Raw genomic sequence first — 288,358 nt, forward strand, 5'->3', positions numbered from 1 at the left:
TGTTGAGTTGGTCAAACAATGTAATGATGTAATAAACATATAACATGGGGTAATATGAAGAAAGACATATGAAAGAAATGCTGTTATTGCTGTTAAATGCTGTTAAACCAGGACAGTACATCCCTTTAACTGCCACTAAAACAATTGTAGGCTTTATCACCCATTCAGGAGCAATCCAATCCATGTGAAATCTAGTTTGACAGTCTGGCGAGACTGACTCCACTCCGTGTTTTCCCACCCTCTCTGATTTACTAACGCATCATAGGTGTCTCCCTCCTCTCCAGTTCTGAGCATTTTGACTTTCTACAGTAACGTATAACACCCAACAGCGCTTTCTCTGAGTGAAGTTGAGTGAACACGTTGAGAGCCCGCTCTCTGTTGGATCCATGTGGTTTTACCTGGACTCACAACAACATTCTGTTTTTTGCGTCAACGCAGGACCGTCTACCATCGTTGGCAAAAATAAACAGATTTTGATTGAGAAAGATGTTATGATAGACAGTTGTAGAGAAGTGGTAACCATTAGACGTTGAGTTGTTAGTACCTACTACGTCCGGATGCTCTGCAGTGGGAGTTCCTCTACAAACGGGAATCTGCAGAGGATTAAAGAAGGATTAATCACAGAAGTGCACGATGTTGGGAATACGGACCGTCCTATGGACTTTATCTGTGGCGCTGTCCGTTGTCACTGGAGCAGATTTTAAAGCACATAACTGCAGTGAGGTTAGACAAGCTTCAATCGCAAAAGGCTTCAGCTTTGAAAATGTTCCTCTGCAAGAAACGTCAGGTAAGAAGGGAATGTAAAATATCAGTGCTACCTGTCAATATAATGATGTATTGAACACAGTCGTTAAGTGGGTATAGTCATGGCATAATAAACCATATCAAGTGGATAAGAAGAACAAATGTAATTCTGTATTATGCAAAACTGTAATGTTCTAATTTACATCACTGACTACTATAGTGCGTGAATGGACATTTTGATAACCGGAGCCTTGGCTTTAGGCTACATTTTATTTAGGGATATAGTTTATTATAGTTTATTATGATAATGCACAGCCATATGAAAGTATTGTTGCTGTTGAATGAATGGTATACTCGCCTGTCATCCATGAAGTTGTGGTTGATTTAGCCTAATGAAGGAAATGCATTTGTGATATAAAGGTAGATAGAATATTACTGAACACACTTTAGGCCTACTTTTACATTGTACAATATGTTTAATGGAGGCAGGTCAGTTAAGAACAAATTCTTATTTACAGTGACAGCCTACACCGGCCAAACCCGGACGACACTGGGCCAATTGTGTGCCGCCCCTATGGGACTCCCAGTCACGGCCGGTTGTGATACAGCCTGGATTCGAACTAGTGTCTGCAGTGACGCCTCAAGCACTCAGATGCAGTGCCTTAGACCGCTGCACAACTCAGGAGCAATACAAACCCCTTAGAAATAAAACTGTAGCAACTTAAAACCCTCGATTAATTCCTAATCAAAGTAGTCTAATGCAGATATGTCACAGTAGCCCAGTTTATAACGTTCCCATTCGTGATACTTTCGTTCATTGTTTCAAAGTTAATCCTAAAAATATCCACTAGCCTACATTAAAATATAATACAAGTAACCCTGGACATAATGTCATTTAATATTTGACTGAATAATGTCAATTTCTTTGTTTATCTAACACTCTGAATAATATGTAAATGGCAGCAGCAGAATAAACCTGCTGGCGTTAGATGTGCTGGTGTGTCCAGTAGAGGTCTCTGTCTTCTTTGTGCCCCTGTGTCGAAATAATTCAGAATCGTCAGCCATGCATTCACCGGATTGAGTTCTGTCTTGTTAATAACGTGACAATGAAGCCGTCATGTAACGCTACCTCAAGTCATTGCAAACATCAGTGCAATTAAATTATCCAACCAATATCCATTCTCCTTCATATGTGTGTCAACCACAGAGTAATGCTGGCATGATGCTAGTATGATGGTTCTTGTCATATGTAATGTATAACATATACATAATGGTAGCCTGCTGGTCTTCAGATAATATTTATATGGACTTTCCTATTTCAGGCCATGGAGGCTTGCATTTTTCAGACCCACCCAAGTGAAACTGTGACTGGCTCAGTCAGAGCCTACATTTTTGCTTCAGTGTTCTGCTCCAGCATTCACAAGGGTAGATTTGCAAAAGGAGAGTTGTCCCAAGGAACATTTGAATTATTTAGTTTAGGTAATGATGATCGATTGCATGCATGAAGTGAATCAAATAGTTGTTTCCTCTTTCCCTTCTCATATGAGTATAAACTTTGCCCGCCCAGACCATTAATTTCATGATGTCATGATCCCATAATTCTGTAGTTGGACAGAAATCTGGCACCGGTGAAAGGTTGTGTATTTGATAACAAGCACACCTGTTCATAGACGGGCTTGGAGATCTACCTGATTTTAATCCCTCTGATGTCGACACGCTCCTGTCGTTGACGTCTAATCTCCAAATGAATGAAAAGCTCAGTCTGTCATCTCTGAGTGATGCAGCTGTATGGAAGCACTGTGATCACATCCACATGGGTGTTGACCCCATTTGTCTTCAGGAATGGCAATGACTGATTTAATGCAATGTCAACACCTCAGCAAATTGATTGCTGAAAGTCTGAGAGAGTGCATATTTCAGATTTGTGCACTGTGCATATGGTCTGTTTAGCCGACACAATTGTGTACATATCCTTTATTTATTAATAATAGTGATGTAAACATCTCTGTGTCACTGCCACTGGTGGTTTTAGAAAAACGGTTTCCAAAAGACTTCTTTGGCTGTCCCCATAGGAGAACTCCAGGTGTAATCCTTTTTGGTTTCAGGCTTCACACCAATAGGCTAGCGAATGAAAATATCAACCGGATTATACCAAATAGAACCCTTTCCACAGAGGGTTCTACATGGAACCCAAAAAGGTTCTACCTGGAACCCAAAAGGGTTCTTCAAAGGGTTCTCCCATAGGGACAGCTGAAGAACCCGTTTAGGTTCTAGATAGAACCCTTTTTTCTAAGAGTGTGTTATAGTTTGTTTCAATGTACATTTGAGATGAAAAAAAAAACCTGTCTCTATTTGGTATAATCCGGTTTATATTTTCATTCGCTAGCCTATTGGTGTGAAGCCAATCCTTCAAATATTTAATGTGAATTCTAACCGTGGTATAGAGCAGGAAGCTCTGTGTATCGTTTTACTTTGTGATTGAATCCTGTCCAAAGCTCTTCACTGGATAATCAGTTGAGTTGAGGTCTGTTGCTTTTGGCCACGTCCCCAAGAGGAGGCCCGTCAACTTCTAGTTATGGTCAAAGAGAGATGGGTTGATGTCTGACACCTCAGAGACTGACGATATTGTACATCATCAAATTATATCGAAGGCACCGGAATTCCCCTCATATCCTTACAAAATCCCTTTGGCTTCATATTGTACGTGGTTCTACTCTTTTTCAGTGGTGTCTGATATGCAAACATATGTGACTTTTATTCGGTATAGGCTAATTGAGCTCTGTTGACTGTCTTTAGTGCCTGAATATTGTGCTCCGCTTTTGGAGTGAATGAAAGATGTCCGTGGCACTGTCTCAACCCCGTTTCTTTGTATCGCACGTCTAGCTATAATTCATTCGGGGTTTAAAGAGCTTCATTTGATTGTAATTCCTTCATTTAACCAGATGGTGTCTCTGCACAACTTCTTGTGAAAACATGAATATACAGGTTATTAGCATTAACAATGTCAAGGTAAACAAGATGTGAATGATAATTTAGGATTATTGAAAGTGATTAGGCTTGTTCAAAGCTACTTTCAAGAGAGTCTAATCCACAGTTAGCATGCTATTCCACTCCTATTGTTTCAGACCAGTGGTTCATATGGAATGGGTTTATGGGACTCAGTTGGAGCAGCCAGGTTTTGACCAGAGTGTGTGGTCAGAATCAGCCAGGTCATGTAGAATGTCAGCAGGGGTGTCAGCGTTATTGAAAGAAGCGCTGCTATTTGTCAAAGCCTGCAGGCCCGGTTGGAATGGTAATACCATGGGCCCTGGCCTGTGCATTTTCAATAGGCCCTGGTCCAAGTTGACAGAAAGTACAGTGGTGAAGGCTTAAAAACTAAGAGTGACTGGGAAAGTGGACCGGATGCACAGTGCACTTTATGTCCTTCGTCATTGGACTGTCAGCGCAGCTAAAATTGTCTGGTGCTCCTCCAGCTCTCCTCTACAGGTTATTGACTCTGTATTAAAAAAATAAATAAATCGGTCAGTGAGTTCAGTTATATACCTCCTTAATCCAAGCCCATCACTGCCCTGGTGAAAGACTAACCCTGCACGCAGGCTTGTGACAGATCTGTCTCAGGTTCCATTCACTGACCCAATGAATTACCCAATGCTCGAGAAGCGACGACAGGGGGACTTGGAAGATGAGTCAGACAGACTGCTAGACCTTTCCTGGTAGATGTGTGTTATTAGGAACACAGACACACACACACACACACACACACACACGTCCAAACTGTGTCTGTGGAACTTCTCAAGCTGTCCCAGCTCCACCCTATCATTTCACGTCCTGCTCAGCCTTCCTGTTCCCAGCAGTGGAATGGGACAGAAATAACGGTGCTGATATTTGATGTGGTCCATGGCTGCATATACAAGCAGCCAAATGTTCTCTGCTGAGCCGTGTAATGTGTGGAATGGATTGAAAATAGCTAAATGGGAGAGCCAGGCCAGCAGAGAGAACAGCCAAGTGAATGTGCTGGTCTCTGGCATGATTCATCCGTATTACTATGCTGCATTATCAGATTATTATGTCCCCCCCCCCCACTAAACACAGTTGAGGTGATGGATCAAGGCTCACATGTGATGGTGTGGTGGTGGTAACCCTCTGCATTTCAATGGCCAACTCATAAAAAGGATGGTGATGGAATTGTTCTTGATTGGACTGTTGGGATTGGCAGTGATTGGAAGTGTTGTAAATAGCAGTGTTGGCGGTAGGGGTGTTGGGGTTATAGACTGTAGATTTAATCATGTATCGTCAGGAAAGCCAGGGACCCAAACAGTCTTTTTCTCCAAAGTGGATTTCTCAAACGCCTCTTCTATCTCCATGCCAATAATCATGCTCATGAATGCTAAAATGGGCTGCATGACGGGGTTTCTCTCTTGGATCAGGAGGAACGACTCCGGTCTGTCTGCTGCTGTTTCATCCTCGCAGGGAGAATAACAGAATAACGGGGTAGTAGCTCAAAGCATATCAACAAGCTCCTGCAGCGTAGACGCTGGTGCCAGTATCTTTTGTCAAGACATTAAGCTGTCAAGGGGACACTGTTTTCTCCTCCACTTTTGTCTTTAGTTCTTTTATATTGGATACAAATGTGTAATTGAGCATTTCAATTAAATTCAATTTAAGGGCTTCATTGGCATGGGAAACGTATGTTTACATTGCCAAAGCAAGTGAAAATGGATAATTGACAAAAGTCAAATAAACAACAAAAAATGTACAGTAAATAGTAAGAGCATTTCTCAAACTGCTGCATTCTCAATCTATTTTTCATTGTTCATTCTAGGGTTCTTGTTGATATTTGTAATTTATTTAACTAGGCAAGTCAGTTAAGAACAATTTCTTATTTACAATGACGGCCTAGGAACAGTGGGTTAACTGCCTTGTTCAGGGGCAGAACGACAGATTTTTACCTTGTCAGCTCGGGGATTCGATCTAAGCAACCTTTCGGTTACTGGCCCAACGTTCTAACCACTAGACTGTATAGCTCACTGTTTGTTCACGCTTGCTACTGTTTTGATCATATTCCCAACAGTACAATTTTAGATACGGTATAGTGTCATTATACTTCACACTATAAAGGAGATATCTTTAGATACGGAGCTTGGAAGATGAAAGGCTAATTTCTGTACCATTACACCCCTGTAGTTGATTTTTAGCACAAGTTTCGAGTATCTTTCCTAAGCATCTTTTCTTTGTTTAAGGTTCTCTGCACACTTGTTGATTTTATATTAGTCTTAATAAGGAATACACGCCATAATAGATCCCTTAATAGTCATTGGTTATGTCTCTCCATTTATATAAAACAATATATATAATTGTCCTTGTCGCTGTTTGAACTTGAAGGTCTCGACCAATAGTGTGAGGGTTTACTAAATTATTTTCATTATTATTTAAGTTAGACTTGTCATCTCTCTCATGTAATCGCAGAGAAGATAACACACTGACTCTGTGTCGGTACCCCCCTGTATATAGTCTCGCTATTGTTATTTCACTGCTGCTCTGTAATTGTTTGTTACTTTTATCTCTTATTCTTATCTGTATTTTTTGAAACTGCATTGTTGGTTAGGGGCTTGTAAGTAAGCATCTCACTGTTGTATTCGGAGCATGTGACTAATATGATTTGATTTGATTTGACACATTGTCACAGGAGGGGCATGCTCCTTGGCACTAATAATGATACATCATTAATAAATCATACATGTCTGACAGTCTCATCACGGTTTAATTAAGAATATATATCATACATATTTACAAGAAATACCAGTGATTCTCGTGAAACGCAAGTCATCATTATTAAGAATATGCTCTCACTGTTCGGAATGGAATCCATGTTGTTCAGAATCTGTCAGAGTTATCCACTTAAAATAGAACCAGAAGCTATGGAGAATAAGTTATTCAATTGCTTTGTCATGTTAATATAATCCGACATGAAAATATGGTTTTGGTTGGGGATCTTGTTGAAGATTATTTGATTGGAGTGATATGAAACCTATGTGAAAGAGAACTATTTTAGGAAATTGAAACTCACGTATTAGCCCACAGCAGTGAAAATGTGTGTAACGTTTAGTCAACTCTTAACTTTTCATACAACTCTGATAGTACTGATCACTTACATACACCCCCGGTGACTCAGTGGATCTTCTTGGATTAACAAAAACAACCTGGACCGTGTCTACAGCAACAATGTTCAGTCATACATACGTTATATCTCCCTATTCCTCCTCAGCCTGTCAAAACAGTGAGCCATCAAAAAACAAAGCCCCTTTGAATACCTAGCCGTCACCGTTGGGATCTATCTTTAGCCCCATGTCTGTCACGTCAGTCCTGTTGACAACAGACTAGACATGTGTACCTGTAGGAGGGCCGTTTCACCGCTCCTGGGCAGGGGCCAACGAGGTTGTGTGTTACGTAAGCGGCCATGGGGGAGGTATTGAGCGCTCCTCTCAGTCCACTTGGCCACAGAGTGGAGGTATACCAGAAGAGTAACAGGGCACTAATGAAGACCAGAGCTGCGGTACTGTAGTAAGCTGTAAATGAGTAGTGAAAGGTAATGATCAGTACAGGCCTTAGGGCCTTCCTAGTGTCTAGTCTCAGCCACCAGCTGCTACCTGGCTGTAAGTCCTTAGCCATGCTCCAGTTAGCAAGTTGATGCAGAAGAGTCACACTTCTAGGCCCGCTGCCCATGAATATCAAATGTCCTCAGCCGTGTTTCCATTCCTGCACCACTCCTTTTATTACATACTGTAGTCCCCAATAAATATCAAAGCCAGACATGGTTGTACGTATGCTGATTATGCATAGCTTGTTATTCCATACTGTAATGTACATGGTGTTTTGGGATCCTCTATAGGTTTACCATTCTTTATGGGATCCTCCTATAGGTTTACCATTCTTTATGGGATCCTCCTATAGGTTTACCATTCTTTATGGGATCCTCTATAGGTTTACCATTTCCAGTGTATGCCATCTAGTTGTGTGTATCATTGTTGAAGGTAGCTATTCTGGTATCATCATAGACATTCTTATCCAATGAGGTGCTATCCCAGTCAGATTTATGGTATTGGTTCCAGATCCAACATTTAATCATCTGTATTTTACTCTTATTATTATCTATCTCATATCTACCTCAAATACCTTGTACCCCTGCACATTGATCTGGTACTGGTACTCCCTGTATATAGCAGCACATTGATCTGGTACTGGTACTCCCTGTATATAGCAGCACATTGATCTGGTACTGGTACTCCCTGTATATAGCTCCAGATTGATATGGTACTGGTACTCCCTGTATATAGCAGCACATTGATCTGGTACTCCCTGTATATAGCAGCATATTGATCTGGTACTCCCTGTATATAGCAGCATATTGATCTGGTACTCCCTGTATATAGCAGCACATTGATCTGGTACTCCCTGTATATAGCAGCATATTGATCTGGTACTGGTATTTCCTGTATATAGCAGCACATTGATCTGGTACTGGTACTCCCTGTATATAGCAGCACATTGATCTGGTACTCCCTGTATATAGCTCCACATTGATCTGGTACTCCCTGTATATAGCTCCACATTGATCTGGTACTCCCTGTATATAGCAGTATATTGATCTGGTACTCCCTGTACATAGCTCCACATTGATCTGGTACTCCCTGTATATAGCAGTATATTGATCTGGTACTCCCTGTACATAGCTCCACATTGATCTGGTACTCCCTGTATATAGCTTCATTCTTGTGTATTTAATTTTTTCATTTTAATATTAAAAAAAAAAACGCTATCGTTGGGAAGGGCTTGTAAGCAAGAATTTCACAGTAAAGTCTACACCCGTTGTGTTACTTTGAAGTGACTTCCACAATACTTTTGGGATGTCTTTTTTTAGACAGTGAACCTTTAGCCTTGAACTTTAAGGGAGTCCACAGCAGGGCGATCTAGGACGTACGAGTCACCTCAGCTGCAGCATGAGGGCCTTTAGAAAAATGGATTGGGCCAGATTTCAAATGTCATTGAATGGCTATATTCTGTATATGGCAGAATCAACAGATCCTGAAAGTGAGTTATATTGGCTAGAGAGCTCATTTACCTACAAGCCCCTTTCAAATACACCTGAGAATAAGGCACATGAATATGGTCTTTGAAACAGCATTTCTGTGCAGTAGCAGAGGGACTAGCCTAATTTAAAATTATTTTTCTTGCTGGTGTGAATTCCCTTAGGTGATTTCTTTCCCTTGCAATGAAACATCTTATTCTAATGAGAATGAATTCGCTCACAAATCAATTATTCTTGCCACACACCCCTACAATGACAGAGTTGCGAGTTTGTGGCACAATTTTGAAATGCATTGACAATGGCATTTCATCATTGTGACATTGGTTTAGATATTAACATTTTGATATGCCATCATATTTGACTCTCCTGAGGACGCAGACCACCATGTCATTGTGTTGAAGGTACACTGTGACACTGTCATGTGTAGACCTACTGTGCTGTTTTTACCTCTCTCTGAGGACATGTTCAATATTCATATAAGAACATACAGAGTATACCAAACATTAGGAACACCGTCCTGATATTGAGTTGCACCCCTCCCTTTTTGCCCTCAGCACAGCCTCAATTCATCGGGGCATGGTCTCTACAAGGTGTCGAAATGTGGACCATTCTTGATACACACGGGAAACTGTTGAGCGTGAAAAAACCCAGCAGCCTTGTAGTTCTTGACACAAACCGGTACGCCTGGCACCTACTACCATGCCCTGTTCAAAGGCACTTAACTTGTTGTCTTGCCCATTCAACCTCGGAATGGCACATAATCCATGTCTCAATTGTCTCAAGGCTTAAAAAATCATTCTATAACACTGAATGAAGTGGATTTAACAAGTGGCGATCAAAGCTTTCACCTGGATTCCGCTGGTCAGTCTCTGTCATGTTTTGTATACTCAGTGTATACTCAAAATACCTCTTGAGAGAAACCTTCAGCACCACAGAGGAGAGTGCGTTTGGCGGCGTACCCATGTCACCTGGTGATGAAAAGCATATTTTTTTTCCCCCTCATGTTTGTTTTGAAACGTTTGCTGTGCCAACCTAAAAAAACATTGGACATCCCTCTCATCTGAAGTCTTGGCATGGTCTAGTATGCTTGGGGAATACAATGTCATTCCGTATTGATTGATGTCCTAGTTTGAATCTGCTGTTCTAAATAACACATGGGTTATTGTTAAAAAAAGGATGAGGCTCGGGTAGTGAGGAAAACACTGAAGGCAAATTTGACTTTTCATGAATGTTAATACCTCCAACACCCAGTGCATATTGAATTGGGATAACACTCAAAAAGGCACGATCAAGTTCCTTCTCCCTAACCTCAATCACTTTATTTAGAACGTTGCGGTATCTCATCTTAATAATTCGCAAGGACACATTTGAAGTTGCTGCAATGTGTGCATATTAAAATGAGGGGGAAAGTGCTCTGACATTAATGGGTGGTAAATCTCTCTTGTTCTTGCTGGTCTTACCATAATACTTTTACTGTCTCACTCATAAATATTGTGCCACAGGAAAATATTGTTTTTCTAACTTGGCATTTGTACCAACATGCATGCTGTATTTTTGTTTGTTTGTAATTTTTATATTTAACCTTAACCTATTTAACTAGGCAAGTCAGTTATATATATATATATATATATAGTTATATTATTATTATATATTATTATTATATATATTTTATTATTATGAACAAAACAAATGCAAAAACAGAAATATACAAACAAGAGTACATAAACATAACAGACAAGGGTTTTACATATCGAGATACATTTTCAATTTGTCATAAGTTTTATGGTACATATTCCTTTTTTGCTTTTACACTGACTTATTATTTCAAAATTAGTGGTTTGTTCTCTATCCAATTCATTTTATGGATAAAGAATTTGAAAAATAAACAAATTAACAATGAAAGGTTAATCAGGGTCCATTTAATTTGGATCAAAATAAAACATGATATCAGAGTCTTTAACATTAATAGTAGTTTATTTTAAAATAAAAATATTCAAAAGAATGAACTGTCAAGAGTCTCTGGGTCACAACCACAAAATACACATTGGTTATCAATAGCTATTTTGAATCTGTATATAATGAAGGTCTTTACAGTGGTGCTTCACTGCTGATGTTAGCACAGAACACTCGGATTCACCCTTCAAGAGATGGGTGAGGCTAAAGCTTAAGAGTGTAATGAACGATGCTGAATGGGAGTAGACAAAGAAGGGCTCTCCCGTAGTAGAACCAAAACATTCAAAGGCCATTTTCTCAAAAGTGAGTTTACAAGTTTATCAACTTTCAAAGCAAAATTACTTCCCCATTGTTCCTCAACTGTAGTGTATGATATACCAATTTGTAGCTCTGAAATGTAAAAAACACAATTTCAAATTTTTCTACATAAGAACGATTTGAGCCGGTCGGTCACATGCTGAGCACTTGCTGGCTGCTTTTCCTTCACTCTGTGGTCCAACTCATCCCAAAGTATATCAACTGGGTTGAGGTTGGGTGATTGTGGAGGCCAGGTCTTCTGATGCAGCACTCCATCACTCTCCTTCTTGGTCAAATAACCACAGCCTGGTGGTGTGTTGGGTCATTGTCCTGTTGAAAAACAATTGATAGTCCCACTAAGTGCAAACCAGATGCGATGGAGTATCATTGCAGAATGCTGTGGTAGCAATGCTGGTTAAGTGTGCCTTGAATGCTAAATAAATCACAAACAGTGTCAGCAGCAAAGCACCATCACAGCTCCTCTTCCATGCTTCACGGTGGGAACTACACATGCAGAGATCATCCGTTCATCTATTCTGCGTCTCACAAAGACACGGCGGTTAGAAACATAAATTCTCAAATTTGGACTCGTCAGACCAAAGAACAGATTTCCACCTGTCTAATAAACTGTACATCGCTCATGTTTCTTGGCCCAAGCAAGTCTCTTCTTATTGTTGTCCTTTAGTAGTAGTTTCTTTGCAGCAATTCGACCATGAAGGCCTGATTCACGCAGTCTCATCTGAGCAGTTGATGTTGAGATGTGTCTGTTACTTGAACTCTGTGAAGCATTTATTTACTATATTTTATGCCATCTATTGCATCTTGCCTGTCACGCTTTGTCATTGCTCATCCATATATTTATAGGTATATATTCTTATTCCATTCCTTTACTTACACACATCTCTCAGGTAGTTGTGTATTTTTATTTTTTATTCCACCTTTTATTTAACCAGTTGAGAACAAGTTCTCATTTACAACTGCGACTTGGCCAAGATAAAGCAAAGCAGTGCAACACAAACAACAACACAGAGTTACACATGGAATAAAGAAACAGTCCATAACACAATAGAAAAGTCTATCGACAGCGTGTGCAAATGGCGTGATGAGGTAAGGCAATAAATAGGCCATAGTAGCAAAGTAGTTACAATTTAGCAAATTAACACTGGAGTGATAGATGTGCAAGTAGAAATACTGGAGTGCAAAGAGCAAAAAAGTAATTAAATACAAGATGAGGTTGAGGTAGGTAGATTGGATGGGCGATTTACACATGGGCTGTGTACAGCTGCAGCGATCGGTAAGCTGCTCAGATAGCTGATGCTTAAAGTTAGTGAGGGAGATAAAAGTCTCCAATTTCAGTGATTTTTGCAATTCGTTCCAATCATTGGCAGCAGAGAACTGTAAGGAAGGAGGTGTTGGCTTTGGGGATGACCAGTGAGATATACCTGCTGGAGCGCGTGCTACGGGTGGGTGTTGTTTTGGTGACTAGTGAGCTGAGATAAGGCAGAGCTTTACCAAGCAAAGACTTATAGATGACCTGGAGCAAGTGGGTCTGACGACGAATATGTAGCAAGGGCCAGCCAACGAGAGCATACAGGTTGCACTGGTGGTTGGTATATGGGGCTTTGGTGACAAAACAGATGGCACTATGATAGACTGCATCCAGTTTTGCTGGGTAGAGTGTTGGAGGCTATTTTGTAAATTACATCTCCGAAGTTGAGAATTGGTGGGATAGTCAGTTTTACGAGGGTATGTTTGGCAGCGTGATTGAAGGAGGCTTTGTTGCAAAATAGGAAGCTGAGTCTAGATTTAATTTTGGATTGGAGATGTTTAATGTGAGTCCTGAAGGTGTGTTTACAGTCTAACCAGACACCTAGGTATTTGTAGATGTCCACATATTCTAAGTCAGAACCGTCCAGAGTAGTGATGCTAGTCGGGCGGGCGGGTGAGGGCAGCGATCGGTTGAAAACATTTACTAGCGTTTAAGAGCAGTTGGAGGCCACGGAATGAGTGTTGTATGGCATTGAAGCTCGTTTGGAGGTTTGTTACCACAGTGTCCAAAGGAGGGCCAGATGTATACAGAGTGGTTGTCTGCTTAGAGGTGGACCAGGGAATCACCAGCAGAAAGAGCGACATCGTTGATATATACACAGAGAAAAGAGTCGGCCCGAGAATTGAACCCTGTGGTACCCCCATAGAGACTGCCAGAGGTCCAGACAACAGGCCCTCCGATTTGACACGATAAACTATATCTGAGAAGTAGTTAGTGAACCAGGCGAGGCAGTCATTTGAGAAACCAATGCTGTTGAGTCTGCCGAAAAGAATACCTTGATTGACAGAGTCGAAAGCCTTGGCCAGGTCGATGAATACAGCTGCATAGTACCTTCTTTTATCGATGGCGGTTCTGATATCGTTTAGTACCTTGAGTGTGGCGGAGGTGCATCCATGACCTTCTCGGAAACCGTATTGCACAGCAGAGAGGGTACGTTGGGATTCAAAATGGTCAGTGATCTGTTTGTTAACTTGGCTTTTGATGACTTTAGAAAGGCAGCTAAGGATGGATATAGGTCTATAACAGTTTGGGTCTAGAGTGTCACCCCCTTTGAAAAGGGGGATGACCGCTGCAGCTTTCCAATCTTGAACGGCAGCATTGGGTAAGTTTAAGGGGGAGGTGTGTGTCTCTTCGTTAACATCTGGTGCTCAATTTCTAATATTACGGAGGTCTTGAGGTTCTGCTTGACTGAGTTAGAATACCTCATGATAAGCTGTAGACCATACTATTTACCAAGAGTTTTTTCATGTATATTCTTTGTAGCTGTCTATTTACCACCACAAACCGATGCTGGCACTAACACAGCACTCAATGAGCTGTATACGGCCATAAGCAAACAGAAACATGCTCATCCAGAGGCGGCGCTCCTAGTGACCGATGATTTTAATGCAGGGAAACTGAAATTGATTTTACTTCTACCAGCATGAGGAGACAAAACTCTAGATCACCTTTTCTCCCCACACAGAAACACTGGTTAAAATACAAAGCGCTCCCTCACCCTTAATTTGGCAAATCTGACCATAACTCTATCCTCCTGATTCCTGCTTAGAAGCAAAAACTCAAACAGGAAGTACCAGTGATGCGCTCAATATAGAAGTGGTCCTATGAAGCGGATGTTAAACTACAGGACTGTTTCACTAACTCCGTCTGGAATATGTTCTGAGATTCATCCGATGGCGTTGAGGAGTATATCACATCAGTCACCAGCTTCATTAATAAGTGCACCGACGACGTCGTCCCCATCGTGACCGTACGTACTGTACATATCCCAACTGAAAGCTATGGATTACAGATAACATTCGCACTGAGCTAAAGGCTAGAGCTGCTGCTTTCCAGGAGTGGAACACTAATACTGACGCTTATAAGAAATCCCGCTATGACCTCCGACGAGCCATCAAACAGACAAAGTGTCAACTACAGTACTAAGATCAAATCCTACTATGTCGGCTCTGATGCTCGTTGGACGTGGCAGGGCTTGCAAACTATCACGGATTACAAAGGGAAACCCAGCCACGAGCGGTCCAGTGACGCCAGCCTACCAGATGAGCTAAATGCCTGCCATGCTCGCTTTGAGGCAAGCAACAGTGAACCATGCACCATGTGTTTCCGGACGACTGTCTGATTATGCTCTACGTAGCCGATGTAAGACCTTTCTAAACAGGTTAACATTCACAAAACCTCAGAGCATGCGCTAACCAGCTGGCAAGTGTCTTCACTGACATTTTCAACCTCAACCTGACCCAGTCTGTAATACCTACATGTTTCAAGCAGACCACCATAGTCCCTGTGCCCAAGAACGCCAAGGTAACCTGTCTAAATGACTATTGCCCCGTAGCACTCACATTTGTAACATTAATTATTTTGAAAGGCTGGTCATGGCACAGACCAACAACATCATCCCAGGCACCCTGGACCAACTCAAATTTGCATACCGCCCCATACTGCACTCCACATTACCGTCTCCCACCTGGAGAAGAGTGAGAATGCTGTTCATTGACTACAGCTCAGCGTTGAACACCATTGTGCCCTCCAAGCTCATCACTAAGCTAAGGACCCTGGGACTGAACACAGCCCTCTGCAACTGAATCCTGGACTTCCTGACGGGCCACCCCCCCAGGTGGTGAGGGTAGGCAACAACACATCCGCCACGCTGACCCTCAAGACGTGAGTCCCACAGGGGTCCATGCTTAGTCCCTTCTTGTACTCCCTTTTCACCCACGCAACTCCAACAAAATCATTAAGTCTGCTGACGACGCAACACTGACAACGATGAAAGCCTATAGGGAGGAGGTCAGAGATCTGGCCGTGTGGTGCCAGGACAATAACCTCTTCCTCAACGTCAACAAGACAAATGAGCTGATTGTGGACTACAGGAAATGGAGGGCTGAGCACGCCCCCATCCACATTAAAGGGGCTGTTGTGGAACAGGTCGCGAGCTTCAAGTTCCTCTGTGTCCACATCATGTTGGTTCTATCATGCTACACACACACCAACACAGTCGTAAAGAGGGCACGTCAGCGCCTCTTCCCACTCAGGAGGCTGAAAAGATTTGGCATGGGCCTCAAAAACTTCTGAGAACATCTTGACTGGCTGCATCACCACTTGGTATGGCAACTGCTTGGCATCCGACTGCAAGGCGGTACAGAGTGTTGTGTGTAAGGCCCAGTACATCACTGGGGCAAAGCTCCCTGCCATCCAGGAACTTTATACCAGGCGGTGTCAGAGGAAGGCCCGAAAAATGGTCAAAGACTCCAGCCACCCAAGTCATAGACTGTTCTCTCTGCTCCCGCTCGGCAAGCAATACCAATGCACCAAGTCTGGAACCAACAGGACCCTGAATGACTTTTACCCCCAACCCATAAGACTGTTAAAGTTAGTTAGTCCTGGTAGCTATTTGTTAACTATTTAACTATCTGCACTAACTTTTTGCACTAGCTTTTTTTGTCTCATCACATCCGCTGCTGCTACTGTTTATCTATCCTGTTGCCTCGTCACTCTTCCTAGTTATAAGTGCATTTGGAAAGTATTCAGTCTCCTTGTTACATTACAGCCTTATTCTAAAATGTATTAAATATTTTTTTTCCCTGATCAGTCTACATACAATACCCCATAATGACAAAGCACACATTTTTGCAAATGTATTGAAAATACAAAATAAATGAACTATTACAACCTCGAGCCTCTTCTAGGATATGATGCTGCAATCTTGGCACACCTGTATTTGAAGAGTTTCTCCCATTCTTCTCTGCAGATCCTCTCAAGCTCTGTCAGGTTGGATGGGGAGCGTCGCTTTACTGCTATTTTTAGATCTCGCCAGAGATGTTTGATCGGGTTCAAGTCCTGGCTCTGGCTATGCTACTCAAGGACATTCAGAAACTTGTACCGAAGACACTCCTGTGTTATCTTGCCTGTGTGCTGAGGACCTGAGCGCTCTGGGGCAGGTTTTCATCAAGGATCTCTCTGTACTTCAGAGTGTTTTCCGTTCCCTCGATCCTGACTAGTCTCCAAGTCTCTGCCGCTGAAAAACATCCCCAACGCATGATGCTGCCACCACCATGCTTCACCGTGGGGAATGGTGCCTGGTTTCCTCCAGAAGTGACGCTTGGCATTCAGGCCAACGAGTTCAATCTTGGTTTCATCAGACCAGAGAATCTTGTTTATCATGGTCTGAGAGTCTTTAGGTGCCTTTTGGCAAACTGTAAGTGGTCTGTTATGTGCCTTTTACTGAGGAGGGGCTTCCGTTTGGCTACTTAACCGCAAAGGCCTGATTGGTGGAGTGCTGCAGAGATGGTTGTCCTTCTGGAAGGTAATCCCATCTCCACAGAGAAACTCTAGAGCTCTGTCAGAGTGACCATCGGGTTCTTGCTCACCTCCCTAACCAAGGCCCTCCTCCCCCAATTGCTCAGTTTGGCCCGGTGGACCAGCTCTAGGAAGAGTCTTGGTGGTTCCAAACTTATTCTATTTAAGAATGATGGAGAACACTGTGTTATTCGGGACCTTCAATGCTGCAGAAATGTTTTGGTACTTTCCCAGTTCTCTGCCCTGACAGTCCTGTCTCTGAGCTCTACAGACAATTGTATAGACAGGTGTGTGCTTATCCAAATCATGTCCAATCAATTTAATTTACCACAGGTGGATTCCCATCAAGTTGTAGAAACATCTAAAGGATGATCAGTGGAAACAAGATACACCTGAGCTCAATTTCGAGTCTCAAAGCAAAGGGTCTGTATACTTATGTAAATAAGGTATATCTGTTTTTTATTTCAATACATTTGCAAACATTTCCTAAACCTGTTTTTGCTTTGTCATTATGGGGTATTGGGTTTAGCTTGATGAGGATGTTGTTTTATTTGATCCATTTTAGAATAAAGCTGTAATTTATCAAAATGTAGAATAAGTGAAGCGGTATGAATACTTTCTGAAGGCACTGTATCTACCTCCATTACCTCTTACCCCTGCACGTTGACTCAATACTGGTACCCAGTGTATATAGCCAAGTTATCATTACTCATTGTGTATTTTTTATGACTTTTACTTTGTTATTAACTCTCTATTTTCTTTAGCTCTGTTCTGTTGGGAAGGGCCTTTCACTGTTAGTCTACAACCATTTTTACGAAGCATGTGAAGAATAAAATTTGATTTACACAGTGACTTTCCATGACTTGATTTAGCAGTATAATTTTCTGTCCTTTTTTAGCTGACTGTTTTTAAGAACATTGCACAAAGGTCTTCATGTAGATTACAGGATGATTATCTAGACTAATATGTACGGGTGTCTGTGTTTCTGTCATGGCTGACCTGTGATCTTCTGAGCACTAAAATCATAGCACAGTTAGAATCAGAATCAATCCATGAGTAAATTCATGTGTAAGTGCCAGTAAGAAGCTTTCTTACTACCTGGTATTGAGTATGCAAAGTCCAGACGAGAAGACCTTTAGTGGTGGAGTGTGTGGAATATGAATGTCTTCCTGTATTAGGCCCCGGGAAAGGATTCATCAGCACAGATAATGGGAGGGGTGATCTGACTGACACTGCTTGATTACAGACACTGGAGTGACAGGAAGTATTGCAACTCATGAAGGCAGCTCATCTAGCTGTTGATGAAACACTGAATGTATGCATAAGCCCTTCTCCATTACTTCACCACTGCATTTGCACATTTACAGTCAGGGTTGGGGAGTAAGGGATTGCATGTAATCCGTTCATTTTTTGGGCATTTAACTCTGATTTAACTAGTATGTATGTTGTCAGGTTTCGACATCAGAAAATGAGTGAAGTCGCAAATTCCCCCAGATACTGCGAGAATTAGCGAACTCACGGATACGAAGCCTCAGAAATAAAAGATCCAGTCAGTCACAGATTAGGAGTCACTTACTGTAACTGTAAACTGTTACCAGCTAAATATTGTAATCAGATTACAAATACTTTTGAGAAACTAGATTACTTCTAGGATTACTTTTAAATTCTGAAACAGTGTTTCTGAAAAAATACATTGACACCTTTCTGTATTCTCAATGACATTCACATCTAATCAAATGTTATTGGTCACATACACATGGTTAGCAGATGTTATTGGTCACATACACATGGTTAGCAGATGTTATTGGTCACATACACATGGTTAGCAGATGTTATTGGTCACATACACATGGTTAGCAGATGTTATTGGTCACATACACATGGTTAGCGGATGTTATTGGTCACATACACATGGTTAGCGGATGTTATTGGTCACATACACATGGTTAGCGGATGTTATTGGTCACATACACATGGTTAAAGGATGTTATTGGTCACATACACATGGTTAGCAGATGTTATTGGTCACATACACATGGTTAGCAGATGCTATTGGTCACATACACATGGTTAGCAGATGCTATTGGTCACATACACATGGTTAGCAGATGTTATTGCGAGTGTAGCAAAATTGTGTTTTTCTAGTTCCGACAGTGCAGCAATATCTCTAACATATAATCTAACAATTCCACAACAACTACCTAATACACACAAATCTAAGTAAAGGAATGGAATAAGAATAAATACAATAAATATATGGATGAACAATGACAGAGCGGCATAGGCAAGATGCAATAGATGGTATAAAATACAGTATATACATATGAGATGAGTAATGCAAGATTTGTAAACATTATTAAAGTGATTAGTGATCAATTTATTAAAGTGGCCAATGATTTCAAGTCCGTATGTAGGCAGCAGCCTCTCTGTGTTAGTGATGGCTGTTTAACAGTCTGGTGGCCTTGAGATCGAAGCTGTTTTTCAGTCTCTCGGTCCCAGCTTTGATGCACCTGTACTGACCTCGCCTTCTGGATGGTAGCGGGGTGAACAAGAAGTGGCTCGGGTGGTTGATGTCCTTCATGATCCTTTTGGCCTTCCTGTGACATCAGGTGCTGTAGGTGTCCTGGAGGGCTGGTAGTTTGCCCCCGGCGATGCTTCGTGCAGACCGCACCACCCTCTGGAGAGCCTTGTGGTTGTGGGCGGTGCAGTTGCCGTACCAGGCGGTGATACAGCCCGACAGGATGTTCTCAATTTTGCATCTGTAAAAGTTTGAGGTTTTTAGTTGACAAACCAAATTTATTCAGCCTCCTGAGGTTGAAGAGGCACTGTTGCGCCTTCTTCACCCCACTGTCTGTGTGGATGGACCTTTTCAGTTTGTCTGTGATGTGTACCCTTAGGAACTTAACTTTCCACCTTCTTCACTGCTGTCCCGTTGATGTGGAAATGGGGGTGTGCCCTCTGCTGTTTCCCGAAGTCCACGATCATCGCCTTGGTTTTGTTGATGTTGAGTTAGAGGTTATGTTTCTGACACCACACTCCGAGTGCCTTCACCTCCTCCCTGTAGGCTGTCTCGTCGTTGTTGGTAATCAAACCTACTACTGTTGTCATCTGCAAACTTGATGATTGAGTTGGAGGCGTGCATGGCCACGCAGTCATGGGTGAACGGGGAGTACAGGAGAGGGCTGAGCACGCACCCTTGTGGGGCCTCAGTGTTGAGGATCAGTTGAGCAGAGGTGTTGTTTCCTACCTTCACCACCTGGGGGCCCATCAGGAAGTCCAGGACCCAATTGCACAGGGCGGGGTTGAGACCCAGGGCCTCAAGATAAACGATGAGCTTGGAGGGTACTATGGTGTTGAATGCTGAGCTATAGTCAATGAACAACATTCTTACATAGGTATTCCTCTTGTCCAGATGGGATAGGGCAGTGTGATGGCGATTGCATCGTCTGTGGACCTATTGGGGTGATAAGCAAATTCAAATGGGTCTAGGGTGACAGGTAGGGTGGAGGTTAGAGGTCGACCGATTAATCGGAATGGCCGATTTAATTAGGGCCGATTTTAAAGTTTTCACAACAATCAGAAATCAGTATGTTAGGACACCTTTTATTTAACTAGGCAAGTCAGTTAATAACTTCTTATGGCTGGGGGCAGTATTGAGTAGCTTGGATGAGTAAACTGCCTGCTACTTATGCCCAGTTGCTAATATATGCATAGTATTAGTATATTTGGATAGAAAACACTCTGAAGTTTCTAAAACTGTTTGAATGATGTCTTTGAGTATAACAAAACTCATATGGCAGGCAAAAACCTGAGAAATATCCAACCAGGAAGTGGGACATCTGAGGTTTGTAGTTTTTCAAAGCTATGGAGTTAAGTTGCACTTTCTACGGCTTCCACTAGATATCAACCGTCTTTAGAAACTTGAATGAGGACTCTACTATAAAGGAGGGGCTCATGAGGCTTGTTTGAGTCAGTGGTCTGGCATAGTGCCTTGGTCTCATGACGCGCCCTCCCGACAGAGTTACCTTTCATTCCAGTGCTTTTCTTCAGACATAGGAATTCTCCGGTTGGAACATTATTGTTGTTTTATGTTAAAAACATCCTAAAGATTGATTTCATACATCGTTTGACATGTTTCTAAAGGTCTGTAACGGAACTTTTTGAGTTTTTGTCTGGACGAAGTGCCTGCTCTTCATGAAGATGGATTACTGGGCTGAACACGTTAACAACAAGTGGCTATTTCGACATAAATAATGGACTTTATGGAACTTTATGGCACAAATCAGTCATTTATTGTCGAACTGGGATTCCTGGGAGTGCCTTCTGATGAAGATCATCAAAGGTAAGTGAATATCTATGGTGTTATTTCTAACGTCTGTTGACTCCAAATGGCGGATATTTCTCTGGCTGAATTGGGTTCTGAGCGCCGTTCTCAGATTATGCTTTTTCCGTCAAGTTTTTTTGACATCTGACACAGCAGTTGCATTAATGACCAAAGGCTCATATTTCTGTGTGTTATTATGTTATAATTAAGTCTATTATTCGATTGAGCAGTCTGACTGTGCGATGGTAGGCAGCAGCAGGCTCATACGCATTCATTCAAACAGCACTTCCGTGTGTTTTGCCAGCAGCTCTTCGCTGTGCTTCAAGCATTGAGCCTGTTTATGACTTCAAGTCTATCAACTCCCGAGGTTAGGCTGCTGGTGTAACCGATGCGAAATGGCTAGCTAGTTAGCGGGGTGCTCGCTAATAGCGTTTCAATCGGTGACGTCAATTGTTCTGAGACTTTGAGTAGTTGTTCCCCTTGCTCTGCAAGGGCCGCGGCTTTTGTGGAGCGATGGGTAACGATGCTTCGAGGGTGGCTGTTGTCGCTGTGTTCCTGGTTCGAGCCCAGGTAGGGGCGAGGAGAGGGACGGAAGCTAAACTGTTACACTGGCAATACTAAAGTGCCTGTAAGAACATCCAATAGTCAAAGGTATTTGAAATACGAATAGTATAGAGAGAAATAGTCCTATAAATTAACTACAACCTAAAACTTCTTACCTGGGAATATTGAAGACTCATGTTAAAAGGAACCACCAGCTTTCATATGTTCTCATGTTCTGAGCAAGTTACTTAAACTTTAGTTTTTTTACATGGCACTTTTACTTTCTTCTCCAACACTTTGTTTTTGCATTATTTAAACCAAATTGAACATGTTTCATTATTTATTTGAGGCTAAATTGATTTCATTGATGTATTATATTAAGTTCAAATAAGTGTTCATTCAGTATTGTTGTAATTGTCATTATACAAATAAATAAATAAATCGGACGATTAATCGGTATCAGCTTTTTTGGGCCTCCAATAATCGGTATCGGCGCTGAAAAATCATAATCGGTCGACCTCTAATGCATATAGTATTTTCCGGTAGTGCTCAAAGCATTCCATTCCGTGAGAGCAGCATTTCTTCTTCCCCTCGAAGCAATGAGCCCAATCGGCCCTCCATGAAAACAAAATCATAAACTACAGAGAGGCTAATAAATCCTTAGTTTTGCGGTTATGATCAGGTAAAAAAAAATTGTCTTATCTATATTTCCGTATTTCGAAGTCCTATTCTTGAAGATGTAGAGGGTATTAAATTAATAGGAATGATTGGAAATCTGTCAGACTTGTTTTTAATGTAAAGATATAGCTTAATCATATTATCTATATTGAAGTAGAAGGCAAAGGGTTAGAAGAAGCCTACATATAACCCATAACGTAAAGTAAATTGCAACATCCATGGATTTGTCCTGCAATAGATGTCATTCAATTGGTAATATTCATCTGTCTTATTCTGAAGGGCAAGTAATGTAAAATAACTAATTACGTTACTGAGTGTGGGTAATGCACTAGTAACTGATTACATTTAGAAAGTAACTTCCTAACCCTGTTTACAGTGTGCCAATGAGAAATCTGTATGCCCCCCCCAATCACCTTTTAGTTTGTGCCTTTTGAAGAAACATGTAAGTTTAGCCTATTCCCCAGACATGAACGTTATTGTTCAGGATCTGACTCACTCTCACCAGTATGCTAATCACTGCAATGACATTCAATATATATATATTTTTTTGTTTTATTCACTTACATGACAATGTGAGGACAAGCAGATGCTTGCATGCATGTGTGAAATGTGCTGTGTCTGGGGAAAGCAGGAAGCAGTGGAGCCCTGTTCTGCACCCTGACAGCTCTGATAACCAACTGAGTGGACAGGGATTGGGCTAGTGCTGATGTGAGGTTGCATTGGGACACATCTCTTGATTTCACCATCACAGCCCTCTTAATACTAGATGACTGCCAGAGAAACACTTTGATGCCAGGATATTAGCAGGAAATAATGTCCCCCTCAGCCATCAGAGCCCAGGTTCACTCTGGTCACATTCAGCCATCAAAGCCCAGGTTCACTCCGGTCACATTCAGCCATCAGAGCCCAGGTTCACTCCGGTCACATTCAGCCATCAGAGCCCAGGTTCACTCCGGTCACATTCAGCCATCAGAGCCCAGGTTCACTCCGGTCACATTCAGCCATCAGAGCCCAGGTTCACTCATGATCACATTCAGCCATCAGAGCCCAGGTTCACTCATGATCCCATTCAGCCATCAGAGCCCAGGTTCACTCAGGATCACATTCAGCCATCAGAGCCCAGGTTCACTCACGATTACATTCATCCAACAGTATTCTGCACTATAGTCAGACATGCGGTGAGAGTAGTTTGCAATCTGTACAGCAATACTAAAAAAAAATATTCCTTTCACCAGAAAGGAATATAATAAATGTGTTTATCATACTGCTGGCATATTCTGTGTTCCTCTAAAGATAGGCCTTAAAAAAAATAAAAGCTATTCAAATAGTATGCTGTCTGTACCACTCTTTCTTCTCTGGCTAATGTGGAATTTATTGTATTCCATTGTGTACCAACGGAAACATATCTTTGTGTCCACTGTGCTGTTTCAACCTTGGCCATGTAGCACATGCAGAGGGCACCTTGTTTGAGTGGAGAGGTCCCTTGAAAGCTCCTTATGGGATGTAGACTCATTTTAAGTGCTGTTTTTCTCTGTTGAGACTGCGGGAACACACTGCTGGGTCTACTTGAGGACCTCTTTGTGTGTGACACGTCGCTGATGGAGAGCTGCACTCAGACCTTTGACCAATGGGACCTCCCTGACTCCCACCAACCTTTGGCCCATTAAAGTGTTCACTAGAGTGTTCACACTGGATGTCAAATGTTTCCTTTTATAGACCGTCAGTGACCTACCTAAAGCTGAGTTTTCTTTTGACCTGTGAAGTAAACAAAACCAGTGTTTATGGTGTAGTCATAAGCTGTGGAAAAAAAAACAAAAAATAGCTCTGAACAAACTGTGCGTGGGTTCAAACCTCATGCCGTCACATAATGCAGGTTGGCATTTACTTGGATGACTCATGTACTGGAGGCAGCTCTGCATGGTAGTCACTAGCTGGCACAGCCACAAAGTAATAAAATCCGATTTTAGACCTGAACTCTGTTAGGTTCTGAACAAACAGAGTAAAAACTCAAACGGACGATTAGGAAAATCTCAAACCAAGTTTATTCACCCACTGGGTCATACAGCTGCAAATATACATAGACATGTTTACAGAAGCACATATAGTATATGTATACCCTCCGACTAGGTGACGTCCACTCCTTGCACATCTAGACAGCCAATGCATCTCTGTTGCTAGTCAGGAACTTAATTGGTTCCTCTCACTGGTGTAGTCATGGCCCTGCCTCACGCTAGAAACATTTTTCGGGTGGTGGATGTGTATGTGTGTGGGATACCACTGTTCCTTCTCACTTCATCAGACCTGACCTCGGGAAAAATTCCTTACTTCTCCCTAATCCACGACTGTCCTACCTTATCAGTGACTGAAACCTGACTTTTGCCCTTTGCCTCTCTCCTTAGGAGCCATGAGATTTTACAATAACATGTTTTGACAGAATGTAAACTTCCTGCACTCCCCTTTGTCTCACTCTGTAACTTAGTTGTTATCCACCCTCCATTGACCCCAACACATACATTCCTTATATATGTAAAGTAATCAATAAGTTCTAGTGTGGTGACATGAGTAAGTATGTTTTAAGCTAGAATCCAACAGATAATCTGGGTGGCCATTTGATTAGTTGTTCAGCAGTTTTATGGCTTGGGGGTAGAAGCTGCTAAGGAGCCTTTTGGACCGAGACTTGGTGCTCCGGTACCGCTTGTAATGCAGTAGCAGAGAAACCAGTCTATAACTGTCTTTCACAATTTTTCATGCCTTCCTCTGACACCCCCGAGTATATTGGTCCTGGATGTCAGGAAGCTTGGACCCAGTGATGTACTGGGCCGTACGCACTACCCTCTGTAGCGCCTTACAGCAGATGCCGAGCAGTTGCCATACCAGGCGGTGATGAGGATGCTCACGATGGTGCAGCTGTCAAACTTTTTGAGGATCTGTGGGCCGATGCCAAATCTTTTCAGTCTCCTGAGGGGGAATAGGCTTTGTCGTGCCCTCTTCACAAATGTCTTGGTGTGTTTGGACCATGATAGTTTGCTGGTGATATGGACACCATGGAACATAACTCTCGACCCGCTCCACTTCAGTCCCGTCGTTGTTAATGGGGGCCTATTCCGGCACACCTTTTCCTGTAGTCCACGATCTGCACCTTTGTCTTGCTCACCTCACATTGAGAGAGAGGTTGTTGTCCTGGCACCACACTGCCTGGTCTCTGACCTCCTCCCTATAGGCTGTCTCATCGTTGTCGGTGATCAGGCCTATCACTGTTGTGTCGTCAGCAAACTTAATGATGGTGTTGGAGTTGTGCTTGGCCATGCATTCTTGGGTGAACAGCAAGTACAGGAAGGGACTAAGCACGCATCCCTGAGGGGCCCCAGTGTTGAGGATCAGCGTGGCAGACGTGTTGTTGCCTACCCTTTCCACCTGGGGGTGGCCCGTCAGGAAGTCCCGTATCCAGTTGCAGAGGGAGGTGTTTAGTATCAGGGTCCTTAGCTTAGTGATGAGCTGTGTGAGCACTATGGTGTTGAACGCTGAGCTGTAGTCAATGAACAGCATTCTCACATAGGTGTTCCTTTTGTCCAGGTGGGATAGGGCAGTGTGGAATGCGATTGAGATTGTGCTGGATATAATGAAAATTAGATTTAAAAGTGGTGGAATTGCCCCAAAGTATTTTTTTTCCTTTATCAATGTTTACGCTGACTTTGCCACTGCCCATCTAGTAGAAATAGCTCAGCTCCACCTCCAGGATGAGATTTACCCAATAAACGTCAACCTACTCACATAACCTCCTCACATAACCTCCTCACATAACCTCCTCACATAACCTCCTGCCCTCACTGGTGGACATTGCTGTTCTTCTTTATGGCTGAGGTCAAATCAGCTCCTACCAGAGGAAGCTGAACTGATTCTCAAAGTTTGGTTAACCTGCATTTTTCTGACTAAATAACATCTCAATTCTATTTGGGCAGTGAGAGGGCGAGGCAAATTCTGAAATTAGCGCATTTTCAGAGGGCTGACTGGGGTACTTGCTTGGTTGCTTTTAGGTTTTTAACAAAAAAAATGACACAACACACTCAACATATTTTTTTATGTCAAGAATCATTGGTTCGTCATCACGTGATTTTAGAATATTTCTCCACATTTGGTCTTCAAAGTGATGTTGCAGTTGTCATAGTGTGACATGCAGAGGAAAAGCTGAATCAGCGTTGTCCATGGAACATAGAATGGGGATGTAGATCATTAACTTGTAATTCAGTTCAGCTTTTCATGCATGTCATCAATAGTAATGTGATTTTCATCTGAATGGGAATAACTCTGTTCTCTCTACAGGCTACACACAGAATACTTATTGGCAATATTAACATTTACATTATGAAAAATAGTAGAAAATAGAAGCCAGAAAGACATGGAATGTGTTGATTAATACATTATGATCTAAGGACATTGGACAAGTTGTAAATATCATTAAACAATCACCTATTGTCCCATACAAGTGTAAATCCTATAGCCAATGTCATATCAGTTCTCATGATTCCTTCATTTACTGTAAATATTTGGGGGAAAAACCACCAGGAATGTTTCTGAACGCTATCCTAGTATGATAAACATGATGATAAACAACCCAGAAATACGGTGATAAACAACCCAGAAACATGAAGATAAACAACATGATGATAAACAACCCAGAAACATGATGATAAACAACACAGAAACATGATGATAAACAACATGATGATAAACAACCCAGAAACATGATGATAAACAACCCAGAAATACGGTGATAAACAACCCAGAAACATGGTGATAAACAACCCAGAAACATGAAGATAAACAACATGATGATAAACAACCCAGAAACATGATGATAAACAACCCAGAAATACGGTGATAAACAACCCAGAAACATGGTGATAAACAACCCAGAAACATGAAGATAAACAACACAGAAACATGAAGATAAACAACACAGAAACATGGTGATAAACAACACAGAAACATGGTGATAAACAACACAGAAACATGGTGATAAACAACACAGAAACATGGTGATAAACAACACAGAAACATGGTGATAAACAACACAGAAACATGATGATAAACAACACAGAAACATGGTGATAAACAACACAGAAACATGGTGATAAACAACCCAGAAACATGATGATAAACAACACAGAAACATGGTGATAAACAACACAGAAACATGATGATAAACAACACAGAAACATGATGATAACCAGTAGAGAAACATGGGGATAACCAGCAGAGAAACATGATGATAACCCGCTGAGAAACATGGTGATAACCCGCTGAGAAACATGGTGATAACCCGCTGAGAAACATGGTGATAACCAGCTGAGAAACATGGTGATAACCAGCTGAGAAACATGGTGATAACCAGCTGAGAAACATGGTGATAACCAGCTGAGAAACATGGTGATAACCAGCTGAGAAACATGGTGATAACCAGCTGAGAAACATGGTGATAACCAGCTGAGAAACATGGTGATAACCAGCTGAGAAACATGGTGATAACCAGCTGAGGAACATGGTGATAACCAGCAGAGAAACATGATGATAACCAGCAGAGAAACACATGTCTTTGTCCTCAAGTGATAAATTAATCCTGGCATGAATTTCATCTCTGAATTTCATCTCATGGGCTGCTGGCAATTTTAATTTAATTTGTTTGTGTTCTACCAACATAGGGAGCTGGCTGAAAGTTGTGAGAACGGAATGATTGCATGGGTAGAGGGAACAACTCTGACAAACCTGTGTGTGTGTGTGTGTACATGAGAGAGATAGGAAGCCGTGTCTGCCACTGTCTCATCCAACCAGACCTAAGATTACTGTTATATACTATTTCTGGTTATGTTTTCAAGGCCTTTACTTTGTTACACTAGCTAGTGCTGATACATGCTGCACGTATTAATGCTGCTTTGGATTGAGGTGTGCTGTAGCATGATTTAATGGCTGGCTTCACAGTCACGCACCATGGCTAATTCACATAGAGGGATCGAATCCCCGAGCTGACAAGGTAAAAATCTGTCGTTCTGCCCCTGAGCAAGGCAGTTAACCCACTGTTCCCCAGGCGCCGAAGACGTGGACGTCGATTAAGGCAGCCCCCCCTCACCTCTCTGATTCAGAGGGGTTGGGTTAAATGTGGAAGACACATTTCCGCTGAATGCATTCAGTTGTACAACTGACTAGGTATCTCCCATTCTCCTTTCCCATCAGGCACAACAGACTTTGTTCTGCAGGAGGATGTCCTACAGTACATTTCACAGGCATCATCCCTTTTATCCCTTTTACCCCTCATCCCCTTTAATACATTAATACATTTAACATGTAGAGTCAACCGAAACACTGTAAAGCAGTAATCATAGACTAGATTCAGCTGCGGGACCATTTTTTATTGAGCGGATGGTCAGGGGGCAGGAACATAATTACAAATAATTTATAGACTGCAAATCGACCGCAAGAAGCCAAAAACAGAGGACTAAAATATAATCACTTCGAACATAGCTTGCATTTGTATACAATCACATACATAACTATTTTATACGTGGTAATACTTTGGAACAGATTTCCAAAATGAAAATGATTTATTTTATGTCCCCTATGTTTATTTATTATTTGCTCAGAGAAGTTGGGGGCCATATAAAATCACCGTAACCCTGCACTAGAGGAATCAACACCTCTAGATGTTAAATCGTTGTATTTTATTCACTCTCACAGCGCTTCGTTACAGGCCCTCAAAATATAATGTAATTCTCTTACCGGTAAACCTGAAATTATCTGGCAGTTCAGGCTCTTTAATTAAATTCAGTAATGGTTGCATGCAGAGACTGGTTCACATTGAGAACACAGTGTAATAAAAAGCTGTTATTAGAATTGATCCAGTCATTTTAAGCAGCTAACCCCTGGCTTGTGGAGATATTGTGGATTTAGGCTCTCTCTCATTTGTGTTAAAGACATAAAGTCATATTTTGAGTAGCACAGCTTGACAAATAGGACTTTCTTTTATAATGAAATAATGAAAAGTGACAATGAACGAGAAGTGCACGGCATTGTTAGAGCATCAACAATACTTCAAATGTCTAAATATGAGGATTTTTAAAACGTATTTCTATTTTTAGTCTGAAATCATAGAGTGATATCAATCTATAGAGAAATCCCTGATATTACTCTATTACAAAAAAATATTAAAATCAGCATCCCATTTGTCAGAGAAGAGCCGTAGTTTATTAATCAACTCTCCTTGTGTTAGTTGAATATCATTTATAAATGTGTTTGTAGTTTTGGTCTGCTGTTTTATAACATGATAGATCTGTGTGACTGAATAGCATCTCTGTGTTTTTCCAGGCGACCATCTTCGTGTATGTCCTCAAGGGAGCACCTGTTGCACCTCTGAAATGGAGGACAAGTTTGGCCAACGGAGCAAGCTGGAGTTGGAGAACCTGGTCGATGAAACTAGTCATGAATTACGAAGCACCTTTGTCTCCAGACATAAAAAGTTTGACGGTAAGACACGTTTCTGGTGTTGTTTCTAAAAACTCTGCTTTTGTTTATCTGCAATACTCTCTTCTCAACTGTTGCTCACCTACATATTATTTCATTTTGAGCAACCTATAGGAGGCGGCTGAGGGGAGAACGGCTCACAGTAATGGCTGGAACGGAGCGAATGGAATGGCATCAAACACCTGGAACCATGGAAACCATGGAAACTATGTGTTTGTTGTATTTGATACAAGTCCACTCATACCCCTCCAGCCATTAACAAGAGCCTGTCCTCCCCAATGAAGGCGCCACCAACCTCCTGTGCTCTATACACAGCTACTTGAGGATCCCTGAACACAGTTTGTTCTGTTGACTTCTATTTCAGTTTTGCTTACTGTTGTGTTTGCAATTTAGTTGACTTGCTCAGAAGGGCATTTGAATTATAAATCATCATGAAGACTGTGAGTACCTCCTTTGGGTTAGACAAGCATGGCCTCTTGCACCACATATTGACAGCTGGAACCAGTAGCGTAGAGCATCCTCCTCCTCTAATACATCTCCTATAGCAGGTCTGCTGCGGCAGTATGTAGGATCCTGACTTCCACAGCGACTCTTCTGACAACCTCTACTGACCGCCCTCGGCTCAGAGACCGGAGATTCTCTTTGCGGAGATATATTTGTTTTTACGCCTCGGCCTTGACTTTCACACACACTTCCTGCTGATCGTCCTCTTCCCAGTGAGTCCCTGCTTGTTATGGTTTAATGAGCAATAACACAAATCTCTCCAATGGCACCCTCAGCAGTATGGGCAGCAGCTGCTCATCAGGACTATGGAGATAGAGGAGATGGGGGTAAATCATGTCAATTATGGGATGTCATCCCACAGCCATCCATCCTCCTGTCACATCTCAGTCAGCGGCTTTTTATAAAATATAATTTTATTATGTGATTTATGTTAGAGAAACTCTGTGGAGAAAGTGTCTGTGCTGGCTCTCCCTGCTCCAGATGGGGCTTCTTTTAACCTTATTTGGTTCAACCAAAACCATATTGTGCTTCTGTTTTGGGTTGGATATGTTTCAGTTGGCTCACTGTTAACACAGGGAATTCAGGGAGTTTGTAAACGTTAAGCCAAGCAGTGGCCTTGATTCAACAGTGCTCTCTCCAGTGTGAGGAGCTAAGGGCTTTCACAGATTAGTCCACAGTGTCAGTGCAATGCTTCTCAATAACAATGAGCTCTCTCTCTCTCAATAACAATGATCTCTCTCTCTCTCTCCCTCTCTCTCCCTCTCTCCCTCTCTCTCTCCACTTCAATCTCCCCACTTTCTGCACAACTAAGCCAAACGCTTTATGATTAAATAGTATTACACTTTTGACTGTTAACACTTGTTAGAAAAAATACATTCATCTAATGTCTAGGGCAAACACTGCTTTGATGTTTATTGTGTGGGATGTGAAAAATGAGCTAAAGCTGTTGAGTAAGTGCCTCAAATCTGAGAGCAGTGCTGAAAAAGCATATATTGAATACAGGCCCCGCATTTATTCAATGGAGAGCAGTGCATGTTAAATCCTGCAGTCATCTGCACCTGAGAGTTTAAAGCAGAGTCATTTTTCATGCAATACGATGCAGTAGGAGTATCACTACTCATCTCTAGTAACAGCATTAGGGCCACTACTGATTGTTGGAATACATTAGCAAAATAGTACAGGTTAATATGTATAAAGATTCCGTTTCTTAAGGATCTGCGTTCCGTCAATAGGACAGTTGTAAAATCATGCAGCGCGTTATATCAAGATCACAGATTTTAGAGTAACAACAAGTGTCGATACATATAAGTGTCTTAAGCTTAAAAGCCTAAATTATTGTTAATATAACTGCACTGTCCAATTTACAGTAGCTATTACTGCGAAAAAAATGCCATGCCGTTGTTTGAGGAGAGCTCCTAACAACAAAACACTTTTTTTCAACGCGATAGGTTTGATAAATTCACCTCTGAAGGTGAAATGTGTACTTAAATCAGAGCAAGATTTCAGAATGTATCCTCCAAAGGGTCCCAGAGATAACATGAAGTATCTTTTTGTTAGATAAAATCATTTTTCATATCTTAAAAAGGTCCATATACCACGCACGATTGATTTTGTATTTCCACTCGTTCAATTTGCAAAGAAAGGAATCTGTGAAACGTTGTTTTGAACGAGTCAGATCACATTCGTATTTATTCCTCAGAGATCCTAGAAGTTAACAAGACTTAACTATTTCATTAGGGGTGTAGTATATCCTATAGGACACCATATTTGGTCAGAGAGCGACGCCTTCATGGCACGCCGATGACGTGTGCGACCATCACTTGAACAACTGTATCTTTGTCAAATAAGCACCAATCGGGGTCAAACAAAGCTAGCTAGATAGCCAATGAGCTGTGCTTTACGGGAGTATCCGTAAACCATATATATGTCATAAAATGTACCTTCTAACCTTGTACGACAGCATGCCTTTTCAGTTTGGACAAAAATTATGAGGATATTCAGAGTTATGAAGTTATGAAAACTGGTTGTTTTGCAAATGTTGAGCTTATAATATGGCTACAAATCACTTGGAAAGATAAATCAAAGTTTAAGTATACACATTTGGCGATATTTTTGCAGAAAAGGGGAATATGAATGCGAGTGTCTTCTTCACAATTTGCCCAAATGTACCTGGGGACTTCACACTAAAAGTCTTGTTGTTCACTCATTTTTAAGTTATCCATCTGAAACTTTGCACATACACTGCTGCCATCTTGTGGATACTATTGGAATTACAACCAGAGTGATGGCTATAACTATCTCTTGCATTTCATAGATGGTGGTAGAAAAAGACTGGCTGTTTTTTTTTCTTTATATTTTCTTCTACCAGATCTATTGTGTTATATTCTCCTACATTCAATTCACATTTCCACAAACTTCAAAGTGTTTCCTTTTAAATGGTACCAAGAATATGCATATCCTTGCTTCAGGGCCTGAGCTACAGGCAGTTAGATTTGGGTATGTAATTTAGGCGAAAATTGAAAATACGATGCAATATGATTGAAAATGCAATACGATGCAGTAGGAGTATTACTACACATCTCTAGTAACAGCATTAGGGCCACTACTGATTGTTGGAATACACTAGAAAAATAGTATAGCCTAATATTTATAATGATTCCACAAAAGACGATGAATATGTTTTATTTCCAACTCATTACAAGTTTACTGTTGCTGCTGTTGTCAACTGACCTTTATTTGGCAAGGTGACCCAAAAAGTTAAGAGTAAGCAAATGTTTAAATTTATGGCTATATATTTAGCTATGAATAATTTAGTCCAAATTATGCATTTCCTTCTGCTTCTGTTTTCCCAAGTTTATTGTAAAATGCTTATGCTGTTGATATTGTTCTTCCACTGTCATCTCATACTTTATTATAATACACCTAGTTCAATGCCTCTCCATGTGAGATGTCCTCATTAAACCTGCTCTCACCGTAGTTAACTACAACCTAAGTTCTTTGAAAATCTCACGAAGACTCCAGTCACCCCGGTCATAGACTATTCTCTCTGCTACCGCACGGCAAGCGGTACCGGAGCACCAAGTCTAGGTCTAAGAGGATTCTAAACAGCTTCTACCCCCATGCTATAAGACTGCTGAACAATTAATCAAATGGCCACCGGACTATTTACATTGACCCCCCCCCCCCCCCCCCCCCGCACCGCCCCGCCCCGCTCCATTTGTTTTTACACTGCTCCTACTCGCTGTTTATTATCTATGCATAGCCACTTTACCCCTACCTACATGTACTAATTACCTCGACTAACCTGTATCCCCGCACATTGACTCGGTATCGGTACCCCCTGTATATAGACTCATTATTGGTATTTTATTGTGTTACTTTTATTATTTTATATTTAGTTTATTTGGTAAATATTTGATTAACTCTTCTTGAACTGCGCTGTTGGTTAAGGGTTTGTAAGTAAGAATTTCACGGTAAGGTCTACACTTGTTGTATTCGGCGCATGTGACACATAAAGTTTGATTTGATTTGAAAACACAACTGCATGAATCTCTGTATTTTGAGCCCAATAGCCCTCTATTTAGAAGACCAGAGTTTACCTTCATGGAAGACAATTGTCACTTTTTTTAGTTTTCACACATTTTATAAACCAAACATAATTGCAACTTCAGACGACTCTTTGAGTGTTTTCGGATTTCAGCCCAATTCCCAGCAGCAAGTGTCATGATTCACCATGCCCACTCCTTTTAAACTGTTCCTCATCGTATCTGGGGCTATTGAATTACAGCCTATAACTCTCAAATGATTGGATAGTTGCACAGAAACTCAATGTCAGAACGTCAGTGTGTTCTTTTTTTCCAGGAAAACAAAATCTTTAGCACATGTGCCGTTCCTGGAAGCAAGCGTGCATCAATAAACAAGTGTATATTTTGATCGGCCTCTGTCAGGGAGAAGAGAGGAGGGCTCCAAGGATGAAGATGGGGGAAGTAAATGGGGTTTGTCCAGCAGCACTTACGTCCATGACTCCAGGCACCCACGTTTCTCTAGGGGCCTCCTGCCACTCTCCATAATTTAATCAGTGTCAGGATGGATGCTGTGTGCAGGTTTCTGCTGGCTGCGAGCTTTACAGGAGACACGGAGTCTGGAGAGGGTCTCTGCTGACTGGCAACACAGGAAACATGAGACATTCCTGTTTGGACTCTGATTTAATTTATGTGTTGGTTATCTATACATTCAATCACATTGGAGAAATGTTCAAGCCTGGAGAATTTCTGGAGTTGTTTTGGCAAGGTCAGCCGTCACCGCCCTGGACACCAAGGTATATTAGGAACAGCTCTGGGTTTCACCAGCTAGTGTTAGGAGGATGGAATCAGAGACCAACTATTGTACAGTATGTGATGAAAAAGTCAACACCAGGGAAATGAGTCTGGTTAAACGGCTCACCATTTGTTTGAAATGAAACAATGTTTATTTTTATTTTTTTACTGTCACTATTTCTATTAAAAAAAGAAGTGTATCTTTAACTGATTTGATTTATTTGAATGGTGAGAACAGAGTTTAACCAGGCTACAATTATTGTGTCCACATGGTCAAATGCACAAAATAAGACAATTATTGTGGATAGTCAGATTAATATAATAGTTTGATTTAAATGTTTAATTGCTTCGGAAGAAGAACAATTTCCCTAAAAATCCTGTTAACATGGACACATCTAAAATCAGGCAACCTGATCGCGCTCTGATAAATGCTGAAAATCACCAATGAAAATAAAGGTTCTACCACAGCGATCATGTTATTTTTGGGAAGCATATTTCATTCTGATTTCAGACATATAAGTTTATATGTGAACTACTTCTAAGACGCATACGTTCAGTTGTTCCGAACTCACTTCACTCGCGCTAAAGAGGGAGGCTCTCGACTGGCGCTAGCTCTAAAGAGGGAGGCTCTCGGCTGGTGGTAGCTCTAAAGAGGGAGGTTCTCAGCTGGCGCTAGCGCTAAAGAGGGAGGCTCTCGGCTGGTGCTAGCTCTAAAGAGGCAGGCTCTCGGCTGGTGCTAGCTCTAAAGAGGGAGGCTCTCGGCTGGTGCTAGCTCTAAAGAGGGAGGCTCTCGGCTGGTGCTAGCTCTAAAGAGGGAGGCTCTTGGCTGGTGGTAGCTCTAAAGAGGGAGTCTCTTGGCTGATGCTAGCTATAAAGAGGGAGGCTCTCGGCTGGTGCTAGCTCTAAAGAGGGAGGCTCTCGGCTGGCGTTAGCTCTAAAGAGGGAGGCTCTCGGCTGGCGTTAGCTCTAAAGAGGGAGGCTCTCGGCTGGCGATAGCTCTAAAGAGGGAGGCTCTCAGCTGGTGCTAGCTCTAAAGAGGGAGGCTCTCGGCTGGCGCTAGCTCGGCGTATGACGGGTGAAAGTAGAATGAATTTCTTCCCGGTACAGGACCTCCTATATTTTTATGGGCTTAATCGTAGAATTACATACACACTGAGTATACAAAACATTAAGGACACCTTCTCTTTTCATGACATAGACTGACCAAGTGAATCCAGGTGAAAGCTATGATCCCTTATTGATGTCTCTTGTTAAATCCAAGCTCTTGAGATATGGATTGTGTACGTGTGCCATTCAGAGTGTGAATGCGCAATACAAAAGATTTAAGTGCCTTTGAACGGGGTATGCCAGGCGCACCAGTTTGTGTCAAGAACTACAACACTGCTAGGTTTTTCACACACAACAGTTACCCGTGTGTAACAAGAATGGTCCACCACCCAAAGGACATCCAGCCAACTTGACACCACTGTGGGAAGCAGTGGAGTCAACATGGGTTAGCATCCCTGTGGAATGTTTTCATCACCTTATAGTTCATGCCCCGACGAATTGAGGCCATTCTGAGGGCAAAAGGGGGGGGGGGGGGGGGATGAAACTCAATATTAGAAAGTTACTCATTTCTGATATACTCAGTGTAGAATCCCTATTAATTTAATAGGATCTCTGGGGCCTCGTCCTAAAGATTTGTCATTTCACTTTTTAAATGTATGTCCTTTTTATTGTGGAATAAAAACAACCAGCCATGATGATGTTTGCATCTGATTTGTCAAATAATCACTTCAAATCACTTCTGCCTTTTGGCCAGAAAATGTGTGTGTTTTCGCGGAACCACATTGCATTTTGGAGCGTAGAATATACCACCTGTTTTCAAGTCCATTCGCAAATGTATCATGTCTCTGACATGATGTAATGATAAATAGTGGCGTAATAGCCTACAGTTTTCTTGATGATAAAAACATTTTGTAATAGGCTCATGTTTTACCAGTACGGCGTACCACCACCACTGTTTATTTTGCTTCCGGACCGGATTACTTTCACCCCTGGTGTGCACTTACTTCCATTTTGACCTTACTCCAATTTAAGTGAAGCAGAGTAAGGTGTTTACATTACTATTGGATAATCTGCCCACTGTCAGTGTAATATCAAATTATTAGTGTGCATGTGAACGTACTCATTGAGTCGGAGGACACTGAACAAGTAAGCCTCACCACTGTGCAGCGCTCGCTGTCTCATTTAAATGATATTTACCATGTATTTAACACCTGTTTGTGGAGTCCCACCCACATAGAGTAAGTGTTCATGTATTTCTTACAGTCTGTGTGGAGTGGGGCCCATGATCTTTACTGTAGCTGACAAAGCAGCCTACGCATATCTTGACAACATTGCCTACGTGTCACTTCCACAACAGTGAGAGGACACTGTCGCTATCCTCTGCCAAGCTGTTCCAGGCAGAGGTATCCCGCATCACCCCCAAAAGATCTAGACTACTCTGTCAGTGAGCCAGCTGTAACACAAGACCTACAAGAGAGAATAGAGGCCATCATCTCAACTATCCATGTCACCAACATGGCTCCTATTAGTGGGATTTATTAGGATTTGCCTCGGTTCTGGTGGATCATTTATGCATGCGTTCCACGTAGCATAATTTTCAGTGACTTGGCTCCAATCCATATCCCAGGACCCTGGGAAACAGTACTGTTGTGCTCGGAGAAATTAGAGAAAGAACAGGCCTGCAGATTTCTCTCCCGTTAAGCTCATTAAATGCTAAGGTGGGGGTCTTAATTACTAATCAATGTCCTAGCTCTCCGCTGACCACTAACACCATGGTGCTGCCGATCTACACAGAATATTAATGTAGTGAGACCGGTACGATCGATTCCATCTAGAGCTGCGGACTCTTAAACAGCCCTATGCCTGTGGTGCAGTGCTTTTAGCTGAACATTTGGATATTTTCGTTTTTCACACATAGAGATGAATAGCGTCCATCCTCACCGCCTTTTCCTCTGACAGGTCTGTCTGCTCTGTGGTAATTATCTTTGCTCTGACAGGTCTGTCTGCTCTGTGGTAATTATCTTTGCTCTGACAAAGGTATGTCTGCTCTGTGGTAACAATCTTTGCTCTGACAAAGGTCTGTCTGCTCTGTGGTAACCATCTTTGCTCTGACAAAGGTTTGTCTGCTCTGTGGTAACCAGCTTTGCTCTGACAAAGGTTTGTCTGCTCTATGGTAATTATCTTTGCTCTGACAAAGGTCTGTCTGCTCTGTGGTAACCATCTTTGCTCTGACAAAGGTCTGTCATCATGTGATCATGGCGTCAAGAGTTAGTGTTTATTCCAGTTGTGTTTCTCTTCCACACTAATAGGTCAATGTGATTTGAATTGGGCTTCTTAAAGACTAAGAGGCGTTTGTCTATCATATTACCGGCCTGAGATCATATTGCTTACCATTGCCCCTCATGCGGGTGAACACTATGCCACAGCAATTATACCCACTCAAGGAGAAGAGGGGAAATATGAAACTGTTAAATTTTTCTTCAATTTTTTTTGTTGAACCAGTTGATTTGACAGGGCCCACTCCCACAGCCCTCTCACCCAGCAGCGACACAACAGCAACCGCAGAGGAATAAACCCCAGGCGTGCCTGGTGTAAAAGGTCAGGCTGTCATGTTCTCCACAGTAACAGAGGTCCTCCTCTCAGACTCATTCCTGTCCCTCAGACAGCACCCTCCCTATTAGACTGATGGCAGGATCCTTTCCTCTCGGTAATGCCAGCCTCTGATTGACAGGTGGAATTAGGATGCTTTTCTCCAGAGAACTCTCTCTCTCTCTCTCTCTCTCTCCCTCTCCCTCTCTCTCTCTGTCTTTTTCTCTGTCTCTGTCTCTATCTCTCTGTCTCCCTCTGTCTCTCTCTCTGTACAAAATATATGAAGTACTGCACACACTGCAATTATTTAGGTTTAAAAATAAGCTCAACTGGACACCTTAATGATGCAGTGAATGACATTTGGCTAAAACTAATTGAATATGTCATTGAACCAATTGCACTTTATGGCAGCGAGGTGTGGGACTCCACTTGCAAAACAAGATTTCACCCAATGGGACAAACACCCCGTTGACACCTTGCATGCAGAGTTCTGTAAGATTCCCTTATATGTCCAGAGGAAAACTACAAACAATGCATGCAGGGCAGAATTAGGCCAATATCCACTAATAAGCACTCAAAAAAGCAATTACATTTAGGAAACATCTAAAATACAGTGACCCCCTCTCATATCATCACCAAGTCCTGCAATGCCAAGAGCTGAGCCAAGAAAAGTCCCCTCATCCAGCTGGTCCTGGGGCTGAGTTCACAAACCTGTTCTACAAACACAGTGAAGCCTCAGGACCAGAACATCTAATCAATCAGAATAAAACAAATTACAACACAGTCAAAACAAAACTACATTGCTTATTGGGAAGCACAAAGCAAAATACAGTACTAGCTGGGCCTAAATCGCTGAACCTGAGAAAGAGCTGCATTTCCTGACAAAATGTCAAAAATATAAAACAATTAGAGAGTGTCATTTCCCCAAATTTGAAACCCTCATTCAAAGACCTCTCTGATGAGAGTAGGCTACTCTTCCTTTTGGGGGAGGATGCAGAGAGCTGTGGGTTGGCAGCGAACTACATTGCTGCCTGCCATAAGATGTTAGGGACAGTGTCTAACAGACCAATCAACCTGCACATGTCATCTACTGTATACTTATTGTTATTGTTGAATGTATGGTTATTTTTGGCTATTGTTATTACTATTGTTATTACTAGTGTTATTACTAGTGTTATTACTATTGTTATTACTATTGTCCCATTTACAATTTTGATTCTTATTATCTGTTTATTGTAAATATCCAAAGTAAGCTTTGGCAATATGTACATTGTTATGTCATGCCAATAAAGCAAATTGAATTGAGAGAGGGAGAGAGAGAGACTGATAGAGAGAGCGAGAGACTGATAGAGAGAGAGAGACTGATAGAGAGAGAGAGAGACTGATAGAGAGAGAGAGAGAGAGAGAGAGAGAGAGAGAGAGAGAGACTGATAGAGAGAGAGAGAGACTGATAGAGAGAGAGAGAGACTGATAGAGAGAGAGAGAGAGACTGATAGAGAGAGCGAAAGAGAGACTGATAGAGAGAGAGAGACTGATAGAGAGAGAGAGAGACTGATAGAGAGAGAGAGACTGATAGAGAGAGCGAAAGGGAGACTGATAGAGATAGAGAGAGACTGATAGAGAGACAGAGAGAGAGAGAGACTGGGAGAGAGAGAGAGAGACTGGGATGGAGAGAGAGAGACATCGAGAGAGAGAGAGAGAGAGAGATAGAGACTGGGATGGAGGGGGAGAGAGAGACTGGGATGGAGAGAGAGAGATTGGGATGGAGAGACTGATCAAAAGAGAGAGGCAGAAAGAGACTGAATTTATTTAACTTTTTTTAACTGTTCAGGGGCAGAACAACAGATTTGTACCTTGTCAGCTCGGGGATTTGAACTTGCAACCTTCCGGTTACTAGTCCAACGCTTTAACCACTAGGCTACCCTGCCGCCCCAGTGATAGAGAGAGACTGAATGAGACTGAATGATAGAGAGAGACTGAATGATAGAGAGAGACTGAATGATAGAGAGAGACTGAATGATAGAGAGAGACTGAATGATAGAGACTGAATGATAGAGAGAGACTGAATGATAGAGAGAGACTGAATGATAGAGAGAGACTGCATGATAGAGAGAGACTGAATGATAGAGCCTGAATGATAGAGACTGAATGATAGAGACTGAATGATAGAGACTGAATGATAGAGACTGAATGATAGAGACTGAATGATTGAGAGAGAGACTGAATGATAGAGAGAGACTGAATGATAGAGAGACTGAATGATAGAGATACTGAATGATAGACACTGAATGATAGAGAGAGACTGAATGATAGAGACTGAATGATAGAGAGAGACTGAATGATAGAGAGAGACTGAATTATAGAGAGAGACTGAATGATAGAGAGAGAGACTGAATGATAGAGAGAGAGACTGAATGATAGAGAGAGAGACAGAATGATAGAGAGACTGAATGATAGACTGAATGATAGAGAGAGACTGTGATAGAGAGATACAGAGAGAGACTGTGATAGATAGAGAGAGAGAGACTGTGATAGATAGAGACTGAATGATAGAGAGAGAGACTGTGATAGATAGAGAGAGAGAGACTGTGATAGATAGAGATTGAATGATATAGAGAGAGACTGTGATAGATAGAGAGAGAGAGAGAGAGACTGATAGATAGAGACTGAATGATAGAGAGAGAGACTGATAGAGAGAGAGACTGTGATAGATCGAGACAGATAGAGACTGTGGAAGATAGAGAGAGAGAGAGACTTTAATAGATAGACTGAATGATAGAGAGAGAGACTGTGATAGATAGAGACTGAATGATAGAGAGAGAGACTGTGATAGATAGAGACAGAGAGAGACTGTGATAGATAGAAACAGAGAGAGAGAGAGACTGTTATAGAGAGAGACTGTGATAGATAGAAACCGAGAGAGAGAGAGAGACTGTGATAGATAGACTGAATGATAGAGAGAGAGAGAGAGACTGTGATAGAGAGAGAGAGAGAGAGATAGAGAGACTGTGATATATAGAGACTGAATGATAGAGAGAGAGACTGTGATAGATAGAGACAGAGAGAGACTGTGATAGATAGAAACCGAGAGAGAGAGACTGTTATAGATAGATAGAGAGAGAGACTGTTATAGATAGAGAGAGAGACTGTGATAGATAGAAACCGAGAGAGAGAGAGACTGTGATAGATAGAGAGAGAGACTGTGATAGATAGAGACTGAATGGTAGAGAGAGAGACTGTGATAGATAGAGACAGAGAGAGATAGAGACTGTGATAGATAGAGAGAGTCTGTGATATATAGAGAGAGAGAGAGAGAGAGACTGTGATAGATAGTGACTAAATGATAGAGAGAGAGAGACTGTGATAGATGGAGACAGAGAGAGATAGAGACTGTGATAGATAGAGACAGAGAGAGAGAGAGAGAGAGACTGTGATAGATAGAGACTGAATGATCTAGAGAGAGACAGTGATATAGACTGTGAGAGAGAGATACTGTGATAGATAGACTGAATGATATAGAGAGAGACTGTGATAGATAGAGATAGAGACTGTGATAGATAGAGATAGAGACTGTGATAGATAGAGACAGATAGAGACTGTGATAGATAGAGAGAGAGAGACTGTGATAGATAGACTGAATGATATAGAGAGAGACTGTGATAGATAGAGACTGAATGATATAGAGAGAGACTGATAGGTAGAGACTGTGATAGATAGTCTCTCTCTGTCTATCTATCACAGTCTCTCTCTGTCTCTATCTATCACAGTCTCTATCTATCACAGTCTCTCTCTGTCTATCTATCACAGTCTGTGATAGATAGAGACTGTGATAGATAGAGACAGAGAGAGACTGTGATAGATAGAGACTGAATGATATAGAGAGAGACTGATAGATAGAGACAGAGAGAGACTGTGATAGATAGAGAGAGAGAGAGACTGTGATAGATAGAGACTGAATGATATAGAGAGAGACTGTGATAGATAGAGAGAGAGAGAGACTGTGATAGATAGAGACTGAATGATATAGAGAGAGACTGTGATAGAGAGAGAGAGAGACTGTGATGGATGGAGACTGAATGATATAGAGAGAGACTGATAGATAGAGACTGTGATAGATAGAGACAGAGAGAGACTGTGATAGATAGAGACTGTGATAGATAGAGACTGTGATAGATAGAGACAGATAGAGACTGTGATAGATAGAGACTGTGATAGATAGAGACAGAGAGAGACTGTGATAGATAGAGACTGAATGATATAGAGAGAGACTGTGATAGATAGAGACAGAGAGAGAGAGAGAGAAATACAGCAGTGTGCATCACAGCAGCAAGATGTGTGTCCCGTTACCATGAGAAAAGGGCAACCAGTGGAGCACAAACACCACTGTAAATACAACCTATATTTATATTGTTATTTATTTTACCTTTCATACTTCACCTATTTTCACATTGTTACAACACAGTATCCAATAATACAACCTTGATACAACACGGTAGCCAATCATATAACATTGTTACAACACGGTATCCAATAATATAACATTGTTAATACATGGTAGCCAATCATATAACATTGTTACAAGACGGTAGCCAATCATATAACATTGTTACAACACGGTAGCCAATCATATAACATTGTGTCATGTTTACTGATATATTTCCCCTTGTTTATTTCACTTTTGTTTATTGTTTATTCCAATTGCTTTGGCAATGTAAATGTTTCCCAATTCAATAAAGCCCTTTGAATTCAATTGAATTGAAATTGAGAGAGATACTGTGATAGAGAGAGAGACTGGGTTGGAGAGAGAGAGAGACTGGGATGGAGAGAGAGAGAGACTGGGATGGAGAGAGAGAGACTGGGATATGTAGAGACAGAAAGAGACTGGGATATGGAGAGAGAGAGAGAGAGACTGGGATATGGAGAGACAGAGAGACTGGGATATGGAGAGACAGAGAGACTGGGATATGGAGAGAGAGAGAGAGACTGGGATGGAGAGAGAGAGAGACTGGGATGGAGAGAGAGAGAGACTGGGATGGAGAGAGAGAGAGACTGGGATGGAGAGAGAGAGAGACTGGGATGAGAGAGAGAGAGACTGGGATGGAGAGAGAGAGAGAGACTGGGATGGAGAGAGAGACTGGGATGAAGAGAGAGAGAGAGACTGGGATGAGAGAGAGAGACTGGGATGAGAGAGAGAGACTGGGATGGAGAGAGCGAGAGACTGGGATGAAGAGAGAGAGAGAGAGAGACTGGGATGGAGAGAGAGAAAATGGGTTTGAAAGCAAGATGCTGGGATGGAGAGAGGGAGAGACTGGGATGGAGAGAGAGACTGGGATGGAGAGAGAGAGAAAATGGGTTTGAAAGCAAGAGACTGGGATGGAGAGAGAGATGCATCAACAGCAACCTTGGTAAAACCCTCTGCATTATCATTAGCAGCAGACTCATACATTTCCTCTGCGAAAACAATATACTGAGCAAATGTCAAATTGGCTTTGACCGTACAGCAGACCACGTACTGTATTCACCCTGCACACCCTAATTGACAAACAAACAAACCAAAACAAAGGCAAAGTCTTCTCATGCTTTGTTGATTTAAAAAAGCTTTAGACTCAATTTGGCACGAGGGTCTGCTATACAAATTGATGGAAAGTGGTGTTGTGGGAAAAACATACAACATTATAAAATCCATGTACACAAACAACAACTGTGCGGTTAATATTGGCAAAAAACAGGGCCGTGGGGTGAGGCAGGTATGCCTCACCCTCTTCAATTTATATATCAACGAATTGGCGAGGGCACTAGAACAGTCTGCAGCAACCGGCCTCACCGGCAAATGTCTACTGTTTACTGATGATCTGGTGTTTCTGTCTCCAACCAAGGAGGGCCTACAGCAGCACCTAAATCTTCTGCACAGATTCTACCAGACCTGGGCCCTGACAGTAAATCTCAGTAAGACAAAAATAATGGTGTTCCATAAAAGGTCCAGTTGCCAGGACCACAAATCCAAATTCCACCTAGACACCGTTGCCCTAGAGCACACAAAAAACTATACATACCTCGGCCTAAACATCAGCGCCATGTGTAACTTCCACAAGGCTGTGAACAATCTGAGAGACAAGGCAAGAAGGGCCTTCTATGCTGTCAATAGGAACATAGAATTCGACATACCAATTAGGATCTGGCTAAAAATACTTGAATCGGTTATAGAACCCATTGCCCTTTATGGTTGTCAGGTCTGGGGTCCGCTCACCAACCAAGACTTCACAAAATGGGACAAACACCAAATTGAGACTTTAAAGCCCCTTAAACCGAAAATGAAATTGAATTCAATTTGTCGCGGAGGGAGAGCGACGTGGAGGGAGAGCGACGTGGAGGGAGAGCGACGTGGAGAGAGTGCGGCGTGGAGGGAGAGCGACGCGGAGAGAGTGCGACGCGGAGGGAGAGCGACGCGGAGGGAGAGCGACGTGGAGGGAGTGCGACGTGGAGGGAGAGCGATGGATAGAGAGACTGATAGAGAGAGAGAGACTGATAGAGACTGATAGAGAGAGAGAGACTGATAGAGATTGATAGAGAGAGAGAGAGAGAGAGAGAGAGACTGATCGAGAGAGAGAGACTGATAGAGAGAGGGGGACTGATAGAGATTGATAGAGAGAGAGACTGATAGAGAGAGAGACTGAGAGAGAGAGAGAGAGAGAGAGAGAGAGAGAGAGAGAGAGAGAGAGAGAGAGAGAGAGAGAGAGAGAGAGAGAGAGAGAGAGAGAGAGAGAGAGAGAGAGAGAGAGAGAGAGAGAGAGAGAGAGAGAGAGAGAGAGAGAGAGACTGATTTATAGAGAGAGAGAGAGAGAGAGAGAGACTGATTTATAGAGAGAGAGAGAGAGACTGAAAGAGAGACTGATAGAGAGAGCGAAAGAGAGACTAATAGAGAGAGAGAGACTGATAGAGAGACTGAAGGAAAGACTGATAGAGAGAGAGAATGATAGAGACTGATAGAGAGAGCGAGCTCTTCTGTTGACTGGCTTTGTTCCTGCAGGATAGCCCCCAGGGTAGAATAGGTGGAGGAGATAAGATGGTGTGCTCAGAAATAACTGGCAATGTTATTTTTATTAAGTGATAAAACTCAATGGGGAACTTTGTGGAAACAGTACTCTTGAATGACTTTCTTGTATGAACGAGAAATCTATCTATGGATGAGGTGTGGATTTAGGGGTTTTATCACATGATAGAAACCTGCTCAAAACTTTATTATATACCCAGCTGTTAGCTAACTCTGACGATAATTTATGGATCTATTCAATTCAAACATTATTTGAAAAGCATGATCCTTTGATCATTTTTGTGGTGTGATCTATTGTTCCATCCTGCTGTGAGTGGACGTCATGAGGTTCACTCAAAGAGATCCGCTTTGTGAATTCTGCATGCTCAAACTCTGATGCTCCATGCTGCCAACTGATGGTCATGTAAGATCAATGTTGAGGGGCTGTATAACTTTAACGTCGAGGCTGTTATAAATGACCTTCCGTATGGTGATTAATGACAGGGTTGAAATAGTCTCCTGTTATCAAGGTATGTTGCCTGAATTATGTAACGTCCACATTTTGACTGTCAGTTTAAACGCTTGTGACTCTGCGTATTTGCTTGAAGGTAAATCATCTCTCACGGCAGAAACATCAGAACATTCTGGGTTGCATTTAGGATCAACAATGTCCCTCGGTGAATGCTGCAACTCAAGTGTAGTTTCGAAGAGTGGGGATATTTTTTATTTATTGTTTCTTTTTGTGCAGAAGGCTTAAGATCACTGGGAATCTCTGTGATTTTGATTTGTCCCGTAGCTTTCATGAATCACAATTACACGGCTGCTGTGTTGTTTTACAAAGCCCTGTAGTGAGAGTTACTGCTGGTCATGTCTCGGGGGAAGTGGCTGTAATGAACTATAGCCCCGCAGGGCCTAGCTCTACACTGTGGCCCTGAACAATGTCCCAAAGCAGCTCACTGTCATCGCTATGCACATCTGCTGCTGAAGGGTAGATGGTGGAACCAATTTTCTTCAAAATAAAGATCGAGACACTTGAGCGTCTCTAAAATAAATCTTAGTTTCCAAAGAGTTGTGAAAAGCATGTTTTTGCCTGTTCTCTCTGTGTATATTCTCTTATACAAATATTTAGATTCTGTTAGAACGGATTTTCACGTTCTTCAGAATGCTTTGGCGAGAGACTGGCTGACCTCATAGTGACTCCGAGTGAAGCAGAGGTGAAGCTACACTTGTCAAAGAGAGAATGGCTCTGTTTAGCCTGTCCTCTCCCAGCACTGTGCTCTGTGTGAGGAGTAGGTGGCCATATTGAGCTTAATCTGCTGAAAGTAATGAACTCTGTGCCAGTTATAAGTCTGAACATTTCTGCCTCATTGTTCTCTCGGGGTCACAGCCTTTCATTTTGGGTAGATCTATTAATTACTGCTATGTAATTGAGGCCTTACGTGAGATATACTCTGAATTTGCAGTTTCTGCCATACCCCTTAATACCAGATTTTGAAAAATATGATCCTATTCATGTATTTGCTGTAATTATACTTAAATAAATTGTATTTTTCACTAAATGTAAACTGTGTTGTGGTCACCCCATAATGTCTGTGCTCATTATTCCTCCTAATTGTACTGAAATAGAGCGTGGCATTGTATCAAATATTCAGACTATATTTAAAATGAATCCCACCTCAATTATGTTGATTTATATTTGATTAATAGCCGAGCTGATCTGGAAGGGAGAAGAATTGACTGCACTGATAATTCTTATCCTCAATTCACTTTCAAAGCTGTCGTTAATCAGAAAGGATGTCACTGGGTGCCATGGACTCTGATGTTGTATTAATGAAGCCAATTCTAATAAGCACAAGACAAGTAGTTTAAAACACAAATCTTTTTACTTAAATAATTCACTGAAGACAAAACTTTACTTTCAGAAAGTTGTTTGGAAGTTCTAAGGAAGTGGCACTTATTTCAGGAAGTTGTTTGGAAGTACTAAGGAAGTGGCACTTATTTCAGGAAGTTGTTTGGAAGTTCTAACGAAGTGCTACTTATTTCAGGAAGTGATAAACAAGTAAATATACTCAATTAAATGATGCCATTCTTTCTCATGATTATTTCTTGTGAACACGTCACACTGGTAAAAGGTAAAGGTCTGGGAAGATAATTTGATGTAATTACGTCCCATGGGACACAAACATGTCACTGAAGTCTAACAGCAGTAACGTTAAAGAACTGGTAAAAAAACAGAAATAACAAAGGATTTGTTTTAAAGTGAAAACGTGAATTCAGACATGCCAATAACACTCCATAGTACAAACACCCATCTTTTCTGACATTTCAATCTGTCATGCCTCAGAGAAGTGTAAAGCAGTCAACCACCACACTCTTTCAGCATACTGCATTACTATTAGTATAACGAAAGCCCTTAATACACTTTTGGACCAAGATAACAGCTGTATGCCTCGTTAGTATTTTAGTATTCCATTTTTTTTTTTGTTATTTTTTTTACAAGCATTTCGCTGCACCTGCTATTAACATCTGCAAATCTGTGTACGCAACCAATAAACTTTGATTTGATTTAGTACCGCTCATCTCTTTCCTCTCAGCGGGCTTTAGATGTGTTAAATACTGAGCCATGTTGAGTAGCAACAAACTGCTGGTAAATCTGAAGCAATCTATTTTAAGAGACAAGGGTGTAAATAATCAAGGATGTCTTCAGTTACAGACGGGCAGGTGTGAGACAGCCCCGTGAATTGAATTGATAGTAATGAAAGAGCAATGGTGTCGATTTGATGCACCAAGAACATAGTACATGTAGTTGGATGAAGGGTGCACATGGAGTTGCAGGAGCTAGATATCTTCAGGTTGGGTCATTAATGACAGAAGACAGAAATAGAGAGCAACACAAGACAACTTGAGCATCTCTTAAATGCAGATGCATTGAATGAAGAGACAAGCACATCCTCCAGCAAGAGATACTGAAACAGATACGATTCAGCATTACAGGATTTCAGATCAGATTTCCCATAGAACTTTTCTCTCTGGTGTTTAGAGTCTCGCTAATGTGTTGCTCCTAATGTAATTTAATTTCACTAGCTTTGCAGAGCGCTAATGAACACTTAGAGCCATTACAGTTTGAACAAGGCCCTTTTGATTCTGGCCTGATAAGTGAGAGGAGAGCATCTCTGGGCTCCTGGCTGAACAGCATGTGACCCAGCATGAACTGCACCAAAGACTGCCCAGGGTTTAACTTCCTATATCATACACTGTTATATTTAAGAAGATAAGAAAATCTTGATATTTTGCCTGTAATGGACATGTCTGCTATGATTAGTCTTAAACTGTTGCACCCTGTCTCCTAATTTGGAGAGAGTGGCATGAGCTCTATTCAAATTGAATCTGGTTCCTTGAGAGGCAAGGCTATCATCATCCATAGCAGATGGTGGGAAGACCTAATCACCTCATTCCTGTTACTGACCACCCATAGAGGCCATTCGGTAAACAATAAGCTGTGAGTAGGAAGTGAATAATAAGTGAGTGGGTCAAGCATTCCCTCTGTTCTTTATAGCGTCACTTGAATTTTTTGTTGTTGTAATATGTAATATGTGCTCCATGCGTTGTCATTCCCATTAACGTGCTCTGTCATTCCCATTAACGTGCGCTGTCATTCCCATTAACGTGCGTTGTCATTCCCATTAACGTGCGTTGTCATTCCCATTAACATGCGCTGTCATTCCCATTAACGTGCGCTGTCATTCCCATTAACGTGCGTTGTCATTCCCATTAACGTGCGTTGTCATTCCCATTAACGTGCGTTGTCATTCCCATTAACGTGCGTTGTCATTCCCATTAACGTGCGTTGTCATTCCCATTAACGTGCGTTGTCATTCCCATTAACGTGCGTTGTCATTCCCATTAACGTGCGTTGTCATTCCCATTAACGTGCGTGGTCATTCCCATTAACGTGCGTTGGACAGTTTTTGGAGCATGGCAGGTGTCATTTAAACACATATAACGATTCACCTTCACTGCAATAACAGGCCTTATTGGTTTCTACCTTCACCACAAACACAGTTCTTATTGGTTTCTACCTTCACCACAAACACAGTTCTTATTGGTTTCTACCTTCACCACAAACACAGTTCTTATTGGTTTCTACCTTCACCACAAACACAGTTCTTATTGGTTTCTACCTTCACCACAAACACAGTTCTTATTGGTTTCTACCTTCACCACAAACACAGTTCTTATTGGTTTCTACCTTCACCACTAACACAGTTCTTATTGGTTTCTACTTTCACCACAAACACAGTTCTTATTGGTTTCTACCTTCACCACAAACACAGTTTTTATTGGTTTCTACCTTCACCACAAACACAGTCCTCTTGGGTTTCTACCTTCACCACAAACACAGTCCTTATTGGTTTCTACCTTCACCACAAACACAGTCCTCTTGGGTTTCTACCTTCACCACAAACACAGTCCTTATTGGTTTCTACCTTCACCACAAACACGGTCCTTATGACTTTCTTAATTTTTCACAAAGTTGTTCTGGCATTCTAGTTGTTCTGGCATTCTGGTTGTTCTGGCATTCTAGTTGTTCTGGCATTCTGGTTGTTCTTGCATTCTGGTTGTTCTTGCATTCTAGTTGTTCTGGCATTCTGGTTGTTCTGGCATTCTAGTTGTTCTGGCATTCTAGTTGTTCTGGTTGTTATGTTTTTCTAGTTGTTCTGGCATTCTAGTGGTTCTGGTATACTAGTTGTTCTGGTATTCTAGTTGTTCTGGCATTCTAGTTGTTCTAGTTGTTCTGGTTGTTCTGGTATTCTAGTTGTTCAGGTATTCTAGTTGTTCTGGTTGTTCTGGTATTCTAGTTGTTCTTGCATTCTAGGTTGTTCTGGCATTCTAGTTGTTTTGGTTGTTCTGGTATTCTAGTTGTTCAGGTATTCTGGTTGTTCTGGTATTCTAGTTGTTCTGGTATTCAGGTTGTTCTGGTATTCTAGTTGTTCTGGTATTCTGTTTTTTCTGAATATTCTAGTTGTTCTGGTTGTTCTGGTTCTGGTATTCTAGTTATTCTGGTTGTTCTGGTATTCTAGTTGTTCTGGTTATTCTGGTATTCTAGTTGTTGTGTTGTTCAGGCATTCTGGTTGTTCTGGTATTCTGGTTGTTCTGGTATTCTGGTTGTTCTGGTGTTCTGGTTGTTCTGGTAGTTCTGGCATTCTAGTTGTTCTGGTATTCTAGTTGTTCTGGTTGTTCTGGTATTCTAGTTGATCAGGTATTCTGGTTGTTCTGGTATTCTAGTTGTTCTGCTATTCAGGTTGTTCTGGTATTCTAGTTGTTCTGGTATTCTAGTTGTTCGGGTTGTTCTGGTATTCTGGTTGTTCTGAGTATTCTAGTTGTTCTGTTATTCGGGTTTCTCTGGTATTCTAGTTGTTCTGGTTGTTCTGGTATTCTAGTTGTTCTGGTTGTTCTGGTATTCAGGTTGTTCTGGCATTCTAGTACTTCTGGTTGTTCTGGTATTCTAGTTGTACAGGTATTCTAGTTGTTCTGGTATTCTAGTTGTTCAGGTATTCGGGTTGTTCTGGTATTCTAGTTGTTCTGGTATTCTAGTTGTTCAGGTTCTGGTATTCTGGTTGTTCTGATATTCTGGTTGTTCTGGTATTCTGGTTGCTCAGGTATTCTGGTTGTTCTGGTATTTGGGTTGTTCTGGTATTCTAGTTGTTCTGGTATTCTAGTTTTTCTGGTTGTTCTGTTATTCTGGATGTTCTGAATATTCTAGTTGTTCAAGTATTCTGGTTGTTCTGGTATTCTAGTTGTTCAGGTATTCTAGTCGTTCTGTTATTCTGGTTGTTCAGGTATTCTGGTTGTTCTGGTATTCTGGTTGTTCTGGTATTCTAGTTGTTCAGGTATTCTGGTTGTTCTGGTATTCTGGTTGTTCTGGTATTCTAGTTGTTCTGGTATTCAGGTTGTTTGGGTATTATACTTGTTCTGGTATTTTAGTTATTCTGGTTGTTCTGGTATTCTAGTTGTTCGGGTTGTTCTGGTATTCTGGTTGTTTTGAATATTCTAGTTGTTCAGGTATTCTGGTTGTTCTGGTATTTCAGTTGTTCTGATATTCTTGATATCCACAGCAAATGCTATTCATTCCCAAAACCAAGCTATCTGGGAAAATACATTGTGTCTTTTCACCACTTTAGAAATAGTTACAAGTAACTATAGCGATTTGCATGCAACAATCTTTTCATTTATCACATATCAATGGCTGTATTGAATGTATGAATATACAAACCTCTACTGCAAAGTCACACTGCCAACTCCACTGCATTTCTACAAATCAACGTGAGCAATACAGATTCTTATTGCTGAAGCAGTATGTACAGTAGCAAGTCCAAGTATGCTTGAATAGGGCCAGCCTATAGAGAGTGACTGGCAGTATAGGATTAATTATCATTAACACTTCTGAAGTCTAGAGGAGAATATGAAGATGGGTAGTATTGGTGTGAATAAACACTCAGTGTTAACCTGAAAACGTCTGTCTGTTCTCCGTTTAATTTTAGCAACAGTGTAATGTAAAAACCTCATGGAAGGTTTCATCTATGAAAGACAAACTGATGTACAGTGTCTTTACATTTTAAAGAATACAAATGTTAACTCAAGTTAATAGGCATCTCATTATAATTGCATGCCCATCTTAACAGCATCAGAGTGCTCGTATTTGAAGACAGATGTAGGCCTACATAGGCTATAATGAACAATATTTTAATTGTCTCCTATTCCTCTTGACCCAGAGTTCTTCCTGGAGTTGTTGGAGAACACGGAGAAGTCTTTGAACGAGATGTTCGTGCGGACCTACGGAAAGCCGTACATGCAGAACTCGGAGGTGTTCCAGAACCTGTTTGCCGAGCTGAAACGCTACTACACGGGAGGCAACGTCAACCTGGAGGAGATGCTCAACGACTTCTGGTCGCGGCTGCTGGAGCGCATGTTCACACTGCTCAACTCCCAGTACGTCATCACTGAGGACTATTTGGAGTGCATCAGTAAGTACACGGACCAGCTCAAGCCCTTTGGAGACGTACCCAAGAAGCTCAAGGCTCAGGTTACCAGGGCTTTCATCGTGGCACGCACTTTCGTCCAGGGCCTCTCGGTCGGTAGAGAGGTGGCCAGCAGGGTGTCCAAGGTAAGCCCTCGTCTCTGCCATTCATAAGCAAATTGGGTTGAGTGATTTTAGTTTGGGCTAATTTGCTGCTATTGTGCAGCAGGGGATGATGGTCATTTTAATAAGGAATATATACCACTTGCCCAATGGGAATTTCCCCCTGAAACCTTTCACCCAATTTGATCATGTAAAATTAATGTCATAAATTTATATCAACAATTTCCCCAGAATTGAACAATTGACAGATTTTGTTGGATCCATCATTATCACATATCAATATTATATTTCAAAACCTCATAGATCATAAAACAGAGTATTTTGTTGGTGTTTGGGGCTGGATGGATTGTGCTGGTGTAGAGAGAAGTACAACATAATCTAACAGTGTATCCAACGCATTCTTAAACAAGCTGAAGGTCTCTGTTTTGCTTTTTGGATTTTCTTTTCTCCTAGGAGATCCCCCACAGGCTGGTATTTCGATCATACACTCTTCTGACTGACTTACCACTGCCTTCCCACCACTACCATCTCTTTGTATGGGCCTATGGGCTGTTGGGTTAAGGCTCGGGGCTGCCTTTTCAAGGATTCTATAATGACCTCTGGTGGGGCCTCCCATTGTTCAGGAGGAATTCTCAAGCATGGGAAGACTATCTGGCTCCAAGCTATGGGAATATATATATATTTTTTTTGCTATGGATGTTTGTATCTCTATCACCCAATATTTTTAAAGTCTGTATACCGTCCCCATTAATCTTGCTGTGAGTATTCTGTTTGATGTAATGTTAATGCTGCTAGCTGCTTTTGCTGTATATCATTGCCTTGGGAGTGTGTACTTTCGATCGTATGCAAAGGAACATTTAAAGGCATAGCAAGAGATGTATGCTTGACATTGGCTCCACTCAACAACAGCTGTTTTCTAGATGTCTTGTTTTCAGTTAATATCAGTGGTGGGAGAATTACCCAATTGTCATACTTGAGTAAAAGTAGAGATACCTTAATAGAAAGTTACTCAAGTAAAAGTGAAAGTCACCCAGTAAAATACTACTTAAGTAAAAGTATTTGTTTTTAAATATACTTAAGTATCAAAAGTAGAAAAATGTAAGTAATTTAAAATGACGTATATTAAGCAAAGCAGACTGCACCATTTTCTTGTTTTTAAAATGTATGGATAGCCCAGGGGCACACTCCAACACTCAGACATTACTTACAAAGGATGCATTTGTGTTTAGTGAGTCTGCCAGAACAGAGGCAGTAGGGATGACCACGTGTTCTCTTGATAAATGAGTGAATTTCACAATTTTACTGCTAAGCATTCAAAGTGTAACAACCGCTAAGCATTCAAAGTGTAACAAGTACTTTTGGTTGTCAGGGAAAATTGTATGGAGTAAAAAGTACAATATTTTCTATAGGAATTTAGTAAAGTAAAAGTTGTCATAAAAATATGAATAGTAGAGTACAGATACGTCAAAAAATGACTTAAGTTGTACTTTAAAGTATTTTTACTGAAGTACTTTACACCACTGGTTGATATCAACATTAGAACACTGGCTAGACTTGTAGATCAAGTTTGCTTCCATAGCCTCGTGGTCACAAGCAATTTATCTGAATTGTATGTGTTTGTTTCCGTTATTGGTGTTAATAGTAATGTGTGTACACTGTTCTGTGTTGTCAGAGGAGAAGTCTGGACATCAAGGCTAGTAAACAGTTAATATACTGTTTGGAAATGGAGTCCTTTTGCAACAGTTGCTGGCCAATGAGTTTATGTTCACCATAATTCACGATGGGGTGTGTATCATGCAGATTGTAGCGCAGCTATGAGTGGTCAAAGGCACAAGGAAACCCAAGGCAATAGGCTGCAAGGGGAGAATCACATGTATAACCCCCGAACATTGAACAAACTCAACCTTTCCACTGCTGGTCATTCATTACCGGCAAGCATGGTGAACTCCAGCCAGGGCTGCCTGATGAAACCCTCTTCATGAGGATGAGTTGTTACTGTCTGTGGTAGTGACACACGTCCTGGATTCCCTGGCAGCCGCCGTGTCCCCACCTCAACTCTGACATTACCCAGGGACCTGTGACACGGGTCATGTGGCGGGGCCACGGCCCTTTGATCCAAGGGGCCTCAACTCATCTGGAGAGATTGGGTGTAAGCATAATGGAATAGGACACCCCAGAGGAGGGGTGTGACATGTGACATCTATGCCTAGTGCTGCTAAGGGGCTTTATTGAGTTCCAGGAGCTGCTGCACTACCTCACATCACAGCAGTTTACAGTTTATGACTAAGACACTACTACATTGCTTATCTATATCCCAGGTCAGGTCAGATAATCCATGGTCAATCAGAGCTTATCCATGGTCAATCAGAGCTTATCCATGGTCAATCAGAGCTTATCCATGGTCAAACAGAGCTTATCCATGGTCAATCAGAGCTTATCCATGGTCAATCAGAGTTTATCCACGGTCAATCAGAGTTTATCCATGGTCAATCAGAGTTTATCCATGGTCAATCAGAGTTTATCCACGGTCAATCAGAGTTTATCCACGGTCAATCAGAGTTTATCCACGGTCAATCAGAGTTTATCCACGGTCAATCAGAGTTTATCCACGGTCAATCAGAGTTTATCCACGGTCAATCAGAGTTTATCCACGGTCAATCAAAGCTTATCCATGGTCAATCAGAGCTCATCCATGGTCAATCAGATCTTATCCATGGTCAATCAGATCTTATCCATGGTCAATCAGAGCTAATCCATGGTCAATCAGATCTTATCCATGGTCAATCAGAGCTTATCCATGGTCAATCAGAGCTTATCCATGGTCAATCAGAGTTTATCCATGGTCAATCAGATCTTATCCATGGTCAATCAGATCTTATCCATGATCAATCAGATCCTATCCATGATCAATCAGATCCTATCCATGATCAATCAGAGCTTATCCATGGTCAATCAGATCTTATCCATGGTCAGTCAGATCTTATCCATGGTCAGTCAGATCTTATCCATGGTCAATCAGATCTTATCCATGGTCAGTCAGATCTTATCCATGGTCAGTCAGATCTTATCCATGGTCAGTCAGATCTTATCCATGGTCAGTCAGATCTTATCCATGGTCAGTCAGATCTTATCCATGGTCAGTCAGATCTTATCCATGGTCAGTCAGATCTTATCCATGGTCAGTCAGAGCTTATCCATGGTCAGTCAGATCTTATCCATGGTCAGTCAGATCTTATCCATGGTCAGTCAGATCTTATCCATGGTCAGTCAGATCTTATCCATGGTCAGTCAGATCTTATCCATGGTCAGTCAGAGCTTATCCATGGTCCATCAGAGTTTGGCATTCAGTTACACTTATTACTGCATAAATACCAGCATGGACTAATGTTTTCCCATTTTCTAAACCTCTGAAATGAAAAGATATGCCCAGGGATATATCAAGGCTCCAACATTGTCATTATGGGCACACAGCGTATTTCTATTCTTCAGTTTTGCAAAGCGGTGATGTGGCTATTGATTGATTCTAATAATAGGACTCTCTTTTGATGAGCTGAAATCATTAGAATAATACATGCTCTGCAAACGCTGTAATGCACTCAAAGAAGCCAGCAGTCCAGGGAGATAGGGGGAGAGTCATGCAGACATTATGGCAACTTACTGAGTGCTGGTCTGCACCAGAGCCATTTGTGGAGGAAGAAAGCATTTGTCAGGTGTCAGTTCTGCAAATTGAAAAAGGAGGAAGCAACGCTATACCATATCTTACTGTACGGAAATGCACATTAAGGATTCTGTCAGTGGAGTATTTTAAAATAAAGTGCATCTCAGATTCAAATGAATGAAATTGGAATCTGAAAAAGACAAATTGTTTTAGTGTCAATGTGAAATGTATGAATTGTGTTTACCAACAGTTTCTATGCAACTGCAGAACAAAGCAATCAGAAATCTTACAAATATTGAAGGCACATATAGTGACGACAGATACCAGAGATTATAGTGACGACAGGTACCAGAGATTATAGTAACGACAGGTACCAGAGATTACAGTGACGACAGGAGCCAGAGATTATAGCGACGACAGGTACCAGAGATTATAGTGACGACAGGTACCAGAGATTATAGTGACGACAGGTACCAGAGATTACCCCCTTAAATCTTAAACTCGCTACTCGCAACGTGAATTTTTGGGGGTGTCAGTGGGAACATGACATTGTGTGAGTGATCAGCATCAGGCTGTGTGTTAAATCAAGCCAATGACGAAGGAAGCTAGCAGTAGATGTTTGAGGCGTATCAGTCCAGCGGCAGGCAGTGTATTATTTGATCTACTAGCCTGACTCTGTGGAGGCGGCTGATGATGCCTCCACCTCCTCTTTTCCTCAGCAATCCTCACTGGTGGGTTGGGAGAAGCAGGGGTCCAATCATATCAAACATGAAGACAGCTCAGAAGCCACTCAAAACACTGACTTCCAGCCGAGCTGCGGCTCTTCTCTCGCCTCATGCGTGCAGTGTCTGGGTACTTTGGAAAGTTCAGACCAGTACCTGACAACTCCCTTTCTCCCCACTGGTACATCCCTACTCCTCCCTCTACTTTTGTTGGATTTGTTCTGAAATACACAAAGTAGTTTGAGCCCTGTGTAAAATTGTACTTTAATTTATTTTTGAAATTCAGAACAAAGACTAGGTGTTTTCTTTTTATTTTAAAGATGTTGAGATTAATTGGAAAATACTCTCATGAAATGGGAATGTTTTTATGTTATCGATTTTTTGCCAGAGTAACAAGAATCTCAGACACTTAATAAAATGCATAAAACATGTAGAAACATACACACAAACGAAAGCAAACTGAAGCACTGACAGAAATGATGGTCAGGGAATAGCTATTTCATAGAGGGCTGAGCTGCAGTAATAAGGTTAAGAAACGATTTAAGAACCTGTCTGTGTTTGAAAAAGAGATGAAGCCATTAGCCATTACCTTGGAGTCTGACTTTAAACAAAAGGGTGTGGATATTTGCATTATTGACTAAAACATTTATGTTGCTGTATTGTTGCTGAGCTTCTGTTCAGCAACATAGATGTAAGAGCTGTATATGGAGCTAGGTGGAGGACAGTGGAGCTAGGTGGAGGACAGTGGAGCTAGGTGGAGGACAGTGGAGCTAGGTGGAGGACAGTGGAGCTAGATGGAGGACAGTGGAGCTAGATGGAGGACAGTGGAGCTAGATGGAGTACAGCGGAGCTAGATGTAAGAGCTGTATGTAGAGCTAGATGGAGTACAGCGGAGCTAGATGGAAGAGCTGTATGTAGAGCTAGATGGAGGACAGTGGAGCTAGATGGAAAAGCTGTATGTAGAGCTAGATGGAGGACAGTGGAGCTAGATGTAAGAGCTGTATGTAGAGCTAGATGGAGGACAGTGGAGCTAGATGTAAGAGCTGTATGTAGAGCTAGATGGAGGACAGTGGAGCTAGATGTAAGAGCTGTATGTAGAGCTAGATGGAGTATAGCGGAGCTAGATGGAGGACAGTGGAGCTAGGTGGAGGACAGTGGAGCTAGATGGAGTATAGCGGAGCTAGGTGGAGGACAGTGGAGCTAGGTGGAGGACAGTGGAGCTAGATGGAGGACAGTGGAGCTAGATGTAAGAGCTGTATGTAGAGCTAGATGGAGGACAGTGGAGCTAGATGCTTTTTAAGCCAGCTCATTTATTTATATACATGAAACATGGAAACATACCGTTTACTGGATTAATTTCCATGTGTTGAACAGCCTTGTATGTTGTATCTGATGTATAGCTGGCCTTTGTTGTCACATCTACCCACTAGGTGAGCAGCACCCCAGCGTGTATCCGAGCTCTGACCAAGATGATGTACTGCCCATACTGCCAAGCCATGCCCTCCGTGAAGCCCTGCAACAACTATTGTCTGAATGTCATGAAGGGCTGCCTCGCCAACCAGGCTGATCTGGACCCAGAGTGGAACCAGTACATCGGTAAGAGCCCTCCCTCCCTCCCTCCCTCCCTCCCTCCCTCCCTCCCTGACTGTGATTTGGACTGTTCTGACTTTGCTTCGTATAAAAATTGTTGTTCAGTGTTGTCATTTGTCTGCATTTAGTTCCACGGGCAGAACTTGGGCGCTGTGATAAGGTGCTTTTTACTGTTTGAATCCTTCTTTTTACCTTTGACAATTTATTCTGGATGAAAACGCCATTATTTATTGGCTGGTGGGCTCGTGCTGTATTGAATGAGCACTTGCAGTGTGGTAGCTACGCACTATGAGGAACGCAGAGCTTTGTGAAAAGCAGTTCAACAGCAGCTTGTTCAGCTCTGGGAGATTACAAACATGAATATAACATGGACGTTATTTATTTATTAGAATACCTTATTCGGTTTGGAGCCTTCATGTCAGGACTGCTGGAGTGATCTAAAGCAGAGCAGGCTAGCTGTGAGCTGCACTTTAGAGACGCATGTCAAGAATGCCACTGTCAGAAACTAGCAGTTGAAACGGGGCCACAGCTCTCTGGATAGTTGTTTCATGTCAGAAGAGCAGAGGTCCAATGTAAAGTACAGCGCACTGAGATGTTGGTGGAGCAGCGTAACGTGCGTCAGATGAATATTCAATGGTAAAAATGAAGGTTGACTGTTAGAACCTTGTTACTTGGACTAAGCTGATGGTATGTGTTTTACTGTCTGATGTCCTGATACAGAGCTCGGCCACTTCACAGGCTCCCTACTGTAGGCTACATCAGTCACTACAGTGAATGGTCCAGCAGTACTTGTAACTGAACTACTTCATTATAAGATTTGTCTAAGTGTATTATAGAAACCTTTCGTCATGGTGTGTTTTTATGTTCTTCTATTTGGAAATTGGGTGGTCAACACTGCTGCACAAATTGTTGATCAACCTAACTGAAATAGTCATTTTTTTTCTAGGTTTGAATTGCTCATACTCTCAAATGGAGGATTGTTCCCAGGGTGTAGAGTAAATGTCAGTTTCATATCTTTTGGCTCTCTGACATTTCATATTCATTATAGGCTCAAAGATTTTCAATTAGCTCAAGGTCCAACCACAAAGAGATATCGATCCTGCTTTCAGAGCTTACAGTAGTGATTGCATGTCTGCCAGATGTCCCCTGAGCTTCTCGTTGTTCTTTAAGTAGTTTAGATTTTTTTTTTAAAATAATAAACTGCTCAAATAATTAACTGCTATCTGTAATAACACTAGCATTGATGGTTTCTGCTGTGATGGTGAAATCCATTTAGTTTGCATACGATGGTTTCTGCTGTGATGGTGAAATCCATTTAGTTTGCATACGAGCTCACAAACCAATGTAGGATTATCATACATCATTCTTTTCCATCCACGAATAGGACCACAGTGTAGTAATGTACATCAAACTCACATGAAAACCAGCTATTCCAGTTGCTGTGAATAGAAGGGAGAAGCTGGTGACTACAGGGCTTTGAGTGAAAATAGATCACAAAAGCCCTGACCGACATGGAACTTGCATGGAACCCCTTACACTTGTGGGAAATAGGCCCAAATGGATAGGGCTAAATTAAAATGTGTCTTACAGAATAAATATGGAAAGCATATGCATAACCATGGTAGCAATTAACAGTTTGGAGATTATGGGAAAATTATGAGATTAAAGGTTTGGACAAAACAGTTGACCTGACACAAGACTGAATCCAAACATGACACTGTTGATTTGATGTGCATTTGACATTTACTGTACTTTTTGCTGCATTTGTTGATAACGAAATCTGAAAATAGTCTTGATACATTCAGTAACATTAAAATAATATTATTGGAAAATTTGGGGTAGGTGCAACATAAGACACAAAAACGACTAAGGTTTGAGTGAGGGTCTAACTGGGGTTTCCAAGTGGCTACAAACCTATGCAAAGTGGGCACAGTTCCTAAGTCATTTCAATGCACTTTTATGACTCAAAGAAGAGTCTTCAACTATACGTTTTTTATTTTTTTTAAGCTCTCCTAGCTATGGCGTTGAGGAACTAGAACAAGCACACATGTACAGTTGTTGTTTTGTTTGGAACATAGCCCTGCATCCCCGCCTTTACACAATTACTGTTGTTGTCTACGCAATCCAAAATACGCAATCCAAAACGGTCCATTATAAATCGGAATATGGGTCAGGTGGGCATAATTTGAAAGCTTGTTTTACATGACTAACTAAATGATAAAATAGAATCTTAGTGTTAGGCTTTCACAAGGCAATTCAGAGAAGCAGATGGTAATTTTACTACGCAGACTGGAGTGCATTCAGATGCCACGACAAACGTTCTTCACAATACAACAAACAGGCTCATTCTGTTCAGGACAACCCAGGGTATGACGCCATGTCATTTTGTAACTCTACATCAAACACCATGATTATAAACTTTGTCACTGTGTATTACATGAGTTTTATGTGCACATTTGGACTCTCGGGTGTTTTTGCTTGCTTGTATGACATCAAAGCAGTATTTATTATAACCCTCAACATCTCATCTTATACATAGAATTCTCGTAAGTTACAGCATTTCCCTCACTCGGACATTAAAACATTTGCAAAAGTTGCCCAATTAGCTAGAGGGATAAGGGCAACTTCCTGTCACGCGTGGTGTTCAAGTTCACAACGGCTGTCAGTCAAAACCCATACAGAGCTGTGAAGCGCAGAGCCAGAGCTCTGACATCATTACAGCATACGGTACAGCCACCGTGTTCCAATGTAGGTGCTTATCATTGTCCAAATCTGCCATTTTCCAACCCGTATAGGGGTACGTAAAGATATTCATCTTGATTCCAGTGGCATCTATCCAGCCCAACAGTGTCTGCTCCACTGACTAGACGAGATACCGGAGAGGTGAAAAGCTAATTCAACCAAGGACTGAAAAATCTTTTTTCAGCTGGAAGCTGAGCTCCCGATAGCAACGATTTTTCCCTCAGCACCTCCTCGTTGATAGAACTCCACCAGCAGGAAATTTCACTCTTTGACACCGTGCATAGGAACTCCTGACAGAACTTGGACAAGAGGGCAGTCATTCACATTACCCTCAGCCTGACCTTCATTTATCTTCAGTGTGTGGGGGGTTAGAGGAGGGACTCTGGTAGCACGGCCTTGAGCAGTCCAAAACAGATGTTCATTCAATGCAACTGTGATTCTTCTTCCATTCATTCAGTCAAGCTAGCTAAATATGTAATGCTTAAATATCCATCTCTTCTCAGAATAGCTGTGTGTATATGATGGTGTGTGTATAGACATTATGGATACAAAAGGTATGCACAGCAGTAGTTATACTACAGTAGGATCAGCCTTGACTAGTATAGAGTATAGAGTATATACAGTTGAAGTCGTAAGTTTACATACACTTAGGTTGTCATACACATAGGTTTACACTTAAGTTTACACAAGTCATTAAAACTTGTTTTTCAACCACTCCACAAATTTCTTGTTAACAAACTATAGTTTTGGCAAGTCGGTTAGGACATCTACTTTGTGCATGACAAGTAATTTTTCCAACAATTGTTTACAGACAGATTATTTCACTTATAATTCACTGTATCACAATTCCAGTGGGTTAGAAGTTTACATACACTAAGTTGACATCATTTGAGTCAATTGGAGGTGGACCTGTGGATGTATTTCAAGGCCTACCTTCAAACTCAGAGCCTCTTTGCTTGACATCATGGGAAAATCAAAAGAAATCAGCCAAGAGCTCAGCAAAAACAAAATGTAGACCTCCACAAGTCTGGTTCATCCTTGTGAGCAATTTCCAAATGCCTGAAGGTACCACATTCATCTGTACAAACAATAGTACGCAAGTATAAACACCATGGGACCATGCAGCCGCCATACTGCTCAGGAAGGAGACGCGTTCTGTCGCCTAGAGATGAACGAACTTTGGTGCGAAAAGTGTAAATCAATCCCAGAACAACAGCAAAGGACCTTGTGAAGATGCTGGAGGAAACGGGTACAAAAGTATCTCTATCCACAGTAAAACGAGTCCTATATCGACATAACCTGAAAGGCCGCTCAGCAAGGATGAAGCCACTGCTACAAAACCGCCATAAAAAAAGCCAGACTACGGTTTGCAACTGCACATGGGGACAAAGATCGTACTTTTTGGAGAAATGTCCTCTGGTCTGATGAAACAAAAATTGAACTGTTTGGCCATAATGACCATTGTTATGTTTGGAGAAAAAAGGGAGAGGCTTGCAAGCCGAAGAACACCATCCAAACCGTAAAGCACGGGGGTGGCAGCATCATGTTGTGGGGGTGCTTTGCTGCAGGAGGGTCTGGTGCACTTCACAAAATAGATGGCATCATTAGGGAGGAAAAATTGTGTGGATATATTGCAGCAACATCACAAGACATCAGTGAGGAAGTTAAAACTTGGTCGGAAATGGGTCTTCCAAATGGACAATGACCCCAAGCATACTTCCAAAGTGGCTTAAGGACAACAAAGTCAAGGTATTGAAGTTTGTATATGTAAACTTCTGACCCACTGGGAATGTGATGAAAGAAATAAATGCCGAAATAAATCATTATCTCTACTATTATTCTGACATTTCCCATTCTTAAAATAAAGTGGTGATCCTAACTGTTCTAACACAGGGAATTTTTACTAGGATTAAATGTCAGGAATTGTGAAAAACTGAGTTTAAATGTATTTGGCTAAGGCGTATGTAAACTTCCGACTTCAACTGTACATACTGTATGAAGTGAGTACAGCAAGTGCACCTCTGTTTGTGTGGATCGACCATTTCAGGTTGTCATTGCGTCGAGGATCTTGAATCTTTTCACCGTCTCAACTGGATGGGGGCATGCTCGCTCTAAAGTTCATCAGCTCCTTGGTTTTGTTGAAGGAGAGGTTATTTTCCTGGCACCACATCCTCCCTATAGGCTGTCTCGTCGTTGTTGGTAATCAGGCCTACCTCTGTTGTATCGACTGCAAACTTTATGATTGAGTTGGAGACGTGTGTGGCCACTCAGTAATGGGTGAACAGGGAGTACAGGAGGGGGCTGAGCAGGCGCCCGTGTTGAGGATCAGCTTAGCGGAGGTGTAATTGTTAGAGTAGACGAACATCCACAGGTAGCCTAGTTTCTTTGAAGTGATTTGTTTGACAAGAAGATGAAAACATCATGACTGATTGTGTTCATGCCAAATTAAAAGTTAATAATTTAAAAAAATACTGTTAAATGAAATGTTTAGCTAGTAACGTTAGCATATCAAAGGGCTTAGATTAAGCTTGGCAGATGCACTGTGTACTGCAAACCATGGAACTATTAGTATGTTGAGCACAAGAGGCTGGCTCATAATAGCTGGAATGGAGTATACATGGAAACTGTGATCCATTATGGGATCACATTCCAGCCATTGCTATCCACCCGTCCTGCCCAATTTTTTTTGATAATTTTTTTTCTTTTATTTAACGAGGCAAGTCAGTTAAGAACAAATTCTTATTTTCAATGACGGCCTAGGAACAGTGGGTTAACTGCCTGTTCAGGGGCAGCTCGGGGGTCAGCTCGGGGGTTTGAACTTGCAACCTTCCGGTTACTAGTCCAACGCTCTAACCACTAGGCAACCCTGCCGCCCCAATTAAGGCGCCACCAGACGGCTGTGGTTGAGTGGCACTACAAATCATTTCAGTTATTTGTGGTTTTGCATGTGTTAATGTAATAATAATAATTGATTTGGATTTATATAGCACTTTTCTTCCAACTGAGGTACTCAAAGCGCTTTACATAGTAGGGGGAAACTCACCTCACCCACCACCAACATGTAGCACCCACCTGGGTGATGCACGGTGACCATTTTTGTACCAGAGCATTGACCACACATCAGCTATCAGGTGGAGAGGTGAGGAGAGATATATGGCTATTAAGGAGTTCGTAGCCAACCCCCACGGCCAACCCAACCCAAATGATATACCCCTGCGGGAACCTGCTTTCAGTAATTTATTTATGCAAAGAAAATGTTGTTTGTTTTATTTGTCTGTCAGTTGGTAAGACTAGCAAGTTTGCACTTTCTCTTTTCTTGCCTTGGGCGGGAAACAAATGGGCCAAGCGAATGACAAATGACTGAGTTATTTCAAGTAGAACAAAATGTCAAATATTCAGTGAACCTAGTAGAATTCACTGCTTAAATAAGCACGGCTTAATTTCAGCATTTCAAACTATTAAGAAAAGGGCTGAGTGGGAAAGGTGCTGTACCTTTTAAAGATTGATTGAACCCACTGTGACTATTAAAACCCACCCAAACCAGAAACCGTGGATAGATGGAAGCATTCGCGCTAATCTAAAAGCGCAAACCATCGCATTTAACCATGGCAACGTGACTGGGAATATGGTTGAATACAAAACAGTGTAGTTATTTCCTCCGTAAGGCAATCAAACAGGCAAAACGTCACAGAGACAAAGTGGAGTCGCAATTCAACAGCTCAGACACGAGAGATTGATTAATCGTAAAGGTCATGACGCAGTTATCACACACATAGCATATTAGACACCAAAACGTTTCCAGACTAAAGCCAGTGGTTAAAACGTATCAGATTAAACATTACAGCATTGAAGATCATTTTCAGAGGCTTTTATCTATGCCACCTGTCTGCACATCGAACATATGCCTACCGCTGTTTTAACATGAATCAGACAGTATAAATTACAAATGTTTAAATGTGCTAATCTGGCGGCTGAATTCAAGCAAAATGGTTAAAGGCGTTTTTCTTAATCATGTAATTAAAATAGAAGCAATACATCATGGATTATATTGGTTCCACTGAGTGGACAGTGTCAAATCCATGTGTTCCCATTGCAGGAGAAATCCATGCTGACCCCTGCATGAAAAAACAACAAGAATGGCTCAGTCTATGAATGATGGAAACAGGAGGCAGACATCCTTTATTTAAGCTGCGTCATGAATTATGGCATGCATGTGAATCATTTCACTCCAGGGGTTTTACAAAAAACTATGTTCATATTGTACGCCAGTAAGAACATGCACTCTTATATTCTCCACCTGGCACAGCCAGAAGAAGGTCTGGCAACCCCTCAAAGCCTGGTTCCTCTCTAGGTTTCTTCTTAGGTTCCTGCCTTTCTATTGAGTTTTTCCTAGCCACCGTACTTCCACATCAGCGTTGCATGCTCTTTGGGGTTTTAGGCTGGGTTTCTGTATAAGCACTTTGTGACATCTGCTGATGTAAAATGGGCTTTATAATTACATTTGATTTGATCCAGTAATAGAAAAACTGAGTAGTCATGTGAAGTAAGATTAGATGAGATTATATATATATATATATATATTTTTGTTGATAGGATGAAATATCTGAAGCATTGAGTAAGCTAACTGATGAACATCTGTCAGTCCACACCTGATTACTCCTCACTGAACATATGCTGCGTTCACCAACCAAAGTTTTAGTACAGAGTGCAAATTACGGGGGGCCCAAGGGTGGTCTCAGACCCCCTGAATGAGACGTGAGTCCCCCTAAATCCAAGAAGGGAAAACTTGGGGGGAGGAGGGGGGGGGGGGGGGGTGGTCTTTAAATAATGCTAATTTAACTAACCCCTAAATTTTACGAACACCCCCACCTCTGTCATGACTTAATCTTGTTTTTCCCCATGCGGCTGTACTTGTCATCCCGGGATAGTCCCGCCCCTTTTCACGTGTCCCAACTTTTCTTTCTACCCCCCAAAATATATTTGTGTCAGCAAGATGCATTCAATTCATTTAGGCTACAAGTGTCATTACAATCGCTGAATGTCATGAAACGTTTTGGGGTGTTGTGTAACGGATGTCTCTTTCCATTCATCAAATGGCACTAGTGCACTTTTCTGGAGTGGACGAACATGCGCAGGTAGCCTACTATCACAACTGGTTGTGTTCATGCCAAATTAAAAGGTCATAAAAAATATATATTGTTAAATGTCTAGCTATTAATGTCAGCATATAAAACGTGAATGTTTACCCCTCTCATATGAATATAAAAGTACAATTTCAGCGTATTAAAGTTACCTTACAACAAACCATCAATATCTCATTATACTGTACAAGTCATTATATGAGGCAAATGCAAAATTGTGACTGAAGTTGATAATGTTGATAATTCCCCTGGTGAGTTAATCAGCTTCTTGCTGCATGCATCCTGCCTGGACGGTGGCTCAGAGCAGCCAAGGTGGGGAATAACACCCTGTCTTAAAGATACAGAGAGTGTCATGCGTGACCTCCAGAGGTAGCGTTCAAGATGTAAGGAAAACGCAAGCTTACATTACAGTTACGTCTCTCTCGATACCTCTTGAGAATCTCTCAAAATTCTCCTTAAATCTCGTCAATGAGAATAGAACCATATACTCTCAGTTTGTGTAATGGCTGGTTATATTTCCATAGACTCAGTTTGTGTAATGGCTGGTTATAATTCCATAGACTCAGTTTGTGTAATGGCTGGTTATAATTCCATAGACTCAGTTTGTGTAATGGCTGGTTATAATTCCATAGACTCAGTTTGTGTAATGGCTGGTTATAATTCCATAGACTCAGTTTGTGTAATGGCTGGTTATAATTCCATAGACTCAGTTTGTGTAATGGCTGGTTATAATTCCATAGACTCAGTTTGTGTAATGGCTGGTTATAATTCCATAGACTCAGTTTGTGTAATGGCTGGTTATAATTCCATAGACTCAGTTTGTGTAATGGCTGGTTATAATTCCATAGACTCAGTTTGTGTAATGGCTGGTTATAATTCCATAGACTCAGTTTGTGTAATGGCTGGTTATAATTCCATAGACTCAGTTTGTGTACTGGCTGGTTATAATTCCATAGACTCAGTTTGTGTAATGGCTGGTTATAATTCCATAGACTCAGTTTGTGTAATGGCTGGTTATAATTCCATAGACTCAGTTTGTGTAATGGCTGGTTATAATTCCATAGACTCAGTTTGTGTAATGGCTGGTTATAATTCCATAGACTCAGTTTGTGTAATGGCTGGTTATAATTCCATAGACTCAGTTTGTGTAATGGCTGGTTATAATTCCATAGACTCAGTTTGTGTAATGGCTGGTTATAATTCCATAGACTCAGTTTGTGTAATGGCTGGTTATATTTCCATAGACTCAGTTTGTGTACTGGCTGGTTATAATTACATGTCTTTGAGGTGCCTTTGAATTTTTGTATAGGGAATTGTCCTTTTCATTTGAATAATGTTTTGAAATGTCAAATTTTGTAAAAAACTTTTTTTTAAGAGGTTTTGTTGGGCTGTCCTAGAGAATTGATGTCTCGATCAGCCTATGTCGTTGGAACATCCGTCACCTGCTGTGGTGATGAATGTGGCCCTCTCTATTTTACACCCCACGTGACATTATAATTTTTTTGTGTGTTGACAGGTGGTTGAAACCGATGATAGTAAGCGATTTTCCTTCCTGCTCGACTACTGCAGTGCACACAACAAGACCACCCATTGTCCTTGACTCACAGGTTTCTCTTCAATTATTTGGTTTCGTTGTGATATTGACTAGAGTTGTTCTCTCTGGAACAACACTGTCACCACACTGATTTTATTTGCTAATTTATTTTTAATTTGTGTGATTTGTTTCACCGGGGTAACCGGAGACAGCCACAACCTCACTATTCATGACATTTCTAACCAACAACATTTCCTGTCCTTTGTGGAGATGTCCCCATGAATAAAATATAGCAGAGGAAGGGAAGAAACTCCCAGCAGCACACCACTGAAGGACTGGCTGAGAATTAGACCTCACAAACTGGCTAAAAGATGTTCCTCTTCTGCAAAGGCACTGCACTAAAGGGAATTGAAATAGTGAATATATTGTTCATTAATTGTGTGTCCTTTCCTTACATTTGTTTAAACATTGATCTAATTAATTGCCTCAACACCACAGCAGCTAATGAAGTCCGTCAGTAGGGACCTAATGCAACAGGGTTTTATTAAAGGTCAGGCACAGTCAAACTCGCGTTATTCATCAAACCGGGTCATGTGTGGAGGATGCCAGGTGAAAGTACAATCAATAACGTCTGAAAAATGACAACTGTTGGCTCATCTATAAAACCCAGTGTGAAAACGCCTCGATCAAAAGAACGAGTTCAGGGGGAGCAGCCTATTGGTCGAACGAGTCACGTCACCAGTTCATAAATGTGCATACACCAATGGGAATCCTTCTTTGCCCTGAATCACAGGTCTCCCTCCGAATAGAGGTTGGCTCACCATCATCCATGCCGAGAATGCTGCCGAGCAAAACAAACTTCTATCTAGCCAGTAGCGGTGCGTGGGTAAAATCACTAGGGTAGCCAAGCCCCCCCCTTAAAAAGAATAAAAAGCCATATTACAACCTGTGTTCTGATAATTGCGTTGTTTGCCCTACATCCTCTTAATTCAAATGCCTTGCCACCGTGATATATAGGCCTAAGGATGACACAATAAGAAGACACAGTGACAGAATACTTTCAACCACACCTGTGTTTCATCACAAAACCAGATAACAGCCTCTGTCCGGTGAAGTCCACAAAGCATTTTGCATGTAACAAACAGTTGCCTGACCTACAGCATGGTCAAGTAAGTTAATGTTTCCAACATTTTCAGACCACTAAACAACTATTGATTTAGAACCACAGAGAGTTACCTCAAGTCACAAAGAAAACAGGAACTGCCTCCACTATTCCAGCACCATTTCAACTTCAACATTTCAACATCATCAAATCACCTCTGCTTAGTCTGATACAGTGACAACTAAAAGATACCCAAAACGATTTAGTCCAATCAGCGTAACGCTAATTCTAATTCGTAACGCTAAGATACTTTTTTTGTCAAGGGAGGCCAGATGCTCGCTGGCTTCCCTTGCCTTCAATGCTACGGGCGGCAACAATGTCAAACTCGTTGGACCAGACAGCATCAGATAGATGGCCTTACACGTAGAGAGACAAAGGGACGTTGTTTCGCTCACTCGGATGCTTTCTCCTGTGAGATACATTCAGCCTTTTGCAAATTGAAGGGAAATTATGAAACACAGAGAGACGAAAGATAAATAATTTTGTTTGTTTATTTTCCCAATTTTTTTAGGGGAGCCTGGCATCCTTGAATACACACCACTGTAGCTAGCTTGCAGGTGTTCAGCTAACATGGCTACGTATCACATTGTGCCACGAAGTAAAGATAAACATTAGCCTTTATTTCCATTATGCATCATATTTCATACATTCTGCTCTCAAATCAAACAGCATACAGCCTCACTGATAGTCAAAGATGAGAGAGAGGTTTCATTTTCTCAAATTCGGATGAATTTTTATCGGGAAACAATATTATGGGTGATGTTTTTTGTCACTCTAAGACTATTTGTCTGGGAAATAGGATGACTGTGCATTCCCTTTAAGCTTCATATGTCTCTATCTGGAAATAGGATGACTGTCCCTTTTAACTTCATATGTCTCTGTCTGGAAATAGGATGACTGTGCCTTCCCTTTTAACTTCATATGTCTCTGTCTGGAAATAGGATGACTGTGCCTTTAGGCTTCATATGTCTCTGTCTGGAAATAGGATGACTGTCCCTTTAGGCTTCATATGTCTCTGTCTGGAAATAGGATGACTGTGCCTTCCCTTTAAGCTTCATATGTCTCTGTCTGGAAATAGGATGACTGTCCCTTTAAGCCTCATATGTCTCTGTCTGGGAAATAGGATGACTGTGCCTTTAGGCTTCATATGTCTCTGTCTGGAAATAGGATGACTGTGCCTTTAGGCTTCATATGTCTCTGTCTGGAAATAGGATGACTGTGCCTTTAGGCTTCATATGTCTCTGTCACTCAGAGAAATATCAATCTTGGTGTTCACCATTTGACTCTTGTTTTCACAAATGTAACCTTGAGTCACGTATAATTTGAGATGGATCTGAATGAAAGACAAAAGCACCAGATGCAGAATATGAAGCAACACTCGGCAGTACTAAATGGATAATTATGATGGTTGTAATTGTCTTTGTATCTGGCAGACAATGACTTTTTGACAGAAGAAGTGAATCTTCCCTATCTGGATTCTCTGCTTTGTTCACTCCGCAGCGTGTCTAAGTCTTAGCTTGACTGCTTAGAAGAAAGGCAGAGAAATGACATGCAATTTGATAATGTATCTAATAATAAAACATATGAAGGTGCAATCAGGGGGAGGGAGGGATGGGGAGGGAGGGATGGGGAGGGACGGAGGGATGGGGGGGATGGGAGGGAGGGAGGGATGGGGGGGTGGGGGGGTGGGGGAGGGAGGGATGGGATGGGGAGGGAGGGATGGGATGGGATGGGGATGGGGATGGGGGGGGGGGGGGGGGGGGGGGAGGGATGGGGAGGGAGGGATGGGGGGGGATGGGGAGGGAGGGAGGCATAGGGGGGATGGGGAGGGGGGGGGGGGGGTGATTTAGCAAGGTCTTTTTCCAATGCTATTCCACCCCACCACTGGAACCTCTGCTAAATGGATTTATAATGGATGTTTGCTCTCGGACAAATCTTTGTGGCCGGTTTCACCACACAGGGACACAGGGTTAAGCAAATACAAATAAGTCATCTATCCTTTGTGATATGTGACCACAGTTGATAGAATCCTGGAATCCATTCATGTCCCTAGGTGTGGGGAAAGGTAAGGGTTGAATAGTCAAAGCTGTTAGAAGAAATGGCAATGAGCCCTGCCTTGCTGGAACATTATCCCAAATACATTAAGAATATATTCCTGATGGACTGTAGGCTGAGCCTTTGAAATAATGTATTTACCTAATCTGTCACCAGATTGAAGGCAGACCAGAAACATTTGTTTTTTAATAAAGACGTAGTGAAAACAGTAGTTGTGAGCTTGTTACTCAAATATTACCATAATTCACCTGAAATAAATTACTTTTTCACCATCATTTTGAACAAAAATGCGAACTTTTGTAGGAGAGTTGCTGAATATGTGCCACTCAAAGGTTGGACACACCTACTTCCAGAGTATTTCTTTATTTGTACTATTTTCTACATTGTAGAATAATAATGAAGACATTAAAACTATGAAATAACACACATAGAATAATTTGGGTCAAGGGTCATCAAGGGTCTACAGTCAATCACGGACTATAAAAGGAAAACCAGCCCCGTCGCGGACCAGGATTTCTTGCTCCCAGACAGACTAAACAACTGCGTTGCTCGCTTTGAAGACAATACAGTGCCACTGACACGGCCCGCTACCAAAACCTGCGGGCTCTCCTTCACTGCAGCCGACGTGAGCAAAACATTTAAATGTGTCAACCCTCGCAAGGCTGCAGGCCCAGACGGCATCCCCAGCCGCGTCCTCAGAGCATGCACAGACTAGCTGGCTGGTGTGTTTACGGACATATTCAATCATTCCTTATCCCAGTCTGCTGTCCCCACATGCTTCAAGAGGGCCACCATTGTTCCTGTTCCCAGGAAGGCTTAGGTAACTGAGCTAAATGACGACCGCCCCGTAGCACTCACTTCCGTCATCATGAAGTGCTTTGAGAGACTAGTCAAGGACCATATCACCTCCACCCTACCTGACACCCTAGACTCACTCCAATTTGCTTACCGCCCCAATAGGTCCACAGCCGATGCAATCGCAATCACACTGCACACTGCCCTAACCCATCTGGACAAGAGGAATACCTATGTGAGAATGCTGTTCATCTACTACAGCTCAGCATTTAACACCATAGTACCTTCCAAACTCGTCATCAAGCTCGTGACCCTGGGTCCTGTGCAACTGGGTCCTGGACTTCCTGACGGGTCTCCCGCAGGTGGTGAGGGTAGGTAACAACATCTCCATCCCGCTGATCCTCAACACTGGGGCCCCACAAGGGTGCGTTCTCAGCCCTCTCCTGTACTCCTTGTTCACCCACAACTGCGTGGCCATGCACGCCTCAAACTCAATCATCAAGTTTGCAGACGACACTACAGTGGTAGGTTTGATTACCAACAACGACGAGACGGCCTACAGGGAGGAGGTGAGGGCCCTCGGAGTGTGGTGTCAGGAAAATAATCTCACACCCAACGTCAACAATACCAAGGAGGTGATCGTGGACTTCAGGAAACAGCAGAGGAGCACCCCCTATCCACATCAACGGGACAGTAGTGGAGAGGTTAGAAAGTTTTAGGTTTCTAGGCGTACACATCACGGACAAACTGAAATGGTCCACCCACACAGACAGCGTAGTGAAGAAGGTGCAGCAGCGCCTCTTCAACCTCAGGAGGCTGAAGAAATTCAGCTTGTCACCAAAAACACTCTCAAACTTTTACAGATGCACAATCGAGAGCATCCTGTCGGGCTGTATCACCACCTGGTACGGCAACTGCTCCGCCCACAACCGTAAGGCTCTCCAGAGGGTAGTGAGGTCTGCACAACGCATCACCGGGGGCAAACTACCTGCCCTCCAGGACACCTACACCACCCGATGTCACAGGAAGGCCAAAAAGATAATCAAGGACAACAACCACCCGAGCCACTGCCTGTTCCCCCCCGCTATCATCCCGAAGGCGAGGTCAATACAGGTGCATCAAAGCAGTGACCGATAGAAGCTGTTTTTCAGTCTATCTCAAGGCCATCAGACTGTTAAACAATCATCACTAACATTGAGTTGCTGCTGCCAACATACTGACTCAACTCCAGCTACTTTAATAAGGGAACAATTGATGTAATATATGTATCACTAGCCACTTTAAACAATGCCACTTCATATAATGTTTACATACCCTACATAACTCATCTCATATGTATATACTGTACTCTATACCATCTACTGCATCTTGCCTATGCTGTTCTGTACCATCACTCATTCATATATTTTTTTATGTACATATTCTTATTCATTCCTTTACACTTGTGTGTATAAGGTGATTGTTGTGAAATGTTTAAGTTAGATTACCCGTTGGATATTACTGCATTGTCGGAACTAGTAGCACAAGCATTTTGTTACACTCGCATTAACATCTGCTAACCATGTGTATGTGACAAATAACATTTGATTTGATTTGAATTAACATGTGCCTTGTTTAAAGTTTATTTTGTGGAAATTATTTTGAGCCTATCTGTAGTTTTTTAAAACATTTTATTTAACCTTTATTTAAGCAGCGTGATAAGAATGCATTCTTCTTTATTTACACGAAGAACACTAAACAAACTAACAAAACGAATGTGTGTAAGATACGAGTGCTGACAGGCAACTACACATAGACAATAACCCACAAAACCAAAATGTAAAATGGCAACCTTAATAGGATCCCCAATCAGAGACAACGATAAACAGCTGCCTCTGATTGGGAACCAATTCAGGCCACCATAGACCTACATTTACCTAGACACTACCAAAACCCCATAGACAAGACACAAACACACATACCACCCTCGTCACACCCTGACCTAACCAAAATTATAAAGTTAACTAAGGTCAGGGCGTGACAATATTATGGCAAGAACAGCTCAAATAAGCAAAGAGAAACGACAGCATCATCACTATAAGACATGAAGTTCAGTCAATCCGGAAAATGTCAAGAACTTTTAACGTTTCTTCAAGTGCAGTTGCAAAAATCATCAAGCTCTATGATGAAACTGGCTCTCGTGAGGACCGCAACAGGAAAGGAAGACCCAGAGTTACCTCTGCTGCAGAGGAGAAGTTCATTAGAGTTAACTGCAACTCAGATTGCAGCCCAAATAAATGTTTCACAGAGTTCAAGTAACAGACACATCTCAACATCAACTGATCAGAGGAGATTATGTGAATCACTCCTTCATGGTCGAATTGCTGCAATGAAACCACTACTAAAGGACCAATAAGAAGAAGAGACTTGCTTGGGCCAACTCTAGCAATGGACATTAGACCGTTGAAATCTGTTCTTTGTTCTGATGAGAGATTTTTGGTTCCAACCGCTGTGTCTTTGTGAGCGCAGAGTGGGTGAATGGATGATCTCTGCATGTGTGGTTCCCATCGTGAATCATGGAGAAGGTGGTATGGGGGTACTTGCTGGTGACACTGTCAGTGATTTATTTAAAATTCTAGGCACACCTAACCAGCATGGCTACCGCAGAATTCTGCAGCGATACGCCATCCCATCTGGTTTGCTCTTAGTGGGACTATTATTTGTTTTTAAACAGTGCTGCATCAGATGACCTGGCCTCCACAATTACCTGACCTCAACCCAATTGAGATGGTTTGGATGAGTTGGACCGCAGAGTGAAGGAAACGCAGCCAACAAGTGCTCAGCATATGTGGGAACTCCTTCAAGACTGTTGGAAAAGTATTCCAGGTGAAGCTGGTTGAGAAAATGTCAAGAGTGTGCAAAGCTGTCATCAAGGCAAAGGATCGCTACTTTGAAGAATCTGAAATGTAAAATATATTTTGATTTGTTTAACACTTTTCTGGTTACTACACGATTCCATGTGTGTTATTTCATAGTTTTGATGTCTTTAGTTTTGCATGGGAACGCAACTCAAGGGCAGAATAACTATTATTCTACAATGTAGAAAATAGTAAAAATAAAGAAAAATCCTTGAATGAGTAGGTGTGTCCACACTTTTAACTGGTACTATATATATATATATATGGAATCTCTTTTGCAAATCTTCAAAATCTCTTTCTATATAGAGAGATCAATGGGTGTCATAATGCCGTGTGCCTGCTGTAGTCATTGCATCTGAAAAAAGCTTTTCATTGCATTGGTCACATTCCTTCTCTGATTTCAGAGCAGTCCAGCTGGTGGGACTGGGTGCAGATTATGTTGGGTTTTGTGGTGATCATGTGTTCCCAAACATGTGGTTTTACGAGGAGAAAATGGATGTTGACTGGAAACAAGGATTTCCTCAACATATTTGTGGACAAAATAATTGAAACAACCCTGTCAGCTTGCATTAAATATCTGTGGACAGATGCTCTGATCAAAAGACAATCCCCATGACATCCCTCACCCCATTAGTAACAGGATCCATTGGAGAATGCCTCACTATTGGGTTCTGCTGCAGAGTTTCATTAGGCTTAGCTGCTCTGTGCATTCACAGGTACCCCCGAGAGCATACTGGTTTCCTATAGCAAAACTATGCCTATTGTCAGCTATTGTACAAGTGATAATCACATGTTGGATCTTAAGAAAAATCTGATTAACGCATGCAGCATTTCCCTGTTTTGTATAAGTTCCGCAGTCATGTGAGCACATCCTATACTAATAGTGTAACGTTTGGAAGTATACATTGCTGTTCTGTGTTGATGAGGGCGATACACACCTACTGTTGAATTCAGAAGTTTACATACACTTAGGTTGGAGTCAATTCAACTTGTTTCTCAACCACTCCACAAATGTCTTGTTAACAAGTCAGTTAGGACATCTACTTTGTGCACAATACAAATACACAAAAAACACAATACACAAGTCATTTTTCCAACAATTGTTTACAGACAGATTATTTAACTTCACTGTATCACAATTCCAGTCAGAAGTTTACATACACTAAGTTGACTGTACCATTAAACAGCTTGGAAAATTCCAGAAAATTATGTCATGGCTTCATAAGCTTCCAATAGTCTAATTGGCATAATTTGAGCCAATTGTAGGTGTACCTGTGGATGTATTTCAAGGCCTACCTTCAAACTCAGCGCATCTTTGCTTGACATCATGGGAAAATCAAAAGAAATCCGCCAAGGCCTCAGAAAACAATGGGAGCAATTTGGGAGCAATTTCCTTGGGAGCAATTTCCAAATGCCTGAAGGTACCACATTCATCTGTACAAACAATAGAACGCAAGTATAAACACCATAGGACCACGCAGCCGTCATACAGTTCAGGAAGGAGACACATTCTGTCTCCTAGAGATGAACGTACTTTGTTGAGAAAAGTTCAAATCAATCCCAGAACAACAGCAATGAACCTTGTGAAGATGCTGGAGGAAACAGGTACAAAGTATCTATGTCCACAGTAAAATGAGTCCTTTATCCTAGAACACCATACCAACCGTGAAGCATGGGGGTGGCAGCATCATGTTGTCGGGGTGCTTTGCTGCAGGAGGGACTGGTGCACTTCACAAATAGATGGCATCAAAATGTATTTAAGACATCAGTCAGGAAGTTAAAGCTTGGTCGCAAATAGGTCTTCCAAATGGGCAATGACCTCAAGCATACTTCTAAAGTTGTGTCAAAGGACAACAAAGTCAAGGTATTGGTGTGCCCATCACAAAGCCCTGACCTCAATACTATAGAAAATGTGTGGGCAGAACGGAAAAAGTGTGTGCGAGCAAGGAGGCCTACAACCTGACTCAGTTACACCAGCTCTGTCAGGAGGAATGGGTCAAAATTCACCCAACTTATTGTGGGAAGCTTGTGGACGGCTACCCGAAACGTTTGACCCAAGTTAAACAATTTAAAGGCAATTCTACCAAATACTAATTGAATGTGATGAAAGAAATAAAAACTTATATAAATAATTTGCTCTACTATTATTCTGACATTCTTAAAATAATGTGGTGATCCTAACTGACCTAAGACAGGGAATTTTTACTAGGATTAGGTGTCAGGAATTGTGAAAAACTGAGTTCAAATGTATTTGGCTATGCAAACTTCTGACTTCAACTGTACGTAGGCCTATATTTAAGAACTACATAAAAATAATAGCACAACTCAAAAGGTATAATCAGTTTCTACATAATAATTTTATTCTATTAATCCGTTATCAGATAAAACTAACCTCACATAAATTGTGCGTAAATGCTAGAAAAGTTGGTGAAATGCCAATGACTTTGTTCCTAATTTACAATGGCACTATTTCAATAGTGTAGTTTCAATATTATACTTTTTAAAAACTTTTACCCATTTTCCTCCCCAATTTTTGTGATATCCAATTGGTAGTTACAGTATTGTCCCATCGCTGCAACTCCCACACAGTCTCGGGAGAGGTGAAGGTCGAGAGCCATGCGTCCTCCGAAACACGACCATGCCAAGCCGCACTGCTTCTTGACACACTGCTCGCTTAACCCGGAAACCAGCACCAATGTGTCGGAGGAAACACCATGCACCAACTGGCTGCCGTGTCAGCGTGGATGCGCCCGACCCGCCACAGGAGTCGCTTGAGCGTGATGGAACAAGGACATCCCCCTCCCCTAACTCTCCCCTATACTTATAATGGACTTCAACAATCAAGGACTGCTGTTCACGAATTGTCTCTCCAATCCATATCCTCTTGAGATTTAAGGCATTACTCCTATTCACAAGGGGCCCGATTCAGACCTGTACGCCTTTCGTACGTACATATATTATGCAGGTGCTTAATGGGCTTTGCAGGCATGGGTACCTTACGCACGGTGAATAAATGTAATTCAACTGCTGAAAACCCTCCCACCGCCTGGTCAACAGATTATCTCGTGGAGTTTTCGTTTAATAGTATTGTCAATAAATGTATCTAAAGCCATCCCATTAAAATGTGGTGTACCTTTTTAATTTGAATTTTCGCAACAGACGCACTAGAATACATGGAGAGAACGGTTCAGAATATCAATGACAGAGGGCCATGTTGGCCTAAATACAGACATATTCATCTTCTTTACAGATCCAATTGGTAGATTTAAAAAATACTCTGATCTTGTATGTTATTTAGAGTTAGGAAAGTAAAAAAAAACAAGTTGGGGTGCCTTGACGTACACAATATAATGGTAAATAAAAAAAATGTTGGTTTGATTCATCCTGAAAGTTGCCATATTTAATTGTTCAATCCATGAAATATTGGAAGGTGAGAAAAGTGTACAATGGGGGTTGAACAGTAGCCCTATTAATCTACACGAATAATCCTCACTAATCTTGGAACTGTGATGACAATGATCCAGTCATCGTGAACCTTGTGCCAGGCTGCAGATTTAAACGGCTACGTGTGGCCTGCGTTCCATAACGATTCAAATATGCTACATGCCCCAAATTATTGCACAACTTGTAATACATTCGCCTAATATGATCCACTATCGCAGGAGATCATCAAGAATATCCGCACGAACGTGACGGAGGAAAGAAAGGTAAACTAACTATGTAATGTAATAATGTAAGGAAACTAACACTAAAGTGACAGTTATAAATGTACTGTACAGTATGTGGGTATAACTGTCGGTGGCTAAAGATGGTGGCTAACGCTTAACAAGATACACATTTTAACACACAGTGAAAAGTCTGGGCATATAACTAAAACATTATTGAAATCATAAATCAACTCTAGGTTTGGCGCTACACATTTGTCTCCAGAGATCACAAGGTAAAATAGGTCTAAAACAACATATTTACAATCCCCTTATTCAAACGGCTTATTAATATACCTAGCTCTTATGAGTTTGTAAATTACAGTGCATGGAGAATGGTGTTATTTCTATTGGAACAAAGTAGATGCTCACGAGGCACCTGTCTGATTCACACCTGTCTCAGTGGACTAACCCATTGTGGAGGCCTGTCTCAGTGAACTAACCCATTGTGGAGGCCTGTCTCAGTGGACTAACCCATTGTGGAGGCCTGTCTCAGTGGACTAACCCATTGTAGAGGCCTGTCTCAGTTGACTAACCCATTGTGGAGGCCTGTTTCAGTGGACTAACCCATTGTGGAGGCCTGTCTCAGTGGACTAATCCATTGTGGAGGCCTGTCTCAGTGGACTAATCCATTGTGGAGGCCTGTCTCAGTGGACTAATCCATTGTAGAGGCCTGTCTCAGTGGACTAATCCATTGTAGAGGCCTGTCTCAGTGGACTAATCCATTGTAGAGGCCTGTCTCAGTGGACTAATCCATTGTGGAGGCCTGTCTCAGTGAACTAACCCATTGTGGAGGCCTGTCTCAGTTGACTAAACCATTGTGGAGGCCTGTCTCAATGGACTAATCCATTGTGGAGGCCTGTCTCAATGGACTAATCCATTGTGGAGGCCTGTCTCAGTGGACTAACCTATGGGGAGGCCTATCTCAGTGGACTAACCTATGGGGAGGCCTATCTCAGTGGACTAATCCGTTGTGGAGGCCTATCTCAGTGGACTAATCCATTGTAGAGGCCTGTCTCAGTGGACTAATCCATTGTAGAGGCCTGTCTCAGTGGACTAATCCATTGTAGAGGCCTGTCTCAGTGGACTAATCCATTGTGGAGGCCTGTCTCAGTGAACTAACCCATTGTGGAGGCCTGTCTCAGTTGACTAAACCATTGTGGAGGCCTGTCTCAATGGACTAATCCATTGTGGAGGCCTGTCTCAATGGACTAATCCATTGTGGAGGCCTGTCTCAGTGGACTAACCTATGGGGAGGCCTATCTCAGTGGACTAACCTATGGGGAGGCCTATCTCAGTGGACTAATCCGTTGTGGAGGCCTATCTCAGTGGACTAATCCATTGTAGAGGCCTGTCTCAGTGGACTAATCCATTGTAGAGGCCTGTCTCAGTGGACTAATCCATTGTGGAGGCCTGTCTCAGTTGACTAACCCATTGTGGAGGCCTGTCTCAGTGGACTAATCCATTGTGGAGACCTGTCTCAATGGACTAATCCATTGTGGAGGCCTGTCTCAGTGGACTAATGCATTGTGGAGGCCTATCTCAGTGGACTAATCCATTGTGGAGGCCATAGGGATGGCACACCAGTATCATCAGTAGTACATTTACTTTTAATTCCCATAGTTGCTAATCTACAATGTTTGTTTGGTTATGGTAATTTCTGTTAATGCATTCAATATATTATCAATATACATTTTCAATGTCACCAGTCACCCAAGTCATATGGTAACTGGATCGGTACCGGAGCGCCAAGTCTAGGTCCAAAAGGCTTCTTTTTATTTTTTACTTTAGTTTGTTTAGTAAATATTTTCTTAACTGCATCGTTGGTTAAGGGCTTGTGAGTAAGCATATCACGTTAAGGTCTACATCTGTTGTATTCGGCGCATGTGATTGATTTGATTATTATTATAGTCTTACCGTTGTAATTGTAGGAGTGGACACCTTGTTTGCAGAGCGCAAAAAAAGTTTTATTTTATTCCATTTACGAGTTGTGAATATATTCATAATCTTTTGTTTGGAGCGCTTCTGTCAATCTTGAGTAAGGACACGCAACTCATTATGCATAGAAGTAGGACTAGGCTACCTGGCTTGCGCGCAAATGTAGGACTATAAATGTTCCCATTTGGGGGATCTGATACTATTGCTGAGTGTCTTAACTCACCATCACTGTGGAGATTCTCAAAGTAATTTTTTTGTTCACCTCAAAAAGAAAGTAAACAAAGTCTGTTTTTACGTCCATTGAGAATGACAATAGTTCCTCAACGTAGCCTATTCGAAAAATCTTTCCAGCTCGCTCCTTTCGATAACCACTCTGCATGAAAGGGGGAAAAAATGTCATGCTCTGATCCCGTGGGAATGTCATAAAATAGGCCTACTTGATTACTTCTTATCCTTTGTGGAAATAGCCTACGGCTGTGTCTTTCCAGAGCTCACTGGCAGAGAAACTCTGAGGCTCCAGAATATTTGATACAATGTTGCAAGTTTTCTAGCACAACCAAGTTAATATTTGATACAATGTTGCAAGTTTGCTAGCACAACCAAGTGATAAAATGTTGCAAGTTTGCTAGCACAGCCAAGTTAATAGTTGATACAATGTTGCAAGTTTTCTAGCACAACCAAGGTAATATTTGATACAATGTTGCAAGTTTGCTAGCACAACCAAGTTAATAGTTGATACAATGTTTGAAGTTCCTTGAAGACAGGCCATGCATATGATTTATAGGTTTATTTTTATTAGGATATTTTCTACCTGTGGGCTGCAATATTTTAATTTGTTGGCTTTATGTAGGCTATTTTTACATATTGGCAATGGCAATAGAAGTTACTTTTTAGGTTTGTGTTTTCATTTAGATATAATTTTGATTGACCTCATGATTTTGAGATACTGTATGAAGACTATATTATAAATAATATTGAAACTGTTCCACGAAAATGTGCATATGAAAATCATAACTGGCATGCAGATTAGTAGAAATGGTATGATAACTTGGCACCCCAAATGGAAAAGGTTGCCGACCGCTGGTGTAGCCTATCACCTACCAGCAACATCAGGAGCATAACGGCAGAATCTGCGAAGAGGAGGAAGGTCGGGAACAGGTTTTTTTCTTCTGGTTAGGCTATATTGATCTCTGGTTTCCTCTTTAGTAATTTGTGTCTTAGTTTTTAATTGCCATGCTTTAAGCATCACTCAGTAGCCTACATACATATGATTTTATTCAAACACATAGGGTGTGTCTATATATGACAAAATACACATTTTAACATTTTGACCAATCGATTGGTCAAAAGACCAGATGACTCTTGGTCGACCAAGATTTTTTTTAGTCGGGGACAGCCCTACGTAAACACATCTCCCACACACCTTTATTTCTTAAATCTATACCCCAAACTAATATTGGGTGAATATCACGCTATTCTCATGCTTAAATTCAAGGTCAGAATACGGTAAGAGAGAAAAGTGCATAAAAACGTTTATGCACGCTTAACTCTGGTCGGAATTCCTTTTGTTTTCCCCTCGTCGTTCAGCTGGGAAAGGACGTCATCTATGCAGATCGTTTTATCTGTAAATTAAATATTCAAGGCAGTGTTTAAAACGAGGCTATTTCCCCAGTGTTATCCTGAGATTAAAGGCAAGCTGTGTCAGACATCGGCTGCTTCTCCAGCTGAACATGATGCAAGTGCCAGTGGTGTCAGTATTTGGGTTCTCACTATCAGATGTGAGCATTTCAGTCTTCTCTAGACATATACTGTACATGTAAACCAGCAATAAATACTTTCTTGCATGTTTCATTTTGTTTGACTAATTGTATGCTTTGCAAGTCAAATAAGCTTGCCTCATTAGATCTATGAATCAGAAAGAAAATGAACTGTCTGTTATTTGATCTTTCTGGTAGAATAGAAAGAACAAGTCTCCAGAGAAAGGTATCAGGAATATGCTACTCTCTGGTGTGATGTGGCCGTTTGGAAACTAACTATGTGAATGAATAGAGAGCTTTTTAGGAAATACATTTCTGTTTGAGAAAGGAAATTACCATGTGCACAAAGCATTTAAGGCTTGAGAGAAAAAGATTAAACTCATCCATTTGTCTTTTTTATGTGTATCATAGCTATAAATGTTTCAAAAGAGCAGTGGATTGTCTCATCTGTTAATCTCTGGTCTGTGTGTAAGAGTGAGTGAGTGTGTGAGAGAGAGAGTGAGTGTGTGAGAGAGAGAGTGAGTGTGTGTGAGAGTGAGTGTGTGTGAGAGAGAGTGAGTGTGTGTGAGAGAGAGTGAGTGTGTGAGAGAGAGTGAGTGTGTGTGTGAGAGAGAGAGAGTGAGTGTGTGTGTGAGAGAGAGTGAGTGTGTGTGTGTGTGTGAGAGAGAGAGTGTGCAAGTATGTGTGCTCAAGGACTTTTTTTTATCAGGACAAATTGTGAACAAGGAACAATATGCCCATTTTTTTTCAGTGCCATACTGCACCATTCGTTGGCTGAGTGAACTGCAGATGAGCTATGCTTTACAGAATCCAAATTACACAAGAGCCATTTTTCATCCCAGGGATTTCTTCAGACCTGTAGATGGGCCTTTTCACTTTCCGTATTTGTCCTTGTCTGCTGGAGGTTTTATAGCAGATGGCCTCTATTTTCGAGGGCAACCGTTTCGATAGCTGAAGATAGGAGAATGTCTATAGGACGGGCTTTTTGTGTGGCTGTATTACAACATACTGTAATAGAGTGTTCGAATAAATTTGGCTAAATGACATCTAAAAAATGTTTATCATCCAATTTCAGAAAGATACTTCGTCTTTCTTTCTAGTTTGTTCATGTTAAATGAAACTACTGTCGCTAGCAGCACCCTCATCATTATTTTTGGTCTCTCGCCTCAAAATAGGACAAGATTTGCTGTGTGGTGATGATAACCAGATTTCATCCTGTTGGTCGGTGGCCTATCTCCAAACTGCAACGGTGATGACTGGGAGAGCTGAGCTTGGCTCGCAGCAGCTCAGTCACAGTGGACCAGATTCTGTGGTCTCCTCATAAAAATAAGACTCATTCATTCTCCGTGTTGCTACGTGCTGCCTCCTCCTCAGGGAGGTAGCGTTGTGGCTAACGACAGATAACTGCCCTGACTAGGGCTGTTACGTTGACCGCGTTACCAGCACACCAGCAGTCAGGCCTGCAGTGTAATTACAAGTGACCGTTGAGTCACTGTAACTGGGCTTCTCCAAAATGGCACTCTTCAAATTAATCAAATCAAATGTTATTTGTCATATGCTTCGTAAAACAACAGGTGTAGACTAATAGTGAAATGCTTACTTATGGGTCCTTACCATCAGTGCAGAGAGAAAACTATAGAAACAAACGGAATAAATACACAATGAGTAACAATAATTTGGCTATATATTGTACACAGGGTACCAGTACTGAATCGATGTGCAGGGGTACAAGGAAATTGAGGTAGATATGTGTATATATAGTTAAGGGTAAAGTGACTAGGCAAGATAATAAGTAATAGCAGCAGCGTATGTGATGAGGCAAAAGAGTTAGTGCAAAGAGTGTCAATGCAGATAGTCCAGGTAGCTATTTGGTAGTCTTATGGCTTGAGGGTAGAAGCTGTTCAGGGTCCTGCTGGTTCCAGACTTGGTGCATCGGTACCGCTTGCAGTGGGTAGCAGAGAGAACAGTCTGTGACTTGGGTGGCTGGAGTATTTGACAGGTTTTTGGGCCTTCCTCTGACACCGCCTGGTATATAGGTCCTGGATGGCAGGGAGCTCAGTCCCGGTGATGTACTGGGCCGTACGCACTACCTTCTGTAGCACCTTGCAGTCGGATGCTGAGCAGTTGCCGTACCAAGTGGTGATGCATCAGGTCAAGATTCTCTCAATGGTGCAGCTGTAGAAATGTGTGAGGATCTTAAAGCCCATGCCAAGTCTTTTCAGCCTCATTCACAACTGTGTTGGTGTGTGTGGACCATGTATATTCCTTAGGGATGTTTACACCGAGGAACTTGAAGCTCCCGACCTGCTCCACTACAGCTGATGGTTGTCAGTAGCCTACCAAACTTGCTAACTGCCCTCAAGTCGCTAATGGCCTGGTGGTCAGCGCTCTACTGTCCCTCTAATCTCTTTGAAATCAATGCAAATGAGATCTTGTTTCAAACACAGCTACAGCCATTTGGTACATTTTGGATGTGAGGCTAGTAATTAGTTGGTTAATAAGAGGAATCAGGTTAGTAACATCTGAGTTTGGAGTGAAAACCTTCAGGAGGGTAGATCTTCAGGAACAGGGTTGGAGAGCATTCAGAGTTTGAGCTGAATATCAACTGTCACACAGCGTGAGCCAGCTCCTCAAATAGCTGTTTGATGCATGGAATTAAATACGTGTTCTTATAAGCCCAGTCATTGTGCACCATTTCTATAGGCTATGCAATTGTGTGTGAAAGCAGAGTTTTGATGACCTGTATTAAGGCCAGGCACCACAGGCAGATTTTTGCATCAACCTATCAATTTTGAGATTTGCTCCATTAATATTTGTGTGTCAAAAATGTATGAAAATGTATATTTTCTTTGGTTTATCATACTACCGTCATCAACATGTTTTGCTAAGCTATATGGAATTGTTTTAAGAAAGTTATACCAAATGATCATTTAGCTATTTATTTTAAAATGTTAAGACCCCTTGAAGTTTCAAAAACAATATATCGCAAAAAATGTTATGAAAAATAAATTGGGCCTTACTGCTATTAGCCCATGCAAACGCATTGAATATCATATTCACTTCACTACATGGAACAACAGATCCATAAATGGGTCATGGTAGTTTTGTAGGCCAAACCGTTCGGACGCTATAGACGGTTTAGTGAGAAGACCGATTTTCAGGATGTCCCATGGTCTAACCAACACCGCTCTAAACTCAGCAAAAAAAGAAACGTCCTCTCGCTGTCAACTGCATTTATTTTCAGCAAACTTAACGTGTAAATATTTGTATGAACATAAGATTCAACAACTGAGACATAAACTGAACAAGTTCCACAGACATGTGACTAACATGAATGGAATAATGTGTCTCTGAACAAATGGGGGGTCAAAATCAAAAGTAACAGTCAGTATCTGGTGTGGCCACCAGCTGCATTAAGTACTGCAGTGCATCTCCTCCTCATGGACTGCACCAGATTTGCCAGTTCTTGCTGTGAGATGTTAACCCACTCTTCCACCAAGGCACCTGCAAGTTCCCGGACATTTCTGGGGGGAATGGCCCTAGCCCTCACCCTCCGATCCAACAGGTCCCAGATGTGCTCAATGGGATTGAGATCCGGGCTCTTCGCTGGCCATGGCAGAACACTGACATTCCTGTATGGCAGGAAATCACACACAGAACGAGCAGTATGGCTGGTGTCATTGTCATGCTGGAAGGTAATGTCAGGATGATCCTGCAGGAAGGGTACCACATGAGGGAGGAGGATGTCTTCCCTGTAACGCACAGCGTTGAGATTGTCTGCAATGACAACACGCTTAGTCCGATGATGCTGTGACACACCGCCCCATACCATGACGGACCCTCAATCTCTAAATCGATCCCGCTCCATAGTATAGGCCTCGGTGTAACGCTCATTCCTTCGATGATAAATGCAATCCGACCATCACCCCTGGTGAGACAAAACAGCAACTTGTCAGTGAAGAGCACTTTTTGACAGTCCTGTCTGGTCCAGCGAAGGTGGGTTTGTGCCCATGGGCGACGTTGTTGCTGGTGATGTCTGGTGAGGACCTGCCTTACAACAGGCCTACAAGCCCTCAGTCCAGCCTCTCTCAGCCTATTGTGGACAGTCTGAGCACTGATTGAGGGATTGTGCATTAATGGTGTAACTCAGGAAGTTGTTGTTGCCTTCCTGTACCTGTCCCGTAGGTGTGATGCTCGGATGTACTGATCCTGTGCAGGTGTTGTTACACGTGTTCTGCCACTGCGAGGATGATCAGCTGTCCGTCCTGTCTCCCTGCCTCCTTGCAGCATGCCTAAGGCAAGTTCACGCAGATGAGCAGGGACCCTGGGCATCTTTCTTTTGGTGTTTGTCAGAGTCAGTAGAAAGGCCTGTTTAGTGTCCTAAGTTTTCATAACTGTGACCTTAATTTCCTACCGTCTGTAAGCTGTTAGTGTCTTAACGACCGTTCCACAGGTGCATATTCATTCATTGTTTATGGTTCATTGAACAAGCATGGGAAACAGTGTTTAAACATTTTACAAAGAAGATCTGTGAAGTTATTTAGATTTTGACTAATTATCTTTGAAAGACTGGGTCCTGAAAAGGGGACGTTTGCTGAGTTTATCTTTGCCACCTTTCACCGCAGGATCCAATGTAAAACAACAGATATCTTTGCTTAAACTGACACATTTTTATGGAGATGTTTTGATTATGCTAATTAGATGTTCGCGACCTTAGGGGGTTTAAAAAAAGGTAGGGGTGTGGATAAGAAGTTAGAATTAGCGCGACACATTATCATGCTGAAACATGAGGTGATGGTGGCGGATGAAGCCTTTTGTCTATATGGAACATTTCTGGGATCTTTTATTTTAGCTCATGAAATGAAACATGGGACCAACACTTTACATGTTGTGTTTATATTTATGCAACACGCAAAACACTTGTGTAATTAATCTGTCATACCTGACGATAGTGTATCATCATAACAAATTGTTATGTGGGTTTGTTATGTGGGTTTGGCAGACGAAATGAATTACTGCATCTCATTGCAGCAACACAATATTATGTAGCATGTGTTGATGAGTCATTGTTTTAATAGAATTTCTCAAAACGAAGCACTTTGAGGTCTTATTTACATCTCTCCCTCTCTTAACTTTCTCTCCTCCCCCCTCCTCTCTCAACTCCGTCTCTCTCTTTAATCCCCCCTCTCTATCTACTCTCTCTGCTCGCTCTCTCTCTCCTCCCCCCTCCTCTCTCTACTCTCTGTTGCTCTCTCTTTAATCCCCCCTCTATCTACTCTCTCTGCTCGCTCTCTCTCTCCTCCCCCCTCCTCTCTCTACTCTCTGTCGCTCTCTCTTTAATCCCCCCTCTATCTACTCTCTCTGCTCGCTCTCTCTCTCCTCCCCCTTCCTCTCTCTACTCTCCGTCTCGCTCTCTTTAATCCCCCCTCTCTATCTACTCGCTCTGCTCGCTCTCTCTCTCCTCCCCCTTCCTCTCTCTACTCTCCGTCTCGCTCTCTTTAATCCCCCCTCTCTATCTACTCGCTCTGCTCGCTCTCTCTCTCCTCCCCCTTCCTCTCTCTACTCTCCGTCTCGCTCTCTTTAATCCCCCCTCTATCTACTCGCTCTGCTCGCTCTCTCTCTCCCCCCTACTCTCTCTACTCTCCGTCTATCTCTTTAATCCCCCACTCTCTATCTACTCTCTCTGCTCTCTCTCTCCTCCCCCTCCTCTCTCTACTCTCCGTCAATCTCTTTAATCCCCCCTCTCTATCTACTCTCTCTGCTCTCTCTCTCCTCCCCCTCCTCTTTGTCTCTCTCTGCTCTCTCTCCTCCCCCTCCTCTTTGTCTCTCTCTCTTTTTTTATTATTATTTTTTTTTAAATAAAGCGATGAGACTGTCTTGTCTCATCGCTACAACTCCCGTACGGGCTCGGGAGAGACGAAGGTCGAGAGTCATGCATCCTCCGAAACACAACCCAACCAAGCCGCACTGCTTCTTAACACAGCGCGCATCCAACCCGGAAGCCAGCCGCACCAATGTGTCGGAGGAAACACTGTGCACCTAGTGACCTGGTCAGCATGCACTGTACCCGGACCTGCTTCAGGAGTCGCTCTCTCTCTCTTCCCCCTCCTCTCTCTACTCTCCGTCTCTCTCTCTCTTCAATACCCCCTCTCTGTCTGTCTGTCTCGCTCTCACACTCGCTCTCTTTCAATTCAATTTCAAATGAAATGGCTTTCATTGGCATGTGAAAGATATGTTTACTTTGCCAAAGCAAGTGAAATTAACAAAAGTGAGAAGGAACAAATTTAACCTCAAAAAGGTTAAACAAAGATAGACATTTCAAGTGTTATATAATCAGCTATAGTGTTTTAGCAATGTGGAAATTGTTGTAGTACGAATAGTGGGGATAGATAAATAAACCAATACATATTGGTGGTATTTACAATATTGTTTGTGCTCGACTGATTGCCCTTTTCTCATGGCACCAGGCCACAAATCTTGCTACTGTGATTGCCCATTGTATGATTTTGCCAAACAGATATGGGAGTTTGTCAATGTTTGATTTTTTTTAAAATTCTTTGTGGGTCTGTGTGATCTGTGGGAAATATGTAAATCTAATGTGGTCATACACTCCTTGGCAGGAGGTTAGGAAGTGCAGCTCAGTTTCCACCTCATTTTGTGGGCAGTATACACATAAGCAGACCTGGCTCTCAAGAGAAGACAGGCTATCTCTCAATAGCAAGACTATGCTTACTTAGTCTGTACATAGTCAAGTATTTTCATAATTTGGGTCAGTTACGGTGGTCAGGTATTCTGCCACTGTGTATTCTCTGTTTAGGGCCAAATAGATTTCTAATTTGCTTAGTTGTTTGGTTGATTCTTTCATGTGTGTCAAATAGTTACAGTATCTTTTGCTTTCTCATAATTCGGCTGGTTCTAATTGTGTTGCTGTCCTGGGGCTCTGTGGGGTCTGTTTGTGTTCGTGAACTGAGTCCCAGAACCAGTTGGCTGAAGGTACTCTTTTCTAGGTTAATCTCTTTGTAGGTGAGGGCTTTGCTGTGGAATGTGTGGGCATTGCTTCCTTTTAGGTGGTTGTAGTATAGAACAGCTATTTTGTGAGTTAAGTTATAATTCAGCTCTGCATGTATTGGCAATGGGTTATATACAGTAACTGATTTGAAGTATTTGTAGCCAGATCCTAAATGGGATGTCGAGTTTTATGTTCCTTTTGATGGCATAGAAGGCCCTTCTTGCCTTCTTAGATCGTTCAAAGCCTGACAAGTTACCTGTGGTGTTGATGTTTAGGCTGAGATAGGTATAATTATTTGTGTGCTCTAGGGCAATGATTCCCAAACTTTTTATAGTCCCGTGCCCCTTCAAACCTCCAGCTGTGTACCCCCTCTAGTACCAGGGTCAGCTCACTCTCAAATGTTGTTTTTTGCCATCATTGTAAGCCTGCCACACACACACAGTACGATACTTTTTTTAAACATGAGAGTGAGTTTTTGTCACAACCCGGCCCGTGGGAAATGACAATGAGCTCTTATAGGACCAGAGCACAAATAATAATATTATAATAATCAATAATTTTGCTCTTTATTTAACCATCTTATATATAAAAATTGTAAATAAGGGCCTCCCAGGTGGTGCAGTGGTTAAGGACGCTGTACTGCAGCGCCAGCTGTGCCATCAGAGACTCTGAGTTTGCACCCAGGCTCTGTCGTAACCAGCCGCGACCGGGAGGTCCGTGGGGCGACGCACAATTGGCCTAGCGTCGTCCAGGTTAGGGAGGGCTTGGCCGGTAGGGATGTCCTTGTCTCATTGCGCACCAGCGACTCCTGTGGCGTGCCGGGCGCAGTGCGCATTAACCAAGGTTGCCAGGTGCACGGTGTTTCCTCCGACACATTGGTGCGGCTGGCTTCCGGGTTGGATGCTCGCTATTTTAAGAAGCAGTGCGGCTTGGTTGGGTTGTGTATTGGAGGACGCATGACTTTCAACCTTCGTCTCTCCCGAGCCCGTACGGGAGTTGTAGCGATGAGACAAGATCGTAGCTACTAAAAAACAATTGGATACCACGAAATTGGGGAGAAAAAAGGGTTAAGTTATGACAGAGCCTGGGCGCAAACCCAGAGTCTCTGATGGCACAGCTGGTGCTGCAGTACAGCGCCCTTAACCACTGCGCCACCCGGGAGGCCCGTGAATCACATTTTTATTTGGCGTACCACCGACGGCATTGCGTGTACCCCAGTTTGGGAATACCTGCTCCTGGGCAACGGTGTCTAGATAAATATCATTTTAATTTGTTGTCCTGGCAACTGGACATTTTTTGGAACACCATTATTTTTGTCTTACTGAGATTTACTGTCAGGGCCCAGGCCCTTCTTGGTTGGTGACAGAAGCACCAGATCATCTGCAAAACAGTAGGGTGAGGCCGGGTGCTACAGACTGTTCTAGTGCTCTCGCCAATTCATTGATATATATGTTGAAGAACGTTGGGTTCAAGCTTCATCCCTGTGTCACCCCACGGCCCCGAGGAACGAAATCTGTGTGTTTCTTGCCAATTTTTAAATGCACACTTGTTGTTTGTGTCACTTGTTGTTTGTGTACATTGATTTTATAATGTTATATGTTTTCGCCAACACTGCTTTCTGTCAATTTGTATAGCAGATCCTTATGCCAAATTGAGTCAAAATAAATAAAAAAAATCAACAAAGCATGAGAAGACATTGCTTTTGTTTTGGTTTGTTTGTTTGTCAGTAAGGGTGTGCAGAGTGTATACTTGGTCTGTCATATACTAGTTTGGTAAGAAGACAATTTGACATTTGCTCAGGACATTGTTTTCACTAAGGAAATGTTAGAGTCTGCTGTTGATACTGCAGAGAGTTTTTCAGAGATTGCTGTTGATGCAGATTCCATAGTAATTATTGGGGTCAAATACATCTCCACTTTTGTGAATTGGTGTGACCAGACCTTGGTTCCAAATATTGGAGTTGATGCCAGAACTGAGGATAATGTTGAAAAGTTTAAGAATAGGCCATTTGAATTAGTGGTCTATATATTTGATCATTTTGTTTAGTATACCATCAACACAACAGGCTTTTTTGGGTTGGAAGGTGTGTATTTTGTCTCGTTGCTCATCAAATCAAATTGTATTGGTCACATACACATGGTTAGCAGACATTAATGCAAGTGTAGCGAAATGCTTGTGCTTCTAGTTCCAACAGTGCAGTAATATCTAACAAGCAATCTAACAATTCCCAACAACTATCTAATACACACAAATCTGAAGGGGTGAATGAGAAAATGTACATATAAGTATATGGATGAGCGATGGCCGAGCGGTATAGGCAAGGTGCAATATATGGTATAAAATACAGTATATACATGTGATATGAGTCATGTAAGATATGTACACATTATTCAAGTGTCATTATTCAGAGTGGCATTGTTTAAAGTGACTAGTGGTCCATTTATTAAAGTGTCCAGTGATTGGGTCTCAATGTAGGCAGCAGCCTCCTCTGAGTTAGTGAGACATTTTGGATTCTCCAATGTAATTGGAGATTCCAAAGTGTTCTGTGGTCTTAAAGAACTGATTCTAAGTTTTGTAATGATCATGTGTATGTTTTTGCTCTTGATTCTTTGTTATATGGCTGAAAAGGTTGGAGAACTGGTTTATCCATACATCTCCATTTTGGATAGATAGCCCTTTGTTGTTGTTGTTTGTTTAGGGTGTTCCAGAAGTAATTTCATTCTATGGATTCTTCAATCACATTGAGCTATTTTCTGACATGCTGTTCCTTCTTTTTTCTGTATATCTGTACTGTATCTGTAGTGTTTCCTCATAGTGATGGCGTAAGCTAAGGTTTTCTGTCTCTGTGTTTTTAATTGGATAGGGTTCTAAATTTCTTTCTAAGGTTTTTGCATCCCTCAACAAATCATTTTTCATTGTTGTTTGTTTTCTTAGGTTTTCTGCTTGAATTTAAATGTGATATGTTAGCTGATATGTCAAATATACTGTTCAGGCTTCCTACTGCTAAGTTTACACCTTCACTATTGCAGGGAAACATTTTGTCCAGGAAGGTGACTAGGAGGTATTGGATTTGGTTTTTGTTAGGTTTCGACACTACCTTCCTTCTATCTTTCTGTGGGCGCTGCATCCTGGGCTCCCTGTGTTTGTAGTGCCCATCTGATTAAACTTATCTTAACTCCACACGACTGGGAAAGATTGCCATCTTCCCTGGTGCTGCTGACGGCAGTTCCTTTCACTCTTTGCATGAGAGATCAGAGGAGGACCTCACCACTGACTGCTCTGACCTGAATTGTCACTTTTTGAAAAACTGTTTCTTTGAGTTCTGGAATTGTTTTTTTGTCCCTACAACATTCCTAAGGCCTGTTGCATACATTCAGATTATACTGTATGTATATTATCAACATGGATACTGGCACTGTCTGATAAAGGATTATGTGTACGTAAAGCTTTGTTGACGTACATTCTTTGAAGTACAAGGTTATTGTCTTCAGATCTGCATAATCATATGAAAATACAATTTGAATCTTAATTTTGTGCTCAGTGTAATTCCCCTTTCTTTGGCAATATAAAATTAATTGAGCTCGTGGCCACTTCACAGACAGGAGGTAGGAAACCACAAGATCCAGCCTAGTCCCTGGCCTTAGCTGTGTTGCTGGATATCTAACAGAACGTCACAGGCTATCTGCTGCCTCAGTGGTAAACAAACAGTTTACTCGTCAAAGCGCTGGCATCAGACATAAAGGAAATGGTACCGGAACTGACTGAGGTAACATTGCCCAGCCATTTCTCAGCTCCTTTCCCTGCCATGAATGATAGCAAGTCCCCAAAGACCACTGTCATCCATATTCTGCAATTGTCTAGCCTAGTTATGGGACACTGGGAGTTTCACTATTATACAGAGCATTCTGAAAATATTCATACCCCCTTCCCTTTTTCCAAATGTTGTTACGTTACAGCCTTATTCTAAAACGGATTAAAAAATAATTATCCCTCATCGATCTGCACACAATACCCCATAATGAAAAAGCAAAAACAGGTTTTTAGAAATGTTTGCAAATGTATTAAAAATACATTAAAACAGATACCTTATTTACATAAGTATTCAGACCCTTTGCTACGAGACTTGAAATTGAGTTCAGGTGCATCCTGTTTCCATTGATCATCATTGAGATGTGTCTACAACTTGATTGGAGTCCACCTGTGGTAAATTAAATTGATCAAATCAAATTGTATTGGTCACATATACATGGTTAGCAGATGTTAATGTGAGTGTAGCGAAATGCTTGTGCTTGTAGTTCCGACCGTGCAGTAATATCTAACAAGAAATCGTAGACCTAATTTGGAAAGGCACACACCTGTCTTTAGGTCCCACAGTTGACAGTGCATGTCAGAGCAAAAACCAAGCCATGAGGTTGAAATAATTGCCCATAGAGCTCCGAGACAGGATTGTGTCGAGGCAGAGATCTGGGGAAGGGTACTAAAAACATGTCTGCAGCGTTGAAGGTCCACAGGACCACAGTAGCCTCCATCATTCTTAAATGGAAGAAGTTTGGAACCACCAAGACTCTTCCTAGAGCTGGCCGCCCAGCCAAATTGGGCAATTGGGGGAGAAGAGCCTTGGTCGGGGAGGTGACGAAGAACCCGATGGTCACTCTGACAGAGCTCCATAGTTCCTCTGTGGAGATGGGATGATCTTCCAGGAGGACAACCATCTCAGCAGTACCAATGGTAGAGTGGCCAGACGAAAGACATTCCTCAGTAAAAGGTACATGACAACCCGCTTGGAGTTTGCCAAAAGGCATCTAAAGGACCCTCAGACCATGAGAAACAAGATTCTCTGGTCTGATGAAACAAAGATATAACTCTTTGGCCTGACTGCCAAGCGTCACGTCTGGAGGAAACCTGGCACCATCCCTACGGTGAAGCATGGTTGGGGCAGCATCATGCTGTGGGGATGTTTTTCATCTGCAGGGACTGGGAGACTAGTCGGGATTGAGGGAAAGATGAACGGAGCGAAGTACAGAGAGACCCTTAATGAAAACCTGCTCCAGAGCGCTCAGAACCTCAGACTGGGGCGAAGGTTCACCTTCCAACAGGACAACGACCCTAAGCACACAGCTAAGACAACTCAGGAGTGGCTTCGGGACAAGTCTCTGAATGTCCTTGAGTGGCCCAGCCAGAGCCCGGTCTAACATATCTGGAGAGACCTGAAAATAGCTGTGCAGCGATGCTCCCCATCCAACCTGACAGCGCTTCAGTGGATCTGCAGAGAAGAATGGGAGAAACTCCCCAAATAAAGGTGTGCCAATCTGGTAAGGCCATACCCAAGAAGACTTGAGGCTGTAATCGCTGCCAAAGGTGCTTCAACATAGTACTGTAAAGGGTCTGAATACTTAAGTAAATGTGATATTTTATTTAAAAAACATTTTTTTCAAACATTCTAAAAAACGTTTTTTTGCTCTGTTATTGTGGGGTAGTGTGTAGTTTGATTAGTACATTTAAAAAAAAGATTGTAAATTCTTTGAAATCATCAAAGCTCCACTCTATATAATTTTCTACCTGCAAGTTATGATTTTCAAACGAGGAATTTCAATGTTTCAATGCACAATAACGCATTAACAAATTGTTCCCCTTGTTCTGTCTGCACTAGTTCTACCATTTCATGGCAATCAAAAGCCAACTGTTCTCAAAAATTGCTTATTGAATGATGAAGGCGAGACTTTGGCAGCAAGCCAACAGGATTTGTAATTACAACACAAAGCCACATCATAGAACCAATATTTATTGTATTTGAACAAACTGGAACTGTGATGTTGGGACGGTTGCACTCCTGGTGCATAAAAAAATATAAACATAAAAAAAACAACTTTGTTATTGTCACACAGTGGATACACTGTGATAGGTGCAGTGAAATGTGGTGTTTTACAGGGTCAGCAGTAGTATGGCGCCCATGGAGCAAATTAGGGTCAAAAATCCTTAAGAGTCTATTGACACACCAATGCATCAATCTAAGTCACACAAAAAAAATGCCCATAAAAATGTGTCAATTTAAGCTAGAGACATCCCGAAAATCAATACACCACATCTGCCTATGGCAGCCTTCCACATCTGCGATGGAAGGTGACTGAGCTACAGCGGTGTTTCAGACCATGAGACATCCCGAAAATCGGTTTTCTTACAAAAACTTCTGTAGAGTCCGAACGGTTTGGCCTACAAACTATTATCAAATCAAATCAAATTGTATTTGTCACATGCGCCGAATACAACAGGTGTAGACTTTACAGTGAAATGCTTACTTACAAGCCCTTAACCAACTATGCAGTTTTAAGAACAATACCTAAAAAAAAAAGAAATAAAAGTTACAAATATTTAAAGGGCAGCAGTAAAAAAAAAAAAAAAAATTATTTTTATTTCACCTTTATTTAACCAGGTAGGCAAGTTGAGAACAAGTTCTCATTTACAATTGCGACCTGGCCAAGATAAAGCAAAGCAGTTCGACACATACAACGACACAGAGTTACACATGGAGTAAAACAAACATACAGTCAATAATACAGTATACACAAGTCTATATACGATGTGAGCAAATGAGGTGAGATAAGGGAGGTAAAGGCAAAAAGGCCATGGTGGCAAAGTAAATACAATATAGCAAGTAAAACACTGGAATGGTAGATTTGCAATGGGAGAATGTGCAAAGTAGAAATAAAAATAATTGTGGTAACAATAGAATAATAATAATAATAATAATAATAATAATAAAAATAACAATAGCGAGGCTATATACAGGGGGTACCGGTACAGAGTCAATGTGGAGGCTATATACAAGGGGTATCGGTACAGAGTCGATGTGGAGGCTATATACAAGGGGTATCGGTACAGAGTCAATGTGGAGGCTATATACAGGTGGTACCGGTACAGAGACAATGTGGAGGCTATATACAGGTGGTACCGGTACAGAGTCAATGTGGTGGCTATATACAAGGGGTATCGGTACAGAGTCGATGTGGAGGCTATATACAAGGGGTATCGGTACAGAGTCAATGTGGAGGCTATATACAGGTGGTACCGGTACAGAGTCAATGTGGAGGCTGTATACAAGGGGTACCGGTACAGAGACAATGTGGAGGCTATATACAGGTGGTACCGGTACAGAGTCAATGTGGAGGCTATATACAAGGGGAATCGGTACAGAGTCAATGTGGAGGCTATATACAAGGGGTATCGGTACAGAGTCGATGTGGAGGCTATATACAAGGGGTACCGGTACAGAGTCGATGTGCGGGGGCACCGGTTAGTCGAGGTAATATGTACATGTAGGTAGAGTTATTAAACTGACTAGGTAATAAACAGAGAGAAGCAGCAGCGTAAAGGAAGGCGGGGGGGCATGCAAATAGTCATTCGATTAGATGTTCAGGAGTCTTATGGCTTGAGGGTAGAAGCTGTTTAGATGCCTCTTGGAACAAGGCTTGGCGTTCCGGTACAGCTTGCCGAGCGGTAGCAAAGAGAACAGTTTATGACTAGGGTGGCTGGAGTCTTTGACAATTTTTAGGGCCTTCTTACTTACTGACTTTATTGTCCCCATAAGGAAATTTTGTTGCAGTGTAATGTACACGTTTAAAGTGGCATTTTAAATACAAAACAAAATTGACAATACAACTTTCATAACAGTTATATACCAATAAAACTGACACCGCCTGGTGTGGAGATCCTGGGATGCAGGAAGCTTGGCCCCAGTGACGTACTGGGCTGTACGCACTACCCTCTGTAGTGCCTTGCGGTCGGAGGCCGAGCAGTTGCCATACAAGGCAGTGATATAACCCATCGGATTCTCTCGATGGTGCAACTGTAGAACCTTTTGAGGATCTGAGGACCCATGCCAAATCTTTTCAGTCTCCTGAGGAGGAATAGGTTTTGTCGTGCCCTCTTCATGACTGTCTTGGTGTGCTTGGACCATGTTAGTTTGTTGGTGATGTGGACACCAAGGAACTTGAAGCTCTCAACCTGATCCACTACAATCCCGTCGATGAGAATGGGGGCGTGCAAACTTAATGATGGTGTTGGAGTCGTGCATGGCCATGCAGTCATGAGTGAACAGGGAGTACAGGAGGGGACTGAGCACACACCCCCGAGGGGCCCCCGTGTTGAGGATCAGTGTTGTTACCTACCCTTACCACCTGGGAGCGGCCCATCAGAAAGTTCAGGATCCAGTTGCAGAGGGAGGTGTTCAGTCCCAGGGTCCTTAGCTTAGTGATGTGCTTTGAGGGCGCTGAGCTGTATTCAATGAATAGCATTCTCACATTGGTGTACCTTTTGTCCAGGTGTGAAAGGGCAGTGTGGAGTGCAATAGAGATTGCATCATCTGTGTTGGGGTGTTCTGGAAATTGGAGTAGATCTAGGGTTTATGGGATAATGGTGTTGATGTGAGCCATGACCAGCTTTTCAAAGCACTTCATCGCTACAGACGTGAGTGCTACCGGTCGGTAATAATTTAGGCCGGGCTAGACAATCTGGACCCTCTCTTTCTAAAATTAACTGCCGAAATTGTTGCAACCCCTATTACTAGCCTGTTCAACCTCTTTTTCGTATCGTCTGAGATTCCCAAATATTGGAAAGCTGCCACGGTCATCCCCCTCTTCAAAGGGGGAGACACTCTAGACCCAGACCAATACAGACCTATATCTATCTTTACCCTGTCTTTCTAATTTCTTCGATAGCCAAGTTAACAAACAGATTACTGACCATTTCGAATCCCACCATACCTTCTCCGCTACGCAATCTGGTTTCAGAGCTGGTCATGGGTGCACCTCAGCCACGCTCAAGGTTCTAAACGAATTCATAACCGCCATCGATGAGACATTACTGTGCAGCCGTATTCATCGACCTGGCCAAGGCTTTCGACTCTGTCAATCACAACATTCTTATTGGCAGACTCGATAGCCTTGGTTTCTCAAATGATTGCCTCGCCTGGTTTACCAACTACTTATCTGATAGAGTTCAGTGTGTCAAATCGGAGGGCCTGTTGTCTGGACCTCTGACAGTCTCTATGGGTGTGCCACAGGGTTCAATTCTTGGGCCGACTCTCTTTTCTGTATACATTAATGATGTTGCTCTTGCTGCTGGTGATTCTCTGATCCACCTCTACGCAGACGACACCATTCTGTATACTTCTGGCCCCTTCTTGGACACTGTGTTAACTAACCTCCAGACGAGCTTCAATGCCATACAACTCTCCTTCCGTGGCCTCCAACTGCTCTTAAACGCAAGTAAAACTAAATGCATGCTTTTCAATTGATCGCTGCCTGCACCTGCTCGCCTGTCCAGCATCATACTCTGGACGACTCTGACTTAGAACACGTGGACAACTACAAATACCTAGGTGTCTGGTTAGACTGTAAACTCTCCTTCCAGACTCACATTAAGCATCTCCAATCCAATATTAAATCTTGAAACGGCTTCCTATATCGCAACAAGCATCCTTCACTCATGCTGCCAAACATACCCTCGTAAAACTGACCATCCTACCGATCCTCGACTTCGGTGATGTCATCTATAAAATAGCCTCCAACACTCTACTCAACAAACTGGATGCAGTCTATCACATCCCATCCGTTTTGTCACCAAAGCCCCATATACTACCCACCATCGCGACCTGTACGCTCTCGTTGGTTGGCCCTCGCTTCATACTCGTAGCCAAACCCACTGGCTACAGGTTATCTACAAGTCTCTGCTAGGTAAAGCCCCGCCTTATCTCAGCTCACCATAGCAGCACCCACTCGTAGCACGCGCTCCAGCAGGTATATCTCACTGGTCACCCCCAAAGCCAATTCCACCTTTGGTCGTCTTTCCTTCCAGTTCTCTGCTGCCCATGACTGGAACGAATTGCAAAAATCTCTGAAGCTGGAGACTCACATCTCCCTCACTAGCTTTAAGCACCAGCTGTCAGAGCAGTTTACAGATCACTGCACCTGTACTTAGCCTATCTGTAAACAGCCCATCTACCTACCTCATCCCCATACTGGTATATATTTATTTATTTTGCTCCTTTGCAGCCCAGTATCTCTACCTGCACATTCATCTTCTGCCGATCTACCATTCCAGTGTTTAATTGCTATATTGTAATTACTTCGCCACAATGGCCTATCTATTTCCTTAACTTACCTCATTTGCACTCACTGTATATAGACGTTTTGTTTTCTGTTATTCTACTGTATTATTGACTGTATGTTTTGTTTATTTCTGTGTGTTGTTGTATGTGTCGAATTCCTACGCTTTATCTTGGCCAGGTCGCAGTTGCAAATGAGAACTTGTTCTCAACTAGCCTACCTGGTTAAATAAAGGTGAAATAAAATAAAATAAAATAAAAAATAAATAGTGTTCTTGGGCACAGGGACTATGGTGGTTGGCTTGAAACATGTTGGTATTACAGACTCAGACAGGGAGAGGTTGAAAATGTCAGTGAAGACACTTGCCAGTTGGTCAGTGCATGCTCTGAGTACACGTCCTAGTAATCCGTCTGGCCCTGCGGCCTTGTGAATGTTGAACTTACTCACATCGGCTACGGAGAGTGTGATCACACCGTCGTCCGGAACAGCTGATGCTCTCAGACATGTTTTTACTTTCCTCGAAGCGAGCATAGAAGTAGTTTAGCTCGTCTGGTAGGCTCGTGTCACTGGGCAGCTCGCGGCTGTGCTTCCCTTTCTGGTCTGTAATAGTTTGCACGCCTTGCCACATCTGACGAGCATCGGAGCCGGTGTAGTACGATTCGATCTTAGTCCTGTATTGAAGCTTTGCCTGTTTGATGGTTCGTCGGAGGGCATAGCAGGATTTCTTAATAGCTTCCGGGTTAGAGTCCCGCTCCTTGAAAGTGGCAGCTCTACCCTTTAGCTCAGTGCTGATGTTGCCTGTAATCCATGGCTTCTGGTTGGGGTATGTACGTACAATAATTGTGGGGACGACGTCATTGATGCACTTATTGATGAAGCCAGTGACTGATGTGGTGTACTCCTCAATGCCATCGAAAGAATCCTGGAACATATTCCAGTCTGTTTTAGCAAAACAGTTCTGTAGCTTAGCGTCTGTCTCCTCTGACCACTTTGTTATTGACCGAGTCACTGATGCTTCCTGCTTTAGTTTTTGCTTGTAAACAGGAATCAGGAGGATATAATTATGGTCAGATTTGCCAAATAGAGGGAGAGATGTTTACGCATCTGTGTGTGCCAGTGACTGATGGGGTGTACTCCTCAATGCCACTGGAAGAATCACGGAACATATTCCAGTCTGTGCTAGCAAAACAGTCCTGTAGCGTAGCATCCGCGTCATCTGTAGCGTAGTGGTCAATGTTAATGCAGATTACTATTAGTCAATGTTTTTTCCGATCCCTAAATTAAATGATTACTTCATTCAGTAGGGTGGTAATGATAGAGTGATGATAATTGTTCATTTTAATTCGTATCTAATAATTAGTAGTAACTAGTAATTTTGACTGTGTATGTGTGGTGACCTCCTGGGAGGTCTACTGGCTGTAGACAAGAATTCTGAATTGGTATGGCTGAGGAGTTTTCCATGATAGGGGAGCCTTAGAGTAGTGTTACTTAGGTCTCAGTGTTCCCCTCTGGAGTGCAGGTTGACTTTTATTGTCATGAGACTTGCCCTGAAGGCAGAACTGAGCCTTTTCCACTAGATGGGCCAGCTGTTGGCTAAATCTTAAGAAGAAAATTAAAATGTGCTTTTTGGCACATTGGTCTTAAATTAAGGTTAGGCGTCGGGGGTTATCAGAGTGATGAAGGTAAGAATTAGGTTTAAAGTCAGATTTTCTAACTTTATGGCTGTGCCAGCTATTGACCGCTCTCCAGGTCAAGACTCATGACTATAAATGCCAACATGCCTCTGGGGCTGCTAGCTAGCCAGGTCCCCTTGTGACTGTAGATTTTCCACTCCTGTAATTCCACAGACAGTCCCAGTCCCACATTACCATTATATATATCCCCCAGGATGGACTCCAGTAGCTCTGCTCCATGACAATAACAAATAACCCATGGCTCTTGTTAAAAAAATAATATATATATATATATATATATACAGTTGAAGTCAGAAGTTTTTATACACTTAGGTTGGAGTCCTTCAAACTCATCTTTAAACCACTCCACAAATTTCTTGTTAACAAACTATAGTTTTGGCGAGTTGGTTAGGACATCTGCTTTGTGCATGACACAAGTAACTTTTCCAACAATTGTTTACAGACAGATTATTTCACTTATAATTCACTGTATCACAATTCCAGTGGGTCAGAAGTTTACATACACTGATTGAAGTGATTCCAGTGATTGAAGTGCTGTAAGTAAATGCAGTGTTGTGATGAAGTTATACAGTTCAGATGTTAGCATATGGTTTCAGTCCACACAGTGATATTAAGTGACCTTATAGCATCCATGTCCACGGCGGATGTAAATAAGACCACAGTGACCTTATAGTGTCCGTGCCCACAGAGGATGTAAATAAGATCTCAAAGTGACTCTATAGCATCCATGCTCTGGGCAGATGTACAGTTGTGGCCAAAAGTTTTGAGAATGACACAAATATACATTTTCACAAAGTCTGCAAATTAACTGAATCCCCCAAAAACATTTCCACATTTCCACTGCATTTCAGCCCTGCCACAAAAGGACCAGCTGACATGTCAGTGATTATCTCGTTAACGCAGCTGTGAGTGTTGATGAGGACAAAGCTGGAGATCACTCTGTCATGCTGATTGAGTTCGAATAAGAGACTGGAAGCTTTAAAAGGAGGGTGATGCTTGGAATCATTGTTCCTCCTCTGTCAACCATGGTTGCCTGCAAGGAAACATGTGCCGTCATCATTGTTTTGCACAAAAAGGGTTTCACAGGCAAGGATATTCCTACCAATAAGATTGCACCTAAATCAACCATTAATCGGATGATCAAGAACTTCAAGGAGAGCGGTTCAATTGTTGTGAAAGAGGCTTCAGGGCGCCCAAGATAGTCCAGCAAGCGCCAGGACTGTCTCCTAAAGTTGATTCAGCTGCGGTATCGGGTCACCACCAGTAAAGAGCTTGCTCAGGAATGGCAGGAGGCAGGTGTGAGTGCATCTGCATGCACAGTGAGGCGAAGACTTTTTGGAGGATGGCCTAGTGTCAAGAAGGGCAGCAAAGAAGCCACTTATCTCCAGGAAAAACATCACTGACAGACTGATATTCTGCAAAAGGCACAGGGATTGGACTGCTGACCGGGGTAAAGTCATTTTCTCTGATGAATCCCTTTTCCGATTGTTTGGGACATCCGGAAAAAAGCTTGTCCGGAGAAGACAAGGTGAGCGCTACCATCAGTCCTGTGTCATGCCAATGGTAAAGCATCCTGAGACCATTCATGTGTGGGGTTTCTTCTCAGCCAAGGGAGTGGGCTCACTCACAATTGTGCCTAAGAACACAGCCATGAATGAAAAATGGTACCAACACATCCTCCGAGAGCAACTTTTCCCAACCATACAGGAACAGTTTGGTGACAAACAATGCCTTTTGATGGATGATGGAGCACCTTGCCATAAGGCAAAAGTGATAACTAAGTGGCCCGGGGAACAAAACATTGATATTTTGGGTGAATGGCCAGGAAACTCCCCAGACCTTAATCCCATTGAGAACTTGTGGTCAATCCTCAAGAGGCAGGTGGACAAGCAAAACATAGCAAATTCTGATAAACTCCAAGCATTGATTATGCAAGATTAGGCTGCCATCAGTCAGGATGTGGCCCAAAAGTTAATTGACAGCATGCCAGGGTGGATTGCAGAGGTCTTGAAAAAGAAGGGTCAACACAGCAAATATACTCTTTGCATCAACTTCATGTAATTGTCAATAAAAGCCTTTGACACTCATGAAATGCTTGTAATTATACTTATACAGTATATACAGTATTCCATAGTAACATCTGACAAAAATATCTAAAGACACTGAACTGAAGCAGCAGACTTGGTGAAAATTAATATTTGTGTCATTCTCAAAACGTTTGGCTACGTCTGTAAGTAAGACCTCAGTGGCTTTATAGTGTCCGTGCCTTGGGCGGATGTAAATAAGACCTCAAAGTGCTTCGCTTTGAGAAATTCTATTAAAACAATGACTCATCAGCGCTGTTCGTTTTATTTTGTACAACTAAATTATATTGACTATATTGAGTTAATCTACATAGAAATTGAATTTTACTCCCAGAAGTGTTCATGCTACATAATTATGTGTTGCTGCAATGAGATGTGGTAATTCATTTAATGTGTCAAACCCACATAACAATTTGTTATGATGAGACACTATTGTCAAGTATGACAGATGAATATTGGCCAATACCAAGTGTTTTGCGTGATTCATAAATATACTGAACAAAAATGTTAATGCAACATGTAAAATGTTGGTCCAATGTTTAATTTACCTGTTAGTAAGCATTTCTCTTTGTCAAGATAATCCATCCACCTGACAGGTGTAGCATATCAAGAAGCTGATTAAACATCATGATCATTACATAGGTGCACCTGGTGCTGGGGACAATAAATGGCCACTCCAAAATGTACAGTTTTGGCAGACAACACAATGCCACAGATGTCTCAAGTTTTGAGGGAGTGTGAAATTGGCATGCTGACTGCAGGAAGGTCGACCAAAGCTGTCGCCAGAGCATTGAATGTTCATGTCTCTGCTATACACCGCCTCCAACGTTGTTTTAAAGAATTTGGCAGTACGTCCAAATGGCTTCACATCCGCAGACTTTGTGTATGGCTTTGTGTGTGTGAGTGGTTTACTCATGTCAACGATGTGAACAGACTGTCCCATGGTGGCGGTGGGGTTATGGTACGGGCAGGAATAAGCTATGGACAATGAACACAATTGTATTTTATCAATGTAAATTTGAATGCACAGAGTCACCTTGACGAGATACTGAGGCCCATTTGTCCGCTGCCATCACCTCATGTTTCAAAATAATAATGCACGGACCCATGTCACAAGGATTTGTACACAATTCCTGGAAAATGTCCCAGTTCTTCCATGGCCTGCATATTCCCCAGACATGTCACCCATTCAGCAAGTTTTCGATGTTTTGGATCAATGTGTATGACAGCGTGTTCCAGTTCCCGCCAATATCCAGCAACTTCGCACAGCCATTGAAGAGGAGTGGGACAACATTCCACAGGCCACAATCAACTCTATTTCATTTGCATGAGGCAAAAAGTGGTCACACCAGATACTGACTGGTTTTCTGATTCACATCCCTACATTCATTTTAAGGTATATGTGACCAGCAGATGCATATCTGTATTCCCATTCATGTGAAATCCATAGATTAGGGCCTAATTGATTTATTTAAATTGATTGATTTCCTTATATGAACAATAACAATGTTTTTTTTTTCTGTTTATATTTTTCAGTGTATATACTATATTCTGTATACTGCCTTCAGAAAGTATTCAACATTGGCTTAACAAGTCACATAATAAGTAGTGTTTAACATGATTTTTTAATGACTACCTAATCTATGTACCCACACATACAATTATCTGTAAGGTCCCTCAGTCAAGCAGTGAATTTCAAACACAGATTCAACCACAAAGACCAGGGAGGTTTTCCAATGCCTCGCAAAGAAGGGAACCTAATGGTAGATGGGTAAAAACACAAAAAGCAGTCATTAAATATACCTTTGAGCATGGTGAAGTTATTAATTATACTTTGGATGGTGTATCAATGCATCCAGTCACTACAAAAATACAGGCGCCTTGTCTAACTCAGTTACCGGAGAGGAAGGAAACCGCTCAGGGATTACACCATGAGGCCAATGGGGATTTTAAAACGGTTAGAGTTTAATGGGATACATTGGAATTTTGGCAATGAGGCCCTTGATCTACTGACCCAGAGTCAGAAGAATTTGTGGATACCATTTTTATGTCTTTGCTTGCAGTTTGAAGGATGTTGCTAACTAGCACTAGTTAGCTCAATTGCTAACTAGCATTAGTGCAACGACTGGAAGTCTATTTGTACACTTTGGATACCCATAGACTTCCAGTCATTGTGCTAATGTTAGTTAGAATTGGCTCGCGAAACTACCACAGAGACATAAAATTGGTATCCACAAGTTTATCTGACTCTTGGAAAGTACACAGAGGGCCTCATTGCCAAAATCCTGAAGTATCCCTTTAATGGCTGTGATAGAAGAAAACAGAACATGGATCAACAACATCATAGTTACTCAACAATACTAACCTAAATGACAGAGTGAAAAGAAGGAAGTTTGTACAGAATAAAAATATTCCAAAACTTGCATCCTGTTTGCAATAAGGCACTAAAGTGACATTTTATGTACTGAATACAAAGCGTTATGTTTGGGGCAAACACATCACTGAGTACCACTCTTCATATTTTGAAGCATGGTGGTGGCTTTATCGTGTTATGGGTATGCGTGTCATTGGCAAAGACTAGGTTGGGTTTTATGTTGAAAAAAAGTAAATATCCTAGAAGAAAACCTGGTTCAGTCTGCTTTTCAACCGACACTGGGAAGAAAATTCATCTTTTAGCAGGATAATAAACTAAAACAGAAAGCTTACAAAGCTAACAAAGACAACATTGAATTTTCCTGAGTGACCTAGTTACAGTTTTTTACTTACATTTGCTTGAAAATCTATGGAAAGACCTGAAAATGACTGTTTAGCAATGATCAACAACCAACTTGACAGAGCTTGGATAAATTAAAGAATAATATGCAAATATTGTACAATCCAGGTGTGCAAAGCTCTTAGAGAGGGAGAGAGACTCACAGCTGTAATCACTGCGAAAGGTGATTCGAACATGTATTGAGTCAAGGGTGTGAATACTTACAGTAACAGTCAAAATGTTGGGGTGTTTCTTTATTTTTACTATGTTCCACATTGTAGAATAATAGTGAAGACATCAAAACTATGAAATAACATGTATGGCATCATGTAGTAACCATAAAAGTGTTAAACAAATCAAAATATGTTTTAGATTTTAGATTCTTCAAATTCTTTGCGCACTCTTGGCATGGAAATGAGATATTTCTGTATTAGATTATAAATACATTTGCAAACATTTTGAAAAACATGTTTTCACTTTGTCATTATGGGGTATTCTGTAGATGAGTGAGAACAAACAATATATTTAACAAAATGTGGAATACGTTAAGGGGAATGAATATTTTCTGACGCCGCTATACATTTTGCTGAAGAGATACATGAATTTACATATTGATACCATGGTAAAGCATTGAATGCAAATGGGGATAATCTGCTTTCTCTGGACACCCATGCATCCCCAAACTCAAGCAAAGCTTTTGGAAGTCATTGTGGCTAATGTTCTCTCCTTTCTTTATTCCGTGACAGATGCCATGTTGCTGGTGGCACAGAGGCTGGAGGGACCCTTCAACATTGAGTCTGTCATGGAGCCCATTGATGTGAAGATTTCAGAGGCCATCATGAATATGCAAGACAACAGCGTCCAGCTCTCCTACAAGGTATGTCAACCAAATTAATCAAACTGATTCCCAGAAGCAAATAAAGTGTCTAGAGTCCAATAAAACACACATGAAAAGTGTATGGCGTTATTTGTTCTGTACTCCCACATTAAGTCTGTGAGGACAGTAGGGCACAGCTGTATTCTGTCAGGTACAGTTTATATTTGAAAACCAACTGAATCGTGCTTTAGGTGAGTATTGCAAACCATTCTCATTATATCCAATTTTAGGTCTTTGTATTAGAATTACATGTTCCCCATTGGTTAGATAATCTTAGTTCAACTAACAGAAGTTAATGTGTTTCCTGTGTTTTACGGCATTTTACTTTGCCCACAAAATTGTAGTCATTGCAAGAATAAACTGAAGTGGTTGTGATGAGATTTTTCAGTCTACACGGGCTTGAATACTTGCTCTTGTTCAAGGCTACATGTTGGATGCTTGCTCTCGATCAAGGCTACATGTTGAATGCTCTCTCTCGTTCAAGGCTACATGTTGAATGCTTGCTCTCGTTCAAGGCTACATGTTGAATGCTTGCTCTCGATCAAGGCCACATGTTGAATGCTCTCTCTCGTTCAAGGCTACATGTTGAATGCTTGCTCTCGTTCAAGGCTACATGTTGAATGCTTGCTCTCGATCAAGGCCACATGTTGAATGCTCTCTCTCGTTCAAGGCTACATGTTGAATGCTTGCTCTCGATCAAGGCCACATGTTGAATGCTCTCTCTCGTTCAAGGCTACATGTTGGATGCTTGCTCTCAATCAAGGATAAATACTCCAATAGCTTTCCCATGATACAGATTTGTTTATCTTTAAAGTACAATATATGTGGTGTATTGCCCATAATCCTTTAAAAAGTGAACTCCATGATATTTTACAAGGCTGGTTATGCTCATTTGAAAAACCTATCAGCTCTGGTTAGATCAATGTGACTTTGAGCACTGTCATGTTCGTGATTCACAAGGCCTTAGGATGCACAAGGCCATTGGATTCACAAGTCTTTAGGATCCACAAGGCTTTAGGATCCACAAGGCTTTAGGATCCTAAGGCCTTAGGATCCGCAAAGCCTTATCAAAACATCTTGTTTTCCATCTTTTCCACATCCCAGGTAATTCTAGCTTCTCTCGCAGTCCAGCAGTTCGATGTCCTTCTCTGTGTAATTGCAGGTTTTTCAAGGCTGCGGCCAGCCAAAGCCCTCAGGAATGGGTGGCAGGTCTACCCGCGGCATTTCGGATGTGTTCAACGCCCGTTTCAGGCCCTACAGCCCAGAGGAGCGGCCCACCACTGCAGCTGGCACCAGCCTGGACAGACTGGTAAGGAGAAGCAGAGACACACAGCCCACAGAGCCACTGCCTCAGAGTAAACATAATTTGTCTTTCTGTCTTGACACTGTTGATTAAAACGCCCTCCGTTCAGGCCCCTCTTTCCCTCTCTCTATCGATCTGTGTTTGTTAACAAATCATCAGCTTTACCCCGGTAGTGCAAAGAGAAGTGTCCAGCAACCCATGCTTTTCCTGTCTTTGTGTATCTCACAAATAAGAAAGAAAAGATTCATAGAATTTGAGAGATTGACAGAGGCAGGTGTTTGCTGTACAAAGTAAACCTTTACTTTCGATCAGATTAGCTTTGTTTTGAATCATTGAATCGTGGTCTGATTTTTATCACAGTGACATTAACTTTTTGTTTTGGTAAGGGTAGGCTTTAGGATCCTAAGCTCAATATAAAGCTGACAGTCCAATTCAGGTGTGAGAAATGTATCTGCATTTATTATTTGTACAAGTCCAGTCACTTTGTCTGCATGCAGAGGGTAATGTGAAGGCCAGGAGTCAAGGCTTGTCAAATTGACCGATTTCAAAAGTCTGTCTCTATCGTGCAGTGCTATTTTTGTAGAAGAACAAAAACCTTGAGGTTAAATGTGTTTCTCTCAACAATCCTCAAGCACTTCATTTTGAATGTATTCTAAATGTGTTTATCTATTCAATATGCGTCTGTTTGATGAATAACATTTGTAGCTGCAAGTTGAACAATATTCAACTTACTCACAGACCTTCCTTTCATTCGGTATTTCGACAGTATTTCAATTATGGACTCAATTGAATGTCAACTCTATTTTGTAACACAGGAAAATAATAACTGGATTGAGAAAATGAAGTTATGCATGACTTCATGCTAAAACCAGAATACCATTATAAGAAAATATACATTTTCTTCCATCTATTTAATTAATGAATAGTAATGATTATTTTCCTTAACTTTGTTCCTCCTCTTAACTCTTTTTGAAGGACTCTGATGTCTTCGGATTAGTGCATTTGGATGTCATTTGTGTGTGTGTGTACCTCCCTCTTCCTGCTCTATTTAATTAAAGTGCTTCTCTTTCTTATTCTATGCTGCTTACCAGAGGATTGTCTGGAGTGCGATGCAACACAGTGTAAGCTTTATGAATTATACTGTTAACGTTTATAATTTTGTCTGGGACTCTATTGTATGTTATTGTCTCCTATGCCCTACTCTCTAATGTATTGTCACTGAAAAATAAGAATTACAGAGGTCGGATCTTAACTTGATCCCTCTTTTGTCACTGAGAACTTTCCTGATTCATCTTGAAATTCAAATGAGCCTTGAGTGGCTGACAATGAGCAGTTCTCTTTCTATCCATGCGGAGGCAGTCAGGTCTTTGGGATCAGGGCTTGCTATCAAAATAATGTTTTCTCTCACTCGCTCAAACTCTATAGACCTAGGTCCTATTACTGCATCGTTCAAATAAATGTAAAAGAAATTAAACATGAAATGCAGCCCTACACATCAACACCCGTTGTTTTATATAGCTAAATAACACAAGATAGATATTGGTCTCCGCTAGGCTACGACAGTGTATCCGAAGTTTACAGATGAAATGTCAAAATTGAGTTCAATCTTGGCCTGGGGTGATCTAGCGGTTAGGACGCACATATAGGCCTACCTTGTCAGCGTGGGTTTGATTCCGACCCACGCCCTTCTGGCACAAATAACTAAATCCCCTGATTGACTTGATGTAGTTTCAAATATGGACAGTCCAGGGTTATTTTACCCCCAATATTGATAAGAAATGACCATACCAGACACTTGAAAATTGTTGAAAGTGTTTATTATATTTATATTTTTGTTTAGTATAAATAAATCGCCCTTAGTCTGTTCAAAATTACTAAGTTGTTGCGATGACAATACCAACCAGAGGGCGAACATATCTTGAAAGACTTTGGTTGCAAGCAGGACACGGACATAATATTTTAGGAAGTGGTAATTAGGTGACCAGTAATGGTTGTAATTGAGATCAGCGGTGCGGATGGATTTAGCATGTATTGATGGTTTAACGAGACATCAGCTGGCGATAATAAGGAGGCTGCCTTTTGAGGCAGAATTTCTAGGCGGAACGTCAAAATTGGCCAATCCAATGTATCCATCGCCGAGGATGGACTAAAGTTTGGCACCTGGTCACGTTTCACTCCATTGCATTGGCTTGGCAGGAGAAAACAGTCCTGCCTAACTCGTTTTGGAGGTAAGACATTTTACCAACATCTGATGAATAACATAGGACATTTTGCCAGCGGTGCTCTGTTCAATCTAGGCTTGCTAGCCAGCCAAATAATTAATGCTTTCTGAGGATGAGTCTGTTTTGCTAGCTAGCTGCAAGCAGTGTCTGTTTAACGTTGCCTATCTAACGTTAGCTAACTTTCTCTTGCCACTTTTCATTCCCCTATCGTTACTAAACAAAATTAGAGCCTAAGTTATTCTACACTTACAACTTGACCAAGCTTAAAAATATGCAAAACTGTAGTAAAAACAATTGTACTTTAATGAAGGTAGTTGTGGCTTCAGCAACTAGAAATTTGAGCAGTGTGGTTAATTCCTCCCCCCTTATCTCTGCATGTTCTAGGTTGAAGGACGTCCCACCCTGACACCCTGCAGATGTAAATAACGTGTTGTGAATTTCCCAGTCACAAGGATAATCACCATATTTCTATCTAACATCACAATGTTAGATAGAAATAGATTTACCCATGTTATTGTTTATCATGCAGGTTTGTCAGGACATTGTAACCTATGAATCTCATTCTTGAATACAGACTTGATTTCTGTCACAGGGGATTGCACTGTGTGCAAATCTTCAATTTAGATCACAATAAGTTTAATTAGGTGTTAGTGAAGGGCTGGAACAACAACCTGTAAACTCCTGTCCTGTCTTTAAAAAATAATCCTGTGGCTGTCATGATTAAATTTGAATGTTGGAGGTTAATCTCCTTGAGATGTCCCTCACTCGGGAATGACGTATTTGTACAGTTGATTGTGTTTTAAGGACTAATGCACAGATATAAATAATAATAATAATAATAATAAACAATACAAATGTTAGCATTTATTCAAAGTGTTGATGTCTCCACAAGTTTCTGGTTCATCACTTTTCAATATTAGTTATCAACAAATATAAACCCATTTTATCTTGAGTATTGGTGTCATTTAATAGTAAATGTACATATATTATCTTCACAGTGAAACACCACTATTCTGGCTATTAATCATTCTTAAAAAGTCAGTAAAATAGGTTATTTACAAAAAAATCGTAGCCTGTATGATATCATGCATACAAGCTTACCTGTCATGTCCACACCGATGGAGCAGCAGACCAAGCAATATGTGAGAGGAGGACCCTATACCGTAGGATAATTATTCTGATCTGTGTCGACTTCACTAACATGTACTGAGGAGATCGATTTGGTTGCTTGTTTAATTCGTGTCAGATATTTCCATTTTGGGATAGTTGTTCAGTGAATTGCTAGTTGCCCACGCTGCTATAGTGATTTTAAATTTTCATTCAAATCCTCCTGCTGCAGGAATCTTATTTTCCTCCTGCGACGTGATGGATCAAATTAAGTTCTGACATCTGTACAGACGAGATAGGGTTGTGTATTTCCTGGTAACTACTGTTGTAAACAAGCACAGTGACATCTAAAGCCCCAACGGTATACCACTCCTCAATAAAATAAAGGGAACACTTAAACAACACAATGTAACTCCAAGTCAATCACACTACTGTGAAATCAAACTGTCCACTTAGGAAGCAACACTGATTGACAATAAATGTCACATGCTGTTGTGAAAATGGAACAGACAACAGGTGGAAATTATAGGCAATTAGCAAGACACCCCCAATAAAGGAGTGGTTCTGCAGGTGGGTGGTGACCACAGACCACTTCTCAGTTCCTATGCTTCCTGGCTGATGTTTTGGTCACTTTTGAATGCTGGCGGTGCTTTCACTCTAGTGGTAGCATGAGACAGAGTCTACAACCCACACAAGTGGCTAAGGTAGTGCAGCTCATCCAGGATGGGACATCAATGCGAGCTGTGGCAAGAAGGTTTGCTGTGTCTGTCAGCGTAGTGTCCAGAGCATGGAGAAGCTACCAGGAGACAGGCCAGTACATCAGGAGATGTGGAGGAGGCCGTAGGAGGGAAACAACCCAGCAGCAGGACCGCTACCTCCGCCTTTGTGCAAGGAGGAGCAGGACGAGCACTGCCAGAGCCCTGCAAAATGACCTCCAGCAGGCCACAAATGTGCATGTGTCTGCTCAAACGGTCAGAAACAGACTCCATGAGGGTGGTATGAGGGCCCGACGTCCACAAGTGGGGGTTGTGCTTACAGCCCAACACCGTGCAGGACGTTTGGCATTTGCCAGAGAACACCAAGATTGGTAAATTCGCCACTGGCGCCCTGTGCTCTTCACAGATGAAAGCAGGTTCACACTGAGCACGTGTGACAGACGTGACAGAGTCTGGAGACGCCGTGGAGAACGTTCTGCTGCCTGCAACATCCTCCAGCATGACCGGTTTGGCGGTGGGTCAGTCATGGTGTGGGGTGGCATTTCTTTGGGGGGCCGCACAGCCCTCCATGTGCTTGCCAGAGGTAGCCTGACTGCCATTAGGTACCGAGATGAGATCCTCAGACCCCTTGTGAGACCATATGCTGGTGCGGCTGGCCCTGGGTTCCTCCTAATGCAAGACAATGCTAGACCTCATGTGGCTGGAGCGTGTCAGCAGTTCCTGCAAGAGGAAGGCATTGATGCTATGGACTGGCCCGCCCGTTCCCCAGACCTGAATCCAATTGAGCACATCTGGGACATCATGTCTCGCTCCATCCACCAACGCCACGTTGCACCACAGACTGTCCAGGAGTTGGCGGATGCTTTAGTCCAGGTCTGGGAGGAGATCACTCAGGAGACCATTCGCCACCTCATCAGGAGCATGCCCAGGCGTTGTAGGGAGGTCATACAGGCACGTGGAGGCCACACACACTACTGAGCCTCATTTTGACTTGTTTTAAGGACATTACATCAAAGTTGGATCAGCCCGTAGTGTGGTTTTCCACTTTAATTTTGAATGCGACTCCAAATCCAGACCTCCATGGGTTGATACATTTGATTTCCCTTGATCATTTTTGTGTGATTTTGTTGTCAGCACATTCAACTATGTAAATAAAAAAGTATTTAATAAGAATATTTCATTCATTCAGATCTAGGATGTGTTATTTTAGTGTTCCCTTTATTTTTTGAGCAGTGTATATATCTCAGCCACCATCTCAGCCACTGTCTCAGAAGCTACTCCAATAAGAGTACTATTTTAAGTAACATGTTTTATGTTATTGCAGAGTGGTCTGCGTTTGATTACAAAGCATTGCATTTTTGGAGCTGTTGAGACCTTAATCAGGGCCTCTGTATTTTATGGTGTTCTGTAACAACATTGGCTGTTAAACATTGTATTAGACGTCAGGTGTACCACCAGGACCGGTGCTGTAGATAGTAGTCAGGTGTACCACCAGGACCGGTGCTGTAGATAGTAGTCAGGTGTACCACCAGGACCGGTGCTGTAGATAGTTGTAAAGTGTACCACCAGGACCGGTGCTGTAGATAGTAGTCAGGTGTACCACCAGGACTGGTGCTGTAGATAGTTGTCAGGTGTACCACCAGGACAGATGCTGTAGATAGTTGTCAGGTGTACCACCAGGACCGGTGCTGTAGATAGTAGTCAGGTGTACCACCAGGACCGGTGCTGTAGATAGTAGTCAGGTGTACCACCAGGACCGGTGCTGTAGATAGTTGTCAGGTGTACCACCGGGGGTGGCAGTCGTCATCTGGATGGCTGCTCAAATGGCAGACAGAGTGAAATGAGGCCTCCAGACTGCCTCATGAATAACTGGGCATTTAGCCAGCTTGGAGATTCCCTTTAGATGTTGAGGTGAGTGACAGAGGCTGATTATGGACATGTGACGGCTAGACAAGGACACCTGATGAGGGTATCCGTTATGAGCATCCATGTGCACTGTAGTCAGGGGGTGTCTAGTTCTCTGCTGTGCTGGTTGGTTCATAGATCTTCCTGGCTCCATAAAAAGTTTGAGTTACTACAGTACTGTAGCTTTCCATAGTCAGCCGTCCTCTCAGTTTCATGATGCCATAGATTTCATTCGATAATAATGCAAGGAGCTGTTGTGGTGTCGGCGAGAGCCAGAATGTTAAACAGACACACGGGTATGCTTTTCTTTATGCAAAGCCCGTCATTAGCAGGAAATGTGAAGCTGGACGTTGTCTTAAAATAATCACACTGCCCACAGAGAAATTAATTTCTGCTAAAGAATCTATTTCTGAATACAAAATGCATTTTGTATGTCAGAATGTATTTTCATTGATGTATGAGTTATAGGGGGTATTAAAGCAGTGTAAAAAAAAAACTGTAAGGATATAGTGCAGACATATGGTAATGTAATTGCATCATTCTGTAGCCCTTTCCTGTAGTCAAATTACCTTGTGGCCTCATCGGTGGAATGTTATTCATATTTTTTCATAATTTCATAATGTATGAACATTACAAAAAATAATATGCCGAAAATCCAGTGTGTCTCTGTCAAACAGTTGTGTTATATTTCAGTCTTCTATGATGTATATAAAGTGTAATCTTGGGATGCAAACTCAAAATGTAATACATTTAAACTCTTTATCTGACATGGTACAGGTGTCTTCTTTTTTAATGCTCATAACCATGTGTGTGAGGTGGATGCTTTTGTTTCAAATTGGATTTGTTTAAGATTACCAAGAAACACTCTGTGTGACCCATATTTAGCCCACCTAAGTAAAGGGTTAACTTTAACAATCAATGATCAGACTACGAAAATATGAATCCAGAAGGGGACGTGATAAATGTGATAGAGGAGGCAATACTGTAGATTGCTGCAGTTTGGATTAGGCTTGGGGTTGTGGGAGTGTCTGCTCATCCAGAAGCAGCCTACCTCCAGCTGCCAGGTAGCAGCCCACCTCCAGCTGCCAGGTAGCAGCCCACCTCCAGCTGCCAGATAGCCGTCCACCTCCAGCTGCCAGATAGCAGCCCACCTCCAGCTGTCAGATAGCAGCCCACCTCCAGCTGCCAGGTAGCAGCCGACCTCCAGCTGCCAGGTAGCAGCCCAGCTCCAGCTGCCAGATAGCAGCCCACCTCCAGCTGCCAGGTAGAAGCCCACCTCCAGCTGCCAGGTAGAAGCCCACCTCCAGCTGCCAGGTAGCAGCCCACCTCCAGCTGCCAGGTATCAGCCCACCTCTAGCTGCCAGGTAGCTGCCCACCTCCAGCTGCCAGGTAGCAGCCCACCTCCAGCTGCCAGGTAGCTGCCCACCTCCAGCTGCCAGGTAGCAGCCCACCTCCAGCTGCCAGGTAGCAGCCCACCTCCAGCTGCCAGGTAGCAGCCCACCTCCAGCTGCCAGGCTGCAGCCCACCTCCAGCTGCCAAGTAGCATCCAGTTATTAACTAGGATCCTGTGGCTTCTCCTACTGTAGCTGCAGTCTCCCACAGATGCAGCAGTTATCACTGCTCTTGTCTGTTTATTCATCATCAGAGCTGTCTGGGTTCACTGTGGGAGGCCTCCTCCACAGTTACACCGCTCACCGTCCTCCTTTAACTTCTCTATCATCATCATTATCAGTTACACTCTCGGTGATATCGCATGTATGAAAAGCTAAGGTGTCCTTTGATTCAGAGTTAGTGGCTGACTTCATTGCTGAATTAGCCAACCAAAAGATGGGAGCCGAGCCTGGGATGGCTGGGACATCGGAAGTGTCTCTGTCTGTGTGTCGTCGTCTGGCTGCGTTGCAGTGTTTATGTGGGAGCCCTGAGGAGCCAGCATACCTCCAGGCTCCAGCTCCATGAGTAATGACTGCTTAATTGCCTGACATCCTGTCACCATCCGCCATCACAGTCCTGAGAGAGGAATGGATATTTTGGATGTCCAAAGGGAGATGAAGACACTACAGAGTGTCAGGCTGAGAGGGCCTTTAATGGCTGATGTTTGATGATATGGCGGCCCTTTATTGTACCATTTAGTATACGTTAAGGTCTAGTTTTATTCAGTGTTTTCTCCTGCCGCGTTATTGTCTGGACTGCATGGATACACAACCTGTTTACTGCATGGATACACAGCCTGTTAACTGCATGGATACACAACCTGTTTACTGCATGGATACACAGCCTGTTTACTGCATGGATACACAACCTGTTTACTGCATGGATACACAACCTGTTTACTGCATGGATACACAACCTGTTTACTGCATGGATACGCAACCTGTTTACTGCATGGATACGCAACCTGTTTACTGCATGGATACACAACCTGTTTACTGCATGGATACGCAACCTGTTTACTGCATGGATACACAACCTGTTTACTGCATGGATACACAGCCTGTTAACTGCATGGATACACAACCTGTTTACTGCATGGATACACAGCCTGTTTACTGCATGGATACACAGCCTGTTAACTGCATGGATACACAACCTGTTTACTGCATGGATACACAACCTGTTTACTGCATGGATACACAACCTGTTTACTGCATGGATACACAACCTGTTTACTGCATGGGTACGCAACCTGTTTACTGCATGGATACGCAACCTGTTTACTGCATGGATACGCAACATGTTTACTGCATGGATACGCAACCTGTTTACTTGATTTATCTGGATTTGATGGGAAATGTATTCCAATATAATTTTTCAATCACAGGAAAAAGCAGGAAGCAAAAAATGATATGATTGAATTATTATTATAAAATAATGTTTTGTTGCTATTTACAACCATTTAGTTAGAAATGCATGCACGTAAAAACATTTTTGATATAGGTATTGCTCCAGTCTCTGCATAATTTGGTGCACAACTGAATGTGGATGTTGCAACAGGTTGATAAACCCCGTTAAATTATTTCTGTGCAATTATACTCTTGGCTTCAGATTTCTATAACTCGATAGGGTGATGTCCATTTCCATGTTCTTGCAAATCTGTGTGCTCTCCATCGCCAGCACATTTATGTGGATGTAAATTAATTGTGCCTGACTCATTGATTGCTTTTTGGGAGACTAAAGTCTTCTAGCTATGCATGGATGTGGCGCCTCATGTGCAGTAAAAGAAATTGGATAGCTTCAGATCAGTGCCATAGATACCACACTACAGTCTATCTTCATTAGCTAGATGAGCATCATCTTGGAACACAACAACAGTCTGATGCAGCTGAATCTTATATTCTGCCCTCTGAGCTGAAGTTTTGCTTATTCTTTGTGTTTTATATGCTACCTGTTATACCGATAATATTTTATTACTTATATTTACCCATTTCTCTCTGAAGCATAGTAGATTTAGGTCTCTCGTAGAATTGGAACTCATAGAATTAAGTCTCTCATTCATTTGAAACAACTATACATATCCTGTGTTATTTGCAGCAAATATGCATTGGAACACATGTGAAATGCCAGTGTGGTGGCCTGGGTTATACCACTGCCAGGAAGCCTTCATCCTCTCCTTCTCCAAAGACTTGACCCATACATAAACCATCTGCAGTCCAGAATCACTTAGACACTGAAACATTCTTGTTTTGGATACGGCTTAGTGGAACTAAGTTGGCCAGTCCACATATCCAGTGGTTGTATTTGTCCACTCTAGCCTAAGCCATGCTATTATGTAAATTCCACAGATTCTAACATAATTGTTAGTTTTTACCGAAACCACATGAAAATAAACAGTGTAAAAATGGATAGTCCTATTATTTGACATTGTATTTAGGAATCTCTGAACGTAGGGCGGTACTCAAGCATACAAATGTAATGGTTGAAAAATGGTAGCCTGACAAATACCAGCAATCTTGGATAACCACCCGAGACTGCATTCAGAATATTGCGAATCCCAATGGGTTTGACACAAGTGGTTTAGTGTTTTCTTCAAGGCCTTTAGAGCCACTTGTACGCTAAATAATTTGCCAGGCCGTTTCCAGGGAAATGAGGATGAAAAAACAGGTGACTAGTTAGCAAATGTTTCAATCAGCATGGTTCTACCAGCGTGGTACTATCGCTGTGGTTCTACCAGCATGGTACTATCGCTGTGGTTCTACCAGCATGGTACTATCGTCGTGGTTCTACCAGCGTGGTACTATCGCCGTGGTTCTACCAGTGTGGTACTATCGCCGTGGTTCTACCAGCTTGGTACTATCGCCGTGGTTCTATCGCCGTGGTACTATCACCGTGGTTCTACCAGCGTGGTACTATCGCCGTGGTTCTACCAGCTTGGTACTATCGCCGTGGTTCTATCACCGTGGTACTATCGCCGTGGTACTATCGCCGTGGTTCTACCAGCATGGTTCTACCAGCGTGGTACTATCGCCGTGGTTCTATCGCCGTGGTACTATCGCCGTGGTTCTACCAGCATGGTACTATCGCCGTGCTACTATCGCCGTGCTACTATCGCCGTGGTACTATCGCCGTGGTTCTACCAGCATGGTACTATCGCCGTGCTACTATCGCCGTGCTACTATCGCCGTGCTACTATCGCCGTGGTACTATCACCGTGGTACTATCGCCGTGGTACTATCGCCGTGGTTCTACCAGCTTGGTACTTTCGCCGTGGTTCTATCGCCGTGGTACTATCGCCGTGGTTCTACCAACATGGTACTATTGCCGTGCTACTATCGCCGTGCTACTATCGCCGTGGTACTATCGCCGTGGTACTATCGCCGTGGCACTATCGCCGTGGTTCTACCAGCTTGGTACTATCGCCGTGGTTCTATCGCCGTGGTACTATCGCCGTGGTTCTACCAGCATGGTACTATCGCCGTGCTACTATCGCCGTGGTACTATCGCCGTGGTACTATCGCCGTGCTACTATCGCCGTGGTTCTACCAACGTGGTACTATCGCCGTGGTACTATCGCCGTGGTACTATCGCCGTGGTACTATCGCCGTGGTACTATTGCCGTGGTTCTACCAACGTGGTACTATCGCCGTGGTACTATCGCCGTGGTTCTACCAACGTGGTACTATCGCCATGCTACTATCGCCGTGGTACTATCGCCATGCTACTATCGCCGTGGTTCTACCAGCATGGTACTATCGCCGTGCTACTATCGCCGTGGTACTATCGCCGTGGTACTATCGCCGTGGTTCTACCAGCTTGGTACTATCGCCGTGGTTCTATCGCCGTGGTACTATCGCCGTGGTTCTACCAGCATGGTACTATCGCCGTGCTACTATCGCCGTGCTACTATCGCCGTGGTACTATCGCCGTGGTACTATCGCCGTGGTTCTATCAGCTTGGTACTATCGCCGTGGTTCTATCGCCGTGGTACTATCGCCGTGGTTCTACCAGCATGGTACTATCACCGTGCTACTATCGCCGTGGTACTATCGCCGTGGTACTATCGCCGTGCTACTATCGCCGTGGTTCTACCAACGATGTACTATCGCCGTGGTACTATCGCCGTGTTACTATCGCCGTGGTACTATCGCCGTGGTACTATCGCCGTGGTTCTACCAACGTGGTACTATCGCCGTGGTACTATCGCCGTGGTTCTACCAACGTGGTACTATCGCCGTGCTACTATCGCCGTGGTACTATCGCCATGCTACTATCGCCGTGGTTCTACCAGCATGGTACTATCGCCGTGCTACTATCGCCGTGGTTCTACCAACGTGGTACTATCGCCGTGGTACTATCGCCGTGGTTCTACCAGCATGGTACTATCGCCGTGGTTCTACCAGCGTGGTACTATCGCCGTGCTACTATCGCCGTGCTACTATCGCCGTGGTTCTACCAACGTGGTACTATCGCCGTGGTTCTACCAGCGTGGTACTATCGCCGTGGTACTATCGCCGTGCTACTATCGCCGTGCTACTATCGCCATGGTTCTACCAACGTGGTACTATCGCCGTGGTACTATCGCCGTGGTTCTACCAACGTGGTACTATCGCCGTGGTTCTACCAACGTGGTACTATCGCCGTGGTACTATCGCCGTGGTTCTACCAACGTGGTACTATCGCCGTGGTTCTACCATCTTGGTACTATCGCCGTGCTACTATCGCCGTGGTACTATCGCCGTGGTTCTACCAGCTTGGTACTATCGCCATGCTACTATCGCCATGGTACTATCACCGTGGTTCTATCGCCGTGGTTCTATCAGTGTGGTTCTATCGCCGTGGTACTATCACCGTGGTTCTATTGCCGTGGTTCTATCAGTGTGGTTCTATCGCCGTGGTACTATCGCCGTGGTTCTACCAGCATGGTACTATCGCCGTGGTACTATCGCCGTGGTTCTACCAGCATGGTACTATCGCCGTGGTACTATCGCCGTGGTTCTACCAGTGTGGTTCTATCGCCGTGGTACTATCGCCGTGGTTCTACCAGCATGGTACTATCGCCGTGGTTCTACCAGTGTGGTACTATCGCCATGTTTCTATCACAGGATGAGATGAGGAGATGGGGGATACTAGTATTTTGTCTCTCATTGTAGAATTCAGAATTCAAATAGTCAAATGTATACACATTCTATAATACTCTATAATAGTTTATAATATAATATAATTTCCTCTACAACATAGTTGTGGTGTTTTCTTGTATTTTATTTATTGAATTAGCAATTAGCTATCCACTAATGGATGATATCGTGAAACGAGGGGAGGGTATGAGCTGTGTGCCAAACAGCAGAAAGACAGCATGGCACCATGCACTCTCAGAGCTGTGTCTAGTGACAGAGGGAAGAAAGCTATTTCTATTCCCAAACATGTCAGGATGCCACTCTGTTTGGAGATGTGAACAGCTGAACAGCCATGGCTCCACAACCATGTCAGGATGCCACTCTGCTTGGAGACGTGAACAGCTGAACAGCCATGGCTCCACAACCATGTCAAGATGCCACTCTGTTTGGAGATGTGAACAGCTGAACAGCCATGGCTCCACAACCATGTTAGGATGCCACTCTGCTTGGAGATGTGAACAGCTGAACAGCCATGGCTCCACAACCATGTCAGGATGCCACTCTGCTTGGAGACGTGAACAGCTGAACAGCCATGGCTCCACAACCATGTCAGGATGCCACTCTGTTTGGAGACGTGAACAGCTGAACAGCCATGGCTCCACAACCATGTCAGGATGCCACTCCGCTTGGAGACGTGAACAGCCATGGCTCCACAACCATGTCAGGATGCCACTCTGCTTGGAGACGTGAACAGCTGAACAGCCATGGCTCCACAACCATGTCAGGATGCCACTCTGTTTGGAGATGTGAACAGCTGAACAGCCATGGCTCCACAACCATGTCAGGATGCCACTCTGCTTGGAGACGTGAACAGCTGAACAGCCATGGCTCCACAACCATGTCAGGATGCCACTCTGTTTGGAGATGTGAACAGCTGAACAGCCATGGCTCCACAACCATGTTAGGATGCCACTCTGCTTGGAGATGTGAACAGCTGAACAGCCATGGCTCCACAACCATGTCAGGATGCCACTCTGCTTGGAGACGTGAACAGCTGAACAGCCATGGCTCCACAACCATGTCAGGATGCCACTCCGCTTGGAGACGTGAACAGCCATGGCTCCACAACCATGTCATGATGCCACTCTGCTTGTAGACGTGAACAGCTGAACAGCCATGGCTCCACAACCATGTCAGGATGCCACTCTGCTTGGAGATGTGAACAGCTGAACAGCCATGGCTCCACAACCATGTCAGGATGCCACTCTGCTTGGAGATGTGAACAGCTGAACAGCCATGGCTCCACAACCATGTCAGGATGCCACTCTGTTTGGAGACGTGAACAGCTGAACAGCCATGGCTCAACAACCATGTCAGGATGCCACTCTGCTTGGAGACATGAACAGCCATGGCTCCACAACCATGTCAGGATGCCACTCTGCTTGGAGACGTGAACAGCTGAACAGCCATGGCTCCACAACCATGTCAGGATGCCACTCTGCTTGGAGACTTGAACAGCTGAACAGCCATGGCTCCACAACCATGTCAGGATGCCACTCTGTTTGGAGACGTGAACAGCTGAACAGCCATGGCTCCACAACCATGTCAGGATGCCACTCTGTTTGGAGATGTGAACAGCTGAACAGACATGGCTCCACAACCATGTCAGGATGCCACTCTGTTTGGAGACGTGAACAGCTGAACAGCCATGGCTCCACAACCATGTCAGGATGCCACTCTGTTTGGAGACGTGAACAGCTGAACAGCCATGGCTCCACAACCATGTCAGGATGCCACTCTGCTTGGAGATGTGAACAGCTGAACAGCCATGGCTCCACAACCATGTCAGGATGCCACTCTGTTTGGAGATGTGAACAGCTGAACAGCCATGGCTCCATAACCATGTCAGGATGCCACTCTGTTTGGAGATGTGAACAGCTGAACAGCCATGGCTCCACAACCATGTCAGGATGCCACTCTGCTTGGAGACGTGAACAGCTGAACAGCCATGGCTCCACAACCATGTCAGGATGCCACTCTGTTTGGAGATGTGAACAGCTGAACAGCCATGGCTCCACAACCATGTCAGGATGCCACTCTGCTTGGAGACGTGAACAGCTGAACAGCCATGGCTCCACAACCATGTCAGGATGCCACTCTGCTTGGAGACGTGAACAGCTGAACAGCCATGGCTCCACAACCATGTCAGGATGCCACTCTGCTTGGAGACGTGAACAGCCATGGCTCCACAACCATGTCAGGATGCCACTCTGCTTGGAGACGTGAACAGCTGAGCAGCCATGGCTCCACAACCATGTCAGGATGCCACTCTGCTTGGAGACGTGAACAGCCATGGCTCCACAACCATGTCATGATGCCACTCTGCTTGGAGACGTGAACAGCTGAACAGCCATGGCTCCACAACCATGTCAGGATGCCACTCTGCTTGGAGATGTGAACAGCTGAACAGACATGGCTCCACAACCATGTCAGGATGCCACTCTGTTTGGAGATGTGAACAGCTGAACAGCCATGGCTCCACAACCATGTCAGGATGCCACTCTGTTTGGAGACGTGAACAGCTGAACAGCCATGGCTCAACAACCATGTCAGGATGCCACTCTGCTTGGAGACGTGAACAGCCATGGCTCCACAACCATGTCAGGATGCCACTCTGCTTGGAGATGTGAACAGCTGAACAGCCATAGCTCCACAACCATGTCATGATGCCACTCTGCTTGGAGACGTGAACAGCTGAACAGCCATGGCTCCACAACCATGTCAGGATGCCACTCTGCTTGGAGACGTGAACAGCTGAACAGCCATGGCTCCACAACCATGTCAGGATGCCACTCTGCTTGGAGACATGAACAGCTGAACAGCCATGGCTCCACAACCATGTCAGGATGCCACTCTGCTTGGAGACGTGAACAGCTGAACAGCCATGGCTCCACAACCATGTCAGGATGCCACTCTGTTTGGAGACGTGAACAGCTGAACAGCCATGGCTCCACAACCATGTCAGGATGCCACTCTGTTTGGAGATGTGAACAGCTGAACAGCCATGGCTCCACAACCATGTCAGGATGCCACTCTGTTTGGAGATGTGAACAGCTGAACAGCCATGGCTCCACAACCATGTCAGGATGCCACTCTGTTTGGAGACGTGAACAGCTGAACAGCCATGGCTCCACAACCATGTTAGATTGCCACTCTGCTTGGAGATGTGAACAGCTGAACAGCCATGGCTCCACAACCATGTCAGGATGCCACTCTGTTTGGAGATGTGAACAGCTGAACAGCCATGGCTCCACAACCATGTCAGGATGCCACTCTGTTTGGAGACGTGAACAGCTGAACAGCCATGGCTCCACAACCATGTCAGGATGCCACTCTGTTTGGAGATGTGAACAGCTGAACAGCCATGGCTCCACAACCATGTCAGGATGCCACTCTGTTTGGAGATGTGAACAGCCATGGCTCCACAACCATGTCAGGATGCCACACTGCTTGGAGATGTGAACAGTTACGTTCTCATAGGAGAGTTACCAAATAACACATTCCCTCCCATCTCCAGACAAACATACACACACCTCCACTACCACCCACCTACCACAAACACAAGTTGGCCTACCCCGGCCATGGCTCCACAACCATGTCAGGATGCCACTCTGCTTGGAGATGTGAACAGCTGAATAGCCATAGCTCCACAACCATGTCATGATGCCACTCTGCTTGGAGACGTGAACAGCTGAACAGCCATGGCTCCACAACCATGTCAGGATGCCACTCTGTTTGGAGATGTGAACAGCTGAACAGCCATGGCTCCACAACCATGTCAGGATGCCACTCTGCTTGGAGACGTGAACAGCTGAACAGCCATGGCTCCACAACCATGTCAGGATGCCACTCTGTTTGGAGATGTGAACAGCTGAACAGCCATGGCTCCACAACCATGTCAGGATGCCACTCTGCTTGGAGATGTGAACAGCTGAACAGCCATGGCTCCACAACCATGTCAGGATGCCACTCTGCTTGGAGATGTGAACAGCTGAACAGCCATGGCTCCACAACCATGTCAGGATGCCACTCTGTTTGGAGACGTGAACAGCTGAACAGCCATGGCTCCACAACCATGTCAGGATGCCACTCTGCTTGGAGACGTGAACAGCCATGGCTCCACAACCATGTCATGATGCCACTCTGCTTGGAGACGTGAACAGCTGAACAGCCATGGCTCCACAACCATGTCAGGATGCCACTCTGTTTGGAGACGTGAACAGCTGAACAGCCATGGCTCAACAACCATGTCAGGATGCCACTCTGCTTGGAGATGTGAACAGCTGAACAGCCATAGCTCCACAACCATGTCATGATGCCACTCTGCTTGGAGACGTGAACAGCTGAACAGCCATTGCTCCACAACCATGTCAGGATGCCACTCTGCTTGGAGACGTGAACAGCTGAACAGCCATGGCTCCACAACCATGTCAGGATGCCACTCTGTTTGGAGACGTGAACAGCTGAACAGCCATGGCTCCACAACCATGTCAGGATGCCACTCTGTTTGGAGACGTGAACAGCTGAACAGCCATGGCTCCACAACCATGTCAGGATGCCACTCTGTTTGGAGACGTGAACAGCTGAACAGCCATGGCTCCACAACCATGTCAGGATGCCACTCTGCTTGGAGATGTGAACAGCTGAACAGCCATGGCTCCACAACCATGTCAGGATGCCACTCTGCTTGGAGACGTGAACAGCTGAACAGCCATGGCTCCACAACCATGTCAGGATGCCACTCTGTTTGGAGACGTGAACAGCTGAACAGCCATGGCTCCACAACCATGTCAGGATGCCACTCTGCTTGGAGACGTGAACAGCCATGGCTCCACAACCATGTCATGATGCCACTCTGCTTGGAGACGTGAACAGCTGAACAGCCATGGCTCCACAACCATGTCAGGATGCCACTCTGCTTGGAGATGTGAACAGCTGAACAGCCATGGCTCCACAACCATGTCAGGATGCCACTCTGTTTGGAGATGTGAACAGCTGAACAGCCATGGCTCCACAACCATGTCAGGATGCCACTCTGTTTGGAGACGTGAACAGCTGAACAGCCATGGCTCAACAACCATGTCAGGATGCCACTCTGCTTGGAGACGTGAACAGCCATGGCTCCACAACCATGTCAGGATGCCACTCTGCTTGGAGATGTGAACAGCTGAACAGCCATGGCTCCACAACCATGTCATGATGCCACTCTGCTTGGAGACGTGAACAGCTGAACAGCCATGGCTCCACAACCATGTCAGGATGCCACTCTGCTTGGAGACGTGAACAGCTGAACAGCCATGGCTCCACAACCATGTCAGGATGCCACTCTGCTTGGAGACGTGAACAGCTGAACAGCCATGGCTCCACAACCATGTCAGGATGCCACTCTGCTTGGAGACGTGAACAGCTGAACAGCCATGGCTCCACAACCATGTCAGGATGCCACTCTGTTTGGAGACTTGAACAGCTGAACAGCCATGGCTCCACAACCATGTCAGGATGCCACTCTGTTTGGAGATGTGAACAGCTGAACAGCCATGGCTCCACAACCATGTCAGGATGCCACTCTGTTTGGAGATGTGAACAGCTGAACAGCCATGGCTCCACAACCATGTCAGATTGCCACTCTGCTTGGAGATGTGAACAGCTGAACAGCCATGGCTCCACAACCATGTCAGGATGCCACTCTGTTTGGAGATGTGAACAGCTGAACAGCCATGGCTCCACAACCATGTCAGGATGCCACTCTGTTTGGAGACGTGAACAGCTGAACAGCCATGGCTCCACAACCATGTCAGGATGCCACTCTGTTTGGAGATGTGAACAGCTGAACAGCCATGGCTCCACAACCATGTCAGGATGCCACTCTGTTTGGAGATGTGAACAGCTGAACAGCCATGGCTCCACAACCATGTCAGGATGCCACTCTGCTTGGAGATGTGAACAGTTACGTTCTCATAGGAGAGTTACCAAATAACACATTCCCTCCCATCTCCAGACAAACATACACACACCACCACTACCACCCACCTACCACAAACACAAGTTGGCCTACCCCGGCCATGGCTCCACAACCATGTCAGGATGCCACTCTGCTTGGAGATGTGAACAGCTGAACAGCCATAGCTCCACAACCATGTCATGATGCCACTCTGCTTGGAGACGTGAACAGCTGAACAGCCATGGCTCCACAACCATGTCAGGATGCCACTCTGCTTGGAGATGTGAACAGCTGAACAGCCATGGCTCCACAACCATGTCAGGATGCCACTCTGCTTGGAGACGTGAACAGCTGAACAGCCATGGCTCCACAACCATGTCAGGATGCCACTCTGTTTGGAGATGTGAACAGCTGAACAGCCATGGCTCCACAACCATGTCAGGATGCCACTCTGCTTGGAGACGTGAACAGCTGAACAGCCATGGCTCCACAACCATGTCAGGATGCCACTCTGCTTGGAGACGTGAACAGCTGAACAGCCATGGCTCCACAACCATGTCAGGATGCCACTCTGCTTGGAGACGTGAACAGCTGAACAGCCATGGCTCCACAACCATGTCAGGATGCCACTCTGCTTGGAGACGTGAACAGCTGAACAGCCATGGCTCCACAACCATGTCAGGATGCCACTCTGCTTGGAGACGTGAACAGCTGAACAGCCATGGCTCCACAACCATGTCAGGATGCCACTCTGTTTGGAGACTTGAACAGCTGAACAGCCATGGCTCCACAACCATGTCAGGATGCCACTCTGTTTGGAGATGTGAACAGCTGAACAGCCATGGCTCCACAACCATGTCAGGATGCCACTCTGTTTGGAGATGTGAACAGCTGAACAGCCATGGCTCCACAACCATGTCAGATTGCCACTCTGCTTGGAGATGTGAACAGCTGAACAGCCATGGCTCCACAACCATGTCAGGATGCCACTCTGTTTGGAGATGTGAACAGCTGAACAGCCATGGCTCCACAACCATGTCAGGATGCCACTCTGTTTGGAGACGTGAACAGCTGAACAGCCATGGCTCCACAACCATGTCAGGATGCCACTCTGTTTGGAGATGTGAACAGCTGAACAGCCATGGCTCCACAACCATGTCAGGATGCCACTCTGTTTGGAGATGTGAACAGCTGAACAGCCATGGCTCCACAACCATGTCAGGATGCCACTCTGCTTGGAGATGTGAACAGTTACGTTCTCATAGGAGAGTTACCAAATAACACATTCCCTCCCATCTCCAGACAAACATACACACACCACCACTACCACCCACCTACCACAAACACAAGTTGGCCTACCCCGGCCATGGCTCCACAACCATGTCAGGATGCCACTCTGCTTGGAGATGTGAACAGCTGAACAGCCATAGCTCCACAACCATGTCATGATGCCACTCTGCTTGGAGACGTGAACAGCTGAACAGCCATGGCTCCACAACCATGTCAGGATGCCACTCTGCTTGGAGATGTGAACAGCTGAACAGCCATGGCTCCACAACCATGTCAGGATGCCACTCTGCTTGGAGACGTGAACAGCTGAACAGCCATGGCTCCACAACCATGTCAGGATGCCACTCTGTTTGGAGATGTGAACAGCTGAACAGCCATGGCTCCACAACCATGTCAGGATGCCACTCTGCTTGGAGACGTGAACAGCTGAACAGCCATGGCTCCACAACCATGTCAGGATGCCACTCTGTTTGGAGATGTGAACAGCTGAACAGCCATGGCTCCACAACCATGTCAGGATGCCACTCTGCTTGGAGATGTGAACAGCTGAACAGCCATGGCTCCACAACCATGTCAGGATGCCACTCTGCTTGGAGATGTGAACAGCTGAACAGCCATGGCTCCACAACCATTTCAGGATGCCACTCTGTTTGGAGACGTGAACAGCTGAACAGCCATGGCTCCACAACCATGTCAGGATGCCACTCTGCTTGGAGACGTGAACAGCCATGGCTCCACAACCATGTCATGATGCCACTCTGCTTGGAGACGTGAACAGCTGAACAGCCATGGCTCCACAACCATGTCAGGATGCCACTCTGTTTGGAGACGTGAACAGCTGAACAGCCATGGCTCAACAATCATGTCAGGATGCCACTCTGCTTGGAGACGTGAACAGCCATGGCTCCACAACCATGTCAGGATGCCACTCTGCTTGGAGATGTGAACAGCTGAACAGCCATAGCTCCACAACCATGTCATGATGCCACTCTGCTTGGAGACGTGAACAGCTGAACAGCCATGGCTCCACAACCATGTCAGGATGCCACTCTGCTTGGAGACGTGAACAGCTGAACAGCCATGGCTCCACAACCATGTCAGGATGCCACTCTGTTTGGAGACGTGAACAGCTGAACAGCCATGGCTCCACAACCATGTCAGGATGCCATTCTGTTTGGAGACGTGAACAGCTGAACAGCCATGGCTCCACAACCATGTCAGGATGCCACTCTGTTTGGAGACGTGAACAGCTGAACAGCCATGGCTCCACAACCATGTCAGGATGCCACTCTTTTTGGAGACGTGAACAGCCATGGCTCCACAACCATGTCAGGATGCCACTCTGCTTGGAGATGTGAACAGTTACGTTCTCATAGGAGAGTTACCAAATAACACATTCCCTCCCATCTCCAGACAAACATACACACACCACCACTACCACCCACCTACCACAAACACAAGTTGGCCTTCCCCGGCCAAACCCTGACCCGGACAACTCTGGGTTAATTGTGCGCCGCCCTATGGGTCTCCCAATCACAGCCGGTTGTGATACAGCCTGGAGTCGAACCAGGGTCTGTAGTGATGCCTCTAGCACTGTGATGCAGAGCCTTAGACCGCTGTGCCACTCAGGGGGCCCTGAATTGGACAGTACCAATAACCTCTGCACATAGCTTGAAACTAACTGCATGTAATTTGAAAAATAAATATGGCTATTAATATGCAGATATTTAATGTCATACTTGGCGGAACAGTGCTATAATCATCCAGGGATTTGGCATGAATCATTTTGGTGCATCTTCACATCAAGTTCCTCCTGGTCTCCTGTTAGCCTGATCTCCATCTGTGGATCATTCCTTCATCTTAACTAATGGTGTTGCCGGGGGGAGGGACGGCCCAGCTGGGGGAGGGACGGCCCAGCCGGGGGAGGGAAGGCCCAGCCGGGGGAGGGACAACCCAGCCGGGGGAGGGACGGCCCAGCCGGGAGAGGGACGGCCCAGCCGGGAGAGGGACGGCCCAGCCGGGGGAGGGACGGCCCAGCCGGGGGAGGGACGGCCCAGCCGGGGGAGGGACGGCCCAGCCGGGGGAGGGACGGCCCAGCCGGGGGAGTGACGGCCCAGCCGGGGGAGTGACGGCCCAGCCGGGGGAGGGACGGCCCAGCCGGGGGAGGGACGGCCCAGCCGGGGGAGTCGGGCCCAGCCGGGGGAGGGACGGCCCAGCCGGGGGAGGGACGGCCCAGCCGGGGGAGTGACAGCCCAGCCGGGGGAGGGAGGGCCCAGCCGGGGGAGGGACGGCCCGTGATTGCTCTGAGTTTCCCTTCAATCATCTCCTCTCGCTTAACTACTTCTCCGGTCCTAGCCTAGGGCAAATCTCTACCACAAACTTACAACCATTTCATCAATATTCTGTCATTTTACCTCCCAAAGGGATCCCTGTTTGATAAATGGAGTGCACCATGATAAAGTGTATTGCCTAACTGCCTAGTCGCTCAGGGACTGAGCCCAGGGTATTCGGCAGGATATGTAAAATGGGGCTACTCTGAATACGGCATGCTGGGTCAATTTGACTGTGGGTAAAATAGCTGCGATAACAGCAACTAATTGAAAGAAGTCACTTGGTTGTTGGTTCCTGTTCACCCCCCTTTAATACACTCCCCCTGGAACCTGCAAGCAAGAGGGATGAACAACGTTGGTACTTTACACAGAGTGGACAGAGCAACGTTTACTGCACAGTGACATACTGTATGTTAATACAGTAGGTTTGGTGCTATATTTTCAGAGCACAAACATACTGTATTTCTTTCATTAGTTGAACATGGTACACTATAACACACTACCTTGTAAAGCACTGGTTTCTTCAGGCAGTATGCATTTGGTCTTGTCCTGTCCTCTCAGCGTTATTATCTATCCCTGAAGGTTTAGAGATGAGAAAGAAGCGGCCTGATTTGTCTGTGATGGCACTTGAGCAAATTATCCCTCAGAGAGAGAAGCCTGATTTGTCTTTGATGGAACTTGAGCAAATGATCCCTTTGAGAGAGAAGCCATTAACAGGTAATTATACGTCCCCTGAAACGGCACTATCACAGCTATTTCAGGATCTAGAGAAGTAACAAGATGGAAACACAGCAACATGAAGTGATGTTTAAAGGATTTATCTCATGCAAGTATACTGACGTGTTGAATAGAGAGTAAAAACTCCTCAAGGTATTTTAGAAATAAACGCCACAATTCAATATATATTTGGAAATGTAATCAAAACAGCAGTTTATTGTCACCATAAATAACACCTGACACCAGTCATAACTGTTCTGTTTGTTTCTTCTACTGTAATTGAAGAGGCACTGGATCATGGTCAAAGTCGATCGCCGTTATTCTGTAGATATGAGTTGCTGTTTCACCGTCGCTCTATGGGTGCTATCCCCTTGACAAAACTGGAGGATTGCACATTCCCAACAGTTGATATACAGTATGTGGAGACCTTGTGAGTGGTAACACAGTTTTCATGTCCATTGTTCTGTAGCCTTGCTTGTCTCTGTTTTATCCACTCAACCGTAACACTGAGAAACATCCTGCTTCATTTTTTCCCCCACTGTTCCAAAGTTAAATCAAATCAACCTGAAAATAATAGGTCCATTTGAATGACAATAAGACTCTCGCCCTCACGTCAAGTATGTGCTGCTGCCGGGAAGCATTGTAATAACAGTCACAAAGACGGGGCTGTCACAGACGCATGGTGCCATCACTCTTAGGTATTGGAATGATACACAGGCGGGACACACCACCCCCATGCTGGGATCTCTGTGTTAAATCATAGCCTTCCGCTCGTGGCAGATTTAATCCAGAGATGTAATCAGGACTCTAGGGAACCGAGGCAGGGTGGCTGGGGCTGCATAGTGCTGAGGCTGCATAGGGATGGGGCTGCATAAGGCTGGGGCTGCATAGGGCTGAGGCTGCATGGGGCTGCATAGGGCTGGGGCTGCATAGGGCTGAGGCTGCATAGGGCTGCATAGGGCTGAGGCTGCATGGGGCTGCATGGGGCTGAGGCTGCATAGGGCTGAGGCTGCATAGGGTTGAGGCTGCATAGGGTTTAGGCTGCATGGACTGAGGCTGCATAGGGTTGAGGCTGCATAGGGTTTAGGCTGCATAGGGTTTAGGCTGCATAGGGTTGAGACTGCATAGGGTTGAGGCTGCATAGGGTTGAGGCTGCATAGGGATGGGGCTACTCGGATTTAGGGCAGCTGGGTTTATGGCTGGAGCCGGGGGGTAAGACTTGGGCTGCTGAGACTGAATTGTGGGGGTGTGGCAGGAGCTAGAGGGCTGGAGCTGCAGGATGATAGGCCTCCACCTGTTGCAGCATGGATAAATAGTCAATGGCTTCCAAATGCTTTTATCTTGTAGCCATTGGAATACAGTATACCAGAGTACCACAAATTCGCCACAGTTTGGCATTGATTGAAGCACTTTATTCAAATCCAATTTCAGAGTACTGCTGATACAATGCGACAAATTCAGAATGACAGCTAACTTTCTCCCTATTGTTTCCCGAAATACAGTTATGATATTACTCACCAAGATATTCTCTTTACAATAATGGATGGCCGTTTGCCAAAGGCATCAGTTTTTTTTGTGATTTGGAAGTTTAATTTTGTTTCTTGCAAGTGAGTGTACTGCAGTAGTCTATAGTTTTATGATACAAACGATCCTTTGAAGTTACTGTGAAGAGTGACCGTGTCATTTCCTGACTCGAATAGGATTGAAGAACTGTTCAAGTGTATCCATCCTGTCTCTGCATAACCTGGAAGCATAAACAGCTGTTTGTTCTTTTTTAGGGGTCACAGAGGGGAAGCATGTTTATATTTGCCCTCTGTTGATTGTTATTGATTAGGGTGAAATGAGCCCACACATCCACTGCCTGCTCTAAGCAGTGAACCCTGTCACCTGTCAGATACAGCAGTTCTCCTTCAAGGACACACACACCACACACACACACACACACACACACACACACACACACACACACACACACACACACACTCTTATTGTGGAAAGTCTTGTTCAAAACACAATCACAGAGGTCATTTACTCAGTATGTGTATTTTTTGGGGTGCCAATATTATTTTTGTTCTAGATTTTTAATATGCAGTGTGGGTTTGGAAACAGATGGTGTGTCGTGGTTGAGAAGCTGTGCTGTTTATGAGGATACCCAGGCCCAGGAGGAAGGGTTTATGAGGTGATAGACAGCAGTGATTAAATAGCCGTGTCGAGGGACACACACCCACAGGGCCTCACAGCACCGCCACCATTCTCTAACACTGGAGCCGGAGAATGGAGAATGACTAGGGAACAGGGGACAAGGACATCTGCAGTCTCCAAAAGCATAGGTATGGTTTTCTAAGATTGTTTAGATTTCACTTTTGTTGAATACGGTACTGTAACAAGTACTGTAATATATATTTTAGCAACCTTGTCAAATGGCAGGGCTGTCTAATTCAGCCCTTATCCCAGGCTTGAATCAGTCTCTACTGGTAGATAGAACCAGCAGTGTTGCCCAATGCAGTAGTGTAGGGTCTGATGAGCAAGCTGAAATATTAATTTAGCTGTGGACAGAGATATGTGTGTCAGGGGGGCAACCATTCCATCTCAGTGTTGGTCATAGTCAGACACTATGTGTATAGCAGGTGCAGAGAGAGCAGACTCCGTCATCTCTGTACTGTAATTGAGATGCAGCTAGAATACAGCATTTAAAATGAAAACCTATTTAAATGCAGACAGTAGCGACTGTTGCCATGGAAAATAATTTGATCATGGAGTTCTCTGCCCCTTGTTGTTTCTGCGGCCAGACCTTCTGTACAGGCTATGATTAGACTCATTTACTAGCAGTGTTGTGACTGAACGATAGCTTTTCTACGCAGTTAATGACATCCTTTGTTATTCATTTAGAAAACCCATAATTAACAGCTGATTTATCATCAATGTGGACTTTGTAAGTGACATTAAAGACACTAAGGGTTTAGAGATGAGAAAATTGGAACGAAAATATGTTTAATTAACGCAGCGCTGAATCAATTGAGGGCATGACCCCTTTTAACACATCTGACCTCAGCAGTCTGACAGCCAGTGGACATTGACATTTGGTCATGTAGTTTAGTCACCTTGGTCTTTCTTCATCCAGTAGACAGTTTAGAGATTGGTTATGAGGCCTGGCAGCATTGTACAGCAGCCAGGGGAGGAGGGGGACTTTGGCTTCGGAGCCGGTGAAACGTCAGATTTTGATCTGGAGGCAAGGGCATCTGAACACCCCCAACAGAGGTGACAGAAGAGTGATAAGGCAGGTGTCATTTTATCAATACACACAGATATTCTACATTTATTTTTTTATTTTTTTACTGTTGTAGCCTAGGTAGTGATAATCATCTGTAAGTATTCTGTCCGCCCAATTATTTCCCACAATGAGAAAATAGAGTCTGTACGATATGTTTGATTTGGAACACACTGCTTTGAATTTGAAGGCACTTTAGTTGAGTTTAAAAGTAAAGTCATGTCCCTGGATGACAGGTAGTGTGTATGTTATTTACAGCCAACATTAGCACATTACAGCCTCCTTTTTAATCATGTTTACAGCTGGATTAATCCCCAGTACTGCTGTTTACATCCATTAGTTAGACCTGCTGGTTTCCCACTGGTAATCTGCCTGCAGACAGCTGCAGGGAGAGGGAGTGGAAGAGAGAATTGTAGAGAGAGAGATGTATGACTCAGGACAGGGAGAGAGAGTAGGCAGCAGACAAGGCTGGACTCTGCTGCAGCATTTGATCTTCTCTGTTTAATTTCATGTTTCATCTTCAATGTTTTCGCACATTATTCTGTCCAGACCATAACACTTTCCTTTTTTTCATGACCTTTATGTGAAAAGCTTGGTGGCAACGGTATGCTATTTCACTATATGAATACAAACAAGTGATACCTGAAATGTCATTTGAAATTCAGAAAGCCTCGGTACCCAGCAATCCTGAAACACTTTCACATTTCCCAATGAAGTTGTTCCCTGTTTGTCAGGTTCTGTGGCCATCCCTGCATGTCGGTGCAATCAGCACGCATGTGTCCTCTGGAGGTATTCTAAATATTCTGTCATTGGCTTAAAGGACTGCTCTGTGCTTTGAAGAGCGATGGATTATAGATGGCATGATGCATTAAACAGAATGTACATATTAGTTCAGAAGCAGAGAGACAAGCCCAGGCTCTTTGATAGGGTAGTCCTGGGTTTTTTTTAACCTGAAAAGACCCCACAGTGAGATTAGCTAGTAAAATACAGAAACTCTGAACAGTAACAATACTCTCTTGATGACTGTTATGATATATTCTTTATTAAATACCCTGGACATTATTACCACCATAAGTCAGACTGTAGGTTGGCAAATTAAGTCTACAGTGATTTGTACACAGGTTAGCGTTTTTCATCATGAATGTTGTTCTAGACGCAGCTCTGCAGAGTGGTCTCTAGCTAGCACAGCCACAAAGCCATAAAATCGGATTTTTAACCTTAACCCTAACCTTAACCACACTGCTAATCCCAATGCCTTAACCTAACCTTAAATTAAGACGAAAAAGCTATAATTTTTTAAATATTTTTTTAAATATCATGAACAGTACATTACAGTATAGCCAATTTTGAGTTTGCAGCCGGCCCATCAAGTGGAAATCAGTCAGCTCTGCCTCCAGGGCAAGTTTCATGACAATAAACGTCAACCTGCGATTTGCACTGTATTTATTTCCTCGACAGGGAATGCTGCCATCTAATCATTTAACACCAAGCTCATATATAATGGCACATTTTCCGGTTTTTGTAGTGCAACATGTAATTGTGCTCATAAAAGTGGCAAATAAAAGGAAATGAGTAGATAAACATACGTCTGTCTTCACTGTGATCACTTCTCAATCCTAATCAGAGGACCAGTTTTAATAATCACACCTTTAATGTCCTGTGGCTACACATTTGTCGGTGGTGGATGTTAGAGAAGACAGAAAGTGTTAATTTCCCAAGGGGTATTTTAATCTATTTCAACAACCTGATGCTTCTAGGATGTTTGCCATGTTAGTTTGTAAGTTTTTCATTTGAATGGGAATATCTCCTATTGTGAACATAATCTTAGTTTCTCTGTCTTTCTCTGTCTTTCTGTCTCTCTGTCTCTCTCTCAATCACAGTCTCTCTCGTTCTCTCTCTATCTCTTCTCAATATTCCCTCCTCATTGACAACCTGCACATACTGTACCTGTCAGTCAGTGCTTCTCAGCCTCCACTTTCTATGCATACACTAGAGAATACAAACTTCCTCCCCAGTGTTTGTGGCACTATGTAGAGCTGAGATGATGTGCTCTTCTTTACATTCTGAGGATCCCCAGTGTTTATGGCGCTATGGAGAGCTGAGATGATGTGCTCTACTTTACATTCTGAGGATCTTTATGTATCTCTGCATTTTACCTTAAGATATTTTTGCCTTAATACAAATTGGTTACATATGCTTTATCACTTGCTGGTCCAGATACTCCAATTCCCATGGCATATTAACAGGGAAAGAGGCAGAACAGTTTAAAGTGTGGTCTTGTTTCTTTTTCTGCATGAGTATTAACTATGAATACCATTTGCATAATCCATACTTTTTTTAATTGATTATTTGTTTGTTTGTGTGTGTGTGTGTGCGCGTACCTGTGTTTATGTGTGTGCATGTGTGTATACATTAATATATAATGTCTGGTACAGTATGTTAGGTTTAGATGGTCTTACTCTCTAACACTCACACACACCAGCATTTCCCAAACTCGGTCCTCGGGACCCAAGGGGTGCACATTTAGTTTTTTGCTTAATACTGTCTGCATTAAGCTTGATGACTAGTTCATTATTTCAATCAGCTGTGTAGTGTTATTGAGGACCGAGTTTTGGGAAACACTGCCACACACACTCCTTCAATTTCTCAGAGATGGACTGCCATCTAGTGGTCATATCGCCAGCCTGCCTGTATCAGCTTATTGATGCAGTCCTCATACCATTTTATTTATTCATAGGGAATGCAGAATAAAGATGGAGACTGACTCAGATAGCCAAAAACAGCTTATAGAAGTAAATTGCATCTGGTCTACTTGTGAAAAAGCACACTCTCTTCTCCTCTTTATTTATTCTCACTCCTTGGGTGTGCTGAAATATTTGAAGGTGAGGTAGAAAATAAAAGTCAAATTCCATTTAGATGGTATAAAAGGACATTTTCTCTCTCTGGAGATGGCCTTTGTTCGCTCTGTAGGAATATCATTTATATATTTAAATGTTCCTAGAATGAGGGCTATCAATAAATCATAGAGATGCATAGAGTACTCTAGTGCCCAAAAGACAGTTTTACCATTTTGAAGTAGTCAACTTGGTGGGACTTCCTATGGTTTAAGGAAGGATCACATAATCCCATCTCGGTTATCAGCAGGGTCAGCCAATGAATTATACTCATGAGCAAACATTCCATAACTGCAGGTGGTAGTAAATAGCCAACTATGGCTTTATACCTGTTCCAACAACACTCTCTAGATGGCAGTATACTGCACACCCTTACAGTTTGTTTACCAACTCCAAGTAGTAATAGAAGAAGAACATGGACTACTTCAAAATGGAGATGGCCTCAATGTCACTGCCCGTATGCTCCCAGACGCTATAATGGGACAGATACGACATTGCAATCTCTTTACATTTATATAAAATAAATACATACTTAATGTATTCAGTTATTTTGTTATGAAACTGAATTTTGTGACTATATCACCCCCTAAATCAATGAGAATATCTAACTACTCTAAAAGCCAGTTAAATCTGGAGCCTTGTCATATTTTCATGTCTATGCCATTAAACTCCCATTAAACACATTAATTGCTTTTGTTTTACAGAACATAAAGCTAAAGCCCTCATTTATTGTCAAAGCTCTGTAATACAGACTGGACAAAATTAATCTCTTATCTCCTCTTTACACCATCCAGCCACCCACACAGCCCCCTCACCAACACAGCCCCTCGCCACACAGGCCCTCACCAACACAGCCCCGTTCAGTTCCTCAGATCATCTGTCACAAGGGAATCGTGGTCCACTCAATATGGGGGAGGTGTCAGTGGTGTGTCAATGTAATCTCTGTTTTTTGTTTAAATTGAGATCCCATGAGATCGATGTTTGCCTCTCCTTTGTAACTCATACAATGACGCAGATATATAAACACTAAACGTTTTAGATCAACTACTCATTCAAGGCTTTATCTTTATTTTTTTTTTACTATTTTCTACATTGTAGAATAATAGTGAAGACATCAAAACTATGAAATAACACACATGGCATCATGTCGTAACCAGAAGTGTGCTATCCTGATGCAGTCAGTTGTGTGGTTTAGTTAAATATGGCCAGTGATGTTAGTGCTCTGAGTGGAGTCCTGACCCCTCTGGGCAGCAGTATCAGAGCTGCTAAAGTGCATCCGTGTGACAGGATGAACACCTCAAAAGCAGTGGCGGCGACCCCACTGTAAGTACTGCACCTTTTCATGTTCAACTACGGGTTCACTACAATGTAACCTGCAGACAGATAATGGGAACACCCTGATGTTATCAGGTTTCCCTTCAGCTTTTGTGAAACACGTAAATCCAAACATTTAAAAACAACATCCAGCTATTTGTATTTATTATAGATCCCTGTTAGTTCCTGCCAAGGCAGCAGCAACTCTTCCTGGGATTTATTATGGATCCCCAATTGGTTTGTGCAAAGGCAGCAGCTATTCTTCCTGGGGTCCAGCCATTTTAAGGCAATTTACATCGGAGTTAAAACATTACACTTCCCTACACATTACTACAACATATTTACAATACAAAATCCAAATGTGTGTGTGTATAGAGTGCGTGTGTTAGCGTGCGTGTGTGTGTGCGCGTGGGTCTGTGCCTGTGTGTGTCTCTTCACAGTCCATGCTGTTCCACAAGGTGTAGTTTTATTTAAAAAAATTATCTGACTTTACTGCCTTCCTGAGTTACGTGATATGGAATAATGTTCCATGTTGTCATGGCTCTATGTAGTACTGTGTATTGGCCTTGGCGGCATATTTTGTGGGGGTATGCATGGGTGTCTGAGCATGTGTGCTAGTCGCCTAAACAGACAGCTCGGTGCATTCAACACGTCAATACCTCTCACAAATAATGTGATAAAGTGAGCCAGGGGAGATTGACATGCATGTTATTCATGTTGGATCTCCGTGTACATTTAAGGGCCAGTCGTGCTGCTCTGTTCTTGGCCAATTGTAATTTGCGTATGTCCCTCTTTGTGACACCTGACCATAGGACAGGACAGTAAGTCCAGGTGCCACAAAACTAGGGCCTGTAGGACTTGTTGTTTGATAGCAATGTCAAGAAGGCATGCTGTAGCAGCGCTTTATCACAGACAGACCTCTCCCCATCTTAGCTACCTTTGCATCAGTATGTTTTGACCACAACAGTTTACTATTCAGGGTTACACCAAGCAGTTTAGTCTCCTCAACTTGTTCAATTTCCACATAATTCGGGTGTAGTGAATGATTTGTCCCAAGTACAATGCTTTTAGTTTTAGAAATATTTAGGACTAACTCATTTCTTGCCACCCATTCTGAAACTGACTGCAGTGATTTCACTTGCTGTGGTAGCTTACGTGTACAGTGTTGAGTCATCAGCATACATAGACACACAGGCTTTACTCCGAGACAGTGGTAGGTCATTAGAAGAGATTGAAAAAAGTAAGGGGCCTAGACAGCTGCCCTGGGGAATTCCTGACCCTACCTGGACAATGTTGGAGAGGCTTCCATTAAAGAACACACTTAGTGTTCTGTTAGACAGGTAACTCTTGGTCCACAGTAGAGTAGGGGATGTAAAGCCATAACACATATGTTTTTCTAGCAGCAGATTATGATCAATAATGTCAAAAGCTGCACTGAACTCTAACAAAACAATCTTTTTATTATTTACCTCAGCCAATTATCAGCCATTTGTGTAAGTGGTTACATCTTAAATGCCCTTCCCTATAAGCATGCTGACAATCTTTTGTTAATTGGTTTACTGTGAAATAGCATTGTATCTGGTCAAACACAAAAGTTTACCTAGGGTTGGTAACAGGCTAATTGGTCAGCTGTTTGAGGTAGTAAAAGGTGCTTTGCTATTCTTGGGTAGCGGAATTACTTTTGCTTCCCTCCAGGTCTGAGTGCACACACTGTCCATTAGGCTAAGATTGAAGAGATGGCAAATGGGAGTGGCAATATCATCCACTATCATTCTCAGTAATGTTCCATCCAGATTGTCAAACCCCGGTGGCTTGTCATTGTTGATAGACAACAATTTGTTCACCTCTTCCACACTCACTTTACGGAATTCAAAATTATAATGTTTGTCTTTCATAATTTGGTCAGTTATGCATGGATGTGTAGGTTCAGAATTTGTTGTCATGCCTAAATTTGCTAATCTTGCCAAGGAAAAAAATAATTCAAGTAGTTGGCAGTATCAGTGGGCTTTGTGATGAATGATGTTATCTGTTATTAGCAAGTTATCGATTTCATGGACCTTGTTTTTTAGGCTACATATGTTTCTGTGTTTTTTTTAGTGGGTAGATCAGCTTTAATATTGTGGATAGATTAGCTTTCATCAATGTAATTGTCTGCATCATTTCCAACCCCCATATATATATTTTTATCCCTCCCCCCATTTCACAATAGTTATCGTTTGCATGTTTTTAATCCCATCTCTGAAGACCATCCAGATTTGATTTCTATTTGCCATATATTCTTTACTGTGCCGATTCACATAAATTCTGAACTTATATACATTTTACGGACGCAGTATATTTTACATTAGTTATCTTGTTGTTTTTAGTCCCATCCTTCAGCTCCACTCAACCCCTTCCATCTATCCCTGAACACCATCCAGTTTTGATTTTGTATTTGCCATATATTTTTAACTGTGCTGTTTCACAAATGTTCTGAACCTTTCTATTCTCATAGTTTCTGCAGATTGTAAATTAAAGGCTACATATGTTAATGTGGGCTACTTTTAGCTCTTTTCTGCGATTCTTGATTGTTTTTATTGCTTTACTGGGAGGCTTATCAGAGGTAGACATGACAGTGATATTTATGTTTGAGCTGACTGACAGTGGACTTCCTACAAGGGCAAACCACCTCAGTGCTAACAGTATATCTCAGGTTCGTAGGTGATTGATTACTGCTGACAATAGCTGTAGGATTGACATAAGCATTCAGGGGAGTTAGAGGGACATACATTAGGTTACTTACAATATGACTGACAACACCCCTGGGACAATGTACATTTGCAGCAGCGCTACGACTAATCAACGGCACAATGTTAGAGATTATCTGAGCAGGGCTTGGGTCACAGATTAGTCATTGTCTCAACGCAGCCTTGAAATATACGGACAGGATCCATGAGCCAAGATGATTTGGATGGACTCCGTTTCCAAAGGGTGACAAAGTTATCTATAAAAGCTACACCAACAGAGCTACAGTAGCCTTTTAGCCAGCTGCGTAATGCCAGTAGCCTTTTAGCCAGCTGTGTAATGCCAGTAGCCTGCTGAATCTTTCACAGCCGTGACCCAGCGATGGTAGCTGGCCTGAAATAGTTGGCCGCCTTTTGGAATCTTTCAGAGCTAGAATCAGTTCTTTAAAAAACATTTTCAGCAGTTCTGAGCTAGTCCTCCTAATGCCGTTTGACCCCACATGGACTGCGCCAGCGCCAGCCCCCCGCAGCAGTCGTAAAACGGTAGGAAGAAGACTTGTAATTTCCTGTACTCATGCTCCAGGGTAGCACAGGGTTTTTGCCCCGGAACCGAGATGTTTCTCACCATAGAGCTGCCAATGATGACAGCTGGTGAAATGGCTGAGGTCCTGCCGTTCTTTTGCCTTGAGTGGTTTAGAAGGACCCTCAAAGTTTATGGTGCAAGTCACTAAGCATGTTGTGGTTGTTATATACATGTGTCTGAGGATGACTCTGTGGGGTGCTGGGCTGGACCATAGAGAGAGATACAATATTCTGTATATATGGTCTGGACTAAGCTTTTCTCAACATTAGCCTTTATCAGTTATTTATAGGGCACATGTTATTTGTCTCCTTATGCTCTGGGTGAAATGCATTTTTAAACATGTATCCTCTCAGAATGTACACTGACAATTGTACCATTATTTTAGCTGCAATATATGTGTTCCATGGGATGATAAAGTGGCAAGTGTACACTGCAGTCTTTATCCCAATATGATGTACCCCTCCCTTATGAGTTTGCGTAACATCATCCTCAAGTCAGTGTGATGTTAAATCTACCTCTCATTCTTTCACATGCTCAGTTGATTGACATCAAGGAGAAACTGAAGCTGTTCAAGAAGTTCTGGTCCAACCTGCCTGAGGACATCTGCAAGCCACACAGGTTGACAGCAGGGAATGCCACCGATGATGACCAGTGTTGGAATGGGCACACCAAGGGCAGGTAAGACTCGACTACAATAAGTGTTCGCACCTGAACACAAGCTGCTTACCCCAAACACTTGGGTAAACTAGCACTAAATTACTTCCACAATATGTCTGTTCCCTGAATTAAGAACCATTCTGATTATGTATTTTGCGCTGGCCCAAATATGGCAGTTCGCTATTGGAGAGCCTTGACATTTCTGGCTGAGGCATTGCAAAACAAGTGGAAACACTGCTATGCACTCGTAAGTCCGAGGAGTTTGGAGACATAAAAGCACCCGACCAAACAGAGTCTTAACAGATGCCTTCCCTGGTGACGCCCTTTAAAGCTGAAATTCGCAGACTGTGGGCAACCCCAGTTCTGCTGTTGTTTTTCACTTTGAAAGAAAACATGGGGGTCTAGCCCTGAGCAGAAAGAAGCATCATCCTCGGTTTTTGGATCTGAATCAGCTCGACCACAAAAGAGGAAAAAAAATAGTAAAAGGCTACTCCAATCCTGACTGATCCAGAGTCCGGATAAACATTACATTGGGCATCCTTTTGAAAAGTTGGAAGAGTGAATAAGAAATGGCCAAAGTACTCCTGTTCTACATAACAAAATAAAACAAATTGTTAAATTTTTCTGCATCATTTTTGGACAGAAAGTTTTTGATTTTTGCAACGTTATTTAAATGGAAAAAATCTGTCCTTGGAACAGTCTTGATATGTTTGTCAAGAGAGATATCAGGGTTCAGAGGAACGCTGAGGTCCTTCACAGTTTTATTTGAGACAACTGAACAACCATCAAGATTAATTGTCAGATTCAACAGAAGATCTCTTTGTTTCTTGGGACCTAGAACTAGCATCTCTGTTTTGTCCGAGTTTAAAAGTAGAACATTTGCCGCCATCCACTTCCTTATGTCCAAAACACAGGCTTCCAGGTGGTGGGGATTTTGGGGCTTCACCATGTTTCATCAAAATGTACAGCTGTGTGCCGTATGCATAGCACTGAAAGTTAACATTTTGTTTCCAAATGACATCACCAAGAGGTAAAATATATAGTGAAAACAATAGTGTTCGTAAAACGTAGCCTTGAGGAACACCGAAATGTACAGTTGATTTGTCAGAGGACAAACAATCCACAGAGACAAACTGATATCTTTCTGATAGATAAGATCTAAACCAGGCCAGAACTTGTCCGTGTAGACCAATTTGGGTTTCCAATCTCTCCAAAAGAATGTGGTGATTGACGGTATCAAAAGCAGCACTAAGATCTAGGAGCACGAGGACAGATGCAGAGCCTCGGCCTGATGCCATTAAAAGGTCATTTATTATATATTTTCTGGGTCAAGGTTTGGATTTTTCAGGAGAGGCTTTATTACTGCCACTTTTGGTGAGTTTGGTACACATCCGATGGATAGAGAGCCGTTTATTATTTTCAACATAGTAGTGCCAAGCAGAGGAAGCAGCTCTTTCAGTAGTTTAGTTGGAATAGGGTCCAGTATGCAGCTTGGTTTAGAGGCCATGATTAGTTTCATCAACATGTCAAGAGATATAGTATTAAAAAACCTGAGTGTCTCCCTTGATCCCAAGTCCTGGCAGTGTTGTGCAGACTCAGGACACTGAGCTTTGGAGGAATACGGAGATTTAAAGACTGTAATTTGCTTTCTAAAGATCATAATCTTTTCGTCAAAGAAGTTCATGAATTTATCACTGCTGAAGTGAAAGCCATCCTCTCTTGGGGAATTCTGCCTTTTAGTTAGCTTTGCGACAGTATCAAAAATACATTTTCAATTGTTCTTATTCTCCTCAAATTAGTTGGAAAAATAGGATGATAGAGCAGCAGTGAGGGCTCTTCGATACTGCACAGTACTTTCTTTCCAAGCTAGTCGGAAGACAGTTTGGTGTAGCGCCATTTCCATTCCAATTTTCTGGAAGCTTGCTTCAGAGCTCGGGTATTTTCTGTATACCAGGGAGCTAGTTTCTTATGACAAATGTTTTTAGTTTTTAGGGGTGCGACTGCATCTAGGGTATTACGCAAGTTTAAATTGAGTTCCTCAGCTAGGTGGTTAACTGATTTTTGTATTCTGACGTCCTTGGGTAGGTGGAGGGAGTCTGAAAGGGCATCTAGGAATCTTTGGGTTGTCCGAGAATGTATAGCACGGCTTTTGATGATCCTTGGTTCGGGTCTGAGCAGATTATTTGTTGCGATTGCAAACGTAATAAAATGGTGGTCCAATAGTCCAGGATTATGAGGAAAAACATTAAGATCCACAACATTTATTTCATGGGACAAAACTAGGTCCAGAGTATGACTATGGCAGTGAGTAGGTCCAGAGACATGTTGGACAAAACCCTCTGAGTCGATGATGGCTCCGAAAGCCTTTTGGAGTGGGTCTGTGGACTTTTCCATGTGAATATTAAAGTCACCAAAAATGTGAATATTATCTGCCATGACTACAAGGTCTGATAGGAATTCAGTGAACTCTGTGAGGAACGCTGTATATGGCCCAGGAGGCCTGTAAACAGTAGCTATAAAAAGTGATTGAGTAGGCTGCATAGATTTCATGACTAGAAGCTCAAAAGACGAAAATGCTGTCGTTTTTTAATATTATTTTGTAAATTGAATTTTGCTATCGCGAATGTTAGCAACACCTCTGCATTTGCGGGATGCACGGGGGATATGGTCACTAGTTGAGATGGTTTTGGATAAGTTGGACTGCAGAGTGAAGGAAAAGCAGCCAACAAGTGCTCAGCATATGTGGGAACTCCAAGACTTTTGGAAAAGCATTCCAGGTGAAGCTGGTTGAGACAATGCCAAGAGTATGTAAAGCTTTCATCGCGGCAAAGGGTGGCTACTTTGAAGAATCTGAAATGTAAAATATTGTTTAACACTTTTTTGGTTACTACATGATTCCATAGGTGTTATTTCATAGTTTTGATGTCTTCATTATTATTCTACAATGTAGAAAATAGTAAAAATAAAGAAAAACCCTTGAATGAGTAAGTGTGGCCAAACTTTTGACTGGTACTGTATATGGCTAATTAAGGAGCCCACATGATAGCGCAGCACTTGCATACTAGTACAGGAAAGCAGCGGCACAGATGAAAGGAGAAACTAGTGATCAAACCTCTGTTAGTAAGAAGCATATGTTTGGTAGAGTGTGCATGGCTCGCATTGCTCCCTCCGGCAGATTTAGATTTTTTTCATTTAAGTAATGCAAAGTAATATAATGCGTTATTTTCCACACAAAGTGATGTTATAAAGTAACTTGTTACTTTTGTTAAATGTAACGAGTAATATATAACTTTTTCAAGTAACTAATCCCAACACTGCTATGTAGGAATCAATGCTGTATATAGGCAGGCAATGTGCTGAACAGGCAAACATAGCTAACTATTTTGGTCTATTAAGCAACCATATCATTATTGAATCAAGAAGCATAATAAAAAAAATGCATATAGAATTTCTTACCTCTCTTTCAGTGTTAGGGTTTGCACTACAACTTGTACAGCCCCAGGTTCCCTCTAAATCAGATTGTCTTCACCAGTATCTCCCTGAGAAATGCATGTTTCTGTGATGTTACTGTACTTTTTTGGGGTGGTTCTGGGCCTGAAATGCTGTTTACCACCCAGCTAGCTATCATTATAATCTACAAACCAAACCCACTAAGTTGTGATGTCAACAATCTGCATATCAAGCTTTAGCTAGATAGCTAGTGTTAGCTAGTTGAAATAAAGGCATTTGGCCATCTTGTGGAGTTTATGCAGTGTAGCTACATGATGCAGCTATCGTTAGATTAGTTTGAGTACAAAACAGTCAGAATACAGAGGACCTTAGCTAGCTAGCTAAGTAGCCATATTAGCTAGCTTGAACTTTACACACACTAAGGTTAGCAGGTAATTTAGCAAATAGACTAAAAACAATCCAACACTTACCTACCAGTCCATATGAAGGGTGGCAGTTTCAGCTTCACACTTCTAACCTTTCAATGCTCTCCACCTTTCAACATGAATTCCAATGATTATCTGGTTTCTGGATTGAGCAGTCTTTTGTCTCTCTTCCTTTTCTCTTATGGGGCTGTTGATTCAGATCCAAGATCCGAGAAGACTGATGCTTGATACTGTCAACTTTTTCTGAAAACATTGTACCTTCTACCAGGACAGTTCATCTGCAAACAAGTTAACTAGCTTGCTGGCTTTGTCTGCTCGGTGTTTGTTTCTGGCGGCTGTAGCTTGCAAGTGACTTTCCCTTCCTCTCAAGCTCCGGCGCCATGCTCCAGCAGGGTTGTTTGAGTAGGCTTGGTTTAACGCAAATACACTGAGGTGGCTCAGGGCTCAACCATAGACACAACTTGCCCAGAAGGCCAGCCCAAGGCGGCTCAGGGCTCAACCAAAGACGCACCTTGCCCAGAAGGCCAGCCCAAGGAGACTCGGGGCTCAACCAAAGACACACCTTGCCCAGAAGGCCAGCCCAAGGCGGCTCATGGCTCATCCAAAGACGCACCTTGCCCAGAAGGCCAGCCCAAGGAGACTCAGGGCTCAACCAAAGACGCACCTTGCCCAGAAGGCCAGCCCAAGGAGCCTCAGGGCTCATCGAAAGACACACCTTGCCCAGAAGGCCAGCCCAAGGAGGCTCAGGGCTCAACCAAAGACACACCTTGCCCAGAAGGCCAGCCCAAGGAGCCTCAGGGCTCAACCAAAGACACACCTTGCCCAGAAGGGCAGCCCAAGGAGGCTCAGGGCTCAACCAAAGACACACCTTGCCCAGAAGGCCAGCCCAAGGAGACTCAGGGCTCAACCAAAGACACACCTTGCCCAGAAGGCCAGCCCAAGGAGGCTCAGGGCTCAACCAAAGACACACCTTGCCCAGAAGGGCAGCTCAAGGAGGCTCAGGGCTCAACCAAAGACACACCTTGCCCAGAAGGCCAGCCCAAGGAGGCTCAGGGCTCAACCAAAGACACACCTTGCCCAGAAGGCCAGCCCAAGGAGGCTCAGGGCTCAACCAAAGACACACCTTGCCCAGAAGGCCAGCCCAAGGAGGCTCAGGGCTCAACCAAAGACACACCTTGCCCAGAAGGCCAGCCCAAGCCAGCTCAGGGCTCAACCAAAGACGCACCTTGCCCAGAAGGCCAGCCCAAGGAGGCTCAGGGCTCAACCAAAGACACACCTTGCCCAGAAGGGCAGCTCAAGGAGGCTCAGGGCTCAACCAAAGACACACCTTGCCCAGAAGGCCAGCCCAAGGAGGCTCAGGGCTAAACCAAAGACACACCTTGCCCAGAAGGCCAGCCCAAGGAGGTTCAGGGCTCAACCAAAGACACACCTTGCCCAGAAGGCCAGCCCAAGGAGGCTCAGGGCTCAACCAAAGACACACCTTGCCCAGAAGGCCAGCCCAAGCCAGCTCAGGGCTCAACCAAAGACGCACCTTGCCCAGAAGGCCAGCCCCAGGAGACTCAGGGCTCAACCAAAGACACACCTTGCCCAGAAGGCCAGCCCAAGGCGGCTCAGGGCTCAACCAAAGACACACCTTGCCCAGAAGGCCAGCCCAAGGAGGCTCAGGGCTCAACCAAAGACACACCTTGCCCAGAAGGCCAGCCCAAGGAGGCTCAGGGCTCAACCAAAGACACACCTTGCCCAGAAGGCCAGCCCAAGGAGGCTCAGGGCTCAACCAAAGACACACCTTGTCCAGAAGGCCAGCCCAAGGAGGCTCAGGGCTCAACCAAAGACACACCTTGCCCAGAAGGCCAGCCCAAGGAGGCTCAGGGCTCAACGAAAGACACACCTTGCCCAGAAGGCCAGCCCAAGCCAGCTCAGGGCTCAACCCCCATATTTTCATTCAAAGTAAAAAAACGAACAAAAAAAACAGAGTGGCATCGACGGGTAGCTGATTCCATTTTTAATGTTGGTTTTAATTTGCTTTGATGTCTTTTTATAACCAGCATAATGCCTCGTTGCTGGAATTAATTGCGTTAGCGGCCAAAATGTTTGTAAACTGAAGTTAAATTCTGCTTTGTCCCAAAAGGGGAGACTAATAAACTACTGTTATTCCAAGGTCATAATACATCCTGTACTTTTATGTGCATATTACTTAGTGACGTTAGGACTTTAAGTTCTATCTGCGCAAAGCATAGTTCTGAGATATTGAGAATCAATGTTTTTACATCCCAGATCTCAAAACTGTTTTGTAGTGAATTCTTATTTCATAACCCATTAAGGTTCTCACCTTAAAGGTACCTAAAGTACCTAAAATCATGTTTTTTTTTAGGAGGGTGCAATCACATATACAACCTTATGGCTCTGAAATGTCAATCTGTGTTCAGCCATAAGGTTCTTTCTGACAATTGTTCAGTTTTTAAGACTACTGCAGCTATTTGAATGCATAACTGATCGAATAACACTGTTTTACTAAGATAGAGCCCGAACACATCATCAAATATATTAAGCCATGTATTATGATCATCAGACAAATTACTATCATCACTGAACAACGATGTGACAACATTTACTTTAAGATTTCTGACCGCGTTGTTATTTTGCTTCCGTGCCATTATTGCTGCCAAGTCTAGCCTAGACCATACATACGGACATGGCAAAGATGTGTTCGGATTGGTCCATCGGTATTTGTTCAGGCTTGTAATTGGATTGCAGATATAACCTTCTAGTACCAAGTTCAAATGGGTTTATTCAATCCAACTTTCTTTCTTTCCATTTGTTTCACTTAAAATGTTGTTTTTTTTTTAAAAATCTAACATCACAGACATATGAAGAACCATCTAAAGATCAATTATATGTGACTAACTTATTACTAAATGAGTCATTATGAATGTAATATTTAATTGTGTATGATAATTACATAGAGGTTGCATTTATCCCAGCGTTCTTGAATTGTGACCTCTTCCCCGTCTTTCTTGATATGCCAGGTTGTCTAGATGAGGAAACATACTTCCCCCTTACTGGTTTTTCTACGGGTTTGAACACCCAAAGGTTGAGATACAAACATAACTGAAGATGCTGAAGGCACTGTTACCATGTCAACTATCGTCGGTTTTGTTGCCTGACCAGTATAACCTGTGATAGGTTGTGTGGGTGTTCCAAATAAATTGTCAGATGTTTAGAAAGCGTATTATTATGTCGTTGTTGTTGGTTTTTTTGCATTAGTAATTGGTAGGAAAACAGATTTTTGTAACAGTCTTGTTTGAGAGTTTAGGTTTTTAATCAGGTTTTAGTTCAAATATGATTTTAAAAAATAATTTAAAAAAGTATACCTCTTGGTGTGTTGTTACCCGAAGCTGTCTGACTGTTTCAGAGCAGCACAGACTGGTGGATGTGGGGAAACATTGCACAGACTTGGATGGGCGGCACCGGTGACTGAGTTGTGAAATAATAAATAGCAAGTGACCCCTGTAACAATTTCCCTGGAGAAATATCTTCAAAGTATGTCAAAACATCCCTAGACAAGTGCCTTTCAAGAGCTCACTCTACTCACCCTGGTCACCCCTGACAGACCTGTGCTATTCCAGCCTGTCAGAAGGAGAGCAGAGGACAAAAACAACACTGTAGAGAGTTACATGGCGGGTCCAGCCTTTGTCTCTGTCCTGTCTTATCCAACTGGAGGGTGCAGAGCCCACAGCCTCAGTTCCGGAGAATTCTGTTTGACAGACACAGCATGCAGAGGAGGCTAGACCAGACTATAATGAGGCTGTCGAGTGTCATTAACTGCTCTGCCATTACTCTCATTCACCCGAAGTCTCTGTGTTGCACCAATGTTCCACATGAAATGTTCTACTAATTGTCTAACAAATTGGTGTTTGCCTCGGTGTGCAGAAGACATGATTTCTTTAAAAAACAGTTGCATTGGTAACTATGGGAACTCTTTTTAATATGTATGAAAATGAAAAGGAATGGTTATTGTCTGGCCTGGCAGGTATTTCCCAGAGGTTCTGAAAGACGGATTGACCAATCAGGTGAATAACCCTGAGGTGGGCGTGGACATCACCAGGCCGGACACGTTCATTCGCCAGCAGATCATGGCTCTGAGAGTGATGACAAACAAGTTAAAAAATGCCTACAATGGCAATGATATCTACTTTCAAGACTCAAGTAAGTAACACTCCACATATACAGTGCATTCGGAAAGTATTCAGACCTCTTGACTTTTTCCACATTTTGTTACGTTTCAGTCTTATTCTAAAATGGTTATTCTAAAAGTTTTCCATCATCAATCTACACACAAAACCCCATTATGACAAAGCAAAAACAGGTATTTATGAAAAAATCTAATTCAGTAAAAATTTTAAACGGAAATATCACATTTACATAGGTATTCAGACCCTTTACGCAGTACTTTGTTGAAGCACCTTTGGCAACGATTACAGCCTTGAGGGTTCTTGGGTATGACGTTACAAACTTGCAACACCTGATTTGGTGAGATTCTCCCATTTTACTCTGCCGATCCTTTCAAGCTCTGCCAGGTTGGATGGGGAGCTTCGCTGCACAGCTATTTTCAGGTCTCTCCAGAGATGTTGTAGTCCGGTTCAAGTCCGGGCTCTGGCTTGGCCCACTCAAGGACATTCAGACACTTGTCCCGAAGGCACTCCTTCGTTGTTTTGGCTGTGTGCTTAGGATCGTTGTCCTGTTGGTCTGAGGTCTTGAGCGCTCTGGAGCAGGTTTTCATCAAGGATCTCTCTGTACTTTGCCTTTTACTGAGGAGTTACTTCCGTCTGGCCACTCTTCCATAAAGGCCTTATTAGTGGAGTGCTGCAGAGATGATTGTCCTTCTGGAAGGTTCTCCCATCTCCACAGAGGAACTCTGGGCCTCTTTCAGAGTGACCATCGGGTTCTTGACCAAGGCCCTTCTCTCCCGATTGCTCAGTTTGGCAGGGAGTCTTGGTGGTTCCAAACGTATTTAATTTAAGAATGATTGAGGCCACTGTGTTCTAGACCTTCAATGCTGAAGAATCATGTTGGTACCTTTCCCCAGATCTGTTCTTCGACACAATCCCTTCTTGGAGCTCTATGGACAATTCCTTCGACATCATGGCTTGGTTTTTTACTATGCCATGCACTGTCAACTGTGGGACCTTTACATGTATATAGACAGGTGTGTGCATTTCCAAATCCTGTCCAATCAATTGAATTTACTACAAGTGGACTCCAGTCAAGTTGTAGAAACATCTCAAGGATGATCAATGGAAACAGAATGCACCTGAGCTCAAGTTCGTGTCTCATAGCAAAGGTTCTGAATACTTATGTAAATAAGGTATTTTTTTGTATTTTTATATATATATATACATTTGCAAACATAAAGAAAAAACTGTTTTCACTTATGGGGTATTGTGTGTAAATTGATGAGGAAAAACATTAAATTAATCCATTTTAGAATAAGGCTGTAACCTAACAAAATGTGGAAAAAGTCAAGGGGTCTGAATACTTTCTGAATGCACTGTGTATATACAGTACCAGTCAAAAGTTTGGACACACCGACTCATTCAAGGGTTCTTCTATATTTTGCACATTTCTACATAAAAACTATGAAATAACACATATGGAATCATGTAGTAACTAAAAAAAGTGTATAGCAAATCAAAATACATTTTATATATTAGATTGTTCAAGAGTGTGATGACAGCTTTGCCAAGAGTGTGCAAAGCTGTCAAGGCAAATCTCAAATATTTGGTTACTACATTTTTTGGGTTACTACATGATTCCATATGTTTTATGTCATAGTTTTGATGTCTTCACTGTTATTACACAATTTAGAAAATATTAAACATAAAGAAAAACCCTCGAATGAGTAGGTCTCCTGAAACTTTTGACCGGTACTGTATACATTTATATTATTAAACGTTTTCATATTCAAAATCTGCAATAATTTTTTCTGTGTTCATGTTTTCATTTTAACGTTCAAAGTGTATTTTATATCAATAGTCTCTGTCAGTTGCTCTTTCTGTTAGTTGTTCTCTGTCAGTTCCTCTCCCTGTATATCTTTGGACTGCTCATTGTGCTCTGTGTGTTCCTGTGCTGTTGTCCAGGCGACGAGGGCAGTGGCTCGGGCAGTGGCAGCGGCTGCACGGAGGCCTGCGTCACTGAGTTTGACTTTGCCAGCACCGAGGCCCCGGTGGTGGGAGCGGACCGGAGCGGGAGTGGCCCGATGGAGGATTCAGCAGCAGCCACACACCCTGCCCCCTCAGCAGCCCTGCTGGCCAGCCTGGCCCTTTCAGCCCTGGCACTGCACAGACTATGGAGATAATGCTCAGGGAACTCACCCAACGTGGACAGTAGGATCTCTCTCTACGCTGTGTTTTTCTACCCAAACAGACTGGAGCTACAGTCAAGCAGACAGTATTCAGGCAGCCTTGGCCTTTCGGATAGATAGAGGGGTCTCTACTCTGCTCTGGAGACAGCAGTCATGCATCCTGGTTCCCCTTTCCTCCTCCCAAAGAGTGTCTGGTTGTTGATTCCATCCTTAGGCAGGGCTTCACATGACTGCAGTCACTCCAAGATAGAAAGAGATTATCTCCTGTTAAACATTGTTCAAGAATTACTTTTGTCTGGCACAAGGCAGATGTTATTAGGTCTCCATGAGAAAAAGCCCTTGCACTTTTGGTCCTATTTTATTTTTTATTTTTCTCAATGCTATAGAAGGTTCTTATGTTTTTTTCACTGTGAGTATGTGGAGAGGTTACACCTAGAGGTGACCAGGAGTCACAGCTAAAACATGTTTACTCTGGTTTACTGTTATACCACATTATACTATGAGGTGATCTCAGTTGACAGGTCTTTTACTTGTTGACAGGTTAGAAGTGCATTTCTTCATTCAAATAACAAACCTCAGACGACCACAAAATCATATTTAAAATAAAAAATTAGAAACAGTACGGCTGTCACAATAATTGTTGGTTTCTACCTTGTTTCCTCTGCTTTAAATATTATTGATTACATCTACATTGACAGTAAATGATACCAATGAAACATGTTTGTTGTTAATGTTATTCAGGTAAGGTAAGATATTCTATTACCAGTGTTGATAAAGCTACTCTGAAAATATAGTTTACCAAGCTACCAATTACTTCAAACTGGAAGAAGTTAAGCTACACAAAAGCTACCCTAATAATGTTAACGCTAATAATACAATATATATATATATATATATATATATATTATATAATATATTATATAAAAAAAAGTATTTCACTACATCCAAACTACTTCAAAAATGAATGATCATATGCAAATCTGAAATGTCATAGACTACAAATTGCATCTTGGGATAAAATGTTAACGGAATGTGTAATTTTGTCTATTAAACACAAGCACAATGTTCCAAGTGAGAATTAGTCAGGTCTGATGCCGAAAAAGAAAGGAAATGATTTCCTACCCGTATCTTGCAAAAAGAGTAATGTGTAATTCCAGTTGTTAGCTACACCACTACATGGTAACAAGTCATTAACTACTGAAAACACTACCAAGATTAGAATGTAATTCAACTACCACCAAGCTACTGCAAAATGTAGTTAAATTACTAGTTGAGCTACATGTAGTTCACTACTCCCCAACACTGTGTATTGCTCATATCTGATATGAGTTTATACCATTTACTGCGTTCTATTCTTTTGAGTGCAAATGTTATCATATCACAAAGAACCTCATCAGAAATATTGCTTTATGTTCTATGGTGATATCCACTATGTATTTTCTAATCATTGAAAATAGTAAGAGAACGGTCAAACGTGCAAACTATCCACCTGAAATTTATTGGTGGGAGGTTATTGAAGGCATACATTCATTTAGACACTTTTAAGTTTCACTATTTTTTTATATCCTCTGATATGAACCTTTACCTGATAACTCAGGATTTATATGTTTTTAATTATGTTTTTATTGTTAATTCAACTTTAACTGCACATGCTTAACTTCATAAGAATACTGCATGTTCATCTGCCTTGCATAGGGTTTTCATTTCCAACAATGTGATGTCTTGAACTTCCCATCTGTCGTTATAAAGGCAAATTTTGATACAGGAAGACACCTTGTTCTAAAAATTTTAGCAAGCCCTTTCTCGTGTACAGTACACATAACATTGATTCAAACCAGACTGTCTGCATTCATTCATTCATTACTAAAAACAATAAATAATGACTGAGGATCAACAAGATGACGTGCCAAATTGTAGTAGGTTAAAAGCACATTGAAGGCTAAAAATGCAGAAGACAAAAAAGACACCTGCATTTATCTCTGGGGCCTGAGGGGTTCTATCTGCGGTGACAGGCTCAATGCCGACCACAGACACCTGTGAAATTAGAATTATAGAAGGTAGAGAGTGTCTGGACAGGGTTGAATGCTCCAGTGAGGATAGGCAGTAGAGCATGCCTACAGAGACTAGGAAGAGGATCGGTATTACTGAAAGGAGAGTTCTGTATTCCCCCCCTTCAAACGCTAGCCAACAAAACCAGTCTGTGTTCGGTGTTCTCAGAGGGCCAGCCGGTCAACTCAGTAAACCACAAAAGGCCAGCTAAGCTTACATAACAAGGGAGTTAGGATTATATTAAAATCCTTCAGCTTTTATCATGGTCTCTTAATGGACTCAGTGCAGCATATAAATTGTGTGAGCTTGCTTCGTTGCCTCTTGATAAACCAGTATTAGTGTTCATCTTGTATGAATGAATGTAAGGCAAAATTATGATGTGCAAAATTATGGAGAACAAAACATTTTGTCCCTTTGTCAGTGTGTCCTTAAAATAAGATTCTTTAATATGAATAATTATCTTGCAGGGTGCTGTTTTTTATTTTGTGTATCATTGCACTTTTAATGGTAATATATTTGCAATATTTTGTCTTGAAAATTGATGTTTATGGATCAGCAAATTAATGTCAAACAAATGTTTCCGAAACATTATTCATCAACATATCATACAGTCAAATGCATTCTATTGTAACAAAAAGAAGATCATGATGATATCTGTTGCTTAGAATTGGAAAACTGATTCAAGCCAATAAGGTTGATGATCTAGTTAACATAAAGACCGTACAAACAAAAATGCCTTACAGTTTTTTAATGCAATTAAAATGGTTGCATCTGTGTTTTGTTACTCTTTCTTGCAAATAAATATTTATTAAAAAGATTGTAACAGCTTTGCAATTTGTTGACTTACATTTGTAATTTCAAGAAAAAAATGATTGAAATGCATAATACAAAAAAATGATTGAATTTTTTTTTTTTTAAGTATATTATAACAGATTAGGGAAAAACACAGGATAATGTCAATCTTACAGGTTATAATGAGATTTAGGTGACAATATCCTATTATTAAATCATTTTTAATTGTATTATCTTTATTTAACTAGGCAAGTCAGTTAAGAACGAGTTCTTATTTACAATGACAGCCTACCGGGGAACGGTGGGTTAACTGCCTTGTTCAGGGGCAGAAAGACAGATTTTTACCTTGTCAGCTTGGAGATTTGATCTCGCAACCTTTCGGTTACTGGCACAAAGCTCTAACCACTAGGCTACCTGCCACCCGTAGCTACAAGTATAAGCAAAGCACTGTAAACATTGTACTGTAAATTCCCATCAACAATGTCTTGTATGACAGGGTGCGAGTATGTTCAAGTTTCTATCATGAATAACAGCTAAAGCATGAAAATATATGAATCACATATACATAGGAGTTCTACTTTACAGTGTTATCTCCAGGTTTTACATTGTTCCTGGTTACTTTACAGTGCTATCAGCAGGTTTCACATGGTTCCTGGTTACTCTACAGTGCTATCAGCAGGTTTCACATGGTTCCTGGTTACTCTACAGTGCTATCAGCAGGTTTTACATTGTTCCTGGTTACTTTACAGTGCTATCAGCAGGTTTTACATTGTTCCTGGTTACTTTGCAGTGCTATCAGCAGGTTTTACATTGTTCTTCATTACTTTACAGTGCTATCATGAAGGTTTTACATTGTTCCTGGTTACTTTACAGTGCTATCAGCAGGTTTTACATTGTTCCTGGTTACTTTGCAGTGCTATCAGCAGGTTTTACATTGTTCTTCATTACTTTACAGTGCTACCTGCAGGTTTTACGTTGTTCCTGGTTACTTTACAGTGCTATCTGCAGGTTTCACATTGTTCCTGGTTACTTTACAGTGTTATCTGCAGGTTTTACATAGCACTGTAAAGTATTCAGGAACTATCTGCAGGTTTCACATTGTTCCTGGTTACTTTACAGTGCTATCAGCAGGTTTCACATTGTTCCTGGTTACTTTACAGTGCTATCAGCAGGTTTTACATTGTTCCTGGTTACTTTACAGTGCTATCAGCAGGTTTTACATTGTTCCTGGTTACGTTGCAGTGCTATCAGCAGGTTTTACATTGTTCTTCATGACTTAACAGTGCTATCAGCAGGTTTTACATTGTTCTTCATTACTTTACAGTGCTACCAGCAGGTTTTACGTTGTTCCTGGTTACTTTACAGTGCTATCTGCAGGTTTCACATTGTTCCTGGTTACTTTACAGTGTTATCGATGGACTTATTTTGGACCTAAGCTTGTCGCCTGCCTTCCCGCCCTTGGAACAATGACTCCCATTGTTGGGGCGGAGACATGAGTGTCTCGTCATTATATACAGATCTCTGGTTGCAGTCGAATTTCTTTACAGGGAGGAAAGCATGATGCTCGTTAATTTGCTCGTCCAATGTAATTTAAGTGGTAACGACGAGTCAATCCATCACAGCATTGTAAAAGAGGGGTAAATGGGTGGAGGGACAATTCAAATAATCCGAGTAACCATTTGATTACCTGTTCAGGAGTCTTATGGCTTGGAGGTAAAAACTGTTGAGAAGCCTTTTGAGAGGTCCTAATCTTGGCACTCCGGTATCACTTGCCATGTGGTAGTAGAGAGAACATTCTATGACTGGGGTGGCTGGAGTCTTTGACAATTTTTAGGGCCTTCCTCTGACACGGCCTGGTGTAGAGGTCCTGGATGGCAGCCAGCTTAGCCCCAGTGATGTACTGGGCCGTACGCACTACCCTCTGTAGTGCCTTGCGGTCAGAGGCCGAGCAGTTGCCGTACCAGGCAGTGATGCAACCAGTCAGGATGCTCTCTGTTGCAGCTGTAGAACCTTTTGAGGATCTGAGGACCCATGCCAAATCTTTTTAGTTTCCTGAGGGGGAAGAGGCTTTGTCGTGCCCTCTTCACGACTGTCTTGGTGTGTTTGGACCGTTCTAGTTTTTTGGTGATGTGGACACCAAGGAACTTGAAGCTCTCAACCTGCTCCACTACAGCCCCATCGATGAGAATGGGGCCGCGCTCGGTCCTCCTTTTCCTGTAGTCCACAATCATCTCCTTTGCCTTGATTATGTTGAGGGTTAGGTAGTTATTCTGGCACCACTCGTCCAGGTCTCTGACCTCTTCCCTATAGGCTGTCTCTTCGTTGTCAGTGATCAGGCCTATCACTGTTGTGTCATCTGCAAACTTAATGATGGGGTTGGGGTCGTGCCTGGCCATGCAGTCGTGGGTGAACAGGGAGTACAGGAGGGGACTTAGCACGCACCCCTAAAGGACTCCAGTGTTGAGGATCAGCATGTGTTGTAACCTACCCTCACCACCTCGGGGCGGCCCGTCAGAAAGTACAGGATCCAGTTGCAGAGAGAGGTGTTTAGTTCCAGGATCCTTAGCTTAGTGATGAGCTTTGAGTGTACTATGGTGTTGAACGCTGAGCTGTAGTCAATGAATAGCATTCTCACGTAGGTGTTCCTTTTCTCCAGGTGGGAAAGGGCAGTGTGGAGTGCAATAGAGATCATCTTCTGTGGATCTGTTTGGGCAGTATGCAAATTGGAGTAGGTGTAGGGTTTCTGGGATAATGGTGTTAATGTGAGCCATTACCAGCCTTTCAAAGCACTTCATGGCTATGGATGTGAATGCTACAGGTCTGTAGTCATTTAGGCAGGTTTCCTTAGTGTTCTTGGGCACAGGGACTATGGTGGTCTATTTGAAACATGTTGGTATTACAGACTCAATCAGGGACATGTTGAAAATGTCAGTGAAGACACCTGCCAGTTGGTCAGCACATGCCTGGAGCACACGTCCTGGTAATCCATCTGGCCCACCGTCCTTTTGAATGTTGACCTGTTTAAAGGTCTTACTCACATTGGCTACGGAGAGCGTGATCACACAGTCATCCGGAACAGCTGATACTCTCATGCATGCCTCAGTGTTGCTTGCCTCGAAGCGAGCATAGAAGTGATTTAGCTCATCTGGTAGGCTCGTGTCATTCCCTTTCCCTTTGTAGTCTAATAGTTTGCAAGCCCTACCACATAAGACGAGCGTCGGAGCCAGTGTAATACGTTTCAATCTTAGCCCTGTGTTGGGGCTTTGCCTGTTTGATGGTTCGTCGAAGGGCATAGTCGTATTTCTTATAAGCTTCCGGGTTAGAGTCTCGCACCTTGAAAGCGGCAGCTCTACCTTTTAGCTCAGTGCTAATGTTGCCTGTAATCCATGGCTTCTGGTTGGGGAATGTACGTACAGTCACTGTGGGGATGACGTCCTCCATGCCCTTATTGATAAAGCCAGTGACTGATGTGGTGTACTCCTCAGTGCCATCAGAAGATTACCTGAACATACTCCGGTCTGTGCTAGCAAAACAGTCCTGTAGTTTAGCATCTGCTTCATCTGACCACTTTTCTATAGACCGAGTCACTGGTGCTTCCTGCTTTAGTTTTTTCTTGTAAACAGGAATGAGGAGGATAGAATTTTGGTCAGATTTACAAAATGGAGGGCGAGGGAGAGCTTTATATGTGCCTCTGTGTGTGGAGTACAGGTGATCTAGAATTTATTTCCCTCTGGTTGCGCATTTAACATGTTGATTGAGGTAAAACTGATTTAAGTTTCTCTGCATGACAATCCCAGGGCCCCGGAGCGCCGCCCCTGGGTGAGCTGTTTCCTGTTTGCTTATTTCCTTATACAGCTGACTGAGTACAGTCTTAGTGCCAGCTTCCGTCTATGGTGGTAAATAAACAACACCGAAAAGTATGGATGAAAACTCTCTTGGCAAATTGTGTGGTGTACAGTTTATCATAAGATACTCCACTTCAGGCGAGCAAAATCTAGAGACTTCCTTAGATTTAGTGCACCTGCAGTTGTTTACAAATATGCACAGACCGCCGCCCCCACTTGTCTTATCAGAGTGTGCTGTTCTATCTTGCTGGTGCAGCGTATATCCTGCTAGCTGAATATCCATATCCCTTTGCCATTCATGCATCATGCAAAGTGGTTATACGTCCATGCCGTGGTATCACATCGGGACAAGTAAACCAGAAGTTCAAGTTTCAACATGGTACGGACTTGCCTAGACAGCCAATCAGGATATGTTAGGCACATGAGAATTAGAATGTGGCAAATATTAGTAAATTATTGCATTCAATCCATTCTGGCTTTTGCGGGCTACCTGAGACATGAAACTGATAAGTGGGAGGGCGTACAGTTGTCGGCAATTTATTAATGCACAATTTGCCTAAATGGGTAATGGAAACACTTCAACCACAAAAAAAATGTCTTTGACACTGTAGGTTTTTGTGAATTTTTGAATTTTTTAGATGTGACATAATTACGTCCTGCAGTTATTTTCTACACGATAGTTAAAAGGAAACGCATCCTAGCAGGCAACTGTCGCATATATTTTCTATGGAAACTTTATAAATGTTGACAAAAATATCACTGGACAAGTTAATGGAAACATAGCTAGTATAGCCTACCGAAGCTCGGTGAGAGAGATTTTATTTGGCTCCCTAATTTGCATAGGCTACTGGTAGGCCAAGGCTTTTGGCGATTATCTGCAGATGAACTATGAAACATTAGATGAAGATGGTGAATCATCACTGCAGGAACAAAATATGATGATTAGATCCCTCATCATCATGGTCTCAGAGCATTTAGTATTATTCTATATGTAAATACATGACACACTCCATTTAGAGTTAGGGAAAGGTTAGCTGACATGCTAAGTAGTTGCAAAGTAGCTAAAAAAGTGGTAGTTAGTTAAAATGCTAAAGATGCCTGTGATGAGATTTGAATTCACAACATTTGGGTTGCTAGACGTTTGCATTATTCACCCACCCAGTCAAAAAATACAGTAGAATAAAAGAAAAGTCTATATACAGTGAGTGCAAATGAGGTAAGATAAGGGAGGCAAGGCAATAATTAGGCCATGGTGGTGAAGTAATTACAATGTAGCAATTAAACACTGGAATGGTAGATGTGCAAGTAGAGATACTGGGGTGCAAAGGAGCAAGATAAATAAATAAATACATTATGGGGATGAGGTAGTTGGATGGGTTGTTTACAGAAGGGCTATGTACAGGTGCAGTGATATGTGAGCTGCTCACTGATTTTTTCCACATTTAGGTGGGATTAAACTATTTTAATTGTATTTTCTTTGTCATAGATCTACACAAAATACTCATGTCAAAACATATGCAAAAAATATATGACAAATAAAACACTATCTTGATTGCATGAACATTCAAACCCCTGAGTCAATACAAGTTAGAATCACCTTTGCCAATGATTACAGCTGTGAGTCTTTCTTGGTAAGTCTCTAATAGCTTTGCACACCTGGATTGAACAATATTTGCACATTATTCTTTTTAAAATTCTTCATGCTCTGCCAAATTGATTGTTGATCATTGGTAGACAACCATTTTCAAGGCTTGCCATACATTTTCAAGCTGATTTAAGTAAAAACTGTAACTATGTCACTCAGGAACAGTCGATGTCATCTTGGTAAGCAAGCAAGCATCTCGGTGTAGATGTGTCCTTGTGTTTTAGGTTATTGTCCTGCTGAAAGGTGAATGTGTCTCCCAATGTCTGTTGGAAAGCAGACTGAACCAGGTTTTCCTCTAGGATTTTGTCTGTGCTTTTTTTTTATCAACCAAAAAAGAAACTCCCTAGTCCTTGCCAATGACAAGCATAACCATAACATGATGCAGCCACCACCATGCTACTCAGTGTTGTGTTGTGTTGGATTTAACCCACACATAACGCTTTCTATTCAGGAAATGAATTACATTTCTTAACCACATTTTTTTGCAGTATTACTTAAGTACCTTGTTGAAAACAGGATGCATGTTTTGGAATGAACAGGCTTCCTTCTTTTCACTCTGTCATTTTGGTTATTATTGTGGAGTAACAATAATGTTGTTGATCCATCCTCAGTTTTCTCCTATCACAGCCATTTAACTCTGTAACTGTTTTAAAGTCACCATTGGCCTCATGGTGAAATCCCTGAGCAGTTTCCTTCCTCTCCAACAACTGAGTTACGAAGGGCGCCTTTATCTTTGTAGTGACTGGGTGTATTGATACCTCTTCCAAAGTGTAATTTATAACTTCACCATGCTCAAAGGGATATTCAACAGCTTTTTATTTTATTTTACCCATCTACCAATAAGTGCCCTTCATTGCGAGGTGTTGGAAAAGCTCCCTGATCTTTGTGGTTGATTCTGTGTTTGAAATTCACTGCTCAACTGAGGGACCTTGCATATAATTTTATGGGTGGGGTAAAGAGATTCAGTAGTCATTCAAAAATCATGTTAATTAGGGATCTGTCCCGTCCACGGGACGGTTAACCTAACATAGGCTAAATCAATTAGCATGGGGTTGAAAGTAACAAGAACATTTTCCAGGACATAGACATATCTGATATGGGCTGAAGCTTAAATTCTTGTTAATCTAACTCCACTATCCAATTTACAGTAGCTTGTACAGTGAAATAATAGCATGCTATTTTTTGAAGAGGGTGCACAATTTCGAATATGAAAAGTTATTAATAAACCAATTGGGCACATTTGGGCAGTCTTGATACAAAATGTTGAACAGAAATGTAATGGTTCATTGGATCAGTCTAAAGTTTATGCATACACTGCTGCCCTCTAGTGGCCAAAATCTAAATTTCACCTCGGCCGGAATAATACATTATGGCCTTTCTCTTGCATTTCAAAGATGATGGTACAAAAAAAGTACATAAGAAAGTTTTTTTTTTCTTTGTATTATCTTTTACCAGATCTATTGTGTTATATTCTCCTACATTTCTTTAACATTTCCACAAACTTCAAAGTGTTTCCATTCAAATGGTACCAATAATATGCATATCCTTGCTTCAGGGCTTGAGCTACAGGCAATTAGATTTGGGTATGTCATTTTCGGTGGAAAAAAAATGGGCGGATCCTTGCAACTTATTATGTGACTTGTTAGGCGCATTTATTCTCCTGAACTTATTTAGGCTTGCTGTAACAAAGGGGTTGAATACTTATTGACCCAAGAGACTTTTCAGCTTTTCTTTTTTTTCTTCTTATTACTTAGATTTTTTTTTCTTTTTAAACATCCCACTTTTACATTATGGGGTATTGCATGTAGGCCAGTGACACACAATCTCAATTTATTCCATTTTAAATTCAGGCTGTAACACAACAAAATGTGGTGTGAATACTTTCTGAAGGCCCTGTATCTGTTTTCTTGTATGGGCTGAGTCTTAGTCCATTGCATCCGCCTATGTCAGCCTTCCATATCTGCTGTAAAATGTGGCAGAACTACAGCACTGTTTGTCAGACCAGGAGAAACCCCCAAAATATGTCTCCTCCCAGAAACGTCTGTAGCGTCTGAACAGTTTGGTGTACAAAGTAGCATATTAACTATTTTGGCCCCACGGTACCGCTGATGTGCCAACATGTAGCTGTAACGCCCGAACCGTTTGGTCTACAAACTAATATGAGCCTTACTGTCATGAACACGATAGTGTTCTCTGTTTTGATCTACAAATAGGGATCATCAACTAGATTCAGCAGTGGGATGATATTATTATTGAGCGGATGGTCGGGGCCCAGAACGCAATAGTTTGTTGACTGCCAATTGGCTGCAAGCAGCCCAAACAGATATAATATTTGACTAAAACATAATCATTACAAATGTTGCTAACATTTGTATATGATCACGTGTCTCTTTTTATGTGTGGGAATATTTGGGAATAGATTTCAAAAATTAACATCACTTGTAGCTGATTTCCTGGTGTTTTTAGAGTCTTTTGTGCACAATGAAAGTAAAAAAATTGTTCCCAAAAACTTGGGGGGCCAAGTAATACCACCCACAGGCCACATTCGGCCCGCTGTTGCCAGTCGGGGAGCCCTGCTCTACGACCCCCAGAAGCATCACTTGCCTGAAGGTAACCTGGTACCGGTTTAAAGAATGAAAGTATGTACAGTGCCTTGCAAAAGTATTCGGCCCTCTTGAACTTTGCAACCTTTTGCCACATTTCAGGCTTCAAACATAAAGATATAAAACTGTATTTTTTTGTGAAGAATCAACAACAAGTGGGACACAATCATGAAGTGGAACGACATTTATTGGATATTTCAAACTTTTTTAACAAATCAAAAACTGAAAAATTGGGCGTGCAAAATTATTCAGCCCCCTTAAGTTAATACTTTGTAGCGCCACCTTTTGCTGCGATTACAGCTGTAAGTCGCTTGGGGTATGTCTCTATCAGTTTTGCACATCGAGAGACTGACATTTTTTCCCATTCCTCCTTGCAAAACAGCTCAAGCTCAGTGAGGTTGGATGGAGAGCATTTGTGAACAGCAGTTTTCAGTTCTTTCCACAGATTCTCGATTGGATTCAGGTCTGGACTTTGACTTGGCCATTCTAACACCTGGATATGTTTATTTTTGAACCATTCCATTGTATATTCCATTGTAAAGGTCGCAAAGTTCAAGGGGGGCGAATACTTTCGCAAGGCACTGTAAGTGGTTTTGTGCAATCAAAAAAAGGGGTTAAATATGTGTTCCAAAATGTATATATTCCTGAGAATTCTTATATTTCCTAGATATAGGAGAGACATTTCATAACCTTATTCCTTATGACTAATTATAATAATAGTTACGGGGGTCATACAATTCAAATAGCTTAATAGTCCATGGTATGACAATTTTAAAACAATTCCATATACACTGATCAAAAATATAAACACAACATGTAATGTGTTTTTGCCATGTTTTATGAGCTGAAATAAAAGATCCCATACATTTTCCATGCACACAAAAAGCATATTTCTCTACATTTTTGTCCACAAATTTGTTTACATCCCTGCCAAGATAATTCATCCACCTGACAGGTGTGGCATATCAAGAAGCGGATCATTACACAGGTGCACCTTGTGCTGTGGACAGTAAAAGGCCACTATAAAATTCACAGTTTTCAAATCTAATTTTATTTGTCACATACACATGGTTAGCAGATGTGAATGCGAGTGTTGTGAAATGCTTGTGCTTCTAGTTCCGACAATGCAGTAATAACCAACGAGTAATCTAACCTAACACTTCCACAACAACAACAAAGGGATGAAGAATATGTACATAAAAATATATGAATGAGTGATGGTACAGAACGGCATAGGCAAGATGCAGTAGATGGTATAGAGTACAGTATATACATATGAGATGAGTAATGTAGGGTATGTAAACATAAAAGTGGCATTGTTTAAAGTGGCTAGTGATACATGTATTACATAAAGATGGCAAATGCAATAGATGGTATCGAGTACAGTATAAACATATGAGATGAGTAATGTAGGGTATGTAAACATGAAATTAAGTGGAATTGTTTAAAGTGGCTAGTTTTGTCACAACACAATGCCACAGATGTCTCAAGTTTTCAGGAAGCGTGCAATTGGCATGCTGACTGCAGGAATGTCTACCAGAGCAGTTGCCAGGGAATTTAATGTTAATTTCTCTACCATTAGCCGCCTACAACGTCGTTTTAGAGAACTTAGTAGTACTTCCAACCAGCCTCACATCCACAGACCACGTGTATGACATCATGTGGGTGAGCGTTTTACTGATGTCAACGTTGTTGACAGAGTGCCCCATGGTGGGGTTCTGGTATGGGCAGGCATAAGCTACGGGCAACGAAACAAATTGCATTTTATAGATGGCAATTTGAATGCATAGAGATACCGTGATGAGATCCTGAGTCACATTGTCGTGCCATTCATCCGCAGCAACCACCTCATGTTACAGCATGATAATGCACTGCCATGTTAAAAGGATCTGTACACAATTCCTGGAAGCTGAAAATGTCACCATTCTTCCATGACCTGCATACTCACCAGACTTGTCACCCATTGAGCATGTTTGGGATGCTCTGGATCAACATGTACGACAGCGTGTTCCAGTTCCTACCAATATCCAGCAACTTCGCACAGCCATTGAAGAGGAGTGGGCCAACATTCCACAGGCCACAATCAACAGCCTGATCATCTCTATGTGAAGGAGATGTGTCGTGCTGCATGAGGCACTCAGTTGGTGCCTGGTGGTCACACCAGATACTGACTTGTTTTCTGATCCACACACCTACCTTTTTAAGGTATCTGTGACCAACAGATGCACATCTGTATTCCCAGTCATGTGTAATGCATAGATTATGGCCTAATGACTGTATTTAAATTCACTGATTTCCTTTATATGAACTGTAACTCAGTAAAATCTTTTAAGTTGTTACATGTAGCATTTATGGCTTAGATTTTAAGGTTTAAAAGAAATGTGATTTTGAGAGCGAAAACCTGAAACAAAATGGGAAAAGAGAACTGGAAAACCAAAACCTTTAATTATTTTTTCTAGATAATGTGGGCTATTTACTTAATTTGTCTGTTTAAATAAAATATATAATTTAAAGAACAAACATTGTGGCAATTCATATCTTGCAGCAAAACTGTAAATACGACTTTAATCTCAAGAGAATGTTAAAACAGTTTTAATGTTCTCTGACATAGACATAGACAATATCCAAAACAACTAACAATACATTGAATTCATACATTTTCAGCAATACAAATTGTAAAAGTCTATACCACAACTAATTTTTACAGCTTGGAGGTAAACTCGAAAAAGTAATCAATCATTTCACTGTGTATTTCAGATGGAGTCAAGTCATTAGAATGTACCAAAATAGAGCTCCTTCTGGGAAAAAAAGTAGCCCAGGAGAGCAAGCACCCCCAGACCCCCTGACTCGGGGATGCCTGGTTGGCTACGTTTTCTATTTGGTTGCCTACTCTATGTAGTTGTGCAGAACACTGCCAAAATGTACCTACAGTCTCTAGGCTTCCTCTGTGTACTTTCTGTTGGTGAACTCTGCTTCGATAAGGGGTTCAAAGCTGTGTTTCCTACACTGTTGCAAGTAGAGCACCAGGACGAGTAGAAGAACCAGGGCACCCAGGAAAACACCACCCAGACTGGAGCCCATCACAAACACGATTCCACCGTCTGTAGCTGAGGAAGGGAGAGAAGAAGAGATTTAATGCAACAAGATCTTTATCAAAGTGTTCTTATTTCATTGACCTGCAAATAAAACAAGCACAAGTCGATGACGATTATTTAATTGCAAAAGTTATCTGTGAAATCACCAACCATCGAGTTCAATGGCATAAGAATATCCCAGTTGATCAGAAGCCACGTAAATCTCCTCGTTGGTCACAGGAGGGAAGAATGGCACCATGTTATAATGTCTGTTGTGACCAATGGGAGCCATCTCATCTGGGAAGCTGGAGTTGGGTGGAACAGACTTTCTCATCCACTCATCAAAAATGGCGTCAGTGAAAGCATGGAGCACCTATAGAGAGAGAGAGAGAGAGAGAGAGAGAGAGGAGAGAGAGAGAGAGAGAGAGAGAGAGAGAGAGAGAGAGAGAGAGAGAGAGAGAGAGAGAGAGAGAGAGAGAGAGTTATGTAACTGTAAAACATTGTTGCATTGTCTGCACAGATCTGACCAACTACCAATTCTTTACATTATCTCACCTGACAGTCAAATACATGGACTCATAGGCAACCACGTCATAACTCTACCTACATGTATATATTACTTCAATTACTAACCGGTGTCCGCACACATTGACTCTGTACCAGTACCCCCTGTATATAGCCTCAATATTGTTATTTTCCGGCTGCTCTTTGATTATTTATGCTGCAGTAGTTTATGTGTCGGGGGGCTAGGGTCATTTTGTTATATCTGGAGTACTTCTCCTGTCCTATTCGGTGTCCTGTGTGAATTTAAGTGTGCTCTCTCTAATTCTCTCTTTCTCTCTTTCTTTCTCTCTCTCGGAGGACCTAAGCCCTAGGACCATGTCTCAGGACTACCTGACATGATGACTCCTTGCTGTCCCCAGTCCACCTGGCCGTGCTGCTGCTCCAGTTTCAACTGTTCTGCCTTATTATTATTGGACCATGCTGGTCATTTATGAACATTTGAACATCTTGGCCATGTTCTGTTATAATCTCCCCCCGGCACAGCAAGAAGAGGACCGGCCACCCCACATAGCCTGGTTCCTCTCTAGGTTTCTTCCTAGGTTTTGTCCTTTCTAGGGAGTTTTTCGAAGCCACCGTGCTTCTACACCTGCATTGCTTGCTGTTTGGGGTTTTAGGCTGGGTTTCTGTACAGCACTTTGAGATATCAGCTGATGTACGGAGGGCTATATGAATAAATTTGATTTGATTAGATTTGATTATTTGTTACTTTTATTTCTTATTTTTCTTGAGGTATTTTTCTTAACTGCATTGTTGGTTAAGGGCTTGTAAGTAAGCATTTCACTGTAAAGTCTACACCTGTTGTATTCGGCGCATGTGACAAATACAATTTGATTTGATTTGATTTGAAATAGATAATTACCAGAAAGATGGGGTCATTGGCTGCAGAGTGAGACCGAGCGCTGGTTCCACTGAGGAAGGAGTGGACCAGGTTGTGCAGGTTGTTAACTGTGGAGTCAAGCTCTGCCTCGCCATCTGGCTTGTCATAGCCTTCGAGAGCATTCCTGTAAAGGAGACAAAGTATATTTGGAAGTCAGAAACAATGCTATTTAGAGACCCTATTTAGAGAGTTAATTCAACTTGACCTCATAGAATTTCACCATGTAGGTGAATGTGTAAGGTCCCAGGTCAATGTGAACAGTTTAGGTTGCCTGAAGCTGAAGGTAGAGTTAGTATAGTAGGGAGCGTTGTCAAAGTCTCTGAGGTTTAGACAGCTCCTGACATCATTCATGGTCGGCAGACTCATGTTGGTTCTCGCTCCTCCCATCTGACCTCTCCTTATACGTCCCTCACTGGTCCCATTACACAGAGTGACCAGGCGGTTATATTCATCCAAGCTGGGGAGGGGAAAAGATTCAAGAAAGCAACATTTAAGGACAATGAGTCTGGTACAAAACACATGATGAACATGTAACCAGTAGTATAACAAACAGCATACGTGCACCAAGCATAACCAGCACAGGTATATTATATACACTACCGTTCAACAGTTTGGGGTCACTGAGAAATGTCCTTGTTTTTGAAATAAAAAATAAATAAATTGTCCATTAAAATAACATCAAATTGATCAGAAATACAGTGCAGACATTGTTAATGTTGTAAATTACTATTGTAGCTGGAAACGGTTGATTTTTTAGGGAATATCTACATAGGCGTACAGAGGCCCATTATCAGCAACCATCACTCCTGTGTTCCAATGGCACGTTGTGTTAGCTAATCCAAGTTTATAATTTTAAAAGTCTAATTGATTATTCGAAAACGCTTTTACAATGATGTTAGCACAACATTTTGTGCTGATGTTGTGCTGATTAAAGAAGCAATACAACTGGCCTTCTTTAGTCTAGTTGAGTATCTGGAGCGTCAGCATTTGTGGGTTCGATTACAGGCTCAAAATGGCCAGAAACAAAGGACTTTCTTCTGAAACTCGTCAACCTATTCTTGTTCTGAGAAATGAAGGCTATTCTATGCGAGAAATTGCCAAGAACCTGAAAACGTTGACAGTGGTGTTTTGCGCATACTATTTAATGAAGCTGACAGTTGAGGACTTGTGAGGCATCTGTTTCTCAAACTAGACACTAATGTACTTGTCCTCTTGCTCAGTTGTGCACCGGGGTCTCCCACTCCTTTTTCTATTCTGGTTAGAGCCCGTTTGCGCTGTTCTGTGAAGGGAGTAGTACACAGCGTTGTATGAGATCTTCAGTTTTTTGGCCATTTTTCACATGGAATAGCCTTCATTTCTCAGAACAAGAATAGACTGATGAGTTTCAGAAGAAAGGTCTTTGTTTCTGGCCATTTTGAGCCTGTAAACAATCCCACACATTCTCCAGATACTCAACTAGTCTAAAGAAGGTTTTATTGCTTCTTTAATCAGCACAACAGTTTTCAGCTGTGCTAACATCATTGCAAAAGGGTTTTCTAATGATCAATTAGCCTTTTAAAATGGTCATCTTGGATTAGCTAACACAACGTGCCATTGGAACACAGGAGTGATGGTTGCTGATAATGGGCCTCTGTACGCCTATGTAGATATTCCATAAAAGATCAACCGTTTCCAGCTACAATAGTAATTTACGACATTAACAATGTCTACATTGTATTTCTGATCAATTTGATGTTATTTTAAATGGACAAAAAAATGTGCTTTTCTTTCATAAACACAATACATTTCTAAGTGGTAGTGTGCATACTGGGCTGGTTTCGGAGACATTAATTACAACTGATTAAAAAGCACTTTCAATGGAAATCCTTCAGTAAACATGCATTTTAGTCCAGGACTAGGCTTAATCTGTTTCACACAATGTTTTAAACACATTTCTGTCCAACAGCGCACCTGTCACACACCACCCCCCAATTGGAGAACCTGGACTGGTTACTGATGAGGGAGGAGTCATCTGGGTTGTGCCCCCCCAGGAGAGAGTCTGTACAGACGTCACACTCAGTCTGCCCTGTGGTGAAGTTCCAGAATGGAACAGCAAAGTTCTCATTGCCAGTCAGTCTCTGCAGCAGAGAGGATCGTTTTACTTTTATTTTCTTCAATGTTTGAGGCTATTTTGTTCTTCATGTCCTCAGCTTTCAAATCCACTCTTACCTGCAGGTCTCTCTCCAGACTAAGGAGGTGGTATCTGTGCCAGGTGACGAATGCTGGTCCTTTGTGGGAGAAGTCAATGGCCTTGAAGGGACGACCTGGACCTACAGAAGAAACAAATCAGGTGGTTTATGAGCAACGTTTGAATGTTCTCTTCTGCTAGCTTTCTAGTACATAGAGAGTCATATATAACTCAGAACATGTAAGTAACGTAGCAAGTGAGTCATTTATAACATTTGTCTTTCATTTTCAACCAAAAAGGAATTAGTTTGAAGGTTGAATATAATTTAATAATGTATTGATATTATTTTTTGAATCTATAAACTTATGACTTCAGAAAATAATGCATTGGTGTTTTACCTAAAAGTGTGTCTCTGACAGAGTAGTAGTGCTGCCACGTAAAGAAGTCGTAGATGGAGATGTTGGAGAACTGGGGCTGGGTTCCATTGGGCCCCAACAGGGCCAGCCAGTGCTGTGTGGCAATGACATAGTCTGGGTGGGTGGTGTTCTTGGCCCGGTCCAACACATCCAGGAACTCCTGGAGCTCAGCTGGAGTCAGAGAGTGGATGTTCTTCCTCACAGTCAAAGCCACCAAAGTTACCTAGACACAGGGAGGGAATATAGAGCATAGTTTATAGCTATACTGCAAAACATACTAATACACTTTTTACATAGAATTTTAACTTGAAGTTAGAAATGTCATGCGTGTGTAAGAAATGTAATAAAATGCAGATATCTTAAAAGTGTACAGTTTAACATTTTCAACGTTATAATTTCATTAGTTACTGAAGCACCTGCAAGTTTGATTAAAACATGTAGTTGGCCACCTTTCACGGTCATCTCAGTTTCTCATTGGAATTGGTCCACCCCAGGGTTTGGTGTCCTCATCCAGATAAAAGTCCACACACGTTAGCAGGATCAGACCCGAGGGCAGGGCAGCACTGCTTTGAGACGATCCCTTCTACTGTGCTACACACTCGAGGAAACTGAGCCTCTGTAGAACCAGGCCATGTCACAAAACAGACCAACCCTAGCACAAGAGCTCTCATTGTCTCTTTCACACTGCTGTAATCTTCTACTTTCACCCTAAAAAATGCATATGTACACCAGTTCCCAGCAATGATGTGGTCAATAAGTTCCAATAAGACACAGAGATTAAACTAATTCGAGGTGATGGTGTTTGTCTTTCCCATTTTCCAGAAAATGAAACTTCAAGGTTCACTTTGGAATTTCCGATCCATTTCGTTTGATGACAGATAGCATTGACAGTGGGCTGTAGGCCTACAAGAAATTAAACCGCTCTTTCCCGGAATAATTATCCAACTAAGATTTCTAGGGACAAGTGATACAAATACCCACACAGTGTCTTTAAGAGCCCAGATCACAATGTTGTCAGTATGTTTGCACAATGCTCGCCCTCAAATAAAAATCACGTTGTAGCAGATGAGATGCACAGTAACAGAAAAATAAAAAAATATTGGCCCTCCATGACAATTTGTGATTTTTTTTTCTCATATCATTAATCTGATACCCATTCCCACCCACAGAGATACCACAGTAGCGAGCTATATTACACCATTCACACCACGCTCAACTCTACCACTGCTTTCTAAGACTGCCCTCTGGTAACAGGTATGAACTTCAACCTCAACTTTGGTGCCTTTACTGCAAAAATGCATAATTCAGTAGGAGTTTCATCATAAACAATTTGAACGTTTGAAAAAACTTTTATCATCTAGGTCTACCTTTCTCTGTTTACTGTTATCTGGTCTTCACTGTTTAACATATGGAACTGTACATGTAAATATCTGAGGAAGGGTTTGTTTGATTTTACAATTGACATCATCCAATGGATGACTGACCTTTAATGTACTGTACTCTACAACAGTATGGGACTAGTCACACTGGAATCCTCTCATAGATCCCTAAGGATCAATGGATGATTGACCTTTAATGTACTGTACTCTACAACGGTATGGGACTAGTCACACTGGAATCCTCTCATAGATCCCTAAGGAGCTCTTTTGACATCATGTGTTCAACTGAATGTTTCCCCAAACCTCCATGAGTATGCACTTTTTTAACAAAACAACTTTAGACACTGTGTATATGTTTCTCATTGTGTATCTTTTCATACAGTATACACGTTATATGCTGTTTATAAATGCATTACCAATTTCCTTACATCTAGAAGTACAGTTTCAAGATATATCTCTCCAAAAACAATCACATTTTCTTGGCCAAAAAAAGCATCAATAAATCCTGCTTGTTTAACATTCATTTCAATAGATCATTGAATGAATTACGACTGAAGCTTGTCGTGAAAAAGGAACTTTGTGTCACATAGACCCCCGAAGCCTCCACATGGGGGTGCTAGAGAGCCATCTTTGGGGCAGAATCAGCTCCTTGAAACACTATGGCGGCAAGTGTTCTTGAAAATAAGTATTTGTGGTTATGTACAGTGGTATGAATTCTTATGTGCTGCTTGTCACTGTCCAGCACTCCATTGTTACAAGGTAATATGAAATCATTTTGTGCTGCTATTTTTTATTTTACCCTTATTTAACTGGGCAAGTCAATTAAGAACAAATTCTCATTTTCCATGACAGTCTAGGAACAGTGGGTTAACTGCCTGTTCAGGGGCAGAACGACAGATTTGTACCTTGTCAGCTCGGGGATATGAACTTGCAAACTTTCGGTTACTAGTCCAACACTCTAACCACTAGGCTACCCTGCTATAGCTTTTAGAAAGTAGCAGTAGATGCAGGTAAATGGGTTCTATTCAAACTTAAAATTGTATACATCGTTTTTCTGAGATTTGGCACCTACCGATACCTAAACTGTCCCTGATGTCCTGACATTACAGAAAATTCTAAGAAAACACAGGAATACTCAGAAAGTGTTTTTAGGACCTATTATGAGCACAAGAATGATGATGATTCCTAGAAATGGAATGATCAGTTCTTGAAAATCACGCCTTGTGTCTTTCATTCGTTTTTTTGTGGCAGAAAAGTAGCAGAAGGAGGTGCAATTGAAACATCATCTGCCATATGAAAAGGAAGATTCCATAAGCATTTGGACAGAGAAAACCCAGTATGGCCCTTATATTGGTCTCCCTCTGCTCACAATCTTTTTTTGGGATACATATACTCCATTCTATCAAAAAGCATGCTTCTATTGTGTATATGCGAATCCCCTTTAAAATTGTAGATGAGGAAGTATTGGTTTTATCCTTTCCATTTGTTCCACCTAATTCCCATTATTAATTTATTATTACCCTTTGATTTTGCACTGAGTGATTGGACATTGTATGAGAACAATTTGAGCGCTGTTGATTTTTCGAGTTGCTAATTGCACCGGCGTGGAATATGCATGCAGTGTGTTGTCGTCTTTTGTTTGGGAGACAATGTTGCCCGGTTGTGTTGAGAGTCCTCTGTATCAGCCCCAATGGAAGTGGCACTGTTCTAAAATGGAAAGTTCCAAATGAAAGGCCAGCGTTGCGTGAAGGGAAAGTGCTGCTCAGCCTTTGAAGTGCTGCAAATTGACATTCTCCTTTAATAACATTTCAAAAGATATCACAGGAGGTAATGTGTTTAATTTGTGAAATGATCTACTCATTACCATGTTGATGGCAAAATGTACCCATTTCCTTAATGGCTATGTGAATATTATGTGTTGTGCTCTGCACACATTTCAAGGAATATAATGTGTTGGTTGGAAGAAAGAGGGTCTTTTCTAATGGTAATGGAGAGCACAGCTTCATTCATTGAAAACAGAGCTCAGTTGTCTGAAAACGGGAAGAACTGATTGGAGCAACAGCTGAATCATCTGATTTAAACCAGCACTCTGAACAGAGAGGAAGAAGTGAGAGGAGAGATAACTGAGGACAAAATCTGTCTTCTCCAGCAGATGGGGTTCTTAAATTTTTATTTCACCAAAGAGAGGAGTTTTTGTATGGAGGTCAATGTGAGAGTGTCGAATTTGTTTGACAAAATATTTAAGGGCTTATTTGATCGAATAGAAGTTTCGTAGTGATAAGATTGTTACAAGACTACTGATATAAGAAGGATGCGTGACAACCTGGCATCTTTGAAAAAACAACAACAACTTTATATCAGAGTTGTGCCTGGTCATCACAAGTTACCACAATCACAAAGTCATAAACCTCGCATATTTCTACAATTTATTTTCAGAAAATTTGATTTTAAACCTAATCCTTACCTTAAACACACTGCTAACCGTATGCCTCCATAACCTTAAATTAAGACCAAAAAGCAACTTTTTGTTTTCATAAATTTTTACGATTTAGACAATTTTGACTTTGTGGCTGTGGTAATTAGTGTACATTTAGGCAATGATTTTTCATTGGCAAGATTAGAAGACTTAGCCATGACATGCCGGCAACAAACACTACACAACCAAGTATATCGGACCAAATTATGAAAAACAAGCACTATAATATTGAATTCTGTAAAGTGAGTGTGGAAGAGGTAAAAAATAATATTCTCTGTCAACAATGACAAGCCACTGGGTCCTAACAATTTTGATGGGAAATTACTGAGGATAATAGTGGATGATATTGCCACCCCTATTTGACATATTTTCACTTTAAGTCTACTAGAAAGTGTGTGCCCCCAGGCTTGAAGGGAAGCAAATGTCATTCCCCTGCCTAAGAATAGTAATGCCCCCTTTACTGGCTCAAATAGCCAACCAATCAGCCTGTTACCAACCCTTAGTAAACTTTTGGACAACATTGTATTTGACCAGATACAATTCTATTTTACAGTAAACAATTTGACAACAAACTTTCAGCATGCTTATGGGGAAGGACATTCAACAAGCACTTACACACATGACTGATGATTGGCTGAGAGAAATTGATGATAAAAATGATTGTGAGGGCTGTTTAGTTAGACTTCAGTGCGGCTTTTGACATTATCAATCATAGTCTGCTGCTGGAAAAACATATGTGTTATGGCTTTACACCCCCTGCTATATTGTGGATAAGATTTATCTGTCTAACAGAACACAGAGAGTGTTCTTTAATGGAAGTCTCCAACATAATACAGGTAGAATAAGGAATTCCCCAGGGCAGCTGTCTAGGCCCCTTAATTTTTTCAATCTTTACTAATGACATGCCACTGGCATTGAGTAAAGCCAGTGTGTCTATGTATGCGGATGACTCAACACTACATGTTAGCTACTACAGCGACTGAAATGACTGCCACACTTAACAAAGAGCTGCAGTTAGTTCTACAGTGGGTGGCAAGGAATAAGTTAGTCCTAAATATTTCTAAAACTTCTAAAGCATTGTATTTGGGACAAATCATAATTTAAAACCTAAACCTCAACTAAATCCTGTAATAAATCATGTGGAAATTTAGCAAGTTGATGCGACTAAACTGCTTGGAGTAACCTTGGATTGTAAACTGTCATGGTCAAAACATATTGATACAACAGTAGCTAAGATGGGGAGAAGTCTGTCCATAATAAAGCTCTGCTCTACCTTCTTAACAGCACTATCAACAAGGCAGGTCTTACAAGCCCTAGTTTTGTCGCACCTGGACTACTGTTCAGCAAGGCTGGCCCTTGGATGTACACAGAGAGCTAATATTATTAATATGCATGTCAATCTCTCCTGGCTCAAAGTGGAGGAAAGATTGACTTCATCACTAATTGTATGCACAAGCTGTCTGTTACAACTAATGGCACACAGCTCTGACACCCATGTATATACCCACAAGACATGCCACAAGAGGTCTCTTGACAGTTCCCAAGTCCAAAACAGACTATGGGAGGCTCACAGTAGTACATAGAGTCATGACTACATGGAACTCTATTCCACATCAGGTAACTGATGCAAGCAGTAAAATTTGATTTAAAAACAGATAAAAATACACCTTATAAAACAGTGGAACTGTTAAGCAACACAAGCATAGGCACAGACACATGCATACACACACACTATAACATACGCATTATATACACACACGTACACATGGATTTTGTACTGTAGATATGTGGTAATGGTGCCTGAGAGCGCACAGTGTGTTGTGAATATATTGTAATGTTTCAAATGTTTTAAGAAATTGTATAAACTGCATTAATGTTGCTGGACCCCTGGAAGAGTAGCTGCTGCCTTAGAAGCAGTTAATGGAGATCAATAATAAATACAGCCAGCACCTACAGTCTAACTGGAGGAGCAGCTGTGTCCTTTGATTTGAACCAGCCCTCTAATGGGCTGGTTGCAGTACGTCTAATTGACTTCAGGGGGCAGTATTGTGTTTCTGGTCTTTGTTCAGAGGCATGATCGACCAAGCCAAACACACCATGAAATAACCTGGGTATGGAAAGCTTTGTACTTAAACTGCCAAATTTGTCAAATTACAACCATGCCAGGTAATGATTTACTGTATATTGCCTATACATCGAACTGGGTGGCGTAGCCTATAGATATAGGGGCCCAGTATAACATCTTAAACCATAATCCTTAAATGTGATATTTCATTTTTTTAATTAAAAAAAAATTCTAAAAACCTGTTTTTGCTTTGTCATGATGGGGTATAGTGTGTAGATTAATGAGGGAAATAGATTTTTAATCAATTTTAGAATACGGATGTACAGTAATAAGGACATATACAGAATGCTCTGTATATGGGGAACCTACAGTAGCATACATGCTCATTACATGCATATAAAGGGCCTAATTAGTCATCTGCCCCTTTGTACTGTTAGAGATGGAAATTAGAAATACAAAAAGACTTTGGGCACTTTTCAATCAGAATATATTAAAGTTGCATTATAGAGGGAGAAAAAGAGGGTTGAGTGGTTAAAGTTCTTGGCTGTTAATGCTCTTCTCACAAGCCCTGTCAAAATCCTATAACGCATGATCCTCTTTAAGTAAGCATTTAACCTCTGTTCCTCTGTCCCGGGTCTCAGGATCTTCCAAGCGCAGACAGAATTGTTCAACAATTACAGTATAACAAGGGAATAAAATATGGTATATTGTTTTGGAATTGACTGCTGAAAACAAAATGACTATTTTTCACTATGCCAATCGGAATATTGGCTAGACCATTCAGTGATTCTTTCTCCAGTGCTTCCCGCCCAACTGCTTCCTGCAGCTTACTGATTCCCATTTGAGCATAATGCAGGCATTAGAGGAGGCACAAGGCGGCCCTGATAAGTTACAAAGTGCTCCAGGGGTAAACCTCGTAAGAAGAGGTTTTGGAGTTATTTACAGTTATTTAAAAATGCATGGCTGGGGGAAGAGATTGGTTTTGCGGTTGATGCTTTGTACATAAAGCTAACACTACACATGTGGAGGGTGTTTAAGCTGAAAATGACCAGATGACAGTGTATGCTAATCGACTGATCACATGACCCGGGTGGAGACTATGACACAACAAAGGACAACCAGCCTACTGTCGGATGTTACCTACAAGACACAGGAGGCTGCTCAGGGGAGGACGGCTCATAATAATGGCCGGAACGGAGCAAATGGAATAGCATCAAACACCTGCAAACTATGTGTTTGATGTATTTGTTACCATTCCACTTATTGCGCTCCACGAGCCCGTTCTCCCCAATTAAGGTGCCACCAACCTCCCGTGCTACAAGAAACACAGGCTCTGCTTTTAAAATAGAAGGGAAATAAGAGACTAAAATGATAATTTCTTTTAAACATTTACATTTCAAATGAATAACTCTTTATTAAGTTGTGTGGAATCTTCTCTACAAATATGTTTTTGATTGTGAAATTCACATATTAAAACATTTGCCCCAAAATGCAAAACCTTAACAAAGGAGGTTAAAAGCAATGGATTTCTCTCTCACCATAATTGCTTTCTGTACAGTTGTTCAATTTGAAATGCTTTTAATTGCCGATCGAAAAGAAGAGAAAGCCATCAATGCGAAGGCTAAAGCATTCTCTCAGCAACAATGTGAAAGCTGAAGCATTCTCTCAGCAACAATGCGAAGGCTAAAGCATTCTCTCAGCAACAATGTGAAAACTGAAGCATTCTCTCAGCAACAATGTGAAAACTGAAGCATTCTCTCAGCTGCACAGGATGAGAGTATTCAAATGTAAGGGGCCAGATGATGAATGAGAAGAACCATGCTCTGAATACCCTTCTCTGTCCCCCTTTCACTCCCAGGCAAATCCAAGGCCTCTTCCTTACTCAGAGGGGCAGGCTTTCCTCTCTCAGATCAAACTTCCCCATTGCAACACTGTAGAATAAACACAGCCATCTGACAGCCTGGCTATATTTGACATGTATCTAGGCACTATTGAATGTTTCACTTTGCTGGCATTGAAACTGTTATAGAGTACATCTGTTATTGCACTTGATAGTATTTTTTGTGACACTATTCATGTCAACCCGTAAGACCATGTTGCTGCAGTGTGGTCTGTTCAGTGGATGCATTGAGATGGATCATCATGCTGCTGTACGGCCAGTCTTTACCATTCTGAGCCAGACCCAGACCATCTCTCCTCTCTGTCTCAACATTGAGGGAGGGACTACTGGGATCTCACGAGGCACAAAGCGGTCCATACCTGTGTCTTTGTAGGGCCAGCCTCATTGTGTCTGCCGTAGGTTTACCGGAGGGAGCAGGGGAACAAGTGGAGGGAAGATGGTGCACCTTTCAAAAACTTTCCACTACAGCTGGGAATTCAATTTTTTTCCTCAAAAGAGATTTATACATATTTAAACAAGCCCAAATGCTGATAGGAAGGTGGTTGAACAAATATTTGAATTGCAGAGGTAAACTATATGTAAATGCCATAATGTAATAGACTTGTAGTGCAAATCACACCATTTATCTTTCATTTTGCTTCCCCCCCCCCCCCCCCCATCCTCTTTCCTCCGTCTTAAAGGTGTATCAGAGATATGCATTTAAGCATATTCAGAACACGGGGCGCGAAATTAAATGTGTGGCAGAGTGCGAAAAATATACAGCAGCTGGAGATGCCTTAAAAATAGTCCTTTATGCAGATGGAGGGGAGTGAAATCATTTGCAATGGGATGACCCTCTCTCTCTCTCTCTCTCTCTCCAAGCATTTCTCCCCTCACTGTTCTTCCCTTATCTAGCACTGTATCTTCCCTTTTTTCATTGAACTCGCCAGTTTGCTGCTAAGCAGCCTTGTAGATAAGGCAAAGTGGTACCAGGAGAGGACAGAAGGAGCTCAGTGGGCACATATCTATTGTACTTTCACCCAAGGCAATGGGCAGAATTGAACGGATTCCTTCCAACATATGTTTTTGCCAGATAAGTAAACAGTGTGTGTCGGAAATGAAAAAAAAATAAAAATGGAGAGAAAAAAAAGCATTTGCAATTTAATGACATTACAGCTCCCAGCTTAGCCCGCCGTGCTGTGAGGCGAAGAGCAGAGAAAGGCGAGAGCGGAAGAATGGAACCGGGTGTCATCAATGTTTTTTTTCTTCTTTTCCCTTGAAGAAGCAGCACTGAATTCTCCTTATTCTTTTCGTAGCCCGTCACTTCTCCATACCTTCCTGCTTTTTTCTCCTCTTTCCCATAGTTTTCTCTCTTTGTCAGAATGAAATTATAAATTATTTGAAATCAGAATTTTTTTTGTTGCCACCAGACCCTCTCTTACCTCAGATTTCTGGGGCAAGGAAAGACCCAGTCTGGTTGGAGTCGTCTTGTCTGTCTCTCGCTTTATCTCTTCATGTCTGTTTCTGTCTGGCTTCGTTAACGTACAGTGGCCAGCCAGCAGTCTCTGCACAATAAAACAGCAGTTTCTCCGTGTTGTCGTAACTTTCACACGTAATAGCAGCACAGCAAGTGGGAAAGTAAGAGGAAAAAAATAACCTTAGCCTCTACGTTTCTGAAGAACTAAAAGATGGTCACCTGTAAAGATTCAGTGATTTCCTCTTTCTTCCTTGACCATGTGCTAATGTGATGACAAGTTTGGAGACCTAAGCGAAAGGCATTGCATGCCAGGGCACTTTTTGGCACTGGCTTTAATCTGCTTTTGGTATTAACTCAGCTAACCGGTTTGTTAGAGTACGGATCAATCACTCGCTCATTATTTTTTACAAGAAAGCTTTATATTCCAGACGCTTTCCTGGTGTTGATCTCCCATTAACCATGCTATGTAAATGCACTGGCAATCCCTGTGTAAGGGATACGATGTCACCCCCCGGGCCCAGGCTTGCAGAAGCACGTAACCAAGAAGAAGGGGCAGGAAATTTGGGTCCGCTGTCTTCGCTAAAACTTGAATTTCAGGTTTCTGCTTAAACCCCCTGCTCTGCCATTCTCCTTTAAGGTATGTTTTGTTTAGTGATGTTATGTTTGAAATGTCAGCCCTGGAGCTGTCCAGCAAGTCAGGATTAGATTTTCTATTTATTTATTAGCTGCTGAAGAAGAAGCAGCTACTCTTCCTGGGGTCCAGGCAAAACACAGAACATGACTTAATACAGAACATGACATAATACAGAACATGACATAATACAGAACATGACATAATACAAAACGTGACGTAACACAGACCACGACACAACACTGAACATGACATAACACAGAACATGACATAACACAGAACATGACATAACACAGAACATGACATAACACAGAACATGACATAACACAGAACATGACATAATACAGAACATGACGTAATACAGAACATGACATAATACAGAACATGACATAACACAGAACATGACATAACACAGAACACTGACGGACAGGAACAGCAACACAAATCCAAACTAAGAACACCATGACCACTTGAAAAAAAATAACAAGAAAAACGAATAAATAAAAAATACTAAGAATAATGTGTGTGTAGTGTGTCCGTCTTTTCACAGTCCGCATTGTTCATTGAGGTGTTTTATCCGCTTTTTAAAAATTATTTTATTGTTTGCCTGAGTTACCTGAGGTGGAAGAGAATTCCATGTAGTCAATGCTCCTCTATACAGTACTGTGCATCTCCCAGACTCTGTTCTGGACTTGGAGACTGTGAACAGACCCTGATTGCTTGTCTTGTGGGGTATGTATGGGTTTTGATCTGTGTGTTAACTGGCTGAACAGACAATTCGGTACTTTCAGCACGCCAATATTTTTTCCAGGGTTTGGTAGTTTACTTTCGAAATGTAATCCGCTACATACCGGTCCAAAAATGTAATCAGTAGTGTAACTTTTGGATTACCCAAATTCAGTAACGTAATCTGATTACTTTCATTAACTTTTGAAATACTTTCCCTTAAGAGACACTAGAAGAAGACAAATAGGATCCATAAAGACCATTTTGTGTGTCCTCACAGTGGTCTTGTCACGACTTCCGCCGAAGTCGGGTCCTTGTTTGAGCGGTGCTCGGCGTCGCCGGTCTTCTAGCCATCGTCGATCCACATTTAATTTTCCATTTGTTTTGTCTTGTTTTTCCTCACACCTGATTTCAATTCCCTCATTTACTTGTTGTGTATTTAACCCTCTGTTCCCCACATGTCTTTGTGTTGGATTGTTTATTGTAGTGCTTTGTGCACGGTCCCCCTGGAGCGCACGTCGGGTTATTTTGTGCCCATGTACGCGTGTTGTTCCGGATGCCTTGGGTTTAAATCTCTGGTTATTACCAAGTTCTGCTCTCCTGCGCCTGACTTCTCTGCCGCCCATTACGCACCCCGCTACAGGCCTCTGACTTGTGGACAGACTCTCACGGCAGAACAAACTAGAACTTGCACGTTTTTTCAATGCTGATTTGAACGTCATTGAGAAAACAGAAAAGTGTCATAATGTATTTTTTTCTCTCTCGCAAGCATCGGCTCTGAATTTAAAAGTAATACAATAAGTATCTGTAATCTGATTACAGCTACCCCAACCCTGCTTCTTATAAAGACCAGCAGTGATGCAGTCAATCTGTCCTCCACTCTTAACCAGGAGAGACTGACCTGCATGTTATTGACATTGGCCCTCCGCGTACATTTGAGGGCCAGACATGCTGCTCCGTTCTAGGCCAGCTGCAGCTTTTTTAGGTCATTTTTCCACTCGCACCTTGACCATACAACTGGGCAATAGACAAGATGAGACTAAACCAGAGCTTGTCAGGACTAGTTTGGTCGCCTGTGATGTAAAAAATAACCCTGCCCTAATCAGAGGGTTCATGTTACCTCTGTAATTGCTGCTGTCCTTCACTATATTTACTGTATGGTTCTAGGGGGCTGGGCGTGGAATAGGCCTTCACTATATTTACTGTATGGTTCTAGGGGGCTGGGCGTGGAATAGGCCTTCACTATATTTACTGTATGGTTCTAGGGGGCTGGGCGTGGAATAGGCCTTCACTATATTTACTATATTGTTCCAGGGGCCTGGGCGTGGAATAGGCCTTCACTATATTGTTCCAGAGGGCTGTGTGAGGAATAGGCCTTCACTATATTTACTGTATTGTTCCAGGGGCCTGGGTGTGGAATAGGCCTTCACTATATTTACTGTATGGTTCTAGGGGGCTGGGTGAGGAATAGGCCTTCACTATATTTACTGTATGGTTCCAGGGGGCTGGGTGAGGAATAGGCCTTCACTATATTTACTGTATTGTTCCAGGGGGCTGGGTGAGGAATAGGCCTTCACTATATTTACTATATTGTTCCAGGAGGATGGGCGTGGAATAGGCCTTCACATTATTTATTGTATGGTTCCAAGGGGCTGGGTGAAGAAGAGGTCAGATAGGGTCAGAGTTGAGTGAAACAGATATGGGACTAAATAGAACATGAATGAATGGATCACTAAGTCAAAGGGTCATCTTGATAACATAATGGGATGACTACTACCCATTTTGTAGGCAACGTTGTTCAGGGGGGGAATGAAACTGCATGAAAAACTGATTATGCTAAGAATCCATCTACCTGAAATACCCAAGCAGTCAAGATGCATTGTACATCAAATTAGAGAGACATATTCCAACATGTCTACATGCTGTACACCAACCAACAAACAAAACGTGGCACAGTTGAAGCCGGAAGTTTACATACACTTAGGTTGGAGTCACTTAAACTCATTTTTCAACCGCTCCACACATTTCTTGTTAACAAACTATACTTTTGGCAAGTTGGTTAGGACATCTACTTTGTGCATGACACAAGTAACTTTTCCAACAATTGTTAACAGACAGATTATTTCACTTATCATTCACTGTATCACAATTCCAGTGGGTCAGAAGTTGACATACACTAAGTTGACTGAGCCTCGGAAAATTCCAGCTTGGAAAATTCCAGAAAATGATGTCATGGCTTTAGAAGCTTTTGATAGGCTAATTGACATCATTTGACTCAATTGGAGGTGTACCTGTGGATGTATTTCAAGGCCTACCTTCGAACTCAGTGCCTCTTTGCTTGACATCACGGGAAAATCAAAAGAAATCAGCCAAGACCTCAGACAATTTTTCACAGACCTCCACAAGTCTGGTTCATCCTTGGGAGCAATTTCCAAACTCCTGAAGGTACCATGTTCATCTGTACAAACAATAGTACGCAAGTATAAACACCACTGGACCAAGTAGCTGTCATACCGCTCAGGAAGGAGACGCATTCTGTCTCCTAGAGATGAATGTACTTTGGTGAGAAAAGTGCAAATCAATCCCAGAACAACAGCAAAGGACCTTGTGAAGATGCTGGAGGAAACAGGTACAAAAGTATCTATATCCAGAGTAAAACGAGTCCTATATCGACATTACCTGAAAGGCCGCTCAGCAAGGAAGAAGCCACTGCTTCAAAACCGCCATAATCAGCACAACAGTTTTCAGCTGTGCTAACATAATTGCAAAAGTGTTTTCTAATGATCAATTAGCCTTTTAAAATGATAAACTTTGATTAGCTAACACAACGTGCCATTATAACACAGGAGTGATGGTTGCTGATAATCGGCCTCTGTACGCCTATGTAGATATTCCATAAAAAATCAGCCGTTTCCAGCTACAATAGCAATTTACAACATTAACAATGTCTGCACTGTATTTCTGATCAATTTGATGTTAATTTAATAAACAAAAATTATATTTTCTTTGAAAAACAAGAACATGTCTAAGTGACCCCAAACTTTTGAGCTGTAGTGTCGATAAATCTATGTACATTAGTGCTCTGTGGCAACTGTGTGTCTTTTGTACACCTTCCTTCCTTAATCTTGTCAGTCTAGTCTGGAGCTGGTTTGAACTCATTCAAGTTCCTTGTGTGTCTCCCATGACACTTTCCATCGATAGCGTTCAGAATAAAAAGTTATGTTGCTCGTGAAGTCATTCAACCTGTATTGAAATAGCAATTAAAAAAACACAAGACCCTTTTCAGATTATAACAAACAGCTATTTGCTTGAACAACTTTGTGTACAGGCAGTTTCATCCTTTTCCACCCAGGGAAGTATAATATGTGGCCTCAGACCACAGAAGCAGTTCTGCCACTCGGTAGGCTACCGTTGGCCCAAATAACTAACCTTCAAGTTACTATTGGCAGCTTTACATAGGAGCTATTTCATACTCACTTTAAGGCCGCACCTGGGCAGAATGAGACCAAGTAGCTAAGTAATGTAAAAAAGCATGAACATTATTCAACACACTCTGACAAATGAAGGGCCTCTCACTGACTGAGACGTGAACGAGGAATGTCCACAGGTCCTCTAACATGTCATGTCAAGCCTTGTGATGCTGCTGTTAGTCGAGTCATCACAATGAGACGAGGGCGGATGGACAGACCTCTGATTAGTCCCTCGCTCTCTCTTCCTTTTTCTCTCCTACTTTATTTCGCTCCTTCTCCCTTTTTTTCGATCCCTCTCTCCTCCTCCTGACCTGTGCTGAATCAATGAACATGTTACATCCAGGACGGTTTCAAAACACCTAAAAACAAAGCCAAATGCTAATGCTTTGTTCAAGAGTCGTTACGACTCTATAAAGCTCTGTCACGAAGAGCAACAGACATTACCACAGTTGCTCTGTGCTCGATTTGTTCACACGGCATCGTGAAATCTGAGTGGACCAGTCATAATAGATTTGCTATGAAGACCTTGACATTTTCCAATTAAGGTATGAAGTCATGCTCTCAATGAGGTCAACATAACGTTGTGCTTCATCCACTGACCATGTTTAAAGATTGAAAATGTGCATTTGCTGCTGAATATGACATTGTTTCCATAACAGTTATGATCATCAATGCACTATGGAAGCACAGACAGGACATACAGAGCTGTAACGTTGACACGGGGAGTCAGGAAGCAGGTACAGTTAGTGAGTTTAATAATAGTGAACGTAGACCGATACAAAACAAGTGAAACGTCTGACAAGGAAACAGAGCCAATACTGCTTGAAGAGTGATGTTGGGGAGTGCTGGATGAAGGGGAAGTAATCAGGGTAGTGATGAAGTCCAGGTGTGCCTCATGATGAGGCGCAGGTGTGGGTAATGAGGATTGCCAGGTGTGTGTAAGGATGGGTTGCCAGGACCGATCGTTGAGCGCCGGAGAGGGGGAGCGAGAGTAGAGCTTTCAGAAAGTATTCACACACCTTTACTTTTTCCACGTTTTCTGGTGTTACAGCCTGAGATTTGTGTCACTGATCTACACACAGTACCGCACAGTACCGCATCATCAATTTTGTTTATAGAACATTTTAGAAATTCATAAATTTAAAGCAAATAATGTCTTGAGTCAATAAACATTCAACCCCTTTGTTGTGTCAAGCCATAAGTTCAGAAGTAAAAATGTACTTAACAAATCACATAATAAGCTGCATGAACTGTTCAATAATAGTCAATAACATGACTTTTGAATGACTAACCCATTACACATACAATTATTGGCAATCGAGTAGTGAATTTCAAGCACAGATTCAACCACAAAGACCAGGGAGGTTTTTCAATGCCTCGCAAAGATGGGCACAGATTGGTAGATGTGTCAAAAAATAAAAAGCAGACAGTGAATATCCCTTTGAGCATGGTGAAGTTATTAATTAGGCTTTGGATGGTGTATCAATACACCCAGTTACTACAAAGATACAGGTGTCCTTCCTAACTCAGTTGCCGGAGAGGAAGGAAACCACTCAGGGATTTCACCACGAGGCCAATGGTAATTTTAAAACAGTTAGAGTTTAATAGTTATGATATGAGAAAACTGAGAATGGATCAACAACATTGTATTTACTCCACAATACTAACCTAAATGACAGAGGGATATGTTCCAAAACCTGCATTCTGTTTGCAACAAGGCACTTAAGTAATACTGCAACAAATGTGGCAAGGAAATGAACTTTTTGTCCTGAATACAAAGCGTTATGTTTGGCACAAATCTAACACAACACATCACTGAGTACCACTCTTCATATTTTCAAGCATGCTGGTGGCTGCATCATGTTATGGGTATGCTTGTAATCTGCAAGGACTAGGGCGTTTCTTTTAGGACAAAATGAAACGGAGTAGAGCTAGAGTTAAACTTGGTTCAGTCTGCTTTCCAATTGACACTGAGAGACAAATTCACCTTTCAACAGGACAATATCCTAAAACACAAGGCCAAATCTACACTGGAGTTGCTTACCAAGACAACATTGAATGTTCCTGAGTGGACTAGTTACAGTTTTGACTTAAATCTGCTTAAAATCTATGGCAAGACTTGAAAATGGCTGTCTAGCAATGATCAACAATGAACATGACGGAGCTTGAGGAATTTTAAAAGGAATAATGTGCAAATATTATACAATCCAGGTGTGCAAAACACTTAGAGAGTTACCCAAAAACACTCACAGCTGTAATCGCTGCCAAAGGTGATTCTACATAGTATTGACTGGGGTGTGAATATTTAAGTAAATTATATACTCTATTTTTTGTATTTCGTTTTCAATACATTTGGAAAAATGTCTGAAAACATGTTTTCACTTTGTCGTTATGGTGTGTAAATGAGGGAGAAAAAAAACGTATATTTAATCCATTTTGAATTCAGGCTGTAACACAACAAAATGTGGAATAAGTCAATGGATATGAATACATTCTGAAGGCACTGTACAAAGGTATATACAATTTTAAGTATTATAATAAATAAATAATGATAACCTCCATTTAGATATTACATTTACATATTAGATATGTAAATAGTCTGTACTATCTACAGAGACTGCGTAAAGGCAGAAAATAGTTTAAAGTGTTTCTGTCACAGTAGACATGGGGCTGTTGTTGATGATGCCATGAGCGATTCAAGATAATAACAACACAAACAGCCATCAGGAAATCGGGATTAAATTCACCTTTTGCTTTTTAGAATCAAATCTTGACGGAAGCTCTTCTGCAGAGGAGCTATATAAACCAGGTGGTGCACCTCATTCCACTGATAAAGCCAAAGTTATCACATCCACTAAAGTGGGGGCTGAGGCTTCTAACATTTCAGAACATTGAGATTAGTCATGGAGCAACGTATCATTTGGCAATGATCTGTTTTGCTGCGGTTGTTAATTAAAGCAAGTATGCAGAATGTGTGTGCAGAGCCATGATATCACAATGCACCGAGTGAATCCCAAATCAAGCTTTGCATATTATAATCCTGTTCAAATGTGAATAAATAAAAACCTATACATTAATGTGGGCAAGATTTCATTTTAATAAGTGAAGGGAGAAATGGAGAAAAAAAAATGGCATTACATCTCACTTCAAGTTGTTGTGGAGAGTGTGGGAAGGAATCATTCCTTCTCATTAAAGGTGCAATCAGGAGCCCCCCAGATCTCCAATGTAATAACCAGTGAAAATAATCTGTTTTATTGATAGGCACATGCAGCAGAGTGTGTGCCAACTGCCTGTGTCTTAAAGAAGGATATAATTCTTTGTGACTGCTCCTCAGGGCATCAGCTCTTCAAGTTCATCGTTTCTCTTTCTGATAGATAGAGTTTGCCCTAAAAACCTGAGAATTTAATATGAGAGCTAACAATCTCTGCCAGCGGACATTTGGAAACGGAACAAAAAATGTCATGTCAGTTGACAGAATATTTTTTAAAGCTGTACACCTTCCATCTTATTTTAATTTATTGATGGATTCAAAAAGTAATCCTACACACGCCAGACACTTTGGGTTTTTTTTAAGGGGAGAGTGGATGCTCTTGGTACATGCTGAGCACTATTAGAATGGAATATTTCAACAAAGTCTAACTTTGTCAATTGATTGACTGTGCCTCACAATAGGTTTGTGCTTACATAAATACATGTTTGGCTCCAGAGTGGTGCAGCGGTCTTAGGCAGTGCATCTCAGTGCTAGAGGCATCACTACAGACCCTGGTTTGATTCCAGGCTGTATCACAACCGGCCATGATTGGGAGTCCCACAGGGCGGCGCACAATTGGCCCAGCATTTTCCGAGTTTGGCCGAGGTAAGCCGTCATTCTAGAGAAGAACTTGTTCTTAACTGACTTACCTAGTTATATAAAAGTAATATATATTTTTTTAAATGGCTCATGAGAGGGATCTTATTTTTTTAAACACATTTGTACTTATCGGTCATGTCTCCCATCAGTCAGATCATAGATAATCTCATCACATCACAAGAAAATACATCATATTTCATCATCTTTAATCCAATCCAAATCACACTCTTATTTGACTATAAATGTCTTAAGGTGAAAGACCACATAATGTAAAAAACTGACCTCTTCATAGAAGTTTCTAAATTGTTTCTGTATATTACTGAACCATGTATGGATCTTGAACATATTAGAGTTATTATATTATACTTATCACATTAGAGTTATTATATTATACTTATCATAATAGAGTTATTATATTATACTTATCATATCAGAGTTATATTATACTTATCATAGAGTTATTATATTATACTTATCATAGAGTTATTATATTATACTTATCATATTAGAGTTATTATATTATACTTATCATATTAGTTATTATATTATACTTATCATATTAGAGTTATTATATTATACTTATCATATTAGTTATTATATTATACTTATCATATTAGAGTTATTATAATAGAGTGATCATATTAGAGTTATTATTCAACTGGGTGGCAGGTATCATATATGTCTACATTCAACTGGGCGGCAGGTAGCCTAGTGGTTAGAGCATTGGACTAGTAACCGCAAAGGTTGCTAGATCAAATCCTCGAGCTGAAAAGGTAAGAATCTGTCATGCTGCCCCTGAACAAGGCAGTTAACCCACTGTTCCTAGGCCGTAATTGTAAATAAGAATTTGTTCTTAACTGACTTGCCTGGTTAAATTAAGATAAAATTTGAGTTATCATACTAAAGTTATTAGAGATATTATGCTTATCATATTTGTAACGACTGTTGGTGGAAGAAGGTAAGGACCAAGATGCAGCGTGGTAAGTATTCAACATTAGTTTACTAAACTGAACACTGAATACAACAAAGAACAACGGAAACAACCGAAACAGCTCCGTCAGGTGCAAACCACACTAAACAGAAAATAACTACCCACAACTCAAGGGCGAAACCAGGCTGCCTAAGTATGGTATGGGAATTCCCAATACAAATATAGAACAAAACATAGAATGCTCACGCCCTGACCAACCTAAAATAGAGACATAAAAAAAAGGAACTAAGGTCAGGGTGTGACAATATTAGAGTTATCATATTAGAGTTATCATATTATACTTATCATATTAGAGTTATCATATTATACTTATCACATTAGAGTTATCATATTAGCGTTATCATATTATACTTATCATATTAGAGTTATCATTTTAGAGTAATCATATTATACTTATCATATTAGAGTAATCATATTATACATATCATATTAGAGTTATCACATTAGAGTTATCATATTATACTTATCATATTAGAGTAATCATATTATACATATCATATTAGAGTTATCACATTAGAGTTATCATATTATACTTGTCATATTATACTTGTCATATTATACTTATCATATTAGAGTTATCATATTATACTTATCATATTATACTTATCATATTATACTTATCATATTATACTTATCATATTATACTTATCATATTAGAGTTATCATATTATACTTATCATATTAGAGTTATCACATTATACTTATCATATTAGAGTTATCATATTATACTTATCATATTAGAGTTATCATATTATACTTATCATATTAGAGTTATCATATTATACTTATCATATTAGAGTTATCATATTATACTTATCATATTATACTTATCATATTAGAGTTATCATATTAGCATTATTTTACATTTGAATTGACAATTCCCAGTAATCCTAGACATTGACTAATCGAGCAGTAATTCCTACAGTGAACCAGTAGAGTGAGTCGTCACTCAGGAGGAGTCACATTGTGTCAGTGGGCTTTTATACTGCACCATGGACCCAAGCACTAGGATTCATCAACTGAAATGAGGCCAGGTACCACAGGATGAAATTACATTTTTGTATCTACTTATAAATGTTGAGATGTTTGGTAGTTTGGTCCTTTAATATGACTATTTTTTTAAATGTAAACATAAAAATGTCAAAAACATAATGTGAATGTATATTTTCTTTAGTTTGCCATACTAGTGGCATCAACATTTCATGCTTTTTAACTACTTTTAAATGGATATATATATATATATATATATATATATATATATATATATATATATATATCCATCATTTAAAAGTTCAGTACATTGAATCACACATTATTTCATAGAGAATGTTACAAACTGGACTATATGTAGTAACTTACTTTGAAGAGATGGCGATTGGGTCAAAATAGGCATTTAGCAATTGGGAGTCTAAATTCAATGTACTTGTCTTTAACTGCCATTTCCTGAAAGACAGACTCTTCCCACACGTCATTTTTCTCAGCTTCAGAAGCATCTGCATTCACCAGTGTTTGTGTGGTTATGTTCTTCAGACTTGATACGTTGTAAAAATAAATATTCTAGATAATGTTTGCTTTGAAAAATGTGCCAAAGATTCATTTTACTTACATATTTATCCATAATCGAGTCTGAATAAGTCCGGTCCTGGAGTGTCTTAACAACATTAAACCAATATGTTTAGGTTGACTGCATCTAGTGTCCAGAAAAAGGAATTTGCAGTATATGCAAATATGGACTTAAATATCTGTCACATTCTGACCTTAGTTCCTTTTTTACGTCTTTATTTTAGTTGGTCAGGGCGTGAGTTAGGGTGGGCATTCTATGTTGTTTTTCTATGTTTTGTTCTGTTGTTATATTTCAATGTGTTTGGCCTAGTATGGTTCTCAATCAGAGGCAGGTGTCAGTCGTTGTCTCTGATTGGGAGCCATATTTAGGTAGCCTGTTTTCTATTGTGTTTTGTGGGTGGTTGTATCCTGTGTTAGTGTTTTCACCATATGGGACTGTTTCAGTTGTTTGTTTGTACTTTTGTTATTTTGTTCAGTTGATTTATTAAATATATCATTATGGACACTTACCATTGGTCCTCCGATCCTTCCTATTACTCCTCGTCAGAGGAGGAAGAAGACTGTTACAATATCACTTCATTTGCATATTTTGTATAATATTTCAGACAAATTTAAATACGTGTGTGTGTGTCTACATTCAACAGGTGAACATTGATTGTGATATGATTAAGAGAAGAGAAGAAAAAAGCTACTCGAGTGTGGTGCCTGAACTTAAATTACACAATTTAGAACAATGGTATTCAAAGTCTTGGTAAGGGGGGAATTGCAATGGGGTTGCCAAAAATGTAATTCAAAAATATATATTTTTAATGGTGTCCCCCAAAAATTCTGGTGAAAAAAATGGGTTTCTCACTGAAAAAGTTTGAATCCCACTGATCTAGAATCATCAAGCAGCTCCGCTCCACTGTTTCTGATGGGAGAGATTGTCAGCGTACTAATTTCTTCCAGACCATAGTGGGAGCTTTAGTGTTATACAGCCTATTACAGTAAAGACAGGGGAGAGTCTTTGCCTCACAAAGTGCTGTTTAAGAAGGGACACAAGTGCACAGTAATGGAATGAAGGCAATGGAATACAGATGTAGGATCATAATTTGAACAAGTCTGTTACAGCAGGAAAATAATCCTGCAGCAATAGGAAATGTGAATTATGATGTGGATTATAATGAATAGACCTTTATGTAACACTTTACTTGACACCCAGTTTCATAACACGTTATGACACGGTCATAACCATGTCATAATATGTCATTTCAGCTGACATAACTGGTCATAACCTGTGATGATATGGTCATATCACATATATTTACACCTGTTGTGAAATATATGGTGTAATTTTATGGCTGGTTATGACATCTACATAAGAGTGTAAAACCCTATTTTTTTCCCTGCGAAGGAGTTTCCTTTTGTTTGAAACTTAAATCCTTTGTTGTTGTCGTAATGAATTCTTTACAGTCATGTTTTTTCGTCAACTTTTAAACAACTTGTAGAAAATACACTTCATGACACTGTCATGAAGCATTATGACAGTCCTTTGTCAATTTCTTGTGTCACTTTCTTGGACTAAGAAAATACACTTCATGACACTGTCAAGAAGCATTACGACAGTCCTTTGTGAATTTCTTGGACTAAGAAAATACACTTCATGACACTATCAAGAAGCATTGTGACCATCAGAATCATACAAGCTGGATAAGCCTATCACGTACATGCACTTATATCAGTTATCAGTCGAAAAGAGAGTCCTGAACCTAAAATCTGCTTCTGCATTCATCCCGGTCATCAGCAACAGAGCATTGAGGGTAGGTGCATGTCTGACATCAATGTGTGCACAATTACAATGATAATTTAACATGGTTTTCTAAAAAAAAAATATATATATATATATAAAACATAAACTTATTGTTGACATGTAGGCTGTAATGGATTGTTTTGCCTTGTGTTGTATGTTTTGTGTGTTTTGACACTCTTATGTAGGTGTCATAACCAGCCATAAAATAACATAATAAATGTCACAACAGGTTTAAATATATGTGACACGACAGTGTTATTACCATATTATAGCAGGTTATGGCCAGTTATGTCAGCTTTTATGACATATTATGACATGGTTATGACAGTGTCATAATGTGTTATGACGCTGGGTGTCAAGCAAAGTGGTACCAACATAGTAGGGGTTGATATATTTTCAGTAAGTGCAAATGACAAACTTCAGAATACTTTTTAAACCTCAAATACACTAAACAATTTACAAATTACATTTCCTGCATTGCAGGAAGGTTCTCCTGCAACAGGATGATCAAATTAAGATCCTACATCTGTAGACCTGGTATCTTAAAGCTTACCTGTCTCTAACAGCTATGGCAAATTGATTCATGTTCAAATACTCTTACTCCTATGAGTAATTTGTGCTTGATTTTGACATTAGACATGCTATTATACAGTTATTACTACAGTGGGCTAAATAAGGTCACACAGAGTGTTTCTTGGTAGTCTTAAACAAATATATTTTAAACAAAAGCATACACCTCACACACATGGTCATGGACAAAAAAAAGACACCTCTACCATGTCAGATATAGAGTTGAAATGTATTCAATTTTGAGTTTGCATTGCAATATTACTGTCACGATTGTTATAAGATGGATTGGACCAAGGTGCAGCGTGGTAGGCGTACATTTTTATTTTATTTAAATGACACCGAAAAAACAACAAAATACAAAAACGAACGTAAAGCTACATGCAGTGCAGAAAGCAACTACACACAAACAAGATCCCACAAACTAAAGGTGGAAAAAAGGCTGCCTAAGTATGAGACAACGATAGACAGCCTCCTCTGATTGGGAATCATACCCGGCCAACAAAGAAATTGAAAAACTAGAATGCCCACCCAAATCACACCCCAACCTAACCAAATAGAGAAATAAAAAGGCTCTCTAAGGTCAGGGCGTGACAATTACACTTTATATACATCACAGATGACTGAAATATAACAAAAGCCTTTGACTTAGAAACACTAGATTTTCAGCAGGTTTTTTGAAATATTTAACTAGGCAAGTCAATTAAGAACGAATTCTTATTTACAATGACAGCCTACCCCGGACAAACCCTCCCCTAACCCGGACGACACTGGGCCAATTGTGCACTGCCCTATGGGACTCCCAATCACAGCCGGTTGTGATGCAGCCCGGGATCAAACCAGGGCCTGTAGTGACGCCTGCTAGCACTGCGATTGCCTTAGTTGGCCTTAAGGCCTTAGACCACTGCGCCACTCGGGAGCCAACAATAATGATGATTAATTATGAAATTATTACAAATATTAACAACATTCCATCCATGAGGCCACTATAAGACGATTTGGTTATTTGACTCCAGGAAAGGGCTACTAAATACACCATTTTGAATTATACTCTATCTGTGACATAACACGACTATTCGCAAAAGGTAATGAATACTTTCTACAGGTAGAGTCTATCCTTGATACTGTCAATAAAGTAAAGTTGTTCTCTAGAAATGGTTACGATATGACCTAGCAAGCTTTGTCTGGCAGGCCACAGAACACAAAAGAACTGACCGCTGAGACAACTGATACCACTTTATCTACTGTAGATCACAATTTCAATCCTTTTCATGCAAAGATCACATGGAAATCCCAGTCCTCACCCTCATAATATCTTGTGTAACTGCTTGACTTCATTGGATGGATTCTTGGCCTGGGGGGAAAACTATGAGTCATTGGATGACCATACAAACGCAGAACAAACCTTCCCTGAGCAATTGTGTATAGTTATGCCAACAATACTTACAGATAATCTAAGATATCCTTCCTTAGTGACTCCGAAGCATAATGTTCTACAAACACAAGAACGAAGAAGTAGTTTCACCATTTCCTCCTGCAGCAACAAAGAAATGTACCACAGTGACAGCACAGGCATAAGTCAAGTTGTTGGAATTTAACCGTTATTTGAGTAAAAAATGTAATTATGATGTGGTGGCCTTCAATAATATGGATTTGTAAAAGTAATATTTGGTCTTTGACCAAATATACACTTCAAATATTTCAGAGCTACCCGTGGATAATGTTAGTGGAAATGTGATAAATGATATGTTCTCCACCATGCTCTCACCTGGGCAAGAGGAGACACCTTCAGCTCACCCCCCTGTTCCTAATTTCAGAATGCCTCCCTGAGCCCCAGCAGGAGTCCATATACCATTGCATTATGTACTTTTAAACAAACTTGGACCTCCTGAAAGTGAAGCTAGACTTCAGAGGATGTGGCATGTTTATGGGAATGTACTGTAGAGATTTTCTCATTTCTTCTGGTCACCTTGGGCACAGTGACATGTATGCTTTGGAGCCTTTGATATGAGACATGGAGGTTTGGTCGGAAAGGTGCAAATGAAGATATTTTGGGGGCATTTTCCCCTCCTGTGAGCATAGAGAAGTAAGAAATGGAGCCGGTCCTTCTCTGGAGATTACAGGTAATACGGCGCATAGCCTTCATAAACATTCTTGACGCAACCAGATGATGGAGAGATTGCTCCAGGAAAGGACATTTTCACACTTTGATTTGCCTGAAATGAGCTGGAGAAGTCAGCGATGTCTTTGAGGTTCTTAACAGAGAAACCTGCCCTATAGCATTAGATCTCTCTTTCTCCACCCATACTATATTGAACAAAAATATAAACGCAACATGTAAGGTGTTGATCCCATGTTGCATGAGCTGACATAAAAGATCCCAGAAAATGTGCATATACACAAAAAGCTTATTTCTCTCAAATATGGTGCACAAATATGTTTACATCCCTGTTAGTGATCATTTCTCCTTTGCCAAGATAATCAATCCACCTGACAGTTGTGGCATATCAAGAAGCGGATTGAACAGCAACATCATTACACAGGTGCACCTTGTGCTGGGGACAATAAAAGGCAGCTCTAAAATTAACAGTTTTGTCACACACAGTGCCACAGATGTCTCAAGTTTTGAGGGAGTGTGCAATTGGTATGCTGAATGCAGGAATGTTCCCCAAAATTGTTGGCAGATCATTTATTGTTCATTTCTCTACCATGAACCATTTCCAACATAATTTTAGAGAATTTGGCTGTATGTCCAACCGGCCTCACAACCGCAGACCACATGTAACCACGACAGCCCAGGACCTCCACATCCGGCTTCTTCACCTGCAGGATCATCTGAGACCAATAAAGCCATTTTTGGGAGAAAAACTCATTTTGATTGGCTGGGCCTAGCTTCCCAGTGGGTGGGCCCAGTCATGTGAAATCTATAGATTAAGGCCTAATGAATTTATTTCAATTTACTGACTCCCTCACATGAACTGTTACTCAGTGAAATCGTTGAAAATATTGCACGTTCAATTATATTTTTGTTCAATATAAAATATACAGATCTGTTTAAAAAAATGTGTCCCAAGTATTTAAATTCATGAAATAAAACACAACAAAGAGCTGATGATGGTTTATTAGTATTCATCTCTGAGAAAAATGCTAAATTTGATCCAACTAAACCATTGAAGCCAGGCTTTAATCCAAGCCCTTGTGGGGTAGCCCCGAGCAAATTAGGAATGTAGAACGTCTGTATATCTATCCGAGGTCAGAGTTGACCCAGTGCTACATATGCATGTTCATTTCCCTAATCTCTCCTCTACAAATGTCTTACAGGCACATAAAAGGGTTTATGAAAATCTGAGACAGCCAAGGCTTGAAATCATGAGAGAAACCTTTACGTTGCCTCTTGATCTACTGTAACGCAGATGCATTATTTATATACTTTTTTTTTTTTTTAAATAATATGAAACTAGAAAAATAATTTGCATATGTTGACAATGATGAGACTAAATATGATGTGTATGATATGGGCTGGGTGTAGCCTAGCGGTTTGGCGAGTTGGGCTGTAACTGAAACATCTTTGGTTCAAATCCCTGAGCTGACTAGGTGAAAAATCTGATGTGCGCCTTGAGCACATCCTGTAAAGCACTCTGCATAAGTGTGCCTGCTAAATGACAAACAATTACACACATATATATATATATATATATATATATATATATATATATATATATATATATATTCCCAATATTATGTATAATGGGACTAATATAATGGTTAAATGAATTGGTTATATAATGGGTAAATGAAACTAAATATTGAGTAAACTATAATGAATGTTATCTGTGGGAAATCATAATGCTTTACTGTATTGATCTTGTGTGACCGCCCCTCGTCTGGAAAGATGTATAGTTATTTCAAATACACTGTGGAAATTACGTAAATACAACTCTGCTAGCACAAGGTGATTGTGTCATTCTGAGTAAGGGGGAATAATTTTACTGCACAGGTTCACCATGCTAGATGGTGACAAAAACATCCACTGCAAAAATTCCAACAGCCATTAGTTAACCACTAGGCCCAAGACAATGGTAATAGCCAGCATACTAACACTCATATAAATGAAAAAATGATATATTATGCCTGTATCACAGGCTGTATCACAACTGGCAGTGATTAGGAGACCCATAGGGCTGCGCACAATTGGCCCAGCGTCGTCCGGGTTTGGCCGGTGTAGGCCGTCATTGTAAATAAGAATTTGTTCTTCTCTGACTTGCCTAGTTAAATAAAGGTTAAATGTAATCATTATTTTTTTAATGGCTACTGTAGCAGTAACCCACATTAAGCATGCTGAATAACACACATGTAGTGTATATTGAGTTGGTGTGTAATAATAACCACCTCATTGAAGGTGGAAGATATGTTTTTCTCTTACAGCAGGTGTCCCAGTATCTTTGAAATGTCAGTGATCCCAGACATGCCTTTAACCAGCGAAGGCTAAAAGATGCAGGGCCTTTTTCCCATCAGCTAACAAGCTACAATACACAAACTGTCATCCCCGAACCCAAAGACAGGACCATAACCATACCATAACCATACTGTAACTAGCACTCAGCTCAGACATCCATCCATACACACAAGACATGCCATCAGAGGTCTCTTCACAGTCCCCAAGTCCAGAACAGACTATGGGAGGTGCACAGTACTACATAGAGCCATGACTACATGGAACTTTATTCCACATCAAGGAACTGATGCAAGCAGTATAATCAGATTTTTAAAAAACTGTTGTGAAATCTATGGTAATGTTTTTACAATTGTATAACTGCCTTAATTTTGCTGGACCCCCGGAAGAGTAGACGTTGCCTTGGCATGTACTAATGGGGATCCATAATAAACCCCAGGAAGAGTAGCTGCTGCCTTGGCATGTACTAATGGGGATCCATAATAAACCCCAGGAAGAGTAGCTGCTGCCTTGGCATGTACTAATGGGGATCCATAATAAACCCCAGGAAGAGTAGCTGCTGCCTTGGCATGTACTAATGGGGATCCATAATAAACCCCAGGAAGAGTAGCTGCTGCCTTGGCATGTACTAATGGGGATCCATAATAAATAAATACTAAATACAAAACACAAGGCACCTCACTCATTTCCATAAGCATATGTGTATTAAGATGTTCCAAGACATGCCTGGGCATGTGTGGGTGAAAAGGTTTATTTCAATTACTAGTATAAATATTCAAATATGTTGTTTTGGGGGCCCTGGTATTGGCTAGGAGGCTAAAGCAATCAGAGACATTTGAGATGTGATTGAGGGATTTGACAGTGATCATCATTCAGTCTCCATGCATCCAGTTTAAATAAAAAACATGAAAATGAAATTATCATGAAATTCAATATTGCTTATGAGCATGATTGTTGAAAAGGTTTTAGTCATTTTCAATACTGACACTGACATGGCTGAATTTCTATGACCTGCCTATCTTGGAATCAAACTCTGGAAAAAAAACAATTCTAAGAAAAAAGTTTTCTCCCAGTTATTTGCATAGTTGCATCTCCACCTTTCCCATTGAGGCCCCTTTTCTACCAAGGAGAAAAAAAAGCATCGGCTTATCTATTCAAAAGGCATTTAGTCCATTTCTTTCTTGGCCGGTAAACCTATTCACCAATTGTTCAGCCTTGTAGATTGCATTCTAATGCTAATCTAGCGTGTTAAATATATTTTAGTTCCTCCTTTCACCGTTTTGTCATTCAGTTTATCCAGTTTTGGCCACCCATTTTATTTATTTATGCTCCTGCTTCTATTCACGTGTTCATGTATTTTTTATTGTGTTGTTTCACTGTCATGCAGTGTCAACTCACTCTATTCAATGTGGGCTACTTGAAGGGCTTCGAGGGACAAAGCGTGTACACATTGCAGTGCTATTCACTCCGGCCAGCTGGATAGGCTGGAAAAAAAAACCTTGTGAAAAGAAATCCTCCACAATGGACACAGAAAAACTGCACAATGCTAACAGTTTTCCAAATACCACTGATTGCTTTCATCACAATGAAGGAAAGCAGACGCTTTTGCTGAGCTCCACTTCAACAAACAACACTCTCACAAAAACCTCCCAACCCACGTTTTGTTCCCAGACAAAACCTCCTTGACCGTCTAAACGCTCCCAGTGAAGAAACAGTTCTTTCAGATTTCTCCCCCTTTTCTTAAGTAAAATATAGAATACAAGGCCACATAAAGAGAGGGATTTTTTCACTGAGATGGTAATGCGCCTCTTTTATTAACCTGGCAACCTCAGGCGTTTCGGTCAGCCAACTGTTGACTACCCTTTAACAATCTCTGTTTTACTTCCTACCAAAAACGATCAAATAAGTGGTACCTTCAAGAAAACAAAAATCAAAAATCAATATCCTTTCTGTTATCGAAAAAATATATATCCCATAATAACCTAGAGTACTCTACTGATGTGTATGTAGGCTATTCTCCAACAAGGCCAAACTGCTGGTTATAAAACACTGGTGTCAGAATGGGGACCAAAGACACAGAGAAAAGTCCCCCGTGAATCGTTGACTTCGTTTGTTTTAAAATGCGCAGAAATAATGTTGGGAGGATAAATGTTGAATTTTATACATTTTTTATTTTATACTGAATGAAACAAGGCCACTTGTGCGTTATTTCCAGGGCTAAGCAGAAAGTTCAGTTGAAAGAAGTGATCGGGGTGTTACAATAGAGAATGCAGAATGGTGAAAGGGTTTAATTAACCGTGTCGGATGATAATTATCCTTGGACAGTCCAAATTAGTTTTGCATAATCGCTCTGATCCATATGAATTAACTTCTTAATGTAATCTAGGAGGGGTAGTTTGCTTAAATATCATGTCCAATGTATTACATGTCATAATATGAACATAAATTCAGAGATATCACCAACACACACGCGCACGAGCACCCCCCCCCCCCCCCCCCCCCCCCCCCCCCCCACACACACACACACAAACCGTAACATAGTGACGAATGTTGAAGAAAGTATATATAACAAAAATACATTAAATACAATGCAATTAGTTGTGTTTTGTAATTGGAAGCTGACACTTAATTCAGGCCCTGTTTTAAACCTCAAAGAGATTTCTGTTCTACAGACTTAAAGAGCTAATTTTTACTCGGAGGGCTTAAAGAAACTCACTCAGTTTTATCTTCCTTCCTATTCACGATTAAAATTGTGATAAATCAGGTTTTGGCTCTTGATTACAATGGGTGGATTTAGATTTCCGAGTAATGATATTCACAGCGGGAACAAAAACGGCCTTTGGAGGATATATTACACTCCACCTGGGCTGACCATGTCAGGGCAATTCAGATACAAATCTTGTTAGCAATTCAACAAGAACTACAGCGCGATTCTTTCTGTTTGTCCGCAATAGCTTTATTATAACCCTTTGTTCAACAAATGAACATAATAGCATTTACGAGTTTAAAGTACATGTAAGTGGTGTTTAAATAAAACACAAAACATACAACTTAATTAATTAAGAGTTAGTAAAAACGAGTGCTGCACCTTACGCACATAAATGCGAAGGTCTCAAGAAACCAAAAAATAATAAATGACAATTTGGTGAATTGCCAATGTTGAAAGAAAGGATACCGATTGTTGTCGAATTTTAAAAAAACTTTTAGGCTCTTCATACTTGGCAGTGTTATTCCTTTAAATAAATTACATCCCATAAGCACTTAATATTTCCTGTGCAAATGTTACAGGACAAGGTATGTCCACTGTTCAATCAACCGGGTCAGCATAATGATTCCCACTAAACAATAAATATTACAGACATCTATAAAACAGTGTTTGAAAACTTAAAATATCAACTGGATTTTGAGCCAAACCACCCAGTCAGTTCCAGACCACATCTCAAATACTAGCCAAATGGCAAATTAAATATTACCATCATTTACGCTATCTGTACACATTTACAGGCTTATGCCGTTCTGATTGAAACAATAAAGCAACACGAGCGTAGCCAGAAGCACAAGAAATGAACAAACCTTCTTGACCAACAATATAAATCATATAAAAGCAAGTGATTTATATTTCTTAAACAATATTTAATTATCAGATAAAATATATGAAGATAAGTATGACCAGTTCATGTTTATATCTGATTTGTTGTGCGATGTAGTAAACTGCCTACTTGATAACAAGCCAGTAAAGCAGGTGCTTTAGCAACAGACATGGTGCCTTTCAAATTAGAATTTACATTGACAAGGGCCCTTTGCTCTCTGTATTCCTGCAATCCTTTTGTTCTGTCCCTCTGGGATTTGACAGATGAATATTAGTTTCGAGAGTTCTCTAAATAAGCATTAGGCCCTACCTTAGATAAAGGCATTAATCAATATACATACACATGTGATATCTGAGACGACGAGCACTTCATCACATGTACAAGTTTGTGCATGCATAATAAACTCTTGCATGAATATTTTTTTCACATTTAAACTTCTCCTAAGTCCAATAGGCTATCATAATGCCGCTGCATATGCAGGGTAGTCAAGTTGAGGTTTGCCCATCCCGGGGAGTAGGATGTAGGCTAACGGTGGCTGGAGACCCGCAGAGGGCCAGCCCGTACAGTTACAGGGGATCATGTAGCCTGGGTTGCCCGGGGCTGGATGAGAGTGAGTGTGGGTGTGAGTTCCACCGACACCGCCAGTTCCAGAGAAAGCCGTGCCACCAGGGTAGCCCAGAGATGGGTAAGGAAACGAGGGCGAGGATAGCTCTGACATCTTCGATCCGAGCTCAAAAAACGAATAGGGGTTCGTGGACATGGACGGGTTGAAAAAGACTCTCGCTGCTGCGGCCGCCGCTGCCGCCTTGTCGGGGTTCCCTAATAGGTGTTCGGAAAGTGCTCCATGAGATAAACCGCTAACTTTAAGCGCGTCGTGCTCCCCAAGATTGTAGGGCACTGGGAAGGCAAACTTGTCTTTTTTCATCAGAGTCTTTGGCTTTCGCCTAGGTCTGTATTTATAGTCAGGGTGCTCCTTCATGTGCATGGCTCTCAGTCGTTTAGCTTCGTCAATGAATGGCCTTTTCTCCGACTCAGTGAGAAGTTTCCACTCCGCTCCCAATCTTTTGCTGATTTCGGAGTTGTGCATTTTTGGGTTCTCCTGAGCCATTTTTCTTCTCTGCGCTCTGGACCAAACCATGAAGGCATTCATCGGTCGTTTTACGTGATCCATTGGTTTAGACATGTTGGTACAAAGTACTTATGGTCTGAAAAAGGAAATATCACAGAGAATATGTCAAGTCTCTTTCAAGTATTTAGTGACAGTAAAGCCTCAGGTTGCCTAACAACGCAAATCAAAGTTACATAGGTCTACATATATGATACAACTAAGTAATCTAATTAAATTACATTTAGCAGAGAAACAATACTTATGTGAGATAAAATGCTTAAAATAACATATTTCATTAACGTACGTAAAATCTCAGTGCTTCATCACACCGTTGTAAGATATCCGTTTGGAAAAGAGCAATGCGCTGCGTCCTGATGAGAAACTCAGTAAAAGTTATGTTTTCTGATGCATGTTGATGTCCGACGAGTAAAATCAATATTGCATAGAAGAGAGAAGGCAATATACCTAGCGAAGTTCTTATCTTGTTTTGCTACTATCGCCAGACTGTTAACCACCACTCAGCACTTGAATCCAGCGTTTACTCAAATGGTTGATAACTCCGGGCTGCCCCATGTGAAATAAGGTTTTCAGAGGCAGGTAGTGAAAGTGCTCCAGGAGCATGCGCAGTACATCTGACACACACTGACGGACTAGGAAGAAAACGCATCACTGTATATTTGGCTATATCCCCTCATCTCATGGCATATGTCCTTCATAGTGAAATTAATAGTGTAGTTCTATATAGCATATTATCATATGGATCATCATGACTAACATATTATTGTCACTATATATTATTATATTATAATATATTAATAATACTATTAGTAAGACTACCTTCATTTAAAATATATATAATTTTAGTATAGACGCTAAATAACGTAATGGGCTTGTAACCAAACTGTTCCCGAGAAGTCTAGGCTTTTCTTAAGAGTACGTTGAAAATGCACAGTAAGTTTAAGATCTCTCCGAACACTGGGTAAAATTAAATAAAAGGCTTATTTTAAAACAATTGATTGCACATGCCGCCCAATGACAGAGGTAATGAGCGGTGAACATGGAAACGTCAATAGGCTACTTTGTCTCTCTCTCAATTCATTTAAATGTTTCACTGTAAGTGCTTTATTGGCATGGGAAACATATGTTAACATTGCCAAAGCAAGTGCAGTAGATAATTTTAAAAAATGAAATGAACAATAAAAAGTTACAGTAAACATTACACTCACAAAAGTTCCAAAATAATAAAGACATGTCATATGTCATATATTGTGTCAAATAGTTAAAAGTACAAAAAGGAAAATGAATAAATATAAATATGGGTTGTATTGACAATGGTGTCTGTTTCTTTTCTCTCTCTCTCTCATCCCCAACTACCCAATTCTATCTGAGTTGACCCTTGTATTTATTTTTGCACTGTCTCTCTACACACTCACAGGACTCTACACACTCTCACACACTGTCTCTCTACACACTCACAGGACTCTACACACTCTCACACATTGTCTCTCTACACACTCACAGGACTCTACACACTCTCACACACTGTCTCTCTACGAACTCACAGGACTCTACACACTCTCACACACTGTTTCTCTACACACTCACAGGACTCTACACACTCTCACACACTGTCTCTTTACGAACTCACAGGACTCTACACACTCTCACACACTGTCTCTCTACGAACTCACAGGACTCTACACACTCTCACACAATGTCTCTCTACACACTCACAGGACTCTACACACTCTCACACATTGTCTCTCTACACACTCACAGGACTCTACACACTCTCACACACTGTCTCTCTACGAACTCACAGGACTCTACACACTCTCACACACTGTCTCTCTACACACTCACAGGACTCTACACACTCTCACACATTGTCTCTCTACACACTCACAGGACTCTACACACTCTCACACACTGTCTCTCTACGAACTCACAGGACTCTACACACTCTCACACACTGTTTCTCTACACACTCACAGGACTCTACACACTCTCACACACTGTCTCTTTACGAACTCACAGGACTCTACACACTCTCACACACTGTCTCTCTACGAACTCACAGGATTCTACACACTCTCACACAATGTCTCTCTACACACTCACAGGACTCTACACACTCTCACACATTGTCTCTCTACACACTCACAGGACTCTACACACTCTCACACACTGTCTCTCTACGAACTCACAGGACTCTACACACTCTCACACACTGTCTCTTTACGAACTCACAGGACTCTACACACTCTCACACACTGTCTCTCAACACACTCACAGGACTCTACACACTCTCACACACTGTCTCTCAACACACTCACAGGACTCTACACACACTGTCTCTCTACACACTCACAGGACTCTACACACTCTCACACACTGTCTCTCTGCACACTCACAGGACTCTACACACTCTCACACACTGTCTCTCTGCACACTCACAGGACTCTACACACTCTCACACACTGTCTCTCTACACACTCACAGGACTCTACACACTCTCACACACCGTCTCTCTACGAACTCACAGGACTCTACACACTCTCTCTCACACACTGTCTCTCTACACACTCACAGGACTCTACACACTCTCACACACTGTCTCTCTGCACACTCACAGGACTCTACACACTCTCACACACTGTCTCTCTACACACTCACAGGACTCTACACACTCTCACACACTGTCTCTCTGCACACTCACAGGACTCTACACACTCTCACACACTGTCTCTCAACACACTCACAGGACTCTACACACACTGTCTCTCTACACACTCACAGGACTCTACACACTCTCACACACTGTCTCTCTACACACTCACAGGACTCTACACACTCTCACACACTGTCTCTCTGCACACTCACAGGACTCTACACACTCTCACACACTGTCTCTCTACACACTCACAGGACTCTACACACTCTCACACACTGTCTCTCTACACACTCACAGGACTCTACACACTCTCACACACTGTCTCTCTGCACACTCACAGGACTCTACACACTCTCACACACCGTCTCTCTACACACTCACAGGACTCTACACACTCACAGGACTCTACACACTCACAGGACTCCACACACTCACAGGACTCTACACACTCTCACACACAGTCTCTCTACACACTCACAGGACTCTACACGCTCACATGACTCTACACACTCACACACACTGACATTCCAACACACTCATACCATGCACACACATGTATACTGACTCCACTCAAGCACACACACACACACACACACACACACACACACACACACACACACACACACACACACACACACACACACACACACACACACACACACACACACACACACACACACACACACACACAGTCATCATTTACACTGCTGCTACTCTGTTTATCATATATCCTGATGCCTAGTCACCTTACCCCTATGCATACCTACCTCTATCACTCCAGTATCACTGCTCATTGTAAATATGGTATTGGAACTGACCCTGTATATAACTTCTTACTTTTTGTGTTTTTGTTCTACCTTATATTATTGTTGGTGCTACATAGATATTGATTACTGCATTGTTGGGTTTGGAATTGGCAAGAAAGTGATTTCACTTGCTCATGTGAAATTAAAGCTTGAACTGCACGCTATTTTATTTCTAAATAACTATGGTCTTTACTTTTTATTTGATCTAAATATCCTACTGTTGTAGGCTACTCTGCACTGGCTCTTAAATCTACAGCATAATGTCGTTCATCTCTTCCTGAGTGGCTTTTCCTGTTCCTTGCTCCATGGGTGGCACTGGTATTATAGAAATGGTACATGCCTAGACGCAAGATAGCTAAGTAAAGAATGTCTTCTTTAATTTTCTGATATTGTGAAAAGCAGTTTGTCATAAATACGCCTAAATATTGACGACGGTAGAGTGTCTCTAATCGCGTTTGGTGAAATTAATTATTTTCCTGAATTTCCCCTTTCACTTTCACTTCAAAGGACTTTCCCAAGGGCGGAGAATCGACAACCGAAATTAGGTTGTCGAATATTCAACTAAGCAATTACAGTTATCTGAAAGACTCGTTGAGTAAATCGTCTGTTTAAGTGGTTTGTTCCCGCACCTTCTCGGTTGTGCATAATTATTCAAATGAAAAAGTGAAAAAAAAGGCTGCATCAAACAATTGACATGCCGATTTGTAGTCCCTGCATTTAATTTGATATAGTGTATGAATTAATGCCAAATTGAATTAAATATAAAGTCGTCTTTCATGAATGATTTGCATTTGTACCTGAGTCTGAATTTATGACAACTCAGCTGGTAAGACAGGTAGCCGACTGAACAGTGTCAATATTGAGTCTTCCTTCCTCCCGTCTTTTCTATATTATTATTATTATCATTATAATTATTATTACATATTAGTATGAGTATTATGTCGATTATTATTACATATTAGTAGTAGTATTACTATTATTAGTGCATACGCATACTAGGTCTTGTCCTAAAGTCGTGGCCTTTCCGTCATTTCAATTAGTTCTCATGAAAACTCTCATGCCCATGCCATCCCATCAGCCATTACAGTGTTGAAATAATCAGTGATACAGGATGAGGAGGGGTTGATGGGATACGTTGAGATATAATGTGTTATGTCAATGTCGTTCTGCCCCTGAACAGGCAGTTAACCCACTGTTCCTAGGCCGTCATTGAAAATAAGAATTTGTTCTTAACTGACTTGCCTAGTTAAATAAAGGTTAACAAAAATACATAATGCAGGAAAAACAATTAATGAAGAAAACAAGTTATTTGATTGAATGACATTGGAACATTGGATGAACTCAATAGGATGCGCTACTTAGATGGGACATACAGCTCCATTGACTGCTGTAGTTGTCCGTCCTCTAGTTGGTGTGATTTACTTTTCGCAATTTGATGAGCCTAAACGAGTAACGCTAATGTTGTTTCATTGCGGCCGGGAAATAGTGGCCTTGTCACTGAAACTGCTCCATTGTCTCAACTTGGAGGCAGCCTGATCGTCAGGAGATGATGCGAGTAAAAATGACCGGCCGCTGATTGACAAGTGCACCTTGACGTTTTGAGAGAGACAAGCTGCAGCCTCAACTGAAAGTATTCGCGTCTCTCTCAACACTACGTTGTGTTCCTATTGTTGGGCTGTCATTGCTTTAGATAACATTCCAGCAGAGAACCACGCGAATCACTGTGAAGAGCATCTCCTTTTATGACACAAACACGCAAATAGCTATGAATTATATGAATAAGTTAAGGGAAAAGTTGTTATCAGCTGTAGATAGTAAGTGTACAGTCCATTGAGCACAAAAATAGATGCTTTTCATCTTCTCATAATCGTGAACTTCATAAATGTTACTCCCCCCTATTGAAATTTGTTGGGTAAAAAAATTAAACACATTTAATTCTGAACTCAGCAGCATTTATCCTGTGTATAAGAACTGTTTCATAATAGCCTGTTGCTGAAGCATGACCAGCAGATTATAGTGTGCACCCTGAGATTGACTTTCCTGATGATAAAGCCTCGCTGATTAAACCCTCAATTCAATTAGTATTTCCACACCTGAACCTCACTCCTATTTGATTTATCAATGATTCATTCACTGCCTTTTCTATTTACTGAAATAGTAACACCATTTGCCAGCTTGGCCAACACATGTAATTAAGATCTAATAAATTGATGTAAATTAGTGTTTTTTCAGCCCCTTTCTGTTGTGTTCTGTTTGTTTCCTTCTCCCGGGGCTGAGGTTAGAGTGGGAATAAGATGGGCTGGTGAGAGTGGGAGAATTACCTGGTGATAAAGCCTGGGTCCATCCTCTGAGACGGAGGGAGCAGAGCCCTCCTACTTCACAGCACACTGACTGGTGATAAGGCTGACAAGAAAAATATCATGCATTTGGAAGGCAGACAGCAAAACAAGCCCACAGGGGACATTTTTATGGAGAGATCTCACACGGTTCACTCCAAAGCCTAGCCATAATATAGTCTGAAATGGAAGCTCAAGAGGTGAGATAATTTGCAGACATAGCAGCAAAAGTTGGTTGTTTTACTTAAGTAAAATCCCTATATCTGGTGGGCTTGACCTGATGTGGTGGTATTTTCTTTGTGCTTGCCTGATCACAGCCCTGCCTTCTGTCTTCTGCCCTATTGTTTCATCCCCCTTCCTGACACCTAGACTGAACAGGTCTTCTATAGGATGAGATTAAGGACCAGATTGAACCAGGCCTTCTATAGGAAGATATTAAGGACCAGATTGAACCAGGCCTTCTATAGGAAGAGATTAAAGACTGAACCAGGCTTTCTATGGGAAGAGATTAAGGACATATAAATACTGCAAGTCTTGCCAAGTAGATCACTAGGAGGAGGGTGAAACCATTAAACCCCAAGTAGTCAGGTTCTTTAACCAGGTAGTCAGGTTCTTTAACCAGGTAGTCAGGTTCTTTAACCAGGTAGTCAGGTTCTTTAACCAGGTAGTCAGGTTCTTTAACCAGGTAGTCAGGTTCTTTAACCAGGTGGTCAGGTTCTTTAACCAGGTAGTCAGGTTCTTTAACCAGGTAGTCAGGTTCTTTAACCAGGTAGTCAGGTTCTTTAACCAGGTCTTCAGGTTCTTTAACCCATTTCAAACCATCCCTATTGTTCCTATTTTATAGCCACTTATCTTTGTGCCACACACATGTGCACATCATGATTCATTTATTTTAATTAAGCAATTGTGTTTTGCATCGTTCAGATGGTTTTGAGATATTTTGAGATATTAAAGCGCATAAGGCTGAAGTAAAAACATGCTCGATATTCTCTTCTCCATGAACACACGAGAGCTCAGTCAGCTTTCCTCACATAGCCAATTCTGTGGTTTAAGCATTGAGCAATACTGTGAATTGAGAATAACGGGACAATGACAAAAAACATCTATTAGAAATGATGACGATATTCTTTACATTCTAAAATAAAAAATGACAGCAGTGAAAGCTGTTCAATTTCAATTTAATCCAATTAAACATAGAGGAGTGAATGTTCTCTGCATGATCCCCTGAGCCAGACGCTATTGAAAGAAGTAAATTTTTTCATCCATTGAATACCATTTGCTTCCGTTTCGTATCTTAATACATAGATAAAGCTAATGCCTTGAACAGTTCAGTCGTGTGTAAAATCCAATTGATTACTATTTAAAGATGTTTGTTGTTGTATTTAGATTAGAAGTAATTTGGTCCCATGTCTTCTGTGTTTGTACAATGCCTAGTAGACGTTCCCCAAGTGTCAAGATACATAATGACAGGTTTAGCAAATCAATAATAAGGTCTCCTGCATTACATGTAAATAGTCATATCAAGCTTGGAATAAATACATAATTGATGTAAGCAAAGTTAATATTTTGTCATGGGTTTAAAACATGTCATTTGCCCTATTTTTTTGGGGGGGGGGCTTGTGAATTCATGCCTTGAGGACCTGAGAACTGGCAGATACAACACAACATGGCTAAAGTTTGAAAGCACATTTATGGAGCAAGACAAGCGTTTTTCCTATTTTGTTGCATTACATCATGTAATTTAAATTGATTTTTATTTGGATTTCATGTAATGTACATACACAAAATAGTCCAAATTGACGAAGTGAAAAAAAAAAAATGTTTAAATGTTTTTTTAAAAGTGTTGAATGCATAGGTATTCACCCTCTTTGCTGTGAAGCCCCTAAAGAAGATCTGGTGCAACCAATTACCTTCAGAAGTCACATAATTAGTTAAATAAAGTCCACCGGTGTGCAATCTAAGTGTCACATGATTTGTCACATGATCTCAGTATATATACACACCTGTTCTGAAAGGCCCCAGAGTAGGCAAAACCACTAAGCAAGGGTCACCACCAAGCAAGCGGCACCATGAAGACCAAGGAGCTATATAAACATGTCTGGAACAAAGTTCTAGAGAAGTACAGATCGGGGTTGGGTTATAAAAAAAAATCAGAAACTTTGAAGAACTCACGGAGCACCATTAAATACATTATAAAAAAACAGAATTATGGCACCACAACAAACCTGCCAAGAGAGGGCCACCCACCAAAACTCACCGACCAGGCAAGGAGGGCATTAATCAGAGAGGCAACAAAGAGAACAAAGATAACCCTGAAGGATCTGCAAAGCTCCACAGCAGAGATTGGAGTATCTGTCCATAGGACAATTTTAAGCCGTACACTCAACAGAGCTGGGCTTTATGGAAGAGTGGCAAGAAAAAAAACATTGCTTAAAGAAAAAAATAAGCAAACACGTTTGGTGTTTGACAAAAGGCATGTAGGAGACTCCCCAAACATATGGAAGAAGGTACTCTGGTCAGATGAGACTAATATGGAGCTTTTTGGCCATCAAGTAAAACGCCATGTCTGTCGCAAACCCAACACCTCTCATCACACCGAGAACACCATCCCCACAGTGAAGCATGGTGGTGACAGGTAGTCCTGTGGGGGTGTTTTTCATCAGCAGGGACTGGGAAATTGGTCAGAATTGAAGGAATGACAGATGACGCTAAATACAGGGAAATTCTTGAGGGAAACCTGTTTCAGTCTTCCAGAGATTTGAGACTGGGACAGAGGTTCACCTTCCAGCAGGACAATGACCCTAAGCATACTGCTGAAGCAACACTCGAGTGGTTTAAAGGGAAATGTTTAAATGTCTTGGAATGGCCTCGTCAAAGCCCAGACCTCAATCCATTTGAGAATCTGTGGTATGACTTAAAGATTGCTGTACACCAGCGGAACCCAACCAACTTGAAGGAACTGGATGTAACGGTTTTCTTGACTTGAAGGAGAGGCGGACCAAAATGCAGCGTGGTTTCTATTCATGGTTCTTTAATAAAGACTCTACACATGAACAGACTAACAAAACAAGAAATGTGAAAAACCAAAACAGCCCTATCTGGTGCAAACACAGAGACAGGAACAATCACCCACAAACACAGTGAAACCCAGGCTACCTAAGTATGATTCTCAATCAGAGACAACTAATGACACCTGCCTCTGATTGAGAACCATACTAGGCCGAAACATAGAAATACCCAAATTATAGAAAAACAAACATAGACTGCCCACCCCAACTCACGCCCTGACCATACTAAATAATGACAAAACAAAGGAAATAAAGGTCAGAACGTGACACTGGAGCAGTTTTGCCTTGAAGAATGGGGAAAAATCCCAGTGGCTAGATGTTCCAAGCTTTTAGAGACATACCCCAAGAGACTTGCAGCTGTAATTGCTGCATAAGGTGGCTCTACAATGTATTGACTTTGGGCAGGGGGGTGAATATTTATGCACTGTCAAGTTTTCTGTTTTTTTGTGTCTTATTTCTTGTTTGTATCACAATAAAAAATATTTTGCATCTTCAAAGTGGTAGGCATCTTGTGTAAATCAAATGATACAAACACCCCCAAATCAATTTTAATTCCAGATTGTAAGCCAACAAAATAGGAAAAATGCCAATTGGGCTGAATACTTGTGCGTGCCACTGTAGCACAAGGAAATCACGAGATTGATGAGACCTCCAAGTCTTGTGACGAGGTTGATTAGACCTCCGAGGTTGATAAGTCTTGTCAGTGATTCACATATAATCATTCATTGAAGGATATCTCCACATCTTTAGGCAAAACTAAATAACAGCGGTGGCTAAATAGACTTCCTGAATAATTATAGAGCAACCTTTAACCTTTTGTCATGAAGTCAGATATCCCTGCAACCTTCCACAGGGCACCATTTTTTTTGCTTAAAATAAAACACCCACATTTTCTCTCTCGCCAAGTCCTGTGCTTTAAATCAATAAGAAGACACTTGTGTCCCTGCAGGCATTGAGATTACTTTGCCATGATCCACTATTTCCCACCATTTAGCGGGTGCATTAAAGCTGCCCCCTTTTCCTTATCGGGCCCAGGATCGCTGCACAGCCCATATAGAGAGTTGTAATTATCCAACCTGCCACCTGATACCACCACCTCCATCAGCTTTATCACCAGGTCCTGCCAGCTCATCACAGGCACACAGGGAAGAAACTGGCTGCTTGTGGCACAGCCTGCCATGCTGTAGGTAGACAGCGACTGCTTGTGGCAAAGCCTACCATGCTGTAGGTAGACAGCGGTTACTTGTGGCACAGCCTACCATGCTGTAGGTAGACAGCGGCTGCTTGTAGCACAGCCCTCCATACTGTAGGTAGACAGCTCATCTCTCAGATACATGTATAGTTCCAGTTGGGATCAGAGAGAAACTAACGCAACAAGGCAATTTTTCATCCACCCTCTCCCTTAGCCCCCACAAAGTCTGTTATTTCTCAGTTCTCTTCCAGTCTCACTCCGCTTTTCTGTGGAGGTAGAATTGAGTCCGTTCGGCACACAAAAAGTGATCCAATCCCCTTGAACCTGCAGCAGTGCACTGACATGCTATTTGGGCCTTCATATTGTACCATTGTCCTTCAGCAAACGAGAGTGAGTACATTGTTCATCGGTGACACTGTATACAAGCTCAAAGGCAAGCAGAGAAGAGACTGCTGGCACTTCTATGTAAATGTTGAAAGTACAACCTGTTCAACCTTTGAGTTTCATTAATACTTTTTGTCGACATCACTTTTGACCTGAAATTAGAGCCTTGAACAGCTGTATTCGCATGTGTCACAAGTATAGATGTGTGGATGTGACTCAGGGTATTAGAACAAATTTGACCGACTGGCTCAAATCGGTCTTAAAGAAACATTTTAAATTATGTTTTTTTACATTGGATAAAAGTAGAGACAGAGCTAGAAAATGGTATATCATACACTACAGTTGAGGAACAATGGGAAAGTACTTTGCATTGAAAGTTGTTAAACTTGTAAACTCACTTTTGAGAAAATGGCCTTTGAATGTTTTGGTACTACTACTGGAAAGCCCTTCCTTGTCTACACCCATTCAGCATCATTCACACCCTCTTAAGCATTAGCCCCACCCAACTCTTTAAGGGTTGATCTGAGCATCCTGTACTAACAACAGCAGTCAAGCACCTAAGCTAACTTGTAAACTACTTCCAGACAAAAAATGAGAGAACAGCTCACTGAACATTACTCGCCCTAGCAGATCTGATTAGGCTGTTACGTTATTCAGAGCTTTGGTGACTGCAACTGTGGTGTCAGATTGTCGGTTCATAAATTCAGAGCGTTTCGCTCCTGGAGCGTTCAGTGCCCACTATGGACGCTCTAGCCGATGAGTAAGGTTGATCCGAACATTTTGACCTCACAATGGCGGTCAAGCACCCAAGCTAACTGGCTAACATTAGCTAGCTTGCTAGCTACTTCCAGACACAAATGAGAGAACACCCCACTCGGACCATTTTACTCGCCCTAGCAGATGTGGTTAGCTGTTTTCATATTATCCAGAGTGTTGGTGACTGTAACTGTGGTGCTGGCAACAATTTAATTACATTTTTTTGCCAATGTTTACTGACACCGGCCATATTCAATGGGTGTTGAGCGTTCGTAAATTCATTAGTTATTCTGCACTCTGGCAAACTCAGACACGAGTGCTCTGAAATCGTAGTAAATGGCCAGACTGAATTTACGAACACACCCGAAATGATTACTTACTTTAGCTAGCTAGCTAAACAATGAACCATAATCCAAAATCATGACATTACTACCCTGCATGAATATGCAGGTAGTTAACCAACTAGTTTCAATGTTAGCTAGCTAGCCTAGCAAATTGCTCTGAGATACGAATAATAAGATTATACACGTAACGTTAGCTCGCGAGCCAGACAGCTAACGTTAGCTAGCTAACAGTACACTTTAACTTGAAATGAAACCACATTCTGTCAAAATTAGAAGCGTGTAATATCTGAAAATGTAGCTAGTTAGACTATATTACCCGTATACATCATGGATGGTGCGCGTCTCCTGTCGGATGCCATGGTTGCCCTCAGTTTGAAGATGTAATCCGGAGACAGCTGTTTTCTCGATCTCCTTAGCTATCACACTCAAATTTCACTGATTTCAAAACTCGGTCCTCCAGAAAGTGGAGAGCAAAACTTATGCAGTTTTACTACACTACGATATATAAAATAAAAAAGCTGCATTAGACAGGATTACCTAGACATACTGACCAGCTCAAATAGATAGTAGCGTGCTATATGGCCAATCCAAACTCATCTCTCTGCATGTCCAACCCAATCATTATCTCAGCCAACAATGGCTATTGGGAAGTTTTCTGTGTTTTTATGTGGCTAAACCAACTAGGCTCATAATTTAACAATTTTATTCGTATTTACAGATGGCATACAAGTTTGTTATTAAGGCACATGAAAGTTCACATGTTCCAGAAGGCATTTTTGCAACAAAAAAAATGAATTTTGATGAAAAAAAAGTCTATGTTCAAACGTCTCTCCTGCAAAGTAGTGACCCCGTGACATACACTTAGTTTCCTGAAATGGGACCGGTACACAAATGTTATAAAAATGTACAAGCATGGCTCACAAGCTAATGTAGGCCAATAACTTCAAACGATTACTCAAAATATCCAGCACACAACATTTCAAGAGCTATTTTATAACATGTATAAGGATAACTTGTAATGGATTTGCAAGCATAAATGCATCATTTATAATTATGTCTTGCCAGTGTCACTTGGCAAAAATTGAATGAATTGTGAATGAAAGTAAGAACAAAAACAGCTCATTTGTATGGTCACCTCCACTGTCTGTAAAACAATAACATCACAGAATTATAGCAAGGTGACCATCTCCTTATTGTCATCCACATGTCTATCAAGATGCACCAGATTGTCTTAAATAAAGACTATTTGCATTTATATGACACACACAAACCCATATCTCTTCCTGGAATGAATTGCGGAGGTATTTTTGCTCTTCTCAATCAGTTATAACAATGAAAAAGCCTTTGCATGTTTGGCCATCAGTATGTCAAGGGAGCAACCATAGTAGCTGTGACCTCTAGCAAATGAAGAAATTGTGAGGATGCATTGGAACCTTGATTATGGTTTCCAGGGTCTGGATGCTTTCTAACAGAGCTGCCCTAACACTGCTTGAAAAGGGAAGTCAATCTTATTTGAGGAGAAAAAGTGATCATCATGATAATAACCATGTCATTGAGAGAGAAAAAAACTCCCTCTTTTCAATAGAGTGAAATAAGAGTGTTCCTGCAGACGGCTCATTGTTGCAGCTGAATGTCACATCTCTCAAGATAAACCTCTTATAGCGATGGTGCCTGACATGACAAAGTGACAAAACGTATTCCTGAGAAGGCTGGGATGTTTTTTTCTGGGTTATAACATGGAGGCCAACACAGTTTCTTATATTACCTGCTGCATTGTGTCTATATTTCTGATGTATACACAGTACCAGTCAAACGTTTGGACACACATACTCGTTCAGAGGATTATATATATTTTTATTTCTCCATTGTAGAATAATAGTGAAGCCATCAAAACTATGAAATAATACATATGTAATCATGTAGTAACCAAAAAAGTGTTAAATCAAAATATATTTTATATTTGAGTAGCCACCCTTTGCCTTGATGACTTTGGAAGTTTCTTCAAGTGCTCAGATTAGACTGTGTGAATAAGGCCGTCATGGTCGAATTGCTGCAAAGAAATCATTACTAAAAGAAAACCAATAATAAGAAGAGACTCGCTTGGGCCTAGAAACACAAGCAATGGATATTAGACCAGTGGAAATCTGTCCTTTGGTCTGATGAGTCCAAATTTGAGATTTTTGGTTCCAACAGCCATGTCTTTGTGAGACGCAGAGTAGGTGAACGGATAATCTCCGCATGTGTGGTTCCCACCGTGAAGCATGGAGGTGGAGGTGTGATGGTGCTTTGCTGGTGACACTGTCAGTGATTTACTTAGAATTCAAGGCACAATTAAACAGCATAGCTACCACAGCATTCTGCAGTGATACGCCATCCCATCTGATTTGCGCTTAGTGGGACTATCATTTGTTTTTCCCAGGATAATGACTCAACAATCAAATCAATCAAATGTATTTATAAAGCCCTTCTTACATCAGCTGATGTCACAAAGCGCTGTACAGAAACCCAGCCTAAAACTCCAAACAGCAGGCAATGCAGGTGTAGAAGCAGGGTGCCTAGGAAAAACTCCCTAGAAAACCAGAACCTAGGAAGAAACCTAGAGAGGAACCAGGCTATGAGGGGTGGCCTGTCCTCTTCTGGTTCTGCCGGGTGGAGATTATAACAGAACATGGCCAAGATGTTCAAATGTTCATAGACGACCAGCAGGGTCAAATAATAATAATCACAGTGGTTGTCGAGGGTGCAACAGGTCAGCGCCTCAGGAGTAAATGTCAGTTGGCGTTTCATAGCCGATCATTCAGAGTATCTATACCGCCCCTGCTGTCTCTAGAGAGTTGAATACAGCAGGTCTGGGAAATGTAGCACGTCCGGTGAACAGGTCAGGGTTCTATAGCCGCAGGCAGAACAGTTGAAACTGGAGCAGCAGGTGGACTGGGGACAGCAAGGAGTCATCAGGCCAGGTAGTCCTCTCTCAGGTCCTCTGAGAGAGAGAGAAAGAAAGAAAGAAAGAGAGAAAGAAGAGGGAAAAAGAGAGAAAGAGAGAGAGAATTAGAGAGAGCATACTTAAATTCACAAAGGACACCAGATAACACAGGATAAATACTCCAGATATAACAGACTGACCCTAGCCCCCGGACACATAAACTACTGCAGTATAAATACTGGAGGCTGAGACAGGAGGGGTCGCCCCAACATACCTCCAGGCTGTGTAAGGGCTATTTGGCCAAGAATGAGAGTGATGGAACGCGGCACTAGATGACCTGGCTTCCACAATCACCCGACCTCAACCCAATTGAGATGGTTTGGGATGAGTTGGACTGCAGAGTGAAGGAAAAGCAGCCAACAAGTGCTCAGCATATGTGGGAACTCCTTCAAGAATGTTGGAAAAGCATTCCAAGTGAAGCTGGTTGAGAGAATGCCAAGAATGTTCAAAGCTGTCATCAAGGCAAAGGTTGGCTACTTTGAAGAATCTAAAATCTACAATATTTAGTAACACTTTTTTGGTTACTACATGATTCCATATGTGGTATTTCATATTGTTGATTTCTCCACTATTATTCTACAATGCAGAAAATAGTAAAAAAAAAAAAAAACACATGGTTGAGTAGGTGTCCAAACTTTTGACTGCTACTGTATGTGTGTGTGTGTGAGAGCATGTGTGTGTGTTTAAGCAGAGGATGGGGGGGTTTGAATGATCAATGGGAGGGTATGTGTCCTGTTACTAAGTCCTGTGTGAAGGGGCTGTGACAGTGGCTGTCTCAGGTGATCTCATTAATTGATGGACACATCAGTGGAGAGGCTCCAGTCACACAGACCTCTCAGATGTTGCTTATTCAGCCCGTTCTCCATGCAAAACACATGAGACACTTATGGGAATTATTGATCACATTTTGACAGAGTACACTCTCCTTTCCATAAGCTGTTACTGTAGGAGCTGTTACTGTGCACAGAGCAGCACACACTGCAGCAGTTTTATTAGTTCCTTTCGGCAGAAGGGGTTATACTTATGATGATAAAACGGGTTATTTGAATCCTGGATCCTGGATGCTGATTGGTTGATAGCACCACAATACCCGCATTCCACAGGTAATGCCTGTTAACAGTTCCATTAGATTTATCAATGTGCATCCACTGTCCCACAGCCCACCGTGCCATTCATATGAATGTGATGTGATGAATGTGATGAGACTGACAGTTTCTCTGATCCAGGCAAATTAATTTATCATTGTCATTTTAATGGATATAACCAAAGAATGGCAATAGAAATTAAGGTAAAACAAATGAAAATGCACATGGTTTGCTGTCATTTAAGCAGCTTGATGATTGTGTGTTAGCTTTTGTTGGCTAGCTAGCTAGCAAAAGACAAGTTAAGTTAACACCCAGCTTGCACAGTGGATCTGGGCCGGTTCCGGCTGAGTCGGGACACTCAGCTGAGAGTCAGACTCGGCCGACGTCATGTGGCCTGAGTCTGGGCTGCCTTTGGCAGTATTACTTATGGCTAGGATGCGGGGATTGAGCTCGGGACGATTCTGGTGTGAGTTGTCTGGCCCAAATGTATTACTTGGGGGTCGGGCCGATTGGGGCTACTCTCTGGCAGATGATTACAGGGGCTGCTTTATAAAATTAACATATTATTTATTTATTTTTCCATATTTGTTTCTGTGATCAAAAAATACAATTAACATTTAAATGAAATTCTGTAAGAGTCCTGTGTAGTATTTCATTATTTTGATACTTTGTGCAAGGCAACTGATAAACATTAAAAACTTTGTGGATAGAACCTCCCAAGTGGCACAGCGGTCTAAGACACTGCATCGCAGCGCAAACTGCATTGCTACAGATGCTGGTTTGAGACCTGTGCCTGCAGTGACCGGGAGACCCATGAGGCAACCCACAATTGACCAAGCATCGTCCAAGTAAGGGCAGCTGGCCGGGATGTCCTTGGGCCGATTCTGGGCGGTCATTAATTTTGATTCTAGGCCGAGTCCGACACCCGATTCTGGGCCGATTCAATCGGCTTCTGGGCCGATTCCTCATTGCTAGCTGGGAATCAACCTAGCTATTCTCCATAACTAACTATTGATAAATTATTTATTCAATCATTATTTATTAAAGTGCTCGTGTCTCATCATCATTGAACCTCTGCTAGCTAGTTAGCTAAATGCCAAGGATTTTTTAAACCTAGCAATGTGAAATGAATAGAATGAACGACTGGGTCAAAACATGAGAAATTAATTAATGACCAGCGTGTTTGGTTAGCAACTTCGGAATTTCAGATCTAACTACTGGCTTTTGTCCGGACTATATCATCAGGTGGAAGGATGAAATACAACAAACTTAATCATTCAAATAACGTTTTGCTTGGCATCCGACTGGAAGGCGCTACATAGTGTAGTGCGCACGGCCCAGTACATCACTGGGGCCGAGCCCCCTGCCATCCAAGACCTCTATACCAGGCGGTGTCAGGAAGGCCTTAAACTGTTTATCATCTGTCCCTTTATTCCTAGTTATATTTACATATCTACTGTACCTCAATTATCTCGTACCCCTGCACACCAACTCGGTACTGGTATGCCGTATATATAACCAAGTTATAGTTACTCATTGTGTATTTATTATTGCTTATATTATTACGTGTTTTACTTTTCTATTACTTCTCTATTTTCTTTCTCTCTGTCTTGTTGGGAATGGCCCGTAAAGTAAGCACTTCGCTGATCGTCTACACCTGTTGTTTGCGAAGCATGTGACAAAAAAATGGATTTGATTTGATGTTGCAGTTTTTTTAATCTCCAATGTGCCATGCACCTGAATGTGAGCCAGGTTTTATCAGGATGTTTATAATGGATATATCCAAAGAAATGCAATACAGAAACGAAGTAAAAAACAAACTAAAATGCACGTAGTTTGCTGTCATTTCAGCTGTTTGATGTGATTGTGTGTAGTTGGCTAGCTAGGTAGCAAAGGAGAAGCAACATTAGCCTAGCTATCCTCCATAACTAACGTTGTCTTATTGACTTGAAAGTAAGCTGGGTTTAGCCTATTTATGAATTATTCATAAAATCATTATTTTATTAATTATTCTTGCCTATTTACTGTATACATTACTTTTACAATCATTATTTATTGAAGTTCTTGTCTCTCGTCATCATTTAACCTCTGCTTGCTAGTTAGCTACTACTATATCTACATGCCAACGATTTGTTTAGCATAGCAATGTGGAATGAATGCAATGAACGACTGGGTCAAAGCATCCCTGAAGAATGAACGACCAGACTGTTTGGTTAGCAACTTTAGAACCTCAGAATGAACAACTGGCTTTTGCCCTGTCTATATAGTCTGTTGAACAGATGAAATAAAACAAATGTACTCATTAAGATAACGTTTTTAATGAAAGCATGTTGGTAATCTCAGCTTCACTACAGGCCTAAGAACAGCCCTTAGTCGGGAGTTGTCACACGATAATCCTTGTGTTCTCATATGCCTTATTGCTTAAGCCTTCTACGGCAGGCTGTATTTGGGCGTTAAGATAATGTTTGCTTAATAAGTTAAATAATCTGTTTATTTGTGTTTATCTATGGAGCCTGAGAGGTAGGAGTTGTGATGCAGAGGAACAGGGGCATTTACAAATCAAAGACTTCAAAGCACTAATCGGTTGCGTCAGGATTAAAGTGGGGTCATTATGAACGCTCCTTTTGGTTTCCAAAGTCGATACCCATGCAGAGCCACACCCCAACCGGCTGGCTACACCGAAGGGTTAGGGTTAGCTGCACCCTCACACAGCACATTGAATGATCCTTTGGGATGTTCATCGGCTAAATACACAAGTGACAGCAACGTCCATAAAGCTTAGCTTCCCTACAGCCCCACAGAGCTGTTATAAGGCATCTGACACCCCAGAGTGTCTGTCTTAGTGATCCAAATTAAGCTCTGCCAAGGTTCAAGTCAAATCAATAAGGAGATCCATAAATTGTCCCAAGTGATAATTACTACAAGGAACAGTAATTACAAAAAGCATTAATTTACTGCTTAGATTTTGTGCCAGTGGAGGGTCTCATGTGTTCCTGATTCATCTGCAGGCCAGAAAGAAGAAAGTTTCTCTTTGGTTCTGTGAAGGAACAGTAGGCACACTCAGGGTCGAAGCAGATTTTAGTTCGCCCCGGGATCATGAGTAGTTTTGTGAACCCCTGTGTAGTCCACTCCAGGGTTCTTACATTGATCAGTCTCTTACTATATAGTGACGACAAAGGTTTCTCATAATACACACTTTTGTTGCTCCCGACAACGTGTCCCTGGCATTTGCATCATAAAACAAAAAAGTCCATGGGGACTATTTGGGGCTAAAACCTCAGCTTCACTAAAGGCACAAAGGGCTCCCATCTAAATGCCATATTGCTTTAGCTGAAAGACAACCTGTATACATTTAGGTATTTTTCTTCCCAGACACTTTGAGGCATGGCACAAACGTTGTACAGGAATTCTAATCTAAGCCGCAGGTTGCTGCTAGTCTGCCCCTTGCTGTACACTGCCAAGTGCGAGGAATGGTCTTTTATCCGAATGGAGCCAATCTGGGCTAATGTGTCTGACAGAAAGACTCCCAGGGAGCTTCAGTCCTTCATTCTTTGACCATTCTTTCCACTTTTTTTTTTTACTCCCCTTTACTTGGGATAATTGCAGTTGAATTGAGTGACAAGAAATGAAGACTGTGTCTACATTATCTAGCATGATCTCTTTGTCGTCCAGCCTACCATCAATTCAAATAAGCCCATTTATCAGAGCAGGGAGGCTGATGCCTGGTCAGCGACAGAGAAGCTTGGAGCACCAGTTAGCGGAATGATGTGAGAAGGGGTCTGTGAACTATGGGAAGGGGGCTGACAGCTAAGAGACAAAGGCTCTATGTATCTTATCGTAAATGTACATTAATCTTCAAGATTCATAGCTTTTCAGCTTCCAAATCAATAATAAAATACTGCAATAATGTGCTTGAGAAAGATTTCCCTCCAAAAGATAATTATGTAAAAATCACCTTTATTCAAGGGTGTCATGCAGTCCCAAAACCGGAGGGGGCACAAAGTACATGAGGAAGGCTGCATTTTTCAAACACATGAAACAGCTTTTTCCTACATTCTAGAGCCATAATCATTATGCTATGTAATTTTATTTTATTTTTTTCTGAAAATCTAAGCATACCTCTTCTGCTGTCTGTATCCTCCTGACTGGTGGTCCTTTAAAAAAAAAGAAATAAATATGATTCTCTACATCTCTGCTAAAATCTGTGTAAAATATTGAAAGGAATGAAAGGAGTCTTATTCAGTACATTTAGTTATTGCTTTCTTTTCTAAAGACTATTCATTTTGCCAGCAGGTATGCCAGCTAAGATAGTTAGTTAGGCAAGCTAGCTTGAGTGATAACCTGAAATGACTTCTTGGTAGCTACATATGAGGTTGGGAGGTTGGGAACCTGTCTGGTCTAGTTAAAAGCCAACTCCATAAAGTGGCTAGTAATATTACAGAGAAAAAAACAAACAAAAACACACATATATAAACATTTTACAGGACAAATCTGTGTGGGCACGTACCCCCTATGAGTAGGACACTTCTGCCTATATTCTACTTCCAACTAAATCTGGTATTGTGGTTTGGTTACTATATGCTCTGGATATGCTCTGGACCCATTTTCAATTAATTAGTGGAGAGTATTCATCAATTTATCAGTCGTCTTGTATTCTAGGTAAGGTTATAAACATTTCGGTTACTGGCCCAATGCTCTAACCACTAGGTTACCTGCCACCCCAATAATGCCGCCACAATAATGCTACATTGTTTCGCCGTCTTTCAGCGCCTTTTCTAAAATGCGCTTTGCAACACGGCTAGGGGAATAAATTGTTTAGAAATGAGGGGACACTGTTGCATGGCATTATGGGTGAAGATCCAGGTAAAGCTGCTTCTTTAATTCTTCTTTAGGCAGGTGAAAGAAAAGAGATCTTGCCAGGGCACTAGACACTGTATCTATTCAGACTCTAGTACACAGTGGCAATGTTTAAGATAGCCTGATCATTGGGTAGAAAGAGGAAGGCTTTTGTGTGGCTCTGACGCATAGACATCTGCTGTACTATGTCATTGCTGGAGTTCTTTCTGTTCAGAATGCAGTGGCAGAGAGTCCTCTAAGCACCATACATATGAAGGTTACAGGAGATATTGTTTGCTTTGTGTGTGTGTGTGTGGTGTGAGTGAGTATTGAAGAGGGACTTCGTGTTCGAAGACCACAGGCTTTATGCAATGTAACATCCTATGTGGAACCAGTTGCTGAAATCATAACTTGTATTTTTCTCTTTTACTTTGTATTATTGCCATATTAGTTTTGAATGACTCATAGGATTATTAAGGTTTAGCGTCGTTGAGATGGTAGACATGAACACAGCTACCAACAAAAATGTGGCCATGAAGAGATGTTTTCAGTGGATTCTATGGGCTAGTTTTCAGTAGACTTTGTGGGCCCGTTTTCAGTAGACTCTCTATAGGCCAATTGTAATGAAATGGAATTCATTTATTTAGTATCCAGAGTTGTTCCTAATCGGGTCACGTGGTCTGGAAGATCTCCTGTTCCAATGGGATCCATGTAAAGAAGGTTTCAGTGTTTCTGACTGGAAATGGCCTCTTGGTGTGCTTTTGTTTGGCCCAGGAAGTGCTCTAATATCAGAGGTTAGTTAGTGAGAGGTTAGTTAGTGAGAGGTTAGTTAGTGAGAGGTTAGTTAGTGAGAGGTTAGTTAGTGAGAGGTTAGTTAGTGAGAGGTTAGTTGGTCTCAGCAGCATTGAGAGGTGAAAGGGACCAGCGTCCTATTGACTCAGCCAGTCCCTGAGTGTCATTCTATCTCTCACACACAGACTGGGTGGCCAGCCTGCTCCACTCTGCAGCCCACTATATCCTGCCTCCTCATCTCTGCACCCAACTATATCCTGCCTGCTCCACTCTGCAGTCCACTTATCCTGCCTGCCCAACTCTGCAATCCCCCATATCCCGCCTGCTCCATTCTGCAGCCCACTATATCCTGCCTGCTCCACTCTGCAGTTCACTGTTTTCTGACTACTCCACTCTGCAGTCCACTGTATACTGGCTGCTCCACTCTGCAGCCCACTATATCTTGCCTGCAGTGGCGGTTGGTGCCATTTAAGAGAGAATAATAATTTTTTGTTGTTTATGATCATGGCCTTATTTCTAATGCAGTATATTGGATGAATGTCAACGTAACATTGATAAGTTTAGGTTACTACACGATACTCAAAATTTCCCTGTAACCATCATGAGGTTGCTACAATCTAGCCTATGAATTAATGTTTACAACGTAGGTGCACAGGTCGAGTGAAATTTGAGTAATCATGGTGACAGACCGCCTTGCAAGCTCTTGGCTGCATCTAGCTGATTTAGGGTGTAGTCATTAATCCAACAGTTGCAAATGAGAGTTTCTATTGGAAAAATTCAGTTATGTTTATCCCCGTTTTTGTTCCTTTTACTTCAGTTGAAGAAATTTTTTTTTAACAGAATCGCCGCAATAAAGACACACCTGATCACATACAAACACAGTTCACTTTCATAGCAGCCACATACAAACAGATCGTGATATATATAATTCCTTCTCGCATCTATCTATGCACACTCCTCCTCTCACCTTTTCCCTTCACTTGTGGACTTCAGTGCAGAACAAATCAGCTGTCGGTGAAAAGGCGAAAAGACCTTTCCAAGCCAAACCTTCATATCATGACTGCTAACTGCTACAGACAGCCTCCCTTGTTGTCACATAATCGTCAACATAGCTACTAGAACTAAGGCATTAGTAAACCTGCTACAATCATGCAGAACAGTGTAGTCAGCAGCAATCAATTTAGCCGTTACACCGGCGGGCCCCGGTGGCAATAAATTAATAAAGTAAAAAACTTATCTTGACTTGGAAGAGTTCCAGTGTTGAATAGCTATAGCCAGCCAGCAGACATAGCATCCCTCTTTGATTGAGCCGGGTGTTTGAATAGGCTAAACTAGCTAGCTTCATTTGATACTAGCTAAGTAAGTGAAAAATATATATATATACTACGAAATATAGCTAGCTCGCTCTCTCTCTCTCTCTCTCTCTCTCTCTCGCCCTCTCTTTCTTTTCCTTAATTTTGGAAGAAATTAATTTGTTCAGAACTGTTCAACTATTGTGACTGTTCTCTCTCTGAGTTAACTACCACATTTTATGCACTGCAGTGCTAGCTAGCTGTAGGTTATGCTTTCAGTATTAGATTCATTCTCTGACCCTTTGTTTGGGTGGGCAACATGTCAGTTCATGCTACAAGAAATCTGATAGGTTGGACAACGTCCTCTGGAAGTTGCCATAATTACTGTGTAAGTCTATGGAAGGGGGTGAGAACAATTTTTTGTTTTGGAGTCAATGTACCCAGAGAAGGACAGAAGCTAGCTGTCCTCCAGCTAAGAGTACTGCTGAGCCTACTGACCTTGATTGCAAAACAACAGTTTTGTTTTAATCAATTATTTGGTGACGTGCATATATTTAGTATAGTTTTATGTAAAAAGGAAACCTTTTTAATGTTTCACAATTTTTATTTGTGTGTGTATGTGTGTGTGGTCCTCCTCTTCCTCCTCTGAGGAGCCTCCACTGCCTCCCTGCTCCTGTCTGTAGCCTACAATATCCACCAAACATTGCATAGAGATGATTATGAAGTGGGAACAGTTTATCTCCAAACCACCAATATGACCAAAAGAAATAGGCCTACAGCTCTTTAAATGTGCATGTATATCAATACACATATAGCACTATATGTTATTTATTCTGAATGTCCTGAAGATTAATTGAGTTAAGTTTATCTATACACAGTGTGTCCATACAAAGTGAATAAATGGTGTGATCAGAGAGAGTGAGACTACTCCCAGGACTCGGGCAGTGCTGCAGGGATATTGTGACCGACCGGCTGCCACGTCACTGTTAATCATTTATACCATGGCCAGCCGTATAACATTACTAAAGGGGGATTGCTTCAGTCTGGCCAGTGCAGGGAGCAGTTTAATCACAGTGCAAATAAGGTTTGATCACTGTCCAGCATAATCTACTCCAGGCACTGCGTTTACAGCCCTAAATCACGGAGCATGTAGGCTGCAGGGGCTTTCTCACAGACAGTCCTCCCCTGGGGGCCGTAGACTGGGGAATAAACAGCAAATAAATGGAAGTGTTGGGGAAAGGGATGAGCTGATAAACTCGCTGCAGCGCAGATTCTCATTATCCCCTGCCTCCATCAGACCCACCCAGGTCCTGAATCTTTAGCCCTGCCTCCATCAGACCAACCCAGGTCCCGAATCTTTAGCCCTGCCTCCATCAGACCCAACCAGGTCCTGAATCTTTAGCCCTGCCTCCATCAGACCCACCCAGGTCCTGAATCTTTAGCCCTGCCTCCATCAGACCCACCCAGGTCCTGAATCTTTAGCCCTGCCTCCACCAGACCCACCCAGGTCCTGAATCTTTAGCCCTGCCTCCATCAGACCCACCCAGGTCCTGAATCTTTAGCCCTGCCTCCATCAGACCCACCCAGGTCCTGAATCTTTAGCCCTGCCTTTCTCTCTCTCAATGGGTGCTGTTGGAGCTGGCTTACTCCAGCCATACCAGTACGTGTGCTGAAGCTACTGGGCTAATATAATTTGCAAACTGTGCAGTGTTGGGGATTACTGAACTATGTAGTTGAACTAGTCATTTTATTACATTTTGCTGAAGATTGGTGGGAGTTGAACTAAATTAAAATCTTGGTAGTGTTTTCAGTAGTTAACTACTTACAGTACAATACAATGTAGTCCTACAATATTAGGTCTATGCTCCTCAGTGAATCAAAAAATAGGTATAGTGCTGTGAAGAAGATGTAATACAGTTTTGATGTTACTATGTACAATATGACAGTACAGCATGTAAAAGACAATGACAAACAATGACATCATATTCTTGCATTTTCTACAGAACTAACTGCCAGACGACCTCCTGAGGATGGACGGCAACGTTCACCCATTACTGTAAACAGGAACTAGCCATTGTCAATCTACAGTGCCTTGCAAAAGTATTCACCCCCTTGGCGTTTTTCCTATTTTGTTGCATTACAACCTGTAATTTAAATAGATATTTATTTGGATGTCATGTAATGGACATACACAAAATAGTCCAAATTGGTGAAGTGAAATGAAAAAAATAACTTGTTTCAAAAAATGATATATATAAAAAAAATGGAAAAGTGGTGCGTGCATATGTATTCACCCCCTTTGCTATGAAGCCCCTAAATAAGATCTGGTGCAATTAATTACCTTTAAAAGTCACATAATTCGTTAAAGTAGAGAATTGGGTAAGTAAGCGCAAAGGTTGCAAGTTCAAATCCCTAAGCTGACAAGATAAGAATATGTTGTTCTGCTCCTGAACAGGCAGTTAACCCACTCTGCCTAGGCTGTCATTGAAAATAAGAATTTGTTTTTAACTGACTTGCCTAGTTAAATAAAGGTAAAATAAACATAATTGCAGTACCTCTTCTGAAAGGCCCCAGAGTCTGAAACACCACTAAGCAAGTGGCACCAAGGAGCTCTCCAAACAGGTCAGGTACAAAGTTGTGGAGAAGTGCAGATCAGGGATGGGTTATAAAAAATATCAGAAACTTTGAACATCCCACAGAGCTACATTGTTAAAAAATTTAAAGAATATGGCACCACAACAAACCTGCCAAGAGAGGGCTGCCCACCAAAACTCACAGACCATGCAAGGAGGGCAACAAAGAGACCAAAGGTACCCCTGAAGAAGCTGCAAAGCACCTCAACAGAGATTAGAGTATCTGTCCATAGGATCACTTTAAGCCGTACACTCCACAGAGCTGGGTTTTACGGAAGAGTGGCCAGAAAAAAGCCATTGCTTCAAGTAAAAAACAAACAAACACGTTTGTTGTTTGCCAAAAGGCATGTGGGAGACTCCCCAAACATATGGAAAAAGGTACTCTGGTCAGATGAGACTAAAATTTAGCTTTTTTGGCCATCAAGGAAAACGCTATGTCTGGCGCAAACCGAACACCTCTCATCACCCCGAGAATACCATCCCCACAGTGAAGACTGGTGGTGGAAGCATCATGATGTGGGGATGTTTTTCATCAGCAGGGACTGGGAAACTGGTCAGAATTGAAGGAATGATGGATGGCACTAAATACAGGGAAATTCTTGAGGGAAACCTGTTTCAGTCTTCCAGAGATTTGAGACTGGCACAGAGGTTCACCTTCCAGCATGACAATGACCCTAAGCACACTGCTAAAGCAACACTCGAGTGGTTTAAGGGGGAATGTTTAAATATCTTGGAATGGCTTAGTCAAAGCCCAGACCTGAATCCATTTGAGAATCTATGGTATGACTTAAGATTGCTGTACACCAGTGGAACCCATCCAACTTGAAGGAGCCGGGGGGAGTTTTGCCTTGAAGAATGGGCAAAACTCCCAGTGGTTAGATGTGCCAAGCTTATTGAGAGACATAACCCAAGAGACTTGAATCTGTAATTGCGGGAGGGGGTGAATATTTATGCACGCTCAAGTTTTCTGTTATTTTGTCTTATTTCTTGTTTTTTATAAAAAATATTTTGCATCTTCAAAGTGGTGGGCATGTGGTGTAAATCAAATGATACAAACCCCCCAAAAAGTACATTTTAATTCCAAGATGTAAGAAACAAAATAGGAAAAATGCCAAAGGGGGTGAATACTTTCGCAAGCCACTGTAAGCCACTGTGTGTGTGTGTGCTGTATCTGAGCCCCATGAGGTCTCTTGGTAAAGTACTAATGTGTCAGTTCCATGGCTCATTTCTTTCAGTTTCACTGGCTGGTCCAGGAGAGCCTAACAGAGGGCCACAGACAGCTCCATATGTAGCCTACACATTTATCACATTCAGGGGCTATTCATATAGCTACACTTCATACAGCCTTCACTGGAGATGACAAATGGGTGCACATACCATCTGTAAACATTATCTCAGGATTAATATTCTATAATTTAGGTCATGTTTTCTCAGAGGCATTTCAGATAGCAGTCAGATAACAGCCAAATGTGTCATCATTTACCACTATCAGATATTCTGATAAAAGTCCTCTCCACAACTTATCACACAACAACATGTATTTCCAATTAGAATATCCAGCCAACTTAGACATTGGATCGAACAAATAATACCCATTTTAAAACACTCAAGAACTGCACAAAACAGACAATGAATAAAGTAAGCTGTAAATGTGGGCATATTTCATTAATGTGATAATTCAAAGTGCAAAACTTACATTGGCAACATAGAAATTATAAACAGACAAATAGCAACAGCATTTAAATTATACCTTATTGTGCCACTTCAATAGCATTATCTGTCCTCCAGAGAAATAGAGAGCATATGTAAAATGTTGATTTAGCACATCACCTGAATGTAAAGCATCTTCCGTTATAACATACACCACTTTCACTGAGCTGTTGTGTTTTACATTGTACTTTCTCCCTGTGGTTTCAAAGCAAATTAATTAACGTGATACAGAACAGGGTAGAATGCAAATATTGCAGGCCTCACTTTAGGCCTGCGTATCCTTTTATCCCCCCTTTATTGGACCAAATTATTTAATTGGGTCTCTCTGATTGTGCTCAGACACAGAAAAGAACCCAGGCCATTGTGAGCATCCCTCCCTACAAGCCACAAAGCAGTATCAAATTCAATTCCCATCAAAACGGCTGGCTGCCACAGAGGCCCACAGCGGCCCGGGAGATTAATGAAGATCTGCGTTAAGGCAAAGCGCTGGTCTGAGATGGGAGATTTCTCCAAAATAAAAGGGCCCTTCACCAAGAACAAAGGGGCCCTGAAAAGCAATGGGATTTTCCGGGAGGGTGAAATAAATCAAAACGAATAGAAATCAGTTAAGGAGGGAAGGTAAACTGTCTGAAATAAAATACATTTCTTTCTCCGTCGTTTGATTTAATGTTCTAAATCAACAAGTTGAAAAGTATCATATGGTAGCCTGATATTTTTTATACATGGCACATATTTGTTTTGGGCCAAGAGCTGGCTATCAGACTAGAAGTGAGACAATTAAGATAAAAGGTTTATCCAAAAATGTCTAACAAGATAACAGGTTATTTAAAAATGTTTTAATAAGAGTTAAATAATACAATTGGGAACTATAGCTCTGCAGAAACATGTTCTCACATGTGAAGACAAATAAACAAATAGGCATTCATCTGTTTCTAATAGTTGTCTTACATTTGTGAAGGTATTATGAGGAACTAATATGAAACATGACATGCTGCACAGGAGAGCACACAAAAATATAAATGCAATATACAACAATTTCACAGGTTTTACTGAGTTACAGTACTAAGTTCATTTTACTGAATTCATATAAGGACATCAGTCAATTGAAATAAATGCATTAGGCCCTAATCTATGGATTTCATATGACAGGGAATATAGATATGTATCAGTTGGTCACAGATACCTTTAAAAAAAATGCAGGGGCGTGGATCATAAAAGCAGTCTGTATCTGGTGTGACCACCATTTACCTCATGCAGCGCAACACATCTCATTGACATTGAGTTGATCAGGATGTTGATTGTGAGCTGTGGAATGTTGTCATAATCCTCTTCAATGGCTGTACGAAGTTGCTGGATATTGCCGCAAACTGGAACACGATGTCGTACACATTGATCCAGAGAATCTCAAACAGGTTCAATGGGTGACATGGCTGGTGAGTATGCAGGCAAAGGAATACCTGGGATATTTTCATTTTCCAGGAATTGTGTACCGATCCCTGCGACATTGGGCCGTGTGCTATCATGCTGAAAAATGAGGTGATGGCGGCGGATGAATGGCATGACAATGGGCCTCAGGATCTCCTCATGGTATCTCTGCATTCAAATTGCCATCAATAAATGCAATTGTCTTCATTGTCCGTAGTTTATGCCTTCCCATACCATAACCCCACCGCCACCATGGGGCACTCTGCTCACAACGTTGATATCAGCAAACCGCTCACCCACACGACACCATACATGTGGTCTGCAGTTGTGAGGCCGGTTGGACGTACTGCCAAATTCTCTAAAATGACATTGGAGGCAGCTTATGGTAGAGAAATTAACATTCAATTAATTGGTAACAGCTCTGATGGACATTCCTGCAGTCAACATGCCAAGTTTTTTATTTAATTTAACTAGGCAAAGTTTTTTATTTATTTTATTTAACTAACTAACTAATGATTGCCTAGGAACATTGGGTTAACTGCCTTATTCAGGAGCAGAACAACAGATTTTAACCTTGTCGGCTCAGGGATTCAATCTTGCAACCTTTCGGTTACTAGTCCGACTCAGGGATTCGATCTTGCAACCTTTCGGTTACTAGTCCGACTCAGGGATTCGATCTTGCAACCTTTCGGTTACTAGTCCGGCTCAGGGATTTGATCTTGCAACCTTTCGGTTACTAGTCCGGCTCAGGGATTCGATCTTGCAACCTTTCGGTTACTAGTCCGGCTCAGGGATTCGATCTTGCAACCTTTCGGTTACTAGTCCGGCTCAGGGATTCGATCTTGCAACCTTTCGGTTGTCCAATGTGCTAACCACTAGCCTACCTGCCGCCCCAAATACACACTCTCTCAAAACTTGAGACATCTGTGGCATTGTGTTGTGTTACAAAACTGCCCATTTTAGAGTGCTATTTTACTGTCCCCAGCACAAGGTGTAATGGCCATACTTTTTAATCAGCTTATTGATATGATACACCTGTCAGGTTGGTGGATTATCTTGGCAAAGGAGAAATGCTCATTAACAGGGATGTGAACATATTTGTGCACAACATTCGAGAGAAATACGCTTTTTGTGCGTATTGAAAATGTATTTTTTTTCGAAACATGGGATCAACACTTTATATGTTGCGTTTATATTTTTGTTCAGTGAATACATATTAGGAACTCAGTCGGGGGGGTCTCAATTTACTGTTGAGACTAAGAATAGTAGAATACACAAGGTGCGAGTACAAAATTTGGTTATGAATCAGTAGTTTTCTCACTGACAGTCAATCAATTAGCCATGCCAGCTAACACTTTTTAGATTGGTAAGTTAGTCTAGCCAGTTATCTAAACTTGCAGTAATCATTGCCGGATACTGACCGGGGGTCCTGACCTCCAGGGGGCCCTTGACTTGGCTTTCGGAGACCTTAGAAAGACAGGGTAGGATAGATATAGGTCTGTAGCAGTTTGGTCTAGAGTGTCACCCCCTTTGAAGAGGGGGATGACCGCGGCAGCTTTCCAATCTTTGGGAATCTCAGACGATACGAAAGAGAGGTTGAATAGGCTAGTAATAGGGGTTGCAACAATTTGGGGGGGCCCCATTGATTTTGTTAGTCACTCTCACTCAGATATCATTAACAGATTCAGTCATGGCAAAATGAGTAGAATTGCATGAAATTAGCTTAAAAACTGCACAAATGTATCTCTCCATCCCATTGCAAAATAGTTAGAATGAAAGAAAATGTGCTTTAATACTGCAAAAACATATCTCTGCCCCATAGAACAATTAGTAGAATTGCAGGACATTTTTCTAAATTGCAACATTTTCTCTCCGCCCCCTTGGCAAAATGTTTAGAACTGCAGAAAACTCGCTTTAAAACTGCAAAATGTCCGATGACAAAATGAGTAGAATTGCATGTAATTTGTTATAAAATTGCTACATTTTTTCTCCACCCCATGGCAAAATTTGTAGAACTGCAGAAATGTCACTTTAAAACGTAATCAAGAAGGGTAAGGGGTCCCCCCAACCAAATCTAGCTCATGTCCTTACAAAAGACAACAGCCAGCCCGGTTCCTTATTATAACAGAATCATCTGCAGGGAAACGTACATGAATTGGATTCAAAAGGTGTGTGAATTGATCTCTATTCCTGATTTTTCTTTGTGATTTGTTTTGTATAACTGTGATTAGAAGACTTGTTCTCTGAAAACGACTAGTGTTGAAAGGTGGTCTCTGTCAACTACAGCTTGATAAACAATATTTGTTTGGTTTGTCACCTTTGAATCCCTATGTTGCTTTGCTCATGTTGTGAGCGATCAACACTTCCTCACAGAAGATTTAACACCGAGGCATCTTTAGATGGAGTCTAAAGTAGTGTATGACATTTTTGCTTTTAAATTCATAATTCTCAACCCCAAGTATCCTTTCACAACAAGTATTCCCACAATACTGTTGCTAATTCTTCAGGTTTTGCCCTGGATTGCAGCGTATGAATGTGTCTGGCTTCTTCTGTTCTGAAAAAAGAGTTAAACCGAGATCACAAAGCAATATTTCATTCCAAACTTTAGGGGCGGATGCCACCCAAACCGTGTATTCCACTCTTTCACATTCTCAGCATGGTGTGTCCCAGCCCTCCATATATACCTCATAGATGCTACTCGCTGGAGCAGAACATTCCAGCTGCCACCTGAACATCTCAGTATTTTTTGAGAAATTTCAAGCTTGTATCTTCTTGATAAATAATTTGCAATAGTATAATGTATCAGACTAGAACATATTTGCAGGGAGCCATGGAGGTTAAAGTGCCAATCTCACCTTTTTAATTTTTTTCGCCCTGAAGACAGTGATTTCCATATATAGAGTGACCAGGGTTTGTGTTGAGCATGAGCAATCGGGATGAAGCGGGCTGTGACACATATTGCTGTCAGAGATTGGAAATGAGGCCTTCTAACCTGTAGGCAGCCTCACTGGACCAATCAGCTTTGTGCATTGCAAATGCATTATGCGCCACAAAAAAATAATTGTGACTGTGACGTTTTTATCTGAGTCGTTGAAAAACTTTACTCTTTAATGCAGTTTTGTAGAAATGCATTCTTATCCCTCCTGGAAGACATGTACCTACTTGAAACCTGCAAAATGGTTGCCACGGGGAAAGACTTATTTTAATAGACCACAACAGGTTCAGTATGGGACACGTTCCGATTTTGGTAAGAGATAGGTACCCTGCCGTATAATCATGGGAAATTGTTTAACTTCAAGCAGGAGGAGAGAAAAGGCAAATTTCCAATAGTATTTTAACTTTCATCTGAAATGATTATTTTCACTCTCAAAAATTGTTTTTTTAGAATTTTGAGGCAGGTGCTTTTCAAAGTGAATATCAAGGAGACATCATCGAATATGAATATCAACCACACAGGATAAATATGTATAATATAGGTCTATTACTGTGGCTGCCTTTATCAATAAAATAAACATGTGTTTGTATTTTTACTATAACTCAGAAACAGTTCATACAAACAGCTGATGAGAAATATATTTATAGTATCTAGACACACAATCCAAATTATTACATCCACATTCTGGTGTGAGCATTTATATGAACCCCATCCTGAAGAATGAAAACACAGTGTTCCGTGGGAAGCAAACAATCCATGGAATCTCCCTTTCAGATTTGGCTACATTGTGTGTGGGGACTTTCTCTTAGGCCTATAGCTTGGGGTCCTTTTCTTGTGGGGTCCCTGTGATACTTGGGTAGGGCCTCTCTGGGACACAATGCAGGAGGAGTGAGACAGAGCAGGGTCTAGAGACTACTCTTAACCCCACTCTCAGGAAGCACGGACAATAAATCAATACACTGTCCCTCTCCGGCAGGAGCCAAATGTAAACAAATTGAAAAGAATCCTGAACAAAACAGATTGGTGACTGAAACCCACATACTCAATCGGGAGACTCCTACAATTGGAATGCCTTTATGGTGCTTCCCTTACTCTTCGCACCCTGAATCGAGCCACTCACACCAACATAGCAGTTCATTGCTAATCTTGTTTCGTTTTCTTGCGTCAAACTTAAAATGTAGACTACAAAGCAGAAGGTATGATGCCACACACTCAGTATCTAAAGTAGTTAAATTGTGCAACTAATTTCAGATGTGTTATTTGATAAACAGACGCGCCTCAACGACATATGATCCAAGGAGCAGTGTAGAGGTTGTAGATTCTCAGTCTACTGCTGCTTTCCAAATCCTCTTCAGATGAGCCACAGCATCCTCCTAACAGAATCATCCTACACTGTACAGAGCCCAAAGGCACAGGCGGAGAGCTCTCAGCGTGTCAGTGCTGCATGCCACAAGTTCAATTAATGGATCTATAAAAGGTTTACTTTTTTTTTTAAGAGAATCTGTCGTAGCTCTTCATCAAAGCACTTCATATTTCAGTGAGTTGGAATGGTGGTAGCACATTTGGCAGAACTAATGCTATATAAATCTCAAGTAATAAGCAGGCCCCGGGGGACATCATCTAAATGAGGATTTTACAGAAATTTGAACCTGCCTGCAATTTGATTCCAGCCTTAAGTGCATTTGTTTAACAGGTGCTTGAGATGCAAGCGTTTCCCCTCCAAAGTGTTGCTATGTTTCCTTTATTAATTTGTGAATTTGGGTGTGGGCAGGAGACTGTGAAGAGAAAGGGGAGTTTACAAACACTAACCAAAGGTTCAGAGGGGGCTGACTCTTACATTCACCGTATCTACTTTTTTGCTTAATTTACAAACTAATGATTTAAACCTCCACAATCTGTTTGGGGTCAGCTCTTGTGTATTTTGGATACGCTTGGCTATTAGCATCACTGAAAGCTTCAAATGTGTCAAGCCTGCTCCTCCTCCAGTGGTAGTCACCTACTTTAATTTCCCCGAAGGCCTCAAAGGGGGATGGATTCAACTAAAATCACAAGCTGTTTTGTTGGCAATCCTTTGTGGCCTATAATGAATCTAATGAATATAAAAAGAGAGGGGGAGGGAGGGGGGAGAGAGGGATGGAGGTGGTGAGAGGGATAGAGGGGGGAGAGAGGGATTGAGGGGGGAGGGATAGAGGGGGGAGAGGGATAGAGGGGGGAGAGAGAGATAGAGGGGGGGAGAGGGATAGAGGGGGAGAGAGAGGGATAGAGGGGGAGAGAGAGGGATAGAGGGGGAGAGAGGGATAGAGGGGGAGAGGGATGGAGGGGGAGAGAGGGGTAGAGGGGGAGAGAGGGATAGAGGGGGAGAGAGGGATGGAGGCGAATACATTTTGACCACGCTGGGTTGCTTTTACTCAACGATTTTTGATCCTCAACAATGGGACAAGGGCGAGTGTTTTTGTACCCTTAATTTTCCTTTGTGTTTCATCTTCATCACCTTCACAGCGCCACATTCAAAGTCTTCAATTGGAGAATAACTGCTGACTCCGCCGTCCCTTGAACAAAAGGGAGGCTTTAAGATGAATCCCTAACTGTCATCGAGCCAGCGGAGCAAAAAGGGAGAAAATAAAACAACAGTCAGGTCAAAAGTAGTATTCGCAACGCCCTGAGGCACTGGGCCCTTCTTGTCTAACACCACACAGTACCATGTTGCCAGATCTCCAGCCACCTTTTAAACCTGCGCTACATTTACTCAGCCACTTCTGTGAGAACTTGTAGCAGGAGTTTGGCACATTAGTTAAAGTGGTACATCTGATAGGAGTGTGACTGTGTGCAGGTGGTGGCCTAGTGGAGTCGTGGTGTAGCTGTCAGAGGAGAGCACTGATTTCACAGGCCCCTCAGGTGGAAGGATCCAATCCACAGGTCCATTGTTCATGTCTCAAACCTGAATTCAGGTCAGGTCTTAAACTCAAAGGAAAAGAGAAACTTTTAATAAACACATTTGTGTCAATTCTACAAAAAGCACATACAAGACTAGAACACACCAATAAACATATGCGTGAGAATGTGCATGTGTCATAACCCTAAACATAGGTTGTCTGATACTAGATACATTTTGAACTTTGAGGGTTATCCCTTGTGGACGGAAATATGCACATCGACAGGGTTGATGATTTAAGAACAATTGTGTGTCGCTGGTTGTTGTATGTTTCCCAGGCCGTATAATAATTTATATTCGTAAGCATGCAGTGATAACACTCCACTCAGCAGCTGCCTCTGTGCATTGGAAATTGCCATCATGCATCTATAGTGCCAGGGAGAAACATATTTTCCCACTTTTAAAGTTTGCAAGTATGAGGCATATTTAATGCTATGACACAAGGTTCCTTTCACGTATCACTTGCCATCTTTAAAAAAAAATGTCTATATACCTAGTTTGACTTTAATGGGTATCTAATTTCAGTTATCAGCTTACAGGGCAGTAAGTAATCATTTGCATGAGTGCCCTAAGCAAATATGCTTCCATAAGAAGCTCATAGAATAAACTCTGGAATGGATTATACTTCATATTGGCTATGCCCTGATGATCAATGCTTTTAGAAATTGGGAGACCAGATTGTTTGGTCTGTTGGAAAAATCTTTAAGTAGAAATTGAGGCATTTCCCACAAAACCCTCTGTACTTTTAGATGTTAATGATAAGGTTCCTTTACCGCCATGCTAGTCTTCGTTCCTACCAGAGGCTGATCCGATAGACCCGTTTCCTCCATAAGGTCAGTACCAGGTGAAGTACACCACGCTGAACACACAGACTGTATAATATGGATTTGTACTTGAATTATTCCATCCTCTCTGTGCACTTGATTTGATTTATTAGGATCCCCATTAGCCGACGCCAATGGCAACAGCCAGTCTTACTGTGGTGTCTGACATATAAGGAAAAAGACAGTACAGACAAGATACGTTACAATTTAAATGTTACTCTATTACTCTGTGGTAATTAAACCACAATGCAGTACATGCTGTCACTTTTAGCCTCTTCCTCTCTAAATAGTACTGCGCTCTTCTGTGGCCCTGTTATGTTCACAATTGTTTGTATTCCTATGCAAGTGTGTAGCTAGTCTATTTTACAACCTGTATCTCTGAGTGTTAAAGTATTCAGCTCACAGCCATCTTTTTTTCATTATCCCCATAGAAACCATTGCGGTCTGACCAATGATAACAAGCCTGAACAGACAGAAGGTCAGAGTGATTACTTGAATCTGTCGGCTTTACGCACGAGGGGCTAACGCTACTGATAACCTTCTGCCTCTCACAACACCACTACTACTGATACTCCTTAAGACACAGAGAACGCCGCATGGTGCCGTTTGATTATCTGAAACCACTTTGCCTCTGACAGCCCTGATAGTCTTCCCGGTACACTTTACCTTTATGAAGGAAAGCGTTTCCTTTCGATTATTGTAAAGGATTACTGTTATAGATTACCGTAAACGATCAAATCAGGTAGTTTCACCTTTTCAGAACCTCTTTCAAAAATCTATTACAATGGTAAAACACAACAGATATTGACAGATATGTTCTCTCTGTACAAGTTACTCTGTACAGTGTAAGTGGTGACGAAAACCCATAGACGTTTGACTTGCTGATAAAAGAGCCAGACGTTGTGAGGAAAGCGAATTCCTTCCAATTTTGGTTACATTTTATCAAACACTTACACGTGCCATGCTCTACCAACTTAGCCACACAGGAAATGACACTTAAAGTAAAGCCATTACTTTATAAGGAGTAAGAACATCTCCAGCATAAAAGTAACAATACAAGTCTTGATATATTCACCTTATAATGTCCTGCCCATCTGACCTAGTTCCTGATCGAACGTGATTGTTTTCTTCCTTCTGACCCATTCCAAAACAAGAAAAACGTTGGTAAATATGAATTACATTTGTCAAAACAATTCAATAACGTGCACAGAATGTGAACAATATGTTCATTTTACGACGAGAAAAATTATTGAAAAAATGTAAATGTTTCTTTTCAAGTAGCACACGGAAGCAAACGTTCGTTAGCATTAGCATTCTCATAGAAAATGACTGGCGGTGTTAGCTAGTTTAGCATATTAGACTGTATGTAATGGTGGTATTCCATACAGGCTGTATCCATTTTCAATCAAAGATCAATACTTGAAATGGCAATGTTGTTAGACACAGAATATCAAAGGCAAAATGCAAAAAGCGTATCAAAAGGTTTTACGTAGATAACATTAGGATATATGCAATCTGTTGTGCCACAAAGCTAACTAGCACCGCCAGCTATTCTCTATGGGAATTCTAGCTACGTTTTGTTTGTTTGTGAATGGACCGGAAGGAGCAAAACAATAGCAACAAATTGGATGTGTCCTTGTTGCCAGGTGTCATAAGTTAAATAGGCCTTGATAGAACATAACAGGATGTTCCATTGTGTGGGGTAAATAGAGAAACATCTCAGAAGAGGTTGGCATTTTACTGGGTTACATCAGGCTTGTGTGTCTTCTGGTTAGACAGCTAATCATCATTGCAGGGTGGTGGGAGCGCCACCGTAGGAGGCTGATCTTAGGAATATGTCAGAATTATATATCAGATGTAAATAACAACAGACAGGCTGGGACAAATGTTAGAACAACACCTTCAGAGATGTAAAGACTACAAAGACAACCCACTCTCTATCTCCCTCCCAGACCATAGACAGTTTTACAGTATGGAGCATGTACGTGATGTGCTTGTTTGTGCACTATTACTGCAAAAGCCACAACTGTCAGAGTTGTTTCCAGTATACTATATCACATGATACCTGCATCAATCAAACCTTCAACCAGCTGACTACTGTTGTGAGGCATCCTAAGCTGTAGTATGGCCTGCATAGCAAAGTGATCTTGGCAATGTGATCTCATTGCCATGCCTACAATGATTGGCAATTTGCAAAACTTTTAGCCGAACTCCTAACAGTATGACAATGCCTCTTTAAAACCAAGCTGTTCAAACATACATATGGCTAAAAGTCTATAAAGATTGTTTCAAGTGATAATGATTTTGGATCAAAGGTGACTCTGATTAAAGCTATAGGTTTCACCACCTTAGAGGTGATGCTATTTTGCATGACTTGTAATTTCTCCCACTTGGTGGAATTGTTGTTAATGCGGAAATAATAGCAATGTAAACAATATTAATAAACATGATGTGAGGAGCTGGGAAAATGTAATTGAATCAATGAAAACAAAACAAGTAGAAAGTCCTATGATTATCTGGAGTAGTGTGAATATTAATGCCACTGTCCAAATCAATGCAGGGGTTGCAAACATTGTCTCCTCAGTGTAGCCACGGTAAAGAGATTTTCTTCCTATTGTATTCCTGCTTATACTGTGAGTAGCCTAGCTAGGTGTATACTGTGAGTAGCCTAGCTAGGTGTATACTGTGAGTAGCCTAGCTAGGTGTATACTGTGAGTAGCCTAGCTAGGTGTATACTGTGAGTAGCTTAGCTATGTGTATACTGTGAGTAGCTTAGCTAGGTGTATACTGTGCATAGCTTAGCTAGGTGTATACTGTGAGTAGCTTAGCTATGTGTATACTGTGAGTAGCTTAGCTAGGTGTATACTGTGCATAGCTTAGCTAGGTGTATACTGTGAGTAACTAAGCTATGTGTATACTGTGAGTAGCCTAGCTACAGTGGGGAGAACAAGTATTTGACACACTGTCGATTTTGCAGGTTTCCCTACTTACAAAGCATGTAGAGGTCTGTAATTTTTATCATAGGTACACTTCAATTGTGAGAGACGGAATCTAAAACAAAAATCCAGAAAATCACATTGTATGATTTTTAAGTAATTTATTTGCATTTTATTGCATGACATAAGTATTTGATCACCTACCAACCAGTAAGAATACCGTCTCTCACAGACCTGTTAGTTTTGCTTTAAGAAACCCTCCTGTTCTCCACTCATTACCTGTATTAACTGCACCTTTTTGAACTCGTTACCTGTATAAAAGACACCTGTCCACACACTCAATCAAACAGACTCCAACAATGGCCAAGACCAGGGAGCTGTGTAAGGACATCAGGGATAAAATTGTAGACCTACACAAGGCTGGGATGGGCTACAGGACAATAGGCAAGCAGCTTGGTGAGAAGGCAACAACTGTTGCCGCAATAATTAGAAAATGGAAGAAGTTCAAGATGACGGTCAATCACCCTCGGTCTGGGGCTCCATGCAAGATCTCACCTCGTGGGGCATCAATGATCATGAGGAAGGTGAGGGATCAGCCCAGGACTACACGGCAGGACCTGGTCAATGACCTGAAGAGAGCTGGGACCACAGTCTCAAAGAAAACCATTAGTAACACACTACGCCGTCATGGATTAAAATCCTGCAGTGCACGCAAGGTCCCCCTGCTCAAGCCAGCGCCCGTCTGAAGTTTGCCAATGACCATTTGGATGAGGAGGAATGGGAGAAGGTCATGTGGTCTGATGAGACAACAATAGAGCTTTTTGGTCTAAACTCCACTCGCCGTGTTTGGAGGAAGAAGAAGGATGAGTACAACCCCAAGAACACCATCCCAACCGTGAAGCATGGAGGTGGTAACATCATTCTTTGGGGATGCTTTTCTGCAAAGGGGACAGGACGACTGGACCACATTGAGGGGAGGATTGATCGGGCCATGTATCGCGAGATCTTGGCCAACAACCTCCTTCCCTCAGTAAGAGCATTGAAGATGGATCGTGGCTGGGTCTTCCAGCATGACAACGACCTGAAACACACAGCCAGGGCAACTAAGGAGTGGCTCCTTAAGAAGCATCTCAAGGTCCTGGAGTGGCCTAGCCAGTCTCCAGACCTGAACCCAAAATAAAATCTTTGGAGGGAGCTGAAAGTCCGTATTGCCCAGCGACAGCCCGGAAACCTGAAGTATCTGGAGAAGGTCTGTATGGAGGAGTGGGCCAAAATCCCTGCTGCAGTGTGGGCAAACCTGGTCAAGAACTACACAAAACTTATGATCTCTGTAATTGCAAACAAAGGTTTCTGTACCAAATATTAAGTTCTGCTCTTCTGATGTATCAAATACTTATGTCATGCAATAAAATGCAAATTAATTACTAAAAAATCATACAATGTGATGTGTATACTGTGAGTAGCCTAGCTAAGTGTATACTGTGAGTAGCTTAGCTAGGTGTAAATTGTAAGTAGCTTAGCTAGTTGTATACTGTACATAGCAGAGCTAGGTGTATACTGTGAGTAGCCTAGCTATGTGTCTACTGTGTATAGCTTAGCTAGGTGTATACTGTGCATAGCTTAGTTAGGTGTATACTGTGAGTAGCTTAGCTAGGTGTATACTGTGAGTAGCTTAGCTAGGTGTATACTGTGAGTAGCTTAGCTAGTTGTATACTGTGAGTAGCCTAGCTAGGTGTAAACTGTGAGTAGCCTAGCTAGGTGTATACTGTGAGTAGCCTAGTTAGGTGTATACTGTGAGTAGCCTAGCTAGGTGTAAACTGTGAGTAGCCTAGCTAGGTGTATACTGTGAGTAGCCTAGTTAGGTGTATACTGTGAGTAGCCTAACTAGGTGTATATGCTGGCATTACTGTATCAGTGTCCATTAAGTCACTGAGAGCAATCATAACATTTCTTTCCTCAGGGCCTGGCTGGTCCCGGTTAGCTTGTAAATACCCAGGCAGCAGGATGCTGCAGGGGGTCAAACACACCACATCTCCCTATAATAATGTCTATGAACATCAGTTACATCTCTCACCTGTAATCATTGGCCAGCATTAAAAGCATTTTTTTCAATGGAGGGGACAGCCTCATACTTTTTCAACGAATGCTTTTGAACTGGGTATATTGTCATCCGTGCTGCGGAGATCTTCTGCCTTTGTGAATCTCTCCGAGGAGAGAATGGATAGGACTGCCGGTTACACACTGGGGGGATGCATATGCTCTCTAGAACAATGTTACAAACAGATTAAGACCCTACCCATTATTGTTCTGTCATTTTTCAAAATATTTTTTGTTATTATAGAGTTTAAGTTTTTTATTTTCTTATAGAGAACAACTACATCTAACGTTCTCTGCAGGAGCACAAAAAAATCCCAAGTGTCGCGCACAAACCCAGATGACAGGCCACCACGTTGTGGGCTAAACAAACAAAGTTAGCCGAGGACATGGCTAGTTCAGTTTACTGTGTCAAACCCAGGAGACTGGGGGAAACGGAGGTCATTCAACTGGCAACAACAGCACAAAGTGATATCATCACAAGACGGGTGTCGGAGAAAAGCAGCAAACGTTAAGTTGTTGCTTTACTTCATTTTCTCAGCTTCTAACTTTCAGTTTATAACAAATGTAGACTACTATTTTGACATTATCAGGCAATAAGCTCCTTGGGTGATTTGAGGTTTTAGACTGTTTCTTTTGTAGCAAGGATGGACAATGTGACATTTATTTTTTGGAATAAGAAAACCAAACGTAATTTCCAGTGGGAAGAAAAAAAGAAAGCACCAACATAATTCACTACGTTAAATCTTTCTCCAAATAAATCAAACAAAAATAAGTATGTGAGAAAACAGTAATGAATTCACAAACGGAAGTATTTTAAGCAACTGTAGAGAAACACAAAACAGCCCAGTTAGTATCCTCAGTTCCACTTTATCAGGCATCTAGACTATTTTCCGTGGGGAGTTCACTTAAAGACTGACTGTTTACTGGCTGAAAGGCTAGGGACGCATCTGAAGCCTCACAGGCAAGATAATGTATCCCAGGCAACAAACCAGACGAATCACTGTGCATTAAGACTGACCGTACAAAAGACAACAATGGCTTGCATAAACACTATTTAGAACCCTCCACATGGCATTGAAGAGATGGGCGTTGACTCAGTATTGCAGCAAAGCCGGCACATTGTGCGGAGGAGAAAAGAGGTCTGATGAACAGGAAGCCTTATTTGAGAGAGCTGACAGTAACCATAGAACAACGCCATTGTGGGCCTGCCACCATGCCTGTGGGTCTCTACATCAGGACAAATTATGAGAGAGTCACCCCAGAAGACATACCGTGCAGTTGGGCCTACGTAAATGGAGGCCAACAATAACGGGGGACAGAAAGATGTCTGCACCTTTACCCAATGCTGCACGTTAACATGCACAGAACATCACCACTCTCATGACCCTGGATAAAAGCCCCCCCTGGACAGATGGAACTTTAAAGTAAATTTCATTTTCCCCCCCCAGGAAATCCTTTCATTTTAAAAGCAAGTTAAAATACATTTCACACTTTTAAAGTCAATTCAAGTTTAACAGGGAAAACTTGTACTCTGTGACACACACATGGGGCCATGCATACATGGACAGAAATACTTGCACACACACACACACACACACACACACACACACACACACACACACACACACACACACACACACACACACACACACACACACACACACACACACACACACACACACACACACACACACACACACACACACACACACAGTACACACACACACACACACACACACACAAATGGCCCCTGCCTCAAGCTCCATCAATCTTCTGACAAAGAGATGACATCACCAATAAGCATTCCCTCCTTAAGCTTTAAGCAATAAGTAACGTTATTTACTGATGAGATAAGCCCTCCCTATTGTCTAGCCCTCCACTTTGCTCTTTTATCTCGCAGCTGAGGAATCGAACAGCATTTTGCTAAGGTGACGGAGCATGCACAGGATTCAGAGCTAAAGCATACAAAAGATTTCCTATCTGGTGGCCTTTCACACTGCCACAGGCTTAGCCAGTTGAAAACAACAGGACCAGGTTGAGATCACTGCCTCACTAAGCCCATTGGTTTTTCCAAAGTATCTCCCTGTTTTTTTCCCTGCACTCCAGACAAGTACATATGCCACAGCTATATACTTAGAGGTGTAACTATTATCCAGTTCCTAGTAAGTCAGCTTGGGACTGCTGAGAGCATGATATGCCCAATAGAATGGAAAGGGGTGGCATTAACCATTTTTTTTTTTGGCTAATAAATAAAGTCAGAATATGTGTTAATGCCAACTATTTTTCAATATTGTCAACCTTTTGGATTCTATTTCCTTATATACAAGACTAATACAAATAATTTGATTCAAAGTGTGGAGAGAAGACAAACCATTTTCTTATTGATTGCAGAGGAAATAAAGAAAAAGTTCAAAGTCACATAGTTCTCCCATTTCTTTTGGTTCCACTTGAGTTGAACTTTTCAGGGAAAATAAACAAATTTGTTCCAATAAATCAAGTCTTACAAGACAAAAAAAAAAGATTTTTTTTTAACAAGATATAATGCCCCTTTATATCACATTTCATCCAGTGTCAGAGCAAGTCTCTTAAAAGGGGATATTTCTTGTTTATTTTTGGAGCTTTTTAGATAGACAGTCATGTTAGGCCTTGGGAACTTGTCAGATATTCATTTTGCCGGTGCTTTACAAAAGCTGAGCACACAGTCTCAGAGGAATCACTCAAGATTCCCAATCTCTCCCCCATGTCACCAGACAAGAACAAAGCCCCCATAGTCATTTCTCCTAATTTCACTGCAGCCTGTCGAAATCCTGTTTTCATTTTCTCCCTCTCTTCAACAAGTACTTTATGCTGGGATCAGTCAGGTCTGAGCCGCCCACAAAAACCTGCGGCTCTCGCTACGTCGTCTTTCAGCACAAAGTTTGACACAACACAACTCCCTACCATTCACTTCCCTACACCATGCAATTTGTTTCCATTTGTCAAACAGCATTATCCTCCACAAAAGAAAATGCTGGCACAATAAAAAGTAAAAAAAAAACAAACATTGCCCCATCAATCCAAAAGGGCCACATGACTAGCTCTTCATTAGCCCTAACAAAGCAACCATTCACAATATGCAGTACCTTCTCTCGTTATGGATACTTGTCGTTGCATTATGTGTTCACTCAATTGATAATGAAACACCTTTTTTTTTTACAGAATAGAATGCACACACCTCTTAAGAATCAGCAGCACCATGTCACGTCTCTTAAAATGCAGACTGACAAAAGTCTGAATTCAACCATCATGTCATTCGTTGCTTGTGCTGATTCATTTTGCATTTTATTTCTTCACTCATTGTGTGGCCGTGGCCGTCTGGGTTTCTCTTTATGTTGCTTAGACGGCTATTTATTCGAGCTCCATCAGCACTATGTTGACAGCTTCGCTATTTTCCCACCTATTCAGATATGTCTTAAAGTGGCCCTATTATGAGAAACGTGGAAGGTATCAGGTTAATAATACTTATTGTGGCAACTTTTTTATTGCCATTCTCACGGCAGGCCTTATCGAGGGGCGAGCAGGGAGGATAGATGCCGACTGTGATTGTAGATTATGCCCTGAGTATTCCTATTGTGGCATGCACTGCAGTCCCAGATAGGTTGCGAATGCTGTCAACGTTGTGTCAGGTGTATTAGAACTTCGCAGAGCCAGGCTGCTCCAGCTGCTGTGTGCCTCAGCCCTCCCTCAACCCTCCCAGGGCCCTGGCCACCAGCCTGACACCCGACACAAAGTAATCACAGATCACAGCATTTAATCACTGAAACAAGCACTCCAGAGGATCCCCGTGTCAATATCCCACTCTCTCATTATCTGTTCGGATTGCACATCCACACTGTCAGATAAACAGAGTGGAAAATTAAGATTAAAAATATGGTAATTTCATTTCAGGCAGCCGGCTCCTCTCACTGGCCCATTATGCTATTGATTACCTCTCAATTCAATTTCTCTTTCAATATAAACTTTAATCTATTTGCAACCCAACAATTCAACTCCCCCGAGGCTATTTGAGAGTAAGTAACCATTTAATATGATGCAGGCTGAAATTTCACTGGCGTTAATGAGTTGTGTAAATCAGGCAGCTTTGAAAGTACCTAATGGCCTGCAGTTCACGACCCACGTCTCAGCCGCTTTCTATAGCCTACTTAACCAAGGCTAAATACCGCCATTTAGACATAACAGTTTACTGACACCCCTCTCCAAATGTGTTACGATTACCGTTTGTTCGCAGTATGAGGAGAGTAGTGATAGAATCCATTCAAACCTAGAGTCAAATTCCACAGCTGATGAGAATTTCTATTATAAACACGCAGCAGCAGGATGATCAGGGGAAAAACATGTTGATAGGTCACAAACTTGATTTCTTCAAAACCATTCATTCCTTTCACATCATTTTATAGCCTCTGAGTGGTCATCTACTATTCCTGCTAGCACATAATCCATCTACTTTTGATCTGCTTTTCATTCAATAGCTTTATCCAAGAAAAGAGGTAGCGATATAGTCCTACTCCTATCTGGTTTAATAAGACAATCAATGAACACAGTGCAATTACAAAGGAATGATGGAGTCCCTTAGGGCGGCGCCCAATTGGCCCAGCGTTGTCCGGGTTAGGGTTTGGCCGTCATTGTAAAATAAGAATTTGTTCTTTAAATGACTTGCCTAGTTAAATAAAGGTTAAAAATATATATATAAATCTATTCTGATCAAAGCACAATGAATGATGAAAACATTGAGACAGGTGTATCCTCTCTGGCCTTACTTGTCTTCAAACACAAGTAAACACGAGGCTGTAGGTAGACTAGCGGTTAAGAGCGTTGAGCCATTAACCGAAAGCTTGCTGGTTTGAATCTTCGAGATGATTAGATGACATATCTGCCGATGTGCACTTGAGCAAGGCACTTAACCCTAATTTCTCTGGATAAGAGTGTCTGCTAAATTATGTAAAATGAGTACAACATTAATTTGACTTAAAACTATTCAGACTCACCGCCTTTGTATGCCGACCACACGTGGCACCTACGATGTCTTGAACAAGGAATTGTGAAATCAAGAGCTGGATGATATTTGGTCAGTTCTGGAACAGTGCATGAGGCATCCTTGGTCCTGTATGGCTCAGTTGGAAGAGCATGGCGCTTGAAATGACAAGATTGTGGGTTTGATTCCCGGGCGCCACCAACACATTACAATGCATGCACGAATGACTGTAAGTCGCTTTGGATAAAAGCTTCTGCTAAATGGCATACAATATATTATCCTCATGTTGTAGACAGCACAGAGGGCCACAGTACACGGGTCAAAAGTCATGCAATTGTGTGCGGTCTGTCACAGGGCCGTCTCAAAGATGACACAACTCCCCTAGCACGGACTCCGGTCAGTTAGTCACATTGGAATGTGTTTTGTTCATATGTACCCGAAAGGGTATCGGGAAAGCAGTGTCACAAATAGACACAAGCCACACTAGAATCCGAGGAGGAATCTGTGAATGGCTGATTTAGGATAGATCTCAGGCTGGAATGAGGAATTTGTCTCCCACAGGAGCATGAGAGCATGCAAAGTGGTTATTTTGGTCTCGTAAGAACTCTGAAATTCTTCTGAAATAATCACAACAACAATGTAGACTTCAACACACTGGTTTCTAATCAACTCTATGCTGTTTAACGTGACTGTTCTGCACGGATCCACGATCTAAATGAAGATCCTGCTTACGTCAACCACTTTCAAGATGAACTTGATACATACAAACGCTCATTCAACATGACTACATAAATGTTTTTGTTTTCTGCAGAGAGTCAAAGGTGTCCTTTTATCTAGTTCCAGCCGGCATAAAGAGGCTATGACAAGCCAAGTATTTTGGTAACACAAATGCATAAGGAGAGGGGAAAACAGGTGAAAACGTCAGCCACACTATCAGATATACTCCCAGGGATTCTCAATCAGCTCGGACAAAGGAGCGAGAGCTTGGTATCAGATGATTTAATGTATTTAAAACTTGACTGACAACTATAGAAAGCTCACACTCAGTTTGTGAGACGTCTCAGTACTTAAGGAGTGGTGCTAGAGAACGGTTCTGGGAGGTGGAGTAATCTGATCTTGAGAGAGCAGTCCACAATAAAGAAAGGAGACATAAGGGCCTGAACAATGTCTCTACCAATCCGCTACGGTGCAGGGGTAGACGATACCAAATAATACGACAGTGTTCTGAGTCTTTGAAATCAGCATTTTACCTATTTTAGTTTGTGGCTGGGGACTGTTGTAAAAGCTCTCCAGGTGAAGCTGGTTGAGATAATGCCAAGAGTGTGCAAAGCTTTCATCAAAGCAAAGGGTGGCTATTTTGAAGAACCTAAAATCTAAAATATATTTTGATTAATTTTGATTAATTTTGATTAACAGTTTTTTGGTTACTACATGATTCCATATGCGTTATTTCATAGTTTTGATGTCTTCACTATTATTCTACAATGTAGAAAATAGTAAAAAGAAAAACCCTGCCTCTGCTGCAGAGGATAAGTTCATTAGTTACCAGTCTCAGAAATTGCAGCCCAAATAAATGCTAAACAGAGTTCAAGTAACAGACACAACTCAACATCAACTGTTCAGAGGTGACTGAATGAATCAGGCCTTCATGGTCGACTTGCTGCAAAGAAACTACTACTAAAGGACAGCAATAATCAGAAGAGACTTGCTTGGGCCAAGAAATAAGAGCAATGGACATTAGACCGGTGGAAATCTGTCCTTTGGTCTGATGAGTCCAAATGTTAGATTTTTGGTTCCAACAGCCATGTCTTTGTGAGACGCAAAGTAGGTGAGCGGATGATCTCCGTGTGATGGTGTTGGGGTGCTGTGCTGGTGACACTGTTGGTGATTTATTTCGAATTCAAGGCACACCAGCATGGCTACCACAGCATTCTGCAGAGATACGCCATCTCATCTGGTTTGCGCTTAGTGAGACTATCATAATGACCTAACACACTTCCAGCCTGTGTAAGGGCTATTTGACCAAGAAGGAGAGTGATGAAGTACTGCATCAAATGACCTGGCATCGACAACCCAATCAACCCAATTAGGCCCTAAAAATTGTGAAAGACTCCAGCCACCCTAGTCATAGACTGTTCTCTCTGCTTCCGCACAGCAAGCGCTACTGGGGCGCCAAGTCTAGGTCCAAGAGGCTTCTAAACGGCATATACCCCCAAGCCATAAGACTCCTGCACATCTAATAAAATGGCTATCCAGACTATGTCCAGACTATATGCATTGCCCCCCCCCCCCTCCCCCTCTTTTACGCCACTGCTACTCTCTGTTATTATCTATGCATAGTCACTTCAATAACTCTACCTACATGTACATATTACCTTAATTACTTAGACTTACCGGTCCCCCGCACATTGACTCTGTACCGGGACTCCCCGTAAAAGCAGTCAACAAGGGCTCAGCATACTGTATGTGGGAAATCCTTCAAGACGGTTGGAAAAGCATTACAGGTGAAGCTGGTTGAGAGAATGCCAAGAGTGTGCAAAGCTGTCATCAAGGCAAAGGGTGGCAGTTGTAAATGAGAACTTGCCTAACTGGCCTACCTGGTTAAATAAATGTGAAATATATATATATATATTTTTTTTTAAAGAATTTAAATTATAAAATATATTTTGATTTGCTTAACATGTTTTTGATTACTACATGATTCCACATGTATTATTTCATAGTTTTGATGTCTTCACTATCATTCTACAATGTAGAAAATAGTAAAAATATAGAAAAACCCTTGAATGAGTAGGTGTGTCTACACTTTTGACTGGTGCTGTACATCACAAATGAATACCAAAGGAAATATATATATAAACATTTAAGGAGTTGCTCTATTACTGTAATCACCATAGAAAGTTGATCCCAAATCGAGAGAGTTAAAACCCAATATTTCTCAATAGATTTAAAGCAAAGAAAGCTGCCTTTCTGGAATGGTCTCTGAAATTATTTGAACATTTAATTTTGGGAAATAGATTAAGCAGACGATTAACGTAAAACGAGTCATGCAAAATTACAAAAAGGCAAGGTATTATCATGAAATAAACTTATAGTATAGAATATAGAAATACATCTAGATATACAGTATATGATTACACACTTTGAATAGAGATATTAATAGAGCTCGCTTAACATTTTCAGACACACTGTTGTGTGTATGACTGACTGTGTTGTTTTGGGAAAAGAATGGAGGCCAGTTGTTGAGTTACAAGCATTAGTGTGACTGTAAATGTGTTTGGCTGTGTGGAGCAGGGAGGCTGCCTCCTGGTTGGCTGGGTTGGTTACCTGTTTGGCTGTGTGGAGCAGGGAGGCTGCCTCCTGGTTGGGTTGGTTACCTGTTTGGCTGTGTGGAGCAGGGAGGCTGCCTCCTGGTTGGCTGGGTTGGTTACCTGTTTGGCTGTGTGGAGCAGGGAGGCGGCCTCCTGGTTGGGTTGGTTACCTGTTTGGCTGTGTGGAGCAGGGAGACTGCCTCCTGGTTGGGTTGGTTACCTGTTTGGCTGTGTGGAGCAGGGAGACTGCCTCCTGGTTGGGTTGGTTACCTGTTTGGCTGTGTGGAGCAGGGAGACTGCCTCCTGGTTGGCTGGGTTGGTTACCTGTTTGGCTGTGTGGAGCAGGGAGACTGCCTCCTGGTTGGCTGGGTTGGTTACCTGTTTGGCTGTGTGGAGCAGGGAGGCTGCCTCCTGGTTGGGTTGGTTACCTGTTTGGCTGTGTGGAGCAGGGAGACTGCCTCCTGGTTGGCTGGGTTGGTTACCTGTTTGGCTGTGTGGAGCAGGGAGACTGCCTCCTGGTTGTTTTGGTTACCTGTTTGGCTGTGTGGAGCAGGGAGACTGCCTCCTGGTTGGGTTGGTTACCTGTTTGGCTGTGTGGAGCAGGGAGACTGCCTCCTGGTTGGCTGGGTTGGTTACCTGTTTGGCTGTGTGGAGCAGGGAGACTGCCTCCTGGTTGGCTGGGTTGGTTACCTGTTTGGCTGTGTGGAGCAGGGAGGCTGCCTCCTGGTTGGGTTGGTTACCTGTTTGGCTGTGTGGAGCAGGGAGGCTGCCTCCTGGTTGGCTGGGTTGGTTACCTGTTTGGCTGTGTGGAGCAGGGAGGCGGCCTCCTGGTTGGCTGGGTTGGTTACCTGTTTGGCTGTGTGGAGCAGGGAGGCTGCCTCCTGGTTGGGTTGGTTACCTGTTTGGCTGTGTGGAGCAGGGAGACTGCCTCCTGGTTGGCTGGGTTGGTTACCTGTTTGGCTGTGTGGAGCAGGGAGACTGCCTCCTGGTTGGCTGGGTTGGTTACCTGTTTGGCTGTGTGGAGCAGGGAGGCTGCCTCCTGGTTGGGTTGGTTACCTGTTTGGCTGTGTGGAGCAGGGAGACTGCCTCCTGGTTGGCTGGGTTGGTTACCTGTTTGGCTGTGTGGAGCAGGGAGACTGCCTCCTGGTTGGCTGGGTTGGTTACCTGTTTGGCTGTGTGGAGCAGGGAGGCTGCCTCCTGGTTGGGTTGGTTACCTGTTTGGCTGTGTGGAGCAGGGAGGCTGCCTCCTGGTTGGCTGGGTTGGTTACCTGTTTGGCTGTGTGGAGCAGGGAGGCGGCCTCCTGGTTGGCTGGGTTGGTTACCTGTTTGGCTGTGTGGAGCCGGGAGGCTGCCTCCTGGTTGGGTTGGTTACCTGTTTGGCTGTGTGGAGCAGGGAGGCTGCCTCCTGGTTGGCTGTGTGGAGCAGGGAGACTGCCTCCTGGTTGGCTGTGTGGAGCAGGTAGGCTGCGTCCTGGTTGGCTGAGCGGACCAGGGAGGCTGACTTTGCCTTGCCTGTTTGTTGGACCATGTGGTATAACACTCCTTCCTGGTTCTGATGCATAGCGTAGGGCTCATCAAAGTCCTGGATCCTCCCAGGATCTAGAATCTGCAATCAGAAACAGGGGAGAGTAATAGGGCGAGGGCCACACAGCCTATATACTTTACTGCTTAAAAACAAACATTTCAGCTGTTTCGCTGCTGAGTGATCCACACAGACAATAGAGGGTGAGTGGGAAACAGTAGTTCTCTACTGTCTCAGAACCATCCATTTCATGTGACTCACGCCAACACCAAACACCAGGGTTTGTTTCTGCCTGACAGGGCTGTAAACATTCCCTGTTGGTGCTGTAAAAGAGTGTCAGACAGAAGATCAGGCCTAAGCATTGTTATCCATGCATGCATTTCAGCACCTCAAGGGTGGTCCTCAACTGTGTCAAAGGCACCAATCGCACCTTCAGCACACTTAAGAAAATGACTATCATGTGTCTGACATCACAACGTAAACCAGGTAAAGAGTAGCTTGTTTTCTAGGATGTCCATAAAGGCCTAGAATTACATTCTGGCTACCTTTAAACACTCTACTCTATAACATCTTAAGACTCATTAAGGAACAGTAACACATAGTATTATAGAACTAGTGTCATCAACAACAGAACACTGTATCTCTGCCTTAGCTAGCTCCATAGAATACATGCAGGCCTCCTACTCAAGAAAACTCAAAAGGGGTGCAGCTTAATCATTTGGATGAGGCAATTCAGGTGTGGGGGTATGAGGGGGTATGACAAAGGAGTAATGGGTCCGGCTGTCACGTAAAACCTCTGTTAGCTACCTGGGATGCATCCTTGATTGGAAGCTTGGGAGGTGTGGGCATGGCCAATAAGGTGCTAGGGAAGGATAATGCCAGGACTACATTTTTGGCGAGAAAGTCCAAGCTGCTTGATAAGGACTCCATGAGAGTGCTAGCCACTGCCCTCATTGAAGGTGAGTCCACATACTCACATAGGCAGTAGCTTCTTTCAAGAACTCAACTGGCTACCTGTTGAGGCTAGGGTGTCCCAGAATAGACTGGGTTTGGTTGACAGGAGTATTTATGGTTTTGCGCCCAGATATCTAACTGAAAAGTTTCCCCATGTTAGGGATGCACACAATCACAGCACCAGATCAGGTGTGCTTATACAGGTTCAGGAGTAATGCTGGGAAAGGTAATGTCTTACAGTGGCATGCGGAAGTATTCACCCCTGTGGCATTTTTCCTATTTTGTTGCCTTACAACCTGGAATTAAAATAGATTTTTGGGGGGGTTTGTATCATTTGATTTACACAAGATGCCTACCACTTTGAAGACGCAAAATATTTTGTATTGTGACACAAACACTTTTTTGTGCGTAACTCTTCACCCCTCCAAGGTCAATACTTTGTAGAGCCACCTTTTGCAGCAATTACAGCTGCAAGTCTCTTGTGGTATGTCTCTATAAGCTTGGCACATCTATCCACTGGGATTTTATTCCCATTCTTCAAGACAAAACTGCTCCAGCTCCTTCAAGTTGTATGGGTTCCGCTGGGGTACAGCAATCTTTAAGTCATACCACAGATTCTCAATTGGATTGAGGTCTGGGCTTTGACTAGATAATTTCAAGACATTTAAATGTTTTCCCTTAAACCACTCAAGTGTTGATGTAGCAGTATGCTTAGGGTCATTGTCCTGCCGGAAGGTGAACCTCCGTCCCAGTCTCAAATCTCTGGAAGACTGAAACAGGTTTCCCTCAAGAATTTCCCTGTATTTAGCGTCATCCATTACTCCTTCAATTCTGACCAGTTTCCCAGTCCCTATCGATGAAAAACAATCCGCACAGCATGATGCTGCCACCACCATGGGGATGGTATTTATTGGGGTGATGAGAGGTGTTGGGTTTGTACCAGACATAGCGTTGTCCTTGATGGCCAAATAGCTCAATTTTGGTCTCATCTGACCAGAGTACCTTCTTCCATATGTTTGGGGAGTCTCCCACATGCCTTTTGGCAAACACCAAACATGTTTTCTTTTTTGTTGTTGTAAGCAATGGCTTTTTTTCTGGCCACTCTTCCGCAAAACCCAGCTCTTTGGAGTGTACGGCTTAAAGTGGTCCTATGGAGAGACACTCCAATCTCCGCTGTGGAGCTTTGCAGCTCTTTCATGGTCGCCTTTGGTCTCTTTGTCGCCTGTCTGATTAATGCCCTCCTTGCCTGGTCTGTGAGTTTTGGTGTGCGGCCCTCTCTTGGCAGGTTTGTTGTGGTGCCATATTCTTTCCATTTTTTTATTATGGATTTAATGGTGCTCCGTGGGATGTTCAAAGTTTCAGATATTTTTTTATAACCCAACCCTAATCTGTACTTCTCCACAACTTTGTCCCTGACCTGTTTGGAGAGCTCATTGGTCTTCATGGTGCCACTTGCTTGGTGGTGCCCCTTGCTTAGTGGCGTTGCAGACTCTGGGGCCTTTCAGAACAGGTGTATACATACGGAGATCATGTGACAAATTATGTGACACTTAGATTTCACACTGGTGGACTTTATTTAACTAATTATATGACTTCTGAAGGTAATTGGTTGCACCAGATCTTATTTCAGGGCTTCATAGCAAAGAGGGTGAATGCAAGCACCAGTTTTCCGTTTTTTTTTTCCACTTCACTTCACCAATTTGGACTATTTTGTGTATGTCCATTATATGAAATCCCCCAAAAACCTATTTAAATTACAGGTTGTACTGCAACAAAAGAGTAAAAATGCCAAGGGGGATGAATACTTTTGCAAGGCACTGTATATACTTGTGACTCAGAATGGAATGAGTTGCCTCTGCCCATAAAAACAATGTCCTATCTGGGCAGCTTAAAAATAAGTTTAAAAAACTCTTTGATGTCTGCTGTGCCTCTGCGATATAACCGCAATGATAAGATAGATGTTCTTCTTCTTTGTTTTTATGTTTTATTTTCTCGCTGTCATACTGTGTTCAATCATGTTGGATCTTACCTAGCCATCTATTTTTAAGATGACCACAATGGACATAAGTCCCAGACTTTATTGTGTGTTATCTTCGATGATTTTTCTCATGTGCATGCATGGCTTTTTCAAGTTTTATGTGTGCTTGTTTTTTTAAATGGTCCAATTAATAAACTAAACTATACACTTACAGCCATACTCTGTGTAGTAATTTGCTTAAATGGCTGATTGTAAAAGTCTGACCCTGAGCTATTCCTTGATATTGTATTGTACAGTAGGAAGAATAAATATCTGCAAGCTATTTAATATCAATTGTATCTACAGTACTGTCAGTGACTCAGTGAAGATGAAGAAGGGCTATGACTTTGCCTAAGAAGATGTGCAGACGCATTGCAAGCCACACCGAGATCCGGTCACATTCAATGTTGATGGTGTTGAGTCGATGGGCGATGGTGAGCACAGTACACTCTCTGAAAGTCTCCCAAGTGGTCTGCTGGATGAGGCAGTAAGTTCTACAGGAGCAGGGAAAGAGAATATCTCAGCATCCACACAGAAACAATACTGTCTTCCATTACCCCTGGGCAGGGATTTTACTTCACACATCAAAACAATGGCTAATCCTTAGCCAGGTATGTGCAGCTGTACTGACGTTCACAGGATAGAGTTACACTGTCACAGAGTACCAGAGGCCATAGCTTTATGCACTAAGGTTTTAGTTTGATCTTTTTGTTCATTATGTTTTTGTCATATGAAGGGAAAATGGAATGTATGGGAAGGACTAATGTTACAACACAAGTTACAGCACGACTCACAACATTACAGTGACAACAAGCAGAAACATGAGGGTCAAACCCGGGGTCCACGTTAGCAGTGGTCTAACCTGGGGATCTGGTTAGCAGTGGTCTAACCTGGGGTTCATGTTAGCTGTATTCTAACCTGGGGTTCATGTTGACAGTGTTATAACCTGGGGTTCATGTTAGCTGTGTTCTAACCTGGGGTTCATGTTGACAGTGTTATGACCTGGGGTTCATGTTAGCAGTGTTCTAACCTGGGGTCCATGTCAACAGTGTTCTAACCTGGGGTTCATGTTAACAGTGTTATAACCTGGGGTTCATGTTAGCAGTGTTCTAACCTGGGGTCCATGTCAACAGTGTTATAACCTGGGGTTCATGTTGACAGTGTTATAACCTGGGGTTCATGTTAGCTGTGTTCTAACCTGGGGTTCATGTTGACAGTGTTATAACCTGGGGTTCATGTTGACAGTGTTATAACCTGGGTTTCAGGTTAACAGTGTTCTAACCTGGGGTCCATGTCAACAGTGTTATAACCTGGGGTTCATGTTGACAGTGTTATAACCTGGGGTTCATGTTTACAGTGTTCTAAGCTGGGGTTCATGCTAACAGTGTGCTATACTGGGGTCCATTTTAGCATTGTTCTAACCAGGGTTTCGTATTTCCAGTGTTCTAACCTGGGGTTCATGTTTACAGTGTTCTAAGCTGTGGTTCATCCTAACAGTGTGCTATACTGGGGTCCATTTTAGCATTGTTCTAACCAGGGTTTCGTATTTCCAGTGTTCTAACCTGGGGTTCATGTCAACAGTGTTCTAAACTGGGGATCTGGTTAGCAGTGTTCTAAACTGGGGTTCATGTTAACAGTGTTATAACCTGGGGTTCATGTTGACAGTTTTCTATCCTGGGGTTCAGGTTAACAGTTTTCTATCCTGGGTTTCAGGTTAACAGTTTTCTATCCTGGGTTTCAGGTTGACAGTATTCTAACCTGGGGTTCATGTTGACAGTGTTATAACCTGGGGTTCATGTTGACAGTGTTATAACCTGGGGTTCATGTTGACAATGTTATAACCTGGGGTTTATGTTAACAGTGTTCTAACCTGGGGTTCATGTTGACAGTGTTATAACCTGGGGTTCAGGTTAACAGTTTTCTATCCTGGGTTTCATGTTAGTGGTGGCCTCATCCATGATAAGGATCCAGTTCCAACTGAGGATGGCCCTGGTCAGACAGACCAGCTGCCTCTGACCCACGTTGAAGTTGCCGCTTGACAGCCAATACCGTCACCAGCCTGGCAGGTAGCTTCTCCACGACGGCCCTCAACTGCACCTTCAAAGAGATGAGAGGGAGCAGGGACCCTCCATTACCCCTGGAGAAAGGCCTCCCGGGGGGGATCTCTTTAAAGAGCCATCCAACACACCATTAACCAGCTGGCACAATGTAGGGCCAGGTCCATGGATGACCTTGGCCACTGCCTCTTGCTTTTATCCAAGCCAGAAAACCCATTGAGGAGCCGGGAGACTGGGGACCAGGAGCTGGAGCTCTTCACTGTGGGGGAAGCCTGCCTTCATCCCCTTCTGCCCAACACATCACAGCACAACACAGCTTCTCCCCAGGACTTTGAATGGCTCCCAGTTACAAGCCGCACATTGACATGGCCCCATGGCCCTAATGGGATTTCCCCCCCTTGTCTTGTGGCGAGCAGGCAGGCTGAATGGCAGCATTGTGCAGCTGGAATGAGGGATCCCCCAACGGGTCTCCGAGGGGGATGCATTCTGAGCACAACGATGCAGCACCTCTTCCAGTGCATTCCACAGGTCCTCGTCTGTGTGCTGACTGAAAGGGTCCAGGTGAAGAGGACCGGGTCCTGCATGGGGGTGGATGAATGTAGAAAGAGAAGGCCACGGCCAGTTAGGATAATGACGAGGGGGAGACATTTGAAAGGGTTAAGACAGCCTTCATAGAGCAGCGCTGTGTGTGAGGGAGAGGTGTTCACAATAGAGCCTGCAGTGCCACACTCAGGAGCCCCATTCAATGCTGGCCTCCGGCACACTATGCAACGTTAAGTTGATCTTTTTACTTTGGAATACTGTAGTTTGTGCTGTGGTCTTGGTTGAAAGTAAAGGGTGCATAGAGGTTATCCGGATGTAGAAAAGTGTACAAGCTACAATGTTTGCAATCAAACAACATTTTACAAGTATTTGTCAAATTACCTAAAGGTAAACTATACCATCATTTAGTCAATGTAAAACAAACAAAAAACATATCTTGGCTCAAAAGTACATTTTATAGAATGAAGAAAATTAGCAATGTTCAATCAAATACAGTACACGAAGATAGATGCTCTCTCGAAATTACAGTTCAAAACCTATTTTAAACTCCCTTGTTTTAAGTTGACAAATACAGGTACCCGCTGCAAAAAAAGGAAACAAATGAGTAAATGAGGGATACGTATGTGTCATTCGGGTTTTGTAAATTCTTGTGAAATGGTGTCGCATCCCTTCAATAGAGTTCCAGACACTTGTAGAATCTATGCCAAGGCGTATTGATGCTGTTCTTGCGGATTGTGGTGGCCCAGCGCCCTATTAAACCCCTTTATGTTGGTCTTTCCTTTATTTGGGCAGTTACCTGTACGTGTGCATGAGTAAAAAGAAGTAATCCTTCACTTGGTTGACATTTCTCCAGGCTGTAAAATGCAGCTTGGAGCAGTTCTGTGTGTATTTACAGTGAGCTCTGTGTGTTTACAGTGAGCTACCCACCTGTATCAAGGTTCAGTTGTACAATCACCCTTAAAATAATAAATACAGCTCTTTATTGTAATGCAGTCAAAACAGCTCGCCACTCAGAAGGCATTGTTCCAGCATGCCCTTGTGTTTGCTGTAACCTGGCAAACAGGAGCATGGCTAAATGTAATTAATCATGTCAAGCCTCCTAGAATATATTTATTCAGAAATCCTGCTTTAATGTAGAAGTGATCTACAGAACTCTTACAGTGGGCTCTCCTTTCTAGCCATAAGAATTACATCAGGCCATTCACGGAACACTATAAAGGTAGCAGTTTTGGGGAAGTTACTCTGAAAATATACTGTAGTCTACCAAGCTACCAATCACTTCACACTAGAAGAAGTGAAGCTACACTAAAGCTGCCCTTAAGAAGAATATAGTTTACTTAAAATGTACGTCTGGAATGTCATAGACTACAGATTGCAGAAACAGATCACTCTGTAGTCAGATGTTAACAGAATGTAGAGTTTAGCCTATTACAGTAAAAACAAAAAGTGAAAATTAGGAACACAAAAATGTTTCAAGTGAGAATTAGGGAGGTCTGATGCCAGTAGTTAGCTACATCACTACACGGTAGAACAGTAATTAACTACTGAAAATACAACCTAGATTAGAAGTTAGTTCAACTACCTCCAAGCTACTGCAAAATGTAGTTAAATTACTAGTTGAACTACATATAGTTCACTACTCCCCAACACTAAAAGTCTAGATAACAAGGTAATTTCCTCATTATTTTATCACAAAATACTTGAGGGCTTTCTTCTGTGACACACAACAGAGTATTTGGGGCTTTAATAGTCATAAGACCATTTAAAAACCCTTAATGAGTATGTTTCGGCCTGTGCAGGAGTAGTAGAGATGGAGGAAGACAGTGAGAAACTGTCCCAATACACAATGCAGTGGAGGGAAGACCATAATAAATCAAGCTTACTCCAGATGCTAATCTGACCTCATTTTAAGATAAGAATGTTCACCTGAAACGGCAAGATAGAATTTGTGTGAATACACATGTACACACGCGCTCACACACAAACACACACACACAAGTCAACAAACTTTTGTGTCAGTCTTGACAAACCCATGGTAAGTGTTAAACTTTGAGCAGATCCCTTGGAAACAGATCTGTGAATTTGAAGCATTCAGGAGTTCATCCCTTTCCCTCTATACCCTGAAAATGGTCCCACCTCTCTACTCCCAATCAGCTTTCCCCTGCCACCAGCAGACAGCCTTGTCATTAAGCCAGCTCAGGTCCCAATTCAAGCTGGTTTTATACTCAATGTTACGTTGGAAAAACAGCTTTTTTTCCATACTAATACAAGTTTATCATAATCAAATCTGAGGGAAGCTGGACAATAATAAAAGTCCTCATTGGCAATTTATGGAATACATATCAGAATCTGAAGATTCCACATCATGGCCACAAGCATCTTATATCAAGTTATTTTCTATTTGAAAGGCTGAGTGAATATCACTTGTACTAGGAGATCCTGTTGAGGACATGGCAAATTTATGCCCCCTTTGGAGGAATTGGGTACCCCTAGTAAACTGAATTTTTTTTTTGTCAAAAATTGCTAATATATGCATATAATAATTATTATTGGATAGAAAACACTCTAAAGCTTCTAAAGCCGTTGGAATTATGTCTGTAAGTATAGCAGAACTCACAGGGCAGGCATTCTTCCAAACTAGTTTTGTGGTCATGAAAGTTGGAGCAACTTTGACGTCATCGCCCCCACCCTTCCCAACCACTTATGGTTGGGAACACTTTCTATCTCTTCCACTAGATGTCCTCATTCTGTAGAGCGTTTAATCGTTCAAATCGCGCGAGAATTGGCCCTATGGGAGTGATTTGAGTAAGTGCCGCGAGAAAAAACCTGTGCGTTAGGGCGCGAATTGGTCACAGCCATTCCTTTGTTCCAGTACTCGGAAAAGGACCAGACGATGACCGGTTGAATTGAAATTTGTTTTGTGTGTTAAAAACATCATAAAGTTTGCTTCTGCACTTAGTTTGACCTGTTTAGTCGACATATAATATGTAATTTTGAAGTTTTGATGCGCAACTTTTCCGGACCAAAGGACATTTTGGGTGCATTTCAGCTGATGTTATTAGCAGTAGCTAATACAAAGACGCAAGACTTGAAACCAAACGATGTATTGGGTAAGTATGAAGCCTTCCAGAACATTCTGAACGAAGACCATCGAAGGTAAGGGAATATTTATGCTGAAATCTGTGTTTCTGTTGACTCCAACATTACGGAGAAATGTAGCTTGTATCTGAGCGCCGTCTCAGAATATTGAATAGTGTGCGATTTCTGTAACTTTAAAAAGAAATGTAACAAAGCGGTTGCATAAAGAAGCAGTGTATCTTTCTAACTATATGTAGAACATGTATATTTAGTCAAAGTTTATGATGTCTATTTACGTTATCATGCCGCGCTACCTAGATTTCCTGCGGACATTTTTGAGTAATTTCTGAACATGAACTCAATGTAAATGGACATTTATGGATATAAATGGCATATTATTGAAAAAAAAAAATGTACTGTGTAACATGTCCTATTACTGTCATCTGATGAAGATTTTCAAAAGGTTAGTGAATTATTTATTTTTTAATCCTGCTTTTATAATTTTATATTTTCTGGGACAAAATGGCTGCCTCTTGTCTTTGTTTCGGTGGTGGTCTAATATAAATATGTGGTGTGTTTTCGCCGTAAAACATTTAAAAAATCTGACATGCTGGGTAGATGAACAAGGTGTTTATCTTTCATTTGAGCTATTGGACTTGTTAATGTGTGGAGGTTAAATATTTCTAAGAATATTTTTGCGTTCCATGCGCCACGGTTTGAGCTGAACGGGGGGGGGGCGTGGCGTTCCTCTAGAGGAACTCCTGGCATCAACAGGATATATGGCAGGGGTTCTCTAGAGACAGCAGGAGCAGTAGAGATACTCTGAATGATCGGCTATGAAAAGCCAACTGACATTTACTCCTGAGTTGCTGACCTGTTGCACCCTCTACAGCCACTGTGATTACATCAACTGATGTAAGAAGGGCTTTATAAATACATTTGATTGATATATTAAAAACTCATTTCAAATGTACATTTTTAAATGCAACCTTTTCCGTTTGTAAGGGACGATGTAAAAAAATGTAAATATAGGCAGAATAAATCCAATCTTGGTATTACCAATCATACTCCGTGTATTTCATTCTTGCAAAAACAAAGGAAACAAATTATTAAATGAGGGATAAAAGTATGTATATTTGGGCTCCCGAGTGGCGCAGCGGTCTAAGGCACTGCATCTCAGTGCAAGAGGCATCACTACAGACACCCTGGTTTGAATCCAGGCTGTATCACAAACGGCTGTGATCTGGAGTCCCATAAGGCGGTGCACAATTGGCCCAGCGACGTCTGGGTTTGGCCGGCATAGGCCGTCAATGTAAATAAGAATTTGTTCTTAACTGACTTTCCTAGTTAAATAAAGGTTAAATAAAAAATAAAGCAGGGGCTTCCACACAGGTGTGGTTCCTGAGTTAATTAAACAATGATTTTTACAGAGGAAAATAAGTCATGAATCTTTACCCATAGATCATCTCTATTCTGTATGTGTACAGAAGGAGTGCTGCTACTCTGAGCTAAGTCACGTCACTTACGAGTTTAGAACAGAAGTCATCTAATACCCCCCATCCCATCCCGCCCTGTTTGATGCTTTACCCATGATATCAATCAATCAAATGTATTTATAATTTATTTATTTTATTTTTTGCATCTAAGATGGCATAGCAGTCAGATGTCCTTTGTATATATATATATTTACATATTTTCTTCGCATATATTTTATATATATATATTTTTTCTTCTAAAAACTCAACTTCAAAACACTCTCCTGCAACCCGCCCCTCATCTATTTATATCAAAAAGTATTATTCACCTCAAATCTGAAATCCACAACAGAAGCTAGCCAGAAGCTAGCCATCAGCTATCCTTTAGCTCGAAAAGCTATCGGCAGTTTTGTACAACGCGACTCAGACCAGAGCATACTGGACCTATTTTCTCTCCATATCCCCGGAGCATATCCCCGGAGCAAACATATATTATTCTGGAGCTAGCCAGCTGAAGAGTTACATCAGCCATGCCGACACGGAGCCCCACCGGGCCTTCACGACTGGAATACCGACGTTATCTGCCCGAGGGAGTTATCCAACTGGCCCCTCCGTCGCGACGTTACCTAATCGTTAGCTGTCTTATCGGCTGCTATCTGAATAGGTCTATCGGACAATTTTCTTGGGTCACTATAACTATATCTATATCAATTGGATTGATCCCCTCTACCACACGGAACCCCACTAATCTACCGACGGAAACGCACAAGGTGGCTAAAAACAGACCTCCATCCTCTGCCACTTTGCTACCCATGGCCCGGCTAGCTGTCTTAATTAATTAATTTCACTGTAGAGCCTCTAGCCCTGCTCATTATACCTTATCCAACCTTTCAGTTGCCCCAACCACACATGCGATGACATCACCTGGTTTCAATGATGTTTCTAGAGACAACATCTCTCTCATCATCACTCAATGCCTAGGTTTACCTCCACTGTATTCACATCCTACCATACCTTTGTCTGTACATTATACCTTGAAGCTATTTCATCGCCCCCAGAAACATCATTTTACTCTCTGTTCCAGACGTCCTAGAAAACCAATTCTCATAGCTTTTAGCCGTACCATTATCCTACTACTCCTCTGTTCCTCTGGTGATGGAGAGGAGAATCCAGGCCCTGCAGTGCCTAGATCCACTCCTATTCCCCAGGCGCTCTCATTTGATGACTTCTGAAACCGTAATAGCCTTGGTGACATGCATGTTAACATTAGAAGCCTCCTCCCTAAGTTTGTTTTATTCACTGCTTTAGCACACTCTGCCAACCTGAATGTCCTAGCCGTGTCTGAATCCTTGGTTAGGAAGACCACCAAAAACTCTGAAATCTCCATCCCTAACTACAACATTTTCAGACAAGCTAGAACGGCCAAAGGGGGCGGTGTTGCAATCTACTGCAGAGATAGCCTGCAGAGTTCTGTCCTACTATCCAGGTCTGTACCCAAACAATTTGAACTTCTACTTTTAAAAATCCACCTCTCTAAAAACAAGTCTCTCACCATTGCCGACTGCTATAGAACACCCTCTGCCCCCAGCTGTGCTCTGGACACCATATGTGAAGTGATTGCCCCCCATCTATCTTCAGAGCTAAACTGGGACATGCTTAACACCCCAGCCATCCTACAATCTAAGCTTGATGCCCTCAATCTCACACAAATTATCAACGAACCTACCAGGTACCACCCCAAAGCAGTAAACACGGGCACCCTCATAAATATCATCCTAACCAACTTGCCCTCTAAATACACCTCTGCTTTTTTCAACCAAGATCTCAGTGATCACTGCCTCATTGCCTGCATCCGTAATGGGTCAGCGGTCAAACGACCTCCACTCATCACTGTCAAACGCTCGCAGAAACACTTCAGCGAGCAAGCCTTTTTAATTGATCTGGCCCGGGTATCCTGGAAGGATACTGACCTCATCCCGTCAGCAGAGGATGCCTGGTAATTATTATTATTATTTTTAAATGCCTTCCTCACCATCTTAAATAAGCATGCCCCATTCAAGAAATTTAGAACCAGGAACATATATAGCCCTTGGATCTCTCCAGACCTGACTGCCCTTAACCAACACAAAAACATCCTATGGCGTTCAGCATTAGCATCGAACAACCCCCGTGGTATGCAACAATTCAGGGAAGTTAGAAACCAATATACACAGGCAGTTAGCAAAGCCAAGGCTAGCTTTTTCAAGCAGAAATGTGCTTCCTGCAACACAAACTTAAAAACGTTCTGGGACACTGTAAAGTCCCTGGACAATAAGAACTCCTCCTCCCAGCTGCCCACTGCACTGAGGATAGGAAACTCTGTCACCACCGATAAATCCACTATAATTGAGAATTTCAAAAAGCATTTTTCTATGGCTGGCCATGCTTTCCACCTGGCTACCCCTACCCCGGTCAACAGCACTGCACCCCCCACAGCAACTTGCCCAAGCCTTCCCCATTTCTCCTTCTCCCAAATCCAGTCAGCTGATGATCTGAAAGAGCTGCAAAATCTGGACCCCTACAAATCAGCCGGGCTAGACAATCTGGACCCTTTCTTTCTAAAACTATCTGCCGAAATTGTTGAAACCCCTATTACTAGCCTGTTCAACCTCTCTTTCGTGTCGTCTGAGATTCTCAAAGATTGGAAAGCAGCTGCGGTCATCCCCCTCTTCAAAGGGGGACACACGCTAGACCCAAACTGCTAAAGACCCATATCTATCCTACCCTGCCTTTCTAAGGTCTTCGAAAGCCAAGTCAACAAACAGATTACCGACCATTTCGAATCCCACCGCACCTTCTCCGCTATGCAATCTGGTTTCAGAGCTGGTCATGGGTGCACCTCAGCCACGCTCAAGGTCCTAAACCTACCCTCGTAAAACTGACCATCCTTCCGATTCCCGACTTCGGCGATGTAATTTACAAAATAGCCTCCAATACCCTACTCAATAAATTGGATGCAGTCTATCACAGTGCCATCCGTTTTGTCACCAAAGCCCCATATACTACCCACCACTGCAACCTGTTCACTCTTGTTGGCTGGCCCTCGCTTCATACTCGTCGCCAAACCCACTGGCTCCAGGTCATCTACAAGACCCTGCTAGGCAAATGTGTGGTGTCCTTTGACAGCTTTTTGGTCTTGGCCATAGTGGAATTTGGAGTGACTGTTTGAGGTTGTGGACAGGTGTCTTTTATACTGATAACAAGTTCAAACAGGTGTCATTAATACAGGTAACGAGTGGAGGACAGAGGAGCCTCTTAAAGAAGAAGGTACAGGTCTGTGAGAGCCAGAAATCTTGCTTGTTTGTAGGTGACCAAATACTTATTTTCCACCACAATTTGCAAATAAATTCATTAAAAATCCTACAATGTGATTTTCTGGATTTTTTTTCTCATTTGGTCTGTCATAGTTGAAGTGTACCTATGAGGAAAAGTACAGGCCTCTCTCATCTTTTTAAGCGGGAGAACTTGCACAATTGGTGGCTGACTAAATACTTTTTTGCCCCACTGTAAATTTACACAGAACACCGGATAAGACAGGAGATATACTCCAGATATAACTGACTGACCCTAGCCCCCCGACTATTGCAGCATAAATACTGGAGGTTGAGACAGGAGGGGTCGGGAGATACAACTGCCTGTACTCCTGTCAGACAGAGCAGTGCTCAAAATGAAAACATCTCTTCCATAATCACTCAGAAAATGAAAACAGTTTTAATACAGGATTGAAACTTTATCTTTTAGGCTATTGATACCAAAAACCCATCATAGCCATCATAACAAAAACCTTCAATTAATAATTCACTTGCTTTGAGAAATCTTGGCCTCAGTGTATGAAATGTTCAACACTCGGGCTAAATGATGTTGGTAGGACTATATGGGGGACTGTGAGGATGGGGGTGGTGAAGAAGAGAGAAGTCTCCTAAGCAGCTTTGCTGATGTTTCGGGGGTGGAGGGCTAATCTCCTTTCACTGAAGGGAAAGGGAGTTGATTTGCTCTACTCTGCTCTCCTCTCAGAGCTGGGCCATGGGAGTCTTTTCCCCTCATCGCCGCAGAGCACTGACACTTACCCGCGGGACGGCATTTTCCTAAATCCATATAATTTTCAACTAGCAAAAATAAAGTTAAACTGTCTCAAGGCATCCGTTTGCCTCACTTTCCAAAATCCGACGACTGTAATAATCCACCTAATCAGTGACTGTGCAACATGTCTGGGGAATGCTAAAGACATATTTGTAGTGTTTATTAGAATCCCCATTAGCTGCTGCAGTAGCTAATCTTCCTGGGGTCCAAACAGGGTTAAAACGGTTATATCACATCAAAACACAATCACAAACTACATCATCAATAACATAATACGTCATACAATCAACTTTTACTCTAATATCACACATTTACAATATAAAATCAAAAATACCACAACATTACAATGTGTGTGTGTGTGTGTATGTGTGTGTGTGTCTCTTTACAGTCCGCGTTGTACCGTGAGGTGTTGTTTTATCTGTTTTTTAAATCAGATTTTATCTTTTGCATGAGTTACTTGATGTGGAAGAGAGTTATATGCAGTCATGGCTCTATGTAGTACTGTGCGTTTCCCAGAGTTTGTTCTGGACTTGGGGACTGTGAATAGGCCCCTGGTGGCATGTCTTGTGGGGTATGCATGGGTGTCTGAGCTGTGGGTTAGCTGTTTGAACAGACAGTTCGGTGCTTTCAACACGTTTAATACCTCTCACAAGACAAGTAGTGATGCAGTCAAACTCTCCTCTACTTTGAGCCAGGAGAGATTGACATGCATGTTATTATGATATAAGCCCTCCGCGTCCATTTAAGGGCCAGCTGTGCTGCTCTGTTCTGGGCCAACTGGAATTTGCCTATGTTCTTCTTTCTGGCACATTACCATATAACTGGGCAGTAGACCGTGTGATAAAAATCTAAGGCCCGTAGGACTTGTTTCGTTGTATAATGTAACCTTATAGAATGCATCAGGGACCACCCCAGTCAAGTCACCTTAGGAGACAAGTCAGTAGCACTATACACCTTACCATCCTGAACCACCACACATTCAACCTTGAACTGTTTCACACAATGCTTTATAATGATTCAACAAGCTGTAGTGATTCTAAGGCTTACATAATCATGTGTACTGTAAGTGGATCACTAATGGATGTACAGGAAGATGCTGAAGTAACTGTGCTACACAGTGCTGCCTAGCAACTAGACTACACTAGGCAGCAAACAATGTAGATACCAGAAGGATGATCCTCTGAGGCAGGGTATGCAGGCCGATCTCTGAGGCGAGAACGTTTGGATGGATATCCTGCCCTCAGGTTCAGCCAGGCGGAATTGAGCACAGCTCAGGGAGCTTTTACCATTGCAGTCCGCACCACGATGCCAACCTAGAGTCAAACATTCAGAGAATTAGTGTTGTATTTTATTAGCGTTCTATCAGGGAGATTTTACCAGCGCCAAGCCGCCCAACGATGCCAACCTAGAGTCAAACATTCAGAGAATTAGTGTTGTATTTTATTAGCGTTGTATCAGGGAGATTTTACCAGCGCCAAGCCGCCCAACGATGCCAACCTAGAGTCAAACATTCAGAGAGTTAGTGTTGTATTTTATTAGTGTTGTAATTCGTTTTTTTACTCTGAAATAATTTATCTACTACAGAACTTGAACAACACCATTCAACACATATTAGCCAAGACCTACCACTTCATTGAACAAAGTGCTAAATTCAAGGTTTTCTTCACTTCCCATTGTGTCATTGTAAACTGAATCATCTATGTCCTTTGCCTTTCACTTTTCCAGCAGAATGAGAGAGAGAAAGATTATGTTTGTGGAGATGTTCCTTCCTGTCTAGTAGGTATCAGTTGTTAACGTGACAGCCCCACAAGCCGTATGATATTAAAACAGCAGAATTCCGCAAAAATGTACATGATTGTCACGTTCTGACCTCTATTTCCTTTGTTTTTGTATTTATTTAGTATGGTCAGGGCGTGAGTTGGGTGGGCAGTCTATGTTTGTTTTTCTATGTTTTGGGGCAGTTCTATGTTTTCGGCCTAGTATGGTTCTCAATCAGAGGCAGGTGTCATTAGTTGTCTCTGATTGAGAATCATACTTAGGTAGCCTGGGATTCACTGTGTGTTGGTGGGTGATTGTTCCTGTCTTTGTGTAGTGTTCACCAGATAGGCTGTATTAGGTTTTGAGTTCTCACGTTTCTTGTTTTTTCGTTTTCATGTATAGTGTCGTAAATAAATACAATGAACAACCACTTTGGTCCGCCTCTACTTCACAAGAAGAGAATCGTTACAGAATCACCCACCACAACAGGACCAAGCGGTGTGGTAATGGGCAAAGGAGAAAGCAGCAGCAGGAGCAGCGCGAGGAGGTATGGACATGGGAGGACGAATTAGACGGTAAAGGACCTTGGGCTCAGCCAGGAGAATATCGCCGCCCCAAGGAAGAACGGGAGGCGGCGAAAGCGGAGAGGCGCTGGTATGAGGAGGCAGCGCGGCGTCGTGGATGGAAGCCCGGGAGTCAGCCCCAAAAATTTCTTGGGGGGGGGCTAACAGGGAGTATGGCTACGCCAGGTAGGAGACCTGAGCCAACTTCCTGTGGTTACCGGGGGGCTAGAGAGACCGGGCAGGCACCGTGTTATGCTGTGGAGCGCACGGTGTCCCCAGTGCGGGTGCACAGCCCGGTGCGGTACATTCCAGCTCCTCGTATCGGCCGGGCTAGAGTGGGCATCGAGCCAAGTGCCATGAAGCCGGCTCTACGCATCTGGTCTCCAGTGCGTCTCCTTGGGCCGGCTTACATGGCACCAGCCTTGCGCACGGTGTCCCCGGTTCACCTGCATAGCCCAGTGCGGGCTATTCCACCTCGCCGCACTGGCAGGGCGACCAGGACCATTCAACCGGGTAAGGTTGGGCAGGCTCGGTGCTCAAGAGCTCCAGTGCGCCTGCACGGCCCGGTCTATCCGTCACCACCTCCACACCCCAGCCCTCCGGTGGCAGCTCCCCGTACCAGGCTGTCTCTCCGGCCCATCCGTCCAGAGCCTTCCTCCTCTCCAGCGCTGCCGGAGTCTCCCGCCTCTCCGGCGCTACCAGAGCCTTCCTCCTCTCCAGCGCTGCCGGAGTCTCCCGTCTGTCCGGCGCCTCTGCCGGAGTCTCCCGTCTGTCCGGCGCCTCTGCCGGAGCCTCCCGTCTGTCCGGCGCCTCTGCCGGAGCCTCCCGCCTGTCCGGCGCCTCTGCCGGAGCCTCCCGCCTGTCCGGCGCCTCTGCCGGAGCCTCCCGCCTGTCCGGCGCCGCTGCCGGAGCCTCCCGCCTGTCCGGCGCCGCTGCCGGAGCCTCCCGCCTGTCCGGCGCCTCTGCCGGGGTCTCCCGTCTGTCCGGCGCCTCTGCCGGAGCCTCCCGCCTGTCCGGCGCCATCGGAGCTTCCCGTCTGCCCAGCGCCATCTGAGCTTCCCGTCTGCCCAGCGCCAGCGCCGCCCGTCTGCCCAGCGCCGCCAGAGCCGCCCGTCTGCCCAACGCCGCCAGTGCCGCCCGTCTGCCCAGCGCCGCCAGTGCCGCCCGTCTGCCCAGCGCCGCCAGTGCCGCCCGTCTGCCCAGCGCCGCCAGTGCCGCCCGTCTGCCCAGCGCCGCCAGTGCCGCCCGTCTGCCCAGCGCCGCCAGTGCCGCCCGTCTGCCAGGAGCCGCCAATGCCGCCCGTCAGCCAGGAGCCGCCAGTGCCGCCCGTCAGCCAGGGGCCGCCAGTGCCGCCCGTCAGCCAGGGGCCGCCAGTGCCGCCAGTCAGCCAGGGGCCGCCAGTGCCGCCAGTCAGCCAGGGGCCGCCAGTGCCGCCAGTCAGCCAGGGGCCGCCAGTGCCGCCCGTCAGCCAGGGGCCGCCAGTGCCGCCAGTCAGCCAGGGGCCGCCAGTGCCGCCAGTCAGCCAGGGGCCGCCAGTGCCGCCAGTCAACCAGGGGCCGCCAGTGCCGCCAGTCAGCCAGGGGCCGCCAGTGCCGCCAGTCAGCCAGGGGCCGCTAGAGCCCCTCCGCCCGGAGCAGCTGCCCCTCTGTCCCGAGCAGCTGCCCCTCTGTCCCGAGCTGCTGCCGCCCTTCTGTCCCGAGCTGCTGCCGCCCCTCGGTCCCGAGCTGCTGCCGCCCCTCGGTCCCGAGCAGCTGCCGCCCCTCTGTCCCGAGCAGCTGTCCCTCTGTCCCGAGAAGCTGCCCCTCTGTCCCAAGCAGCCCCTCTGTCCAGTGGGGTCATTGAGAGGGGTGGGCATGGTGAGTAAGCCACGGAGGCGGACAATAAGGCGGACTGAGACAATGGCGAAGTGGGGTCCGCGTCCCGCGCCAGAGCCGCCACCGCGGACAGACGCCCACCCAGACCCTCCCCTATAGGTCAAGGTTTTGCGGCCGGAGTCCGCACCTTTGGGGGGGGGTACTGTCACGTTCTGACCTCTATTTCCTTTGTTTTTGTATTTATTTAGTATGGTCAGGGCGTGAGTTGGGTGGGCAGTCTATGTTTGTTTTTCTATGTTTTGGGGCAGTTCTATGTTTTCGGCCTAGTATGGTTCTCAATCAGAGGCAGGTGTCATTAGTTGTCTCTGATTGAGAATCATACTTAGGTAGCCTGGGTTTCACTGTGTGTTGGTGGGTGATTGTTCCTGTCTTTGTGTAGTGTTCACCAGATAGGCTGTATTAGGTTTTGAGTTCTCACGTTTCTTGTTTTTTCGTTAGTTTGTTCATGTATAGTGTCGTAAATAAATACAATGAACAACCACCACGCTGCGCTTTGGTCCGCCTCTACTTCACAAGAAGAGAATCGTTACAATGATGGTATAAGATGCTACCATAACGTAATGCATTTCAGTGTCTGTCTGTCGGTATTATTAACCATGTTCCACATTGATCAATCACATATTCCCATCACACTATAACCAATATGCTTGATTTTCAGATTCCCAAAGATAAGCTTCTAACTAATCAGAAATATTACATTGAAACAAAGAATATAAAAAGCTAGCTAAATACAATCTAGAAATCACCTTGTGGATACATGACATGCAAGTATGGAAATTGTATATGAAGAAATGTAAGAAAATTAAGTCAAGAGTCAGGCCAACTAGTGAAGGTCTTGAGTCCTTTGGTGTGTTCCTGCTGTACTGAATCATGTGTCTCTCTGAGTCTGTATCTCTGGCCTCGTGTGTGTGTGTGTGTGTGTGTGTGTGTGTGTGTGTGTGTGTGTGTGGAGAAAGATAGGTATTGGTTTCCTGTGAAAGTGTTGTCTCAGGGGGACTGTCAGGATGCACAAAACCTGTTCAGGCCCGCGGCATCGGGTGAGGATCCCTCCCATGTGCTGTCAGACCTAAGGCCTCTGCACTTATCAACCCATCCATTGTGAAATCAACCACACTGGTGAACCGTGGCGATGCAGAATACACCCTCTGCATTAAACGCTGGGTTTTAATCACCCTCAACCATCTCCACTTCTCTCTCTCCCTCTTCCACACCCTCTCTTCTTCTCTCTCTCTCTTCCACTCCCTCTCGTCTCCTCTACTCTCTCTATCTCTCTCTCATATGGTGAATAAAGAGTTGTCACCGTCAGGTCTCCTAGAATGCATATCAGAACAAATGACCAGTCTTTATTACATGATCTGTATTCCATGAATCACAAAGGGTATATTGCCCAGGAATCAGCGGCCCAATAAGGTGTCCCTAAATAATTGATTTGAAAAATAATGACACATAGAGAGGAACAACACCACACCTATTACACTGGTGTGTGTGTTTTTGTGTGTGGGTGAGTGTGCGTGTGTGTGTCAGTGTGAGTGTGAGTGTGCGTTTGCGTGTGTGTGTGTGTGTGTGTGTGTGTGTACGGTCATCAAAATGTGATACATTTCAGGAAATTGCTACCTGGGACATTTTCTCTGGATCTGAAGACCACGACTATATTCTTCAGGACCACAGGACTGTCCGCGCTGTAGGAGAAGTTGACCCGGTCGAAGGTGATGAAGCCATGCCTGGATCAATCAGGCGGAGGGTGTTTGTCCATCTCCCAGGGTGCTTCACTCTCCAGTTCTGTGTACTCCAGCACCCTCTCCACTGATATCATCTGGACAGTCAGAACATTATTACAGAACCAGTGTTATTCTGTGGCCATGAACAGGATCAGCTATACATTAGCATGACTAGAAACTACTAGAGTGACATTTCACATATTATTTGAATGTTTTATCTTTGTATTTCTAGAACTATTCTTTAACCAGGTACGTCAACGCATCGACGTTTCAGTAAATTCGTTTGTACCATGTTCTCCACCTCTCTGTCTGACTCTGCACTGGAACATCCCAATGAGGGTAAGGCCCACCCAGCCATGCCCACACATCCAGGCCCACAATAGCAGGCCCACAAAGCCCACACAGCCAGGCCCACACAGCCAGGCCCATACAGCCTCAAACAGCCAGGCCCACACAGCCAGGCCCACACGGCCAGGCCCACACAGCCTCAAACAGCCAGGCCCACTCAGCCAGGCCCACACAGCCAGGCCCACACAGCCAGGCCCACACAGCCTCAAACAGCCAGGCCCACACAGCCAGGCCCATACAGCCTCAAACAGCCAGGCCCACACAGCCAGGCCCATACAGCCAGGCCCACACAGCCTCAACAGCCAGGGCAACACAGCCAGGCCCACACAGCCAGGCCCACACAGCCTAAAACAGCCAGGCCCACACAGCCCCAAACAGCCAGGCCCACTCAGTACTAAATGTACTGCAGTGGGCTAAATAAGGGTCACACAGAGTGATTATTGGTAGTCTTGAACAAAATCTACTCCACGAAACAAAAGTATACAACTAACACACATGTTTATGGGCTTAAAAAAAGACACCTGTACATGTCAGATATATATACTTGAAATGTATTCCATTTTGAGTTTGCATCCCAATATTACACTTTATATACATCACAGACGACTGAAATATAACAAAACTGACAGAGAAACATCGGATTTTCATTGTAATTTAAAAAAATTATCCTTCATTAATTCTGAAACACATTATTAGGATTTCACACAAGAGGCCAAATAGGAGGCTTTTGGTCACTGACTGAAGGAAAGGGCTACATTCATACCTGTCCTTCTGTGTGCCTTTGGCCTATCAGGATCCAGGGGATCACTACAAAGACACAGGCGTCCTTCCTAACTCAGTTACCGGAGAGGAAGGAAACCGTAATGGGATTTCACCATTGGGCCAATGGTGACTTTAAATTAAAGCAGTTAAATTAACAAAAGTTTAGCCCTTTCCTGCAGTCAAATGACCTAGTGGCCCCATGCGTGGAATGTTATTCATATTGTTAATCATTTCATAATTAATATACATTATTTAAAAACCCAGCAGAAGCAGTTTTGTTATATTTCAGTCTTTTGTGATGTACTGTATATAAAGTGGAATATTGGGATGCAAACTCAAAATTAATTACATTTTAACTCTATATCTGACATGGTACAAGTGTCTCCTTGTTTTAAGCCCAAAACCATGTGTGTGAGATGTATACTTTAAGTAGATTTGTTTAAACTACCAAGAATCACTCTGTGTGACCCTGATTTAGCCCACTGTAGTAAAAGATTAGTGGCTGTCATAGGAAAGAACTGACGATCGATCAACAACATTGCAGTTACTCCATACTACCTACCTAAGTGACAATAAAAAAGCCTGTACAGCGTAAAAAATATTCTGAAACATGCATGCTGTTTGCAATAAGGCACTAAAGTAAAACCGCAAACATTTGGAAAGAAATTAACTTGATGTCCTAAATACAAAGTGTTATGTTTGAGGCAAATCCAACACAACACAGTAACATGTTTCATATTTTCAAGCATGGTGGTGGCTGCATCATGTCATGGGTATTTAAAAAATATATAGTATTCAGGTAGGCCAGTTGAGAACAAGTTCTCATTTACAACTGTGACCTGGCCAAGATAAAGCAAAGCAGTGCGACACAAACAACACAGAGTTACACATGGGATAAACAAACGTACAGTCAATAACACAAAAGAAAAATCAATATACAGTGTGTGCAAATGTATGCTTGTCATCGGAAAGGACTGAGGAGTTTTTTAGGATAAAAATAAATGGAATAGAACTAATCTCAGGGAAAATCCTAAAAGAAAACCTGGCTCAGTCTGCTTTGCAACAGGTACTGCGAGACAAATTCACCTTTCAGCAGGACAACAACCAAAAACACAAGGCCGAATATACACTGGAGTTGCTGACCAAGACGACATTGATGTTCCTGAGTGGCTTCGTTATAGTTTTGACTTAAATCGACATGAAAATATCTGTCTATCAATGATCAACACCCAAATTGACAGAGCTTGAAGTGTTTTTTTATGCAAATATTGTGCAATCTAGGTGTGCAAAGCTCTTAGAGACTTACCCAGAAAGACTCATGGCTGACTCATGGCTGTAGTTATTTTGTTTAGTTACCTTCCCTTTCTTGGGTACAGGAACAATGGTGGTCATCTTGAAGCAAGTGGAGACAACTGACTGGGATAGGGAGAAATGTAATATGTCTGTTAACACTCCGGCCAGCTGGTCTGCACATGCTCTGAGGACACGGCTTGGGATGCCGCCTATTGTTGCCAGGGTTAACGCACTTAAATGTCTTACTCAAGACGGCCACGGAGAACGAGATGTCACAGTCTTTGTGAGTGGTGGTGGCACGTGTCGGCGACACTGTGTTTTCCTCGAAGCGGGTGAAGAAGGTGTTTAGCTTGTCTGGGAGCAAGGCGTTGGTGTCCACAATGTGGCTGGCTTTCCCTTTATAATTGTGATTGTCTGGAGTCCCCCAGGCACGAGAGTCCCTGCCTCTCGTGCCTGAGCCGTTTAATTGCGACTCCACTATGTCTTTGTACTGATGTTTTGCCTGTTTGATATATTACGGAGGACATAGCTGGACTGTTTATACTCGTCCATGTTCCCAGTCATCTTACCGTGGTTAAATGCACTGGTTCTCGCTTTCAGTTTTGTGCGAATGCTGTCTTCTATCGTCACATTGGGAACAACATCCTCTATGCACTTTCTGACTAACTCAGTCACCGAGTCAATGTATACATCAATGTTCTTCTCAAACGCAACCCGGAACATATCCCTGTCCACGAGAACAAACAAATCTTGAAGCATAGATTCTGATTGATCAAACCAACATTGAACAGTCCTTACCACGGGTAGTTCCTGTTTAATTTTTGTCTATAGAAGGGGCGAAGCAGAATGGAGATGTGATCTGATTTGCCGAAGGTAGGTCGGGGAGGGCCTTGTAGCTGTCCCAGTAGTGTAGCAATGGTCAACAGTTCTCAATGAGCGAGTAGCGCAGGAGATGTATTGATAAAAGTGTTTTCCTCAGATTTGCTTTATTAAAGTCCCTAGCTACAATAAATACGGACTCAGGGTATACAGTTTCCAGTTTGTACTAAGTCCATAGTTCCTTGAGAGGCGTCGCGGTGACGGCTTGGGGGGCAATATGCACGACCTTGACGATGATGAAGAGAATTCTCTCAGGATGTAATGCGGACGGCATTTAATGGTTAGGTATTACAAATTGGGAGAACAAAAGAACACAGAGGCAGAGAATGTGTCATTTATAGCTAATCTCAAGTTTTTTTTTACGTGGTTGAGAGAAAAATGTGTAATTTTGAAGCTAATTCCTCCAACTCTACACATTTTGCTGTGGCTTATGACGTTTTCATATGCTATTTCGGAGGGACCTCACCCTCCAGGGGGCCCCAACCGACAGGTTCATGTGCTATCTGGGGGGACCTCAACCTCCAGAGGGGCCCAACCGACAGGTTCATGTGCTATCTGGGGGGACCTCAACCTCCAGGCGGCCCCAACCGACATGTTCATGTGCTATCTGAGGGGACCTCAACCTCCAGGGGGCACCAACCGACATGTTCATGTGCTATCTGGGGAGCTCTTCCTCTGTGACTCACCTCGCTAACCCCCAGGGGCTTTCCCTTCAACACCTGAGGTTTCAGCCTCCTTTGACGAGTTGCTGTGGCCCCAGCCAGTAGGCATCGTATAATCACTGTGACAGGCTGAGAGCTGTGGGAACCACACTTTTGGTGTCTGATACAGCAGCATACACCGGCCGCAGAGCCCTCATATAGGCCTCAATAACACACAATGACTTGTCACTCTTGTTAATGGCCACCTGACACAAGTAGACCACTGGCCATATGCAATCTGATGCCTGAACAAGAGGGACTGCAGGTGGTGACACAGCAGCACCGGAACCCTGGCGGCTACAGACACATCTGTGTTCTGGCCGACGACAGGAGAGTGAGAGCATTGCAGTGCATGATTTCGCTGTACTGTGTATCAGACGACTGTCATTGTTTTAACTTTGTGGATAGAATACATCGTACTCTAGTCACAAATATGACCATTGCATAGACCGTGGTATTCTTAAAGTACAAACAATAATACAATTCAATCTGAAAACAATTTCAATTTAACTAAACAGTTTAAGTCCGTAGATTGAATTATGAGGTAGTAGGTCCTTCAAGACCTAATACCTAAAGATATACTGCCAACGCATATTTTATATTCACTAGATTGCTGATAAAATGGTAACCTCACTCCCTGAAATTAGAAACAACATCCAAGATGACTTCTAAGAGAGGAACAGGTTAGGATCAGACCTTCTATGGTCTCAAACTAACACTCCCAGATGAACATTTCATTTAGCACCTTAATTACGGATGTTATCGGGCGTTTAAGCGCACATTTAAGCATGATCACTTTCAATGTCGTTTTATGATGAAAAGCCACTCAATTCCGTTTACAGTGCAGATAAGAGGGTATTACCAGCGCCACCATAGCCGCGCTGCAGCACACACAATCAAACAGTGAGTGAAAACTACTGAGCACAACTGATCCCGAGAATTTCACAGTACATCAGTTTCAATCTGGGCTGTGATGGAAGGCTACCGGACTGCAAAGTGAGATGGGAGTGACACATACTATTACCGCATGTTATCCAAGCTCACACTGAGTCGGTGAATGCCATCCCTACCAACTCACTCGGAGGGCAACAAGCTCCCACAGTCTTTCTGCAGAATTAGACGTTCATCCACGTTCTCTAAACATCACATTTCAAAGCTGCTACAAACGTCAAATTATCAAAGTGTTTTTGTTAGTGTTTGAATTGGACTGAAATAGGTGCCAGTACTCATTTTGGGTGCTGGTGTTTACATTTAGGTGCAGGAGCGCAACAATACTTTTGAGATAATACTCTATAAGAGGAACAGGAGCTCAAGCAGTAGAACATTTGAGGTGCCGCTATTCAGGTTCGGTGAGGTACTGCCCAAGTCAAGCACTGGTTGTTGTTGCTTCTGCTGCTCTCTATCGTTCCATTTCTCCAAACCTTAAATTTAAAAGTTAATTGTTATGTTTAAGCATTCTTATGGTTAAGGTAAGGGTTGAGAGACCCAATCACTGGCCCCTTTAATAAATGGATCTCTAGTCACTAAACAATGCCACTTTAAATAATGCTACTTTAATAATGTTTACATATCTTACATTACTCATATCATATGTATATACCGTATTTTATACCATCTATTGCACCTTGCCTATGCCGCTCGCCCATAGCTCATCCACATATTTATATGTACATATTCTCATTCACCCCTTTAGCTTTGTGTGTATTAGGTAGTTGTTGGGAGACATTTTGAATTACTTGTTAGATATTACTGCACTGTCGGAACTAGAAGCACATGCATTTCGCTACACTCAGATTAACATCTGCTAACCATGTGTATGTGACTAATACAATTGGATTTGATTTGATTTGTTTTCATGGTTTAGGATAGGGTTAAAAAAAAAACAGTATCCACGTCTGGGACCCAAAACGCTTCTGATCCAGAGTCATGGGATTAGATCCACCACCCCCGTCCACAACGCCCTATCAAAACCCAAGCCTACTTGATGGTAATAGTACTCACTGTTGCCCCTAGTGGACGGTTTTGAAGGCCTTTCCCGACGTCCTCCGGAAATGGATGGTCAAATTTCGCCGTCAGTCTTGAACGACCTGGTTGCAGAGGGCCCTCTTTTGTCAGGTGTTGCTGACGAAACTCCAGAGGTGTCTACCAGAGAGTGGCGATGGGATCAATAAATCCATCAACTTCGGGACACACTCCTGACTTGAATGACGCAATTCATGTTCCACTTTTAAATAATAAAACGAGCATGAACAAATCACCCCTGTAACATTTAATTAAATTTAATCTGCATGTGTCAAGACTCAAAATCAGACAGACACAAATGCACGTGACATATAATTAAACAAGCTTCTCCCTTCTTTTGTATGAAATTGCACAAATTCCAAAACAAATCACTGTGCGTGTCGGGATAGCATTTAGCTCTGAAGCCTGCAGCCTTGCTGGTTCGGTCAAAGTGGCTATCTGAAGGTCACTTGTGCAAATGCATTTATTTTATTTTATTTCACCTTTATTTAAACAGGTAGGCTAATTGAGAACAAGTTCTCATTTATAACTGCGACCTGGCCAAGATAAAGCAAAGCAGTGTGACATAAACAACAACACAGAGTTACAAGCGTATAGTCAATAACACAATAGAAAAAAAAGGGACAAAAATAAAGTCTATATACAGTGTGTGCAAATGGCGTGAGGAGGTAAGGCAATAAATAGGCCATAGTAGTGAAGTAATTACAATTTAGCAAGTTAACACTGGAGTGATAGATGAGCAGATGATGATGTGCAAGTAGAAATACTGGTGTGCAAAAGAACAGAAAAGTAAATAAAAACAATATGGGGATGGCAGAGGCACACGTGAATGCGCAAATGGAGGACCGAGGGAGAGGGGAAAAGGGGTGATTTGGGATTCAGCCAGTGACTGGCACAAGTATTTACACATTTCAACAAATGTGTATTTTATTTTATGTCAAACTGATATGATACTATGGCTCTGTCCAAAATGTGGCTTCCCAACTACTTATTTAAAGGTGTGACTAATTGTACTGAATACTACAGTATGTAGAACCTACTGCTCTTTAAAAATGGAATGCAGTAAGCAAAAAAATAGCTAGGTTCATCCTTCAGATACATTTGTTTTCAACCATTATTTAACTAGTCAGTTAAGAACAAATTCTTATTTACAATGATGGCCTACCGGGGAACAGTGGGTTAACAGCCTCGTTCAGGGGTAGAACAACAGATTTTGACATTGTCAGCTCGGGGATTCAATCCAGCAACCTTTCGGTTACTGGCACAACACCCTAACCACTAGGCTAACCTGCCACCCCAGAATGAGTCATCTAATGCGCAAACGCATTGATTCCGTCCGTAAAGCGTGTCTCTTCCGCTGAGTGTGGGTATTCGGACATGGCCATTATTTCAACTAACTTTTCTTTTGTGTTTCACCACAGTGATAAGTCATGATGTACAGTAGCATGTAACACAGTCCTTTTCACATGTCTGGGATGGGACCAAACTGGCGTGGTTATGGTCTTGTGTAAAGAACATCTACTACTGGTCTACTGCTGCTGTTCCCAGTGGACACTACTGTCTAGTATGAATGTCTGACAGTAGGGTCATTTGAGGCAGAGGAAGGAGATATGAAGCAGGATCTATGAGAGAGAGAGAGAGAGAGAGAGAGAGAGAGAGAGAGAGAGAGAGAGAGAGAGAGAGAGAGAGAGAGAGAGAGAGAGAGAGAGAGAGAGAGAGAGAGAGAGAGAGAGAGAGAGAGAGAGAGAGAGAGAGAGAGAGAGAGAGAGAGAGGACCCCTGCTTACTGCCTCTCCTTCTCCCCTGGGCAACAATGTCGCCAAGGCCCTAGCTGTTTGATCTCAGCCTGGTCTGCCTCTTATCACGTCATCATCAGAGAAATCTATGGCCCCCCCACCCAAACTACGCACAGATAAGCCTCGATAAGCACAGACCCACACCCTCCCCACCAAGCCCCTGTCCATAGCCACAAACCCATCCCCTTCCTCTGCCGGTCCGAGGCGAGCCATAGCCCGCTGCACATGAAAGTGGATAAAAGCTTTTGTATATAAACAGTTTAAATAAAGCATTACCTTTATTTGCTATTTAGCCAGAGAAAAAAGCTACTGTAGGCATGCGATGCCATGCATCCCATTCAGGCCAACAGTCACACTGCTGGGCCCAAAGACCATTCACATCTATACTGACCACTAATTTCTTTATTTTGGAGGTGATACCATCAGGTCTTTGATGTCCAAATAAATGTAGAAAATTGAAGTTAATTGCTATATTTGTGCTGGGCACTGATAGTGACTGTTGCTCCACAGTGGAACATAAACACTTGCCGACAATTAAACATCCCTCCAGACATGAGGATTATGCATGCTTCTTTAGAACACTTTTTCATCCTCCCGTAATTTAGGGACAGTGTGTAGGGTTTTTGAGAGGGAGAGAGAAGGCCGCTGGGGAAAAAACACAAACAAAAAGGGAAATAAAGGAAGAAAAATAGTTAACCACACCCTTTCCCTGACAGAGTAGGGTTAGTGTTTCCCTGACAGAGTAGGGTTAGTGTTTCCCTGACAGAGTAGGGTTAGGGTTTCCCTGACAGAGTAGGGTTAGTGTTTCCCTGACAGAGTAGGGTTAGTGTTTCCCTGACAGAGTAGGGTTAGTGTTTCCCTGACAGAGTAGGGTTAGGGTTTCCCTGACAGAGTAGGGTTAGTGTTTCCCTGACAGAGTAGGGTTAGTGTTTCCCTGACAGAGTAGGGTTAGTGTTTCCCTGACAGAGTAGGGTTAGGGTTTCCCTGACAGAGTAGGGTTAGTGTTTCCCTGACAGAGTAGTTAGGTGACAGAGTAGGGTTAGTTTCCCTGACAGAGTAGGGTTAGTGTTTCCCTGACAGAGTAGGGTTAGGGTTTCCCTGACAGAGTAGGGTTAGTGTTTCCCTGACAGAGTAGTGTTTCCCTGACAGAGTAGGGTTAGTGTTTCTCTGACAGAGTAGGGTTAGGGTTTCCCTGACAGAGTAGGGTTAGTGTTTCCCTGACAGAGTAGGGTTAGGGTTTCCCTGACAGAGTAGGGTTTCTCTGACAGAGTAGGGTTAGGGTTTCCCTGGCTGAGTAGGGTTAGCGTTTCCCTGACAGAGTAGTGTTTCCCTGACAGAGTAGGGTTAGTGTTTCCCTGACAGAGTAGTGTTTCCCTGACAGAGTAGGGTTAGTGTTTCCCTGACAGAGTAGGGTTAGTGTTTCCCTGACAGAGTAGTGTTTCCCTGACAGAGTAGGGTTAGTGTTTCTCTGACAGAGTAGGGTTAGGGTTTCCCTGACAGAGTAGGGTTAGTGTTTCCCTGACAGAGTAGGGTTAGGGTTTCCCTGACAGAGTAGGGTTAGTGTTTCCCTGACAGAGTAGTGTTTCCCTGACAGAGTAGGGTTAGTGTTTCTCTGACAGAGTAGGGTTAGGGTTTCCCTGACAGAGTAGGGTTAGTGTTTCCCTGACAGAGTAGGGTTAGGGTTTCCCTGACAGAGTAGTGTTTCCCTGACAGAATAGGGTTTCCCTGACAGAATAGGGTTTCCCTGACAGAGTAGGGTTAGTGTTTCTCTGACAGAGTAGGGTTAGGGTTTCCCTGACAGAGTAGGGTTAGTGTTTCCCTGACAGAGTAGGGTTAGGGTTTCCCTGACAGAGTAGTGTTTCCCTGACAGAATAGGGTTTCCCTGACAGAATAGGGTTTCCCTGACAGAGTAGGGTTAGTGTTTCCCTGACAGAGTAGTGTTTCCCTGACAGAGTAGTATTTCCCTGACAGAGTAGGGTTTCCCTGACAGAGTAGGGTTAGTGTTTCCCTGACAGAGTAGTGTTTCCCTGACAGAGTAGGGTTTCCCTGACAGAGTAGGGTTTCCCTGACATAGTCTGGTTAGTGTTTCCCTGACAGAGTAGGGTTAGTGTTTCCCTGACAGAGTAGTGTTTCCCTGACAGAGTAGGGTTAGGGTTTCCCTGACAGAGTAGGGCTAGTGTTTCCCTGACAGAGTAGGGTTAGTGTTTCCCTGACAGAGTAGTGTTTCCCTGACTGAGTAGGGTTAGGGTTTCCCTGACAGAGTAGGGTTAGTGCTTCCCTGACAGAGTAGGGTTAGTGTTTCCCTGACAGAGTAGTGTTTCCCTGACAGAGTAGGGTTTCCCTGACAGAGTCGGGTTAGGGTTTCCCTGACAGAGTCGGGTTAGTTTTTCCCTGATAGAATAGGGTTAGTGTTTCCCTGACAGAGTAGGGTTAGGGTTTCCCTGACTGAGTAGGGTTAGCGTTTCCCTGACAGAGTAGTGTTTCCCTGACAGAGTAGGGTTAGGGTTTCCCTGACAGAGTAGTGTTTCCCTGACAGAGTAGGGTTAGGGTTTCCCTGACAGAGTAGGGTTGGTGTTTCCCTGACAGAGTAGTGTTTCCCTGACAGAGTAGGGTTAGTGTTTCCCTGACAGAGTAGGGTTAGTGTTTCCCTGACAGAGTAGTGTTTCCCTGACAGAGTAGTGTTTCCCTGACAGAGTAGGGTTAGGGTTTCCCTGACAGAGTAGGGTTAGTGTTTCCCTGACAGAGTAGGGTTAGTGTTTCCCTGACAGAGTAGTGTTTCCCTGACAGAGTAGTGTTTCCCTGACAGAATAGGGTTTCCCTGACAGAGTAGGGTTAGTGTTTCCCTGACAGAGTAGGGTTAGTGTTTCCCTTACAGAGTAGGGTTAGTGTTTCCCTGACAGAATAGGGTTAGGGTTTCCCTGACAGAGTAGGGTTTCCCTGACAGAGTAGGGTTAGGGTTTCCCTGGCAGAGTAGGGTTAGGGTTTCCCTGTCAGAATAGGGTTAGTGTTTCCCTGACAGAGTAGGGTTTCCCTGACAGAGTATGGTTAGGGTTTCCCTGACAGAATAGGGTTTCCCTGACAGAGTAGGGTTAGTGTTTCCCTGACAGAGTAGTGTATCCCTGACAGAACAGGGTTTCCCTGACAGAGTAGGGTTTCCCTGACAGAGTAGGGTTTCCCTGACAGAGTAGGGTTAGGGTTTCCCTGACAGAACAGGCACAATAACATGTAGGGGTCAGTGCTACTGAAACAAAGCAAGGCCGTTTCACTCGGGCACGTAGACAATAGGAGTGACCCAATTCATTCTGCCCTGCATTGGGCCTTTATTTTACCCCTAAAGGCCCAGATGCTGGGGCCTTTCTTGGGTTGAATTGACTGTGGACACCTCCTTTCTGGGCCATTTTCACTTCATAAAGCTGCAGTCAATGTGTTTTGTGTGTGGTGAAGGGGGCCTGACATATATTGTGGTGGTCTCGGTCACTGTCTACATTGGTGGCTCAAGTAGTCCCAGGATTAGGCCATTGTGTGCTGTGAAAAGTTAAGAGAAGTCACTCATTTGAGCTCAGTCAAGCTGCTGATTTCCCCCCACATTTTGGAAATAAGAGAAAAGCTTTGATGCTGTCTATCTCTCTCTCGGTCTCTCTCTTCTATAAATCACTAGCATCCACCAAAAACCCATACACTCACCCCCAAACTCACTCACTCTCTATCTCTCTCTCTCTCTCCTACAAATCACTAGCATCCACCAAAAACCCATACACTCACCCCCAAACGCACTCACTCTCTCTCTCTCTCTCTCTCTCTCCTACAAATCACCAGCATCCACCAAAAAGCTATACAATCAGGAGAGGTGCCAGACCGCAGTGCCATGGGCGCCCAGGCCACACAGGCATTGTGGGATCTTTTCACAGGAAGCCAGTGCCTACCCGCCATCACATGACCACCAGTGGTACTGCTGGGTCGGAGTTACAACCCCCCCCCCCCCCACGAGAGAGAGAGAGACACACACACACATATATATATATATATATATATATAAATATATATATATATATATATATATATATATATATATATATATGTGTTTATTTATTTTCCGTTTTGTACTTTAACTATTTGCATATCTCTACAAAATTTGACATTTGAAATGTCTTTATTCTTTTGTAACTTCCCTGATTAATTTGTATAGTTTATTTCACTTTTGTTCAATATCTATTTCACTTGCTTTGGCAATGTTAACATATGTTCCCCATGCCAATAAATCCCTTGAATTGAATTGAGATAGGGAGAGAGAGAGAGAGAGAGAGAGAGAGAGAGAGAGAGAGAGAGAGAGACATATAAACAATAAAAGTGGACTTTATGTAGTGCAACAACTAAATAAAAGACAACAAAAAGATATCTCACTGAATGTTTTTGGCCTCATTCTTGTGTTTTTCCACCATGCGCAGCAAGACAATGGTCCTGTCAGATAACAATGTATGTTTCCATAGTGGATCCTTCTCTAGTGTTTCTCTGCCTAAACTGGTGTGTGTTGTGCCTGGAGCCATTCTTCCCCTCCTTTGTCATCCGGCTGGTAAAGGCACCAGCGAGAGCCGGTGAAATCCCATCCTACAGAGTTCTCAAAGTTACGTCATATCCCACAAAGCCACAGAAGAGGCCCGGCACACAATGTGCCACAATATACAGTATCACACAGCGATCACCGGTCCACCCGCCAGTGTTTCAAAACAATGACCATCCACTGCCCTGTGTGTCTTCAGGGTGTTTGTGTTACACCCAGAAAGACTCTTCTCCTCCCTCCTCCAGACCAACGCTGCTGTAGTTTATGACATGGGGCTGCCTTGGTCTCTGTTTGTTACCCCACAGACGCTAGTGAGGCAAGGGTCAACCCCGCTCAAACTAATACTGGTGAGGCCAAGGTCAACCCCACTCAAACTAACATTGGTGAGGCCAAGGTCAACCTCACTCAAACTAACACTGGCGAGGCCAGGGTAAAGCCAGGATGAGGCCAGGGTGAGACCAGGAACAGCCCCCCCCCAAAACATGTTTTTTTTTAAATTAATAATTGGAAAATGTATTTGGACAAAATTCAAACATCGCAAAATTTAGGGATAGAATAACTACATACTAAATGCCCAATATCCCTCTGAAGTCACTTGAGGAATAGCCCTCCACCATGGTCCAAACAGACTTGGTCTCTTAGCAGGTTTCTGTTGACAAACTCAATTTTAACTGACGGCCAATGAATGTAGGGACCCTACAATTAGTGGTAACTTGTTCAAGAGCCTTAACAAGGATGGGTCCATTCAGAGGCCCTGTATTGTCCTGCCCCCTCACTCAAAGCACAGGCAACCCAGGGTTTGAAGGTCAAGTCCACACAAAAGCCAGCCGTCCCCACTGCCTGAGGTGTTTTAATTGACATTTCTGTCTTTGTCCCTCTAACATAAAGAGGGAAGAGAAAAGGGCACTTTTTTCACTATACTAAATTGTGCATAAATGAGACCTGGGAAAAAAATATAGCTTTGAGATGTAACTGGTTTCCCCAAGTTGAGGAGTCCCACTATTAGGGAGTGTATGGGGGAGTGTTGATGGTTGTGAAGTGCTCCGTCCACCATTAAGGACCCGGCTCTGACGCAAATCCCCACACAAAGGTGGCCTCTCCCGACAGAGGGAGATAAACCAGTTTGGCCATTGTTTATGGAGTTTACCTTTATGACCCCCCTTACAACAATTTAAATAAATACATTTGATTTGAAACAACGACAGTGGGGAAATGTCCCTCTGAGAAGGAGCAACAATGGTCAGGATCAGCAGCTTATCGGTCCAGCTAATACTTTCATAAAAAAGACTGAAAATCTTCTTTCCTGAAAGCATTAAAGAGTGAAACATAAAAGGCACCTGCAAACAAGGGCAGAAAGAGCTGGCAAACAAAAGCCCTTTGTCCAAATGATGCCATCTTTATCCCTCACACAATGAGTTTCCATTTTCTATCGCACCAAAAGACGACATTGTTTTTACATACAGCACCAGCACAGTATCTGCGCTGTGATCTTAGTTTTGACCAGCTAGTTCAAATCAACAAAAGCCTAGCTCTAACATGGGTTGCCTAGGCTACACAGATTTTCTCACAGCAAAAACAATGATGAACAAATTACAATAATTAAAAGATAATATATGTTATTTGCGTATTGTTAATTAAACTTCTGTTGTGTTTCTACAATAACAGATGGATAACCATTGAGATACAGCCTCTGTTCTGTCATGACCTAGACTAGCCTTCACCATTTTTTTTATCAGTTGGTGCTAAAGGCTTTCCGCAACGTTCTTATTTTACTCTGCCCATTATCCACCTTGTTATTAAAATGGGGAAACTATGGTGGACAAAAAGCCTTTGTGCGTATGATCTTTTGTGCTTTCACCATTTAAGATGGCTTTTGTCTATTGTGAGATGGGTATCTGCCACAAACATCACTCGGGCATTGTGGAGGAGGGATTCGTTTTCAGTCCCGCTTTGTTGCCTTTCTTTGAACCTAACCAAGGAGCCACGTCTGTTGCCCAAAACTGGATTGTGTGGCGAACATTCCCTCCTTTGTGGTGCTAGGTGCATCTTCACGGGCCTTTCTCTCCTGGGAGATGATTGTTACGCTGCTGTGTGATGGCGTTGGGTAACTTTACCTGGCTATGCATCAGGGTGGCGTGTTGTGGGTTGTAGTATCTTTATTAGGCTATGCATCAGGGTGGCGTGTTGTGGGTTGTAGTATCTTTATTAGACTATGCATTAGGGTGGCCCTTGGCTACCAGGATTACAGGAGACTAGAAGGAGAAGGATGGTAGAGGATAGTCTCCTTTTTCTCTGTTTCAACTGACCTGTTCCAGTCCTCCTCTGCTGTTTCCTTCCAGCACCTCTGTCCATCCATCCATCCATCCATCCATCCATCCATCACATATTACATGGATGTTACTCACTCTCCCTCTGCCACTCCAGAGATCCTCCAACCTTCCCCTTCCTACCGCATCAACAGCTACCACATCTACCTGTTGCAGCCATTATTTATTTATTTCTTCCACAATCACTCTGCTGGTGTCCTGACACGTTCCCTGGGCACATGTATTAAATCTGTGTAGGAAGTAGGAACCTCCCCATGCAGAGGCAGTGAGAGAAAAGCAGTAGGAACCTCCCCATGCAGTAGCAGTGAGAGGAAGGCAGTTTGAAGCCTCCCCGTGCAGAGGCAGTGAGTGAAAAACAAAAGGAACCTCCCCATGGAGTAGCAGTGAGAGGAAGGCAGTAGGAACCTCCCCATGCAGAGGCAGTGAGAGAAAAGCAGTAGGATCCTCCCCGTGCAGTAGCAGTGAGAGGAAAGCTGTTAGGTATGCGTAACTGGCTGTAAGGGAGTCAGGCAATATGGGTTGACATAACCCAGCGCAAACCAGTCTAGCGTGCACATACACCAAACACCAAACAATTCCACACACAGACATGGGGGGAAAAGAGGGTTATATACATGTCTAATACTGAGGGAATTGAAACCAGGTGTGTAGGAAAACAAGACAAGACAAATGGAAAAATGAAAGGAGGATGGGCGATGGCTAGAAAGCCGGTGATGTCGGCCCCCGAAAACCGCCCGAACAAGGAGAGGAAGCGACTTCAGCGGATGTCATGACAGTACCCCCCCCCCCCCCCCCCCCCCCGTGCGCCACCGGCCTGAGGGGAGACACATGGAACGAGGGGTTAATGTGGTATTCGGGGGGAGCTGTAACCTGTAACACACCTGTTCAGTCTCCACAGGACTTTGAACAGCCTCACAAACCACGGACCCAGCTTCCGGCAGGGCAGG

The 288,358-nt window shown here is 42.4% G+C and overlaps 2 protein-coding genes and 1 pseudogene across 2 annotated transcripts; 1 reads left to right on the forward strand and 2 right to left on the reverse strand.

Moving 5' to 3' along the window:
* The first annotated feature begins 288 nt into the window (after positions 1 to 288).
* LOC139380936 (glypican-6-like) lies at positions 289 to 155,516 on the forward strand. The gene is made up of 9 exons (XM_071124107.1): positions 289 to 787; positions 29,830 to 29,988; positions 52,245 to 52,636; positions 58,423 to 58,588; positions 106,696 to 106,826; positions 107,989 to 108,135; positions 142,286 to 142,425; positions 150,310 to 150,485; positions 152,417 to 155,516. Exons 1-9 carry the CDS (start codon positions 634 to 636, stop codon positions 152,632 to 152,634), a joined length of 1,683 nt encoding a protein of 560 aa, XP_070980208.1. The 5' UTR covers positions 289 to 633; the 3' UTR covers positions 152,635 to 155,516.
* Positions 155,517 to 166,294: 10,778 nt separating this feature from the next.
* Positions 166,295 to 171,343, reverse strand: LOC139380314 (L-dopachrome tautomerase-like; annotated as a pseudogene).
* A 30,585-nt stretch (positions 171,344 to 201,928) lies between these two features.
* Positions 201,929 to 203,117, reverse strand: LOC139380315 (transcription factor Sox-21-B-like). Its single transcript, XM_071122912.1, has 2 exons — positions 202,991 to 203,117; positions 201,929 to 202,783 (listed from the first exon to the last, which is right to left on the reverse strand). Exon 2 carries the CDS (start codon positions 202,759 to 202,761, stop codon positions 202,036 to 202,038), a length of 726 nt encoding a protein of 241 aa, XP_070979013.1. The 5' UTR covers positions 202,762 to 202,783; positions 202,991 to 203,117; the 3' UTR covers positions 201,929 to 202,035.
* Between the last annotated feature and the right edge of the window lie 85,241 nt (positions 203,118 to 288,358).

This window comes from Oncorhynchus clarkii, chromosome 22, assembly GCF_045791955.1.
Source record: "Oncorhynchus clarkii lewisi isolate Uvic-CL-2024 chromosome 22, UVic_Ocla_1.0, whole genome shotgun sequence".
NCBI lineage: Eukaryota > Metazoa > Chordata > Actinopteri > Salmoniformes > Salmonidae > Oncorhynchus > Oncorhynchus clarkii.

Excerpts from the sequence above, each read along its gene's own strand:
- LOC139380936 (XM_071124107.1), top strand. The coding sequence starts at position 634 with ATGTTGGGAATACGGACCGTCCTATGGACTTTATCTGTGGCGCTGTCC. Across the intron at positions 52,637-58,422 it reads TGGCCAGCAGGGTGTCCAAG|GTGAGCAGCACCCCAGCGTG; the intron begins GTAAGCCCTCGT and ends TCTACCCACTAG. Across the intron at positions 150,486-152,416 it reads TATCTACTTTCAAGACTCAA|GCGACGAGGGCAGTGGCTCG; the intron begins GTAAGTAACACT and ends GCTGTTGTCCAG.
- LOC139380315 (XM_071122912.1), bottom strand. The coding sequence starts at position 202,761 with ATGTCTAAACCAATGGATCACGTAAAACGACCGATGAATGCCTTCATG.